The sequence below is a fragment of the Hemitrygon akajei genome, chromosome 15 (assembly GCF_048418815.1).
Source record: "Hemitrygon akajei chromosome 15, sHemAka1.3, whole genome shotgun sequence".
Classification (NCBI taxonomy): Eukaryota; Metazoa; Chordata; class Chondrichthyes; order Myliobatiformes; family Dasyatidae; genus Hemitrygon; species Hemitrygon akajei.
The window spans coordinates 18,101,202-18,360,148 of NC_133138.1; the positions used below are offsets into that span (position 1 = coordinate 18,101,202).

General features: G+C 39.2%; 2 protein-coding genes across 7 annotated transcripts; one reads left to right on the plus strand and one right to left on the minus strand.

The window, feature by feature from the left end:
* Positions 1 to 16,416: 16,416 nt before the first annotated feature.
* Positions 16,417 to 56,918, minus strand: gabra6b (gamma-aminobutyric acid type A receptor subunit alpha6b). Of its 6 annotated transcripts, none has more exons than XM_073067259.1 (12): positions 56,820 to 56,918; positions 50,577 to 50,980; positions 48,372 to 48,489; positions 48,066 to 48,196; positions 47,689 to 47,756; positions 46,963 to 47,183; positions 46,791 to 46,873; positions 36,652 to 36,795; positions 32,984 to 33,136; positions 32,746 to 32,898; positions 31,460 to 31,710; positions 16,417 to 19,655 (listed from the first exon to the last, which is right to left on the minus strand). In XM_073067259.1, the coding sequence occupies exons 3-12, from the start codon at positions 48,464 to 48,466 to the stop codon at positions 19,365 to 19,367; spliced, it is 1,590 nt and encodes a 529-aa protein (XP_072923360.1). In that variant the 5' UTR covers positions 48,467 to 48,489; positions 50,577 to 50,980; positions 56,820 to 56,918; the 3' UTR covers positions 16,417 to 19,364. The 6 variants fall into 6 exon arrangements, with proteins under 6 accessions (XP_072923360.1, XP_072923362.1, XP_072923361.1 ...); XM_073067261.1 differs by lacking the exon at positions 56,820 to 56,918 and adding an exon at positions 55,829 to 55,902; XM_073067260.1 differs by lacking the exon at positions 56,820 to 56,918 and adding an exon at positions 54,158 to 54,389.
* On the plus strand, positions 56,211 to 242,179 carry LOC140739195 (gamma-aminobutyric acid receptor subunit beta-2). Its single transcript, XM_073067265.1, has 9 exons — positions 56,211 to 57,130; positions 57,249 to 57,340; positions 58,007 to 58,074; positions 153,548 to 153,768; positions 179,236 to 179,318; positions 202,365 to 202,502; positions 210,764 to 210,916; positions 225,820 to 226,061; positions 232,710 to 242,179. The coding sequence occupies exons 1-9, from the start codon at positions 57,054 to 57,056 to the stop codon at positions 233,055 to 233,057; spliced, it is 1,422 nt and encodes a 473-aa protein (XP_072923366.1). The 5' UTR covers positions 56,211 to 57,053; the 3' UTR covers positions 233,058 to 242,179.
* The last annotated feature ends 16,768 nt before the right edge of the window (positions 242,180 to 258,947 follow it).

Below are 258,947 nucleotides of genomic sequence, written 5' to 3' on the forward strand. Positions count from 1 at the left end.
GACAGTGGAATGATTGTTGGTGCCAGACAAGGTAGCATGAGGATCTGAGCAACTGTTGCTCAGTCTGGGAATGTAGGGGACGCTTGACCAAAAAAGCAGAGCGACAGAGATGATTTAGAATAATAACAAGTCACGAGGGGCCACAAAATAAGAGAGAATGGATACTTAACATGACAAAGTAACAGGGTAACTGAAGGCTAGGAACAATAGGTTGAGGCTAGCTAGTGCATATATGTGAGCAAGGGCAGTGGATGTGAGCAGGGTTTAAATAGGCTGCACGTGATTATTTAGAAATGAGTGTCAGGTGACTCCTGTTAGCTGTGTGGAGACAGTGAGGTACCTGCTTGTGCAGGCCTGACGTGATTTCCTGGGATTTTCATGAACAGCAGTCCAGAGTTTACAAAGAATGGCGAGAAAACAAAAGTAAAAAACATCCAATGAATGGATGTGCTGCTGGTGAAAATGCTTTGTTAATGACAGAGGTCAGAGGAGAATGGCCAGACTGGTTCGAACTGACAGGAAGGTGACAGTAACTCAAATAGCTACATGTTGCCACAGTGGTGTGCAGAAGAGAATCTCTGAATGCGCAACACTTTGAACCCTGAAGTTGATGGGCTACCGAAGCAGAAGACCATGAACATACACTTATTAGGTACATGAGATTCCTAATAAAGTGGCCACAGAGTGTATATTAACCTGTATGTGTAATACTCAAATGTTGTCAACTCTAAGGTAAACAGTAAATCAGCTCCATGTAAACTAACATACTATTGTACTGTGATAGTTTTGATTGAGAGATACAGATATTGTTAAGGAATTGTTGCTTTGATGATATATATGTCACTCTTATGACACAGTAGCATAATGTTGAATGATGTATCATCCTTAACATTAACAGGTCTCCAAAATCCATCTTAAAAAACACTGGCATTCTTACATAAGTCATTTCACAACTGTATATCTGCTTGGTTTTTTTTCGGTCTAAAAGTTAGCAGTCATTAAGTGGAAAGACTTTTTGAAGACCAGACAGCAGTGGCTTTCTCTGTTTCACTTCTTTTCACCTGTGGTTGACATCTTGAATTGTGTCACCTAAATGACCTTCTATGTTCCATTTAATAATTGTATTTTCCTCAGATATTTGAATAGATACACAAAATGGACGTACAAAATTTAAGTAAAATATCAAAAAATGTTTGCCTTTTTGTGAATGAAATTATGTTGCTTGATATTGTTTATGTCTTTGGGTAAATGAACAATATTTTTGCACAACAAATTTTAACAATGAATTATAGGCAGAAATGTGTCATACATTATGAACTTGCACATTAAACATGAACAACAATTCAAAAATAGCAAGTACAACAATACAATGGTATATTTGCTATTGTTGCAGATAAAAGAGAAGCCAAGATGAAATATTCTGAGTAAAATACTGAGGTAATGGAAACACAAGACTAAAATGCATTTGACTAACAGATATATAGTTTCAATGGCTGTAAAAGGAAAGTGATTTTGACTTTTCAATTTATATTTAACTTAGGTGAAAGAAACACTTATTGGGTCATAATGCAAGTGAAATTGGTTGGATCTTAAATCTCAGGCTTTGAATTTTCTTCTTATGTAGTCAGCTCACATCTTTCATCTTCATGCACCACAGCTGATGATAGCCTCACTGTATCCATAGAAACAGCAGAGATGTCAAATAGGTAGTGCTGCAATTTCAACAACTTCTATCTGATTTGTATAATAAGTTAAAATGCATATTCCAAGATTTAGCATTTATTAAAACTTGCAGTAAATTAACATTAATTTAGTACTACTAGAAAATTTCCGCCCATGGATGGCTAAAGGCAGTTGCCTGTTCAGGTTTGAATAGTTAGTAAATGAAATTGCTTATTAGCTATTAATCAAAGCTCTGCTGACTTCAGTAGTCTAGTTGAGTGGTTTGTGACTGCACCTTTTTGAGGTGTAGCAAATGTTCCCCATTATTTTGAACATCTCATTGTCTACAGAAGAAAAATAATTTCTTTGAGTACCAGAAGGGACCATGAGAAGGCCTTGGCGAGCAGGATTAAAGAAAACCCCAATGCATTCTACAAGTATGTGAAGAGCAGGAGGATAAGACATGAGAGAATAGGACCAATCAAGTGTGACAGTGGAAAACTGTGTATGGAACCAGAGGGGACAGCAGAGGTACTTACTGGATACTTCACTTCAGAATTCACAATGGAAAAGGATCTTGGCGATTGTAGGGATGATTTACAGCAGATTGAAAAGCTTGAGCATATAGACGTTAAGAAGGCGGATGTGCTGGAGCTTTTTGAAAGCATCAAGTTGGATAAGTCTCTGGGACTGGACGAGATGTACCCCAGGCTACTGTGGGAGGTGAGGGAGGAGACTGCTGAGCCTCTGGCAATGATCTTTGTATTATCAATGGAGACAGGAGAGATTCCGGATGATTGAAGGGTTGCAGATGTTGTTCCCTTAATCAAAAAAGGGAGTAGAGATAACCCAGGAAATTATAGACCAGTGAGTTTTACTTCAGTGGTTGGTAAGTTGATGGAAAAGATCCTGAGAGGCAGGATTTATGTACATTTGGAGAGGCATAATATGATTATGAATTGTCAGCATGATTGAATTTTTTGAGGATGTGACTAAACACGTTGATGAAGGTAGAGTAGTAGATGTAGTGTATATAGATTTCAGCAAAGCATTTGATAAGATTCTCCATAGAAGGATAATTGAGAAAGTAAGGAGGCATGGGATCAAAGGGGTCCTTGCTTTGTGGATCCAGAACTAGCTTGCCCACAGAAGGCAAAGAATGGTTGTACACGGGTCATGTTCTGCATGGAGGTCGGTGACCAGTGGTGGGCTCAGTGATCTTTTCCGGGACCTCTCCTCTTAATCATTTTTATAAATGACCTGGATGAGGAAGTGGAGGGATGGGTTAGTAAATTTGTTGATGACACAAAGATTGGGCGTGTTGTGGATAGTGTGGAGGGCTGTCAGAGGTTTCAGCAGGACAATGATAGGATGCAAAACTGGGCTGAGAAGTGGCAGATGGAGTTCAACCCAGATAAGTGTGAAGTGGTTCATTTTGGTAGGTCAAATATGATGGCAGAATATAGTATTAATGGTAAGACTCTCGGCAGTGTGGAGGATCAGAGGGATTTTGGGGTCCAAGTCCATAGGACACTCAAAGCTGCTGTGCAGTTTGACTCTGTGATTAAGAAGGCATACAGTGGAGTACCCCACTTGGAGTACTGTGATCAGTCCTGGTCGCCTCACTACAGGAAGAATGTGGAAACTATAGAAATGCTGCAGAGGAGATTTACAAGGATGTTTCCTGGATTGGGGAGCATGCCTTATGAAAATAAGTCGCGTGAACTTAGCCTTTTCTCCTTGGAGCATCAAAGGATGAGATGTGACCTGATAGAGGTGTATAAGATGATGAGAGGCATTGATCATGCGGATAGTCAGAGGTTTTCTCCCAGGGCTGAAATGGCTAACATGCGCGGACACAGTTTTAAGGTGCTTGGAAGTAGGTACAGAGGAGATATCAGAAGTAAGTTTTTTTACACAGAGAATGGTGAGTGCTTGTAATGGACTGCCGGCGATGGTGGTGGAGGCGGATACAATAGGGTCTTTTCAGAGACTCCTGGATGGGTACATGGAGCTTAGAAAAATAGAGGGCTATGGGTAACCCTAGGGAATTTCTAACGTAAGTACATGTTCGGCACAGCTTTGTGGGCCAAAGGGCCTGTATTGTGTTGTAGGTTTTCTGTTTCTGTTTCTTATGGATTAATATATTACAAAATGAGCAACAGTTACTTGTGAGTCAAAAACACAAGATGCCTACTCAGTGCATTGGAATGTGCATGTGCCATCAAAGTGATCTCAGCAATGGGACGCTGGTTGCCACACAAAACTTTGGAGAGAGGGCTGAAAAACTAAATGAATTATCTACCTTTTCCCTCTTCTGCCTTTATTCAGTTCATGACTCCTGAACTTCATTTTCACTGTGAATAATGTAATATGCAGACAGTTGGAGATAAACATTTTAAGAGAACAAAAAAGCTCTTTCTATTGCTGTTAATATTCATGCAGATTTGTTCATTTCCACAATTCAGTAAAACTTTTAATGCTGTTTCATTGCTGGATAGATAAACATTGAAAGGGAACTATAAAATTTAAAAAAAGCTGTAGTTCATGGAAGGATATCTTCATTATAATTTTCTCACATGATGGCATTTTGTTTATTTAAAACATTGCATTCCAATATTAAGAAGCATTTAATATTAAATTCTAAATGTATATTCTATAACGTTAATTTAACATACCTAATGCATTTTCCTCTCCCACAATCACCATAGCAACAAATTGTATTTACAGTGTCTCTTTAATAGAACAATAATATTCCACCTTTGTAACCAGGTATTGATGCTAAGCTGAATAAGAAAGTATTAGGACAGAGCCGTAAAAGTTGGGTTAAAGTACCAATGGAGGAGAGGTTGAATGAAAGAATTCTAGAACTGAGGCCCTTGATAATTGGTCAACAGTAAGGTTGCGAATGATCAGAGCACCAGATCAGAGGAGCAGAGACATCTCAGACTTATGAGCTTAATGGATATTTTAGAAATAGAAGTGTTGAGATAATGCAGGGATTTAAAAATAATGACTAGAGTTTGAAAATCAAGGCATTGAGCAATCAAATATAAGAGGTAGCAGAGCATGGATTAGGTTATGAACAACTGTTGAGCCAAGGCTGCACAGAATGAGGTGATTATGTAGAAATGAATATGCAGCATGAAAGCAGATCATCAACATGATGATTCTGTACAAACATATGTAGGAACATACAAATTAGGTTGAGGAGTAGGCCACAAAACACCTCCGCTCTGCTCTATCATGATGTGAATGTAATCTCAACTCTGTATTCTGAATTAATTGCAGTAAATTTTCACCATGTAATATATCAAGTAAAATTTTACACCTTCCCTAAGAATATGCAGAGATTCTGCTTCCACTGTGCTACAACCATGGACACTGCTGCAGAGCTTGGGTTCACTTGCAGGCCGGCAGCTGAAAGAATTCAGCAATCTCACACATGAGAATGCGCACATCCATCCAGATAGTTTCTTTGTAATTGTATTTAACTCTTTTCCTGTTGTTCTAGCAATGACAATGCACCTTGCTTACCTTAGTCCATGTTCCAGGGGAAAAAAAATAGTGATTTAGATAGATACTGTTAAAGGAGTGGTATTAATTTAGTTAAGGTTATTACTTTTCAAGTCACAGTGAAGGCATTAGCTTTTAGTTACTGGCCATTTTGGCCTAATGTCTAGTATTTTTCTTTATTCTGAACAGTTCTTAAAAGGTAGTGAACTGTTCACTCTGTGTCCATGTCTTTCCCTCTGCACATGGTCCATCACTGAACTTCTGTCAGACTGCCCTTTCAAGATTATAGTTCCAAAGACCGTGATGCACTGAGGAACAAAAAACTACCGGTATATTTCTGTCTTAAAGGGTTTAGCCTTATTTTTAAACAGTGACCATTAGTTCTAGATTCTTATAAAAGCAAATTTCATTACATCCACTCTGTCAAGATATGTGTTGGCCCCTTTCACCTCACTCCACCAAATACAAGTCCATCCTGCCTGACCTTTCCTCTTAAGGCAATCCACATATAACAATGTTAATATATTTTTTCAGAACTGTTTCTAATGCATTAAGATCTTCCCTTAAAAAAGAACATCAACATGTCATGGAGCACCCCAGATGTGGTTTCAATGCTTTATATTACTGAACAAAAACCTTCCTACTCATGTATTCAATGTCAATTGTAGTAAATAATAACATTTGTTCGGTATCTTCTAACATGTAAATGAGTATTTTCTGAATTATGCAGGATACCCTGATCTGCTACCTCTTAGAACTCTGCCATCTCTCACCATATAAGCTCACTCATTGTTTTCTCTTAGCTAGCCAATCTTCCATCTATACCAATATGTTACCTCCTTTATCAAATTGTTGTGGATGTCTACTTATCCACCAATTTCCCCTCCATCCTCCATACATGTTACTCTTTCCAGCTCGTTATACATGATTTTCTTTCCATGTTGGTGCCTAGTGAAACCAAATGGTCCTAATAAAAGTTGATTGTAGTATTGCAAGGAAAGAGATTGAGTAACTCAGGTTTTCATAGATTCCAGCTCGGGGTCTCATTTAGTATAATTAATGGCTTGCCACTATATTGACAATCAAAACTCTAAATTTCTCTCAATTTCCATTTGGATTGTTAAGAACTGATAATGTCTCTTGCAATGGTGAATTAAATACTGTGGTGTTAGAGTTGGTTGTTATACTAGTGGAAGTAGAAATTATAGGAAAGTGAGTCAAGACGTACAAAAAAGCTAGATGAACTCAGCAGGTCGGACAGCATCCGTTGAAAAACTTTTTCAGCGGATGCTGCCTGACCTGCTGAGTTCATCCAGCTTTTTTGTACGTCTTGATTTGACCACAGCATCTGCAGTGTACTTTGTGTTTAGGAAAGTGAGTAGCAGGTTGTCTCTTGAGTTTGAGTGCCAACATCCCTGGATAATAACAATTCATCATTGGCAGTTATGCCAAACTCCAAAATTCCTACCAAGAACTCTCTATTTCTCAATTATTCTTTTCAATTAATGTACTTCTGTGGCCAAGCCTTTGATCACATGTCCTAATATTCTTAGTGTGGCTCAATGTCAAGCTTTAATTTTATTGTCCTACAAAAAACTATTGTGTTGCTTTTACTGCTCGAGCAGCTGTTATAAGTGCACCCCATTTAGAAAGACAGATCAAAGAGGGAGCTATATTTCCCCCATATCTGCAGGATCACATATGCAGACATTATTCTGACTGTTACTATAGGAAGGATGTGATTAAGCTGAAAACAGTATAAGAATTATCATAAGGTTGTTGACGGGGCTGGAGGACCTTCAAGTTTCAAGATCGTTTAATGTCATTTCCAGTGCACAAGTGCAAAGGAGATCCAATGCAGCACAAAAAATATATTAAGATAAAGAACACAGTAATAAAAATACAATAGATATAGTAAATACATAAGCTTATATAAAGAGATTGATTGCATGCCCATAAAGTGATGCTGCATATAAGGTGAGTCAACACGAATTGATAAAGTAGGTGTGGGGGGTAGTGGAAGGGCAGGTTAGCAGGTAGAGGTGTTGATTAGCCTTATTGATTGGGGATTGTAGCTGTTTTTGAGTCTGGTGGTCCTGGGATGGATGCTACATAGACTCCTCCCTGATGGGATTGGGACAAGCAGTCCATGAGCAGAGTGGATGGGATCCTTTATGATATTGCTGGACTTTTTCCAGTGTCTTTCTCTATATGTCCTTGATGGCATGTAGGCTGGTGCCATTGATGCGTCCGGCAGTTTTGAGTTGTCATAGAGCCTTGCTGTCCACCCCAGTTGAGCTTTCGTACAATGCAGTGATGCAGCATGTTCTCTATTGCTGATCTGTAGAAAGTTGTATTTATTTGCATACTCCAACTTTCTTCAGCCTCCTCAAAAAAACAGTGTAGGTGAGCTTTCTTGATTGTGTAGGATTTGTTCTGAGACTATGAGAGGTTGTGCAAGATGTGCACTCTCAGAAGTTTGAAATTGTTTGCTGTGCTGCTGATGAAATCTCACGAGGAGAACCTAGGTAGGCTAGCATTGCTTTTTCAAGGAGCATAGGTGGCTGGGAGGTGAAGTTCTGTAGATTCACAAATAATGGGAGGATTAATAAGATTGATGATGACAGTCTTTATTCCAGGTTAGGAGAATTGAAAATTGGTAAATTGGTTTATTGTTGTTATATGTACTGAGGTGAAGTGTACAATTTCTCTTGCATACCATTCATACAAATCAATTCATCACAAAGGTGCATTGAGGTAGTACAAAGTAAAATAATGGTGTGCAGAATAAAGTGCTACAGTACAGAGTAAGTGAAGTGTAGGTAGACAATAAGATGCAAGGTCACAGCAGGGTAGATTGTGAGGTCAAGTATCTTACGATACAAGGGAAACGTTCAAGAATCTTATAAAAACAATGTAAAATCCGTCCTTGAGCCTGGTGTACATACTTACAGGCTTTTGTATCTTCTGCACAATGAGAAGGAGGAAAGAGAATGTTCACAGTAGTGGGAACTTTGATTCACAGGACTGAGGGGAGAGAGTGGGACAGTGGGATTAGTGTGGGGACTGACACAGGACTGAGGGGAGAGAGTGGGACAGTGGGATTAGTGTGGGGACTGACACAGGGCTGTGGAGAGAGAGTGGGACAGTGGGATTAGTGTGGGGACTGACACAGGACTGTGGGGAGAGAGTGGGACAGTGGGATTAGTGTGGGACTGACACAGGGCTGTGGGGAGAGAGTGGGACAGTGGGATTAGCAAGAAATGCTACTGAAGTAGCAAGAAATGCAAAAAGAGCCAATAGAGTCTGGTGTTCCTGATGTGCTGGGCAGTTTGTTGGCATCATTGGCAGAGTAGTTGGTATACTCGGCCTTCCCCATCCCTTCTCCACCTCACCTCTTCTTATTTGGCCACAGAGTAGTTTTTCTCTGCTTCCTGGTTCTGATGAATGGTCTTTGATCTGAAATAGCAATCGTTACTCTTTCTACAGTGTTCTCAGCATATTTTGACTTTGTGTAATGTTCTTGTCCTCACAAAGCTAAAAGGGATTATTCTAACTTTTCCCTCTATCAAATTTTGAACATATCTGTTCATCATTATATCCAGTTACTTGAATTTTAAATCATTGGCAGAAAAAGAAGAAACCATGGTCTCCCTGTAGATGCTGGAAACCTGAAATTAAGAACAGAAAATTCTGAAAATAGCGATTAGGTCTGGTAACATCAATGGCGACAGAAACAGGATTCATATTTCAGTTCAATGACCCTTCATCATGACTGAAGGCAGAATCAAAAGTTCTTTTGAAAGGTTATCAAACTGATAAATTAGCTATATCTTTCCCTAAAGATGCCTGACCTGCACATCTATTCTTCATTTCAGATTAATTCTAGCCTTGTATCTCATAGAAGAAATTTTACATGCTTTTCATTACGTAGAATGTAAAAAGAAAATCCATAAAGATTTCTTGAGTAATGTATAATTTTAAGTTCTAGACCTTGCACCTAAAAAAAGGTTCTCTGAGTAAGAAGAGTGGTGAAACAGTTTTGAAACTAAAACATGTAATTATTGAATAGATCTTTTATAGAAGACCTTCATCAATATATAATTCTTTTAATGCTTGTATAATAATAATAGGAGTAAAATAGTGGTAGAAATAAAAAGTTCCTACAGAAAAGCATAGCTTACAAAATAATGTGAATGTATGGGATTTTAAATTAAATGACATGTAGCATATATACCAAGCCTTCAACAACTTGAAACATCACAGTATTTTCTTTCAACTTTTAAACTTACTTTTGCAGGTACAGTGAATCAAAATTTCAAGAAATTCCAGGTTAATATTTATTGAATGAAAATAATTTGTAGATTAACCATGTACAGGTGTTTCCCAGGTTATAATGACCTGATGTACCAAAATCTGACTTTACGCAATACTCTTATATATTTTAAAGAATTTTATCTTAGCACTAAGAATAATAAAATGTTTCATTTATGACTGAATACAGTGTATATATTAGTTTAATTACGTGGACAGTTAGGGTGATTATTCAATGAGATAAAACTCATATAGCAAATGTATATAGGGTGATTAACATGGATTATTATAGAAAACTGATGTTTCTGAGACACAAGTAATTCTGCAGATGCTGGAAAAGTTGAACAACACACACAAAATAAAGGAATTCAGCAGATCAGGCAACATCTCTGGAAGGTAAAGAGTAGCTGACATTTTGAGGTCAATACCCTTCATCAGGACTGGAATGGATGAGGCAGAAACCAGAATAAAATGGTAAGGCGAGAAGTGGTGTACATACTAGCAGGTACTAGATAGTCCAGAGGAAAGGGGGAAGGGAAGGTATAAGGGAATGATGTTAGCAGCTAGGTGGAAGAGGCAAAGGGTTGAAGAAGGAAGAATCTGATAGGAAAGGACAATAGTTAATGAAATATAAGAAAAGAGACAGAGATGATGGGCATGCCATGAGGGCAGGTGAAGGGAATTTTTTTTCCCTGCTAGCCACGCTCCCTGTGATTTAACAGAACATCAGTGGATGCCCTATATGCTGTTCAACTTGGCAGTGGCCAGATGCTTTGTTCTATCTAACTTTGTTCAAGAACAAGGTGCAATTAAAACTCAGGAATCAAAATGTACAGAGCTTCAAATTGATGATGAGTGGTGCTGGCGCTCTCCCAACCCTCAGTACAAATTAACTACAAATTCAATGACCTTAAAACTATTGCAAAAATGCCTTTTTATTAGATATTAAACCATGACCATAAGACATAGGAGCAGAATTAGGCCATTCAGCCCATCAAGACTGCTTCACCATTCCATCATGGTTGATCCCGGATCCCACTCAACATCTACTTTCTCACTATAACCTTTGATGCACAGACAAATCAGGAAACTAAAAATTTTCACTTTAAATATACCCATGGACTTGGTGTCCACTGCAGTCTGTGGCACAACATTCCACAGATTCACTACACTCTGGGTAAAAAAAATTCCTCCTTACCTCTTTTCTAATCATCATACTTTTCTCAACACTATTCCATCTGCTACTTTTTTGCCCACTTGTTCAATTTGTCTAAGTTCTTCTGCAATCACAGCACTGCTTATCCCTTCACCTATCTTCTTATCATCTACAAACTTTGCCACAAAACCATCAATTCCATTTTTTTAAATCATTGACAAACAATGTGAAAAGTAGTGGTCCCAATACTGACCCCTGAGGAACACCACTAGTCACAGGCAGCCAACCAGAAAAGGCTCCTTTATTCCCACTTCCTGCCTCCTGTCCATCAGCCATTCTTCTATCTATTTGTATCTTTCCAGTAATGCTGTAGTGAGTTTATCTATGGTATACAGTACTGTGCAAAAGTCTTATGCATATGCATATAGCTGGGATGCTTAAGACTTTTGCATAGTACTGTATTTATCAACGTGGGGCAGAGAGTGAGTTTGTAAATCTGGCAGAGGCAAAGGATGTTGGAAACACCAAGGGTGGAGCACCACGGGAGTGGTGTAGCAGAGGAGGAATGCCAGGGCAGGGGATGATGCATGTGCAGACACACCCAGCCCTGAGACACCAAGGAGGGTCATTTGATTCCAGATAATTGGTTTATTGATAATTACAGAATGTCTCTCTACCGCTTCCCACTCCACCCCCTCTCCCCTCCCTTTTTCCCAACCATGATTCCTCTTTCCCTGCCCCCTTCCCACTCTCAGTCCACATTAGAGATTCACATCAGAATCACTCACATATGTCATGAAATTTGTTTTATTTAGTACATCAGTACAATGTAATAGGTACAACTACTACAGTACTGTACAAATGTCTTAGGCGCCCTAGCCATATATATATGCCTAAGAATTTTGCACAGTACTGCATATACAGAAATTTAATTCTGCTCTGTGGAACCCAGACAGCAAGATGCCATTTTCATGAGACAAGTATCAAAGTGACAAATCGCTGGCAGCAACTGCACAAATCTCCTGCTTATCTCAGACATAATTGTGCATTTATCCTTGCCTGAAGTTACTGAAGATGTCCTCTAAAGAAGCAGTAAACATTAATGATGCCATTAATCTGGCACCATTTTAGCCCATTTTATTATGCATTTACAATATACATTCAAACCTTTCAATATTTTACCTTTGAGGAGCAACCATAGTTGCTTGTCATTGTACTCAAGTTATGAAGTGTTTAGTATAACTTATGTTGCCAATATTCTGTATTTATCTGAGAAATTAAACAAATGAGTTCCTCCATTATACAGTTGTAAAATCATACATCACAGAAGTGGGTCCTTTAATCCACCAACCTTTTGCATACCCTAATCCCATTTGCATGTATTAGGACTGTATCATTCAATGCCTTGCTTATTAAGGTGTCTGGCTACATGCCTTTTAGAAATTGTAATTTTGTCTGATTCCATTCACTCCTTTGACAGCGTGTTCCATATATCAAGCATTCTCGGTATAAACAAGCATGCCTTACAAATCTTCTTTCAAACACCTTCCTCACACTTTAAAGCTATGTCCTGTTCTTTTGATACCCTGTAGAGCAAATATTTTGACTATGTATCCTTATCAATGTTTTTCATAATCTTATATACTACTCAGTTACACCTCATCCTCCTTTGCTCCATGATAAGCAAGGGCAGCCTATCCAATCTCCCTCCATAAGTCTTGCTTATCTCTTATCACTTTTATTTTCCTATAATCTGCTGGAAGAATCCGATGGATCAAACACCATCAACAATTCCTCCCCCCCCCCCCTCCACCACCCACCACAGATGCTGCTTGACCCAATAAGTTCTTACTGTAGATTGTTTATTGCTCAAGAATTCAGACCTGTAGTCTCTTGTGGCTTGTTTTTTTTTCTGCTGGTTCTAAAGGTTTGAATTTCCCACTTTCATGAATGTATTTTTCTACACATTAAAGATTAAATAGAAACAGAAATATTGATTAAATATTAAAAAAACATGTTTAAGTATCCTATTATACAAAGTCCAGAATTACTTACTTCCAATGGAAAATCACTTGTGAACATTGCTTATTTGTAAGTTCATTTTCTGCAATATTTGTACAGGAGATGACAGCTGTACAGAAGGTATCGTATGGGGTAAGAAACAAACTATCAATTTTTACCAGGCACAGAATGTGTGGTAAAAACTAAGAACTATACATAACTATACATAATATATTTATTTTCAACTAATGTATATCATGTAATCAAATAGCCTTAAGATATTTAGTTTATTTATAACTTTTACATTTTCAAGGTTGAAAAATCATTAAAACTAGACATATATAAAAAAGTTTCTACTAAATATGTCAGGGGGAGTAAAACTTTGCCATACATTTCATCTGGGAGAAGAAAGAAATAATATTATATTTACACTGTAAACAAATTGTTGGGCAAGAGTTACACTCTACACTTCTGGTAAGAAAAACAGATGAAATGCATGCAAACATACCCAAGAAAATAAACCCAAGAAATTTGTAGATGCTGGAAATCCAAAGCAAAACACACAAAATGCTGGAGGAACACAGCAGGACAGCCAGCATCCATGATAATGGACAAACAGTTGATGTTTCCGCTGATACCCTTTTTCAGGTCTGGAAAGGAAGGGGAAAAATGCCAGAATAAAAAGGTAGGGGGAGGGGAAGAACAACAAACTAGAAGATAAGTGACATCAGGTGGGTAGGAAAGGTAAAGGGCAGGAAAGGAAGGAATCTAACAGGAGAGGAGAGTAGATAAGTCTTTCTCTGTGTGTGATTGATATCGGAAAATAGGATACAATAATGTTATAAGTAAACAGATGATCTTATTTGATGTAGGATGGAGAACAATTTCATACTAATTTCTTTTTTTTTCATTGTTTGTTTTATTAGGGCTGGAAAATTTATCTTATCAAGTAACCTGAGAAGAGTTACTTGCCGCAGTTGATCAAATTAAAATACTTTCCAGAAGGTAAGATGAATTAATGTATTTTTGTCCCAGTCTCCATCGACTCATAATTTTATTTCTATTTGCTTACTACCACTCCTTAAAGGTCTGGCCTAGTTCTATTCTAAAACTTTCTAACTATAAATCTGTTATCTTTTTCCTGAGGGTTTAATTTGCCTGATGAATTCAATTGAAAGCTCAAAGCTTAGGTTTTAAAGTTGGGATTTTTAAAAAAATAACTTTTTCGATTGTCATTGTCTCAAAGCTATGGATAATTTTGATTAATATTCTAGTGTTGATCTATAACATTTGCAACCTGATATATTTGTTCTATATAGTAATGCTTTACAGTATTCTCTAGCAGAATGAAAACAAAGAGACTGAAAGAAATATTTATTGTGACATATAACCACAGCAATTTCCTATGCCGTGGTGCATCACCTACCCTCTATCTTTATCACCATTCAGGAACCCAATTCTTCCACGTTAAGCAAGTGCAATTGTACTGCTTACTTAGTATGCAATTTGTTCTTATGATGTGGCTTCCACTACATCGGAGAAACCAAATGAAGACTGGGTGACTGTTTTGCTTCCATTTAGTCTATGGAGATGAGCCTGAACTTTCAGCAGTCTATCACCTTAATTCCTCACACTGCTCACTTTGCCTCTGGTGTCCTAAATTGCTTCAATGCTGCCTAACCAATGGAGGAATAACACCTTGTCTTTGGGATGATGTGGCAGGCTTTAAAGCTTAATAGTGAATGTAATCGTTTCAGGTAATTTTTCCTATGGTCTCCTTCCATAGGTTTGACATGACCGCTTTGTTTCAAATTGTTTCTTTCTCTTCTTTGTCTCCCAATTGCTATTTTGTAAAGTAATGGTTACCTTGAAAATTTTGATCCAAACCCTATCACAGACATTCCCTCTCTTCTCTCTTTTCCTTCCTGCAACTTGACACACGCTCTTGCTTTTCCAATTCCATGGAAAAGTCATTGATCTAAAACATGACCTTCTCTCCCCCACCTGGTGATATTTTGCCAGCCAAGTTCTCCCAACATTCTGTTTTTATTTTTGATTAAATATGTTGTATTTATATTGTATGCATAACTCCGAGGTTATACCTTATTTGTTATACAGCTTTTATATTATACAATATTAATCCATGAAATTCCATGGCCTAGAAGTGAGCTAAAATAGTGTCACATTCAGGATCCATGCCAGTTCCATCTATAGTCGTGAAGTAGTTTTCTGGCATGCACTACACAGATGGATACATGCAATTAAGCATCATGAATGCCAGGCCCATGGTATTTTTATATGAGCAATATCTTGCCACTGGAGGAGCTCCAAAGAGCATTGCTGCCAGTGGGAAATGTTATTTCAAATGGCATACGTAATCAAGTATTGTGGCATTGGGGAGGAATTAGAATGGCTGGGGAAATCCCAAAGGAAAAAAATATTGTAATTAATTGGAGATTATATGATTATCTTCAATGGTGAACTTATGAACAATGGCTTATGATAGGATAATCTCTTCATGTTATGATTGAGCAGACATTTTTCTTTTCAGGATAATTCTTCGTTAGGATCACACTAGTCCTTCAGCATGTTTGTGCCTTTTTTACTACAGCAACAAAATCAAATACGTGTTGGATGTTGATTTACTTTGTTGTTATGAACTGTTTCCTTCCACAAGTATATCAGGCACATTTTTCACCATGTGCTGCATACCTGAAAGGAATGATTGAACTTTACAATCAGTTTTATACTTCAATTTATTTGTGCAATTTGTAAGTGCTGAGCTATGGTATGTGTAGGCCAACATTTTGATAGGTTAGTTATCAAATAAAATACAATTTAAAACTGAAGTATATTATGAATAAAACCTTATTTATCTTCTTGATATATTATTCAGTACTCTTTCTGGCTTTGCCACCACTCCACATCAAAGCAACAATATCACAACTAAAAAACGCAAGGCCTGAGAACAAATAATATTCTTGTTCAAATTCCAAAACTCTATGCCAAAGAGCTTCAGTCATAAATGTAAAATTCCATCTTCTATACCTGGGATGACAGGGGACATCCCAGAGACCTGAGAGATGCTGCAATTCGTCTTACCTCAAGAAATGAGACAGGTCAATCTTAGTAAATACAGAGGGTCCTCCTTGATGTCAGACTCAGGGAAAATCATTGTCATGTTCCTCCTTAGCTACACCCTTCCTAAGCATAAGTTCTGCTCCCCAAATCCTGAATTCCCTCAATATAGAGGCACTGTGGATATAATACTTAATGTGGCAAATCCAAGAGAAATGCAAGGAGTAGTGCCAATCACAATACACCGCCTCTTTAGCAACATCGAAAGTATTTGACTGCACTATTTAGATGAGAACTTTCTGCAAATTCTAATAGCCATAGAAGTTTGAGACTGATCTTTCAAATAATCATTGGAAAGATTGGCATTCTCTCCCAAGCCAATACTTTCAACATTATGTAATTAGTTGCACTCCCATTAAGGTATGCCCCTTGCACATCTATAATGAATCTTCTGGAACATACACTCTATTCCAAGCTCAGTCCTGGTAAGAGATTTTCATGCAAAAACTAAAGATTCAAGAATATGCTCAAAGCCTATTCACTGACTTTTGGTATTCCCTGGGCAATGAATGTTCAAAGTAAATAAGTGAATATTGGGATGCTGTTGAGAATATCAAGTCAACGCATTGGAAGCAGAATTAAAAGGAGTACACCATCTCACAATCTGCAATCCACCAGGCATATCCTGTCTCCCTGTAGAAAGTCTGTGGTTCCTACATTGGTTTTATCAGTCTCCTCAGAACCAATGAATAAGTCATGCTTCATTCCTAGGGTTAAAGGAGGATTTTCCAAACAGTAAAAGCAAAATACTGCAGAGCAGTAATCAGATAAAAGGCTAAAAATGATGGAAGTAGTCAGCAGGTAAGGCAATATTTTGGAGGAAATATAAGGTTAACTAATATTGTAGAACTTTCATCAGAACTGGGAAAATTAGCTTTAAGACAAAGAGGTTAGGTGAAAAGGCGGGAGGGAACAAAAGTGAAAGTATGTGACATGGTGGAAGGCGCTTATGATAACAGTAAGCTTTATTTTAATTTTGGAGGAAAATATATCATACAAGTTTAGAGAATTCACCTAATAAACTAGTATGAAAGCTCTGGCGATGCTGGTGTAAACAGTATCACATAAACTAAGCAGTGGTGGTTTAAAGAATCAATTTCATAAGGAGCAAAACGGAAGTAAATTTGACCTGAAGATGCTTCTGAAGGATATTCTAAAAGAGAACTAATACTAACATTACTATAAACCAAAGCTTCCTTCCTAATTCTGTAACTTAATTGTTAATTTTGGTTTAGTGTTATCTCACCAGCAAAATCAATAATTCCACTGGATCATACAGTTATATTTTATCTGTAGGACTAACTTTCTGGGAGAGAGATCAAAAAACTGGGGGCTTTAAATTAAATGCAATAGGTTGAAAGATTTCAGAAGTATGGAGAAGAGGAGGAAGAAGAAAATACTGCCAAAAATATGATGGAGGTATAAAACTTACTGTCATAAATGATGGAAGAATCAAACCTGCATGAACCAATGAACAGCATGGCTACTGCCCAGAAGTTATTAAAAAATTGTGCTTCTGCTGTAACTGTTCAGTTATTTTCTAAATAAATCCTGATAGAGTAACTTGTGTTTAAATTGATATTCCTTTTGAGTTAAATGGTCTGAGCATATTTACTGGAATTCAAAATTTGGATTTTTGTTTTTAAAAAATATATTTTACAGAACATTTTCACCAAATTATAAGTATGAACAAATAAACCCTTGAATATAAACAAAAATACAGTACTATTATAAATTGTAGTAGTTTACTCAAACCACAGTGAACACACAAATGAAGTATTTTCCAAAATCTTTCAGTACTAAAGCTAAAAAATACCAATATTTTACAAGGTTCCAATACATATAGCCACAATATCTCCCCATATACAACAGTCAAATTAAAATTTGCTATGGTTACAGGCTGAGTCATTGACTATGCTTAAATCCTGTTCCATAACTACAGAATGGAGAAAACATACTTAGCTGTCTTTCCAGTAAAAAAAAAATGCAGTTAATTTGAGTTGTCATTGCCATTTTGGTCCATGTCTTTCTTCAGTAAGTATTTGTGATTCTTATATAGTGATATGGCATTATATATTTATATTGTGACACTGTTTGACCTGCTAGGTGTTTTTATTCCATTATTTTGACATTCAGTAAATGGAGTGTTTAGTATCTTTACTGTATTTTTTTCATTTATTCTCCCGTTTTCATTTGTCTCATTTTATTAAACACCTCTTTCAAATATATCAATTAGAATAAAAATGTAAGAACAGAGTAACATACACAAAATGCAGGAGGAACTCAGCAGGTCAGGCAGCATCTATAGAAATGAAGACCGAGAAGGAAGGGGAATGATGCCATAATAAAAAGGTGAGAGGACAGGGAAGCAAGTCTAGCTAGAATGTGATAGGTGAAGCCAGGTGGGTGGAAAAGATAAAGGGTTGGAGAAGAAGAAATCTGATAGGAGACTAGAGTGGACCATGGGAGAAAGGGCAAAAGAAGGGGCACTAGAAGTGAAGGGTTAAAAGGCCAGACTGAAGAAAAGGGGAGAGGGAAAAATTTACCGGAAGGAGAAATTAATGTTTATGCTATCAGGTTGGATGCTACCTAGACAGAATTTGAGGTAACATACACAAAATATTGGAGGAACTCAGCAGGCCAGGCAGCATCTATGGAAAAGAGAATAAGCTTGAAATGTCAACTACACTCTTTTTCATAGATGCTGCCTGGTCTGCTGAGTTCCTCCAGCATTTTGTGTGTGTTGCTTGGATTTCCAGCATCTGCAGATTTTCTTTTGCTTAGAATATGTGTTGCTCCACCACCCTGAGAGTAGCCTCATCATGGCACAAGAGGAAGCCATGGATTGACATGGCGTAATAGGAATGGGGACAGGAATTAAAATGATTGGCTACCAGGAAATTCCACTTTTGGCAGATGGAGTTGAGGTGCTCGACAAAGTGGTCCCCAATTTATATGGGGTCTCACTAATGTAGAGGAAGCCACATCAAGAGGACAGGATACGATAGATGACCCCAATGGATTCACAGGTCAAGAGTGCCTTACCTGGAAGGACTGTTCAGGGTCCTGAATGGAGGTACGGGAGGAGATGAATGGGCAGTTGTAATACTTCTGATGCTTGTAACGATATGTCCCAAGAAGGAGATTAATGGGGAGGGATGAAAGGATAAGGGAATCATGGAGAGAGTGATTCCTGCACAAAGCAGTAAGTTGGGGGGGGGGGGGAGGGAAAGATGTGTTTGATGGAAGGATCCAGTTAAAGATGGCGGACACTGGGGAGAATAATGTGTTGGATGTGGTGGCTCATGGGGTGGTAGGTGAAGACAAAAGGAGCTCTATCCTTGTTAAGGCGGCAGGTAGATGTGAGCGCAGATGTCAAGGAAATGAGGGAGATGTGGCTGAGGGCAGCATCAATGGTGGAGAGCATTTGAAATTATTTTTCAAGATGATAACATTATTTGATTATATTGTCAAAGGAAACCTTCTTGGTACTGCTGACATAATTTATTTCCTAATATCCACTATTTTTGAGTATATACTTATAGAACAGTTCAATCATATATAACAGCATAGAAAGTTATATATTACTTCCCATTTCCATAGTATCTTTTGAAAGATACACTATCCAATACACCAGATTGAATGCTCCAAATGACAATGGAAAAAGGATTCTGGCATATTGATCTATCTTGCTGGTTCCAGTATCAGGTTGTGGTTGTGGCAATGAAGTGAGACCAGAATGGGTGCATGGAATTGGTGACACATTGTCGGCACAGCTGTTCGTATCTGGTTCTACAATTGCTGATGACTCTTTCTGCGATGCCAATGACAGAGTTCTTTTCTTTAAATTGCAATTGGAATCAGAATGCTACAAAAAAAAACAAATAAGGAAAAAATGTTTTATTTTCTGACAAAAATGCATTGCCATATTTAATTTGTTTTAATAATTAATCTGAAGAATCCAAGATTAATTAAAACACTAAACAGTAATGTAAATGCTATTTAATTTAGGGATCATGTAAATTAGGACATTGATGACTAACTGATAATCTTCATGAAATGTACAGTTTGTAAAGACTGTATTGATTTACATTTTACAGATGCAATTATACAAACATATTTGATAGATAAAACAAACCCATTTAAAATATTTTATTTAAACATACTCCTGTTTGGGAGGTAAAGTAGCATAATGATCTAAAAGTGTGATCATAATACGAAGCCAAGTTCAAAGCATGCATTTCTAGAATAAAAAGCTGGTGTCATCAATTGTGACAATTAAACTAATTGATAAGCATAAAAAGTTATCATTTCACATATAAGGGAAGATAGCCAACATTGGCCAGGCTGTTCTTTGTGTAAATTTCAAACCTATGTCAATGAGGTTAATTCTTAATAGTCCTCTGAAATGCCTAAGCATTGACACCAAATGTTATGACTGATAGAAGAAGCTGGTTAAACTTCTGGATTAGACAATTAAAGATGAGCGACAAATGCTAACCTTAATACAAAAATACAACTGCAGTTGCTGTGGGTCAAAGAATACGTACACAACGCTGGAAGAACTCAGCAGGTCAGGCAGCATCCGTGAGAAAAGAGTTGCCAACGTTTCGGGCCGAGACCCTTCATCAGAAATGGGGGGGAAGTGAGGGCCGAAGCCCAGTAATAGAGATGGGGAGGGGGTAGGGTCTAGAGGTGCCAAATGGAAAACCAATCAGAGGAAAGATAAAGAGGGGAGGGGGAGGGGATAAGCATGAAAGAACTGTAGAGATAAAGAAGCTGAAAGTTGAAAGGGGCGAGAGGCAGAGAGGGTCCTGGGATAGGGGAAGGGGGAGGAGGAGGGAATTACCGGAAATTGTAGAATTCAATGTTCATACCACCAGGATGGAGGCTACCCAGACGGTAGATGAGGTGTTGCTCCTCCAACCTGAGTTTGGCCTCATCATGGCAGTAGAGGAGGCCATGTATGAACATATCTAGATGGGAATGAGAGGCAGAGTTGAAGTGGGTGGCAACCGGGAGGTCCTGTCTATTGTGACGGACGGAGTGTAGGTGCTCGACGAAGCGGTCCCCCAATCTGCGTCGGGTCTCGCCGATGTAGAGGAGGCCGCACTGGGAGCACCAGATGCAATAGACGACTCCAGCAGACTTGCAGGTGAAATGTTGCCTCACCTGGAAGGACTGTCTGGGGCCTGGAATGGTGGTAAGGGGGGAGGTGTGGGGACAGGTGTAGCATTTGCGCTTGCAGGGATAAGTGCCAGGTGGGAGTTCTGTGGGGAGGGACATGTGGACCAGGTAGTCACAGAGGGAACGATCCCTGCGAAAAGCTGAGAGGGGGTAGGGAGGGAAAGATGTGCTTGGTAGTAGGGTCCTGTTGAAGGTGGCGAAAGTTGTGGAGGATAATATGTTGGATCCGGAGGCTGGTGGGGTGGTAGGTGAGGACAAGGGGAACCCTGTCCCTGTTGTGGTGACGGGAGGATGGATTAAAGGCTGAAGTGCGGGAAGTGGAGGAGATGTGGGTGAGGGCATCGTTGATGATGCCAGAAGGGAAACCATGATCCTGAAAGAAAGAGGACATTTGAAAAGTAATGGAATGGAAAGCCTCATCCTGGGAGCAGATGCGGCAGAGATGGAGGAACTGGGAATAGGGAATGGCATTTTTGCATTGGGCAGGGTGGGAAGAGGTATAGTAAAGATAGTTATGGGAGTCAGTGGGTTTGTAGAAGATGTCAGTGGATAATCTGTCTCCAGAGATGAGACCGAGAGATCAAGAAAGGGGAGAGAAGTGTCCGAGATGGACCAAGTGAATTTAAGGGCTGGGTGAAAGTTAGAGGCAAAGTTGATGAAATTGACAAGCTCAGCATGGGTGCAGGAAGCAGCACCAATGTAGTCGTCAATGTAGCGGAGGAAAAGTTGGGGAGTGCTGCCAGTATAGATTTGGAGCATAGACTGTTTCACATAACCCACAAGGAGGCAGGCATAGCTGGGGCCCATGCGAGTGCCCATGGCTACACCCTTGATCTGGAGAAAGTGGGAAGAACCAAAGGAGAAACTATTGAGAGTTAGAACAAGCTCCATCAACCAGAGGAGTGTGGTGGTGCTGGGGAACTGGTGGGGTCTGTTATCCAAAAAGTAGCGGAGGGCTTTGAGGCTTTCTTGATGGGGGATGGAGGTGTAGAAGGATTGAACATCCATGGTAAAAATGAAGCGGTCGGGGCTGGGGAATTGGAAGTTATTGAAGAGGTGAAGGGCATGGGATGTATCCTGGATGTAGTTGGGGAGAGACTGAACTATGGGGGACCTTGTCAGAAATGCTAAAATCATGTAGAATATGTTAACAAAGCAATCTAAATATTTTTCAGAAAAACATTTACTTGAGCATTTGCCAATACTCAAGATATTTTCAATGTATGCAAGTAATATTTTCCAATGGTGAAATTATCATATGTAAACAGAGTTTAATGCTGACAAATTTTGGCTTAGAATTTTGCTAACTGTTTATTGTTTTCCAAAGTATCTCCTTAACCACTGGAATGGCAGGCAGGAAGCATTCCTCACCGTAAACAAGAAGGAACTCTAATGCATTAGTACATTCAGAGAGGTTACAATTTAGAGCCTATATTTAAAACAGGCAAATGAGGGTAAAACCTTTCTTTGACACTGTCTTGCCATAATGGTTTGCTTTAGGACAAATGACATTCAAAAAACCACAAAATAGAAATTCATCCAATAAATACAAACATTTAATGCGCAAATTATAGTACATGCAAGCAATAACTTAAATTTATGGAACTAAATTTTGCAAATGTCATGTAATCCACATCTGCTACATATTGGGTGTGTAGTTCCTATGACCTGTGGTGAATTTCTACCCACAAGTCTGCATGTGGCATCAATGGGTGATACTTAAAAGGATACATCCAGAGGTAAGATTTTAAAATATATTTTCTGGAATATGGAAATGCTCCTCACAATTCCACGTTAAAATCAAATGGGTCACTAATACTCCATTAGCTCATAACACTTATACCTATCTACTATGACTAGCTGAATAAAGTAACAACACACACAAAATGCTGGTAGAACACAGCAGGTCAGGCAGCATCTATAGGGAGAAGCACTGTCGACGTTCCGGGCCGAGACCCTTCGTCAGGCCTGCTGTGTTCTACCAGCATTTTGTGTGTGTTGTTGTTTGAATTTCCAGCAACTGCAGATTTCCTCGTGTTTGCTAGCTGAATAAAGTATTTGGTTTTTGGAGAATTTGAGTGTTTAGAAGTCTGAAAGGATTTCTATTAATATTGTTACATCAAAGCATTTCTAAATTGCCTTATAGGTTATTGCAGTGATTCCAAATATACCACTTTGAACTGATTTTGATGAATCTTGTAGAATTCTTGAGTAACAACAGATACAAATAAAGATTTCTATGTGCTTTGTAAGACAATGTCATCTGTACATAATAATTCACTTATTTGCCAAAAGGATGAAAATAGTTTTATACAATCAATATGAATTCTGAAAATGTGAAAATTTCAAGATTTGTAACAATGTGGAAATGAACATAAACATTGTCAGGTACGCGCCTTTTCTTCACTATGTATAAATATTTATTTTTGAGATATGTTAAACTTGATTCTTACAAAGCTTAACACATCTCAAAAATAGACATTTATACATTGCAACCACTGTAATTACTTTTCTGCATCACTCTTCTACAGGTGGTTCTCAGAAAATGTTCATTTGGCTGCATTCAATTCATCTATTAGAGGAACAATATTATAAATTTCTGCTTACTGCGAAGAATTCTAATCGTGCTTCATTTACACTCTCAAATCAGACAAATGCCCATAAATTACATATTTATACAGAGATAGTTGAATATAGATCTCAGAGGCACATAGTTGCAAGATGCACATTCATTTAATTGTGAAGGACCAGACATAAATACAAACAGAAGCAAAGACATCAGGAATGCATGATAGTACATATGTCACATGACTTAATTTTTACTCTATATCTATTTATCTAATAGAAATAGAGTTGAACCTAAATTTAAGAATCTGGTTGTGAACTGCTCAACAGTGGCTGCATGATACATGATAAAGGGAAATACAATTATTATTAAAATAATAAAATGAAGAAATATTTGGAGAAGTTGTAAAACTGGTAAAGGTGTACTGTAACCTCAATGCATAGTAATCCATGCTAGTTTACACATAAGTATCATGGTTCCACATATTTTTTTTATGGCTGAGGCATCCCATAACAGTTGTCTTATCAGAGCTTGTTCGCAAAGTACAATTTTATGAGAATCTGTATGTTCTCTCTGTGACCACATGGGGTTCTTCTAGTTGCTCCGGTTTCCTCCCTCATCCTAAAGATTTGTGGGTTATTAGGTTATTTGGCCACTATGAATTGTTCCTTGAAATGTGTGAGATTGATGTAAATGATGCTACACAGTCAGCATAGAACCAAAAGGCCAAAGGTTATGTTTCTGTGTTCCTCGACTCAATGATAAATGTAGATCCTGTTAGAGACCAGAGAAGAGTTTTATCGAAGAGGGCATTCTAGGAAGAAAAATAGCAATGAACTGAACGGAGACTGAAAACCCAAAAAGTTCAGCTAACAATCAGGCAACATCAATTGAGAAACTTTTTTTTTTCTTTTTCTAATAATTACATGGGATTTTATAACGGTGAGTAAACAGCCATTTCTGTTATTGCAGACATGATTTGCAAGATGGCATGCTGTGTTAAATCTCAGCAATTCTGGTCTTTCTGGTTTGTAGCAGACCTATTTAGTTCTGATGATAGTTATAACCTGTAATGTTAGTTTTTTCCCCTCTTTCCAGACACACTGCCTAATCTGCTAGGTCTTTTGATTCCACTATTTCAGACATTCAGTAAATCTCAACAGGTTTGTTTTTGTTTATATTCCACTGCTTTCATTCATCTCCTTCTATTGACACCTCTTTTAAATGTATCGATTTGATTAAGTATGTAAGTACAGGGTAATATGCACCAAGAGCTGAAGGAACTCAGCAGGTCAGGCAGCATTTATGGAGAGAAATAGTTGATAGAGACCCTTAATCAGGACGTGAAAGGGGTGAGGGGGAGGAAGCCAGATAAGAAGCTTGGTGAGGGGAAGGAGTACAAACCAGTAGGTGATAGGCGAAACTAGGTGGAAACTAGGTTCAAGGTAGGTGGGTGGGGGAGGGGCATGAAACGAGAAGATGGGAGGTGAAAATTGGAACAGTAAAGGGCAATGATAGGAAAGGACAATGAACCATGGGAGAAAGGGAAGAAAGAGGGTACTGGAGGGATGTAATGGGCAGGTGAAGAGAAGAGAAGGAGATGGGAGCCAGAATGGGAATTGAAAAAGAGAGAAGGGGGAATGGGAAGGGATCACTGGAAGGTAGAAATATTGATGTTAATATCATCAGGTTGGAGGCTACCCAGATGAAATATGGGGTGTTGCTCTTCCAATCTGAGAGTGGCCTCATTGTGACAGTAGAGGAGGCTACGGACCAACATGTCTGAATGGAAATAGGAAATTGATAATAAATGGGTGACTGCTCGATGAAACAGTCCCCTTATCTACAGTAGATTATCCCAAAAGACTCACAGGTGAAGTGTTGCCTCACCTGGAAAGATTGTTTGGGGCCTTGGTATAGTAATGAGGATGGAGGTGTAAGGACAGGTGTAGCACTTATCCCATCTGTAGGGATAAGTACTAGGAGGGAGATCGGGGGGACGGGGTGGAATGAGTGGACAATTGAGTAATGTAGAGAGTGATCCCTGCAGGAAATAGAATGTGAAAGGGAGGGAGAGAAATCATTTAGTGGTATCATCCCATTGAAAATGATTGAGATCACAGCTGATTTCCTACTTTACTGTCATTTTCTAGCACTAAACCCAAATGCCTAGATTCATAATGTTAAGAAATCTATCTATCTGAGTGATATAGCTTCAATAAAAGACTGGAATAGGTTCTTAATATTCTTGAAAATAAGATATTCAAGAAATATCTTAATACAGAAAGGAAGGGATTATCAGAATCGATTAAGGAAAATATTGCAGTGCTGGAAAGAGAAGATGTCCTGAAACAATCAAAGACAAACCTATTCATTTAAAACTAAGAAACAAGGAGAAGTGTGATTGCACTCTACAAGCTGCCAACCTGCCTGAAGGTAAAGTTGCAAGGTAATTATGGGAAGTGCCAAAGGCTCAGAGTAGCAATAATGGGGAACTTCAATTATCCAATATGGACTCTGATAACAATTACCTAAGGTGTTAATAGTGTAAAGAGCTTTCAAAGAGCTTACAAGGAAGGTGGCTTTGCCGGACTTGATTCTGGGAATCAAGCTAAGTCATGCAGAGCAAGTATCAATGGTGATATCAATTATAATATGAAGAAAACAAATTATAATATCATAAACTTAGGATGGCTATGGAAAAGAAATCCCTTGATCCATGATCAAAATGGCAGTTTAGAAATGGTCAATTTCAATGGGATGAATGGAGAATAAATCTTGGCAGGCAAATTGTACTTGAACAATGGAAGACTTCAAGATGAATATGTTTCTGCTATAGTTTAGCTAAATTCCCATTAAGGAGAAGGTTATGAAAATCAAAGCCATAACACAATGGATAGCCAAAGGTTAAAGAAGAGCAGAAAAAGTAAAATGCCTGCCTTTTAGGAAAGTTCAAAATGGAGGTAAACGAGGTAGGGTTAGGCAAAGACAGACCAGGAAGAAAGACTAGCTATATCATCAACATATTGTGATTCGGTGCAATGAGATTAATTAGGATTGGTTAATCTCCACTAGATTTTATATTAAAAAAAGAATGAGGGTTGATCTCTTTTTGACTTTAAATATTCTGGAAGGGATTAATGGGAAGTTGCTTCTTCCAGATGGATTGTCCAGAAAGCAGCTGTACAAAACATTAGTTAGCCACAAAACATTTGGCTCATTGTGTGTGGTTCTGGTCGCCACACTATAAAAAGAATATTGTGTCACTAGAAAGACTATAAAAGAGATTAATTTGGATGTTATCCAAAATGGAAGGTTTTGATTACAAGGAGAAACAGAATAACCTGGTGTTATTCTCAATCTAGAACAAGAGGCTTAGGAGTGACATTACAGATGTTTAAAAGTACACAGAGTAGATATTCACAGTTTTTTCAAGGGTAGTGACAGTCTGTTTTCAAGAAGACATATGTTTTTAAGGTGAGAGGGGAAATATTTAGAGGGGAAAGGATGGGCTAATTTTTCCACACAGAGGGTGGTGGGTATATGGAAAATGTTGCCAAAGGAAAAATTGCAAATGTATACAATTCTTGTGTATAAAGTATATTGTATTTGGACAGAAACAGGAAGAGGGATAGGGAAGGATTAAATAGATATGGGTCAATTGCAGGAAAATGGGATTCACATTGAAGGGCCTATGTATGTGCTGTGCAACTCAATGATTCTCTGTGAATCTAATTTAAAGTGCAAAGTCAGAATAAGGGTCAGTCATTTAGAATGATTGCAAGGGTGGATAGTGAATTTTTCAACTGTCTTTGTGCTGAGTTTGCTCAGTTTGTAAGTATATTCCAAGCTATTGGATACAAAGGGACTCAATAGATCAGCTGATCAGACAGAAATGCAAACTTGTTTATGTTTAATTGTAATCTTACTGAATTATGGAGCATATGATATGACCCACTTCTGCTAGTTTTTTTGAAATATTAGCATGACTGCATTAGCCCTTTGGCCAACAATGTTTTCGAAACCAAAAAAGTTTGTAATCAAATGGGTAAATGAACTGATCGCTTCTGCCTACACAATTCGCATATACTTCCATTTTCCTCACATTCATGTGCCTATCCAAACATCTCTTAAAATTCTCTAATGTTTCTGTCTCTACAGTATTCCCAGGCAGCAAATTCCAGACACCCACCATTCTCTGTATAAAAGCGAGTGCCCCTCACATTTCCTTTGAAATTACCCCCTCTCATCTTAAACGCATGCCCCCTGGTATTAGTCCTTTCAATCCTTGGAAAATGTCAAGCATCTTGTAGGTGAAGGGCAAAACACTGAAAATAAATATGTTTCTGGAATACAAGTCTACGACAGAAAACATAAAGCTACCAGATTAGTAACCATGAAACTACCAGATTGTTGCCGAAAACTTATTTGGTTCACAAAAGTCTCCTCAAAAGAAAATCTACCAATTACTGCTTAGTTTAGTCCACATGCAACTCTACTCATAAGTACAGTTAGCTCTATATTACTCCCCAAAAAATCTAAAGAAGTTGCTAATTTAGATGGAGAATTAAAGATGGAATATGAATATGTCTTGCAAACAATACTTATATTCAGAAAATGATTTAAAATGTTCACTTAAATAGCAAAGGTGATAGCAGTAAAAACAGTGAGTTACTCCTGCAGATAAATCTAGAACTTTCCATGTGAGTTGAACAGTTAATGTTTGCTACACTATTGAGGTCCAGGTTTGTTTCCATTACTCCAGAAGACATGACAGGGGACCTCAGAACCACCATTCTAATAATCTTAGTACAATAGAAGTGATTTTCCTCATTTGAAAACCTAAAGTAAAAATGTAAGGAATGTACATTTTTGTAAAAATCCATCAATCATAAGCAGCCTTTACCAAATTCCATTGTGCCCAATTGAGAGGACTTGTGAAGAGTTCTTCTAAAATTTGGTTACTCTAAATTAAATATGCCCATTCTATGTCTGTTATATAATGACCATCACAGATTCAGTCTCAATACAGACTATATATAGTCAAGCAACACTACATCATCGTTCTAACCATCATCTACCATATTCACACCTGAAAAGTATACCTTACTTCTATTAAGCTTTCTGTTAGATTGGACCATCTATAGAACAAACTGGAAATGGTTCAACCTATATCACCACCACTTCAAAACTAAGTCATCCACCTGCAGTATTTGCATTGAGCTACAAGTCATAGTCAGTTTGAAGAGAGAAATAAAACACTGATAAAACAAAGGACATTTCCCAACCTACCCTCTTGTAGAGAAGCCAGGCATCAATAATGATATTCAATTACTGTTGTGGATGTCAGATCAGTTTTCCGTGGGAGGATGAACCTATGGAAAGTTTTAGGCCTAGATGATGTCCCTGGCCATGTCTTTAGCTGCTGTGCTGATCAGCTGGCAGGGTTATTTGCAGACATTTTTAACCTTTCCCTACTTTTAGCCGTGATTCCCTCCTAGTTTAATAAGACCACAACCATCTCAGTATCCAAGATAAACAAGATAATGTGCCTTAATGGCTACCACCCAGTGTCTCTATCATCTACCATAATGAAATTCTTCAAGAGGCAGGTCATAGCATGCATCAACTCTAGCTTTCCAGACAACATCCCTGGCCCTACACACGGCTCTGGACTATTTGGATAGTAAAGACACCTGTGTCTTTAATGCCCCCCTCTGCAATTGGAACCTTGACTTTCTGACCAACAGGCAACACTCAATAAGGATAGGCAACAACATCTCTGCTGTGATTATTCTAAACACTAATGCTCAACAAGGTTACATTTTCAGCCCCTACTCTTCCCCCTATAACTGAACTGAACTGCTTGAACTTCATCTACAAGTTACACATGATAACACTATAGTGGGTTGCATCTGAAATTACAATGAATCAGAGTACAGGAAAGAGATAAAGAGATCAGTGACATGTTGTCATGTCAATGCCCTTTCCCTCAATGTCAACAAAACAAAAAAAAAACAGAGAAGGTAGAGGTGCACATGCTTCTGTCTGCATCGACAGTAATGAAGTTGAAAGGATTGAGAGCTTCAAGTTCATAGGTACGAACATTACCAATAACTTGTGCTGATCCAACCATGTTGATGTCATGGCCAAGAAACCTCACCAGTGCCCCTACTTCATCAGGAGTCTAAAAACATTAATTGACTTTTTTTAAAAATCAATGCAACATTGAATACATTTGTTCCAGATTCATAATGGCTTGCTGTGCAACTGCTCTACATGTGGCCATAAGAAACTGCAGAGAGTTGTGGGCACAGCTCAGCACAGCAGAGGAACCAGTTTCCCCACTATGGGTTCTGTCTATATTTCTCACTGCCTCAGTAAGGGGGCCAGCATAACCAAAGACCCAACCCACCCTGGACATGCTCTCTTTTCTCCTGTCCCATCGAACAGAAGATGGAAAAGCTTGAAAGCATCTATACCACTTGGCTCAAGGACATCTTCTATTCCATTGTTATCAGACTATTGACTGGATCTCTTGTACAAAAAGATGGACTCTTGTCCTGACAAATTACCTTATTACGATCTTGCACTCTTCAGTACTTTTTACACTTTATTCTGCATTGTTATTTTATTTTATTTCAGCTCAATTCACTGTGTACTAATTTGATCTGTATAATAGTTTTGAAGACAAGTTTTTCACTACACCTTGATACCTGTGAGAATAATAAACCAACATCAATACCAGCACTATTCTAGTGTGCCAGGACATGTTTTAGCCTTCAAAGGAAAAGAGACCTTAAAGATTGAGAGCCCTCCAATCCAGACAGGAGTGATTTCTCCTTATCTGAATGCACTGGAATTGTGCACTAGTTACCTTAATCAGGTCAAACTCTGAAGAAGTACCACCTACACCAACTCCACAGTATCGTTCAATACATTAGGAAGATGAGCAGAACAATGTCAATGTCCTCTCCCAAGCTATCAACCCCAGCATCAAAGTTATAATCATTTTCAGCTAGCTCTGATAGAAAGGCCATATCATTTGCATGCCTAATACCACAGTCTCAAATTGGTACTCTATTCCAAGCTCCATCATAGCAAAAAAGTAAAAGATGGACAAAGTAAAATTATGAAGGAAGCTCTCAAAGCCTTCTTGAAAATATGTAATATGCTCACTCACTCAAGGGAATTGCTACCCATAATCAAATAGAAGAAGCATTTAGAGAACATTAAGAACTTCAAAGAAGGTATAGTGAAAACAGTATAAACTGCACAGCCTCCCATACTGCCTACTTGCCATCCTATTAAGTATCTTCTATCATCTAAGTGGCAGAATCTATGCATTGCACATAGGATTTCAGAGAACACAAAAGCTACACATCTAGAGTGGAAGCCAGACTTCCATGACCCCAAGAGACTGTCTGCGAAAACCAGGCCTGGCATCAAATTACTGTTCACTCTGCACACTTCTAGTATGCATGCATGCAACGTGTGCTGTTGCTTTTACCAAAGTAGATGAAGTGCTTTGTACAACAAAAGTTGCATAGATTTGTCAAAGGAAATTTGTACCTATTATGTTTAATTAACAGGCATTATGGTGCTGAATTATGTGCCCTTTTGTATCTTAGGCAGTTTTCATTAGTTGTAGATTGTCAGTGTGGTTTATGATGTCACAGATGTCCTCCAGAATGTGGTATGCTAGAACAGAACACGATGGACTCTGGGAAAAAAAACATTGTGGGCTTCAGACATTGAGCTGAATACTGAATGCATGCTTGAAATTACTTTGCGGTATTGTCTGATATATTCCAGAAACCAACACAATGATATTTATATTATGCCAGTTAAGATTAAGAGGTGAACATGATTAATACCATGGTTTTATGTTTTCTTGTTACAGGTGTGGGCTTGCTTACCGAAACTATCTTCTCTGATTCAGACACAGCCATTGGTGATGACAATGCTGCTGTTCGAGCTGTTTTCCTTAGGGCTTTTTGAGCCTGAAGATTTGTGAAGTAGTTTACAGCTGCAAATTCGATGAGTGCGGAAAAGACAAAAGCGAAACATACAGCAATGAACCAATCCATTGCAGTAGCATAGGACACTTTGGGTAGCGAGTGGCGTGCACTGATGCTTAGCGTAGTCATGGTTAAGACTGTTGTTATACCTTAAGCAATTTAAAAACAAATCATGATTAATATTTAAAATGGATAGGGCAATTGATTTTGTAGAGTAATAATTATTTTAAAACATAGAAACATATAAAACCTACAGCACAATACAGTCCCTTCAGCCCACAATGCTGTGTCAAACATGTACTTACTTTAGAAATTACCTAGGGTTACCCATAGCCCTCTATTCTTCTAAGCATGTACCTATCCAGGAGCCTCTTAAAAGATCCTATTGATTCTGCCTCCCCCACAGTCGCTGGCAGCCCATTCCACGCACTCACCACTCTCTATGTAAAAAACTTACTCCTGACATCCCCTCTGTACCTTCTTCCAAGCAGCTTAAAACTGTGCCCTCTCATTTTAGCCATATTACTATTATTTTACTATGATTTTCTTTTCCTTTTATGATTATACTTAGCAGTATGTAATATTACTTTTAACTGAAAAAGCACAGAAACAAGTTGTTCCTAAATATCCAGAAAATAGGTTGACTTACTTTTCACTCTGGATTTTATATTCCTAGAATTTCATATAGGACTCTTATGGTCAGGAAAAGAATATTACAGCACCAATCAGAACAATTTTAGAAATGGACAGAATTAATCCCTTATTATTAGTTTTCTAGAAAGTCTTGAAAAGCAAAGGAAACTAACAGTGCATCGGGAAAATATATACATTAATCAGAAAACAGTAAAATCTGTAAAAACAATGTTTCGGGCCGAAACCCTTCCCGAAACGTCGTCACTACGCTTCTGATGAAAGGTTTCGGCCTGAAACGTCGTCACTACCTCCTCCCATAGATGCTGTCTGGCTTGCTGAGTTCTGCCAGCATTTTGTGTTTTTATTTATTTCCAGCATCTGCAGATTCACTCGTGTTGCCAGTAAAATCTATAACTTGTTTTCTATTAGAACTACATACAATTTACTAACAAAAGTAAACATCAAACCCAACAGAACACAGGCCTAATAGTTTAGATTCTAAATCACCATAAACAATGATATGCAAACAGACATAGTAAAGGTTGCCATACCAGCCACAGTACGAGCAGGGACAGATTCTTTGTTTATCCAGAACACAACTTGAGACAAAACTACAGTCATGGTGCATGGGATGTAAGTCTGAGTGAGATAATAGCCTAGTTTTCTCTGTAGCAAAAAATAGACTATCTGCATGGAATATTCACCTGAAATGGATAAATGTTGATGGTAAATAAACAAAGACTGGACAATGAATACAGTGGAAACAAGATATGGTAGATCAAGGCGTACCGAAAACTGTTCTAGCTGGGACTGACTCCTTATTAATCCAGAATGACACTTGAGAGAGAATTACTGTCATAATGCATGGAATGTAAGTCTGAATCATAAAGTATCCCATCTTCCTTTTTAAGTGAAAATACACTGTCATCACTATGTATTCACCTGTTTAAAGACAAATGTGAATATTTTTGTCATCATAACATTAAAATGTACATATTTGTTCTCTGTACATGGATTGCCATACTGCAGATTCTGCAATGCATAAAAGAAGCAAAATGAAAGTAGAAATTACAGCACAGGAATAAAGAAAAATATAATTGCAAGTGATTAAGTCCCAAATTAGTTTTGCATTTATCCTTACTATATGTAATACATAGCATGCTTTCATATTACATTATGATGATTGAATATGCACAGCTGTATCATATATATATATATATATACATGTTTTAGAACTATATTAAACAATACTGTAATAGGGTGGCAACTTTATGTCTTTCAGTATGTGTTATTTATATCAGCTGCATCTTTCCTGAGATAAGTGGCAATCAAACAGAATTATATTGTTAATACCAAAAATAAATCAGATCCATTGGACTGTTTAGCTGTAAGTTACAGGATGTTTCAGTTCTCAGTTGCACAATAATATAGACACAAAAAGGAAATTACAATTAATAATTATTTTAAACTTATACAGTGTATCATTTTAAGAACATAATTTTAACTTTGTACAGATCAAAATTTTAGGATAGCTTCATCAGTCAATGTTTAAATACCATTTAATTTGAATATTATATTTCAATTAATTGTATCTTTCAACCAACTACTGGTTATCTCCTCAGCAGAGATAGAAAATATCAGTCACATCATCTATAAGACAGTTTGAATGCTGAAAAGAATGTTGTTAAATGTAGCCTACTATAAATAAGCAATTTTCTTTTACATTAGATGACATTTTCCATGCAACTTATATTTTCCTATCAGAATCACCTCATAACATGACAGATCAAATGAGGTATATTACAAAAGCTCCTCTGCTTAATTATGCAATTTAACATCAATTTACAATGATTAGAATCTGCTGTTGATTAATGTGCGTCTTTTACTGGGGGCAGTAAATTATCACATTGAAATGTTAAATAAAAATCTATTTCATGATTGTATAGCTTAGAAAAATAAATTCTGTTACATTTCCACATATAATTTTGACATTTATATTCAACTTTAATGGAATACTAGTATTGCAAAGATGCAGCAAACATTAAAAATATTTTTAAAAACTGTAAAGTGCATCCACTACTGTAAACTACACTCTATGTCATTTATATGTTTAACAAGATTTAATTTTGATTTTGTTGTAAAATAAAACTGGTGTACATGATTACTCAGCAATTCCAAGTACTGTAGTTGCCTCCCATCTGGAAGCATACTACTTAAATCAAATTTTTATTAAATGGCAAGTGCTTATTATAAAATAGGATTACTTTGGTAGGAATATAGCTCTAGACAATAATGTATCTTGTATTTGAATCACCATGAATAACATTTGCACTACACAAGGATCTACATGTTAGGTCAGTCCAGAAATGATCCAGGATGAGACAGAAAATTAGATTTGCTCAAAATTAGATACAAAATGATGGGTTGTTTTTCAGTTTGGAGACTTATAACCAGTCGTGTGTCATAGGGATCAGTGCTGGTCCTTCATTTTTGTCAGATAATGATTTTGAAGAGAATATAGGCATTATAATAAATAATTTTGCAGGTGACACAAACATTGGTCAGTAAAGAAGGTTGTTTAAGGTTTCATTAAGATCTGGACCAACTGGAAAAGTGAGCAGACGAATGGTTGGTAAAATTTAACTCAAACAAATGCTAAGTTATGTATTTTTGGAAGTTAAAACAGTCCACGACAAACAGTGTAAGTGTAAGGCCCCTGGGGAATTGAATGGTGAGTTATTAAGGTTCAAGTGCATAGATCCCTCAATGCAATGACACAGGTAGAGAGCTGAAGCAGTTGTGTGGTATGCTTGCCCTCATTGGCAAATGAAGGCAAGCATACCACATACCTTTACTTATTATATGAGAGTTGAGTTGTCAAATTACTCTTGTGTAAATAATTAGTGAGGCCACAGTTGGGAATAATACGTGTAGTTGCGGTTGCCATGTTGTAGGAAGGATATGATTGAGTTAGAGAGGGTGCAGGAAAGATACACAGGAATATTGCTTGAACTGGAGGGCTTGAGTTATGAAGAGGAAATGGATAGGCTGAGACTGTTCTCTCTAGAACAAAGGAGGCTTAGTGGTGGTCTTATAGAGGTTTATAACATTAAGGGCAGCATAGATTGTCATGGCCTTTTTTTCCCCAAGGTAGGGGAGTCTACAACAAAAAGACAGGTTTTAACTCAGAAGGGAAAAAAATTAAGGGTATTTTGAGGAGCAGGTTTTGGCACACCGAGGGTGGTGCAGATAAGGTGTCAGATAAGATGGTAGTGGCTGGTACAATTACAACATTTACAAGACATTTGGACAGGGATCTGGATGGAAAAGATTTAGAGAGGTACACCTGTATAACTCCATAAATGCATTGATGTTAGAGGTATGATGGCTAGAACTTGGGTTAATCAGCACCAACACAGAGTTTTAACCTGGAGACAGGAGTCAAATTTCACCATGGTAGCTAGAGATTTAAAATTGAAACAATTAAATAAATGTGGAATCAATGTTACTAACAGTAATCATGAATCTGTAGGTTTACTGTAAAATCCATCCAGTTCATTAATGTTCTTCTGGGAAGGAAATTCAGTTACTTTTTGTGGTCTGGTATATAAGTGGTTGAATTTTAATGGCATCCTCAGTACAAGAGCATATAGGCCAAGACATTTGTTGAACATGCATATCCAAATGCATTCATCCTAAACTACCTGACGAGCTGACAATTTTCAGCTGGTCAAACTTTTAGAATCAAATAGGGAAATTTGTTATCAATAGAAATATAAACATGATGAGATTCCTTCGTCATTATGTTGAGGAATCTACTCACAGACCCTGGGGTAGGGCAGACTTGGGTAGGATTGGCAAGGCAATTTATTTCAGTGGATGTTTTGAAACAAACATGATGGTTTAATCATTAAAAAAATATTTTGGATGATTTGCACTTTTTAAATTGCTGTAATTTTAAGTTGCTTAATTCTTATTTTATACTTTATACACATTTTTATACATATATCAGAGACCTTGCAGATTTTCCTTTACTTTTGTAGACTGTCAAGTCTGGCCTACCCATATGGCCATGAATAGGGATTCCATAATCAGGTTCAGGATGTCCTGGGGAAGTTCAGTTTTGACTATATGCAGTAGGTATGTGAGGCACAATTTAGCATCTAAACAGAAAACTTAAGAGGTAGGACCTGATTAACTAAATCTGGGCCATTATGTCGATTTCTCTCTCAATATGTTTCTCTTTGGAACACAAACTAGGTCATATATTGTTCTGTATTAATCATGTCAATTTTGAAAACAGATATTAGAATTTCAAAATCACACATAAAGTCATTAATATTTTTGGACAAGGATACTATCAGCCAGTCTATCCAAAATATTGCTTCAACACATTTCCATCTGTTTTTGAAGTTTAAAAAGTCAAAACATTTATCAGAAAAAGTAAATGCACTTGCCTGTATTGGACTTCATAGTTTCACTGGATACTGTTTGGCCTACAAGGTCATACTGAAGCAGACTCGAAGATTCATCTGGTACTTCTACTGAGTACAAGGGACCCTTTTTCCAAGTGTAAATGATTTCACTTCTTGGATAGGCATCTGCAAGTGAATGCCATGTTTCAGCTCTTGCTGCATCTGTATACCGATTTCTATTTTAAATGTCCCAGTAAACTGTTTTTGCCAGTTAACAACATCACTGTATCTATGTTCATCATTAGTAATTCACAGGCACAGCAATATAAAGCATACCGTAGCACCAAATACCAAACAAAATAAAAATATACAGTAGAACATATACAAACACTTAAATTGATTCAAACATTCTAATAGTTCTTTTCTACCAATATGACTTACTTAAATAACTTTGTTTATTCTTCTGGCTTGAAATATATGTATTTTTCTAATTAAAATGCAAATCATTTTAAATCTGAGAAGGTACACAAACTGCAATTTGTGATACTTTCCAAATAATAAGGTCACTCTAAGCATTGTTTACAAAGATTTGACTTTGAATTAAAAATATATATAGTTGTTTTATTGATCTATTAAGAACTAGCTCAATTTGTCAAGAAGAAAAGTTTGCTTCAATTGTATTGATAATTTCTCAGGGATTCCTTGCCATGTAGTTTTCACCAGCCTCTGGTTAATATTGGCATGGAATGCATTCACATAAAATGCACATCTTGAAAAAAATGTGTAAGATACAGCACAACTACTTTCTAAAAGGATCATCCCTCAAAGTTTACAAATGTGTTTGGACAACACAAACACATGCCTGGAGTAGTGAACCTTACTGAGAGCATTTTCTCAAATTGGTGTTCGCTTGTTCATTATGTACCATGTATGACGTGAGCGATCATGGTCTCTCCATGACCATGATTGTTCTTGGCAATTCTGGGTAGCGTCTTTATAAGATAGGTGCCCCCAGCCATTATCAGTACTTTTCAGAAATTGTCTGCCTGATGTCAGTGGTTGCGTAACCAGGTCTTGTGAAATATGCACCAGCTGCTCATACAACCATCCACATGCTTCTGTGGCTTCATGTGACCCTGATCAAGCAGCTAAGCAGGTGCAATGCCTTGTCCAAAGGTGACCTGCAGGCTAGTGGGAGGAAGGAGCACCTCACACCTCTGTTAGTAGAGGCATATCCCCACCCCACCACCCCCAATTTGGTGAGAATCTTCTAAACATTTTTGTCTCGCATACCACAGTGAGCATAGATTTTAGGAGCAAAATTAGGCCATTTGGCCCATTGCATCTGCTTTGCCATTCCATCATGGATGATTTGTTATCCTTCTCAACTTTGTTCCCCTGCCTTCACCCTATAACCTTTGATGCCTTTGCTAATCAAGAACCTATCAACCTCCCTTTTATCACTGATTAGTGAATTAGCAACAAAAGTTATGGACATTTTAAGGGAAAAGAATGAGACCTCTACTTATTTACATGTATTTGTAATTTTAATATCAATAAAGGTATAACAGACTCAGACTGAAATAAATGAAGCTTTTCAGAAAGCTGGCTAATTATTAATATTAATCTTTTTAAAACAAATGAAAAACAATATTTCTGAATAGCATTATTACTGTACCCTATATATAAGAAATATGAATGAGAAATTATAAGCTTTGGAAAGCTTATAATTTTATTTTCCTTCCCTTGATCTTTCATATTTGATCAAGGGAAAGAAAATAAACACACTTTATGCTCAGTGAGGCATTTATTGCTGCACTATCAATGACAAATATCTGGCCTGTACTGTATTTGGTTGTTTTGGAGCTATACTTGTTGCACGAGTTTCATCAGTATGTCTACCCATACTATCTAAACATTGAAGTGTACACCAGGTCTGTGAGGACAAAAAAACTTATCATCCAACGTCACATGTTCTCACGTTTCCTGTGATAACATCTCAGTACAGGGGGGGGGGGGGAAGCTATGACATGCCCAAGATGGCACATGCAAAAATTTTGGTGACATGTGACATGAAGTGCCCCCCCCTTAACTATTTAAACCCCAGCCCCATTTTCTTGGATGCAGAAAATGTGAGTGACAGTACTTAATGAGTACTTTGCTTCAGTAGTTACCAAGGAAAAGGATATGGAGGACCAGGAGATCAGTGCTATATAAATGTTAGGGCATTTAGAGGTCAATGGGGAAGAAGTCTTGGGTGTCCAAAGGAGTATTATGGTGGATAAGTCCTCAGGGCCTGATAGGATTTACCCCAGGTTATTGAAGGAAGCAAGACACAAGATTGCAGTGCGCTTGACCAGTGTCTTAGTATCCTCTCTAGCCACAGGCAAGGTTCTTAGGGACAGGGTCTATGAACATTTGGAAACCCATAGCCTAATTAGGGAGAGCCAGCATGACCCTGTGTGTGGCAAGTCATACTTTATCAACTTGGATGAGATTTTTGACCAGGTGACAAGAGATATTGGTGAGGATGGGGCTGTGGATGTTGTCTACATGGATTTTAACAAAGTGTTTGACAAAGTTTCTTATGGGAGGCAAATCCAGAAGATTAAGATCCATGGGATCCACAGTGAATTGGCTGCTTGGATTCAGAACTGGTTTGCACTTAGAAGACAGAGGGTAGTGGTTGAAGGGACTTATTCAAGTGGAGGTCTGTAATTAGTGGATTTCTACAGGGATCTATGCTGGGACCTCTACTGTTTGTAATGTATATAAATTACCTGGATGAAAATATAGATGTACGGGTGAGTAAATTTATGGATGATATCAAGATTGGTGGAGTTGTGGATTGTGTAGAAAACTGGGAAAGAATACAGTACAATATAGATCAGTTGCAGATATGGGCTGAGAAATGGCAGATGGAATTTAACCCAGAAAAACGTGAGGTGTTGCACATTGGTAGGGAAAATGCAAGGAGACAGTACACTATTAAGGACATGCACCTTGCACCTAACAGTGATGCTGAGGAGAGAGATCTTGAGATTCAAGTTTATAGCTCCTTGAAAGTGGCTACACAGATTGATAAGGTGGTTAAGAAGGCTTATGAAATGCTTGCTTCTATTAGTTGAAGCATTGAGTTCAGGAGGTTATGTTATAATTTATAAAACTTGGGTTAGGCCACATCTGGAGTATTGCATACAGTTCTGGTCACCCCACTATAGGCAGGATGTTCAGGCTTTGGAAAGGATGCAGAAGAGATTCACCAGAATGCTGCCTGGTTTAGAGGGCATGTGCTATCACTAGAGGCTGGACAAATAGATTGTTTTCTCTGAAGCGTCAGAGGCTGAAGGGAGATCTGATAGAGGTTTACAAGATTATGTGGCATATATAGAGTGGATGGAAAGTATCTGTCTCCCACAGTTGAAATGTCTAATACCAGAGGGTATGCATTGAAGGTTAGAGAGGGTAGGTTCAAGGGGGATGTGAGGGTTAAGTTTTTTACTCACAGAGTCATGGATGCCTGGAATACACTGCCTGGCATGGTGGTAGAGGCAAATACATCAGAAGCTTTTAAGAGACATTTGGATTGACACATGGGTATAAGGAAGATGGAGATATATGGACATGGTTAACTGGTTCGGCACAATATTGTGGGCTGAATGGCCTGTTCTTGTTCTGTACTCTTCTACATTCTATGCTTGTGTTGTAAAAAAAAAACATCATTTGCTGTGTCATTTGGCCATAAAGATTATGGTTGGGGTCTGAAGAATTAAGGGGCGCCACTGCATGTCATATCAATAAAATTTTTGCATGTGCCATCTTGGGCATGCCATAAGTTCACCAGCCCTCATAATTGCCTTTAACCATAAATGAATATGATTAGTATTGACATATTAAGTACATAATATATGATAGTTTCAAGGATGAATGTAAACGTAGTCAAAGTAAAACTCTTAATCATGTTGTAATACATTTTTGCAAGCAATCCCAGTTACGTTTTGTTTTGTGAGTCCAAAAGTCATGTTTCCTAATAGGAATGAATATCCTATTTTTCAATGATGGAATTTTTAAAAAGTAGTTGCAATTAAAAAGTAGCACGTTTTTCCTTATTTCCATTAAATTTAATCAATAGTTTAAAAAAACTCCAATTTTATTTTCTTTACTTTGCTTTATGTTCAGATACTCAGCAGCCAACCTGGATGGGTATGTCATCACTGTCATGGACTTTATCAGTGTGTAGAAGACTGTGAGATCATTCCAGGTGTTCTCAAACCAGAAACTATGGATGAACTGAAAGATTCACACCCTACTATAGTCCAGGACTGTCCCATTCAAATTAGGTGATCCTGATCTATACAAAAATTGAGTTGCAACTGCCATAAACTTATCAGGGATGTCAAGAAGCAACACCAGTTTTGACAGGGCTTGCATGCTATAGCAAGCCACAAAACAAATTCATGGAGCATCACCAACAACAACACATCTTAACCTGATGAGATTAACACATTCTATGAACATTTTGAACAGAAGGGAATTGGAGTCTCGCCATCCAACCTGACAGCCTCCAATGCACATGAACCCACAGTCACCTTTCAGATGTCAGTCTTCCAATGAGTGACTCCATGGAAAGCATCTGGCCTGGATGGTGTCCTTAGATCTTGTGCACATCAGTTCGGGGGGTACCTGAGGAAATTTTTAACCTCTCACTACTTTGATCGAAAGTTCCCACTGCTTAAAGATGATCACTATCATCCTAGTACTTAAGAGAAATAAGATAATATGCCATAATATCTAGTGCACATTGCCTGACATTCACCATCATGAAGTGATTCAAGAGGCTGGTCATGGCACACATCAATTCCTGCCTCCCAGACAACCTTGACCCACTGCAATTTGTTATTGCCAAGAGAGGTCACAGCAGACCCCATCTTTCTGGTCCTACACTCATCTCCGGAGCATCTAGACAGTAAAGATGCATACATTAGAGTGTTATATATTGAATTCAACTCTGCCTTCAATGCTAGAATTCCAAGCAAGCTCACCTCCAAACTCCAAGACCTGGCTCTCAACACCTCCCTTTGCAACTGAATCTTTGACTTCTTGATCAACAGACCTCAATCAGAAAGAATATACAGCAACACCTCTGCCATGATTATCTTCAACACTTTGCCTCATAAACCTAAGTCCTCAGCTCTCTTCTCTACTTCCTGTACATTCACAACTGCGTGGCCAGATTCTGTTCTAACTCCATCTGTAAGTTTGCAGATGACACAACTGTAGTGGAATGAATCTCAAAAAATGATGAGTTAGAGCATAGGGAAGAGTCAAGACAGTTTAATGACATGGTTTCATGATAACAACCTTTCCCTCAATGTCAACAAAAGAGTTGATCATTGATTTCAAGAAAAGGGCAGTGCATTCACTCCAGTTTACCTCATCAGTGCTGAGGTTGAGTGCGTTGAAAGTTTCAAGTTCATAAGAATGAACATCACCAATTGCCTGTCTTGGTCCAGCCACATAGATGTCATAGCCAAGATCTGGCATTGCCCCTTTGACCTTTGGCAATTTTTATTGATGCACCTTAGAAAGTGTCCTATCCCAAAACTTCATGGCTTGGTATGGCAACTAGTCTGTCCAGGATTGCAAGGAAATGCTGAGAGTTGTGTATATAGCTCAGCAGATCATGGAAACCAGTCTTCTCTCCATGGACACTATCCATACTTCTCACTATTTTGGTAAAGCAGACAAAAATATCAAGGCCCCTGCCCACGCTGGACATTCTCTTTTCTACCCCTCTCATCAGGCAGAAGATACAAATCACATACCACCAGGCTGGCTCAAGGACATCTTATATTCCACTGTTATAAGGCTATTCAATGGTCCCCTGATAAAAATAAACAGACTTTTGACCTCAATCTACCTCAGTGTGATCTTGCACCTTATTGTCTGATGCCTTACTGTAACACTTTTTTCTGCATTGCCTTATTGTTTTCTTATGTTCTACTTCAATGCATTGTTGTAATGAAATGATCTATATGGATGGCACACTTAACAAAGTTGGTCACTGTACTTCAGCAGCTGTGATAATAATAAATTAATTTACTACTTTTCCCATTGCTACTCAACTTTGCCATATTCCATCAACTTTACTGAAAATACAATGATATGTTGACTAAACATATTATCTCTCTTTGTCTCTTCACAGATGTTAACTGACCTGTTGAATATTTCACTCTCAGTGTTCTCATTCAGTTTATTAATGCATATTGTGAACAGCCTGGGCCCTGTGGCATCCAACTAATCCCCAATTCACAGTATATCCTGAAGATATTTTTATTTATACATTGTATTCTGATTGATGACAATACACTACCTTTATATACACATCCACAGCTTCCTCTTTTTCTATTGTTTTTTTATAATCTGAAAAATTATTAAAGAATTGTCAACTATGCGTTCACTTTTATAAATTATGTTGACTCTAGACATTATATTATGTTATAAAATACTATTTTATAAACACTTTGCTACTCATTCCTTCAAAGAAGATTCTACTTGTTCATTAGCCTCTAGCCTTTTTTCCTTCTCTTCTTTTTTAGTTCTGAGAGTTATATTTGCTATATTGCAATGTGAAGAAACCATACTATGAATGATGGCATTTTGAAAACCAGTACATAGCCATTTCTTTCAAGAAAAATTAAATGTGAGTCATGAGTTCCTAAAGATTTTTTGGCCTTCTATTTCATTAATCTCTCCGATTCTGCTTTTTTTTTTCAGTTCCTCTTTTGTCTAGATCTGTGTTCCCTACGATTTCTGAGGGGATTTTTTTGTATCGTCATGCTTAATGCTCAAAATAATTTCTGTTCTCTCAGTTTGTAAGAGACCCACGTTAATTTTGACAAATTTTGTAACACTTTGTAAGCATTTATCATATTTAAGTTTCAATGTAATCAATGGATATTTACTGAATATTTAAGAATATCAAGACCACAGAGGAACAGACAAATTAAAAATCCACTAAAGGAATTGAATTACAGTAAATAAACTACTATGAATCAGCATGCATTCTGATTAAATAAAAGTTGATGATATATATATATTTTCCCAAGTAAGGCCTTGTATCACTTTATTTCAGAATTCATTATGATTTTGGGACAAATAATATTTTTAGACTTCAAAACAGAATAGAAAATTGGGCCATTGTTGTGTATTTGCATGACTTACCAATCACATTAACAGCAAAAAAAAGGCAAGCACCATAAACTCCCCTTAGAGAGTAAATCTGGGAGAGCAGCTTGAAAGGGAACATCAAGCTGAGCTGCAAGAACAGAAAGATAAGAAGCTAGCCAAAGTCTATGAATGCCACAAGAAAAAGAAAACAATCAAAGCGGGGCATCAATTTGATGTAAAGAAGGAAGATTTTGAGAGAAATGGAAATTAACAAGATACTGAAAAGAGAATGGAAATTTGGAAACACGACAATAATGAGTTAGAGGAAAAAATGTCACTAGTCCATATATTTAACCCTACTGTTACAAGGTATGACAGAGAAATAAATGAGAACAAGAATGTAAGTATTTTAAAGGATTCATAAATCATTGGAAATAAACTATGTTGAATATTTTTGTGAAGTTCTGCAGTATATAATGAGTGGTCCCTTTATTATTATTGCATTTATTACCTTATCCAGGTATAATTCTCAGCATTTATTGAGTTGGTTGATCTTGGTTAGGACAGGAGTAATGGTCTTCATACTAAAAGAGTGCATTACCATTGAAGCACTGCTGACACTTAATAGTAAATGTGCGTTACATGTAATTACACTAAAACCATAGTGTGTTTGGAACTGAGCATATAAAATTCTACAGAGTTCTTGCTTCTGCTAACCAGTGGTAGAAAATGTTCACGTTTTAACATCAAAAGTTAGAGTTTTGCTCAGATTAGACAAACATACAAATACCAGGCATAAAAGATTAAATAATATATTTCCTTTTCTTTTGAATGCATTTCTACGGCAATAATATAAGTTACATTAAAAATACAAAGTCTTCCAACATTATTGATGCTTTTAAATACACAATCAATGTGCATAGATAATATTTAGATGGCTTGAAAAGATAACTTCTGTATTGCAAAAAAGGATATATAGAGAGAGCTGTTTGGTTATTTACGTTGAACATTGCTTTTTTTTAAAAAAAACACAATTTTATACTCTGCTGCATTTTAGTTTATAGTGAAACCTGGATGAACAAATACATTTTTAGTAATTACTGTCAAATTATCTCTCCATAATAAAATTCATTATCACTGAGAATTTAGGGAAGGGTTAGAATTCACAATGAATTTACCTCAGGACTGACTCTATTAGTGCTCAAGGAAGAAAAATGGTTGAATAACAACATGGACAAAGAGCACCAACTCCTAAAACTCCATAATGTTGAATGATTCTAACTCCAGTAGAGGGAAGAAGTTTTAAAATAACACACACTCAAAGCAGATTACAATGAAATTCATCATAATTATCATCATTATGTGCTATGCTGTATGATATGGGTGATCATAGTCTTCTGTCTGTCTTAACCATGATTGCTCTTGGCAAATTTTTTCCACAGAAGTGGTTTGCCATTCCTTACTTCTGGGCAGTGTCTTTATAGGAAAGGTGACCTCAGTCATTATCAATACTCTCAGATACTGTCTGCCTTGTGTCAGTGGTCACATAACCCGGACGCGTAATGTGCACCAGCTATTCACCATCCATAACATGCTCCAATGACTTCACATGACCCTGATTGGTGGGCTAAGCAGGTGCTACATCTTGCTCAAGAGTGACCTGCAAGCTAGTGGAGGAAAGAAGTGCCTTATACCTCCCTTGCTAGAGACTTATCTCTAACCCACAACCCCATCCTGCATAACTCTGCAAACTGGTAACTTAGAGCTGCTGACTGACTTCCACCAATTTGTTTCTCCATCAATCTTAATGGAAAAGTAAATCAAGTTGGGTGCAAAAGATGCAAATTTATTATCACACAATTATACTACTACCCAAAGTGAGGTTCACCCATGCTATAGGTGTAAATATTCCACACCTTATTGTTCTTAGTTTGTTTACTTTCCTGGTTATATCAACAAAATTGAGTTCAGTGATTTTACAAAATATTGCATGAACAATTCGTTAAAAAGATTTTGTTTTGCATTGTATTTATGCTAAAGTGTGATGCTAAACTAAAAAAAAGATATTAGCCACGTTAGAAAATTATAATTATTTTTCACTTGAAACTCAAGTCTAGCCTTGATCTCAAATTTACACTGATAATTTTATGCTTCTGCAAAGTTCACATTGGTTTATATGAATCCCTCATGATTTTCTAATGAAAATGCAACCTTAGACAACATTAAGATATGCAAGATGTTAACATGGGAAGCAACTGACAGTGTACTTAAGGATGTAGTCTATGGTACTGGATGTAGCCAAATCATGTTCTGCTGAAACTTGCTTCTTAAAGTAATGCTCTTAGCAAAAAACTGTGAAAACATATATTGAAAAAATATATATTGCGTAATTCATTGAAATCTTGTTATTAGTTTGTAAAAAACAAAATTAATTTGCATTCACAGAGATACACACGGGTATCACAACACACTTTATGAATGATAAATTACTTATTACTCTAATTTAGAAATTGTGGCAGAAATTTATACATGACAAACTCTCACAAACACCAGTGTGATAATTATCAAGTAATCTGTTAATGGTGATAAATAAACATTGGACAGGGCACAAATGATAAAATCTATTTTAATTCTGAATAGCACTAAACTAAGGGATATAGTACATTCAATTGCAAGTAGATTTACATTTTGCAGAGCACCAAGCATCAACTGAAATTAAATACTTTAGCCTCTTAATTCATATTTTAACCAATAACTTCTGACTCATAAGGCAATGTCAGGGCTGATTCTCTAACACCAAGACTTTTTCATACTGATTTCGAATTTGTAATCTGCAATTTGCCATTTTTTGTGAGTAGACTTTGACACTTCCTAAAATCAGTACAATGATGGCCTTACAAGATTTTAAGTTTCTCAAAATCCTTGTATATTTATTCAAGCTCTGTTGATCTAACGCCTCGGCTCCTTAACTATATATGTAAAAACTTCACATAGCCATGAACATAACTTACAACTGCCGAACTTCAAGGGACACGCATGTCCGTCCATTGGGAAGTTCACCAATCTCATAGGACACGCAGCATTTATGGTGAGTCTATTATTAGAAGAGAAAAGGTTTATTTAAGGTTATTATTAAGTGTAAAATGGGGCAATGCAATGCCTCACCAAACTATTATGGCTAACCTCATTGTGTAAAGTACTGTGCCGTTTTGCATGATCCTGAAAAGCTTGTTGGGAGTAGTCATGTTGTGAGCAATAGATTTTTTTCCATTTCTGAAAAAAGTATCCGGAGTCCAAATCTTACTGACCATTAAATTATTCAGTCTAAGGATTTCAATGGGCCCTTCAAATTCCAACCTTTTGTCAATCCAAGTTTGACGAAAGAAGACATCCATGGTATATTCCTGTAAAAGAATAATACAGTATTTAAAATAGCGCATTGCATCACTTTAACTGCAAGAAGCCAAAATAATCACTGTGTCTGATGTACATAATCCAAAATCTCTAATACCTACCGACACAAAGCTACAACAGCTCAATGGATTATCCAGTGTCAGTATCCGCTCTAAAAAAAAACTTTCTCGTGATTTGACATGTTTAGTTATTTACTTGGCTTCCTTAAGAATGGAAAGCTTTGTTTTTTAACAATTGCAGTATTTTGTATAACGCTTATTGTTGGAAACAGAAAAGATGATCACTGATACTTTTAGCGGCAGGATAGTCAAACAGATTAAAGAGAATAATCTTCTCGAATAATATTCTCCCGAGATGCCAAAATAATAAAAGCGATAACAATGTGTCCGCCGTCAGTAAAATTGGAGGCGGGTGTTGCTGAGCAATTCTGGTTTGTGTTTTTCTTTGGTAGAGTAAATATTAGTAATATTGTATCGACCATTGTAAGTATCATACCATTTCAACGTCAGATACAGGACCAAAACTTGTCACATATATGTCGGTTTTCACTTCAGTGACAGGACCTAGAAAAGATCAAACCATATGTAAACGACTGTTGGCTGTTCATGGGAATACACCGGTTATTCAACTGTCACATGGAAAGAACCAAAAAAGCCCTCAAAGTTTGAGCAACAATGTTTTACAAATGGTAATGCATTCTAAAATTACTTTAAAATACAGAAATATTAATACGAGCACGTGACTGATGAATTTAAATATTTACGATTGGCTAGTCTTCATATTATATCAACTGAGAAGTACGTCATACGAGGCTGCGAAAAGGTTTGAATTTATTGCTAGACGAATGGTTATGTAGAAAACCTATTGCTTACCTCCAAACCCGGGACGTAGCCTGTTGTCATATCCATCAAGAAGTCTATCGAGAATACGTGTGATGTTTTCTGAATGTATTCTTACTTCATTGTCATGATCAGAAGACTTTTTTCCGAGCGTCTCTCCTATACTGTAAATACAAAATTAATATTGAGGTCAAGGACGACTTTAGCAATGTAAGTGTGTTTATTATGCACTTGCGGTAGTCAACTCAAATATGACGTATTTTTAAAATATATATATTAAATTCAACAAAATACGTAATTGCCTAACTTATCAGAGAAATGTAAATAAGACGGACTCACCAAAACAGTGCTGTGCAATAGACAAAGATCAGTAAACCCACACGGTTGGTGGACATTGCAACCACAGTTCCCATGTCAGCAGTAACCATTTGCATGTCCCATATTCTAAGCCTCTTCACTTTTGCCGTCATTGTGCCATTTCAGGAAGAATAAAAGAAACGATTAAAACCACTTTAGTACCTCAACGTTGAGCCCTTTACGTTCGAAGGAGACAATTTTCCACTCTCCTTTTATTTCTCCGCTGCTGTCTGGGCTCAACTGAATGCCTCAGTTTAAAACTAAAGAGTTTAACAGCCGGTACGGGATGGCGAGCATTGACAATAATCGAATAAGGCATCATGGGAGATTAAAAACAAGAAATCCACTGATACTTTTGGCAGGAATTAGCGAGGAGCCGTCAGGAATCCTGGCATGACACGGACAGCCAGCCGAGAGTGATTGCATTACAAATTACAACACTTCTTCTGTTACTATACCTATTTAAAAATTCTATTGATATCCTTCTCGTAATGTATCAGTGTTTTGCATTGCCAGCTTCTGAATCAAACTGAGATTTATCACAACGTTTCACTTGATTTTTCTCTCTCGCTCAGCCTTAGCGCTCCGCCGCCCCGCCCCAAGAAATGTGTGACGGGTTGAGAGATTTAGGTGACATTGTTAGTTCTTTATTTTTTATAATCTAGGTAATCAGAATTAGGAGGGGTAACATTAGCGATTGCTTATCATATAGCGGAATCCTCGCACTCAACAGTGTTCTCTAAACCTGTTGGTAAGCATTCAAAATGTTGCTGGCGCTTAATTTCCCAATTGAACTTATAAATAGGCATTTTTAATACACAATTGCTACTAAGCGCACATGTTCAATCATTCACTTGTGCTACTTCAACAGACCTCTTTGTTACCAAGGTAGGTTGCTTTATTAATGTTTTCATGTTGATAGGCTAATGAGGTTGGATGCAGGAGATGGTTTGTGTTGACCTTAAATATCACAGGTCAGTTCACTGGCTGGTTTCTCCGCTATGAATTAAATGCAGTGCTATGAATATACAATTAACCATTCAATGCGTTTGGGGAGGTACTAGTCAACAAATGGAAGAAAACTGTTGAGTGGCGTGGGAGCAGAGAGGGATCTTGGAGGGTACCGTCAGATGCTGAAAGGTAAGACAGTTCAATAAGACCATTAAAAGGTATTCAGTGTTCTTTCCTTATTCGTCTGGGCATAAAATGTAAGAGTAGAGAAGATAGTTTGGAATTATGTTCTGACATGACTTATTTCTTCACATAGTTCTGGCCACATTATCACCAAGAGATGATTGCACTAAGGGAGGTACAGGGAGATTTAGGAAGATAATTTGCAAGACTTACAAAATTGAGGTGATGGGGACAATATCAAAAAGGCTGCAATAAAAATAGAAAGTGCCAGAAATGCTCAGCAAGTCTGATAATACCTGAAGAAGGAAGAACAGAATTAATGTTTCAAATCTGACAAAAGGTCTTTTGACTTTCATCATTAGATATTTATCTTTACCAGAAGGCCTGCGGAGCACTTCCAGGATTTTCTGATTTTATTTCACATTTCCAGCATCTGTAGAGCTTTGCATAGATTCGGGTTGTACTCTTTGGAACAAAAGCAAAAGAAGGCTTTAAAGGGCCTAGAGGGGGGTAAATGGGAATAACTAACAAATATATAAATGTTTCTAGCTACCAGTCAAAATTCTGGGACATAGAATTCATCATTAAAACAAAAGGCGTATAATCACCTGAGGATGATGCTCTGGAAGTCATTGGTTCAAAGGGTGTAAAATTCTGACATCTATATAATACTTAAAAATGGGTGTACTATTGAAGAATCTTGTTCACTAGGGCTGCATAAGTAGTGCTTGAACGTGGGATTAGGTTTTTTCTGGCACCATCATGATGAGTTGAATGGCCCCTGTCGTAAATTTTCTGATTCCAAGATTAACACTAATACAATATGCGATTCCGGAATTCACCACCTTCTAATAAACTTGAAACAACACTTTAATCCTAATTTATATTGATTGTAAGTAACGTATTTAATATATTGATATGGATTAATAGTTCATGAGTAATATATATAGTTATTCCACACCTTTTCCCTTCCCTGTCTCTATTGCCATTACCAACATTACATGTGGAGCATACATATATGAAGCAAAGATATAACAATTGATAAAATCGTACATCTTTCCACAGCTGCGTAGGCGTCAATGTCAACTTGAACCTCGATCAATTTGCCATAATCTTCTGGATATTTGTGGACATTTTAAATGATCTCCCAAGTTCTACGTTAGTTTTTTTCCTCCTGGTTGCTGGTATAAATACTGCATTCTCATGGACAAACAATAATCCAGGAAGTGTTCATGATTACCGATTTTTACATATTTTATCGCAGTAGCCTTGAAGAACAGGACAACCAATCCACGATATATTCTGTTGTGCCTTCTCTGACGTGATGGTATTCAGTATGGTAGTCATGGTTACTCTAAGTTTGTCTTCCTTTGAAGTAACAATAGTTGACGTTCTTGATCTTACACTTGTTTTAAACGCATACAGATATTTCAGTGTGTTGGCCACGAACAGTATATCTGTAAAAAAAAACAAAAGCTAGAACTTTATTAAAGTTATTTATTAATCTCTTTTTATCCTATAGGTCTATGCTGTGGTTTATTAGTTGGTAAGCCAGACCATAACTTGCCAGAATATTTTAGTACTGATCCTTCATGTTTAATATTCATCAATGCTATAAATTCAACACAATACAAGACAAGTGCTGTTGAATCAAAGGTCTGAAAGTTTGCACATGGAACTTTTTTATTTTCAACCTGCCTTTAAAGATTGCTGCACAGACCAACTCTAACCTTGAAAACTACTTTTAAAAACAGTAACCATTTCAATATTTAATACTCATGCTGACTGAAAAGCCTATATAAGAAATAACACTACTATTATTCTGAATGTTAACAGACCTCCACTGTAGTTTTTCAGGTAAATTTTATGCTGAGATTGTGATGCAAAAAGAAAGCATTTGCATTTGTATGTGAATTCCGTAAAACAGGCATCTTCAGATTTTCTCTTGTTCATAAATGAAAATAAACTGGCCAATGAGCACCAGTTATAGGATAAACCCCAGACTGAAATAATCTTTAACAGACAGATTTTTTATGCAACACAGACTATATTCAATGTTTTGTACTACAAAGGTAGGTGTATTGATATTAACTGATGTGTGAATGGAATTGGGTTAGTTGAAGTGGTGCAGAGATCAACTAAAGATATGCTCACTGTATATGTTCTGTTCCACTGATAATGGAGAAGTCTTCCATAACCAACACCATCACAGTAACCAGCAATAATGCTGGAATCTACTTCATCATTCAACTATTGGTACCTCAATTCCCTTTACCTGACTTTGTTCAACAATCAACACCCCTAATAGACAAAAATAAAACTCTTGATATTGTCAACTGACCCAGTTTTATAGATCTGAGCTTAATATAATTTTTCATCAAAAATATCAAAGAAGATTGTATAAAACTGGATATCGATATACATGTGATACATGATCCATGTATCATGTATAATGATACCATGTATAATGATAGAAAAGAGTTGAGATGCTAAATGCCCTACTCTTAATCTATTTTACAATTATCTCATCCTTCTAACACGTCTTTAAATCTCATTAATATTAGCACTATACAATATATAACATCAAAAAATCTTCTGGAGTTCGACTTATTATATGATTAACAATAAACTGGTCTATCAATTTACCTCTTCATGGCCCTTGCACTTTGTCTATCTGCTTTGCACTTTCTCTGTAACTGTACCACTATATTCTGCATTTTTAATTTTTTTATTTTTGGACTGCCTCAATGTACTCATATGAAATAATCTTTCTGGCTGGAAAGCAAATTTCAGGTTGTCTATTATATACATTCTCTGTTATTAAATGGAACTATTGAACTAAACAAAACTCTGTTTTCTTGCCACATAACAATAATAAACATACACCAATGTCCAAAACTAATCTTCCTCACTTTTATTTTTAGTTTCTCCTGTATTAAATCTACATTCCATTAGCTTCTATTAAATACAGTTTTTCACTCACATTTAATGATCTCTGTAGAGGACACAATTGCTCCCACATAATACCTAGACTCTCACTAATCAAATTAAAACATTTATATTTGTCATTCTATAAAATGTGATGTAATTATAATTCCTTACAATGAATTTATTATGCTGTAATTTTGATCAGTCTCCTAATCACCATTCTTTTCAACTTGGTTCTATCTTTTAAAATAACTACTTTCTCTGTTTAGTGTGACCTGCAAAATTGGATATATGTATAGAAAAAACAGTTACCCCAACAGAGATGCTGTTGCAGTATTACACATCCTACTAAAAAAAATAGAACATTGGCTTTATACCAACTTTCTGCCAATTCTAAAAGTATACTAAAACACATAATTGTCTCTTCTTTAATGTTATTTTATAATCTCTAGTACTATGCAAAAGATGCATGAATAGAACCCATATGCCACCAGCATTTTACAAAAATCAGTTCTACTTTCCAGGTTTGCAAACATTTGAAGGCAACAATGCTTTTTGCTCACTTTCAGGTAGAAGAAAATGGGTTTTTTTCACTGAAGCTGTTGACCCCATTATTTTCTTCCAACAATATACACCACTAGCTTTTTAGTTCAGACTATACTTGTCTAGGTTCCATTTGAATTCTCCAGTGGCCCCATATAATAAAATAATTAGTTTATCTTCAAATGTCTACACATATACCTCTGGTGTACCCCCAGCATATATGCAAACAAGGTCCCTCCTACTTTTTCTTATCTACATGCTGCCGCTATGCTGTCTCAAGACATTTCACAAAGGTTAGCCTGGAGATGAAAGAATTTACAAACTTGATTAGTACATTTTTGCTTTAGATCACATAATTTAATGATAATAAATTTCCAATTACTTCCAAGTTAAAAGTTTGGCACTGTAATTTCTCATGAGTCAAATAAGGGGAAAAAGCATATGATAAAAAAATTGGAGCAGGAGCAGACCTCACCATGCCTTACTTATGCTCAGCAGTGCCTTTGATTTCCATAAGACCTATATCATCTCTTCTGCTTAAAATATTTAATGACTCAGCCACTACACCTCTTTGGCATAAAGAATTAAACTGAATTTGTTTGACTCCTTCATTAAACACATTTATATTGTGTTAAAGCATTTATTAGGTCTGCACATCTGTCATTTGTTTGTAATAATGAAGCAAAGGTTGACTGATTTAAATCTCAGTGACCCATTTTGCACAAGTCTGCAGCTTTCAAGCCTTTAGTGACCAGAATGAAATGACAAATTCACTAAATTATTAATAGAACCCATATTACAAATTGCGTTCTACTTTACAGGTTTGTAAACTTTTAAAAACAACAATGCATTTTGCTCATTTTCACATAGAAGGAAAATTTTATTAATGTTGCTGATAACATTATCCCCTTCCAACAACCTACACCATGAACTTGTTGCTTCGGATTTTGCTTGCATTATTCAACGTTTAGCTACCCAGTGGCATCATATAAACATAATAAATGGTTTCTCTTGCAAAGTCTTCACATATACCTCTGAGGTCCCCCAAACATTCATATATTAGGTCCCTCTTATTTTTCTATCTACATGCTATCTTCTCCAGTATTACCTTAAAATATAAAAGTTACTGAATATATGGTGAGCAAGAACACATTCCATCTTACCAATTTATTGATTATCCATTGTTTCCACGATTGCTTTGCTGATGTCCAGTAATAAAGACTTCCAAAAAAAAAGTTTGGTTTTTGGTCCATGGAACCAAATCAAACATTATATTTGGTAACTGCATCAGATTGTCTTTAAATAAGTTTTGAACCATTCATTTGTGACATCAGGAATTTTGCTTATTTCCACCACCATTATCTTGTCTGTTGTTAAAAAATCTATTCATCCTTTGTGATTCCTATACAATCTCCATTGGCCTCTCTGGTACCTCTGTTGACAACCTCAAGATCAAGAACTCAGTTGTCCACATTCTAACTTATAACAAGATCATTCATCTCTCACCCTTTACTAAACAAGCCACACTGAATCCCAGGTAAGCTATATATTAAAATTCTTACACTTGTTTTTAATATTCTTTATGGCTTTGCCTCTCCTTATTTCCAAAATATTCACCATCCCAATACACCCAAAGTAATTGTGCACTTCTAATTTTATTTTCTGGACCCTCACCAAAATTGAACGATTTCGGGTGTCATTGCCTTGTACTATAATTTTGTTCATAAGCCTCTCTTCTCTTTCCTCTTTAAAATGATTCTAAAAACTCCTTTAGACCAACTTTCGATCAATTGATCTAAGAGTCAATTGCGTAATTCGGTTTGAAATGCATTTGACATCACTCGGAGCTTCAGTTTTTGCCACCCAGAGCACATATCATATAAAATATATTGATATGTTGTTGGTTAGACTATGTCCTGAACCAGCATCTAAAAGTAGCAGCAGGCCGATTGTGTTACAATGTTTTGTTCATATACGCAAACCTGTAATGTTACCTTGATACTTCCACATCTTTGGCTAATTCTTCCTTACCTATCCAAAATTAAATGATTCGGATCCTAAAACCTTCCATAACTTTTCATCTCATTTATTGCAGGCTAAACTGTCGATATGAATTGTTTTGATTATTCAACAATCTATGACTGGCAAGATAACAGCCGGTAAATTGTCCTTATTGGTCGATTAGTTGTTAATATCAACTATTGATGATTTTAATTTTTTAATATGAAGCAGTCGGAAGTCTTCAACTTAAATAACGAATTACGGGATTTGTGAATGTTTAACTCATCCTAAACAAAAATGAAAATGTATCGGGTATAAACTAAAATACGACCCTCTCTGTTTGTTGGCGATACTAACACATCATCTCTGAAATAACATTACAGAAGCAATAAACAACTCTCGATGGCTGTAAACAGGTACAAAACTGCACAAACAACACGCAACTTGTCCTGCATTAAATACTCCTGTTTTGTACTTTGCCTTGTAGACAGCCATTTAAGTTAGATAAATGGGACAACTTCCATCAATGTAGACTGAATGTTTCTATTTTACAATCTGAAAATCGGAAGACAGAACTGAAGGCTAGTGCGTTCATCGCTTTAATTTGATCATTTACATCTCCTTGCGGATTATTTGTAACTGAATAGTAAAATTCAGCATCTAAGGCTCCGAGAGCTTCTCCGTGCAGGTTACTCACAGCACAAACAGCGAATCAAACCATTTGATTTACCTCTCCCGTTTGAAATGTGGGGGTAAAGTAAACAAGCTGCATTAAAAATATTGACATTTTTTGAGAACGAAATAAAAACCCAAGCACATATAAAACGACGCACGTTTCCGATTGAAATCTTTTAACACATGCATCAGCGATTTGTGTCACATTAGAGCACCGACACCAGGATATATATATATATATATATATATATATATTTAAAGTAAAACAGAGACGCTGCACTCTCGTGGATTTCTGTAAATATCAGTGGGGAAAGCAGGGTGGCGAGGCGAACATTTGATCCGTTCGCTGTGGCGAGCGGCGAGGAGCCGGGATCCCCCTTTTCCCGCCTCGAAGCCGGTCTCACGTGACCCGGCGTCCGTTAGTCGAGCGAGCTGAAGCCGGGGGGCTCGAGCCGGCGCGCGGGAGGGAGCGGCGGCCAACGGCCTGCGGCTCGCTCGCGTCCCCAAGCGCGCGCGCGCGCGCAGACTGGGAAATGTGTTAAAATACAACCCGAGCCAGCTTTTCTGTTTTGTTATCCCTTCTCCTCCACCAACAAAAAAAACATCACACACACACAAGCAGAGCGAGGATAGGGAGAGGCGATGGACGTGTGCCTGCGTGCTCACGAATATTAATATGGAGCAAGGCGGAAGCTGGCAGACTCCCATCTCTGCGATTTTCTGCTTTTTTTTTCAAAGGAAGCCGTGCGTAGTGCGTGTTTTAGCATCCTCCAGGTTTAAGCAAATTTCCTTTATATTGTTCTACCCCCACCTCCTCCCCTCCCCTCCCCACTGTGGGAATGACGATCCGCCTGTGAGGATAACGATCTGGAAGCAGCACCATGCGCCAAGATTTCTGGAAGAGACAAGCACACGGTGTCCTTCCACCCTGGCATTTTCAGATGCTCTAACAGGCAGCGTCTAAAGACAGGGTTAAAAGAAAACAAGGGGAGGGGGAAAAAAGGAGAAAACTGCGTTGCTCAATAGAACAGCCACAGACATCTTGTTTTTCTTCACTCCTCCTCCCCCTCTCTCTCTTTCTCTACCCTTCCTCCCTTCCTTCCTCCTCCCCCCCCCCATTTAGTTCTTTCCATTTTCTCTCCCTCTTACCCCTCTCCTCTGTTGCTGTTATATTTTTATTTAGCGGAGTGGAGCCGCTTTGCCCACATCCACGGGCTTTGATGTTGAGGAGCGAGTGAGAGAGTGTGCGCAGGCGCCCCCACCTTGGAATTACTGCACTGGTCAGAATAAGTTGGATCCTCTCTCTCTCTCTCTCTCCCTCTATCGCTGTCTTCGCTGGAAAAAAAAATAAGAGACCCCCGACATCATCCGCACAACTTAGGGATGCTGAGAGTCCGGAGAAGGGGCTACTTTAGGGCTTTGTCGTTCCCCTTGCTATTGGCGATGGTGTGTGCACAAAGGTAAGCCATGGTGTCCGAGGTCGGCACCTCTTCGTTTGCAGAATGGCACTTTACTCCAGGCATTTATTTTTTTCCTATAATTATGCCATTTACTGTTACATTTTGCTTTCTTATCCAGTGTCAAAGACCCCAGTAACATGTCATTGGTGAAGGAGACCGTTGATAGACTGTTGAAGGGCTATGATATCCGTTTGAGGCCAGATTTTGGAGGTAATTTGTGTTTTTTTTTGGTATTGATGTGATTCCCTGTTTGTTCCCCCCCACACACCTCACCCCTCCTCTCCCCTTGCATATTGACTGCCGTCTAACCCACCATAAGGATTTAAAAGTTAAATCATTGGGACACAAGTTGCTTGGGTTCCACGCAAGGTGTTTGGCTAGTGTCCCTTTCAGTGGGGCTACTCTCACCCTTGGTCAGGATCTGATGGCCAAACGTCAGCCTAAATAAGTTGTGCTGGTAGTTATTAAACCGGATTCCTCTGGTGGAGGGATTCAAAATAATCACGGAACAGCCGACGATTCGGTGCAAAGGTGAATCCGGACCGGTTCCCATTTGCACCTTCGATTTAATGAAGTTCAATGTCCAGTGCCACAATTTTAATTTCCTGCAACATTTCTGAAACATTCGGTGTTGTAAAGCAGAATATCAAATGCCGGTCACATACTGTAATGTTACATGGAAGCACTGCGTTTTGTGGATGTGCTTAATTGAAAGAAATGTGATTTAAACCAGTGCCTTGGGGGAAGGGGAGGACGGTGACCACGCTGCCTGGAGTCGGGTTGTAGATGCGTGTTTGTGTGTATATGTGTCATTTCTGATGTATTATCGAAGAGTTAAATAAATCAACGTTGCGGACGGTCTTGTTTTGTTTGCAGGTGATCCTGTGCTGGTTGGCATGAACATAGACATTGCCAGTATAGATATGGTTTCAGAAGTCAATATGGTGAGTACACCAGTCTCTTGCAGCAACTCTGAGACCTTTGGTCGTGGAATTAACGGGAGAAGTTTTCGTTCGATCGCGATAGTTTGGGTAGCCGCACGTTTGGACCACTCCATGGGCAACCAGCCACATTTCTTTGAAACAGTATTTGCCGGCTGCCAGCATCTGCCGTGCGTGTGTGATGAGTCTCAGGAACGGTGTTGGCAGTACCGGGCACGGGGGGCTGCCGAGGTGACCGTCCGTCCGGCTCTGGGCGACCTTTTTCCATGAATGGTGTTGGCCACGCCGGGCACCGTGAGCGGGCTGCCACCGTGAGGTGCTGAGGTGATTTTACGCGAACGGTGTAGACAGCAGCGGGCACCTTGAGCGGGGCGGCGGCGGCGGTGGCGGTGGCGGTGGCGGGATGGCGGGTGCGGGCTGCCATGGTGCTGAGGTGACCGCCGGGCTTCGGGCGACCTTTCCTCAAGGTGCCCACGTTCTGCCATCGAGCAATGGCGCCACCTGCTGGTCAGAGCGCGGGCGGCACCACTGCCCCTGCTCGCTACCTGCAGCTTTCTGAGCCTTCATCGCCGTAAATGTTTTTCTTTTAGGTGATCAATAAACGCAGTTACATAGAAGCCACTAGCTGTTATTGCAAAGGACAGTATAGAAGTATTACTTATGTTTGAATCTTGTATCTTTCGCTTTAATTCATTAGGTACTGCCAGTGTTCTGTTTTTGTTTTTGGAAGTTTGTAGATTGGTCTGTGCAGGAACGTGAGGCTGCTGGTTTGTCTGACCTGTATGGTTTCAATCAACTTAGTTGTGTTTAGGTGGTTTCCTCTGTATTGTAACAAACCTGAGGAATTTCGGCACGCGTTGTCATCTCAAGGTCACCATATGTGCAGATACAACTTCGTAAATGAGCTTACTTACTGACTTACGAGGGTGTGGAATAAGGTTGGCAAGGGTTCCCTTTTGCGTCAAATTCCCTCTGTAAATTATCTTATGTTGTTTGATCATTTTAGATGTATTACTCTTTAATAGATTAGTGGGGCTGGTAAGACAAGGGAAAAAAGCGAAGCTTGACTCATCCCGACTGACATCAGAAAACTGACCTAATTTCATTAACTTACCTGAAAACTTTAGGATCATTCTTTGATCTTGTCGGGAGCATGATAGAATTAAGTTTTTAAACAATATTTATTGTAAATTATAATTTTTGCATAAATATTCAACACGGGCAATTAAAGTATTTTATTACAGTTAATTGAAGTGTAGTTTAAAGTTTCATAATCAATTGTTAAGGATTATAAGTAGTGGTGATTTCGTTTACATTATCAACAACTGAAGATACTATTTGCAGAAAAACTTTTCAGTTTCAAATGACTTTTATGTAGGCCACTTTAATGTGACCTCTGGCACTGCCATCTAGTGTTGCAGTATTATGTATTTATACCATTAGCAGCAACTGATGAAGGGGGACAGTCAACAGGAAGAACAATTAAACTGGAGAATTTTCCAGCTTAATTTATTAAGTAGGTTGACTAAAGTTGAGGACCAGAATTTTGAATTAATTTAAGTGCTAAATATCTTGAAAACAGAATGAAATGACACTTGGATTTGACATGATTTTCCATTATATTTAATTTTATATTGGAAAAAATAGCCTGTGACTTTTTTTTTAATCTATTTTACTTAGCTAACAGTTATAAAGCTTTATTAGATGAAATATTTTTAATTCATTTTTTCATGTAACTTCATTCTACATAGAACTCCCAACAAATGTAATTAGTAATTACATAAGTCATTTTAATAGTAATTGTATGTCTTTGTACTGTACTACTGCATCAAAACAAATATCATATATAAGAGAGTGACAATAATTGTGACTGGGATTCTGATTAGCAAGAAAGAGTTAACATGCTTATTTGTTTGGAAATGAGTTATGAAACATGATCACAATTAGAAACTCAAGACATTATCAGCTTTTTCATTGATACTGCTTGGAATCTTTTAGATTTTTAGTGGTTACTTATGAGATACATAATAAATATTTTCAAATTGCCATTTTGAAAAACAATTATTTATTTATTGGGTACTTGAAATGTTTCTTACACAATCTTAAACAAAAAAGGGAATGTTTTGATTATTGACTCATTTGGGGAGGGGGAAATGTGAGCACACACATTTTATTGCTTTTTATTGAATACACTATTCTAGAATTTTCTGAGATAGTAAACTTATACTTTATTGAATATATGATTGTAGATACACTTGCTGATCAAGCCTCATGCAAAATAAATTAACCATCCACAGCAAGAGAAAAAAGGACAACTACATATGTACATATAGGTCCATTGAAAACGCTAAGAACTAAATGGAAAGGAAATCTTATTTGTGAGACTTGTCTTCATGTTGTTACCTTTTTTCACTCTGTACATACCGTGAGATTTTTGCCTTTAGTTTGACAATTTGCAGTGAGATAGCTGTACTTCTTTACTGACCTTTGTGTCATTATTCTGACATAGATAATGCATCCCAATATAATCTTGCATTAACATGCTAGATAACTAATTTATACCATAAGACATAGAAGTAGAATTAGATCATTCAGCCCATCGATTCTTCTCTGACATTCGGTTCTGGCTCTTTTATTTTCCTTCTCAATCCCATTCTCCTGCCTTCTCCCTATAACCTTTGACTCCCTTTCTAATCAAGAACCTATCAATCCAATGACTTGGCCTCCACAGCTAACTAGTAATGAATTTACAAATTCACTGCCCTGTGGTTAAAGAAATTCCTCTTTATCTCTATTCTGAAGGGACATCCTTCTATTCTGCAGCTGTGCCCTCTGGTCCTTGACTTTTCTATTATTGGAAACATACACTCCATGTGCACTGTAGTTATGCCTTTCAGTGCTCGGTAGGTTTCACTGATATCCCACTCATTCTTCTAAATTCTGGTCAGTATAGGTCAGAGCCATCAAATGTTACTGATACATTAAACCTTTCCTTCCCGGGATCATTGTCATAAACTTTCTCAGACCTTCCACAATGCCAGCACATTCTTTCTTAGATATGGGGCCCAAAACTGCTTACAATGCTCCAAATATGGTCTGATTAATACCTTTTAAAGCCTCAGCTTTATATACACATGAAAATTTGCAGATACTGGTGTGTGTTTCTCAGCTTTACATCCTTGATTTTATCTTCTAGACTTTTCAATATGTATGCTAAGACTGCATTTGCCTTCCTTACTACTGACTAATTAATTTTGAGTTAATTTTTTTGTGATTCCTTCAATAGAACTTCCAAATCCATTTCCACCTCCAATTTCTGGATTTGCTTGCTGTTTAGAAAATTGTCTACATCTTTACTTTTACCAAAATGCATGACAATACAATCAGAATCAGATTTATTACTCGCATATATCATGAAATTTGTGTTTTGCAGCAGCAGTGCAGTGCAATACAAATTTAAAAATATGAGTACAAGTTACTATGATAAGTACTACAAAAAGTGGGGTAGTGTTCATAGCCCACTCAGAAATCTGATGACTGAGGTGAAGAAGTTGTCCCTAAAGAGTTGAGTGTTTGTCTTCTCTAATGCTAGCAATGAGAAAAGGACATGTCTTGGATGATGATAGTCCTTAATTATGAATGCCAACTTCTTGAGACATCACCTATTGAAAATGGTCTGGATGGTGGGGAGGCTAATGCCCATAATGGAGCTGTCTAAGTTTACAACCCTCTGCAGCTTTGTCTGATTCTGTGCATTGGTACCTTCATACCAGATGTTAATGAGGCCTGTCAGAATGCTCTCCATGGTACACCTGTAGAAATTTGCTTTTGTGATGTACCAAATCTCCTCAAACTCTTAATAAAATATAGCTCCTGGCATCCCTTTTTTGTAATTGCATCAATATGTCAGAGATGTTAACCTCCAGGAACTTGAAGCTGCTCCCCCATTCCACTGCTGATTCCTAATTAAGGACGGGTATGTCTTCTCCCAACATCCCTTTCCTGAAGTCCACAATTAGTTCCTCACTGACAATGAGTTTAAGGTTGTTGTTGTGACTCCACTCAACCAGCCAGCCAGTGGATTCCACTATCCCTAAACTGTATTACATCTAACAACACTTCTTTGTCCATTCTCTTAATCTGTCCAAGTCTTCTGCAGACCACCTGCTTTCTCAGCACTGCTTGCCACTCTATTATCTTTCTATCATTCTCAAATTTGGCCACAAAGCCACTCAATCCATTCAGCAGTATTTCACATATACAGTATATTAATTAAGCTGATGTACTTGTATACAGGCAAAAGTGCATGTCTGCTCCAATTTATGTTTTGGTTCAAGAACATGATGCTTTTATTTCTCAGAATACTACTTGTCTTTTTTTGGGCTGTGATATACCAAGGCATGCAAAAGTTTGGGCACAACTGGTCAAAATTTCTGTTACTGTGAATAGCTAAGTGAGTAAAAGATGAACTGATCTCCAAAAGTCATAAAGTTAAAGATGAAACATCCTTTTCAACTTTTTAAGCAAGATTAGTGCATTGTTTTTGTTTTGTACAATTTTAGAGTGGAAAAAAAGGAAAGGAGCACCATGCAAAAGTTTGGGCACCCCAAGAGATTTGAGCTCTCAGGTAATTTCTACCAAGGTCTCAGGTCTTAATTAGCTTGTTAAGGCTATGGCTTGTTCACAGTCAGCATTAGGAAAGGCCAGGTGTTGCAAATTTCAAAGCTTTACTAACACCCTGACTCCTCAAACCTTGCCCCAACAATCAGCAGCCATGGGCTCCTCTAAGCAGGTGCCTAGCACTCTGCAAATTAAAATAAATGATGCCCACAAAGCAGAAGGCTATAAGAAGATAGCGGTGTTTTCAGGTAGCCGTTTACTCAGTTCGTAATGTAATTAAGAAATGGCAGTTAACAGGAACGGTGGAGGTCAAGTTGAGGTCTCGAAGATCAAGAAAACTTTCTAAGAGAACTGCTCATAGGATTGCTAGAAAGGCAAATCAAAAGCCCATTTTGACTGCAAAAGACCTTCAGGAAGATTTAGCAGACTCTGGAGTGATGGTACACTGTTCTACTGTGCAGCGACACCTGCACAAATATGACCTTCATGGAAGAGTCATCAGAAGAAAACCTTTCCTGCATCCTCACCACAAAATTCAGCATCAGAAGCTTGCAAAGGAACATCTAAACAAGCCTGATGCAGTTTGGAAACAAGTCCTGTGGAGTGATGAAGTTAAAATAGAATTTTTTGGCCGCAGTGAGCAAAGGTATGTTTGGAGAAAAAAGGGTGCAGAATTTAATGAAAAGAACACCTCTCCAACTGTTAAGTACGGGGGTGGATCGATCATGCTTTGGGCTTGTGTTGTAGCCAGTGGCACGGAGAACATTTCACTGGTAGAGGGAAGAATGAATTAAATAAAATACCAGCAAATTCTGGAAGCAAACATCACACCTTATGTAAAGAGGCTGAAGATGAAAAGAGGATGGCTTCTACAACAGGATAATGATCCTAAACACACCTCATAATCCACAATGGACTACCTCAAGAGGCGCAAGCTGAAGGTTTTGCCATGGTCTTCACAGTTCCCTGACCTAAACATCATTGAAAATCTGTGGATAGACCTCAAAAAGCAGTGCATTCAAGACGGCCCAAGAATCTCACAGAACTAAAAGCCTTTTGCAAGGAAGAATGGGTGAAAATCCTTCAAACAAGAATTGAAAGATTTTTAGCTGGCTACGGACAACGTTTACGAGCTGTGATACTTACCAAAGGGGGTGTTACTCAGTACTGACCACGCAGGATGTCCAAATTTTTGCTTCGGACCCTTTTCCTTTATTGTTACTTTGAAACTATAAAAGATGGAAATAAAGAAGTAATCTTGCCTAAAATATTAAAGAAATGTGTCATCTTTAATTTTATGCCTTTTGGAAATCAGGTCATCTTTTACTCGCTTAGCTATCCACAGTAACAGAAATTTTGACAAGGGGTGCCCAAACTTTTGCATGCCACTGTAGCAATGTTTTCATCTTTTATAAAACAATTTTTTTTTTCCATGCCAAAAGGTTTTTTTGTCCATTGCCTATCAAGTGTTAATAAGAATTACAGAAGAAATGAATTTGTGTAGATTCTTGACCACTGAAAACTCAACTTTTGATATGACACACCATTTACTTCCAGGAGTGAAAGCCTTTTTTCCCATTTTTTCATGTATTACAAAGCTTGCTTCCATGATCTTTGGAGGAAAAAGATATTACAACACAAAACCAGAAATGCAATAGCCCTTGGGAAGTAAATCTATTAGCAAATCAGAAAAGAACACCAACATAAAACAAAATTCTGGAATTAAGCAATAAGGCCTTTGAAGTTGGCCATTTAGCTGACAGCAAATAGGTGACCCATTTTACACCGTGCCAATTTTCTTTGAACAGAATGTGAAACAGACTGACAGTTTGCTGGAATCCATATCGTGCTTCCAGCAAGATTAATTTTTGTTTTTATCTAAAATGTTAATTTTCCTCTCCCCCCCCACCTTTCGAAAACATGTTTCTGATATTTTCTTTTTAACTTTGAATATCTTCTCACATAGAAAATTTAGTACAGTTTCTACATGTTTAATTTCTAAGGCATATAATTAAACCAGTATATGTCCTTGTATGATGTAACCAAGAAATAAAAATAGGGTATTCTGTTTTTATAATTTATAATTACATTAATTTAGTAACACTTTTTAACACAGCAACACTTCCATTAAAAGTATAAAAATACTCATAGAAATATTTCTTCCAAGTATTTTACAATGCATTGTATTTGTTAGTTGCAGAAATTTGATTTTTATATTTTACTGAAAGTGAACACTTTAACATGACTGAAGAAAATCAGATGAGTTCTTCTGTATTATCAATTGAAACCATTTCAGAAGTTATGGAAGTTTGGATAATGGCAACAAATGAATCCAGATCAGTAGGCCATAAGTATTTAGCTTTTCAGTTCCTTCATTTTTTCCCAATATTATGTTGTTGCTGATGTTAACTTCTTTAAAATCTTATTTCACTTTAAGGTTGTTTTTTGTTGTTTAGGTTGTTTTCTGGCAAAAAGGATGTGTGCTAAGTGGGAAGCTTTCAATAGTGAAATATTGAGAGTATACAGTTTGTATACTCTGGTTAGAATAAAAGGAAATGTTAACAGGTTTAAGGAACTAGGTTTTTGAGGGATATGTTGGCCGTCTGAAAGAAAAAGAGGAAGTGAATACCAGCAATAGGCAGCAAGGAACAGATTAAGCATTTGAGTCTAAGACATTTAAGAGAATACTTGAGAGGGAAATCAGGAGAGCTGAAAGCGGGCATGAGATTGCTCTGGCAGGTGAGGTAAAGGAGAATCCCAATGGCTTCTACTCATACATTAAGAGCAAAAGGATAGCAAGGGACAAAATTGGTCTGCTTGAAACTTACCATTGTTATCTATGCATGGAACCAAAAGAAATGAGGGAGATCTTAAATTGATCTTTTTTTCATCTATATTTACTCAAGAGATGGGAGCAGAGTACATAAACAGAGACAAAACAGTAGTGAAGTTATGGACCATATTCAGATTATGGAAGTGGAAGTACTTGCAGTTCTGAGGAAAATTAGAGTGGCTAAGTCCACAGGGCCTGCCAAGGTGTTTCCTAGGACCTTATTGGAGTCTGATGCAGGAATTGCAGGGGCTCTGGCAGAGATACTTAAAATGTTCTTAGTCATGGGTGAAGTGTTGAAGAACTGCAGGATAGCTAATGTTGTTTTGTTGTTCAATAAAGGCTCTAAGAATATGCCAGGAAATTATAGGCTGGTGAGACTGATGTCAGTAGTGGGTAAATTATTGGAAAGTATTCTAAGGGACAGGATATGAAAGTATTTGGATAGACAGGGCCTTTGATTATAAGATTAGTTAGACATGACCTGCCATGCATGTGGTTTGTGCGTGGTAGGTCATGTTTAACCTGTCTTATAGTGTTTTTTTTGAAGAAGTTACCAGGAAAGTTGATGAAGGAATGGCAATAGACATTGTCTGCATGGACCTCAGCAAAACCTTTGACAAAGTCTGCATTGAGGCTGGTGCAGAAGGTTCAGTCACTTGGCATTTGGGATGAAGTAGTAAATTGGATTCAACATTGGCTTAATGGAAGAAGCCAGAGAATGATAGTAGATATTTGCTTCTGTGACTGGAGGCCTGTGATAAGTGATATGCAGGAGGGATTGGTACTAGATCTATTATTTGTCATATATAGTGGTATGCTGTATTGCTAAAATAACATAAAAATTAAAAAAATGATTTGAATGATAATGTGGTAAACTGGAAACATGATTATTTGGATGACATCAAGACTGGGGGCATAGTGGACAGTGAAGAAACCTGTCAAAGCTTGCAGTGAATCTGGACCAGGAAAAAAATGTGCTGAAAATGACAGATGGAATTTAATTCAGACAAATGTGAGGTGTTGTATGTTGGAAGAACAGAATTGGTCTTACACAGTGAATGGTAGGGCACTGAGGAGTGTAGCAGAACAAAGGCATCTGGAAATACAAATCCATAATTCCTTTAAAGTGGCGTCACAAGTAGATAGTGTTGTAAACAGTGATTTTGGCACATTGGTCTTCATAAATCAGAGTATTGAGTACAGGAGTTGGGATGCTATGATGAAGTTGTATATGATGTTGGTGAGGCCAAATTTGGAGTATTGTCTGCAGTTCTTGTCATATACCTACAGGAAACATATCTATAAGATTGAAAGAGTGCAGAGAAAAATTTACAAGGATGTTGCTGGGACTTGAGTGCCAGTGTTATATGGAAAGGTTGATTAGGTTAAGACTTTATCCATCGAGCATAGGAGAATAAGGAGAGATTTGATAGAGGTATACAAAATTATGAAGGATATAGATATAGTAAATGGAAGCAGGTGTTTTCCACTGAGTTTGGGTGAGACTAGAAATATAGATCATTGGTTAAGGATGAAAGCTGAAATGTTTTAGGGGGAACTTCTTCACTCAGAGAGCAGTGAAGTTGTGGAGCAATCTGCCAGTGGAAGTGGTGAATGCAGGTTAATTTTTTTCATTTAAGGAAAGCTTGAATAGGTACCTGGAAGGGAGGTGCATTGAAGGCTATGGTCTAAGTGCAGGTTGATAGAGCTAGACAGAAAAAGAGGTTGGCACAGGCTAGATGTGCCAAAGAGACTGTTTTTGTACTGTAGTGCTGTATAAGACTTCAGACTGCAGGTTTCCATCATTTCTACTGCTTGTCGAGGCCACCACAAAATATATACCAACACAAGATACTGCAAATGCTGGAATCTGGAACAGCACACAATGATGACAGAACTTACTGAGTCAGGCAGCATCTGTGGAGAGAAATAGCAAGTCCTTCCACAAAAGTTTCCAGTCTGTTGCCAGCTCAGATCAGAGATGAAAGCTGATTTTGTTCACTCTCTGTGATCTTCACTCCTCTCTCCAAGGCACCAGAGACTTTTGCTGTTCCACTGTTGGGTCAATTTAACTGCTGCCCCAAATAGACTGAAAAGATAGGGTATTGAATTTGAATTGACTTTACTACTTACATCCTTCACATACATGAGGAATAAAAATCTTTGCATTACGTCTTGGTCTAAGTGTGCAATGTGCAATCATAGTAATTTATAATAATTTATAATAAATAGAACAGTCAATGTAACAGAGTTATACTCAAATCAGCGTGAGTTAATCAGTCTGATGGCCTGGTGGAAGAAGCTGTCCCAGAGCCTGTTGGTCCTGCCTTTTGTGCTGTGGTACCATTTCTGGATGGTAGCAGCTAGAATAGATTGTGGTTGGGGTGACTTGGGTCCCCAATGATCCTACGAGCCCTTTTTACACACCTGTCTTTGTAAACATCCTGAATCATGGAAGTTTACAACTACAGATGCAATGGGCTGTCTGCACCACTCTGCAGAATCCTGCGATTAAGGGAGCTACAGTTCCCATACCAGGCAGTGATGCAGCCAGTCAGGATGCTCTCAATTGTGCCCTGTAGAAATCGGGATGAGAGTTGATTTTGCTTGTTCTCTGTGGTGGCCATCTCCATGCCACAGAAATTATGAAGACTGCCCCAGCTGCTGTGCTCTGTGCTCTGTAATATGATGAACTGATAAGCAAGGCTTTGGGCATAGTCTGGGCTGCTTCAGGGTTCAGATCTGAGGACTCTGTTTTGGTTTGGAATGCTGCTGTTGTTCACTTCAATTGCTTGCATGATTTTTTAAAAACTTTCTTTTCTCTTGTGCATTGAGTGTTGGTCTTTTATTTTCGTTCCTTTTTTCTTTAATTGGGTTCTTTTGGGTTTCTTGCTTTGTGGCTACATGTGAGCAAGCAAATCTCAAGTTGTATAATTTATACATTCTTTGATAATAAATGAATCTTGAAGATATTTGCAACTTTGCTAATCTGAATGAAGAATCAATTGTGATGTTAGAATCTTAAGATGTATGAACTATAAAATGGTTACATGGCTTGCACTGTACAGTTTAAATCTTTTTCGTTATGAATAACACTGCTAATGTTCTTTATAATTAAGAAATCAGAATAGTGGCGTAAGTCTGATGGCACATTTTGAAAATTGAATTTTCTATTGGAAGTATTTTTACAATGATTTTGTAAATTTGACTGATAAAAGTATAAGATTAGCATTCTGTGTGCTCACGCTGTATTGGTATTCATTTTGAGATGACTGTACAGAGATGAGATCTAAGTTGTATGCTATTCCAGTGTGTAACAAATGTTGAATTTTAGGTACCTGGTGCTGAATATGCAGGAGGTTGTTACAATGTTGATCAGTAATTCACCTCAAACTTCCATCACACTTACATAGGTTTATTGTTTCTCTGAATATACTTAGAGGATTAGAGTTTCATTCTTCAAAGCTGGAAAATTTGATTATGAAATGTACACTTTATACATTTCCTTACCTGCCTATTTCATTTTATGAAATGAAATATAGTACAGACCTGGATCATATAAAGTGAACATCCTTAGAAGGCATTCTTACAAGAGGCAGTCTTGGTGGAATAGTTTATAAATAATTAGAGTGTTGCATAAAAAATGCAAATCTTGGAAATGTTATCATTAACACTAGAGAAATGAAAGATGTTTTATCTTACTAGGGACACATTTTATTTAAATGTGTAGAATTGGTTGCCTTTATAGTAACTTAAGCAGAGTAATTTGATGATGATATTGCTCCAGTCTTTTGAGGTGTCCTCAGTCACTCATTTCTCAAGAATCCATAGGACAAGGATTATATCTGCTCAGTTGATTATGAGCGTTGTGCTAGGTATGAAGTCTCGATCTTCAAACACTATTTCTCAAACAGGCTTATTGATGGCAATGGTAAATTTCATCTTTGATTTTTGTATCCACTCAAAAATGATTTATTCAGCATGTTAAGTGGTCTGTGTTTTCCTTTGTCTTACTGTGAACCTTATTTGAGGTGGTTGGTACGGATTAGTAGGTGTTTGATTTGTGGATATCAGAGGCTTTTTGTTGATTATTGCATTTATTAATATACCATGCCTTTGTTTCCCTCCCTCTCTCCTGCTGTTATCCTTAATTATGTACCATTCTGCTCTTGTAACTTCAGTTAGGGAAAAAAATCATAGGGAGAGTGGTTTCTCTCACCCAATCCTATGAATAATGCTTCACAAACTGATTTCTCACTAATTATGTGTATCAGCGCAGTACAGAAATGTTCAGTGTCCTTGGTCATCATTTAATTTGGATCAGAACTTTTGAAAGCATGACTCACGTTGTAGCAGGTATATGGAATGAGCTGTCTAGGAAAGTGATAGAGGTGAGTATATTTATAATGGTTAAAAGGGATGGATGGGTGCATCGATAAGAAATATTCAGAGGGATACAGGCTAAATGCAGACATATGGGACTAGCAGAAAGACATCTTGGTTGATATGGATGTATAGGTCAGAAAGTCGTGTTTCTATTCTGTATAAAATTAATGACATTTTATCAGTAATAACAGATTAAAACACAAAGTAACTAGACTTCAAACATGTTTAATGAAAATAAAATATAAAATATCTTGTATGACTCTTACGATTGAGCTTCTCAGGATAACGTTATCCTATATTAAACTGTAGAAAGTATTTTACATGTTCATTTGCAGCTGAATAATATGGAGCAGGGACATTGCAATGAAAGGATATTAGCTTCCCTCAGATGTGCACAGCCATTCTTGTCATCATTGCCTTTCACCCCTTCAACAAATTCTTTCTTTGTCATTAATTTCATTGCTATCACTAGTGGTAGTCAGAAGTTAAATATTTCAATATTGCTACCAAATTTTACTGCATGATTACTTTTAACTTGTTTGTGATAGGCTATTTTCCCTCGGTAATATCAGTGACTTTTTTCCTTGTTTGGCTTATCTACTGATGAAACACTCGTCCATGCCTTCATTACCTCTAGACTTTGGCTACTCCTGGCTGGTACTTCACACTTTATCTTTAGTAAAACTGCCATTTAAACTTGGTTGTTTTGTTCTAACCTACCTAATTTGCATCACACCTGTGTTCATAGCCTTTACTGGGATACAAATAAAGTAAAGACTTGCTTTCCAACTTCTTGATTTCTGGTTCCTCCACAGCTTAGTCAGTCACTGTCACTCCCACACCCTCTCCCTCTCCCTCTCCCTCTCTCGCTCTCCCTCTCCCTCTCTCGCTCTCCCTCTCCCTCTCTCGCTCTCCATCTCCCTCTCTCGCTCTCCATCTCCCTCTCTCGCTCTCCATCTCCCTCGCACTCCCTCTCCCGCTCTCCCTCTCCCTCTCGCTCTCCCGCTCTCCCTCTCTCTCACACACTCTCTTTCTATAATCTCCCTCAGTCCTACTAATCATCTACCTTTTTGAATCTCTGATCTTGTGTACTCCACTATTGACCATCATAGCTTCAATCATTAACATGCATCCTATTCACTTGCATTTGTCTTCGTCAGATGCTATATTTGATGATTTAATCAGTCTTACGTTGAATGTTGCTTTCATTGAGAGAGCTGCTTGAGAAGGTTAAAATCCAAGCTAACAATGGTCTATCTGAACCTGACCCAGGGCAGAGTTCTAATTTTTTCCTTTTTCTTATTTAACCCAAATACTGCTTTAATATACAATTATTGATTTATTCACTTGCAAATAAAACATAGAAGGTGTGCAGTATTGCTAACCAAAACATTTAAATGTGGATAAAATACACATTTAAATACTGGAACAGTCCAATCCAATGTGGATCACTTTATCCAAATGTTTATTTGGCCCTGAACTCAACAATTTGGGTTGCCAGATTATCCCATCTCTCAGCCACTTGATGGTGCTGCTTCTCTTGTATTGATGCTTAATGAATCACAATATGGCAGAGGGGATTAGTATTTGATTATTAGAGCTGGGGTGATGGATGGCTCCATCATTCACACCCATAATATAGAATATTGGTGACAGGAGCAATGTGCTATAACTTTGGAGAGGTGCAGGGCAGGCCATGAGCAAAGCTTAGGTTATCAAAAGAAAAATTAAAAGCTTTACTGAGATTAAGACAGGAAAAATTGAGTGAGAAATGAAACTGATAATCAAGAATTGGGAACCAGGGGATTTGAATGCCAGAGAGAAAAGACTGAACAACTCCTTGATCTCTAAAGCCTGCATATTGTTTCAGCTAGACCAGACTTCCTCAATCTTTTTGCCCTGAAGGGACCCTTGAAATAATTCTCAGTTCTCAGGGAGCCCCTGCATAAAAAATAATATACCTATAGCTCACGGTACATTAGCATGATGAGTAAGTAGTTGATGTAATAATCTTTAAAATAATTGTTAATGCTCTTTTGAGTAGATAGTGAATTTTTAGCTAACTTTTCTTGGAGGAAAAAACAGGTAGTTAAGTTTAGCTTACCTTTCTTGAAATTAATCTTTCTTTCCCTTTCATAAATTTTAAAAATGTGTAATGCAAACATAATAAATTTCTGTTAAATAACTGGCTTAAAGCCGAAATGCGATTTGATTTTTCTAAAGGTTGGCTTGGTAGATTTAATTTAAATAGGAGTTGCAAATTGATTTTAATTAAAAGCTATACTGTTGAGATTTCTACAACCATTTAAAATAATCAGCACTTTTTCATGTCATATGGCTGTGACTTGTAGTTAAGTTTGCTGAAGCCATTGCTGCATTTGTAAGTTGCTTGCCACAGATTAAGCACAATGAAATAGGGGTTAATAAAATGTACAAAAGAACGGCATGATAAATAACTAAATGAGAAAACCAAAAAAAAATGAACACTTCCCAATGCAATTCACTTATAACCAACACCATCCACCATTTGTGACAACAGCAAAGTGGCAGGCCAGCAGCTGAGTCATGGCTGGTAAAAATTCCTTCTTTACAATGAAAATTTCCCTCCAATTTTCTATTATACTGGTAGAGCTTGTTTGCTCCCATAAGTCAGTCAGCTGCGCTTAATGGGAAGTTGGGAAAGGTAATTCAGAAGGGAGAGGCTGATGTCACAGCCCAAATTGGATGAGTCCATTCAATGCACAGAAAACACAATTCACACTCCTCATCAGCCAACCGTCCTCCCTTCTGTGCAATACAGTGCTCACCATCGGCCTACCGTCCTCCCCTCTGTGCAATACAGCGCTAACCATCAGCCTACTGTCCTTCTGTCTGTGTAATACAGTGTTCACCAGTGCTCACCGTCAGCCTGCTGCCATCCCCTCTGTGCAATACAGCGCTCACCATCAGCCTACCGTCCTCCCCTCTGTGCAATACAGCGCTCACCATCAGCCTACCGTCCTCCCCTCTGTGCAATACAGTGCTCACCATCAGCCTACCGTCCTCCCCTCTGTGCAATACAGTGCTCACCACCAGCCTACCGTCCTCCCCTCTGTGCAATACAGTGCTCACCACCAGCTTACCGTCCTCCCCTCTGTGCAATACAGCGCTCACCACCAGCCTACCGTCCTCCCCTCTGTGCAATACAGCGCTCACCATCAGCCTACCGTCCTCCCCTCTGTGCAATACAGCGCTCACCATCAGCCTACCATCCTCCCCTCTGTGCAATACAGCGCTAACCATCAGCCTACTGTCCTTCTGTCTGTGTAATACAGTGTTCACCAGTGCTCACCGTCAGCCTGCTGCCATCCCCTCCGTGCACTATAGCGTTCACCAATGATCAAAGGCCTCCCTATCTCATGTCAAAAACTGAGAATAAACATGGTCCTACTGTTCTTAGTGGTAAAGAAATAGTCGATGTTTCAGATCAAGATCCTGCATTGGGACTGGTAGTGTAAAAGACAGATAGCCAGTATAAAGATGTGAGGATGTGGGGAGATATGGGAGCTGGCTTGCAATAGGAGGCTCAAGATAAGGAGTGGTTAATGGCCAGATGGAGCCAGGTAGGGCAGGGATGTAAGGAGATTGCAACAGCTGCTGGAAGATGGAAATGGGGACAATAAAATGCTGCAGATTATGGAATCCAATTAGTGGGTAGAATGTTTGAGAAATAAGCAGATGAAATCACATAAGGGAGGTTAAAAACCTCATAGATGAAACTTTTACTGAGGTTGTCACACCTAGAGTGCTGGCTTCAGATCGTACATAGGTATCTACCAGGAGATGCAAGGAGAGTATGCTGTCAGTGCAGGTTTCCCCTCTGGCTGTTCTTCTCAGCAACAAGTATATCCCTTTGCAGGCTGCTGGGGGGTGGGGGATGACTTATCAGGACACAGCAGCAGCAGCTAAGTCAATGGTACTGAGGCTCAGCAGGGCAGAATTCAGGCAGAGCGTTAGTGATTCTCCAATCACTAGATAGTTAGGGGGATGGACAGGAGACTCTATTGTCATGGAAGAGTGGCCAAGATTATCTGTTGTCTCCCAGGTGCTAAGGTCCAGGATGTCTCAGGGTGGCTGCAGAAGATTCTCAAGAGGTAAGTGAGCAGCCAGAGGTCATGGTGACATTGGCACCAATGACATAGGTAGGAATGGGGAAGAGGTCATATGCTGTGAGTAAGGCAGTTAGGAAAAAAGCTGAAGAATAGTAATCTCTGGATTACTCCCAGTGCCATGTGTTAATCGAGACAGTAATAGAATGATAGTACAGATGAATAATTGGCTAAGTTAGATATGGCCCTTGTGGCTAAAGGGATCAGGGGGTATGGAGAGAAAGCAGGTATAGGGTTCTGAGTTGGATGATCAGCCATGATCATACTGAATGGCGGTGCAGGCTCGAAGGGCCGAATGGCCTACTCCTGCACCTATTTTCTATGTTTCTATGTTTCTATGAATTAGTACAGAGGGCAGGGTTTCAGGTTCTTAGATAGTCGGAACTTCTTTCTGGAACAAGAATGATATGTACACGAGGGACATGTTGCACCTAAACTGGAGGGGAGCAGTATCCTAGCTGGGAGGTTAGCTAGTGTTATTCAGGAGGGTTTAAACTAGTTTAGGGGATGTGAACCTGAACACAAGGTGTTACGGATTCAGCAACAATAAATATATAAGTGAGGCAGGGTTTTTTATAACAAATAAAACATTTATTAAACACTGAAAAACAAACCCCCCAAAAGTAAACAAACAACAGACGTAACCGGAGATCAGCTGCTGTGCGGCAGCTTAAACAGTTCTTAAAGGAATAAAGCAAAAACAGTTCTTAAAGCGATGTTGCAGAAACTTCTTCAAAGTAGTACTGCAAAAGTTCAAAATGCTTACAGTCCATTAAAGGAGAGACTTTTTAGACGATTTAAATTCTCTTTCACGTTGTGTTGTTGCGGTTCCCAGTCGAACTATACTTTTCCCGGAGAATTTACGAAGATGAAAATGAAACGGCTTAAAGGTACTGACCTTTCCTTGACAAAACTGTACCCAACCCTTTCTGCTATTATTTGCAGGGGTTACCACAGGCACAGCCAATGAATTCCTTCCGAATGAGGATCAAACAAGGTCGAACCTGTTTCACTGTCGAAATTGACTTTCCTTGATCTTTTAGCTCCCGAACTCGGATCTTTACTCTCCACTGATTTTTAACTGGCAGTATTATAAAGAAACTGCCGGCAATGACCTTTTAAACTTTAGGCATTAGATAAAACTCCACCTTTCAAACAAACTGCGTCATAATATTGGATCACGCAGTGGCATGGAGTCAAAATGGCAAATCCAGCCACGAACTGCCCCTCCTCACAGGGAGGGGTCCTCCTTTTATACCCTGTAAAAAAAACCTGTCACATGACCTCTACTGGTGGGAAAATGACGTCACTCCACCATCACAAGACCACTACCTTAAGTCCAGTATAGCTTCAACGCCACTGTCATGTGACAAGTACAAGATACCCACGGGTACGTAACAGGGGTCAGAAAGTGGAGGGATGGATAGAAGGTAAACGCAAGGGGCCAGTAAAAACAGGAGCAAAGTAATCAATATTATGAGACAGTTTGATGTGTGTGTATTTTAATGCTAGGAATATTATGGGTAAAGTTAATCAACTTAGCGCATGGATCGGTACATGGAACTATGATATACAGAGACTTGGTTGAGAGAGGGACAGGAATAGATGCTTAATGTCACAGGGTTTCAATGTTTTAGGAAAGATAGAGAGGGTGGTAAAAGAGGTAGAGGACTTGCACAACTACTCAGACAATATCATAGCTGCACTTAGGGGACATAATGGAGAGCTTGTTCACTGAGTCCTTATGGGGAGAATTCAAAAATAGGAAGGGTGCAATCACTCTGATGGGATTGTACTACAGACACTCCCCCCCCCCCCAGCAACCAATAACCTGGGACACTGAGGAACTCATATACAGATAGATTAAGGAAAGGTGTAAATACAATAGGGTTTGATCAAGGGACGACTGCGCAAGCACATGGACGTCAGCAAGTTCGACCAGCGCAAAGAGTTTAAAAGGAGACAGCTTTATAGCTTGGGCGCCAGAGGAGCAGGAGTCAGAGTAGGAGGGCTTTGGCTCAACAGGACTTTGGTGATAATGGGTTGAGGTGAGGTAGGTTACCTGTGAAGAATAGAAACAGTAAGTATGTCTGTGAGGCCGATGTCCCAGCCTCCCAGAAGGCCACATCTGCACCAGGTGCATCGAGCTGCAGCTCCTTAGGGACCGCGTTCGCGAAATAGAGATGCAGCTTGATGACCTTTGTCTGGTCAGGAAAAGTGAGGAGGTGATAGAGAGGAGCTATAGCCAAGTAGTCACACCAGGGCCTCGAGAGATAGATAGATGGGTAATAGTCAGGAGAGGGAAGGGTAAGAGTTAGATACTAGAGACTGTGGCTGTCCCTCTTAACAATAAGTACTCCTGTTTGAGTACTGTTGGAGGGGACAGCCTACTTGGGGGAAACAACAGTGGCTGCACCTCTGGCACAGGGTCTGGCCCTGTGACTCAGAAGGGTAGGGAGAGGAAGAAGGCAGCAGTAATAGGGGACTCTAGTTAGGGGAGGAAGACATAAAATTCTGTGGATGCAGGAAAGAAACATGGATGGTAGTTTGCCTCCCAGGTGCCAGGATCTGGGATGTTTCTGATTGAGTCCACGATATCCTGAAGTGGGAAGGTGAACAGCCAGAGGTCGTGGTACATATTGGTACCAACAACATAGGTAGGAAAAGGGAGGATGTCCTGAAAACAGGGAGTTAGGAAGAAAGTTGAGAAGCAGGACCTCAAAGGTAGTAATCTCAGGATTACCGCCTGTGCCACGCAACAGTGAGTATAGGAATAGAGTGAGGTGGAGGATAAATGTGTGGCTGAGGGATTGGAGCAGGGGGCAGGAATTCATATTTCTGGATCATTGGAACCTCTTTTGGGGCAGGCGTGACCTGTACAAAAAGGACGGGTTACACTTGAATCTGAAGGGGATCAATAGCCTGGCAGGGAGATTTGTGAAGGCTATTGGGGAGGGTTTAAACTAGAATTACTGGAGGGCGGGAACCAAACTGAAGAGATGAAGGAAGGGGCAATTGGCTCACAAATAGAGTAAGCTTGCAGACAGTGCAAGAGGGAGGATAGGCAGGTAATAGAGAAGGGATGCACTCAGACCGATGTTTTGAGGTGTGTCTATTTTAATGCAAGAAGCATAATAAACAAAGCAGATGAACTTAGAGCGTGGATCAGTACTTGGAGCTATGATGTTGTGGCCATTGCAGAGACTTGGATGGCTCAAGGGCAGGAATGGTTACTTTGAGTTCCAGGCTTTAGATATTTCAGAAAGGACAGGGAGGGAGGCAAAAGAGGTGGGGGCATGGCACTCTTGATCAGTTATAGTGTCACGGCTGCAGAAAAGGAAAAAGTCATGGAGAAACGTCTACTGAGTTTCTGTGGGTAGAAGTTAGAAACAGGAAGAGGTAAATAACTCTACTGGGTGTTTTCTATAGACCACCCAATAGTAACAGGGACATCGAGGAGCAGATAGGGAGACAGAATCTGTAAAGGTGTAATAATAACAGGGTTGTTGTGGTGGGAGATTTAAATTTCCCAAATATTGATTGGCATCTCCCTAGAGCAAGGGGTTCAGATGGGGTGGAGTTTGTTAGGTGTGTTCAGGATGGTTTCCTGACACAATATATAGATAAGCCTATAAGAGGAGAGGCTGTACTTGATCTGGTATTGGGAAATGAACCTGGTCAGGTGTCAGGTCTCTCAGTGGGAGAGCATTTTGGAGATAGTGATCACAATTCTATCTCCTTTACCATAGCATTGGAGAAGGAAAGGAACAGACAAGTTAGGAAAGTGTTTAATTGGAGTAAGAGCGTTCAGGCAGGAACTTGGAAGTATAATTTGGAAACAGGTGTTCTCAGGGAAATGTACAGCAGAAATGTGGCAAATGTCCAGGGGATACTTGTATGGCGTTCTGCATAGGTACATTCCAATGAAACAGGGAAAGGAAGGTAGGGTCTGTGAACCGTGGTGTACAAAGGCTGTTGAAAATCTCATCGAGAACAAAAGAAAAGCTTCCAAAAGGATCAAAAAACTAGGTAATGATAGAGATGTAGAAGATTATAGGGCCAGCAGGAAGGAGTTTAAGAATAAAATTAGGAGAGTCAGAAGGGCCATGAGAAAGCCTTGGCCTTGAAGGTATGTCAAATTTGGTTATATGGGACAGATAATTTCATATTCATCAGGTTTAAGAAGGAAAACCAAAGTGGAACTTTTAATGATCACTAATAAAATTAGAGAGATAAATAAAGCGTATTCAGTAAGACCTAGTGAAGATCTATATAAGGAAAGGGTTGAACTCCAAACACAGCATGATCTGCTTTTGACCTTCCCCATTGAGCAGCAGAGTTTTAAATCCAAATGTAATTTTTATATACATGGTGATAAATCAGGTAAATTGCTGGCTGGTCAGTTGAAGACAAATATGGTCAGAAGATAAATTTTGAAAATACGTAGACCAGATAGAACTGAAACATTAGACCGTCATGAAATTAATAAGATATTTATAGATCTCTATTCTTATCTTTATAAAATTGAATTCTCTGATAATACTATCATTATGAATAGATTTTTGCAAAAATTAAATGTACCTAAAATTTCTATTCAAGATATTAATACACTAGATGCACCTATTAAACACAAGGAAATAGCTAGGGCTATATCCTCTATGCAACTAGGGAAAGCTCCGGGACCAGATGGATATACAGTGGAATTTTATAAGACCTTTACTGAAATGCTTACATCACATCTTTGTCAAATTTTCACTGATTCTATATCTTCTGGGAATCTTCAGAAAATTTTTTATGAAGCATCAATTTCATTGATTCCTAAAAAAGGGAAAGCTCTATCTGAATGTACCTCCTATAGACCAATTTCCTTATTGAATGTGGATTTTAAAATTCTCTCTAAGATTCTGGCTAATAGGCTTGAGAATATTTTGCCTACTGTTATTTCAAATGATCAAACTGGATTTATTAAAAATAGGTATTCACATTTTAATATTAGAAGTTTGTTAAATATTATTTATTCTCTCTCAGTTAACGAATCTGAATGTATTGTTTCTCTCGATGCAGGGAAAACTTTTGATAGGGTGGAATGGCCTTATTTTTTTCAGGTTTTGGAGAGATTTAATTTTGGTCCGGGATTTATTTCCTGGATCAAACTGATCTATTAAGCCCCGATGGCTGCGGTTATAACTAACAATCAAAAATCTCCTTATTTTAGACTATATAGAGGAACCCGTCAGGGTTGTCCTCTTAGTCTTTTATTATTTAATTTGGTTTTAGAACCACTTGCTATCACTCTTAGGGATTCCAACTCTGTTCAGGGTATTAAGAGAGGGGATAAAGTACATAAGGTTTGGTTATACGCAGATGATTTATTAGTTTACATTTCAGACCCTAGGAAATCTATTCTCTCTATGTTATCCATATTTACTGAATTTAGTACTTTCTCTGGATATAAGTTAAATTTACATAAAAGTGAATTAATTACTATTAATAATTATCCTGATCATTATGATCAAATACCTTTTATTATTGCTAAAAATTATTTTACCTATCTTAGTATTAAAATTACTAAAAATTTTAAAGGTCTATATAAATATAATTTTTTTTCCTTTAATTGAATATATACAACAAAAGCTTTCCAAATGGTCACCTATGATGATGTTGTTAATTGGTTGAATAAATGCTATAAAAATGACAATTTTACCAAAATTTTTATACTTTTCAAGCTGTTCCATCCATTGTCCTGAAAACGTTTTTTGATAGAATAGATTCTATGATCCTGTCATATATCTGGAATAATAAGAGTTCTAGAGTGAGTAAACCTTTATTGCAAAAATTAAAAAAAGATGGAGGCTTGGCTTTCCCAAATTTTAGATTTTATTACTAGGCAATTAATATTTGTTATATCACTTTTTGGATTCACTGTATAGATAACCAGGACTGTCCTTCATGGTTGGACTTAGAGGAGAACTCGGTAAGGCGGTTCTCTTTGGCTTCTTTACTGGGAGCTCCTCTTCCCTTTTTGTTTTCCAGGATTGGTAGACAAGATCTTAGTCCCATTGTTGGACATAGATTAAAAATTTGGTTTCAGTTTCGCAGATTTTTTGACTTAAATAACTTTGTTCTTTCTAGTAATATCCATCTTAACTATTTTTTATAACCATCAATTTTTGATAAGGCCTTTTTAACATGGAAAACTGAGGGAATAAAAACTTTTCTAGATTTTTTTTAGAGGATTGCTAAATGTCTTTTTCACAGCTAGTGGACAAATATGATTTATCTAATGCACAATTTTTTAGATATTTACAAGTCAGGAATTTTTTTATGCAATTTGTTACCGAATTACCCATTTGCTCATTTACCAAAATGATAGATGTTATCTTTCAGCTTAAACCATTTCAAAAAGGATTGATAGCCATTGTATATAAACGGCAATTGAATTTACGAATGACGTCTAATGATAAGGTTAAACATGCTTGGGAATTGGAACTTAAAGAGTCACTTTCAGATGATCAATGGAATAAAATTTGTCATTTAGTTAACAATTCATCTATCTGTGCCCATCACTCCTTGATTCAGTTCAAGGTAGTGCACAGGGCGCATATATCAAAAGATAAACTAGCGCATATTCCTTCTAATATAAATCCCACCTGTGACAGATGCAACACTGAGGTGGCTACCTTAACTCAATATGTTTTGGTCCCACATAAAGTTAAATAATTTTTGGAGAGATGTTTTTAGAATGTTATCAAAAGTCACAGGTTTGGACCTACAACCCAATTCATTTACGGCAATCTTTGGGATTATTCCAATGGAAGCAGGAAGCAGGATGCATTTCCTGCTTCTGCTCAATGCATGATAGCTTTCTCAACTTTATTGGCTTGGAGAGCTGTTCTATTGTATTGGAAGGATCCCAATCCACCTACTGTTTTTTTTCTGGCTCTCCTCCATTATGTTGTGTTTAAGTTTGGAGAAAATTAGGAGTCGGACATTTGATACATCTTTTAAATTTGAGCAAATTTGGCGAACTTTTAGTCAATATCTTCATATGATCTAATTCTTTTTTCTTCTTCAGTTAATTTTTTTTTCTTCTCTGCAAAATTTTAGATTTGACCAGAAGGATTTTTCCTTTTTTTTTAATTGTATCCTCAAAATGGTCTGCCCAGTCCCCCTTTTTTTTTTGTTTTAGGTTAGATTAGTGGGTTTTTCCCTCTCAATAACAGAAATTTTTGAGTTTTTTTTTCTATAAGTTGTTAAGAGGAGATGTGGTTCTTTTTTTCTTTATATTAGCTTAATACTATATATGATTTTGACAGTGTATATTCCTTTCTTTGTACTATTATTGAAATATGTATTTGAGATAACTTCTCCTCTGACTTGTATTTATCCGTGTTCTTTTAAATCAATAAAATAAGTTTGAAAATGAAATGAGTAGGCCTTGGCGAGCAGGATTAAGGAAAACCCAAGGCATTCTACAAGTATGTGAAGAGCAAGAGGATAAGATGTGACAGAATAGGACCAGTCAAGTGTGACAGTGGAAAAGTGTGTATGGAACCGGAGATAGCAGAGATACTTAATGAATTTTTTGCTTCAGTATTCACTACAGAAAAGGATCTTGGTGATTGTAGGGATGACTTACAGCAGATTGAAAAGCTTGAGCATATAAACATCAAGAAAGCAGATGCTGGAGCTTTTTGAAAGCATCAAGTTGGATAAGTCTCCAGGACCAGATGAGAGGTACCCCAGGCTACTGTGGGAGTCAAGGGAGGTGATTACTGAGCCTCTGGCAATGGTCTTTGCATCATCAATGGGATGGGAGAGGTTCTGGAGGATTGGACTGTTGCATATATTGTTCCCTTATTCAAGAAAGGGAGTAGAGATAGCCCAGGAAATTATAGACCAGTGAGTTTTACTTCAGTGGTTGGAAATTTGATGGAAAAGCTCCTGAGAGGCAGGATTTATGAACATTTGGAGAGGCACAATATGATTACGAATAGTCAGCATCAAAGGCAGGTTGTGCCTTACAAGCCCGATTGAATTTTTTGAGGATGTAACTAAACACATTGATGAAGGTAGGACAGTGGATGTAGTGTATATGGATTTCAGCAAGACATTTGATAAGGTTCCCCTTGCAAGGCTTATTGAGAAAGTAAGGAGGCATGGGGATCCAAGGGGATCTTGCTTTGTGAATCCAGAATTAGCTTGCTCACAGAAGGCAAAGAGTGATTGTAGACAGGTTTTCTTCTGCATGGAGGCCAGTGACCAGTGATGTGCCTCAGGGAACTGTTCTGGGACCCCTTCTCTTTGTGATTTTTATAAATGACACAGATGAGGAAGTGGAGGGATTGGTTAGTAAATTTGCTGATGACACAAAGGTTGGAGGTGTTGCGGATAGTGTGAAGGGCTGTCAGAGGTTACAGTGGGACATTGATAGGACGCAAAACTGGGCTGAGAAGTGGCAGATTGAGTTCAACCCAGATAAGTGTGAGGTAGTTCATTTTGGTAGGTCAAATATGATGGCAGAATATAGTATTAATGGTAAGACTCTTGAAAGTGTGGAGTATCTGAGGGATCTTGGGTCGAAGTTGATAGGATACTCAAAGCTGCTGCGCAGGTTGACTCTGTGGTTAAGAATGTATATGGTGCATTGGCCTTCATCAATTGTGGGATTGAGTTTAAGAGCCAAGAGGTAATGTTACAGCTAAGTAGGACCCTGGTCAGATCCCACTTGGAGTACTGTGCTCAGTTCTGGTCATCTCACTACAGGAAGGAGGTGGAAACCATAGAAAGGGTGCAAAGGAGTTTTACAAGGATGTTGCCTGGATTGGGGAGCATGCCTTATGAGAATAGGTTGAGTGAACTTGGCTTTTTCTCCATCGAGCGTCGGAGGATGAGAGGTGACCTGATAGAGGTGTATAAGATGATGAGAGGCATTGACTGTGTGGATAGTCAGAGGCTTTTTCCCAAGGCTGAAATGGCTAACATGAGAGGGCATGGTTTTAAGGTGCTTGGAAGCAGGTACAGAGGAGATGTTAGAGGTAAGTTTTTTTACGCAGAGAATGGTGAGTGTGTGGAATGGGCTGCTGGCAATGGTGGTGGAGGCGGATATGATAGGGTCTTTTAAGAGCCTCCTAGATAGGTACATGCAGCTTAGAAAAATAGAGGGCTATGGGTAACCCTAGGTAATTTCTAATGTAAGTACATGTTCGGCACAGCATTGTGGGCTGAAGGGCTTGTATTGTGCTGTAGGTTTTCTATGTTGTCATTGTGTCTTCAACTTCCCTAATATAAATGGGATTATCTGAGCACAAGGGGTTTAGTTGGGGGCAGAGTTTGTTAAGTGCATTCAGGAGGGTATTTTAAATCCATATGCAGATAGTTCAACAACAGGAGGGGCTGTACTGGACCAAGTGTTGGGTAATGAGTCTTGTTACCTGACCAACTTTTCAATGGGTCAGTAGTTAGGGAACAGTGACCACAATTTCTGAAGTTTTAAGATAGCTATAGATAAGTATGGACTTTGTTGGAGAGTTTTAAATTAGAACAGGGCAAGTTACAAGAGCATTGCGGAGCAACCAGGGAGAATTAATAGGGTACATCTGTTTTTGAGCAGGTCCACATCTGATCCATGGAGAGTGTTTAAAGACCAACTGTTCATAGTACAGGACAGGTATGTTCCAGTCAAAAGGAAGGACAAGGATAGCAAGGTAGGAGAACCTTGGATGTTCACATTGGTCATGAATTTAGTGGAGAAGAATAAGGAAATGTATGTAAAGCTTAGAATGCTAGAACCAAACAAGCCCTTGAAGATTGAAGAGTCAGAAAAGGCTGCAAGAATAGAATAAGGGAAGAGCGGAGGGGTAAAGAAAATATCCTTGACAGGTAATATTAAAGATAACCGCAAAGACATTCTATACATACATAAAGAGCAAGCGGATAACCAAGGACAGGGTAGGACGACTAAAAGATAAAGGGGAGAACATTTGCTTGAGTGCGGAGGAATTGGGTGAGGTCCTGAATGAGTACATTACATCAATATTTACCAAGGAGAAGGATGTGAGGTTAGGGAGATCAGTGCTGAGTGTAGTGATATGCTAGGACATTTCGAGGTAAAGGAGGAGTTAGTCTTGGGTCCCTTAAAAGAGCATTAAGGTGGATGTTCTCAGTGCCTGATTTGATATATCCTAGGTTATTGAGAGCAACAAGCAAAGAAGTTGCTGGAGTCTTGATTAATATTGTTACGTCCCCTCTAGCTACAGGTGAGGTCCCAGAGCACTGGAACATAGCTAATTTTATAGCATTTTTCAAGAAGGGAACTAGAAATACTCCTGGAAGCTATAGTTTGGTGAGTCTCACATCAGTGGTAGGGAAGTTGCTGAAGAGAATTCTTAGGGATATAATTTATGAGCATTTGGGAAATCATAGCTTAATAGGGAGATCCAGCATGGCTTTGTGCAGAACAAGTTGTCTCTAACTAACTCGATAGAGGTTTTTGACAAGGTGACAAGTGTGATGAAGGTAGAGCTGTGAATGTTGTCTACATGGATTTTCTTAAGGTGTTTGACAAGGTCCCTCATGGGAGGCTCATCCAGATTAAGATGCATGGGATACTTGATGAATTGGCCATTTGGATTTGGAACTGGGTTGCCCAAAGAAAGCAGAGGATAGTGGTCAAAAGACTTATCCTAGCTGGAGTTCTGTCAGTAATCTGTACTGGGACCTCTTCTGTTTGTAATGTATATTTATGACCTGGATGAAAATGTGGATGGGTAGATTAGTAAGTATGCAGATGATACAAAGATTGGTAGAGTTGTGGATAGCACAGAAGACTGGCAAAGAGTACAACAGGATATTGATCAATTGCTGATATGGGCAGAGAAATGGAAGATGGAGTTTCACCCTGCCAAATGTGAAGTGTTACACCTTGGCAGGTCAAATGTGATTTGCAGAGTGATCTTGGTGTCCAAATTCATAGCTTCCTGCAAGTGGTTGATAGGGTGGTTAAGAAGGCATATGAAGTGCTTGCCTTTATTAGACGGGGCATTGAGTTCAGAAGTCAGGAGGTTATATTGCAGTTTTATAAAGCTGGTTAGGCCACATCTGGAGTATTGCATACAGTTACTGTCACCCCATTATAGAGCGATGTTGGGGCTTCGGAGAGAGTGCAGAAGAGGTTTATCAGGATGCTGCATGGATGAGAGGGCATGTGTTGTAATGAGAGGTTGACAAACTTGGGTTGTTTTTGCTGGAGCAATGAAGACTGAGGGGAGATCTGACAGGAATTGAAAGATCATGAGAGGCATTGATGTAGACAGACAGTATCTTTTTTCAATGTTTGAAATGTCTAATGCCAGAGGAAATGCATTTAAAGTGAGAAGAGGTAATTTCAAAGGGGGTATGAGGGCAAAGTTTTTACACAGAAAGAGGAGGTAGAGGCAGAAACAATAGAGACTTTTAAGAGACATTTAGATAGACAAATGACTGAAGAATATGGAAAGATATGGACATTGTGTAGGCAGAAGAGATTAGTTAGCTATTTGATTACAAGTTAATAGGTTCGACACAATATTTTGGACTGAAGGGCCTCTTCCTGTGCTGTATTATTGTTCTATGTTATAAGTTGTGTCCCAACCACAAGCACCTCTCATTTGTGGTAACTCTATTTTGTTCAGAGAGAATTCATTTCTTCAGTGAAAAGACCTTTGGATTAACTTCTACATGCCATTTCTGTTGAGTTTATTCCTGGGTAGTAGTGTAGTCTAGTAAGTGGCATGTTGGCTTATTTTAATGGTTCTGCCTCTTTTTGTATGTTATCTGACATTTTGTTAAATCAAAATAATTGTCTAGTAAACAGGAAGCAACTTTTTAAATTGGATGACTCAAAGGAATCTATGGAAATACCTAAATGGATTAGTAATCTAAGTCTCAGCCTGGAAAGGGTCCTGACTGTGTGGAAAACATCATGTGTGGTCCCTGTACCCAAGAAGGGCCATCCAAAACTCTTGAATGACTACCATCCAGTGGCTCTGATCTCACACATCATGAAGAGCCTAAAGAGGCTGTTCCTGGCTCACCTCTAACCCTTGGTCAGATCAGCACATGATCCCCTGCAGTTTGCCCACCAGGAGCACATTGGAGTTGACGTTGTTGCCACCTACCTGCTGACAGGGCCTACTCCCCATTTGGATAAGTAGGGCAGAACTATGAGGATCATGTTTTTTTTAAATTTCTCTAGTGCCTTCAATATTATTCAGCCATTGCTGGGGGATAATCTCTGTTCAATGCAGGCTGGCACTTCCATTGTATCTTGGATAATGGACTACCTGTCTGGCAGACCACAGTTTATGCTGTAGACAGGTATTGGCTCCCTTCCCGTTTACCTTGTACACCTCAGACTTTAGATACAACACTGAGTCATGTCATCTTTAGAAATTCTCTGATGACTCAGCAATAGTTGGGTGTATAAAGAGAGGACAGGAGGATGAATACAGGGCCCTGTTGGAGGACTTTGTTAAATGGTGCAAGCTGAATCATCTGCAGCTCAACGTCAGTAAGTCAAAGGAGATGGTGATGGACTTTAGGAAGACAAAGCCTATGCTGCTCCCTGTTACTAGATGTGGTGAGGACCTACAAGTACCTGGTGGTGCACCTGGATGACAGACTTGAGTGGAGCAAAAACACAGAAGCTATGTACAAGAAGGGCCAGAGTTGCCTCTATTTCCTGAGGAAACTGAGGTCCTTTGGAGTAAGCTGGACTCTCCTTCACATGTTCTGCCAGTACAATCTTCTATGCGGTGGTGTGTTGGGGCATTGACATCAACACAGGTGATACCAACAGGTTCAATAAACTGATTAGAAAGGCTAGAAAGATTAGAAAGTTATAGGAGTCAAACTGGACGTGCTAGAGACTGTGGTAGAACAAAGGACCCTATGGAAATCCTGGCAATTCTGGACAATGTTTTTCATCCTCTGCATGCCGCCTTGGCTGAACCGAGGGGCACTTTAAGTAATAGATTAAAACAACCGCACTGCTCCAAAGAGTGCTACATGAAGTAATTTTTACCCTCGGCTATTAGGCTCTATAACGAGCTAACCTATTGCTGGGAAAGTGATGACCCCCTCCTGTTAGACTGTTCGAGGTATAGTATCTTTTTTTTATTATTTCTTATTTCTCCTTTTAATATTTGTATCTGTGCACTTGTTACGCTACTGTGACAGTCTAATTTCTGTTGGGATCAATAAAGTATCCATCTATTTACCTAAGTACACTAATTTAAGCACAGGCTAATATTAGGTAGGTGAAAAGTTTAGAAAGCTAGAAATCTACCCATTGCTCCAAACTGCTTAATCTCATGAAAGCCCTTCTAGCAGCTTTTCACTTGTCTTAGAGGAGACGTAAACAGAAAACTATGTAAGATCAGGCTTCCTGGTATCCACTTATTAGGGCCAAGAAAGTGATTCAGAAACTGGTTAAGCAAAGCAGTTGAATCACAAGAGAGTAACAGAGTGTGTTAAAATTTGTAGAGTACAAGGCTGATAATTTTTGACCTGACATACCAGGAAAATCATAAAAATGAGTTAAAATCTTGGTTGCTTATGTTTCAATTAACATCATTAAGATACAACATGTATAAACAAGGACACAGCTAGTTTGTGTGTATGTACTTGCCAGTTGTTATAATTATTAATTACTTGTTAAAAGTATTGTTAAAATTGTTAAAATAATTTCAACTTCAAGCAACTCATTGCTTAATGTTCTGTAAGTACACAAGGTGTTCTTAATTGCTCAGTTGTGAAGATAAAGGTAATATTCAGTCAAGCATCCTTCACAAATGGGAATGCATTTAATGGAGCCAGGTATAAGACTTGTGTGCAATTTTTAAATTCATATTCATATTACCTTACTATCATATACATATACCAGGTTGAAATGAAATTTCTTGCTCGCATGAAGTTCACAGAGTAAATGGTATACTGGGTAGTAATAAATACAGTGAGTGTTAAGAAACAACTAAGTGAGAGTCCAGTCTAAAGTGGTACAAAAAGAAGTGTTGAAGTGACAATAATGGAATAACTGAGAAAGATGGAATTAGGGTTTGAAAATGTGGCGGCACTACTGGGAAGGGGATGTGAAAGAGGTGATTAGTTTAGAAGTCTGATAGCAGTGGGAAAGAATTTGAGTAATGAAATAAAAAACACACTAGTATGGTTAATTATATTATATAAAAAAATTCTACACCCCCTACCAAGACAAAGCTGGTTTGAAAAAAACAAGAGAAAAAGAAGAGTACTTTACCATATAGTGTTTTATAACATCAATATGGGATACTGTGATTGTATGCATTTTGTGCTATCTTATTTTGGTTTATAGTGTTATGAACCCCATAACTGGGTCACTTACCAGCAAAGATAGAGAGGTCCGCTGAAGTCTGATGGTACCATTTATAAACGTTTTTATTTATAAAGGGGCACAAAAGTAAGGTTAATACAAACATTCAGATAATATACGTCATCAATACTCAATCTAAAGCACGGGTATAGTAATAATCAACAATTCGAAGTAGCTCTATCGTTTGTCTAGGGGTAAAACTATTGTCCGATGGAAATATAAAAAGTCTCGCCAGTTCATGAAGGCTTTTAGCCGTTTGAACGGTTGAACACCGTTTGGGTGTTCACGGGTTGGAGAGAGAAAATAAACTTGCCAGCCTGTTGGACTCAAATCGTGGAATCGGGAACGTGAGTTCCCCGTTGTCAGTTCGGAATCCTTTTCGGGGTTATCAGCCACTCGATTCCCTAGCTAGGGGAACCAAATCACACGTGGCTCCCGAACAGCTTCCCGTCCTTACGGGAGCGATGAGCGATGGTGTCTCCGTCTGGTGCGTCGCTGGAGTACCGCCTCCTGAAGTCTCCGTTTTATCATGGCTGGCTGATTTGTAAATGTCAATCAAGGTAGGGTGATACAATCCCCACCCCACATTGCCCGAGGGTGTCCATGTCCCTGATAGCTGGCACGTACTATAGAGTTGCAATTCACACAGGTGTCTCTAAGAACAATGGTCAAATCCGTTGCATTGTCTCTCATTTCCTGGGTCCAAGACCCGAATTAATAGCGATCTTGCGATTCTCCGGAAGGAGGGGGCTGGTCCCGCACCCTTCGGCCCCTCAGAGCTGTGGTACATTCATAACACCCCCTTTCTTCAAAGCGTTTTCACCAGCGGTGAAACGAAGTGGTACAGAGTCTTACAGGATTTTAGAATCTAACACAATACACAAGCTTTCCGTATCACTACAGAGCTATACAGTTATACATTTAATTCAGCATCTAAACAGGTAACGAGTACAGTGGCACTTCCTTTAATATTTTTTTGTTTCTCTTGTACCTGACTAAAGGCTGGAAGCATCAGATTTCAACTTAACAGGCAGGTTCCAAGGGGGTTGTCTTTGTTATTCACATGCTTTGTCAAAATTCCGTACAGCCAGTTTTCCTATTTAAAATGGCGCCCCCATTAACCATCACCTTTTTTTCAGTGAGTTTCTACGGGAGGAACTCGAGTAGTTTGGCAGGGTAAACTCCCGTCCGCCTTATTCATAGGAGTTCTCGTATCAACACCGGATCCCAGACCTAATTCATTCCTACCTAATTCTTTAGTTTTAAGCAAGTTGCTATTTTTCTCTTCAGGACCCGTCATGCTATTAGTTTCCAATTTAAGATCTGCAAGCAATCCCGCTTTTTCCAGACAGCCTGTCAAGTGCTGCCTGTTCACTCCACATCCTTGAATAACAATAGCGTGTGGGGCCCCGGCAGCTCTCGACTTACTCTGTAAGCGAGCTGCCGGGTTTAAAATTTTTTCATTCGATTTGGGAACTACAAACTTTCCGTTCCCTTCAATAATAATGTTTATCTCCCCATGGTCGAGTTCCACTTTAAGGTTCACCACCCCTTTGTGTACAAACACCTGGGAACCCTCCCTTCCCTCAATTACCAGGGTTAACCCTGTCTTCACTGAACCCAGTCCATCTGACCCAAAGGAACTGCATTCCTTTTCAACTGAATCAAATACCACAGACTTTTTCTGAGCTCCATTACTAGGTTCAGTACCACGTGCATCCACATCTTGGACACACTCAAACGGGACATCTGCCTCTTCCAGGCTTTCAATACCCGTTACCTTTTCAAATTCTAAATTCCCCTGATCCTCCCAGTTCCTCTCTGGGCAACTCCCTTCCGGAGTAAACTCAACCCCGCGGGCTGAAACAACCTCATCTGCCAACCCAGCAGACCTCTCCAAGGTAGTGGCATCCTCTTCATCTAGGACTGCCTTCATCTCATTATCGGGAACACCTTGATAACTCTCAACTTCTTCAAACAGGGCTGCCACCCCCGACAGATCATCCATATCCAACTCTGGACCTTTTAACAGCTTTTTCCGTTTCTCATCTTTATTTCCTACCTCTAGGACCTTTCTCTTCACTAAGGGAAGACCTATCTCCTCTCCCTTACCCCCTTTCACGTTACTATTCCTTGTTTTACCACCCTCTAAACCCTCGTGGCACAGGGTCGGTAAAGACGTCTTGGCCAAATCAAAACTGGCCAATTTTAAACTGCTCCCGTTCTCAGCTGCCGATCTCGACAGGCTGCGAGTGACCGCGCATGCGGTATAGCTCGGGGACGCTATGGGCGGGGCCTCAACACGCACCGGTCGGCGCGTCATAGTCATGGCTGACCAAATCCTACCCCCGGCTAAATCATTCCCAAGGAGGACGTCCACGTCAGTTCTCGGGAATTCTGATGGCACCCCTATTTCAACTGATCCATACACCAGCTCACAATCCAAAATGACGCTATGTAAGGACACCATTTCTGTCCATTTTCCTATTCCTCTCAGGGCTACCTCGCCCGTCTGAGGTCTGAATTGTAATACGTTACGGCTAATTAATGATAGCTCCGCTCCCGTGTCTCTCCAAATCCGTACGGGAATTGTTGGGTCCCCCTCCCTCACAGACACGGTTCCGTGTGACGGATAAATCTCAGACCCCTCGCACTCTCTGCTAACCCTGGACCCTCTTGCCGATTTTCTGATTACCACTGCACACCCGATAGGGACCGCTGCTTTCCCTTTTTCTGGCTCCTTTCTCGGAGCAAAGCACCTAGATGCAATATGTCCTCCCTTCCCCCAATTAAAACAGGTCAAGCCCGGAAATCTCGGGCCGCCTGGCCTTTCCCCCTCAACCTTACCACTAGCTCCCGGCGGGACCTCTGCCTCAGCCGGTGGACTTTTTCGGTCGTTCCCACGGTCTCTCGGGGTACTTTTATTCGAGGGAAACTTTGTCTTGTGGGTTAGGGCATATTCATCTGCGAACCTAGCAATTTCCGAGATGGACTTATTCGGCTTCTCATTCAAATACATCCGGATCTCCTCCGGAACACACCCTTTTAATTCCTCAATCAAAAATAACTCCCTGATACGCCCATAATCCCCGTCCACCTGTTCCGCGGTGCACCAACAGTCCAAGAGCTCACCCTTTTCATTGGCTAGCTCAGTATACGTTTGATTCCACCCTTTTCGTAAATTTTTGAACCTTTGTCAATAAGCTTCAGGTACTAGCTCGTAACTCCGGAGAATGGCCTCCTTTACTTGGGCATAATTCTCAGCTTCCCCCTCCTCGACGGACAATGCCGCATATGCTCGTTGTGCCTTCCCTTTTAACACACTTTGTAACAACGCCACCCACTGCTCTTTGGGCCACTTCTGATTTACTGCCACCTTTTCAAAAAGCAAGAAATAACTATCAACATCCGACTCTTCGAATGGAGGTACTACCCTCAACTCCGGACTAACATTAAACCTCTCCTCTCGATCTAACCCTGGATCTCTTCGCTCTTTCCTTAACTTCTCCATCTCCAAGTCATGTTCCCTCTGTTTCTCTTTCTCCTCATACTCTCTTTGCTTTTCAGCTCGGTCCTGCTCTCTCTCGGCTGCTTCTAGCTCTTTTAGCTGAATTTCATGCTGTCTTTGCCTCTCAGCTTGGTCCTGCTCTTTTTTCACCTCTAACCCCTTTAGTTGGAGCTCCTGGTCCCGTTTCACCTCTAACTCTTTTAGGTGGAACGCCTGCTCCCTTTGTTTGTCGGCCCTTTCTTTCTCTTTCTCAGCCCTTTCTTTCTCTCTCTCAGCCCGTTCTTTCTCCTTCTCAGCTGCTTCCAGCTGCTTTATTTTAAATTCATGTTCCAACCTTAATTTCTCCAACTCTAACTGATCCGTCCCACTCGCTAGTACCTTTTCAGGGATATTTTCCAACTCCTCAGCTGCAAGCACCTTCTTCCCAATGTAATACTGAGTTATGACCCTTCGCACTTCCCGCTTTTTCATTGATGACCTCACCTCTGTGAGGCTTAACCCTTTCGCCAGATTTACCAAGTCTAATTTTGTAGCCGCCTCTAGCGCCCCCAGAGTCGGGTCTTTCATAAATTCATCCACGTCCATCTTTGCTGGTTTCCCGTCTGGCTACCCGCGTACCAGATCCAAATTTTTTGACTTACAAACCCAATTCACTGACCTCCCAATTTGGTATCAAATCTCGAGACGAGGCCCCACATTGTTATGAACCCCATAACTGGGTCACTTACCAGCAAAGATAGAGAGGTCCGCTGAAGTCTGATGGTACCATTTTTAAACGTTTTTATTTATAAAGGGGCACAAAAGTAAGGTTAATACAAACATTCAGATAATATACGTCGTCAATACTCAATCTAAAGCACGGGTATAGTAATAATCAACAATTCGAAGTAGCTCTATCGTTTGTCTAGGGGTAAAACTATTGTCCGATGGAAATATAAAAAGTCTCGCCAGTTCATGAAGGCTTTTAGCCGTTTGAGGGACCGCTGGGTGTTCACGGGTTGGAGAGAGAAAATAAACTTGCCAGCCTGTTGGACTCAAATCGTGGAATCGGGAACGTGAGTTCCCCGTTGTCAGTTCGGAATCCTTTTCGGGGTTATCAGCCACTCGATTCCCTAGCTAGGGGAACCAAATCACACGTGGCTCCTGAACAGCTTCCTGTCCTTACGGGAGCGATGAGCGATGGTGTCTCCGTCTGGTGCGTCGCTGGAGTACCGCCTCCTGCAGTCTCCGTTTTATCATGGCTGGCAGATTTGTAAATGTCAATCAAGGTAGGGTGATACAATCCCCACCCCACATTGCCCGAGGGTGTCCATGTCCCTGATAGCTGGCACGTACTCTAGAGTTGCAATTCACACAGGTGCCTCTAAGAACAATGGTCAAATCCGTTGCATTGTCTCTCATTTCCTGGGTCCAAGACCCGAATTAATAGCGATCTTGCGATTCTCCGGAAGGAGGGGGCTGGTCCCGCACCCTTCGGCCCCTCAGAGCTGTGGTACATTCATAACAATAGTAAGTATCCTTGTGAGCTCTGTATTTGTGTACTGTATATGAAATTTAATAAAAATGTTGGAAAAAGAAAAGGAAAGTATTTGTTCTTGAGTTAGCTTGTCTGGGCTTTCAAGTTCCTGTATTATCTCCCAGATGGCAGGCATCAGTGATGATAGGATCATATAGTCAGGTTTCCCTTAAACGTTAAACATTTCACCTCTAACCTTTGACCTTCAGTTCTAGTCTCACCCTATGTCAGTGGGGAGAAAGAAACCTTCTTTCATTTACCCTATCTATACCCTTTATAATTTTGTATACCTGATCAAATCTCCCCTCTTTCTCCTGTGCTCCAAAAAATGAAGTCCTAACATATTCAACCTTGCCTTTAAATCAAGTCCTGAAATCCCAGCAACATACTTGTAAATTTTCTCTGCACTCTTTCAATCATATTGATATCTTTCTTGTAGGTAGTTGTCTAGAACTGCACACAACACTCTATATTTGACTTCACCACCATCTTGTACAGCTTTAATATATCATTCCAACTCATGTACTCACAACCCTGATTTATGAAGGCCTGCATGCCTGAAACTTTTTACAACCCTATCTACCTGTGACATCTCTTTCAGGGAATTATGGATCTATATTGCCAGGTTGTTTTATTTTATGGTATATTTCAGACCATTACTGTGTAGGTCTTACCTTGGTTTGTCCTTCCAAAGTGCAACATCTCACACTTGTCTGTATTGAATTCCAACTGCCATTTTCAGCCCATTTTCCCAGCTGGTCAAGATCATGGTGCAAATTTTAATAACTCTTTGTTGTGCACTATTCCCTCAAACTCGGTGTCATCCACAGATTTGCTGATTCATTTTATAACAAGATCATCTGAAGCATTAATATAGATGATCAACAACAAACCCAGCACCAATCCAATAGTTGCAGCCTCCAGTCAGAACCATGTAAACCACTTCTTGGCTTCCACTAATCTAATGATCTTTATGCTTAATTTTGTTATTTTGGTGCAAATCATATCTTTCTACAGCACTTTTGATTACTGACTCTGTGCCAGTGCTACATCGTCTGAATATACTTGATCAAGTTTTTTTCTTGTAATTGGTGTTTTCTTTTGTTACGTTTATTTTTATTTCTTATTGCATTTATAGTATAAAAATGTGATCTTGATAGAATCCACCTTTACAACTTCTTCAATTGTGACCATAGAATTCCATTTAAAAATTGAACTTCCATAAAATTGAGTTCAACTGATACTTTGCATGATTATAATGGTTAGGGCTACTGACAGGTTAGATGCTGCTTTTCATCCATGTAGGTCCAACCCCATTTCTTTGCTGTATTTAGCAGGTCTAGTTTACACAAGAGATATACTAGATATACACAAGAGATTCTGCAGATGCTACAAATCCAAAGTAACTCACATAAGATGCTAGAAGAGTATATAAAGTATATAAAGAGTAAAAGACAGGTGAGAGTAGATATAGGACTGATAGAAAATGATGCTGGAGAAATTGTAATGGGAGATAAGGAGATGGTGGAGGAACTGAACGAGTATTTTGCATCAGACTTCACTGAGGAAGACATCAGCAATATACCGGACATTCAAGGGTATCAGGGAAGAGAAATATGCGCAGTCACAATTACGACAGAGAAAGTACTCAGGAAGCTGAATAGTCTAAGGGTAGATAAATCTCCTGGATCAGATGGAATGCACCCCCGTGTTCTGAAGGAAGTAGTAGTGGAGATTGCAGAGGCATTAGCAATGATATTTCAAAAGTCGATAGATTCTGGCCTGGTTCCGGAGGACTGGAAGATTGCAAATGTCACTCCGCTATTTAAGAAGGGGGCAAGGAAGCAAAAAGGAAATTATAGACCTGTTAGCTTGACATCAGTGGTTGGGAAGTTGTTGGAGTCAATTGTCAAGGATGAGGTTACGGAGTACCTGGAGGCATATGACAAGATAGGCAAAACTCAGCATGGTTTCCTTAAAGGAAAATCCTGCCTGACAAACCTAGTGCAATTTTTTGAGGAAATTACAAGTAGGCTAGACAAGGGAGATGCAGTGGATGTTGTGTATTTGGATTTTCAGAAGGCCCTTGACAAGGTGCCACACATAAGGCTGCTAAACAAGATGAGCCCATGGAATTACGGGAAAGTTACATATGTGGATAGAGCGTTGGTTGATTGGCAGGAAGCAGAGAATGGGAATAAAGGGATCCTATTCTGGTTGGCTGTCGGTTACCAGTGGTGTTCCACAGGGGTCCGTGTTGAGTTGGCTTCTTTTTACGTTGTATATCAATGATTTGGATTATGGAATAGATGGCTTTGTGGCTAAGTTTGCTGATGATACAAAGATAGGTGGAAAGGCCGGTAGTGCTGAGGAAACAGAGAGTCTGCAGAGAGACTTGGATAGATTGGGGGAATGGGCAAAGAAGTGGCAAATGAATTACAATGTCGGAAAGTGTACGGTCATGCACTTTGGTAGAAGAAATAAACGGGCAGACTATTATTTAAATGGGGAGAGAATTCAAAGTTCTGAGATGCAACGGGACTTGGGAGTCCTCGTGCAGGATACCCTTAAGGTTAACCTCCAGGTTGAGTCAGTGGTGAAGAAGGCGAATGCAATGTTGGCATTCATAGAGTATAGGAGCAGGGATGTGATGTTGAGGCTCTATAAGGCACTGGTAAGACTTCACTTGGAATATTGTGTGCAGTTTTGGGCTCCTTATTTGTGAAAGGATGTGCTGACATTGGAGAGGGTTCAGAGAAGATTCACTAGAATAATTCCAGGAATGAGAGGGTTAACATATGAGGAGCATTTGACCACTCTTGGACTGTACTCCTTGTAGTTTAGAAGAATGAGGGGGGACCTCATAGAAACATTTTGAATGTTGAAAGGCATGGACAGAGTGGATGTGGCAAAGTTGTTTCCCAGGTGGGGGAGCCTAGTACGAGAGGACATGACTTGAGGATTGCAGGGCGCCCATTCAGAACAGAGATGCGAAAAAAAATTTTTAGCCAGAGGGTGGTGAATCTATGGAATTTGTTGCTGCGGGAGGCAGTGGAGACCAAGTCATTGGGTGTATTTAAGGCAGAGATTGATAGGTATCTGAGTAGTCAGGGCATCAAAGGTTGGCGTGAGAAGGCAGGGGAATGGGACTAAAGGGGAGATTGGATCAGCTCATGATGAAATGGCGTAGCAGACTCAATGGGCCGAATGGCCGACTTCTGCTCCTTCGTCTTATGGTTTAAGAACTCTACAGGTCAGTCAGCATTTGTGGAGTGTCATAAACAGTCAATACTACAGGCTGAGATGCTTCATCAGGACAGGAAAGGAAGGGAGGAAAAGCCAGAACAAGAAGGTGGTGGGAGTGAAAGGAGTAAATTTGGCAGATGATAGATGAAGCCAAGGAACGGGACAGTAGCTGGGTGGAAAGGGATTTGGTGGATGAAGTAAAAATCTGGGAAGTAATAGGTGGAAAAGGAAAAGGGATGAAGAGGAAGGAATCTTATAGAAGAGAGTGGATCATGGGAGAAAGAGGAGAAAGGGAAGAAAGAGGGGCACCACAGAGATTTGAGAGGCATGTGAGGAGAAGTGAAGGAGTTATGAGGTGTTGCTCTTCCAACCCGAGAGAGGCCTCTTCGGGGCAGTAGAGGAGGCCATGGACCAACATGCCAGAATAGGAAATGGGAATGGAATTAAAGTGTTTGACTACCAGGAAGTTCTGCCTGTTGTGGACAGAGAGAAGGTGCTGAACAAAATGGTCCCTCAGTCTACGTCAGGTCTCAGCAATGTAGAGGAGGCTGCACCGAATATAGTATATGACCCTGACAGAGTTGCAGATGAAGTGTTCCCTCATCTGGAAGGACTGTTTGGGCTCTAAACAGCAGTGAAGGGGTAAGTGAATGGGCAGGTGTAGCACTTGTACAACTTGCAGGGCTAGGTCAAGGAGGATGATCAGTGGGGATGGTCAAATGGGTGGCCACTGCCCAAACTAAATACCGTCCCCCCTCACCTGGCTTCACTTATCACCTACCAGCTTGTACTGCTTCCCCTGCCCCACGTTCTTATTCTGGCTCTTCCCTTTTTCTTTCCACTATTGGTGAAGGGTCTCTGCTGGGAATGTTGACTGTTTAGCCCTATCTATTTAGTCCTCTGCTGACCTGAGCTCCCCAGCATCTTCTGTGTGTTACATTTAATATGTTGATCAGTTTTTCTGCATATCAGTTTTTTTTTCAGTCTCTTTGTCTTTAATTTTGATTGGACACTGCACAAAGATCTTTTTCTTTATTTTAAATCATACTGGCTTTGCCATTCTCACCATCAGTTGATACTTTCTCATTGTTGTACACGTGCAACTTTTGGAGTATTGTTATCTACTATTCATCATGTGCCAAAGGAAACTGCTTGTGTAATATAATCTTTAAAAAATCTTTATGCATATATGTGTTTATTTATGTTTACTAGACACACAAAGCTCATCATCATTTCTGGGATCCAGTTTACTTAATATAGAACATAGAACAGCCCCTTTAGCCCACATTATCTATGCTAACCATGATGCCAATTTAAATTGCACATCTGCCTTCAAATGGCCTGTATCCCTTTAACCCCTGCCTGGTCTTGTATCTGGCTAAATGCCTCTTAAATGTTACTGTTTTATCTGTTTCTACCACCTTAACTGGCAGCATGTTCCAAGCAACTATCACTCTGTGTAGAACAAAAAAAATCTCCTCCAAACTTTCTCCATTTCACCTTAAACCTACCCTGAGGAAAAAAAGCTATCTAACCTACTTTTGCCTCTCATAATTTTATATACTTCTATTTGTTTGTCCTTCAGCTTCCAAGCTGCAGGGAAAACAATACAAGTTTATCCAACATCTCCTTGTAGCTGATGTTCTGGTGAAATTTCTCATAATCCTCTCCAAAACCTTCATATCTTTTCTGTAATGAAATGACAAGAATTAAACATTTAGAATTGCTGTAAATGTAGCCTAACCAAACTGAGTTATTAACTCAGCTGCCTGACAGATGAAGACAAGTATGTTGTATACCTTCTTTACTGCCCTATTTATTTGTGTGGCCACTTTCAGGGAACTTATGTATCAATGTATATCCCTCTGTACGTCAATTCCCCTAAGTGTTCTGTGATCTACCGTATATTTACCACTTACCTTTGACCTCCCAAGGTGCAACACCAGATTAAATTCCATCTTTCATTTCTCTGCCCATATTTCTACCTGATCTGTGTCCTGGTGTATCCTTCACTATCCAAAATGTCTCCAATTTTTGTGTAGTATGCAAAGTTACTAATTAGACCATCTACATGTATGTCCAAATCATTTACATGAATCACAATTAGAAGTTCCAGCACTGATCCCTATGGAGCAGTATTGGTCACAGAGCTCCAATCAGAATATCATCTTTTCACTATTACCATGTCCTCTGTGGCCAAGTTTATCACATTGAGATTGAATTTTTACATTCATTCATCCTTATTACCAATTCAGACCTCAACATGATAGTTATTTTATTTATGTGTGTATTCAGGTAGCCCAGTCTTATGAATGTGGTGCTGAATTAATTGATTACCAATAGAAGCCAAAGTACTTTTGATCAACTGAGGAATTTCATTATATGTGTACCTGATAAGCTTCACAAATTGGATTACAGAAGAGGAACATTATAATGTTATATTAATAGCTGAGCCAGACACTGAAACTGATTAGATGTTACAAGAAATGGAACTGTTAAGTTCAAAAGATAAATTGGAGTTTTTGATTGTTAACTGATAAAGTTCAAAAGAAAGAAGCAAACCAAAGAATTACTTGTACAATATATTTTATCACCATTTGAGTCATTCTAGCAATGACAAATATGTAGATTTTATTTTCTTTCATTTTGCTTTTATGAATGTGTCCTACAAAATGCAGAACTTACTAACTAATGCCATTTCCAAGCTGATCAGTAGCACGATCATGGTGTAAAAAATAGAAGAGTAAATACAGTTAGAAATGGGTTAAAAGACAGAGGATATTCAAAATTACTTGGGGGAGGAAACCTTAAATAAGTCTGTAGAGAGTGTAAGTTATTCTTGTTGTTTCTTAAAGAACAGCTTGCCAAATTTCAGAGCACCTTTATATTGCCTGTAAACTTAAAACCGCTTTTGATTTGTAGAACAGTATACACTCAGTGGCCACTTTATTGGGTATCTCCTGTGCCTGATAAAGAGGCCACACAGTGCATGTTTCTGGTCTTTTTCTGCTGTAGCCCATCCACCTCAAGGTTCAACATGTGCATTCAGAATGCTCTTCTGCACGCCACTATTGTAAAAACTGGTTCTTTGAGCTACTGTCTCCTTCCTACCAGCTTAAACCAGTCTGGCCACTCCTCTGTTCTCTCTCATTAACAAGGTGTTTTCATCCACAGAACTGCCACTCACTGGATGTTTTTCATTTTTTGCATTTTGATCTATAAACTCTGGAATAGTGTTTCTCAACCAGGCTTCTGGGGTTCCACAAGAAGTCGCTAGATATTCCGCAAGAGATTGTGAGTAAGAAAAAAATAAACATCATCTTTTGAACTTCATGTACTGTGCGATTCTAGCGCTCACAGTGGTGGACAATGACCAAGCTGCCCTGTTAGCAGTCTCATTAAAGGTCTCTCAGCCCAGTATGGCAGTGTGCAATAGGATCATGTTTATCTCAGTTTTTGATGCACGATAGGAGAGACTGTTGATAGTTGGCGAGTGCTGTATTGTACGGAGGGGTGTATGGTGGGTTGATAATTGATGAGTGCTGCATTGTACAGAGGGGAGAACAGTAGGCTGATGAGTGTGAAGTGTGTTTTCTGAGCATTGAATGGACTCACCCAAATTGGGCTGTGATATTAGCCTCTCCCACCTGAATTACCTCCCCTAACTTACCATTATGCACCACTGACTGACTTGTGAGAGCTAAGAAACTCTACAGGTGTTGTAGAACATTGGAGGGAAATTTTCATTCTAAAGATATTCCAATGTGGTGATATTTGAAGATAAGGTGTGAGATGAAAAAGGACGATTCAAGGCCTAGGCCTACAGACAATTCTGATAAGGTTAATGATGAAGAATTACAATATTCTGAGTCATTTCACTGCAAAAGTGTAACAAAGGACACACAAAAAGTCCATCGTTACAATGAAAGCTACTTACCAATTGGTTTGATGTGGTCTGGTGATCCAAGTAAAAGAGGCTCAGGAAGTAAGTTGTTTAGTAGCAGAACTTGTTATCCAGAAAAGGAAAAGTCACACAGTTGCTGAGAACCTAATAATACCAGCATGTAAAATTATAGTGAGTAAAATGCTAGGGCAAGATGCAAATGAGAAACTGAAAAGGTTTCACTCACAAACAGTATGATAAGTTGACTTATCAATAACATGTCACATGATGCTCATGAGGTTTTGTGTGATATATTGAGGACACATTTTCTCTATCCAGGTTGATGAGGTGACAGATTTCACCAATAAATGTTATGTTGTAGCATTTATAAATGATGGTGAAATTCAAGAAAAAATTTTTTTGTTGTTACAAAAAGTTGCCTGAAACAGGCAGTGGCCAAGATATATTTAGTTTTGTCTTCAGATGAGGAAACAAAAGGTCTGTCTTGGAGGAAATATGTTGGCCTCTGTATTGATAGTGTTCACTCAAGAATTGAAAACTTCGACAAAGAGCACACCAATCTCCTGCTACATACAGACATACAGAAATCCAGTGGCTTAGCAGAGGAAGAGTTCTCAACAGGATGCTTGAGCTGAAAGATGAATTGCACGAGTCGTTTCAAGAAAATAGTAGGCTAGATTTTTCTGAGTGCTTTGAAGATGAAGAATGGCTGCAGAAACTAGCCTACATAGCAGACATTGTTCATCATGTGAACCCATTGAACAAGTCTCTGCAAGGCCCTAGAGAATATATTTTGACTTCAAGTGACAAGATTTTTGGGTTTCAAAGGAAACTGAATCTTTGGAAAAATCATGGTGCAAAAGGAAATCTTGAAATGTTCTCACTGCTGCTTGGGCTTGCGAGTGAGGAAGGATATCAGAAAGTCTTGAGTCCAATTGAAAACCACCTGGAAGAACTGCAGAACAAAATTGAACAGTAATTTTCTTCCCTTTGAGCACAAGTATATGAGTGGGTGAGGGACCCTGTCTCTAAGACTTCTGCTCAGCCTGAGAACTTTGTGAGAAGAGGAAGAACCTGTGAGCTGCAGTCTGAGATCGTGCACTCAAGATGAGATTTATTGGCCTGTCCCTGGCCGAGTTTAGGATTTCTGTGAAAGAAGAGTATCCTGCCATTGATAGGAAAGCAATGGACATCTTGCTGCAGTTTTCAACTTCTTACATGTGTGAGCAAGCTTTGTTTGTTTAACAAGCATCAAGAGCAAGTATAGAAATTACCTCACTTCAGTTGAAGGTGAAATCGGTGTGTGCTTATCTCAAGTTCAACCTAAAATTAAGTATTTGTGTAGCAGAAAACAAGAACAGGTTTCACATGCAGGTCTTATCTTTGAGTCTGATCATGTCACTTAGTAAGAAAATGCTTTTTTCTAAGTCTTGTATAAAATTGTGTCTTAATCTATATGCATATTGCTTTGGCTTATGATTTGGCTTTACTAGACAACATTATCAATAAATTTTCATGATGTAAATAGCATTAATTAAAATCAGTTCACAGCCTTTATTTAAATTAATTCTACCTTGCTTACTTTTAGAAAAATTAAATCTCATTTTGGGTTAAGCCAGTTATTTAACAGAAATCTATTATGTTTGCATTTCGACTTTTTAAAATTTATGTAAGGGATAGAAAGAGATTAATTTAAAGAAAGGTAAGCTAAGCTTAACTACCTATTTTTTCAAGAAAAGTTGGTCAAAAATTAATTCTCTATTCAAAAGATCACTGAGAATTATTTTTGGATTATTATATCTACAACTTACTGATCATGCTAATGTATAGTGAGCTGTAGGTATAATATATTTTTACGCAGGGGTTCCCTGAGACCTAAAAATGATTTCAAGGGCTCCTCCAGAGCAAAAAGGTTGAGAAATGTCTGTTCTGAAGACTGTTGAGCATGAAAATCCCAAGAGATCAGTAGTTTCTGAGATGCTTAAACTCTGTCCTGTCTGGCACTAACAATATTTTCACGGTCAAAGTCACTTATATCACATTTCTTCCTCCTTCTGATGTTTGGACTAAACAACAAATGAACCTCATGACCAAGTCTGTATATTTTTATTAATTGAGTTGCTGCCACATGACTGGCTGATTAGATAATTGCATTAACACGCTGATGTACAGGTAGCTACTGAGTGTAGATATCACCAGAATGAACATGAACTAAAATGAGTTTTGATGTGACTCTGAATAATGCAGATGCACCCTTTAGTGAGTTATTTCAAGACCATCTTTGAAACAAGTATTATAGGAGTTGAAAATGATATATGATGTATTCTAGCTATGCATTGTGGTAAAATAAAAATAACCTTTTGATGAAAGCCCTGAGATATATACCTCCATGATCTGTTTACTTACTATCAAAATGGGTAAAATCCTATAATGGTAATATGGAAACTATGTATTTCTTCTCTTCCTCTCCCTGGTAATGTTGCTTGGAGATGTTCTGATCTCAGGCTGTCTGTGCTATGAATCTGCAAGGTATTTCATGTCTTAAAATCTACTTGGAATGCGTGACCCCTCTGCTTTTTATTGGACATTGTGATAAAGGCTGGACTTCATTCTACTTCTTTTAAGGAGGTAGTAGATTTTGTCATTTATCTTAGTGCTGTAATCAAACATGGAAAGGAGATGAAGCAGATCTCCTCTGCAATCTGCTGAGAAGTTGATTGATTGCCAATATAATTCACTGGTTTCCTTTTGATAGTTAGGTTGAATTCTCAAGATTTTTTTTACAGAAGTGGTGCTAGGCAACACAATTACGAAACAAAATCACCAGAGTAAAGATGCTGATGATTCTATTTCTATCAGTGTAACAGCCCAGAAAAAGAAAAATTCTAACAGTACATGTGAAGGATTTTTCTTCCTAGTCCTACTATTTTTATTGCGAAGGTGCAGGAAATTGGTTGGAGATGAGAAGTCCTTGAGGATATTGGATGGGATTGCTTTTCTGAAAATTAGTAAATTCATACACATAAAACTTGGATTTTGCATATTATGCATATGTTTTACAAAGCATTGTATAATCATTCAACTGAAGTTCTTATCCCATAAAATGAACTTTGAAGAAAATGACAAGATGATAGGACAATGTTTTCTTGATGAATGATCCTCAAGATATTTTATTTTATTATTGCTCGGAGGGTATTTACATTTTAAAGATGATTTGAGAGGGAAGTGTTTTTAATTAAAAGAATAGTTGATGTTTGGAATTTACTGCCAGAGATGGTGGTGAAATCAAATATAGTCATAATGCATAAGAGATATTTAGACAGGTACATGAAAAGGCAATGCATTGGCAAGTGGGATTGCTGTAGCTGGGCAAAAAAAAAGTTGCCATGAGCATGGTGGGATGAAGGGTGCCTTTCTGTTCTCAATGATTCTATGATTCCATTGACAGCCTTCTAATAATGCTGTTGCACAATTACAATTTTCATATGATTGTTGAATGTTGTAATGTATGTGGTGCATGAATTTGCTCCAGTGAAATGATTAACTCAATATTAACAGTGGATTCAGTTAAGTTATGCATCTATTTTAGCAGATAAATTTCTTAATTTGGAACATTGGTAAACAAATCATGAAGCCTGAGTTATGCCTGCCAGAATACTGCTTCATTGTGCATAAAAGAAAGGCTGGTTATCCCATAATTCAACCTGAGGTTCTGATATATAATTGATTTCCAGCAGCATAGCCACCAGTACATTTTTTTCCCTACTATCGCCATGCTAAAAGATCTTTGAATATATCCATGTGTCAGTAGTGGTTTAGATTAAGGATTCCAAAATTGTGTAATAAACATTATTATTGTATAACAAAATTGTATATAATAATAAAAATCATAGATCTAGTGGATAGCCAGAGACTTTTTCTTAATGCAGAAATAGCTAATACCAGGAGGCATCATTTTAGGGTGATTGAAGGAAAGTATAGGGGGATGAAAGAGGTAAGTTACTTGCACGGAAAGTGTTGAGTGCATGAAATGCCCTTCCACGGGTGGTGATAGAGGCAGCTACATTAGGGGACTTTAGGAAGTTCATAAATAGGCACATGGATGAAGAAAATGGAGGGCTAAGTAGAAGGGAAGGGTTCGATTGATCTTAGAGTAAGTTAAAAGGCTGGCACAACATTGTGGACCAAAGGGCCTGTGCTGTGCTGTAACATTCTATGTTCTAAATTCTGAGTGAGCTGGATCTTATTAAAATTTATCTGTTGGATGTTAATGAAATTGTATGGAATAAAAATGGAATAAGATATACACAATGAATATTTGAGTTGGACATCTACTTATATTTGTGAGTGCTTAGATTTTTCTAGTTATTTTCTAAAATATTGTTAGCACAGAACAGAATTTGCAGACTCCAAGGTTGTAATGAAACAGGAAAAGAAACAAATTAAGAATTTGAATTTTAAATCTTTTAACGTTAATTAGTTTCAACAAGGTAAAATGACTGTGTTGGGAAGTGAACACCATTTAACTTTAATCAACCTTGCTCGAGGTTTTCTGATTGAGCACAATCTCAATCAAAACATAATTTCTGAAACACTTCTCTGACACGGTTTCTAATTAGAAACTTGCTCATTTGGGTACAGGAAATAACATTTCTGTTGAATTTAAAGGATCATAACTTAAATTGTTTATTACAATCACTAGAGTCACAGCCATGACTTGATTTTCAGAAAATACTTCCGAAGTATATTTAGGAATACTGATACACAGATGCAACTGTGATGTACTGCTGGAGAAGGTCAAACTATCAATTCACATTTCAATGTGAAAAATCATGAAAAATGCTTCATGCTGTTGTAAAAGGCACCAAATAAATGCAAGTATTTCTATTACAAGAGGGTTTGGGAAATCCTGAGTATATGGAAGACATTGCAGAAGTGCCATCTATATATCTTTTTGAAATTATTTTGTTACAATCGGCAGTTCGGAAATAGTTCCCCATATAGATTAACAAGGAATGCATTATGTGCTATATGCAACAAAACTGAGCAAACAGAGTAAATACTGGTGTTGCAAGAAAAGGCACGGTTTCTTGCTGGAGGTTTACAATTTGATTTCACGGCTTCTGCTTAAAAAATTATGCTTCTTGCCAAGCAGCAGGAATTCTGGAAATGACAGCTTGTGTGGTGAAGTTCACAAGTGACTGCTTTGGAATATTATTTTCTAATCTGACAACCTACTACGTAAGTGTGGCAGACCCAGTAAGTAGGTGTTGAAATCCATTCAGGATAAGTGTTCTGCACTATAAATCCAAAAACAAGTGGTGCATGAAATTCAATGTGGAAATTTCTGGGTGCATACCGTAACAGTAGTTGTGCAAAGTGCATTAAAATTGAACAATGTGAAATGCAGAAAGATGTTGAGGAAGTAGCATGAATCTCCAGCAAAAAGATAGTTTTGAAGGAAAATGAAGGCCTGGCTGAGTGTAATCTCAAGAAACAATATTTATTCGAGTCATGTTAATGATATTACACTGAAAATGTCTAAAATTTTTACTGATGAGTTGGAAGCCTAAATATTTCAATAAAGAACTTTTTCTGGAAGCAGATGCAATGCTTTGATACTGTCTCCTGAATGTGAGTTCTTATGCTAAACTACATTTTTCTTACACTGAGTATAAGATGGAAGTAGTTCTTATGCTACATTTACTAGCTGTCAAATGGAGAAGTCATGTTCATTTCATTACCCTTGGCAGTAATCTTTCAGATTTAAAAGCAATGTTCTGAGCTGCTGTCCTGGTGAAAGTTTACAAGTGTGGACATTTCTCAACCCATAAACATAAGGTCACTGCCTGAATATGTGGTAGAAAGAATGTATAGTCCCATTGTCCTTTTAGCTATCCAAAGAACATGGCAGTCATGAATAAAAATGAACCTTCGCCACTATTGCAGCACAGCAGTCAGTTTCATCCAGGGCATTCTGCAACTCACAGATAATGTCTATTATTTTGCAGTTTACATTGTATGCCACTGAATTTTACCCTACAAGAGATCTTAGTTTGGAGGAAGGACTTAATACATTCAGCAAAAGGATGGTTAAAAACAAGAAATAGAGATATTGTACATCTGTGCAAAAGCTCTTCATGCTATTTTTATTGACAAACTAAAAGTTTGGCTGGAGGAAGTAGATAATTCTGTGGTAAATATGGTTAATTCAACATGAGAATGAATGACATTCAGTACAGCAATGGAATAAATGGATTGTGATGACAGGGCAGGTAACCTCATGGCGTCAGCTGTAGTCATTTCACTGAAAGTTACTAATTATTAGCTTGGTTTACATTCAAATACACATTTTTTTTAAAATCAAGATTAGTACTTATACAGCCAAGTACACCATTTTAGTCAGCTTCAAGACTGGATTTCTTTGAATAGGCAGATTATAGAAGTTAGAATATTATGTAATTAGTGCTACATAAAAAATGGTGCAGTGGGTCCAAAGCTCATTGCTTGGTAGATGTTATTCCCTGATCATCAAATAATGTGTAATGAAAAACAGTATTGGTCATGCTACTGAGTGCGAAGTGGAAGTAGTCTGATCTTTTTTCATTGACTTGCTCACAGTCAGATACTGGAGTGCTGATGGAGACACGTAAGACTTTAGATGCTGAAATCTAGAGCAAAAAGAAAACAAATTACTGGAGGAAGTCAAGTTAATGTATACTGCCCTAAATAATTAGTAAGTGGCAATCTGCATCATTCACATTTGCTCACTACAAAGGGAAATTTAAGAAGTCAGCTGTCTTGGAATAGAGGGCAACTGTAACCTCACATAACCAAATGTGCATGGCAAATTCTGATATATTACTGCTGCTGCTTCCAGTTCTAGCCTGTAAGTATCCTAACACATATATACTCATGTACATTATGATCATAGTAATTACTGATGAAGTGATCCCAGTCTGGCTTGAGGTTATTGTCATAGTCATAGAGCAGAAATGGTCCCTTTGGCTCATTATATCCATTAAAACCTTTTTGAATATCTGTGCTACCCCATTATTCTATTCAGTTTTCCCCGGATGCACAGGTTTCCTCCCACAGTCCAAAGATATACTGGGTAGGTTAATTTCTCATTGTAAATTGTCTCGTGATTAGGTTAGGGTTAAATCGGGGTTGTCAGGGGTTGCTGGGACAGTGGAGCTTGAAGGGCCTACTCCACGCTGTATCGTTAAAATAAAAATCAATTTCATTGAGGATAACTTTATTGTATTGTTTGTGCCACGTTCATTGTTCTTTGCTGAAATCAGCACAGGAAAGTTTTTTGCAGAAATCCTTGTTGTAAACAAGGTCCATGGTGACCCTTCTCCACTACCTGCACCTTTTCTAGGATATTGTTCTACTCTGTATGCCTTCTTGTTGTTCCTACAATACTGCATTCCCAGAAGAATGACAACTAAATCAACAGGCTGGGAGCAGCTGGTTGTTACAGATGCCAGGGAATTAAAACAAACTCCAGTTTGTATTGTCAGAGTTCAATCAATCTCAACTCATTTTCTTTTTTATCATTTTATTTACATCTCATCTGACAGATTGGCTATGATTAACAGTGTAACAACGATTATTTTAAAATAAGTTATGTTCTTTTCTCATTCAGCTCAGGGTATTCCCTTATGCATCCGCAAACAAAGGAATCACTGCATGTGTTCAAGGCCCCAAGAAAACACTTTATTAGAACTAGCACGAATGCACTGCAGAGAGAAAAACTAAAGTGTACAGTAGTAGCAGTACAGAAGTCAAAAGAATAATTATCAACTAAGCAGGCAGATCTCTGCAATGTCAGAGGGGACCTACGGATTCAACAATCTTACACACAGCCTCCTCCTCCCTCCTCCCTTTTCCCTCTCTACATACTCTTTCTAAAATGTACTTGTCCCTATCTTCTTAGCACTATCACTAGTAATAACCTGGACTAACACCAAAACTCTCTACCACTGCACAAAGAAAGTGCCCCTTTTTATGCCCTTCAAAACCCCTTACTCTGGTACTTTTCCATCCCTTATTGGTACCTGCTGCACCCCCTTTCTCTTATGACCTTCAGTCCAGACAAACTTGTTTTTCACCACTTTCCACTATTATAGCTGCAGACTTGTATTCCTTGACTTTCTCAAAACATTGCTGTGGACAGTTTCTTTTGTACTTTTTCAAGATTATCCCATTCTAAACTAACACCGTTTTGTCTTACACACTTTCATTTTATTTTAGCATATACCAAGGAGGAATCACATTTAATTTTTTCCTTACAACAACTGTTCACTAATTTGTTGGCACTTGGGTTATTCAATTGCTTATGATCTTCACCTTTTTTGCCTTCTCATTCCCATTCATTTCCTCTGTTCTTTCCATTCACTGGCGCTTTATTTCTAATTTTATGTTCAGTTGAAACGTATCTTCTCTTTTTTACTCTTGACCTACTAAGCACTTAGAGTATTCTGCTTTATTTTAGATATCCTGAATTTATGAGTTTATTAATGCTTTTGAATAATTTCTTTAAGCACCTAAAATATTATTCTTGACCCCCTGAAGACTTTACTGGGGAGGAAGCATTTGAAATTCTCAAATCAGTAGTGCTAGAATTATTCAATATCCACCAACTTTCATTTATTTGAGAATCTATTTAAATTGTGCATTTAAAAGAAGTCCTTTGCTATTGCTTGATCTTCCCAATATGTTGAGCACAAGGCATTAACAACATTGTTGTGTTCTAATTCAGCAAATTTGGCATTTATCAGTGGCACTCATTGGTATATCAACTGGTATCTTGCATGATTTCTTGAACAGTGCTTTCTCAGTCCGGTAGTAGGCTAAACTGTATGCATCTGTGTGCAACTACAAATATCGTAGATTTCAGTTAACTGAGACACATTGGGACAAGTACATTTTGGCCCAATTAAGCACCTTAACCAAAATTTCATGAAAATAGAAAAGTATATATAAAAAAAAAGACAAACTATCATTTAACTGAATGACAAATTATGCATTTTAATGAAATATGGAACAAATTGAAACACTAGTAATATTATGACAGTACTATAAAACTGTGTATTAGTTCCCTATAGTTATCAATGGAGGAATTACGCTGTCATGTTCTTTTGATTGACTAAAAAAATAAACAAAATCAGGTCAGACACCTAATTTAGATAATGTACTACCTTCATGCAATTTTCAACAATTGTTTCTTCAAAATTTTCATTTTCATTATAACATTCAAGATGATTGTCGATATTTTCAAATTATTCATAGTTCCTAACTTGTTCCCGACCGTTACTAGCATCTCCAAATCTGAATGCTTAAAACCAGCATGATTTTAATATTTCAGTAATATTTGAGTAATATTAGAGATATAGTTAAGCATTCATTATTGTTTACATAATCCATTACAGATTCTATGTTAAAAAACATGAATGGCATACGTTATGACAAACAGCATGTCATATGTGTGTGTCGTTACACCACCGGTTATATGTGGGTGCTTCACTAAAATTAAAAACAAAACTAAAGTACACATGTTATTTCTGGATTCACATTTATCTTTCAATTAGTTTTATGTTTTGGAGTTACAAAACATAACAGTGGCTATGAGGAAGCTTTAAGCGAACTAAAGATGACTACTTACCAGTTGAACCACAGCGTGATATTTGAGTTAAAAAGAAATTGCACAACGTTTGTTTCTTCACAAGACCTAGAGGAAGATGGTCAAGTTGAAAAAAAGATAGAAAATTAACAAATTCACAGATTCATAAACAGTGAGTATCAGCTGATGAAATTCATAAATAAAAATAATGCAGAATTGGAAGGCAACATTGGAAAGTTAGATGCGTTCTGTTGCACAAAAGATAACAGGCTGAGCGAATTGAGCAGTATTTTAAAGCAAATGGAGTAACCGATGAGAAACAAATGCCAGTTTTGCTGAATGTAATAGGTGGAAGTGCACACAGTTTCTTTAGAAGTTTAACTGTTCCAACTAAACCAGGCGAAATAAGCTTTGCTTATATCATGAAAGTAATCTCGGAACATTTAGAACTGAAACCATTGTTGATTGCAGAACGCTTCAGGTTTCATAAGCAGAATCAAAGGGAAAGGAAGTCCATTTCAGCATACGTGGTTGAATAGAAGAAATTGAGCATTTTTAGTTCAGTGATTGGTTTAATGATGCACTAAAAGATGGTTAGTTTGTGGAATCTTAGAAGAAAGCATTCAAATATGGCTCCTAACTGAAACAGAGAACTCCTATTTAAAAGATAAGCTTAAATTGCTGTATCGGTAGAAACAGCAGACCAGAAGCACAATTGATTTGCAGTCAGGAATGAAAGTGAGTGTGAACAAAATTACAATGTCTAAACAGAAAACTTTGAAAATACCAACTGGCAAAGATATTCAAAGACATTTTCACTGTGGTCAAGTTCCCAACTCCTTCAAATGAGCAGCAATTATACTAGAGCCCAAGAAGAAGAGTGTGAACTGCATTAACAGCTTCTCCAGTAGCACTCACAAATATGGTGATGAAAGGCTTTTTGAGAGAATGGTCATGGCTAGACTCAACTACTGCCTCAGTAATGAACTGGACCCATTGTAATTTGCCTGTTACCACAATAGCTCTACGATGAATATGCTCTCAATAGCTCTCCACGCTGCCTTGGATTACCTGCCTTAAATACAAATACCTATGTCAGAATGCTATTCATTGACTGTAGCTCAGTGTTTAACACCATCATTCCTATAGTCCTAATTGAAAAGCTACAGAACCTGAGCCTCTGTACCTCCCTCTGCAACTGGATCCTCGACTTCCTAACTGGAAGACTACAGTCTGTGCTTATTGGTAATAAGACCATAAGACACAGGAGCAGAATTAGACCATTTGGCCTGTTCAGTCTGTTCTGTCATTCAATCATGACTGTGTGGCGACCCACTTTCTGCACAGGCGAACCAGCTCACAAATAGCCAGCGTGCGGGGAGAGACATTGGTAATGCACCTCTGATGTCATTTCCGCCCGGAGAGGGCGGGCGCTAGGGATTGAAATACCAGCACCGCAAAGTTTGAATAAACTAGTCTCGAAACGACTTACCGACTGCGTGTCGTTATTTCAGCGCTGTGTGTAGCACATCGCTACATTGGTGACCCCGACGGTCCAAACGGAATTTGGACCAAAGATGACCGACTCTTCATCTGTTCACGCAGTTTCGCTACAACTGCCAACTTTCTGGACGCTGCGACCACACGTGTGGTTTAGCCAAGCAGAAGCCCAGTTCCAGATTTGGCAGATATCCTCTGATTCCACGCGTTTCTACCATGTGGTGAGTGCCCTTGACCAGGAGACGGCCGCCCAGGTTGCGGATTTCATACAGTCACCCCCGGAAGAACGCAAATATGAAGCATTCAAGGCACTGCTCATTGGGACCTTTGGCCTCTCACGGCATGAGTGGGGTGCCTGCTTGCTTCACCTGGACGGTTTGGGAGACAGAATGCCGTCAACATTGATGAACGAGATGCTGTCCCTGGCTGACGGACACAAGCCCTGCCTCATTTTCGAGCAAGCGTTCCTGGAGCAACTGCCCGAGGACATACATTTGCTGCTGGCTGACGCAGATTTCAGCGATCCCCGGAAGGTGGCGGCCCGGGCAGACGTGCTGTGGAAAGCCAAGAGGGAGAGCGTGGCGTCCGTCGGTCAGATTACCAGGCCACGCGCCCAACAGCGGACCAGACCGGGCCCGGCAGGGAGGCGCACACAACACAGAGACAGGAGTGAGGAGGCCAGTGAACAGTGGTGTTTCTACCACCAGCGGTGGGGCACAAAAGCCCACCGTTGTCGCCTGCCCTGCCAGGGCCAGAGCCAGCTGCTGCTAATGACTATGGCGGCTGGCCACCAGGACAGCCTCTTGTACGTCTGGGACAAACAGTCGGGACGCCGCTTCTTGGTCGACACAGGAGCGGAGATCAGCATCTTGCCCCCGACGGGGTACGACACTCGCAACAGGAAGCCAGGACCCACCCTGAGGGCTGCAAACGGCAGCACGATACGGACCTACGGCACCTGCACAGTACAGCTGCAGTGGGACTTCACACTGGCCGCGGTGGCCCAACCACTCCTGGGGGCGGACTTCTTGCGAGCTCACAGCCTGCTGATCGACTTGCAAGGGAAAAGACTGGTACATGCCGAGACTTTGCAGACGTTCTCCCTGGGTGAAGCCAAGTTGCCGGCGCCACACCTGGACTCCATCACGCTGTCGGACAACGAATTCACCAGACTCCTGGCGGGTTTCCCATCGATTCTGACACCGCAGTTCACGGCAGCCATGCCCAAACACGGGGTACAGCACCACATTCTGACTCAGGGACCACCCCTCCACGCCCGCACACGAAGGCTCCCCCCGGAAAAGCTCCACCTGGCGAAGAAGGAGTAAAAGCGGATGGAGGAATTGGGGATCATACGGCGGTCCGACAGCCCATGGGCCTCCCCCCTGCACATGGTACCCAAAGCAACAGGAGGCTGGAGACCATGCGGCGACTACCGCAGGCTGAACGAGGCTACGACACCGGATCGCTACCCTGTGCCGCACATTCAGGATTTTGCAGCAAACCTGCATGGCGCACGGATCTTCTCCAAGGTGGACCTCGTCCCAGGATACCATCAAATCCCGATGCATCCGGACGACGTCCCCAAAACGGCTCTCATCACCACTTTCGGCCTTTTCGAGTTCCTCCGCATGCCGTTCGGCCTAAAGAATGCCACACAGACGTTTCAGCGGTTAATGGACGCGGTGGAATGCGACCTGGACTTTGCTTTCATTTATTTGGACGACATCCTCATAGCCAGCAGCAGTCGTCAGGAGCATCTGTCCCACCTCCGTCAACTCTACGCCCGACTGAGTGAATACGGCCTGACAATCAACCCGGCCAAATGCCAGTTCGGGCTCGACACCATCGACTTCCTGGGCCACAGGATTACTAAAGACGGGGCAACCCCTCTGCCCGCTAAGGGAGACGCAGTCCGCCATTTCCCCCGACCCAACACAATCAAAGGCCTTCAGGAATTTGTGGGTATGGTAAATTTCTACCACCGTTTCCTCCCTTCAGCTGCCCGAATCATGTGCCCCCTGTTCGCCCTGATATCAGGTAAGGGCAAGGACATTACCTGGGACAAGGAGTCCGCTGCCGCTTTCATTAAAACGAAAGAAGCCTTGGCAAACGCCGCGATGCTAGTGCACCCCAGAATGGACGTCCCTACCGCCCTGACAGTGGACACATCTAACACGGCAGTCAGTGGGGTGCTGGAACAACTCATCGAGGGTTGCTGGCAACCCCTGGCGTTTTTCAGCAAACACCTGCGACCACCCGAGCTCAAATACAGTGCTTTCGACTGGGAACTGTTGGCGCTATACCTGGCAATCCGGCGCTTCAGGTACTTCTTAGAAGGCAGGCCGTTCGCCGCGTTCACGGACCACAAACCATTGACCTTCACCTTCACAAAGGTGTCCGATCCCTGGTCGGCTCGCCAGCAGCGACATCTGTCCTACATCTTGGAGTACACGACGGACATCCAGCACATCTCGGGAAAGGACAATGTCGTGGCAGATGCACCCTCCAGACCAGCTGTCCAGGCCCTGTCCCTGGGGGTGGACTATGCAGCACTGGCGGAGGCGCAGCAGGCAGACGACGAGATGCCCAGCTACAGGACCGCAGTCTCGGGTTTGCAGCTGCAGGACTTTCTCATAGGCCCAGGTGATAGGACCCTCCTGTGCGACGTGGCTACCGGCCAACCTCGCCCCATCGTCCCGGCAGCCTGGAGGTGGCGGGTTTTCAACTCCATACACGGTTTGGCGCACCCATCTATCAGGACAACTGTCCAGCTGGTCTCCAGCAAGTTCGCGTGGCACGGACTTCGCAAGCAGGTCAGTGAATGGGCCAGAACGTGCACGCAGTGCCAAACAGCCAAGGTGCAGTGGCACACTAAAGCCCTGCCACAGCAGTTTGAACCCACTCACCGGAGGTTCGACCACATTCACGTGGATATCGTGGGCCCCCTACCAGTGTCCCGAGGAGCGCGGGTACCTCCTAACGGTGGTAGACTGGTTCACGAGGTGGCCAGAGGCGGTCCCGCTCACCGACACATCTGCCGATTCCTGCGCCCGAGCACTGATCGCAACCTGAGTAGCATGCTTCGGGGGTACCGGCCCACATTACCTCTGACAGAGGCACCCAGTTCACCTCCAGCCTGTGGTCAGCTGTAGCCAGCCTTTTGGGAACGCAGCTGCACCACACAACTGCCTACCACCCATAGTCGCTTAACGCTTCCACCGTCACTTGAAGTCGGCTCTCATGGCCCACCTGAGAGGACCTAACTGGGTGGACGAGCTTCCCTGGGTCCCGCTTGGAATTCGTACAGCGCCCAAAGAGGGATCTGCATGCCTCGTCGGCCGAGTTGGTGTACGGCGCACCCCTGGCCGTCCCTGGAGAGTTCATACCAGCCCCAAGGGGGCAAGAGGAAGAACCCGCAGCAGTCCTGGATAGACTATGCGAAAGGCTCGGCAACCTGGCCCCCGTACCAACTTCACAGTACGGACTGACCCCAACCCATGTACCCAAAGAACTGTAAAACTGTAAGTTTGTGTTTGTACGAAGGGGCGGACACCGGGCGCCGCTACAGCAGCAGTACGAGGGGCCGTTCAGGGTGATCAACAACAACGGGTCCACGTACGTTCTGGACATTGGGGGGAAAGAGGAGGTTTTCACGGTGGACCGACTCAAACCAGCCCATGTGGACTTGGCGCAGCCGGTCGCGGTTCAGGCACCGTGGCGCAGAGGCAGACCTCCCAAACAGAGTCCGACCCAGACTGAGGACATTGGGGGGTGTATCGCCAGTTGTGGGGGGGGGGGGGGGGTTATGTGGCGACCCACTTTCTGCGCAGGCGAACCGGCTCACAAATAGCCAGCGCGCGGGGAGAGACTTTGGTAATGCACCTCTGACGTCATTTCCGCCTGGAGAGGGCGGGCGCTAGGGATTGAAATACCAGCACCGCGAAGTTTGAATAAACTAGTCTTGAAACGACTTACCGACTGCGTGTCGTTATTTCAGCGCTGTGTGTAAAACATCGCTACAACTGATCCTTTTTTCCTCTCCTCAGCCCCACTCTTCGGCTTCTCCCTGTAACATATGATGCTGTTTCCAATCAAGAAACTTTCAATCTCTGCCTTAAATACACCCAATGACCTGGCCTTCACAGCTGCCTGTGGTGATCAATTCCACAAATTCACCACCTTCTAGTTAATGAAATTTCTCTGCATCTCTGTTTTAAATGGATGCCCCTCTATCCTGAGGCTGTGCCCCCTTGTCCTAGACTCCCTCAGCATGGGAAACATCCTTTCCAGATTTACTTTGTCTAGGCCTTTCAACATTCAAAAGGTTTCAATGAGATTCCCCTGCTCATCTTTCTAAATTCCAGCGAGTGCAGCCCCAGAGCAATCAAATGTTCCTCGTATGATAACCTTGTCATTTCTGGAATCATCCTTGTGAACCTCCTCTGAAACCTCTCCAATGCCAGTATTGTACATCTTTTCATAGGAGAGGAACCCAAGACTGTTCATAATACTCAAGGTGAGACCTCACCGGTGCCTTGTAAAGCCTCAGCGTTACATCCTTGCTCTTGTATTCTAGACCTCTTGAAATGAATGCTAACATTGCAGTTGCCTTCTTCACCACCGACCCTACCTGCAAGTTAATGTTTAGGATGTTCAGGACGTCTCCACCTCACTGATGATCAACACTGGCGCACCTCACAGACGTGTGCTTAGCTCACTACTCTACTCTCTCTATATTCATGCCTGTGTGGCCTGGCATCACTCAAATGCCATCTATAAATTTGATATTACAACCATTGTTGGCAGAATCTGAGATGGTGGCGAGAGGGCATACAAGAGCGAGATTTGCCAACTAGTTGAGTGGCATCTCAGCAACAACCTTGCGCTCAATGTTAGTTCGACCAAAGAGCTAATTATGGACGTCAAAAAGGGCAAGACGAGGGAACACAAATCAATCCTCATAGAGGGATCAGAAGTAGAGAGAGTGAGCTGTGTTTCAATATCTCTAAGGGTCTGATCTGGTCCCAGCATATAGATGCAGCTATAAAGAAGGCAAGACAGCAGCTATATTTCATTAGGAATTTGAGTAGATTTGATTTAAACCATAAGACAGAGGAGAGATTAGGCTATTCAGCCCTCCTTACCTCTATTGTAAAAGGTCGCCCCTAAATTTTGAGGCTGTGCCTTCTAGTTCAGTATACCCCCACCATAGGAAACATCCTCTCCACATCCACCCTATCTCGTCCTTTCAAATTTGGTAGGTTTCAATGAGATCCCCATGCAGTCGTTTAGATACCAGTGAGTACAGGCCCACAGCTTCCAAATACTCCTCACTCATTAACCCCTTCATTCCTGGAATCATTCTTGTGATTGTCTCCAATGACAACGCATCCTTTCTGAGATATGGGACACAAAACTGATGACAATACTCCAAGTGCGGCCTGACTAGTGTCTTGTAAAGCCTCTGCATTATCTCCTTGTCTTTATATTCTATTCCCCTTGAAATAAATGCCGACCTTGCATTTGCCTTATTTACCACAGACTCAACCTGTAAATTTACCTTCTGGGAGCCTTGCATGAAGACTCCTAAGTCCCTCTGCATCTCTGATGTTTGAACTTCCCCCCCCCCCCCATTTAGGTAATAAACCACACTACTGTTCCTTTTACCAAAATGCAATATTGTACTTTTCCCAAAACTGTATTCCATCTGCCACTTTTTTGCCCATGCATCCAATTTGTCTATCCTGCTGTAATCGCATTATCTACTCCTCTAACCTTGCCACAAAGCTATCAACTCCATTATCCAAATCATTGGCAAACTATGTGAAAAGTAGTGGTCCCCAATACTGTGGTCCCTGAAGGAACACCACTAGTCACTAGCAGCCAACCAGAAAAATCCCCCTTTATTCCCACTCGCTGCCTCCTGGCTGTTAGCCATTCCTCTATTAATGTCAGTATCTTTCCTGTAATGCCATAGGATTTTATCTTGTTAAGCAGCCTCATGTGTAGCACCTTATCAGATGCTTTCTGGAAAACCATGTAAATGACATCCACTGCCTCTCCTTTGTCCATCCTGCTTATTACCTTCTTGAAGAACTTTAACAGATTTGTCAGGTAAGATTTCCTTCTACAGAAACTATGCTGACTTTGACTTATTTTATCATTAGTCTCTGTAATTCCCTTTGTTCCATTGCGATACTGATACATGTGACTTATGATTCTCCCTCTCAAATTGCAATATGAATTCAATCATATTATGATCACTACCTCCTAAGGTCTCCTTTACATTAAGTTGCCTAAAGAGGTCTGGGTTATTACACACCACCCAATCTAAGATGGCCTTTCACCAGGTAGGCTGAAGCACAAGCTGCTCTAAAAATCTATCTCATAGGCATTCACAAATTCCCTCTCTTGTGATCCGACACTATCCTGATTTTCCCAATCCCCCCGTATATTGAAGTCCCCATTATAATTGTATCATTACCATTATTACATGCCTTTCCCAGCTCCCTTTGCAATCTCAACCCCACATCTTGGCTACTATTTGGAGGCCTGTATGTGCTTCACATAATTTTTTTTACCCTTGCAGTTTCCTAACTCCACCCACAAAGATTCAACATTCTCTGACCCTATGTCTCCTCTTTCTAAAGATGTAATTCCATCTCTTACCAACAGAGCCACTTCATTCTCAATGCCTTCTTGCCTTTTCTTTAGATACAAAGTATATCATTTTATATTAAACTCCTAACTATGGCCTTCTTTCAGTCATGACTCAGTGATGCCCACAACATCATGCTGACCAACCTAGAATTGCCCCACGAGTTCACCTAAAACACTCAAACCACTATATATGTACCATAGAGAACATTCTGATTGGTTGCATCACTGTCTGGTATGGGGAGGCTACTGCACAGGATCAAAGCAAACTGCAAAGAGTGGTAAAATTTGTCAGCTCCATCGGGGTACTACCCTCCATAGTATCCGGACATTTTCAAGGAGCAGTGCCTCAGAAAATTGGTGTCCATCATTAAGAACTCACACCACCTAGAAGATGCACCCTTCTTATTGTTACCATCAGGAAGGAGGTACAGAGGCCTAAAGGCACACACTCAGCGATTCAAGAACACCTTCCCCTCTGCCATCCTGTCTATTAAACGGACATTGAACCCATGAACACTACTTCACTACTTAACTTACATTTCTTTTTTTTGCACTGCTTATTTTAATTTAACTAATTAATATAAATATATACTTAATGTAATTTTGTTTGTTTTCTATATTTGTCATGTATTGCATTGTACAGCTGCCCCAAAGTTAACAAATTTATTAACATATACCAGTGATATTAAACATTAATCTGATTCTGATTCTGAAACTGGCCTGGCTGAACAAATTGTGTTACTGTTGTGGCAGGGCTCACATACTGTACACCAGACCAATGCAGATTTAAAGGTGAAACTTGCTGAAATTGCAACAATGTAAGACATGTAGAAAGAGCATGTCAGGCAGACAAAAGTACACTGCCCAGGGAAGAGATAAAGATAAGAAGTCAAGTTGGACTTTTACAAAGAGAGCACTAATTTGTTGATGAAAAATCTGATGAAGATGAGAGTGACATACAACTGTGTTGCCTTCAGATTTACAATGTAACCACTGATGAAACAAGCAATATGGCTAATACCAGAAGTGAACGGCAAATTAATTAAAATGGAATTGGACACTGGTTTGGCTGCGTCAGTCATGAAACAAAATCTGTTTGAACCACATTTCAAAGATACTGAACTGAAGCCTGCAGATATTCAACTAAGAACATGTACTGGAGAAAAGATCACTCCTGTGGGAATGACATTCTTAACAGTGAAAAACAACGAGCAACAAGACACATTGGGCTTGTATGTCGTATAAACAGGAAGGGCTGGCATTGTGGAGATGTGAGTGCCTCAGACAATTACAACTTGATTTGAGATCCAGCCACCATTTGTATGCCACATCCCCTGAAATAGAGTCAACTGAATGTGAATAAAGAAAGGTACTGGATGATGCCATAGCAGTGATCAAGGATGACATTGGAAAATTCAAACATATCAAGGGTAAAATTGTATTTAATATAAATACCACATCCAAGTTTAACAAGCCCTTTATGTTCATTGTACCCTCTGAGAGAAAGTAGCCAATGAGCTAGGACACATGGAGACTGTAGGAATTCTTTCCAAAGTTGAGTGGCACCCACGGGCAATACAAATGGTCCCAGTAGCCAAGAAGGATGGGTCTTTCAGGATCTGTGGTGATCTTAGATCACCATCAACCTAGTACTGAACATAGATCAATATTCTCTGTCCAGGAGAGAGGGTATCTTTGCAAATCGTTCTGGTGGAAAATATTTCAGCGAAGTGGACTTAGCAGAGGCATACCTACAGATGGAGATAGAACTATAGAACTTTACAACACAGAGACAGGCCTTCTGGCCCTTCTTGGCCGTGCCGAACCATTTTTCTGCCTAGTCCCACTGACCTGCACCTGGCCCATATCCCTCTATACACCTCTCATCCATGTACTTGTCCAAGTTTTTCTTAAATGTTAAAAGTGAGCCTACATTCACCACTTCATCTGGCAGCTCATTCCACACTCCCACCACTCTCTGTATGAAGAAGCCCTCCCTAATGTTCCCTTTAAACTTTTCCCCCTTCACCCTTAACCCATGTCCTTTGGTCTTTTTCTCCCCTAGCCTCAGTGAAAAAAGCCTGCTTGCACTCACTCTATCTATACCCAACATAATTTTATATACCTCTATCAAGTCTCCTAACCTATTCAACCTTTCTCGGTAACTCAGTTTCTCAAGACCCAGCAACATCCTTGTAAACCTTCTCTGCACTCTTTCAACCTTATTAATATCCTTCCTGTAATTCGGTGACCAAAACTGCACACAATACTCCAAATTCGGCCTCACCAATGCCTTATACAACCTCACCATAACATTCCGACTCTTATACTCAATACTTTGATTTATAAAGGCCAATATACCAAAAGCTCTCTTTACTACCCTATCTACCTGTGACGCCACTTTTAGGGAATTTTGTATCTGTATTCCTAGATCCCTCTGTTCTATTGCACTCCTCAGTGCCCTACCATTTATCTTGTATGTTCTACCTTGGTTTTTCCTTCCAAAGTGCAATACCTAACACTTGTCTGTATTAAACTCCATCTGCCATTTTTCAGCCCATTTTTCCAGCTGGTCCAGATCCCTCTGCAAGCTTTGAAAGCCTTCCTCAGTGTCCACTACACCTCCAGTCTTTGTATCATCAGCAAATTTGCTGATCCAATTTACCACATTATCATCCAGATCATTGATATAGATGACAAATAACAATGGACCCAGCACTGATCCCTGTGGCACACCACTAGACACAGGCCTCCACTCAGAGAAGCAATTCTACCATTCTCTGACTTCTCCCATTGAGTCAATGTCTAATCCAATTTACTACCTCACCGTGTATACCTAGTGACTGAATCTTTCTAACTAACCTCCCATGTGGGATCTTGTCAAAGGCCTTACTGAAGTCCATGTAGACAACATCCACTGCCTTCTCTTCATCCACTTTCCTGGTAACCTCCTCAAAAAACTCTAATAGATTTGTTAAACATGATCTACCACGCACAGAGCCCTGTTGACTCTCCCTAGTAAGTCCCTGTCTATCCAAATACTTGTAGATCCTATCTCTTAGTACTCCTTCCAATAATTTACCTACTACTGACATCAAATTTACTGGTCTATAATTTCCCAAATTACTTTTAAAGTCTTTTTTAAACAACGGAACTACATGAGCTATCCTGCAAGCCTCCAGCACCTCAACCGTAAATACCGACATTTAAAATATATCTGCCAGGGCCCCTGTAATTTCAAAACTAGTCTCCTTCAAGGTCTGAGGGAACACCCTGTCAGGTCCTGGGGATTTATCTACCCTGCCTCAAGATAGCAAGCACCTCCTCCTCTTCAATCTGTATAGGTTCCATGATGTCACTACTTGTTTGCCTTGTTTGAGTTCCAATATTCCTAGAGAACCAAGGTTCCTTATTCTTATTCACTTTGCCTTTAATCCTGACAGGAACATACAAACTCTGCACTCTCAAAATTTCTCCTTTGAAGGCCTCCCACTTACCAACGACATCCTTGTCAGAGAACAACCTGGCCCAATCCACACTTTTTAGATCCTTTCTCATTTCTTCAAGTTTGGCCTTTTTCCAGTTTAGAACCTCAACCCGAGGACCAGATTTATTTTTATCCATTATCAAGTTGAAACTAATGGTGTTGTGATCACTGGAACCAAAATGTTCCCCTACACACACTTCCGTCACCTGGCCTAACTCATTTCCTAATGAGAAATCTAATATTGCATCCTCTCCAGTCGGTACCTCTATATATTAATTTAGAAAACTTTCCTGGACACATTTTATAAACTCTAATCTGTCTAGACCTTTACCAGTATGGGAGTCCCAATCAATATGTGGAAAATTAAAATCCCCTACTATCACAACTTTATGTTTCCTGCTGTTGTCTGCTATCTCTCTGCAGATTTGCTCCTTCAATTCTTGCTGGCTATTGGGTGGTCTATAATACAACCCCATTAATGTGGTCATACCTTTCCTGTTTCTCAGCTCCACTCATATGGCCTCAGTAGACAAGCCCTCTAATCTGTCCTGTCTGAGCACTGCTGTAACATTTTCCCTGACTAGCAATGCCACCCCACCACCCTTCATCCCTCTGCCTCTATCACGTCTGAAACATTGGAACCTTGGAACATTGAGCTGCCCGTCCTGTCCCTCCTGTAGCCAAGTTTCACTAATGGCTACAATGTCATAATTCTATGTGTCAATCCACACCCTCAGCTCGTTGGCTTTCCCTACAATACTCCTCACATTGAAAGAGACACACCTCAGAAGATTATTAACACTACACACAACCCTTTATTTGTGACTTTGCATGAAACGTTAACATCATTTATTTTCACCCCCGCTCCACTATTTACTCTGGCACTGTGGTTCCCATCCCCCTGCAAATCTAGTTTTAAACCCCCCCCCCACCCCCCAATAGCACTAACAAACCTCTCTGCAAGGATATTGGTCCCCCTGTAGTTCAGGTGTAAACTGTCTCTCTTGTACAGGTCCCACCTGCCCCAGAAGAGGTCCCAATGATCCTGAAATCTGAAACCCTGCCCCCTACATCAGTTCCTCAGCCACTTGTTCATCTTCCAGAGCATCCTATTCTTACCCTCACTGGCACGTGGTACAGGTAGCAATCCTGAGATTACCACCCTCGAGGTCCTGCTTTTTAACTTCCTACCAAGCTCTCTATACTCACTCTTCAGGACCTCCTCACTCTTTCTTCCTACGTCATTGGTACCGATGTGTACCATGACATCTGGCTGCTCACCCTCCCACTTCAGAATGCTGTGCACGCGATCAGAGACCTCCCTGACCCTGGCACCCGGGAGGCAACAAACCATCTGGGAGTCTCTGTCGCGAACACAGAACCTCCTGTTTGTACCTCTAACTATCGAGTCCCCTATCACTACCGCTGTCCTCTTCATTTCCCGCCACCCCCTTCTGCACTGCAGAACCAGGTTCAGTGCCAGAGATCCGGCTTCCGCAGCTTGTCCCAGGTAAGTCATCCCCCCCCCCCCCCAACAGTATCCAAATCGGTATACTTGTTGTTGAGGGGAATGGCCACAGGGGAGCCCTGCTCTACCTGCCCTTTTCCCTTCCCTTGTCTGACGGTAACCCAATTACCTGTGTGCTGCTCCTTTGGAGCAACTGCCTCCCTGTAGTTACTATCTATAAACTCCTCATTCTCCCCAATGATCCGGAGGTCATCCAGCTCCTGCTTCAGTTCCCTAACACAGTTTTTAGGAGCTGCAGCTGGATGCACTTCTTGCAGGTATCATTGTCAGGGAGACCTCCGGTCTCCCTGACTTCTCACATCCTGCAAGAGGAGCATTCCAATATCCTGCCTGGTATTCTCTCTACTGTAAACGGATAAAAACAAAAACTTACCGGAACCTACCCTCACTCCTGCCTGTTCACACCGAAGCCTGTTGAGCCAAAGCCATCCCACTCTGACTCAGTTCACTTCAATGATGGCCGCTGTATATGGTGGTCTTTTGGCACGCTACATCACGCGCCTGCGCAGTCTAGCCTCTTTTTCCCGCTTAGTATAAAAAAATGGCTCCTTTACTTCTTCACTCTCCGCCTCGTGCTTCAATTTAAAAGGAAAATGGAAGATGGAAATGATGGAAGATTTAAAGGGAAGATGGAAGAACAGTTCAAAGTATTTCTTGCCATCAACAATCACAAAGGGCTTGGTTGTCATAATAGGCTTATTCTCAGGATAGTGTCTGCATGTGCACTCTGGCAGAAAGCTACAGACCTGGTGTTGCATAGCTGCCTAGGCACTTAGGCTATGTCCACACTAGACTGGATAATTTTGAAAATGCTGGTTTCACGTGAAAACGATAGGCAACACCAAGTGTTTTTGAAAATACCTTTGTCCACATTAAAACGGGTATTTCTGCAAATCTTCTCTGACTGGGCATGCGCAGGACACATCTACAGAAAACAAGCAATATGTTTGGTGTTGAATCTCGCTGTGAAAAACTTGGAGCGCGTTTGTCCAGTTACAGACTAAAAAAACTTAAAAGGAAATTGCCAAATGAAGGACAGCTATTGGCTCTCACACAGGAGGACTTAAAACTAAAAAAAAATACTGGAGCATATGGAGGCAACTGACAGGGAGTTCACAGACAGTATTGGAAACTTTTGCTACAGCCATAGTCTCTTCACCGATGAAAGGGACAACAGCTACAACTAAATGCAATAAGGCTTGTTACTGGACAAAAGTGAAATTTGCTGTTACCTCATTTGTTTGCCTTTACTTTTGCCATATCTTTCTGTATTATTTTGCTGTATTTAACATGTGCAATAAAACAAGTTACTGGGCAAAAGTGATTTTATTTTTACCTGAGTAAAAGTGAAACTTACAATTTTCCTTTTTTGGTCTTAACATTTTCACGTCTATGGCAAACATAAGCTACTACTTAAAAATGACATTTTGGAAGTAGAGACAATTGCATCTATTGAATGTTTGCATAAGCAATATATTAATAAAGCACCTTGTTAAATGTATAATACATGTCTGCATCAGTGTCATCTTGTATTCCCATACAATGTTACATTAGACTGTATCACATCTATTGTCAGAGAAGTACTTGCATAAATAGGTAAACAACTTTCATACAAGCAAGGACAGAAACAGGGCAAAGTGAGTGTACTTATTTATTCAGTAAGTTATGGGCCAATGTATTTGGTGAGTACATTTCTAACTCTTCTGGCTTCAGTCTCGTTGCCGTGTGTTCTGAAATTGTTAGGTTGCGTGGGGGTTTGAAGTTCTCTGTCATACTGCAAAGCTGCATTAACATTCTGCTCAGGGACAGTCTTCTGAAGCCATCTGGCATTGTTGTTGTGGTGTTGGAGGTTGTGTTCAAGAAAACTACGAAATGCTGCGCTGCAGCCACCATCTGTTCCAGCATGTCATGACAGCATTTTTAAAAAGCTTCGGTTACCCCATACACATTACACTGGCCAATCAGCATTTTCAGATTTAAACACTCTAGAGAGCGTTTCAGAAAAGCTCCGTTTTCTGGGGAGGAAAACGCCCTTTCAGTATGGACGGAGAATCAAAAAGAAGAGAAAAAGCTTTGGTTACAGATTTATCCGGTCTAATGTGGACGTAGCCTTAGTGTTGCTTGGATGACAAGGAGCATCACCAAAATCTCAACACAATGCTAAAAAGATTCAAAGAGGCTCAGAGTATGACCCAACAAGTGTGAATTCTTTAAACCAAACAGTGCTGGATGTCCAAGCGTAAAGGATGTGTCACAGTTCTGGTCCTTTTTAGGGCTTGTCAAGTACTGTAATAGGTTGCTGTCAAAACTGGCTACTATGCTCCACTCATAGACCTAATTTCTACAAACAGGGAAGAAAGCATTGTGAAGTCGCCTTCCAAAGGACAAAGGAATGGTGATGTCAGACACAGTCCTCACAAATGATGAACCATGTCATCTCATGAAGCTTGCTTGTGATGCATTACCTCATGATATAGGTACAGTCATGTCACACATTATGAGTGATAGAAGTGAATGCCCCATAGCCTTTATATCATGTTCCCTTACCACTGCACCGAAAAACTATGCACAAATTGGCAGAGAACCTTTGAGTCTGGTTTGGAGTGTAAAACGTTTCCACCAGTATTGGTATGGGAGAGTGTTTACCCTCATTATGGATAATAAACCACCAGTGTTCATTTTCAACATACAGAAGACACCATGATTATGGAGATGGGCTCTTGTTTCTTGGAGGACACTATTGTAAGATCGAATTCAGGAGGATGACTAATCATGGAAATGTTGATGGATTGTCCCGTTTATCCTACACTATCTCAGGTCTATATGGCTACACAAAATGGTTTGAATGTGCAGTAGGAATTCCAGTTACCCCATTTTTACCAGCACTGGGATGAACTTGCCCTTATATGGGAACTGAGAGTTGTTGTACCATCCAAGCTGAGAGCTAAAGTTGGAGGAGCTACATGTGGTCATGCAGGTGTGGACAAAATGAAAGTGTTGATTTGAAGCTTTGGTGTCCAAGGATAGATCAGTGGATTGAGCAGCTTGCAATGCAGGATGTCAACACATACAGAAGATGTCAAGAGCAGTGCCTTTCCATTGCTGCGAATGGCCTGCAATGCCCTAGAAAGTGGATTCATGTGGATTTTATCATGGGTGCGAATTTCTTGGTAGTAGTGGATATAGCTACAAATTGGCCAGAAGTGTTTCCAATAACCTCCACTACAGCCTCGCACACTGTTGATGTGTTGAGAAGTCTCTTCTCAAAGATTGGTGTTGCAGAATACTTAGTCAGTGACAATGGACCACAATTTGTTGCGGAACAGTTTCAGTCATTTCTGAGAATGAATGGGATATATTGCATTACATCTCCACTTCAGATGGCTTGGCGGAGATGTTTGTTCAGAGTCTAAAGGTTGCACTGCAAGCAATGTCAAAGAAAACAGTACACTGACATTGAATGAGAAGCTTGCAAATCTTCTCCTTGCATATCGCAACGTACCACACTCCACAACCAGCAACTCACCAGTTATGCTGTTCCTGGATACCCCCTTGCATTCACCTCAAACCCAATCTGAGAAGGAGTATGCAGGACAAACAGCTGAGAAAAATGGAGGGCACCTCAAAAAAGGCGTTTGGATATTTTACTCCAGGACAAGCAGTTTTGCCGAGGGACTACTGAGATGATCAGAAATGGGTTCTTGGAAAGTTCAAGGACAGAACTGGACCACTCTGCTACATTGTAGATTGTATCTGATGTAATCTGAAGATGATGTAAATCAGTTGAGGAGAGCAGACTCAATTGTTAGAGAAGGCCATAAGACATAGGAGCAGAATTAGGCCATTTTGCCCAACAGGTCTGCTCCAGGGCTGATCCTTTTTTCTCCCCTCCTCAGCCCCACTCCCCAGCCTTCTCCTCATAAACTTTGATGCCATGTTGAATCAAGAAACTATCAAGTTATGCCTTAAATATACCCAATGACCCAGCCTCCACAGCTGCCTGGAGTAAGGAATTTCACAAATTCATCACAATCAGGCTAGAGAAATTTCTCCACATCTCTGTTTTAAATGGACGCCCCTCTATCCTGAGACTATGTCCTCTTTTCGTATACTCTCCTGCCCTGGGAAACATCCTTTCCACATCTACTCTGTCTAGGCCTTTCAGTATTTGAAAGGTTTCAATGAGATCTCCTGTCTTCCTTCCAAATTCAGCGAGTACTGGCCCAGAACTGTCAAACTTCCTTCGTATGATAACCCTTTCATTCCCAGAATCATCCTTGTGAAGCTCTTCTGAACCCTCTCCAATGCCAGCAGATCTTTTCTCAAATGAGGAGCCGAAAATTGTTCATAATACTCAAGGTGAGGCTTCACCAGTGTCTTATAAAGCCTCAGCATCCCATCCCTGCTCTTGCATTGTAGACCTCTTGCAATTAATTATAACATTGCATTTGCCTTTCTCACCACTGACTCTACCTGCAAGTTAACCCTTAGAATGTTCTGCACAAGTTCTCCCAAATCCCTTTGCATCTCAGATTTTAGGATTTTCTCCCCGTTTAGAAAATAGTCTGCCATGATCATGCATTTTCCAACATTGTATTTCATTTGCCACTCTCTTGCCCATTCCCCCAATCTATCTATGTCCTTTGGCAGCCTACCTGTTTCCTCAACGTTACCTATCCCTCCACCAACCTTCATATCATCTGCAAACTTGGCAACAAGGACATCTATTCCATCATCTAAATCATTGATACACAGCATAAAAAGAAGCAGTCCCAACCGAGCCCTGCGGAACACCACTAGTCATTGTCAGCAACAAGAAAAGTATTCTTTATTCCCAGTTGCTGCCTCCAACCAATCAGCTGATGTTCTAACTGCACCAGTAACTTTCCTGTAATACCACGGGCTCTAAACTTGGTAAGCAGCCTCAGGTGTGGCACCTTGTCAAAGGCCTTCTGAAGGTCCAAGAATACAGTATCCACTGCACGCCCTTTATCTATCCTACATGCTGTCCACCTTGATATTGTTTGCTAGCTTGTTTTCGTATTTCATCTTTTCCCTTCTAATGATTTTTTTTTGTTCTGTTCTGCAGGATTTAAAAATTTTCCCATTCCTCTGTCTTTCCACTAACTTTTGCTTTATTGTATGCCTTTTCTTTTGCTTTTACATTAGCTTTGATTTCCCTTGTCAGCTATGGTTGTACTATTTTGCCATTTGAATATTTCTTTGTTTTTGGAATTCATCTATCATGCAGCTTCCTCATGTTTCCCAGAAATGCATGTCATTGCTGCTCTGCTGTCATCTCTACCAGCATCTCCTCTCTCATACCACTGTAATTTCCTTTACTCCACTGAAATAGTGCTACGTCAGACCTTACTTTCTCCCTATTAAATTTCAAGTTTAACTCAATCACAATGTGATCACTGCCTCCTAAGGGTTCTTTTACCTTAAGCTCCCTAATCATCTCCAGTCCATTACATAACACCCAATCCAGTACAGGTGAATCCCTAACAATGACAATGCCATCTCATAGGCATTCAGCAAACTCACTCTCTTGAGATCCATTTCCAACCTGATTTTCCCAATCGATCTGCATGCTGAAATTTCCCATGATTATCATAACATTGCCCTTTTGACATGCCTTTTCTATTTTCCGTTGTCATCTGTGGTCCATATCCCAGCTACTGTTGGGAGGCCTGTTTATAACTGTCATCAAGGTCCTTTTACCCTTGCAGTTTCTTAACTCAACCTACAGGGATTCAACATCTTCTGATCCTATGTCACATGCTTCTACTGATTTGATGCCATTATTTACCAACAGACTCACACCACCCTGTCTGTCTTCCTATCTCTCTGATACAACATATCAAATTAGTTTATTCCCTCCCCAACAGCTTTAACAAACCTGCTCAGCAGAAGTAAGGCGTCCTGAAGTATCAGGACCATTTCCTGCATTCCCAAAGTCAACTCCTACAACCATCACGCAGGATGTCTCAGAACCTGAGATTGTTTCACAGTCACGTCTTACCTGCCAAGCAGAGTGACTCCCCCTCACCTCACCCCAGTAAGAAAGACAAGAGTTATCTTAGAAGAGTAAGAAATCTTCCACTGCAATTAAATCTTTAGAACTGAATAGAACAATTCAAAATTTACTATGCTGTGCATGTCTGTATAGTACTTGTATTATAATAGTATACTATGTACTGTATGTCAATGTAATGCATTCTGTATTGAGTTGGAGTTTATAGCTAAGCAGGGAAGAATGCTGTGCATTTAAGATTTTAGTGATATTGTCAATATATTGTTTGATTAAGCATTTTTGGTTGTTTACATAATTCATTACAGGTTATATGTAAAAGTATGTGAGTGGCATATGCCATACACCACCAGTTCATATGTGTACACATGTTATTCCTGGCTCCATATTTTTCTTTCAATTAATTTTTTGTATTGGAATTACAAAGCATAATGGTAAGGACAGGTTTAATTCTTTATGCAAACTTCCAACTGTAAGGAAAAGTAAAAACATGAGAGTGTATTTTCTTAGCATATTCACAAAAGCACTGCAGAAGGATTCATTATTCCTATTTCACTACAGCAAGATTGACATGATTTGCCATAATTCTCAGCATCAAATTTAAATTTTTGCAAGGTTGAAAAGCTACAGCTACTAATGTTTCTACAAAGGTTTTGCTAATTGTACATGCAGTGGATTTCTGTTAATTGGGCCATCAGTTAGTCAGGGCAGCTGCTTATTTGGGACAACTCTTAAAGAACAAAAGCTAATCGAGAAAATTTCTGGAATTTTCTTTATTTATTTGAGACACTATGCTGCTTAATTGGGACAGGAGACAATTGATGAACTGGGTCTAACTAGCAACACACACAAAATGCTGGAGGAACTCAATAGGTCAGGCAGCATCTACGGAAAAGAGTATACAGTAGTTGACACTTAAGGCCTTCATCAGGACAGGAGAGAAAAGATGGTGACAGTCAGTGCAGTTGTATGGCTGTTAGATGCCACACCATGCTTGAAGAGTCAGTTTTTAAATAGTGTCAGTTGCCAATGTTTCTGTTCAAAAAGCAATGAGTTTTGTGACCTATGTTGGCATGGAATAAGCAGTAAGACAGTTCAGAACTGGTTTGCTCACTGCAGTTTCAAGCAATCAGGTTTGGAGATGCCAGAAAAGGCCAAGAGTGAAAATAGAACAATTTCACTACTAAAACAAGTTAGGAACCACAAAGAAATTGAAGATATCGACAATCATCTTGAATATTACAAAGAAAAGGAAGATCTGGAGGATGCAGTTATCGATAGTATTGTATGAAGGCAGTCCAACATCTGCACTAGGTGTCCATGCTGATGTTGTTCAATACGTACGCTGGATAAATTTCTCCTATTCAATTGCTATTAGGCACTAATACACAGTGTAGTACTATGTATTACTTGCTAGCGTTCTAGTTTGTTCTGTATTTCATTTAAATATATGATTTGTTACTGTTTGCCTTTTTATTCCTTTTTAACTATTCCATGAAACTTCAGCTAATTGGAGCAGTTGCTTGAGTGGCCAAAGTGTACTGGTCGTGATGTCCCAATTAACTGTAATCCACTGTAATTATAAATTAATACTGTATATAGATCCTTGGTACCTACTATTATGCATTTCAAAAATGGAGGTGTTATTTATCTCTTTTCACCTACAAAACTCTGGTAGAATTAAATACCAGGAAATTCCATGCTAGCTTTCCTTATGCCCCATCAAGTTAGAAATATTAATCTTTTCACATACAGTATTTGCAATAGTCCTTACTTCCTCAGAAGCTTTACCAATAAGCGATATTTGTTAAGGTTCTAGCCATATGGAATCCTTATTAATATTCTATCATTTTTACTCTACTACCACAGAAAATGCTGGGTTGAATTTTCATCTGAAGCAGGCATCACTTTTATAGGATTTCTTTATCCATGTGCATTTGGAGGTCTTTAAGGTTTGAAGGCTTGTAAATGAAGTTTTTGATTAACCATCTGTACTCACGATTTCAGATCATTTGGACAGTTTTGCCATTTGCCATTGGTTAGTATGCTCTGTAATTTGAAAGGTTTTTATGAATATTAATTTACATTGTTTCTTTATGGGACATAAACAGACATAACCAATTTTAAATGGCAAAGGTAGTTGTAAATGAATATAGATATGCTATTAACATAATAAAATTTGCAATGAAATGTTATAACTATCAAACTACAGTACTTGAGCCACTTCTATTTTTACAGTATAACATCAAAATATTCTTTTGAAGAGGTCTACGCTTTGCTTTTAAGGCAGCAAAAAAGGAACGTACAGAGACTATTCTAATCCTTAGTGGGTGATAGAAAGAAGCAGAGAGAAATAGAACTGATCCTTGTTCATATGGAATTATATTCCCTTGTTGGCCATTGGTTTCTCTGAAGGAGATTTAAATTTTTCTGATAATTTATGTTGTTTTTTCTTTCTTATTTATTCATTTGCAGGATGTGGATGTCACTGGCGAGGCCAGCATTTATTGCACATCGCTAATTGCCCTTGAGAAGGTGGTGGTGAGCTGCCGCCTTGAACAGCTGCAGTCCTTCTGATGAAGGTACTCCCACTCTGTTGTTGGATGGGGAGTTCCAAGATTTAAAGTTAGAGGCAATGAAATAATAGTGATATATTTCTAAACTAGGATGGTGTTTAAACTGGAGGAACCACGCATGTCATGGATCTAAGTGGCTGCTGCCTTTGATGTTACAAGTGGTGGATACCATGTTTTTAGAAGACTGGAGAGTGTAGGCAAGTAGGTCTCGTACATTATGTGCATGGTAAACACTACAATTACAGTATTACAGTAATGGAAGTACTAAGGATGATTCGGACATGGTGGACCACAGGGCCTGTTTCTTTGCTGTAGAACTTTATGACTCCAGGTATTTAGGATTGAATGTCAGTCAAGCTAGTTGTTTTGGATTGGATTGTGTTGAATATTGCTGAAGATGCGCATGCAGGTAAGTTAAGAGTACACCATTGTAATTTTGGCATTTCTTCTAGATGGCGGGAAGTTGGGAGATGAACCTCTCTCAGCAGGATACCCAGACTCTGATCTGTTTTATTTTTCATGCCATATTTTAAAATTATGATAATTTGTGACTACCAAGTTGTAAGTCCTGGTATTACTATTGATTGTTAAGGGTAGCTGGTTTGATACTCTTTCATTGGAGATGATTATTGCTTGGCACTTTTGAGATGTGAATGTTAGTTTCCATTTATCAATTCTTGCCGAAGTGTTGGCTAGGTCTTACTACTAATTAACATTCACTACTACTTGTTCTGAAAAGTTGTGAAAGGAATTGAAAACAGTAAACAGCAAACTTTCCTGTTTTGACCTGGTAATGGAAGGAGGGTAATTCATTAAGCTGAAGATGTTTGGTTCTGTGACACTCGCTTGAGGAACTTCTGTAGTAATGTCTGTTATTTGGGAAAATTGATGTCAACAACTGACTTACTTTATGTTAGGTTTGACCAAACAGTTGGGAATTTGCTTCATGATTCTTAGTGACCTTCATTTTTTCCCCAACTACCTTAATGCTGTACAATATCAGATGCTGCCTTAATGTTCTCACTTCCTTTTTTGACATGAAATTGCAACCTTGTCTGGAGTGACTGAATCCCCTAATACAATTAAAACTGATATGAATGAGCACATCACTGATGAGTAACTTCTGCCTGGTAGCACTAAAACAAAATCCATCAATTTGGTAATATTAGAGGAAAGAATCATGGGACATTAATCAGCTGGATTACATTTTTCCTGTTTCGAATAAACTGAATATACCTGGGTAACTTTCCACATTTTCCAATAGATACAGTGTTCTATCTGTACTGCAGTAACTTGGCAGGAGGAATCACTTTCTGGACTGCTTGTCATCAGTACTACAGCAGGAATATTGTTTCATCTTAGAAGTAAAGTTGTTTGCTCTGTTTGTGTTTGTTCCTCGATATCCCATAGAATTAGCTGAATTAGCTGTGGCCGAGTAAATATAATGGTGAAATCTTACAATCATTCACTCAATAACTTCTGGCTGAAATAAATAGATTAAACCCAAATTTATCTGATCAATGTTTTCGATGTAATCAAGAAATTGGTACTTTTTTACATTCTACTTGGTTTTGTTTTAAAATTCAGCCTTTCTGGATAAATTTAAGAGTTTTATTGGAACAAATCATTGGAATACAACTTCCACATAATCTAACATTATTTTTACTCGGTGATATTGAAGGGATAAAACTGAAACTTAAATTGAACAAATACCAGAAAAAATTATAAAAATTGCATTGGCAGTAGCCAAAAAGGCTATTGCAGTTACGTGGAAATCAGATTCATACTCAACTATGGACTGTTGGAATAATGAAATTTTTAGCTGCATTCCACTTGAAAAAATTACTTATAATTTAAGAAATGAATATGATATATTTCTGAAAATTTGGCATCCTTATTTACAAAAGATAGGATTAAATATATAAGCTCTTTGAAGATAAAGTTATTAGCCATTTGGGGAAATAAATAAATATATATATTAAAGTTATTTTCAACTCCATGGAGCATGTGGAGATCTTCCGATATCCAGGCAATCTTTCTTTCTTTCTTCTTTCTTTTTCTTTTTTTTTCAGATGGGGATATTAAGAAGGGAAAGGTTAAGGGGAGCAGGGAGGGCTGATATTATACTCTACTATTCTACTATTCTATTATACTATTCACTCTATGTAATTATCTTAAAAAATCGAATAAAAAATATATAAAAAAATAACTTCGGGCTGAAGATTAATGCAGATGTTTCAGACCATGTTCTTGGCTATGCCACCATGTTCTCGGATCTGTATTTTCCATTCTTTTATTGTCTACCACCGATTCATGACTGGTGTGATCTGTTCTTTTGGTTGTGAATTGGCTAATCTTTATCGATAGAATATTCTTTTTGCCATTTAACCTTTCGATTTTGAAATTTAATTTTAGGATCCTGATATTCCAGATATACACTTACACAATTATTAATAGTGTCAAGCAGTTTTATATGATAAAGGTAGTCAAACTGGAAGTGCAGTTCAGTGAAATGCATTTAATTGGGATTTTCATGACTGATACAAGATGATGACTTTAGTACTAGATTGAAATGTCTTCTAATGCCGCATAAATTTCACAAATTCACCTCTATAATAGGAAACTTTATACATCAAAATACATTGCATGTATTTTCATATTTTGCAACCTTTGTTGTAACTTGACTTAAATTTGACTTCTTGTGTGAATCTAATACAATACCCAGTTAATTCAAAAACCAATAGTGTGGCCACAATGTATTGCTGGATTAATTTTGTCCATCAGCAATGTTTCCATTCCCTCAGTTTTAGTTATTCTTAACTTTAAGTGGCCTTTAATTGTTGAGTATGAACAATTGGAATTGCATCTTATCATGAATCACCACGTACTTTTAAAATCTTAAGTGCCATTATGTTGAAAATAGCTTAATTATAGGTCCCCATGCCACTGGTACCTTGCCAATTGTCATAGATTCAATATTATTCACAAGGATAAATACTTCATGGTAATTTTGTTTGTTGATTCCAGTAACATCATCATAAATGTGATTTAAAAGCAAAATTCAACAATTTTTTGCTATCCAAATGTAATCATGCAAACTTAATTGTTTATTTTTTAAAATAACATCAAACTCTTTAATTTGATTTGATTTATTTTATTTTAGGTCTTTATTTTAGCACTGCTTGTGGCCATCATTACCATTTGGGATGGAGAAGGATCTGGCAGACGAAATAGGGTAATAAGAGGGAGCAATAGAGAGAGAGGATCCCTGAAGAAATAAGAAGCAAAATAGAAAACAAGAATGTGAGAAATGGACAATATCTATATACTGCTACAAATATGTTTCAGTACTATTGGGACACTATGCCATTTAATTGGGGCAGGAGACTTGCTGAACAGATTCTAACTAGCATCAGTCATGCACAGTTGTATGGCAGTTAGATACTACATAGTGCTTAAAATGAACAGTTTTTAAGCGAACAGTTGCCTGTGTTTCTGTTCAAAAAACAATCATTTTTATTGCTGATAGTTGGTGAGAAATAAGCAGTAAGACAATTCAGAACTGTTTTGCTCACTACAGTTTCAAGCATTCAGGCTTCTAGATACCAGAAACGGCTGGGAGTGAAAATAAAATGATTTCACTGCTTTGACGAAGTTCAAAGTAAAATTTATTAGAGTGCATACATGTCACCACATGCAACCCTGCAATTCTTTTTCTGCAAGCATACATTGCAAATCTATAAAACAGTAACTGTAAACTGTGAACATCAGGAACTGTAAACAAACTACAAATGCGATATAAATAAACAGCAATAAGTAATGAGCATGAAATAACAATATAACAGAGTCCTTAAATGAGTGTAGCTATCCCCTTTTTTCAAGAGCCTGATATCTGAGTGATAGTAACTGTTCTTGAACCTGGTGGTGTGAGTCCTGAGGCACCTGTATTTTCTACCGGATGGCAGCAGTGAGAAAAGAGCATTGCCTGGGTGGTGAGGACCTTTGATGATGGATGCTCTACTTTTCTACGACAAAGTTTCATGTAGACGTGCTCAGTGGTTGAAAGGGTTTTATCTGTGATGTGCTGGGCTGAATCTACTATCTTTTATAGGATCTTCCACTCGAAGGCATTGGTTTTCCCATACCAGGCAAGTTAGGAATGGCAAAGAAGGTATCTTGAAGATATCTATGGACATTCATCTTGAATGCTACAATGAAAATGAAGATTTGGAGGATGCAATCATTGATAGCATTGTATGAAGGCAGTCCATTATCTGCACTAGGTATCTGCACTGATTTTGTTCATTGCATACACTGGATGAATTCCTCCGTCATTACCTATTAGGAACTAATACAGTTTTCTAGTACTGTAGTGCTATTGGTAGTGTTCTAATTTGTTCTGTATTCTACTTAAATTCATAATGTGCTTGTTTTAACTATTTGAATGAAATATCAGCTAATTAGGGCAGCCATGTAATTGTGTATGTACAGTAAATCCAAGAAACACAATAAAATCAATGAAAGACCTCACCATCAGGAGAGACAGACAACCAATGTGCAAAAGATAACAAATTGTACAAATACAAATGAGAAAAAATAATAATGATAAATAAGCAATGAGTACCAAGAGCATCAGATTAAGAGTCCTTGAAAGTGAGTCCATAGGTTGTGGGAACAGTTCTGTGTTGGGGCGAGTGAAGTTGAATGAAGTTATCCCCTCTGGTTCAAAAGTCTGATGATTGAAAAGTAATAACTGTTCCTGAATCTGGTAATGGGGGTCTTGAGGCTCCTGTACCTACTTCCAGATGGCAGCAGTGAGAAGGACAGATGGCCTGGATGGGGTTCTTTGATGATGGATGCTACTTTCCTACGACAGTGCTCCATGTAGATGTCTGCAATAGTGGGGAAGGCTTTACCTGTGACGGACTGGGCTATATCCATTACTTTTTGTAGTTTTTTTTGTCAAGGGGATTGGTCTTTTCATATCAGACAAAAAAAATCATTTTAGTGATGATTAGAAAACACTAACATAGAATGAGAGTATACAGAAGGAATAGTACATTTGAGAGAGAGGTCATTGGTCTTTCCATACCAGGCCATGATGCAACCAGTCAATATACTCTCCATCATATATCTATAGAAGTTAATAAAAGTTAATAAAGATGTCATGTTGAATCTTCGCAAACTCCCAAGGAAGTAGAGACACTGTGTGCTCTCTACTTAATGGCATTTCCATGCTGTATCCAGGACAGATCCTCTGAAATGATAACACCAATAGATTTAAAGCTGCTGATCCTCTCCACCTTTGATCCCCGATGATAGCTGCCTCAAGGACCTCTGGTTCCCTCTTCCTGAAGACAGCAATTACCTCCTTGGTCTTGTTGGCATTGAGTGAGAAGTTGTGGCACCACTCAGCCAGATTTTCGATCTCCTTCCTATATGCTGATTCATCAGCTTCTTTGATTTAGCCAATGATAGTGGTGTTGTCAGCAAACTTAAATATGGCACTAGTGCTCTGCTTAGCTTTTCAGTCATAAGTATAAAACGAGTAGAGAAGGTGGTTAAGCACATAGCCTTGTGGTGCAAATGTGGTGATGAAGATTGTGGAGGAGATATTGTTGCCAATCCAAAATGTCTGTGGTCTGCAAGTGAAGAAATCGAGGAAGCAATTGCCTAAGGAGGTGTTGAGGTCAAAGTCTTGAAGCTTATTAATTAGTTTTCACGGAATGATGAAATTGAATGTTGAGCTGTAGTCAATGAAGAGCACCCTGATGTATACACCTTTGCTGTCCAGACATTTCAGGGTTGAATGAAGAGCCAATGAGATGGCATCGACTGTTGATTGGTTGCACCATGAAGCAAATTGGAGTGGATCCAAGTTGTTTCTCAGGCAGGAGGTGATATATTTCATCACCGATCTCTCAAAGCATTTCATCACAGTGGATGTAAGTGCCACTGGATGATGGTCATTGTGGCAGGTTACCACATTCTTCTTAGGTACTGGTATCGTTTAAGTCTGCTTGAAGCAGTTGGGTACCTCAGACTGCAGAAGCGAGATGTTGAAGATATTGGTGAACACTCCAACCAGTTGATCAGCACAGGTCTTTAGTACTCGACCAGATACCCCGTCTGGGCCAGATGCTTTTCATGAGTTCATTCTCCTGAAGGATGATCTCACATTAGCCTTAGAGACTGAAGTCACAGGTTCATCGGGGCTGTGGGAATTCATGAAGGTTGTCTATATGTTTTCATGGTCATAGCTTGTATGGATGTTATTGAGCACATCTGCATGTGAATCTTTATTGTCACTATTGATACTTGGTTTCACTTTGTAAGAGGTAATAACATTCAAGCCCTGCCCCAGCTCTTGATAATTGTTCAGTAATTTGTTTAGTCTGGAATTGCCAATTTGTACATGAGATGCCTTTCTGGAAATCGTACCTGGACCTCTTGTAGTTTACTTAGTCACCAGACATGAATGCTGCTGATTTGGCCCTCAGTAGATTGTGGTTCATCCAGGGCTTCTGGTTGGGGAAGTCTCAGAATGATTTTGTGAAGACGCTTTTGTCTATGGCTGTTTGTGTGAATTCCGTAACAACTATATATATATATATGTTGTTATGAACCCCATAACTGGGTCACTTACCAGCAAAGATAGAGAGGTCCGCTGAAGTCTGATGGTACTATTTTTAAATGTTTTTATTTATAAAGGGGCACAAAAGTAAGGTTAATACAAACGTTCAGATAGTATACGTCGTCAATACTCAATTTAAAGCACGGGTATAGTAATAATCAACAATACGAAGTAGCTCTATCGTTTGACTAGGGGTAAAACTATTGTCTGATGGAAATATCAAAGTCTCTGAAGTTCATGCAGGCTTTTAGCCTTTCGGAGACCGCTGGGGCTCATGTGTTGGAGAGAGAAAATAAACTTGCCAGCCTGTTGGACTCAAATCGTTGAATCGGGAATGTGAGTTCCCCGTAGTCAGTTCGGAATCCTTTTCGGGGTTATCAGCCACTCGATTCCCTAGCTAGGGGAACCGAATCACACGTGGCTCCCGAACAGCTTCCCGTCCTTACGGGAGCGATGAGCGATGGTGTCTCCGTCTGATGCGTCGCTGCTTACTGCCTCCTGCTGTCCCCTTTTATCGTGACTGGCAGATTTGTAGATGTCACTCAAGGTAGGGTGATACAATCCCCACCCCACATTGCCCGAGGGTGTCCATGTCCCTGATAGCTGGCACGTACTATAGAGTTGCAATTCACACAGGTGTCTCTAAGAACAATGGTCAAATCCGTTGCATTGTCTCTCATTTCCTGGGTCCAAGACCCGAATTAATAGCGATCTTGCGATTCTCCGGAAGGAGGGGGCTGGTCCCGCACCCTTCGGCCCCTCAGAGCTGTGGTACATTCATAACTATATATATATATATATATATATGTGTGTGTGTGTGTGTGTGTGTGTGTGTGTGTGTGTGTGTGTGTGTGTGTGTGTGTGTGTGTGTGTGTGTGTGTGTGTGTGTGTGTGTGTGTGTGTGTGTGTGTATATATCTTTTATATATTTATGTATTGACTGTTTCAGCCTTTGATACTCATGTAGACCTCTGTCCTTGTTCAGAATAAATGTTGTTCCTCCTGTCACGTACCCCATGACCGGGTAAAGAACCAACAGAAATGGAAAACACTCTGGAGTCTGGTATTGCTATAAACTAATAGTGTTTATTAGTAACTAAGCAATACAGTAAAATAAATGCAAATATATTGAACAGGTTAGCAATGATATATATAGAAATAGGAATAAAACTAGGTTCTTTCAAACCTAGGGGTAAATGGGTACAGTCTTACGATAATACAGAGAGTTCAGTTCAGTTCAGTTCATAGTATTTAGTTGAGTAACGTTGAAGAGAGAGAGATGAGAGATGACCTGTTGCCATCGATCTTCCCGTTGTCTTCCGAAATCCTGTTGTAGTCACCGACTATGACCATGTAACATACAACCATTCTTCAGTGTGGAATTATCACCCAGGCAAGGGTGGACACACAAATAATTCCCCACTGGTTGCACCTTTTCACACTGTGAGCCACTGATCGATTTCCCCGAATCAATCCTCCAAGACCCACCATCACATGTGGGTGCACAAAGCTTGTTCAGTATCTAATACTGTGTGTGTCTCGTGGTGTGTCCCCATGTGTCTGTCTGTGTAACAGTGGATCTGATTTTTATCTCCACATGTTGGACACCAGCTGTCCATCAACCTGCTCCACCCACCGCTTTCTGCAGACTCTCTATAAGCAGGCAAGAGACCTTGGAGAAAGGTAAACAATCAGCAGAGGAATCATAACATCATTCTTTCGAGGAGTTTCTGTCTCTCTGTCTCTCATTGCGCTGGATGCCTCCCTCTCTCTCTCTTAATGGCAGCACAGTTCATAGGGTCTCTTCTGGACCCCTTTCCAAATTAGAGTGACCCCTAACACTCCTCTTATTACTGCTCACTATCATTCATGCTGTGCTGTGGCTGGATTTCAGGGATATGATCTGATCTATTGATTTTTGGGATCTCTTAGCTTTGTCTACACAAACTATTCTGCAGATGCTGGGGTCAAAGCAACACGCACAACATGCTGGAGGAACTCAGCAGGTCAGACAGCATCCGTGGAAACAAACAGTCAACGTTTCGGCGTCCTAATGAAGGTTCTCAGCCCAAAACGTTGACTCTTCGTTTCCACGGATGCTACCTGACCTGCTGAGTTTCTCCAGCATGTTGTGCATCTTAGCTTTGTCTGTTGCATGTTTTTGTTTATTGGCAGGTATCTAAGTCTATGAAGGATTTCAGTTCAATTTTTATTTTATTTTGGTATCCTTGAAGATGATCCTGCAGATGCTTTTAGTTGTTTATTGAGCCTAGGTTGACCTAGATCGTTAGTACTAAGAGTAAGGGATATGCTTAAGCATAAAGGTGTGTTGGAGTGCAATTAATTGTGCTGCTGTTGATAACTACCGGTGCCTTATATATGTGTAGTTTTGAAATGCAAGGTCTGGTCTGTATCTGTCCCATTTGGAACCATGGTAATGAAACAAAACACAGTGAAGGTCTGGATTTTTTTCTGCACAAATACTGAGCAAATACTATCATGGAATGATTAATTTGTATCAGGTAGATTAGTGATGACCACACATTATTTGTTGATTTCTACCAGTTGCCACTGAACCCAGTCTGAAATTGGACTCAAGCCACTCATTGAGTTACCGTGCTACTCTTGTCGATGAATACATTCTATTTCTTTGCTATCCTCAGTGCTTCTTCTAAATGTCATTCAACATTTATTGTTAAGCTGAAGGAGGATGTTGCTCAGCAAAGTGCTTGATATTCCCTACCTGTACCAAATGCAATGAAAATTCTTGGGGTGTAGTATCATTGATAGGAATGTCCAGAGCCTCTCTTTCCTTACTGTATGCTATATTGTCACTTCTTGAGTGGGGTTATTTTGCTGGTGGGATATTTTCCACAGTTATTGAATAACAATGACTTATTTGCAAATCTATTAAAGCAAATATATTTGCAATTAATCTCCATAAAACACAGCCAGAGATTATTTCTAGACCTTTTCATTCTTCACTTTTTTAAAATTTATGTTTTAGCTGTAGAATTCACTTGTTTGGGAGGTGAGGTCAGAGTAGCTGCAGTGTAGTAATGGCAGTGAAGTTTGTAGATTATCCGTGCTGCAACTCCTGTGTACTGGTGGTGGAAGGAAAGAGTGTTCAGTTTAGTTTGTGCACTACCAACTAAGTAGACTACTTTAAACACAAGAGATTCTGCAGATGCTGGAAATCCAGTGCAACACATACAACTCAGGACCTGTTGAGTTACTCTAGCATTATGTGTATTGCAAGCAAACTACTTTTCCTGGATGGTGTGAATTTGGTGAGAGAAGTTGAAGCTTCACTCAGTGAGGCAAGTGGAGGGTTGTCAATTATACTTTTGGCTTGTACTTTGTTGATGATGGAAAGACTTTCGAATGTCATTTGCTACATAATATTCTGCTTCTAATCTCCTTTTGTCGCCATTGTATTTAAGTGATGGGTCCAGTGAGTTTCTGGTCAATAGTAAACTCAGGATGCTGACAGTAGGGTCTGGAGGCCAGTGAATGGTAAACATTGATATAATCTGTTTGGCACTTTTATGATATATTACCATTTATGAACTCTTGCTGACAATTTGTCTAGGTCTAGCTGCGTGCAAGTGTGGATTGTTTCCTTTGCCGAGGAGTTGTAAATAGAAATAAACGTGTAATCATCATTTAACATTTTCACTTCTGAGTTTATGATAGGAAGCTTAGAAATGAAGGATCTAAAGATTATTGCACCTAGTTCACTATCCTGAGAATATACTGCGGCTGAGCTATATTGCATTTGAACAAGTCCAGTGATCCTGTCTTGTACGAAATATGATTTCAATTATTAGAAGTTTTTCATTTGATGCCTATTGACCAGTTTTACCAGGGATTTATGTAAGATGCTGATTTTTTTTTTTTGTCAAGGGCTGATATTCTGACCCTGCCTCTGGAATTCATCTCTTTCACTTAGACAAAGAATGTGACGAGTGGTCCTGACATAACTCAAACTGGCATTGAAGCACAGGTTATTGCTGAATAATTCAATGTGATAGCATTGTTGGTGACATCTTCCATCACATTGCAAATGATTCTGAGTATGCTGATTTGTCATTAATTAGACAGATTGGATTAATCCAACTTTTTATGAACATGTCATCTCTGAGCAAATTTCTATGTTGTTATGTGGAAGCCAACCTAGAACAATACTGATCACAAATCTTCAAAGCTATAGATCAGATGTTATCTTGTGTCAGTGTCTTTGTAGGATTCAGTGTGCCTAGCAATTTCTTGATGTTTTTGAAGAGAATTAAATTGGCTGAAGTCTGACACCTTAAATGTTGGAGAACATCAGGCAGAAGCTAAAATGGATTATCTATATAGTACATCTGACTGAACATGATTGTGAACAAGAGTACAGACTAATGTTTTGCATGCTGTGAAACATGTAAGAAAGAAGAAATAAATATTCTTATCTAATGCATTTACTTGCTGTAAATAATGGAATTGGAGAATGAAACACTCTTGAAAGTGTTCACGGTAGAGTAAAAATCTACTATAGTAATCTCTAATATTCCTAGCAGTTTGAAAAACTGGTGAATGCGTACTGTTTCTGCTGCAGTTCTATTTCCCAGTGTACACACTATTTAATCTATCATTTTTTTCTACAGAGTAGACAGATCAACCAATCACATTTTTTAAAATTTTTCAAGCACCTGGATTATTTGGGATCAATCAATTACATTTAGCAGATGAATTTGCACAGCAAGTATTATGTTTCAAAGTTTTTGATTAGCTTATTGGTTTTGACTTTCAATTTAAACATTCTTTAACAAATATGTGTTTATAAGGTAAATCAATTTTCAATTCAACTTTAATTTAAGAGACCACTTCCTTTGTCTCTCTTCTCCCTTTGTCTATACTTCAGTATATATTTTTTGTTAGCTACTGAAAATTATAGATTTTTGGAATATCAGTCCTTGCGGTATATAGCACTTTCTTACCTTCGACCTCCCTTTTACACTGCCAACCTCCCTTTCCTCTTCAAAGTCCTTAAGCATGTCGAAAACCAAAAAAAGAACCATGGTTGTTGGAAATCTGAAATGAAATGAAAAATGCTGGGAGCAATCAGTAAATTAAGCAGCATGTAAGGAAAGAGAAATAGAGTCAGTATTTCAGGTTGAAGCCCCTAATCAGATGTGAAATGTTAACTCTCTTTCTCTTTTCACAGGTTCTTTTATGTTTTTATCTGTTTCTAATCCTTAATGTTATAGCTCTCAAGTTGTAGCTTCCTCAGAGCATGCTCTTTATGTGTAGTCATATAAATTTCCCTTCCTGCCCTAACTTGCTACGTCTAGTGTTAGTCGAGATCTGTTTGTTATCCCCTTTTATGTGCATGCTGTTCCTCAGAAATTTGTTGTTGACACCTAACTTTACCTCACCACAAGCTCATTATACGTTAACAACATAAAAGACTGTCATTCAGCTTCTTGAGCCAGTCCCCAGTTGTTTCATTCCTCACCTCTTTGACTATCATGGGTATTTGTCTTGATTTTTCTCTGATAATATTCCTGTGAAGCACCTTAGGATGTTCAATGCCATAATCAAAGAGCAGTCTAAATGGAAGTATTTAGTGGACACACACAAAATGCTGGTGGAACGCAGCAGGCCAGGCAACACCTATAGGAAGAAGTACTGTCAGCGTTTCGGGCCGAGACTCTTCGTCAGGACTAAATGAAAGAAAAGATAGTAAGAGATTTGAAAGTAGGAGGGGAAGGGGGAAATCCAAAATGATAGGAGAAGACAGGAGGGGGTGGGGTGAAGCTAAGAGTTGGAAGGATGATTGGCAAAAGGGATACAGAGCTGGAGAAGGGAAAGGATCATGGGACAGGAAGCCTAGGGAGAAAGAAAGGTGGAGAGGAGCACCAGAGGGAGATGGAGAACAGACAAAGAGTGATGGGCAGAGAGAGAGAAAAAAGGAGGGGGGAGAAATAAATAAATCAGGGATGGGGTAAGAAGGGGAGGAGGGGCATTAATGGAGGTTAGAGAAATCAATGTTCATGCCATCAGGTTGGAGGCTACGCAGACGAAATATAAGGTGTTGTTCCTCCAACCTGAGTGTGGCTTCATCTTGACGGTAGAGGAGGCCATAGATAGACATATCAGAATGGGAATGGGACGTGGACTTAAAATATGTGGCAACTGGGTGATCCTGCTTTCTCTGGCGAACAGAGCGTAGGTGTTCAGCGAAACGGTCTCCCAGTCTGCGTCGGGTCTCACCAATTTATAAAAGGCTGCACCGGGAGCAACGGATGCAGTATACCACACCAGCCAACTCACAGGTGAAGTGTCGCCTCACCTGGAAGGACTGTCTGGGGCCCTGAATGGTGGTGAGGGAGGAAGTGTAAGGGCAGGTGTAGCTCTTGTTCTGCTTACAAGGATAAGTGCCAGGAGGGAGATCGGTGGGAAAGGTTGGGACAAGGGAGTTGTGTAGGAAGCGATCCCTGCGGGGAGCAGAAAAGGGTGGGGGGGGGGAAGGGGGTTGCTTGAATTTCCGACATCCGCAGATTTCCTCGAGGTTGAGTATTTAGTGGGTTTGTTCTTGTTGATGTGCTGGTGTATTTGAAAGTGTTTGAATTATTCATAACTGTATCTATTGTCAACATTTTCTGTTAGTCCAGTCTAGGATCTATGTGAAAGTTTCAGTGCAGATAAAGGAATGAAAATTGGGATCCAGTGTGAGGTGATGTCGAGGTTTATGACTCACTCGAAATAAGGGCCAATGAAATTTTCCTGTGTTTTGGCCAGTATTCATCTATCCAGTTTAGTTAGTGTCTCATCAATGTGCTGCTAGGAAGGTCTACAGTGTAAAAGCGTCTGTATTTGTTAACCAGATCTATTTGTATGCAAAGTGTATTTGAGGAGCCTTTCAATTAGGATGCAGATAGATTAAAGAAAGAGCCAGGCAAACATTTATGTTCATAGAATCATGGAAAAAGCAGTAAACTTAAGATTGTGGTCTGTACGGAGTATTGGAATATTGTAAAAGGAGGCTTAAAATAATGAATTGGAAGGTGGGGTTCATTGTTTTGTGGCAGATAGTTCATGTATGGGAACTGATTGGGGGGGAATTTGGACTAGTAGTTCATTGATCATTGATCATTGATCAGTAGGATGAGCAGCTAGGAGCAGAGGTGTATGAAGAAGGTGATGATGACTAGAGCTGATCTGTTATCGGAGAGCAGGGTATGCCTGGAGTTGGAGGATGTAGGGAAAGTCTTCAATGAATACCTTACTTCAGAGTTCGGCAATGAGAGGGACCTTGATATTTGTGAGAACAGCATAATACAAGCTGATATGCCAGAACATTTTAATGTTAAGAAACAGGATGTGCGAGAACTTTTGAAAAATATTCAGATAAATAAGTTCATGGTGCCAGATGGGATATATCCCTGGTTACTATGGGAAATGAGAAAAGAGATTGCTGTGCCTTTGACAATGACCTTTATATCCTCACTGGTCACAGGAGTAGTATCAGATGATTGTAGCATGGCAGATGTTATTCCTTTGTTCACGAAAGGGTGAAGAGATAACTCTAGGAATTATAGATCAGTGAGTCATACTTAAGTGGTGGACAAATTATTGGAGAAGATTCTTAGAGACAGGATTTATGAGCATTTGGAGCATTAGAGATAGTCACCTTTGTGAGAGGCCTGATTGTATTGTTTGAGGATGTGACAAAACACATCGGTGAAGGTAGAGCACTGGATATGGTGTATATGGATTTTAGTAAGGCATTTGAGAAGGTTCCCCGTGGTAGGGTCATTCAGAAAGTTAGGACACATGGGATCCAGGGAAGCTTGGCTGTGTAGATTCAGAATTGGCTTGTCCATTGAAGGCCAAGAGTGTTTGTAGATGAGCATATTTTGCCTGGAGGTCAGTGACTAGAGGTGTTCCGCAGGGTTCTATTGAGACCCCTGCTCTTTGTCATTTTTATAAATGACTTGGATGAGGAGGTGGAAAGAATGGGTTAACAAGTTTGCAGATGACTTGAAATTTGGTGGTATTGTAGATTGTGTAGAAGATTGTCAAGGGTTACAATGAGATGATGTATAGGATGCAGAACTGGGCTAAAAAGCGACAGATGGATTTCAACCCCTTTGGAAGGTTGACATGCTCTCCGATCCAGGCAGCATCCTGGTAAATCTTATCTTTTTTTCTCTAAACCTTCCATACCTTTTCCATCATGAGGTGACCAGACTGAACACAATATTTGGAGTGTAGTCTAATGAGAATTTTATTGAGTTAGCAACATTACCTTGCGACTCGTGAACACAATCCCCCGAATAACGAAGGACAACATGCCATTAGCTTTCTAAATAACCCTATAAACTTGCACAGTGACTTTGAGTGATCCATTAATGTGGACCCCAAGACCCCTCTCTGTTCCTCCACACTCCCAAGAATCCTGCTATTAAATCTACATTCTGTCCTCAAGTTCAGCCTTCCAATCATTTCACACTTTACTGGGTTGAACTCCATCTGCACTTCTCAGCCCTATTCTGTATATTGTCAATGTCAAGCTGCAACCTACAACAACCATTCAGATTATACACAACTCCACCAACCTACAAACTTGTCATCTACAAACTTGCTAATCTACCCTTCCACTTCCTCATCCAAGTCATTTATAAAAATCACAAAGAGCAGGGGTCCCAGAACAGAATCCTGCAGAACACCACTGGTCACTGACCTCCAGGCAGAATACACTCCTTTTACTACTGTCTTCTGCTTTCTATGGACAAGTCAATTCTGAATCCACACTGCTAGGTTTCCTTGGATCCCGTGACCCCAGACTTTCTAAATGACTACCATGGGGAGCCTTCTCAAATGCCTTACTAAAACCTGTATACACCACAGTGCTCTACCTTCATCAATGTGATTTATCACATCCTCACAGAACACAAACAGGCTATGTGGCATGATCTGCCACTGACAAAGCTTTATTAACCATTTCTAATCAGACCATTCTTCTCCAAATGTTCATAAATCCTGTTTCTAAGAATTGTCTCAATAATTTACCCACTAGTGAAATAAGACTTACTAGTTTCTGATTCCCAGGGTAATCCTTGCTCCCTTTCTTGAAAAAAGGAATAACATTTACCACCCTCCAGTCGCTTGGTACTATTCCTAATGTCAATGAGAATGCAAAGATTATTTGCCAACAGTGTAGCAATCCCTTTCTTTACTTCCCATAGTAACCTGGGGTATATTCCATTTGTAAATCTGCAGGGCCCGATAACATACCTGGTTGGACGCTAATGGACTGTGCAGCCCAGCTAACAGGTTCTAACCAACATGTTTATCATCTCTCTGGAATAGATCCAGTTCATACTGAATCATGTGTAGAAGCCCTTGGGGTTTTCCCTATCCTACTCACCAAGACCTTCTCATGGCTTCTTCTAGCTCTCCTAATTCTATTCTTCATTCCTTCCTGGCTACTTTGTAACTCTCTAGAGCCCTGTTTGATCCTTGCTTCTTAAACCTTAAGTATGCTTCTTTCTTTCTCTTGATTAGATGTTCCCCATATCTCTTGTCAATCATAGTTCCTTCACCTGACCATCCTTTCCCAGCCACAGTGGGACAAACCTACCCAGAACACACCGCAAGTGCTCCCTAAACAATCTCCAAATTTCTGTTGTGCATTTCCCTGAGTCTATTAATCCCAATCTACGTTCCCCAGTTCCTGGCTATTAGCATCATAATTCCCCCTTCCCAGTTAAATACTTTCCCATATTGTCTTCTCCTATCCTTCTCTAAGGCTTTGATAAAGGTCAGGGATTTGTGGTCACCATTTCCAAAATGCTTTCCCACTGAGAGATCTGACAGTTGCGCTAGTTCATTCCCTAGCATCAGATCCAGAATGGTCTCTCCTCTAGTCTGTCTACATATTGAGCCAGGAATCCCTCTGGACTTACTTCACAAATTCTGCCCTATCTAGACCTGCAGCTGTGATACCCTGATCAGTAATGACACTCCCCCACTTCTTTTTTTCTCCCTCCCTGTCCATTTTGAAACATGCAATATGTGCCTTAACATTGTCATTCCATGGATTGATGCACACTTCGGCCTATCCCACTGGCTGCTTACAGTAGGTTGATTAGGTAGGTTTTATGATGCAGCAATTCACTTCCACTTCTTTGAATCTAGTTTTTGATGTCCTCTGGTCAAAACAAACACAGAGTAGTTGACTGCTTTGTGAAAATCTGCATTCAACAACCCAACTTACATTTGCCTGACAATTTACTTCTCCATTACATTCCCACTTTGACACATCTGTCTATGATAGATAGATAGATAGATACTTTATTCATCCCCATGGGGAAATTCAACTTTTTTCCAATGTCCCATACACTTGTTGTAGCAAAACTAATTACATACAATACTTAACTCAGTAAAAAAAAATATGATATGCATCTAAATCACTATCTCAAAAAGCATTAATAACAGCTTTTAAAAAGTTCTTAAGTCCTGGCGGTAGACTTAAGCATTGGACTTTTGCACTTTTGCATTGTTATAATGAGGCTAACGTAAACCTGAAGAATTACACCTTTTGTCTGAGCATATTCCATTGCTTATTTTCTCTCTTAACAGTTCTGTTAACTTATTAACCATTTAGCTTTGTCAACAGTTTATCAATAATGCCGATGTTGGTTAATCAAGAATTATTATCCAGCAGCATCTATGAAGGGAGAAGTTATTTTAACATTTCTGATCAATGACCGTTCTTCAGAATTGGAAATCATTTGATAATTTCTTGGCCTCATAATGTGTACCACAAAATGCTTATCAAAACTTTGATCAATATATGTATTTTATTTCCACAATGCATTCTTACAAATATTTGATCTGGGTGTTTCATGCATAGGACATGCATACACAAGAAGACATGTAAGTGCATAAAATACTTAAATAACGTCAAATTCAAAAAATACAGCTGAACAAATAAGGCTCCTGGTATTATTGAAGTGAGTAAAAAGTAAAAATAGTGGATACAGCCCAGTCCATCATGGGTACAGCCCTCCCATCATTGAGCACATCTTCAAGGAACCCCTACCACTCAGATCATGCTCACCTCTCATTGCTGCCATCAAGAAGAAAATGCAGAAGCCTCAGGACTAACATCACCAGGTTCAGGAACAATTATTACCCATCAACTATTAGGCTGTTGAACCTGAGGGGATAACTTCACTTAATTTCACTTGCCCATCACGAACTGTTCCCATAACCCTGTAAACTCACTTTCAAGGACTCATCATCTCATATTCTTTATTTCTCGCTTACTTGCTTATTTGTTTGTTTTGTTTGTTAATGTATTCATTTATTTTTTCTTTTTGTATTTGCACAGTTTGTTGTCTTTTGCATTCTGGTTGTCCACTTGATTGTGTGGTTTTTCATTAATTCATTTGTGGTTATTGAATTTATTGAGTATGCCTGCAAGAAAATGAATCTCAGGGTTGCATATGAGGACATAAAGTGCTTACAAAAAGAATTCAGCCCCCCCCCCCGGAAGTTTTCATGTTTTGTTGTTTTACAGCATTGAATTACAATGTGATCTAAATTAATTGCAAATATAAAGCACAAAATAATTGCTTAAGTATTCCCACACACCACCCCTCCCCTTTAATATAACATACCAAGTCATCACTGTTGCAGCCAATTGGTTCTAGAAGTCACATAATTAGTTAAATGGAGATCTGTTTTTGGAGACCTGTATTCAGTCAAGGTATTTCAACTGATTGTGGTAAAAATACACCTGAATCTGGAAAGTCCAACTGCTGCTGTGTCAGTATCCTGGCAAAACTGCACAATGAAGACAAAAGAATACTTCAAGCAACTCAGCGAAAACATTATTGAAAAGCACAAGTCAGGAGATGGATACAAAAAAAATTCCAAGTCCTTGAATATTCTTTGGAGTACAGTTAAGTCAATCATCAAGAAATGGAGAGAATATGGAATAGCCATAAGTCTGACTAGAGTCAGCCATCCTCAAATACTGAGCAACTGTGCAAGAAGGGGACTAGTGAGGGAGGCCACCAAGAGACCTATGACAACTCCAGAGGAGTTACAAGCTTTTGTAGCTGAGATGGGAGAGACTGTGCATAGAACTGTTGCCTGGGTGCTTCACTAATTGCAGCTTTATGGGAGAGCAGCGAAGAAAAAGCCAAGCCCAGGCATAAGCCAAACACCCCACATCATCAAAAATACACCGTTCTTACCATGAAGCAGTGAAGTGGAATAGCTTAAAAACAACAAAGTTAATTAATGTCCTGGAGTGGCCAAATCAGAGTCCAGACCTCAGTCCAATTGAGAATTTGTGGCTGGACTAGAAAATGGCTGTTCACTCATGATCGCTCATGCAATCTACCAGAGCTTGAGCAGTTTGTAACGAAGAATGGGAAAAATTGCAGTGTCCAGACGTGCAGAGCTGATAGAGAACTATCCACACAAACTGAAGGCTGCACCTGCTGCCAAAGATGCATTTTCTAAATACTTATTTGAAGGGGGTGAATACTTATGCGATCAATTATTTTGCGCTTTTTATTTGTAATTAATTTAGATCACTTTGTAGAGATCTGTTTTCACTTTGACATGAAAGAGTCTTTTCTATTGATCAGTGTCAAAAAAAGCCAAATTAGATCCATGTGATTCAATGTTGTAAAACAATAAAACACAAAAACTTCCAAGGGCAGTGAATACTTTTATAGACACTATATATTGGTTATCAAATCCAATTAGTGGATCTCTGGCTGTTGATCGCTCAGCATCTTGTCTGCAACCATTTAGAATGACTCCACAGTACATTTGTGGAAATTTGCTATAGAACCTTTAGTGACGTACAAAATCTCATCAAACTCCTAATGAAGTATAGTTGCTTTGTAATTGCATCAATATATTGGGTCTTCATAGATCTTCAGAGATGTTGACACCCAGGAATTTGAAATTGCTGATCCCTTGATGAGAACTAGTGTGTGTTTCCTCGACTTCCCCTTACTGAAGTCCACAATCAATTCCTTGGTCTTACTGACATTGAATGCAAGGTTGTTGTTGCAACACCACTCATTTAACAGATCTATTTCACTCCTGTACCCCTCCTCGTCACCATCTGAGATTCTGTTTAACAACAGTTGTTATCAGCAAATTGATAGATGTTTGAGCTGTGCCTAGCCAGCCATGAGTGTAGATAGAGTAAACCTGCGGGCTAAGCAGGCATTTTTGATGTGCGCCAGAGTTGATTGTAAGCAAGAAGGAGATGTTATTTCTGATCCACACAGACTGATCTCCCGATGAGGGAGTCAAGGATCCAGTTGCAGAGGCCCTTGTTTTGGAGCTTGTCGATTAGTACTGAGGAGATGATACTGTTGAATGCTGTGCTGTAATCAATAACAGCATCCTAAGATAGGTATTGCTGTTATCCTGATATTCCAATGTTGAGTGGAGAGCCAGTGAGATTGCATCGGCTTGACTTATTGTGGATAAGTCAAGCAACTTGCAGTAAGTCCAGGTCCTTGCTCAGGTAGGAATTAATTCTAGCCATGACCAACATCGCAATGCAGTTCATCGCAGTAGGTGTGAGTGCATTTGGGTGATGGTCATTGAAGTAGCTCATCTTGTTTTTCTTGGGCACTCGTATGATTGTCACCCTTTTGAAGCAGGTGGAAATCTCTGACTGTAGCAGTAAGAGATTGAAGATGTCCGTGAACATACCTACCAGATGGTAGGCATAGTTTTTCATTGCCCCACCAGGTACACTATCAGGGCCTGACGCCGTGTGAGGGTTAGCCCTCTTGAAAGATGTTCTGATGATAACCTCTGAGACAGAGATCGCAAGGTCACCAGATGCTGCAGGGATTCGCACAGATGTAATTTTATTCTCCCTTTCAAAGTTGCATAAAAGGCATTAAGCTCATCAGCTCATCTGGGAGTGAAGCATCACAGCTCTTTATGATGTTAGACTTTTTCTTGTAGCCAGTCATGGCTTGCAAACCTGCTGGAGCAGATGTGCATCCAATTCCATTTCTAATTTCAATAGAAATTGCTTTCTCTTAAAATAGCCTTTTGTAGGTCATATCTGTACTTACTGTAGAGTTCTGGATCACTGTCTACAAGTAAATAATATAATTATTACATTCTGTTTGAATGTATTACATTTATGTATTTGTGGTTCCATCTTCATCAAGAACTTAAGATACAACATTGAGATTTCAACTACAAATGTTTATTTTATGACACTGATCACTCATCTTACACAAGTTAAAAGATGGGTTGAAGGAAAATCCAGAGTGTCAAAACACAACTCAATGTTATATTTTGATAAAATGACAGCAAATGAAATAATTAAATACAGTATTTATTTCATAGAAGACATGTAACCATCAGATAAAAGGAATGATAAGCAACACACGCAAAATGCTGGTGGAATGCAGCAGGCCAGGCAGCATTTTTAGGAAGAAGTAAGAGATCTCTTACTGTCTTTTCTTTCAGTTCGTTCTGACGAAGGGTCTCGGCCTGAAACGTCAACTGTACTTCTTCCTATAGATGCTGCCTGGGCTGCTGTGTTCCACCAGCATTTTGTGTGTGTTGCTTGAATTTCCAGAACCTGCAGATTTTCTCGTGTTAAAGAAATGATGATGTGTCATTGTTTATTTAAATATTTTTACTTAAATCTCTTTTGACATATGGCAATATTAATCAAAATTATTAAGAATGAGCAGCAATACTTTCTGATTGATTAAATAGCACAAGTAATAATTTGATATTTTGGAATAAATATTGGAGTCCAATAAAAGGGGTTTTGTACTTCTAACCAAACATAATTTCCATTTTTCATTTTTTTAGGATTATACTTTGACGATGTACTTCCAACAGGCTTGGCGGGACAAACGGCTTTCCTATTCAGAAATACCCTTGAATCTCACATTGGACAACAGAGTGGCTGATCAACTCTGGGTTCCTGACACATATTTTCTTAATGATAAAAAGTCTTTTGTGCATGGTGTCACTGTAAAGAACCGAATGATACGTTTGCACCCAGATGGCACAGTTTTATATGGTCTCAGGTTAGTACCAGTTTTTCTGTTTTATGGAACTAAACAGCATTGGGATAATATTCCTTTCTTCAAATTCAGTTACAGTATTAGATAGCTTGATGAATAAATATTTTTAAGGTGGTGAATATTGTATTTCTTGATAATGTAGCACTTATTGCCCTGGATTTCAGATTGTAAGCCAATCAACATAGCTATGGTTTTCACTTTAATACACTTCCAACATATGCTAAGTCACCAGAAGGGACAATATGACATGACACTTCTGTTGTGGTGCATTGTATTCTCCAATAAAAGTTCATATATATTTTTCTGGAATATTACCAATGTATACAGTACAATCCAGCTCTGTTAATTCAAATTCTTTTAAGGTTGCTTTATTCAAAGCACTAATTTTGTCCAGTACCTGAGGCTGGAATTCATATTAGTGTGATAATATGTAAGTCTCCTCTGCTGCATATGCCCCCAGGGAGGTAATCAGTTTCATTCAAAGTCTCAATGAAGGATGAGACATAGATCAGAACTGTCCATATTTTGGAACTAGTTGGTGTTAAATTGTCTGTCTTGGCTATATCAGGATGATTAAAATGACAATGGAATACAGTGCTGTTTTTAAGATGTGAAGTTAATCTATTTTAAAACATTGTGAAGGGACCATGACAATTAAAGGAATTTGTGTGAAATATTCTTCCTCCTTCCTTGAATGGGTACGTAAATACTAATTATGTATCATCTCAAGAAGATATAATATATACCAAACTTGCTGTAGCTGAGTTACGACTGTCATTGACACACAATGGCTGTTTTGGAACGTATTCAACTCTTTGTTATGATTGTCATGGAGACTCGTAGAGCACTACAGCATGGATATTTCACACATTTTCCAAAATTCCAGAAAAGTAATTTAAAAATACTTATTGGTTAAAGAAAAGAATTCTATTTTTGTTGGGTCATGCTAACAATCCAATGATGGGATATTAATGGTATTTGACAACTAAATTGAAATTTTCTTAGTCTCTTTGGAAGCTATTATGCCTGACTGAAACTTAGCTTCTCTAACCTTGACCATATTTGAAACTACCCAGACAGGCCATCTGTAAACCAGAATGAAGTCAAGGGTATACTGCAGAGTAACACAATTTTGAGATCCTATGCTGCTCTACTAGCAACATCATGTAGATGGTGCATTGTATTTTTCTTTGGACTGCATCTATATGAAGTTTTGATAATCTAATGTACAGGTCCTGTCCATCTTTCAAATGCTGAACATGTGCATGCCTCATATAAGAAAACAAGACAATAAGACATAGGAGCAGAATTAGGCCATTTGCCCCATTAAATTTGCTCTATTTCATCATGGCTGATCTATTTCCCTTTGAATCCCATTCTTCTGCCTTCCCCCTGTAACCTTTGACAATGTGACTAATCAAAAACCTATCAACGTTCCCCTTAAGTACACCCAATGACCTGGCTTTCACACCCACCTGTGGCAACAAATTCCACAGATTCACCACTCTCTGGTTAAAGAAGTTCCTCCTCATCTCTGTTTTAAATAGATGTCCTTCTATTCTGAGGCTGTACCCTCTAGTCCAAGACTCCCCCACCATAGAAAACATCCTGTCCACCACCACTCTATCTAGGCCTTTTAAAATTCAATGGGTTTCAATGGGATCTCCCTTCATTCTTCTAAATTCCAGCGAGCAAAAGCCCAGAGCCACTAATCGCTCCTCATACAATAAGCCTTTCATTCCCGGAATCATTCTCGTGAACCTCCTCTGAACCCTCTCCAATGTCAGCACATCCTTTCTTAAATAAGGGGTTTAAAACTGCTGACAATATTTCAGTGCTTTATAAAGCTTCAGCATTAATATCTTTGCTTTTATACTCTAACTCTCTAGAAATGAATGTGAACATTGCAATTGCCGTCCTTACCGCCGGCTCAACCTGCAAATTAACCTTTAGAGGATATTGCATGAGGGCTCTCGAGTCCTTTTCATGTCAGGTTTTGGAATTTTCTCCTTGTTTAGAAAATAGTCTATGCTTTTATTCCTTCTACCAAAGTTCATGACCATACACTTCCGGACACTTCCATTTGCGACTTCTTTGTCTGTTCTCCTAATTCGTCCAAGTCATTCTGCAGCCTTCCTGCTTCCTCAACACAATCTGCCCCTCCACCTATCTTCATATCAACCACAAACTTAGCCACACAGCTATCATCCAAATCATTGACATGCATTGTAAAAAGAAGTGGTCCCAACACCATCCCCTGTGCACACCACTAGTTACTGGCAGTCAATCAGAAAAGGCTTACTTTATTCCCACTCTGCCTCCTGCCAATCAACCATTGCTCTATCCATGCTAGTATCTTTTCTGTAATCTTTTCTCATATTTTGTTAAGTAGCCTCAAGTGTGGCACGTTGACAAAGCCCTTCTAAATATATGTAAAAGTACACATTCTCCACCGATTCTCCTTTGTCTATCCTGCTTATTATTTCAAGGAATTTCAAGATTTTCAGGCAAGATTATCCCTGCTGCAGTGAAGCATCCCTGCAGCATGATGCAGCCACCACCATGCTTTATGGTAGGAATGGTGTGTTTTTAATGATGTGCTGTTTTTGACTTGTACCAAACATAGCATTTAGTCTGATGGCTAAAAAGCTCAATTTTTGTTTCATCAGACCATAGAAACTTTTTCCAGCTGACTCCAGAGTCTCCCACATGCCTTCTGGCAAACTCTAGCTGAAATTTCATGTGAGTTTTTTTTTCCAAACAGTGGCTTTCTTTCTGTCACTCTCCCATAAAGCTGTAACTGATGAAGCACCCGGGAAATAGTTGTATGCAGAGTCTCTCCCATCTCAGCCACTGAAGCTTGTTCTAGATCTCTTGGTGGCCTCCCTCACTAGTCCCCTTCTTACATGGTCACTCAGTTTTTGAAGATGACCTGCTCTAGTCAGTTTTACAGCTGTGCCATATTCTTTCCATTTCTTGATGATTGACTTAACTGTACTCCAAGGGATATACAGAGACTTCAAAATGTTCTTGTGTCTATCTCCAGACTTGTGCTTTTCAATAACCTTTTCATGGAGTTGCTTAGAGTTCTCTTTTGTCTTCATGGTGTAGTTTTTGCCATGCGTGATTGTTTGATGTCATTTCCAGTACACAAGTGTAAAGGAGAACAAAATAATTGTTAATCTGGATCCAATGCAACACAAAAAAACACAATAAGATAAAGAATATAATAGCTAAAAAACACAAGAAGTATAAATAATAAGATAACTTGTATTAATTAGCCTTACTGGTTGGGGAAGGTGATGCACTATCAATAACTCACGCTGAGACTTAGGAAGTGAGATATCGGCTTTTATTGACTGGAAGAACAACACTACATCCTGGGAAAATGAGGGAGAGCAGCAGACCACAGTCGCCTTTATACAGGGGTCTGTGGGTGGAGCCACAGGAGCAGTCAGCAGGGTCTGTGGGAGGAGCCACAGGAGCAGTCAGACAGGTATATCTAGTTCACCACAGAAGGTGACTGTTTTTGAGTCTGACGGTCTTGGTGTCAATGCTACGTAGTCTCCTCCCTGATGGGATTGGGACAACAAACCATGAGCAGGGTGAGTGGGATTCCTCATGATGTTACTGCACAGTGTGATTGGTGTCCAGTGGGCTTGCTTTTCCATTCACTGCCAATATATTTTTTTGTGAATCTGTGATCTAATGTTTCAGTTGTTACGCACGGTGTTGTATGACGTGGGCGATCATGGTCTCTCCATGACAGGCTGATTCTCTGACTGGAGGCCTGTGACTAGTGGGGTGCCTCAAGATTCAGTGTTTTGAGCTCTGCTATTTGTTAGTTATGTAAATGATCTGGGTATGAATGTACATGGCATGATTTGCAAATTTGATGATAATAAATTAGGGGTCTTGTTGATAGTAAAACAGGTTGCAGTGAATTGTAAATAAACCTTGATCAGTTAGGGAGATGGGCTGAGCAATGGCAAATTACAACAAACGTAGGAAGGTAATGCATTTTGTATAATCAAAGCATGGTGGGGTCTGCACAGTGAATGGCAGGGCACTGATCAATGTTGTGAGGTAGAGTGACCTTGGAGTATAAGTGCACAATTTGCCAAAAGCAGCTGCTCAGGTTGACAGCAAGGTGTAAAAGGCATTTAGCATAATCACTTTTATCAGTCAGGACAATAAGTTTAGGTGTGCAGACATTAAATTGCAATTGTATAAGTCACTGCTGAGGCTGCACTGTGAGTTTTGTTTGTAGTTTTAGTCACAGTGTTATAGCAAAGACATTATTAAGCTGGAGAGAGTACAGAAGAGATCTGTGAGGATGCAGCCTGGACTAGAAGGCCTGAGTAATAGGAGAGGTTGGCCACACTAGATTTATTCCCTGGAATGTTGGAGAATAAAGTGTATATCTCCTTAGAAGTTTATAAATTAATGAAGATTATGGATGAGTTGGACGGTTGTAGTTACAGGATAAGAACAGAGAGGTTTAAAGGATTTGTGAGAGTAACTTCCTTACACAGAAAAGTATTGAGTACCTGGAATGAGCTGCCAAATGAAGTAGTTGTAACATTTAAGAGACATTTAGATAGGTACAGAACAAGGATGGGAAGGTTATTGTTCAATATGTTACTATACTGGAACTTAGAACAGAATCTCCTGGATATTAGAATGATCAATGGCAAATATGTTTGTTGCTTTAGAAGTTTTGGCTCAGAGTCATTACAACTGAATGCTAAACCTGCAACACTGGCTGGTTTGCATCAAAGGTGGTCAAATTTCCGAAGTTAGGGTTTTCTAGTTTTGTCATAGTGGAAACAGGCTCTTCAGACCATCTCATCCATGACAACCAAGATGGCCATCTGAAGTTAGTCCCATTTGCCTACATTTTGCCCATTTCCCTCTAAGCCTTTTTTTCCCATGTACCTTTCCAAATTTCTTTTAAAGTTTGTAATTGTACTTGCTCTACCACTTTCTTTGGCAGCCAGTTTCATTTACCCACCACTCTTTTTGAGAACTAACCTAATGGATACCATTTAAATCTTTGCCACTCCCCTTAAACCTACTGCATGCCTGTCAGTTTAGACTCCCCTAACTTGTGAAAAAGATTGTGTCGTTTGACCACATTTCTGCCCCTCATGATTTCATAAAACCTTTACATGGTCACCTCTCTGCTTCTTTCACTGCAGGAATAACAGTTCAATTGCTCCTTCTAACTCAAGCCGTCCAGTCCATGCAACATTCTTGTGAATCTTTTCTGCACAATTTAATATAATTTAATCATATGTTTCCTACAACATGGTGAATGGAGTTCACAATTCTGCAAGTCTGGTTTCACAAAGGTTTTTTATAATGTAACATGATGTCCTAACTCTTGCCATAGTCAGTGAAGGCAAACATGCTGTACACCTTCACCACCCTTATTACCTGTGTTGCTACTTTTGGGGAACTACATAGTTGCACCCTCTAGGTCTCTTTGTTAAGCAACTCTGCCATTCATTGTGTATTAACTTCCTAAAATCTACTTCACAGTTCCCTGAGTTGTAACATCATCAACCAATTTACAGTACATAAAAGTCCACAATACTAACAATTTTAGTGCCATCCAGAAATTTAATTATCATGGCACCTACATTTCTATCCAAGTAATTAATATGCAATAGATTCCGGTTAATTGGGCTATTGGTTAATCAGGACAGCTGCTTATTTGAGACAACTCATAGAACAAAATCAAATCAAAAAAATAGCCAAGACTTCCTTTGTTTATTTGGGATGCTATGCTGCTTAATTGGGGCAGGAGTCTATTGCCGAACAGCTTTTAACCAGCATCAGACGCATGCACTTGTGTAGCTGTTAGACACTACACCATGCTTAGAGCAAACACTTTTTAAATAGCATCACTTGCATGTGCTTGCATTCAAAAAGCAGTGATTTTGTCACTGAAAGTTGGAAAGAAGTAAGCAGTCAGATAATTCAGAACTTTTTGCTCACTGTGGTTTCAAGCATTTAGGTTTGGAGATGCGAGAAATGGCAGGGAGTGAAAATGAAATGACTTCACTAATTCAACAAGTTAGGAACTACAAAGAATTTGAGGGTATCGATAATCATCTTCAGTGTTTCAATTAAAATAAAGAATTGGAAGATGGAATCATTGATAGCATTTTACGAAGGCAGTCCATTATCTGCACTAGGCCTCTGTGGTGATTTTGTTTATTTACATTCAATCAAAATAATACAATAGATGAATTCCTCCATCAATTACTATTAGGAACTAATACATAAAACCATAAGACATTTGGCCCATCGAGTCTGCACCCCCATTCAATCATGGCTGATCCTTTTTTCCCCTCCTCAGCCCCACTCCTTGGCTTTCTCTCCTTAACCTTTGATGCCATGTCCAATCAAGAACCTATCAAGTTCTGCTTTAAGTACACCCAGTGACCTGGTCTCCACAGCTGCCTGTGGAAATAAATTCCACAAATTCACCACCCTCTGGCTAAAGAAATTTCCCTACATCCCTGTTTTAAATCCTGAGGCAGTGTCGTCTTCTCCTAGACTCCCCCACCACAGGAAACATCCTTCCCACATCTACTCTGTCTAGGCCTTTCAACATTCAAAAGGTTTCAGTGAGAACCCTCTCATCCTTCTAAATTCCAGTGCATACAGACCCAGAGCTATCAAACGTTCCTCATATGATAACCCTTTCATTCCTGGAATCATCCTTGTGAACCTCCTCTGAACCCACTCCAATGCCAGCACATCTTTTCTTTGATGAGCAACCCAAACTGTTCACAATACTCAAGGTGAGGCCTCGCCAGTGCTTTATAAAGGCTCATCATCACATCCCTGCTGTTGTATTCTAGACCTCTTGAAATGAATGCTAACATTGCATTTGCCTTCCTCAGCACCCAGTCTGCTTACAAGTTAACCTTTAATTTGTTCTCCACAGGGTCTCCCAGGTCCCTTTGCATCTCAGATTTTTGGATTTTCTCCCCATGTAGAAAATAATCTGCACATTTACTTCTACTACCAAAGTGCATGGCCATGCATTTTCCAACATTGTATTTCATCTGCCACTCTCTTGCCCATTATCCTAATCTGTCTAAGTCCTTCTGCAGCCAGCCTGATTCCTCAACACTACCTGCCCCTCCACCAATCTTTGTATCATCTGCAAACTTGGCAACAAAGACTTCTATTCCATCATCTAAATCATTGATGTACAGCATAAATAGAAGCAGTCTCAATACCGAGCCCTGTGGAACAGCACTGGTCACTGGCAACCAACCGGAAAAGTATCGTTTTATTTCCAGTAGCTGCCTATCATCCAATGCTATAATCATGCAAGTAGCTGTCCTGTACTACAATGGGCTCTTAACTTAGTAAGCATCCTCATGTGTGGTACCTTGTAAAAGGCCTTCTGAAAATCCAAATATACAACATCCACTGCATTCTCTTTATCTATCCTATGTGTAACTTCCTCAAAGAATTCCACAGGTTCACCAGACAAGATTTTCCTTAAAGGAAACCATGCTGATTTTGTCCTATCTTGTCCTGTGTCACCAAGTATTCCATAACTACTTACTCCAACATCTTCCCTACCACTGAGGTCAGGCTAACTGTTCTATAATTTCCTTTCTGCTGTCTTCCTCCTTTCTTAAAGAGTGGAGAGACATTTGCATTTTTCAGTCCCCTGGCACCATGCCAGAGTCCAGTGATTTTTAAAAGATCATTACTAATCAAAATCAGAATCAGGTTTATTATCACCAGCATGTGATGTGAAATTTGCTAACTTAGCAGCAGCAGTTCAATGCAATACATAATACAGAAGATAAAAAATAATAAATATAACAATAATAAATAAATAAGTAAATCAATTACAGTTATAGGTATATTGAATAGATTAAAAAACATGCAAAAAACAGAAATACTGTATATTTTTTAAAAAGTGAGGCAGTGTCCAAGGGTTCAATATCCATTTAGGAATCGGATGGCAGAGGGGAAGAAACTGTTCCTGAATCACTGAGTGTGTGCCTTCAGGCTTCTGGACTTCCAACCTGATGGTAGCAGTGAGAAAAGGGCATGCCCTGGATTCTGGAGGTCCTTAATAATGGGTGCTGCCTTTCTGAGACATTGCTTCCTAAAGATGTCCTGGGTACTTTGCAGGCTAGTACTCAAGATAGAGCTGACTAGGTTTACAACCCTCTGCAGCTTCTTTCCATCTTGTGCAGTAGCCGCCACCCCCCCCCCCCCCCCCCCCCAATACCAGACAGTGATGCAGCCTGTCAGAATGCTCTCCACGGTACATGTATAGAAGTTTTTGAGTGTATTTGTTGACAAGCCAAATCTCTTCAAACACCTAACGAAGTACAACAGCTGTCTTGCCTTCTTTATAACTACATCGATATGCTGGGACCAGGTTAGATCCTCAAAGATCTTGACACCCAAGAACTAGAAACTGCCTCCACAATCTCTGCCACTGCCTCTTTCAGAACCCTAGTGTGTAGTTCATCTGGTCTGGGTGACTTATGTACCCTTTGGTCTTTCAACTTTTTGAGCACCTTCTCCCTTGTAATAGTAACTGCACTCACTTCTCTTCCCTCACACCCTTCAACATCTGGTACACTGCTAGTGTCTTCCACAGTGAAGATTGATGTAAAATACTCATTTGGTTCATCTGTCATTTCATAGGCCTCCGTTATTGTTTCTCCAGCCTCATTTTCTAGCGGTCACTCTCATATCTTTTATTTTTACATACTTGAAAAAGCTTTTACTATCCATTTTGATATTGTTTGACTGCTGGCTTTCAATTTTCCTTTTTCCCTCATGATTCTTTAGTGGCTCTATGTAGGGTTTTAAAAGCTTCCCAATCGTCTGTCTTCCCACTATTTTTTGCTTTGTTGTACTTTTTGCTCTTTTGCTTTTACATTAAATTTGACTTCTCTTGTCAACCACAGTTGTACTATTTTGCCTTTTGAGTATTTCTTTGTTTTTTGGAATACATCTATCCTGCATCTTCCTTATTTTTCTGAGAAACTCATGCCAATACAGTTTTCTAGTACTATAGTAGTATTGATAGTGCAGCAATTTGTTTTTTTTAAGTCTTTTTCCAATAAACTTAATTGTTTATTTCTGTTAATTGGGGCAGCTGCTTAGTTGGGCCAATATGTACTGGTCTCAATGTGTCCCAATTAACCAAAATCCACTGTATATTGAAAAGCGACAGAGGATAGAACCAATCCCTGTATTCATCATTCTCTGCCTTTTACCAACAAACCAATTTTGTGTCGAAAAACCCATTCTGGACCATCCAACCATGTAGAATGTGGCCAATTGAATGTGATTTCTGGTGAAGCACCTAGAGACCATGATGGTCTGAGTGTAGGACCTTCAGTTTTTGCCGATGTCCAATTATTTGAGGTTTTTTCTGTTTGATTGATGAGTCTGGGGGCTGCAAGTTCATAGGCTTTCAGGTATTTGACCCATCATGTCCATGCTGACCAAGTACTTTACTTTTATTGTCACCAAACAATTGATACTAGAGCGTACAATCATCACAGTAATATTTGATTCTGTGCTTTGCACTCCCTGAAGTACAAATCGAAGTAAATATAATAAAAATTTTAATTATAAATCATAATTAGAAAATAGAAAAGGGAAAGTAAGGTAGTGCAAGTCAGGTCCGGATATTTGGAAGGTACGGCCCAGATCCAGGTCAGGTTCCGTTCAGCAGTCTTATCACAGTTGGAAAGAAGCTGTTCCCAAATCTGGCCGTACGAATCCTCAAGCTCCTGAACCTTCTCCCGGAGAGCAGAGTGACAAAAAGTGTGTTGGCTGGGTGGGTCGTGTCCTTAATTATCCTGGCAGCACTGCTCCGATAGCGTGCGGTGTAAAGTGAATCCAAGGATGGAAGATTGGTTTGTGTTTACCTGACTTTGTTAATCCCATTCATTAGCATTTGCTTTATAGCTGCTTTATAGCTGCAATTCAAGTGCACTAAAATGTGAGAGTATCTGCCTTTGGAACACACTTATGCTATGCATTTCAGATTCTGAACACTTTGAGTAAACATAGTTCTGCTCTGTCAGAGTAGTTCTATCTCAGATCCACATAAAATCTCTTAACTTTGCCTTAAAATTATGCCTTCTCATTTTAGATATCTTTGTTCTGGGAAAAGGCTCCTGCTAACCACCCTGGTAATTATACCCTCATAATTTATACCTTGATCAGTTTTCCCACTCAGCCTCCTTTGCTGCAAGGAATACAAACCCAGTCTATTAAGAGTAAAATCCATCATCTCAGACAACATGCTTGTGAATCTCCTCTATACCATCTCCAAAGCAATAACAGCCTTCCTATAGTGTGGTGATGAATATTGTGTTTAATATCCCAGCTATAGCCTAACCAATGTTATATAAAAGTTAAGGTATTTAAGAGTGAGGTTTGTAAAATATAAACTCTCCCTCAAATTTTATGTCCTAACTAAAGAAGTCTGGTATCCTATATTCCCTCTTCAGCACCTCATCTATCTATGCTGCCAATTTGGAAATCCTGTGACTTTACCCCTCAGTCTTTAAGTTCCCCAGAATTCCCTTTTGTCTTACTATTCATTGTGTATGGCCTAGCCTTACTAATCTGGTCCAAGTACATCACTGTGCACTTATCAGGATTAATCTTCAGTTGCTTTGCCTTTCATAACAATTGATCATTATCATCCAAAAGCCTATGACCATCTCCCTATCAACAACATTAACAACTTTTATATCATATGCAAATTTACTGATCACTCCTTCTAAATTCATGTCCAAATTAATGCTGCTAACAAGTAGTAAATGTTCTGTCATGGATCCCTGTGGTACACCACTAGTATTAGGCTTCCAATCACAAAAGTAGCCCTCCACCATTACACTCTGACTCCAATTACCAAACTAATTTTAGAGTAGATTTGCCAACTTGCTTTGGATTTCATCATCTCTGACCGTTTAGACCAGTCTACTATGTGGGACTTTGCAACAGGCTTCAGTAAAGTCCATGTAAATGACATGAACTATACTGCCCACATCAATACATTTTATTACCTCTTACAAAATAATTATCCAGGGCAGACAGGATCTCCTCTGAAGTAAACAAAACATACCGAGCATTCTTGTTTAATGTGAGACTTTCCAAGTGCAGATTAATCTTGTTTCTCAACTGTTTATTTTTCCTCAATAACTTCCTCATCACTGACATTTGTGCAGATGAACTTGCTGAGTATGGCTCCATTGCAAAAGAACCGTTTCTGGTGGGTGGAAAATGTGAAGACAGTGGGAGTAGGGGTAGCATAATGAAGGAGATCGATGCTGCTTTCTGAGGCAAAGAGTAATTGCCTGGAAGACTATATTCTTTGACTGATGCTAGGGTTTCAGATATCTGCTCTCAGGCTGGAGAAGAACTTATCCATGTCTCATACCGCATAGGTGATGGGGAGAATCTGGAAGAACTTGAAGAGAATGTAGGGAGAATTAAAAAAAAGGAATTTATGCAAATATGAGCAATGTTATAAGGGGATCTGTTGGTTTTGGTGTCACCATGAACCTGCTTTCCTAGCCCTTCTCAGCATTAGAAACACTTTTCAAACCTATTTCCTGTACCAGCTAGAAGGACAAAGGCAGCAAAAGCATCAAAAACACCACCTGGAAGTAGCTGTCCAAGCCATTCACCATCCTGACGTGGAAATATATATTGGGTCAAAATCCTGCAAACCCACCCCTAGTGGTAGTGTAGATATACACACAGCTCAAGGACCACAGCAATTTAACAAGCCTTCTCACTACAATCTTGTCAAAAGTAAATAGGGCAATTAAATGCTGGCTCAGCCTGTAAAGCCTACGCCCCCCAGGAATAAAAGAATTGTTCTCACAGTTACTTCATCAAGTTGGATATACACACCACATTGAATTTATGCCAATTCTCAGTAAGTGGCAGAGAGAATGCATTCTTTGGAGTGGTGGATGGAGTTCTAATCATGCTGGCTGCTTAATCCTGGACAGTGCTGAGTTTCTTGGGTGTTGTAGCACTGTACCTGTTTAAGCAAGTTGAGAAAATTTCATAAAAATTTCTAGTCTGTGCCATGTAGATAGATATATATTATATAAAACAAAGAAACAAATAAATAAATAGAAGATTTTGAGATGTCAGGAAATGAACCGTTCATTGAAGGATGTCCATCATATATCCACTGCATTTTTGTAGTTGGCTGAACTTGTTGCATTTGTGATGAGGTGTTTTGTAAAATGTTGACACCAATTCTAACCTCAAAGTAAACTGATTATCTAAGTGCATACTGTATGTCACCATATGCTACCTTGAGATTCATTTTCTTGCATCTGGCAGAGTTGTTCAGTACCGGTAAATCCATTGAATGTTAAGCATAGATAATTAGCATCTCCTATTGGAGGTGATTATTTGGTGGATTTGTAGCATGAATGTTGGTTGTCAATATCAGCAAAAGCTTGATTGTCTTCTAGATGTTCTGCATGGAGGCATAGGCTATTTCATTTCCTGAGTAATTGTAATTGCAATTCTCAATGCTTATGATTTTTGATTAATCTGCTGAAGATGGCTTGAGTTAGAACTTTGTGCTGAGGAATCTCTGTGGTGATGTCCTGTGACTGAGGCGACTGGCCTTCAAAAATGCATTCGTAACAATTATAATTTTTTTGTACAATGTATGACCCCAGCTGTTCTGAGTGTATTCTTCTTGATGTCCTTTGACTTCAGTTTCACCATGGCTCTGAGATTCCTCATTCACTGAATGGTGTTAAAGTAATTCCAATGCCTCATTTCTGGAACTCAGCTTCTTGGTCTATGCTTTAAATATGGTATCACTAAGATTGAGAGCTAACTGAGCTTTTTGAAATGAAAACTACACAATGGTGAACAGCTTATTGCCAAAGAAGTATAGTTTAATAGCATGTTAACAATACTTTCCATTAATTTGATATTGAGATGGAAATTAAACAGATTGTATTTATCCTTTGTGGGCAGGTCATTTCTGCATAATCGGTCTCATTGCTGAGAAAATGCATTTTATGGAGTTATTCATCATGGAAACAGAGCTTTCAGACCCCTTGTCCATGCCAACTGTGCCATGCCCAGTGAGCTAATCCCATCTGCCTGCATTTGGCCCATAGCCCTCTAAACCTCTCTTATTCATGCACTTATCTAGATGGCTTTTAAATGTGCCATTATGCCTGCCTCAACCACTATTTCTGTCAATTCATTCCAGATGCAAAACACACTTTTGCATGAAGAGTTTTCCCCTGATATCCCTTTTAAATCTCTCACCTCTGATCTGAGACCATGATGCTCTCTTGTATTTAGTACTCCTCCCTGACAAAAAGACTGCATTTCACCCTGTCTCTGCCCTTTATGATGTTATATACCTTTCAGGTTACCGCTTAATTGACATTCTGAGGAATAAAGTCCTGGTCTATGCAACTTCTTGTAGCTCAGGCCTCCAAGTCAGACAACACCCTGGAAAATATTTTCTGCATTCTTTGTAATTTAATTATATCTTTCATCTTACAAGATGACCAAAACTGTATATAATACTCCAAATCTTACATAGCCTCACCAACGTCTCATATAACTGGAACATAATTTCCCAACTCCTATACTTCATGCCCTTACTGATGACGACTAACGTGCCAAACACCTTCTTCATTATGCTGTTTACCTGGGACAACACACTGTAGTGAACTACAGTATGTACTTGCAATCCTAGATTCCTCTGTTCCATGACACTCCCAGGTTCCTTCCATTCACTGTGCAAGTTTTACCCAGGCTTGATCTCCCAAAATGTAGTACCTCTTATTTATCTGGATTGAAAACCATTTGCCAATTCTCAACCTGCATACCTAGCTGATTAAACTGTTCATGCAACTTTTTATAACCTACACAATTTACAGCACTACTTATTTTAGTATCATCTGCAAACTAGCTAACTGTGCCTGGTATGTCCTCATCCAAATCGTTTGCATACATAAAAAACAACGATGGCACACCAATTTACACAGGCCTTCAGTCTGAGATGCATCCTTCCTATCACTGAGCCAAATATGAATCCTTCCAGCTGTCTTTCCCGGATCCTATGTGATTTAACTCTTCTAGACTAACATTCTGTATGGGGTTGTGTCAAAGGCCTTGCTAAAGTCCATATAAATAACATTCACTCTTCTACCCTCTTGGTTTCCTCCTTGAAGGTCTCCAAGAGATTTGTCAGACACAACTTCACCTGCACAAAGCAGTGCTGACTGTCCCAATGAGACTCTGTCTCTAAATATTGATAGATACTGTTCCTTCAGTATTCTATTCCATCAATTTTCCCACCACTGATGTCAGACTCATTGGCCTACAGTTTCCTGGCTTGGTTTTACTACCGTTTTTTAAACAAAGATACCACCTTAGCCATTCTTCAGTCTTCTGGAACCTCACCTGTGGTTAGAGATAAAGCAAAATTCTCTAGTAAGGCCTCCACAATTTATTCTCTAGCTTCCCACAAGATCTGAGAATGCACTAGGTTAGCCCAGGGGATTTTTTTTCAACTTAATGAACCTTAACACCTCTGAAACCTCCTTCCTGCTATGTGGGTTCAAGACAACACCACTTATTTCTCCCATTTCCTTAGCTGCCATCATTTAAAAAATTTTATTGAGGAATACATTGCAGACTAGGCTCTCCCATCCCTTTGAGCTGCACAACCCAGCAAGACCCAATAACCCAGATTTAACCCTAACCTAATCGCAGGACAATTTACAATGACCAATTAACCTATCCAGTACATCTTGGACTGTGGGTGGAAACCAGAAGACTGAGAGAAAACCCACGCATTCCATGGGGAGGACATACAGAGACTCATTAGAGAATGCCGGGATGCTGGTGGTCATGTTCTACAAAGGGCTTAACAACAATGTTAAAGATGAATTGGCAGTGTGCGATCCTGTACCGGACATCAATGGACTAATCGATTTAGCCATTTTTCTGAAGAGTGGCGAGAGCGGCATCGGCAGTACCCCAGTATATATCCTAACTACCCTCACCCTTCTCCAACCTTACCATTTTCTCCTATAGATCCTTCGCCGACCTACACTTTGGATGCCGTGGAACTCATGCAGTTGGGCAGGACATGCCTCTCAGTTGCTGAATGTGACAGAAGCTGTAAAGAGAGATGTTATTTGTTCTGCGGGGGACTGGGGCATTATCTGGCCATGTGCCCCAAGAGGGTGGAAAACGCCAAGGAGCTGCCCAGTGAGGGGAGATCTGTGACATTCCCTGGGGCTTCTCCAATAAATACTTCCTCAGGGTTATATATACCCTCTTGTTTGATATGAAATCAAAAGGGGTTTCCCATTCGGGCATTTGTTGACTCAGGTTCAGCAGGTAACATTTTAGATTTAGGGGTGACATGACCGGGATCTGGGTTCTAAAGTGAGGCAGTACCCAGTGCTTGGACAGATAGACTGGGGAGTCTGAGTGTCAGGACCGGAGCAAGGGTTGGGCTGATTTTGCTCACTCTCCCACGATGTTCATCCCTCTCTTTGTGGCACCAAGGTTGTGAACTGCTTCAGTGGCTGTCATCTCTGAGTTTCACAGCATTTTTGGCCCACTAATATGATGAACTGAGATCGAGACTTGGGCCTAATCCTGCTACTTCCGGAAATGCATCTAAAGACTCAATCTGGTTCGGAATTCTTCATATTGTTTGCATGATATGTGTGTTTTTATTACTCTTTCTCAGCACAGTAGTTGTGGTCTTTTGTTTTAATTGGGTTCTTTGAGTTTCTTGCTTTGTGGGTAAGCAAACAAATCTCAAGGTGTATAATTTATACATTCTTTGATGGTAAATGTAAATTGAATCTTTGAAACACAAACAAATGGGTTGTACAGTACCTATAAAAAGTATTCAACCCCCTTGGAAGTTTTCACGTTTTATTGTTTCACAACATTGAATTACAGTGGATTTAATTTGGCTTTTTTTGACACAGATCAACAGAAAAAGACTCTTTCGTGTCAAGTGAAACCAGGTCTCCCAAAGCGATCTAAATTAATTACAAATATGAAACACAGGATAATTGACTGCATAAGTATTCACCCCCTTTAATATGACACACCAAATCATCCATCATGCAGCCAATTGGTTTTAGAAGTCATATAATTAGTTAAATTGAGATCACCATGTGTAGTCAAGGTATTTCAATTAATTGCAGTAAAAATACACCTGTATCTGGAAGGTACAACTGCTTGTGAGTCAGTATCCTGGCAAAATCTACAACATGAAGACAAAAGAACACTCCAAGCAACTCAGCGAAAATATTATTGAAAAGCATAAGTCAGGAAATGGATACAAGAAAATTTCCAAGTCACTGAATATCCCTTGAAGTACAGTAAAGTCAATTATCAAGACATGGAAAAAATATGGCACAGCTCCAAATCTGCCTACAGCAGTCCTCAAAAACTGAGTGACTGTGCAAGAAGGGGACTAGTGAGGGAGGCCACCAAGAGAACTCTGGAGGAGTTTCAAGCTTCAGTGGTTAAGATGGGAGAGACTGTGCATACAACTGTTGCCTGGGTGCTTCCCCAGTCATAGCTTTATGGGAGAATGACAAAGAGAAAGCCCACTGAAGGCATGTGGAGACTGTGAAGTTAGTTGGAAGAAGGTTCAATGGTCTGATGAAACCAAATTGAGCTTTTTGGCCATCAGAGTAAATGCAATGTTTGGCGTTTAAACACACAAGAAACATACAATCCTTATCGTGAAGCACAGTAGTGGCTGCATCATGTTGTGGGGATGCTTCATTGCGGCAGGCCCTGGAAGGTTTGGGAAGGTAGAAGGTAAAATGAAGACACCAAAATATAGGGAAATGTTGGAGGAAAATCTGATGCAGTCTGCAAGAGAACTGAGACTTGGGAGAAGATTTGTTTTCCTCCAAGACAGTGACCCCAAGCATAAAGCCAAAGCTACATAAGAATGGCCTAAAACCAACAAAGTTAATGTCCTGGAGTGGCCAAGTCAGAGTCCAGACCTTAATCCAATTGAGTATTTGTGGCTGGACTTGAAAAGGGCTGTTCACTCATGATCCCCACGCGATCCAACGAGCTTCAGCAGTTTTGTAAAGAAGAATGGGGAAAAATTGCAGTGTCCAGATGTGCAGAGCTGATAGAGACCTATCCACACAGACTCAAGGCTGTAATTGTAAAGGTTCATCTGCTAAATACTTATTTGTAGAGGGTGAATACCTACGCAATCAATTATTTTGTGTTTCATGTTAGCAATTAATTTAGATTACTTTGTAGAGATCCATTTTCACTTTGACACAAAGGAGTCTTTTTCTGTTGATCAGTGTCAAAAACAAGCAAATTAAGTCTGCTGGGATTCAATGTTGTAAAACAATAAAATATGAAAATTTTCAAGGTTATGGGTGAATAGTTTTTATAGACATTGTATGAAAACTGATATGGTCTGCTTACTATAAGCTCTAAGTTTTTTTAAATGAATAATTTCAGATTTCTGAATAGGAGGAAAGGAATAATCACATACAGTAGTTCCTGTACATGTTAAAGATACTACACTCATGAATGTTAACTTAACCTCAAGAATATATTTGTATACCAGGTTTTCGTTATCGATTAAGGATTTGCTTAGCAAAAAAATTTACATATCACTAAGGGTGCTAGTAATGAGATTAATGACATAAAGCAGTCTATCCTTAAATGAACATAACAAGCTGAACCATAGAAGTATTGTGGACCCCAGTGCCAGAAGTGCATCAATTATTGTTATTTCAATATTTGTCAACACGAGGCATTGCATGCAATCTATCTTACAATAAAAGGAATTTGTCAGACACCACAGTAGTTGCTCGGTGACCTGTGAGTACACATGTTTGTAGATAGTAAGTATGCAGATAACATAGACAGGGTATGCATATGTAGTCCATTAACTTGTAAGATTTTGATATTTTGCAAGGATCACAGATTTCCCAAAGGATTGAAAGGAAACAAGTTACTTATAGTTAAACAGAATGGATGCCTGACTTTTGACAAGTAAAATTGTTTACCAGATATAGTAGATTTTGCAGAACATCCTGATCGATGTAGCTAGCAACAATTGTTTCTTTACATCACCTGTGAGTTTTTAGCTTTTAGCTATCTGCTTATATAACTAATTTTAAGGGCCAGTAAGCAAGTCAATCATTGTTTTAATTCCATCTAGCCACTTCAGTTATTCAATTACAGGAAAATAAGCACAAAAGACAGACTCATCCTGACTTGAGACAGTTGTCATGGAAATCATTTGTGATCAGAAAAAAAACATATGCACAGGTGATTGGGTCATGTACTGTTGTGTTTTTACTTTCTAACACTGAATTTTAAATGCAATTTTTTAACACTGTATAATGATCATTCTTCATGAATCACAGAATTTTTTTTTAAATGCCCTGCATATGTTAAAGACATTGGTACATATAATGAGCACAGATGATGTTATCTATTTGAAATTAGGGGCATCCATAGCTGAAATTAGGTCAAATTATAGACCATTTTCAATGATACAAAGAGGCAAATTTTGAGAATTGAGCCTTAATGAATGGAGTGCTATAATTTCAGAATAATGCAGGTTAGAGTGAAAGAGAAGATTCAGATTCATTTATCACATGTACATTGAAACATACAGTGAAAAGTGTTGTTTGCGTTATCAACCAACAGCCCAAGGATGTACTGGGTGCAGAGCACAAGTATCATCACACATTCCAGTGCCAACATAGCATGCCCAAAGTATTCAATGCAACAACGCAACACACCATACAACACAGAAAAACACAAGCAGCAGCAAAATAGCAACAAAGCAAGCTCCCTTCCCACCCTTCCGCCCTTTCACACACACTGGCCTCCAACATCAAGCAGGCTGCCTTTGCGCCTCCAGCCCTTGGCTCCGGATTCTCAAATTCACATACATCAGGCCTCCAATCTCCAGTTTCTGACACAGATTCCTAGACATGCTGACATCATGTCTTCAATAGTCTTTGGCCCTTATCTATCTCTGTACTCACAGACTTCAAGCTTCGACCTTTCAGGCTTTTTACCTCTGGACTCTCTGAGCTCTGGACTTCAACCTTTGGCTTTGTGCTTTGGACTTTGCTGACCCCTATATTGATCCCAGCAATTGCTGGTCATCGGTTTGACCTTTGAGTCTCAACCCCAAGACTCGTAAATCATAGGTTTAACCTTCAGGCCTTGACCAACCCAGCCTCTGGGATCACTGAGCTTCAACAATGAAGTACCTTGGGCCTCAACTTCTGGACTCGCATGGACTTCCAATCTTGTTCCCTGGGGGCTTGCTGGCCCTTGTGACTCCTGCCCTTTACGGACCTCCAACTCAAGGATCACTGGTCTCTTCAGCACCTGCAGTTTAAATGCATTTGGCTAAGGTGTATGTAAATTTCTAACTTCAACTGTACCCAGCTTTCCAAAAGCTGATATATCTGGTGATTAGGATTTTCATTTGTTAAAAGATTTTCAACCTACTGCAAGAGGAGATTTAACTCCAAACTGTTCTGCCTAAAGATATTAAATTTACTCTCACCTTGAACTTTCTAGCATTCAAATTAAAGTTGTCAGAGACTGCTCTACACAATATGTCTGGTTTGCTGCTCACCATAGTAAAAGTGTAATACCATCCAATTCAGGAAAAAGAACTTTAATAAGATGATAAGAAAGAACTGTGGTAGGAATTCTACTATTCATTAAGATTAAAACTGGTTTCCAATTCCATTTTCCTTCTCAATCTCCTTAACAACTACTTCCCTGGACTCTGTGAAGTAAATTACTCTAAAGGCAATGATCGATGGCAGAAGAATATTTTCCACATCTTGGTCTTAGGGAACTAATCCTTAATGCAGTAATCATACCCCTGTTCTTGACTTCCCGAGCAAGAGAACTATTACAGGTTCAGACACACAAGTGTACAGATTAGGTGGTGCATTGAACTCTGTTTGAGAACATGGACTTCTACATAAATCACAATTGATTACACTATGAATGTCCAAGGGGCCTATTATAGTGAGAGAGAAATACTTTCATTCAATGAAAACATCTGGGGGGTACTGTTGGGCATCTTGTGTTGATCGCTATGTCTTGAGTATTTCTCCACTCAAATTCAGCACTTGACCTTGGATACTGAAGGTTATCTCCCTCCTTGGCCTCTGACTCCTGCCTGTACTTCAGCTAGTGCAGCAGAATGCTTTTATAATAATTGCAAATTACTAGAAATTTTTTGGAGCATTTCATTTGTTTCATGAAAACACATATCCACCCTGTCCAAGGGTCAATCTGTAATGCATTACTGAGAAGGTTACATTTTCAGCTTTAACTGGAGGTCCTGCTGACATCTGGTTTTCACCTGGGAGCAGAATGGAGATAGAAGATACAGTCCCTCTGATATGGTGTTAGGGTACATCTTGCTGCCTGGAGTTTCATTTGAAAATGCACTCTATAGACACCATGCCTACGTTGGGAGGTAATAATTGGGCAAATGATAGAGTGTAACAGTATCATGATGTTACAAAGCAGTAATTTATTACAATATGCGACTGGTCTAATCAATATGTTTTAGAAAAATGTTTCATTACAGAGTTAGTAACAAGAACAAATAATTTATGCAATTCAAGAAAATGCTGTTCCCTATCACATTTTGCTATTCCTTTCAACAGCAAATGACTGAGTCCTCAAATTTCCCTTGATACCACTTAGCCACAAATAAAGTTTGAGACATAGTTGGCTCAAAGAATCCAGGAAGCAAAACAAGAAGGAAGGAAAAAAACAATTGATGTTCTTACATCTCTTCTACTATCCTATAGGCCTGGTGACACAATTGTAGGCATATCTTCTTAGTGTCTTCCCACCCAGCCCTAATTCTCTCTATCAATAACAAAATCTACTTACATGATTGATCAACATTCTGACACCTGCTAACTCCCTTCATGTCACATGGCAAATGACCATAGTAGGCAAGCTTTAATTAAGCTGTTTTAACACATTACTAAAATTCAGTGGTGTAGTGATGATTAATGTTGCACATATCACAATGTTAATAAATTAAATGAAATGTATAATATACTATCTTAAACTAAATACAAAGTTCTTGCTGTCTTTGGACATCAACATTGTTGACAATTAAATACAGTGCATGATTAAAAAAATGAATTGCTTAACAATTAACTTTTTGATTAATCATGATTGATTCAAATACTGAAAGGCTTATTATGTACATTAAACATGTGCGGCGCAGTGCAGGCTCTTCAGCCCATGATGTTGTGATGAACCTTTAACCTACTCTAAGATCAATCCAACCTTTCTCTCCCACATACCCCTCCATTTTATTTCATCTATGTGCCTATCTAAGAGTTTCTTAAATGTCCCTAATGTATCTGCCTCTACCACTGCCCTGGCAGCACATTCCATGTACCTACCACTTTGTGTAAAAAGACTACCTCTGAAATCGCCTTGATATTTTTCTCCATACACCTTCAGTTATGCCTCCCTTATTAACCTTTTCCGCCCTGGGAAAAGACTTTGGCTGTCCATTCTGTCTATACCTCATATCATCTTGCATACTTCTATCAAGTTGCCTTTCATCTTCCTTCACTCCAAAGAGGAAAGCCCTAGCTCGCTCAACCTATCCTTCATAAGACATGCTCTCTGATCTAGGCAGAATCATAGTAAATCTCCTCTGCACTCTCTTTAAAGATTCCACATCTTTCCTATATTGAGGTGAAAAGAACTTAATACTATACTCCAAATGTAGTTTAACCAGTTTTATAAAGCTGCAATGTTACCTCACAGCTCTTGGTTAAGAAGGCATATTGTGTGTTAGCCTTCATTAGTCTGTGGATTCAGTTCAAGAGCCATGAGATAATGTTGCAGCACTATAAATCCTGGTTAGACTACACTTGGAATATTGTGCTCAATTCTTGTTATAGGAAGGATGCAGAAGCTTTAGGGATGGTGCAGAAGAGATTTACCAAGATGGTACCTGCATTAGAGAGCATGTCTTACGAGGATAGGTTTTGCAAGCTAGAGCTAGTCTCCTTGGAGCAGTGGATGATGAGAAGTGACTTGACAGAGGTCTACAAGATAATAAGATGCATAGGTTGAGTAGAGACTTTTTCCTAGGCCTGAAATGACTAATATGAGGGGGACATAATTTCAGGATGATTGGAGAAAAGTACAGATAAGGGAGATCTCACAACATTGTGGGTCGAAGGGCCTGTACTGTGTTGTACTATTCTATGTTCAAGCTGAATGCACAAAACTTTACACTTTGTTTATATCACTATTCGATGCTGCTCTGATACCTGTCTTGATTAACAACATTACTCAGCTTCCTTATTGCCTATTCTTTTGGCACTGAATAACATAAGATATTGAAGCTAGCATCTGCAGAATTTCTTGAGTTATTGAATCCCTAGTCCTCATCACTCTGCAACCACATCTTAGTAATTCCTATTAGATCATACTCATTAAAATATTTGGGCTGTCAACTTGTCTGTCTTGTAGCAAATGTACATCCATTCAGATAGTCTTCAGCTTTGACTTTTTTACAAATTGTACTTTCAATTAATTTTCTGCAGCACACTTTAGTTAATTTTTTCACTTTCTTGTCACACAATGATTATCATTCAACCCCTCACTATTCTGTACCATTGCTCTCTCATTTCTTCTTAACTTGTCAGACTTCCAGTTATTAGAACCCTTGACCCTTCCCCCAATATGTTAAAGCCCTGTTTACAACCTGTTTAAGTAAATCCCTAGGTCACTGACCCCTCAATGCTTCAAATGAATGTCAATCCCAATGGACCACCACCACCTCCCCCAGTATTTGTGCCAGTGCCCATGAACAGTAACTCATTTTTCCAAAACCAAGCTTTGAGCCATTCCTTTTTATTTACATTTTAATTGTATTGATCCTCTGTCAATTTACATGCATTTAGTTAATATAGGCTATAGTCATAGCAGCTATTGTTGGTGTGGTCAGAGTTACAGTGGCGATTTTAAGGGTTTAGCTCTTCGAGACTCAAGCAAGTAAGTGGCTTTAGTCAGAAAAGGCAAAAAAGCTGAAGATAGAATTTTTTTCTGCACAGTTTGCTCTTTTTCCTTCTTCATATTTGCCCATTAGAACAGTAGGGATGCCAGGCAGGTTAGTGGAATGCTCCTCCTGTGAGATGTGTAAAAGCAGGGAAGCCTTCAACATCCCTGACAACTTCACCTGCAAGAAGTGCGTCTAGTTGCAGTTTCTACCACTCCAAGTTAAGGTGTCGGAGATGGAATTAGATGAACTCCCAGTCATTCGGAAGCCTCGGGGTGATAGGTAGGACATGTTGGGAGGTAGTTAGACCCAAGCTGCAGGATACAGCAAACTGGGTGACAGTCAAAAAGGATAGAGAGGTTAAACAGCCAATGCAAAATACACCTAAAGCCATTCCCTCCAACGACAGGTATAACACTTTGGATACTGTTGGGGGAGTGGCTTAGCAGAGGAAAGCCACAGCGGTCAGGTCTTTAGAACTGATTCTGTGGCTCAGAAGGGAAAGGGGGGGGGGTGCAAGAGGCGAGCTATGGTGATAGGGGTTTCAATATGAGAACAAAAAGGTTTTGTGGACGAGAATGAGATTCCCAAATAGGTTGTTGCCTGCTGGGTGCCAGGGTCTGGGACATTTTGGATCGAGTCTTCAGCATTCTTAAGTGGGAGGAGGAACAGCCAGAGGTCATGGTCCATGTAGGTACCAATGACATAGGTAGAAAGGGTGACAAGGTTCTCTAAAGTGAATTCAGGGAGTTAGGTGGTATGTTAAAGGGTAGGAGCTCCTGCTGCAGGAAACACAGATTTTTATAGTAGATGATTTTAGCTTTCCTCATATTGACTGGGACTGCTACCCCTGCCACATATTAATGAGGCCAGAAATAGGAAGATTATAAACACGTGGCTTAGGTGGTGTGGCGTCAGATTTTTGGATCAGAGGGATCTGGGGGTACATGTCCACAGATCCCTGAAAGTTGTCTCACAGGTAGATAGGGTAGTTAAGAAAGCTTATGGAATGTTAGCTTTCATAAGTCAAGGGACAGAGTTTAAGAGTCGCGAGGTAATGATGCAGTTCTATAAAACTCTAGTTGGGCCACACTTGGAGTACTGTGTCCAGTTCTGGTCGCCTCACTATAGGAAGGATGTGGAAGCATTGGAAAGGGTACAGAGGAGACTTACCAGGATGCTGCCTGGTTTAGGGAGTATACATTATGATCAGAGATTAAGGGAGCTAGGGCTTTACTCTTTGGAGAGAAGGACGATGAGAGGAGACATAATAGAGGTATATAAGATATTAAGAGGAATAGATAGAGTGAACAGTCAGCACCTCCTCCCCAGGGCAGCACTGCTCAATACAGGAGGCTTTGCCTTTAAGGTAAAGGGTGGGAAGTTCAAGAGGGATATTAGAGGAAAGTTTTTTACTCAGAGAGTCATTGGTGCATGGAATGCACTGCCTGAGTCAGTGGTGGAGGCAGATGCACTAGTGAAATTTAAGAGACTACTAGACAGGTATATGGAGGAATTTAAGGTGGGGGGTTATATGGAAGGCAGGGTGTAAGGGTCAGCACAACATTGTGGGCCAAAGGGCCTGTACTGTGCTGTAGTATTCTATGTTCTATGTTCTTCTAGGGAAGGTGAGACCTGTACAGAAGGGACGGTTTGCACCTGAACTGGAAGGGAAGCTTTGCTAGTGCTGCATTGGTGGTGGGGTTTAAACTAGGGTTGCAGGGGAATGGGAAAGAGAGTGCCAGAACAGTTAGTGGAGAGACAGACGTTGTTAAGCCTTCAGGCAAAGTCAGAAATCAAAAGGTTGAGCATGGTGTGACTAATGTCCTGAGCTGCGTATATTTCAATGCAGAAGATATCATAGGAAAGGCAGATGAGCTCAGGGCATGAATCAACACCTGGAATAATGATAATGATAATAATGGAATAAAGTTAAACCTTCCATTATTCTACTGAAGTGCCAGCCTAAATTGTGTGTTTATGTCTCTGGATTTATAAATAAAAGCTAACATCTTTTAATTCAGAAGTGAGTAGCCTATAAATGAACTTGTGTTAAATCATTGTGCAGATTTAACTAAATGTACCTCATGGTCTTTACTAGTGGATATTGAAACTGAAAATGTATTATATTCCTTTCATGATAATGCCTCATTAATTCGATGATAATCCACAAGGATCTTCAAATCTTTTTTTGTCCCTGTAACCTAATACAACGGTCTAAAGCAGAGAAAAGTTTAAGGATTTATAGCACACTAAAAAAGGTCTTGAAATTGCCAAAATAAGTATTTATGATCCAATTCTTTATTGAATTATAATCTTCATTTTCTCTGCAGAATTACCACAACAGCTGCTTGCATGATGGATTTACGAAGGTACCCTCTTGATGAACAGAACTGTACTCTTGAAATAGAGAGCTGTAAGTATTCTACTCATTAATAACATTTAAATTATTATCTTGGCAATTCTGTTAGCAAATCATTTCAGTATGAAATAGTTATTTGTTTAGTTTAAAATAAAAAAGTTCAAAGGAAAGTTTATTATCAGAGTACGTCACCACACACAACCCTGAGATTCTTTTTCTGCAGAAATACTTAACAGATCTATAGAACAGCAACTGTAAACAGGATCAATGAACAAAAAATTGTGCAAATGCAACTATAAATAAATAGCAATAAGTAATGAGTACATGAAAAAACTACAAACTGTAGATTAAAAAGTCCTTAAAGTGAGCTTATTGGTTGTGGGAACATCAGAATTAGAATGAGTGTACTTACTCTGTTTTGTTCAAGAGCCTGATGGCCGAGAAGTAGTAACTGTTCTTCATCCTGGTGGTGTAAATCCTGATGCACCTGTACTTTCCACCTGGTGGCAGCAGCAAGAAAAGAGCAGGAGCTGGTTGGTGAGGATTTTGATGATGGATGCTGCTTTTCCACATAGATGTGCTCAATGGTTGGGAGGGTTTAACCCATGATGTACTGGGACAAATCCACTACCTTCTATAGGATTTTCTGCTCAAAGGCATTGATGTTCCCATACCAGGCCATAATGCAGTCTGTCACCACACTTTCCAACACACATGTATAGAAGTTTGCCAAGGTTTTTCATGATATGTCAATTCTCCGCAGACTCTTGAGGATGTACAGGCACTGTTGTACTTTTTTCGCAATTATATTTACATGATTGGTCTAGGACAGGTACTCTGAGATAGTGGCAATCAGGAATTTAAAGTTACTAACCCTCTGCACCTCTGATCCTCCGATAGTTACCGGCTCATGGACCTCTGGTTTCCCTCTCCTGAAGTCTACAATCAGTCAGGGGTCGTTATTACACCACTCAGCCAAATTTACAATCTCCCTCTTGTGTGGAGATTCATCACACTTTTGATACAGCCCACAACAGTGATGTCATCAGCAAACCTGTATGGTTTTGGAGCTGTACTTAAGTCACACAGTCATAGGTGTAAAGCGAGTAGAGCAGGGGGCTAAGTATGCATCCCTGTGGTGCTCCTGCACTGATGAAGATTTTGGAGGAGATGTTTTATTGGTTTATCAAACTCACTGTTTGATAAACCAAATAGATCCAAGCAATCGATTATAAAAATGTAGGATCCTTATCTTCTCTTTTATCTTTATTTAGAATGAACTATAAGGTATAGTTGCTTACTATGGAGGTATTGACAATGGCAATAGACATGATATAGATGAAAAACATGGCAGATTTTTCCCTATTTTCTTACTTCCTATTTTTCCCAGCAATAGGCATGAAAATCAGTACCATAAAATGTATTATCATTTTTTTAATTTCAGGTTACTTCCACATATTTTCAATTTAACTTAGCAATATTTTACCTCATCTTCGGAAATAAAATCAGATGGTTGTAGAGTGGCAGTAGGGAATCATTTGGGAAACAGTTTCCAGAATTCTTTAACTATCAGGCTAGTTATGGAAAGAGATAATGTTAGTCTTCAGTTTGATATCCTGAATTGGGAAAAGACTGACTCAGAGGCACAAGAGAGGTCCTGTAAAATAGATCAGGAGCAGATGCTTGTGGGTAAAGCAATATCTTGCAAGTGGGCGTTCTTTGAGAATTAACAAGATTATGGGAACAGCATATATGGCTTTGCATGAAAGAAAAAGATGAAAAGGTTAGGAAATCTTGGATGACAAAGGTTATTGAATGTTTGAACAATATAAACAATAAAGTATTAGTCAGATATAGACATCTACAATCAAGCAAGTCCCTTGAGAAATACGTGGCTGTCGGAGAGTATTTAGGAAGGAAATGAGGAGGGCAGAAAGAAATTGTGAAGTATCCTTTCTAGGTTAGATCAAGTAGAATCCTGAGGGTAATCTATATGTAGAGCCAGGGGATATGGGGAAGGTCCTTAGTGAATACCACTTGGTTGTATTTGGTCAAGGAGAAAGACAGAGTATAGGGAATTCAGGAAGGTTTATATTGATTGTCTGGAGCATTGCAGGTATTGAGAAGACAAAATATTTAAAAGTAGATAAACACTGCCCAGTTTAAGGATGGATGAGATCTATCCTAGAATGCAATGGGAAGCAAGAGAGGAGATTGCTGGTGCCCTGATAGATGCATTTGCACATCTGTTAGATACAAATGAGGTACTAGAAGACCATTGTTACCTGATGTTCTTCCTTTATTTTAGAAGGGCAGTGGTCCTAAGGCAGTAGTGGCAGGAAATGTTTTGAAGAAATAAGACTGAGAGACAAGATCTATGGTCCTTTAGAAAGCAGGGACAGATTTGATCATCAAATTGGCCTTGTGATGGGGAAACCCGATTTATTTATTTAGATTTTGGTAGTGGTGGTGAAGGTAGGTAACTTTAATAAGGCATTTAACAAGGTGCTACATGGTAGGCTGATTAGGAGAAGATTAAGGCAAATGGGATCCATAGCAAGCGGCTTTCTTGGATCCAAAATTGGCTTGGTGATAGGAAGCAGGGAATAGTGGTATAGAACTATGTTTCTCTGATTGAAAGTATGTAACCAGTGGTGTGCCACAGGGGCTGGTGCTGGAACATTTGTATTTTAGATGTATTTTAACAACATGGATTTAAATATAAAAGCTGTGTTCAGTATCACAATCAGGTTTAATATCACCTGCATATGTCATGTAATTAGTTAACTCCGGGGCAGCAGTACACTGCAATAGTCAAGTCAAGTCAACTTTTATTGTCATTTGGACCATAACTGCTGGTACAGTACATAGTAAAAATGAGACAACGTTTTTCAGGACCATGGTGTTACATGACACAGTACAAAAAACTAGACTGAACTATGTAATAATAAAAACAACACAGAGAAAGCTACACTAGACTACAGACCTACACTGGACTGCATAAAGTGCACAAAAACAGTGCAGGCATTACAATAAATAATAAACAGGACAGTAGGGCAAGGTGTCAGTCCAGGCTTCGGGTATTGAGGAGTCTGATAGCTTGGGGGAAGAAACTGTTACATAGTCTGGTCATGAGAGCCCGAATGCTTTGAAGCCTTTTCCCAGACGGCAGGAGGGAGAAGAGATTGTATGAGGGGTGCATGGGGCCCTTCATAATGCTGTTTCCTTTGCGGATGCAGTGTGTAGTGTAAATGTCCGTGATGGCGGGAAGAGAGACCCCGATGATCTTCTCAGCTGACCTCACTATCCGCTGCAGGGTCTTGCGATCCGAGATGGTGCAATTTCTGAACCAGGCAGTGATGCAGTTGCTCAAGATGCTCTCAATACAACCCCTCTAGAATGTGATGAGGATGGGAGGTGGGAGATGGACTTTCCTCAGCCTTCACAAAAAGTAGAGACGCTGTTGGGCTTTCTTTGCTAAGGAGCTGGTGTTGACGGACCAGGTGAGATTCTCCGTCAGGTGAACACCAAGAAATTTGGTGCTGTTTACGATCTCTACCGAGGAGCCGTCAATGTTCAGCAGGGAGTGGTCGCTCCATGCCCTCCTGAAGTCAACAACCATCTCTTTTGTTTTGTTCACATTAAGAGACAGGTTGTTGACTCTGCACCAGTCCATTAGCCGCTGCACCTCCTCTCTGTAAGCTGACTCGTCGTTCTTGCTAATGAGACCCACCACAGTTGTGTCATCAGCGAACTTGATGATATGGTTCGAGCTGTGTGTTGCAGCACAGTCATGGGTCAGCAGAGTGAACAGCAGTGGACTGAGCACACAACCCTGGGGAGCTCCCGTGCTCAGTGTGATTGTGTTGGAGATGCTGCTTCCGATCCGGGCTGACTGAGGTCTCCCAGTCAGGAAGTCTAGGATCCAGTTGCAGAGGGAGGTGATCAGGCCCAGTAGGCTCAGCTTTCCAATCAGTTTCTGAGGGATGATTGTGTTGAATGCTGAATTGAAGTCTATGAACAGCATCCGAACGTATGTGTCTTTTTTATCCTGGTGGGTTAGGGCCAGGTGGAGGGTGGTCAAAATGGCATCATCTGTTGAGCAGCTGGGACGGTACGCAAACTGCAGGGGGTCCAGTGAGGGGGGCAGCAGGGTCTTGATATGCCTCATGACGAGCCTCTCGAAACACTTCATGATGATGGATGTAAGTGCAATGGGACAGTAGTCATTTAGGCAGGACACTGAAGACTTCTTCGGCACGGGGACGATGGTGGCGTCCTTGAAACACATTGGAATGGTGGCGCTGCTCAGGGAGATGTTGAAGATGTCAGTGAGAACATCTGCTAGCTGGTCTGCACATCCTCAGAGCACTCTACCAGCGATGTTGTCTGGCCCAGCAGCGTTCTGTGGGTTGACCCTGCACAGGGTTCTCACATTGGCCACTGAGAGACACAGCACCTGGTCATTTGTAGGAGGGGTGGACTTCCTTGCCGCCATGTAATTTTCCGCCTCAAACTGGGTGTAGAAGTTATTCAGCGCATTTGGGAGAGAAGCATCACCTGCACTGTCAGGTGATATTGTCTTGTAATTGTAATATATGATAAATATAGAAAAAAACTGAATTGCAGTAAGTGTATATATATGTATATTAAATGGTAATAAAAAAAATTACTGAGGTAGTGTTCATGGGTTCAAAGTCCAGTTAGAAATTGGATGGCAGAGGGGAAGAAGCTGTTCCTGAATCCCTGAGTGTGTGCCTTCAGGCTTCTGTATCTCCCTCCTGTCAGTAACAATGAGAAGAGGGCATGTTCTGGGTAGTAAGGGTCCTTAATGATGGATGCTGCCTTTCTGAGACACCACTCCTTGAAGATGTTTTGGATACTATGAAGGCTAGTATACATGATGGAGCTGCAAAGAAAAAGCATTTCAGGATGTATATTGTATATATTTCTCTGACACTAAATGTACCTTTGAACTAATTTTACCACTCTTTGCGGTTTACTACAATCCTATGCAGTAAACCCCACCCACCAGATGGTGATGCAGCCAGACAAAATGCTCTCCACAGTATATCTGTAGAGGTTTATGAGTGTTTTACATGATAAACTAAATCTCCTCAAACTCCTAATGAAATCTAGCCACTGTCTTGCTGCCTTTATAGCTGCATTGATATGTTGGGATCAGGATGGATCCTCAGAGATCTTGACATCCAGGAACTTGAAATTCTTTACTCTGTCCACTTCCGATCCCTGTATAATGATTGGTTGGTTTCCCCTCGTCTTACCCTTTCTGAAGTCCACAATCAGCTCTTTGGTCTTACTGACATTTAGTGCAAGGTTGTTGCTGCAATACCTCTCAACTAGCTGGTATATCTCGCTCCTATATGCCCTCCCAGCAGCATCTGAGATTCTGCCAACAATGGTTATATCAACAGCAAATTTATAGATGGCTTTTAAGCTATGCCTAGCCACACAGTCATGGGTATGGAGACAACAAACAAGACAAACAAGAGAAAATCTGCAGATGCTGGAAATCCAGCAAGACACACAACATGCTGGAGGAACTCAGCAGGCCAGGCAGCATCTATGGGCCAATATGTCTACTGTACTTTTTTCCATAGATGCTGTCTGGCCTGCTACATTCCTCCAGCATTTTCTGTGTGTTTATCGGTATAGAGAGAATAGAGTAGTGGACTAAGCACACATCCCTGAGGTGCGCCACTGTTGATCATCAGCGAGGTACAGATGTTATTACCTAAATGCACATATTGTGGTTCTGGTTAGGAAGTCATGGATCCAGTTGCAAAGGGCAGTACAGAAGCCCAGGTTCTGTAGTTTTTCAATCAGGACTGTAGGAATGATGGTGTTAAATGCTGAGCTATAGTTATTGAACAGCATCCTGACATAAGTATTTGTATTGTACAGGTGAGTTTGTGGATAAAATGACAATTGATGATTGTCAAGGGCTAGCAGGATATGAATTGTTTGGGAAGTAGGGCAGACTATAGCCAAATAGGGCTTAATTCTGTCAAATACAAGGTGATTAATTTTGAGTCAGACATTCAATAAAGAATATAGTTTGAGAAATGTTAATGAACTAACAAACCTAGAGGTCCAATCCACAGTCATTGAAAGTGTCAATACAAGTGGACAGGTTGATTAAAAAAGCATATGATATAATTGTCTTCAATATTGAATATAAATTTGAAATGCAATGTTGTAACTTCACAAAATAATGCTTGTGGTTTGTGGTTGAGTATTGTGGCAGTCCTGACTGCTATACTATAGGAAGAATGTGATTGTACTAGAGAGTGTTCATCCTTGGTCCTCAATTCAGTGCAGTCTGGATGTTAGCTAAGGTGGTGGAATGTTAATGCTGCATGATGTGAGCAGTCAGGGAACATTATGGACTCCCTGAAGACTACATTTGCAGGAAGTGCACCCAGCTGCAGCTTCTGACAGATTGGGTCAGGGAACTGGAGCTGGATCTGGATGTATTCAATCAGTGTTATCCAGGAGGTTGAGGGCTTCATAGATGAGACTTTAACTGTGGTAGTCACACGCAAAATACAGGTTTCATATAGATGGGTGATCACCAGGAGAGGTTTGGCAAATAGGCAGTCAGTCCCTGTCACCATTTCCCTCAGCAACAAGTATACACCTTTGGATATTGTTGGGAGTATAAGTGAGATTAAACAGAATGTTGCTTTGATTAGAAGACCAGCTATGAGGAGGATTTTATAGAATAGGCTTGCTTTTTCTGTTGCAAAGGATGCTGATGGGTGACCTGGTAAAAGTATATAGGATTATAAGAGGCATATAGGTAGTCAAAATCTTTTTCCCATAGTAGTGATATCAAAAAATGAGAGGCAGGAGATTTCTGTGATGTTACAAATATCCTTTTTATACAAAGAATGGTTGAAATTTTGAATGTGCTGCCAGAATAGATGGTGGATAAGATAGTATTGCAGTTATGTAGGGAAAGTATAGAAGAATATGTTCTGATACAGGTAAATGAGATTAGTGTTGGTATTGATAGGGATAAATATTAGCACTTAGCGAAGTTACCGGGGTAAACTTGTGGACTTCCATCATGACGACAAGATTCGTATGTACACTGTATACAACACTATAAGGAAACTCAACATGAATATTTAAAAACATTAATCAATAGTCAATTAAATGCCTTTAATATTGGAAATAATTCAATATTAAATTTGGGTGATTGGTGGTTGGGTTGAGTTAGCTGATTGACAAGTATGTAAAAGCCAAGCATTCGGGGGACACACCACAATTAACAGCACACTGATAATGCCTCCTCGTAGGTGTCAAAGTATTACTGGGCTAAAGGACCCATTTCTGTACTGTAGCTCCTATGACTATTATGTCTATATTTACAGGTAATTAGGTATTGTCTATTTCCAGAATGGTAACCAAAATAAATAGAATATATTTTAACATAATAATATAGAACATAGAACTTTACAGCACACTACAGGTCCTTTGACCCTCAATGTTGCACCGGCCATGTAACCTACTCTAGAGACTGCCTAAGGTTTCCCTAGGGCACAGCCCTCTATTTTTCTAAGCTCCATGTATCTATCTAAGAGGCTCTTGTATCCACTTCCACCACCGCTCCAGCAGTGCATCCCATGCACCACCACTCTCTGTGTGAAAAGCTTACCCCTGACATTCCCTTGGTTCCTATTTCCAAGCACCTTAAAACTATGCCCCCAAGTGCTAGCCATTTCAGCCCTGGGAAAAAGCCTCTGGCAATACACATGATCAATGCCCCTTATTATCTTATACACTTCGATCAGGTCACCTCTCATCCTCCATCACTTCAAGGAGAAAAGGCCAAGTACACTCAGCCTATTCTCATAAGGTATTCCCTTCAATCCAGGCAAAATCCTTTTAAGTCTCCTCTGCACTTTCCGTATAGTATCCACATCCTTCCTGTAGTGAGGTGACCAGAACTGAACAGTACTCCAAGTAGGTCTGACCAAGGTCTAATATTTATAACATTACCTCACGGCTCTTGAACTCAATCCCACAGTTGAAGAATGCCAACACACCATCTGTCTTCTTAACAACAGTGTCAACCTGCGCAGCAGCTTTGAGTGTCCTATCGACATGGACCCCAAGATCTATCAGATCCTCCACGCTGCCAAGAGTCTTACCATTTATGTATATTCTGTCTTCCAACTGGACCTACCAAAATGAACCACTTCATACTTATCTGGGTTGAAGTCCATCTGCCACTTCTCAGCCCAGTTCTGCATCCCATCGATGTCCCACTGTATCCACTGACAACCCTCCAGAATACCCACAACATCCCCAACCTTTGTGTCATCAGCAAACATATTAACCCACCCTTCTACTTCTTCATCCAGATCATTTATAAAAATCACCAAAAGGAGGGGTCCCAGAACAGATCCCAGTGGAACACCATTAGTCATTGCCCTCCAAGCAGGATACGAACCATCTACAACCCACAACTGTGAATGTAGCAGTGTGTTAGACTTCATTGTGAAATGTTAGGGATTGTCCAACACAGAACAATTATTTAAGAAGCTATGAATGGTGTCAATGGAAATTCATTCATTTGTTCACTCTCCAGCTCAAGTTGCATAAAAATGTGACAAAGATGCTGGATATTGCAGACTGAAATGTTCACCTGTAAATTAATTATCCCCATGATTCTACCTTGTAAAAATGTGTCCATTTTAATGACAGAATAGACATTTTTTCACAAGCTGCTTTCTTCATTTTCCCTTTGCACATGATAGAAATATTATAAGGATAGTTCAGCATCCTGGCACCTGCCAACTCTGTAGGATGTGCTGTCCTGGAGTGGTCACAAGGGGATCAGAATTAGCAATCAACATAAAAGCTTTTTAATAGTGTCTCCTCTATGAATTGAAAAATTCAAAGTTTTCTGCTCTTGTGAATTATGAATATTTCCAATAAATGTTCAAAATATTTCTGTCTCTGATTTAAGCATTGTGATGTGCTTTAAAATCTCATCAGTAACTTTCATTAGAGCTTTATTTTTGTTCAGGCCATGTATGAGACTTTGGAATGTATCCTCATATTTTCTCTATTGATTTTTTACATATGAGGGCAAAGTATTTTTGTTGATCATTGCTTCAAAAAGGTTTATAACTTTTAAAGATGGAAAATTAGTTAACTAAAATTGTCAACTAATTTTAACATAATTTTGCTTAGTATGGGATAAAGGATAGGATCTTTTACTGGATTATTAAAATAGATTCAGTTTCAATTATCTATCACATTTAAATCAAAGCATATAGTGAAATGCGTCACTTGCATGAACAACGTGCACATTCAGGCGTCAACATACCATGCCCACAATGTTCAGCAGAACAACACAAGGAACAGTTGTAACAACAGCAGAACCAGCCCGTTTCCTCCTTCCCACACCCACCTCCCAACTCCCATGTAGGCAGGCCTCCAACACCAGGGCAGGCCTTCTCTCTGCCTCCAGCGGACATACGGACTCACAGGCATTGGGCCTCAGAATTCCCCAGTATGCTCACAGACATCGGGACTCAGCTTCCGGATTCATTGGCTTTGAACCTCAACCTAACAGCTTTAATCAACTCTCACTGATCACAGGATCACGAACTCCAGGCCTCATACTTTGGACTTGCATGGACCTTCAGCCTCAGGACTCACATTCCAGGGGGAAGGTCATCAGTCCTTGTGCCTCCTGTTGTATGGAGATTTGATCCTGGTAGCTGCCAACCCTGCAGGATGCGCTGTCCTGGAGAAGTCACAAGGCGATCAGAATCAGGTTTAATATCACTGTTAACTTTGTGGCAGCAGTATAATGCAATACATGATAAGTACAGAAAAAATGAATTATAGTAAATATATATTTGTATATTAAATAGTTAAGTTAAAATAAATAGTACAAAAACAGAAATGAAACAAGTAGTAAGATAATGTTCATGGATTCAATGCCTACTTAGAAATCAGATGGCAGAGGGGAAGAAGCTATACCCTGAATTGCTGAGTGTATGCCTTCAGGCTTCTGTACCTCCTTCCTGATGGTAACAATGAGAAGAGGGCATGTCCTGGATGGTGGGGGTCCTTATTTATGGATGCAACCATCCTGAAGCACTACACCTTGAAGATATCTTGGATACTATGGAGGCTTGTACCCCTGATGGAGCTGACTAATTTTACAACTTTCTGCAGCCTACTTTGATATTTGATATCCCCCACACCAGACGGTGATACAGCCAGTCACTGGTCTTTTTGCACAATGTTTACCAACAATTATCTGTCCGGGGGGACCACTGGCCTTTGAATATGGAACACCCCAACCTGGACTCTGGCCTAACCTCTAACTCCCCTCATCCCTGTTCCTAAATCCTAACCTGACCCCTAACTCCCGCGCTGTCCCCAAAACCAACCCTACAAACATAAAATCAACTGTATCTGAGCTATGATCTCGTGGACATTGCAGCTTGACATTGTCTGAACCATCTCATTAATAATAAACATAGTACTTGATTAAAAATGATTCATTTATCTTTAATGTTAGATCCAAGATCTGTGATTTAGTCAGGTAGCCATTAGATCAGCATGAATGAATTAGGTCTTAAAGCCTGCTTTCATCCTGTATAACCCCTTACTCTATTTGGGAAACCTACTGACTGTGACAGAATGTAAATGGAAGGAAGCCATGCTAGAACTAAAATAACAGCAAAAACACTGCTGATTATGTATTTCAAATGGACTCCCAAAGTGACTTGAGAGTCCTTGTGCAGTATTCCTCAAAGATTAACTTGCAGGTTGAGTCAGTGGCAAGGAAGTTAAATGAATTAGCATTCATTTCAAGAGGACTAGAATATAACAGCAAGGATTGTAATTCTGAGGCTTCATAAGGCATTGGGCAGACTGCACATGGAGTATTGTGAGAAATTTTGGGACCCTTGTCTACGAAAAGTACTGGTATTAGAGCGGATCCAGAGAAGGTTTATGTGAATGATTCCAGGAATGAAAGGGTTAACATATGATGAGTGTTTGGTGGCTCTAGGTCTTTTCTCACATGAGTTGTCAAGAATGAGTGGTGATTTAATTGAAACCTATTGAATATTAGGCCTAGACAGAATGGATGTGGAGAAACTGTTTCCAATAGTAGGGGAGTTTATGACCAGAGGGCACAGCCTCAGTCTACAAGCGCATCCCTTTAGAACAAAGTTGAGAAGGAATTTCCATAGCCAAAGGGTGGTGAAGCTGTAGAATTTAATGCCACTGGCAGCTGTGGAGGCTAAGTCATTGGGGATGCTTAAAGCGGATGTTAATAGGTTCAAGATTAGTCAAGGTGTCAAAAGTTATGGCGGAAGGCAGGAGAATGGGATTGCGAGGGATAATAAATCAGCTATGATGTAATGGCAGAGCAGACTTGATAGGCCATATGGTATAATTCTGATCTTTTGTCTTATGGTCTTAATTCATATATTTCCTCATGACACTGGAAGTCACTCAACCAAAAAAGACTGTGATCATTCACCTCATCTATGTGCCTCATGATTTTATACGCCTCTGTAAAGTCACTCCTCAGCCCCGGGGAGAAAAGCCACAGCCAATCTAGTCTCTCCTTATAATTCAAATGCTTCATGTAGGATAATATCACTGTGAATCTTATGTGCTCTTTCCAGCTTAATGCCTTACTTCCTATAGCTGGCAGAACTATACACAATGGTCCATATGTGGTCTCTCAGACTAACATGCTGTCCCAACTTTTGTGCTCTGTGCCTGATCAATGAAATGTTGCAAGTATCTCACTCCCCTTTGCAGAAAGAAGTTCACCTATTTTTTTTACAGATGAGAGCAGGCGTGATCAAGTTACTTGAGCAATGTTGTACAAGCGGAGCTCAACAAGCAAGTGGCAAACCAAATCACATGGAGGTTGGAGCATTCAGTGCTTTATGTGAACTTTTTGGTTGCTAGTTGTGGTAAATATGCTAGTATTTTCCAGACCAAGTGATTATGGCACTTCCCAATAGGAATAATGCAACCTTCCATCATTTCACCATTGGATTGAAACTGCAGATATCCCTCATGTCATGTGCAGTGCATAAAATGTTGGAAAAGCATAGTATAGAGCTAACATTTTAAGGTAAATGCATTCTGTATCTCAGTCATCAAAGGTTACGAATGCATATCACAATATGCATGGGCAATCAACAAGTTATGACAAGAACCTCTTTGTAAGTAACTATTAGTAATTCCCTGAGATGTGGAAGGTATTTAATCTCTGTTTGATCCAGTTTTCAAAATCATAAAGAAAAGTATGTAAGGTAAAAGTCTGATAGAATCCTTTATGTTCATGGTTGCTATATTGTTGATCTAGGCACATGAGGTAGCTAAGTATGCAACACACACAAAATGCTGGTCAGACAGCTTCTATGGAAAAGAATAAACAACGTCAATGTTTCAGGCTAAGACTCTTCATTAGGACTGAAAAGAAAGGGAGAAGATGCCAGAATAAGAAGGTAGGGAAAGGGAAAGGGGGACAAGCTAGAAGGTGATAGGTAAACCAGGTGGGGTGGGGGAGAGGCGATGAAGTAAGAAACTGGTAAGTGATAAGTGGAAAAGACAAAGGGCTATAGAAGGAGGAATCTGCTAGAGGAGAGTGGATCATAACTATCAACATCCGTTTCCTCGAACGGGGGGACCAACCTCAACGCCCGACTAATATCAAACCCCTCCTCTCTCTCTTCCCCTTGAGTTCTTCGCTCTTGCTTTCGCCTGTCCAGCTCCAATTCATGGCTCCTTTGTTTCTCTTTCTCTTCTGCTTCTAGCTGCTTTAGTTTGAACACATGCTCTCTTTCCACAGCCCTTTCCTTTGCGGCTCTCTCGGCTTCTTTTTCCCTCTCAGCTCTCTCGGCTTCTTTTTCAGCTGCTTCTACGTCTAGCTGCTTTACTTTAAGCTCATAGTCCAGCCTTGCTTTCTCCAACTCTACCTGATCTGTCCCACTCGCTAATCTCTTTTCGGGGATATTTTCCAAATCCTCAGCTGCAAACACCTTTTTCCCAACGTAATGCTGGTGTATGACCCTTCGCACTTCCTGCTTTTTCATTGCTGGCTTCACCGCTGTGAGGTCTAACGCCTGCGCCAAATTTACCAAGTCTGATTTTGTAGCCTTCCCTAGCACCTCTACCGTCGGGTCTCTCATAAATTCACCCACATCCATCTTTGCTGGTTTCCCGTCTGGCTATCTGCGTAACCAGATTTAAGTTTGGACTGACCCTCACTGACCCTCCCGTTTGGTTTCAAATCCCGGACGAGCCCCCACTTGTTACGTAAACCCCGTAACCAGGTAACTTACCAGCAAAGATAGATGGGTCAGCTGAGTCGGATGCTACTATTTTCAAACGTTTTATTCAAAAAGGGGCACAAACGTATGGTTAATACAAAACATTCAGATCATATACATCGTCAAAACTCAATCTAAACACCGGTGTAATAATCATTCAAAACACAAGCTCGATCATCGTCTAGGGGTAATGTAGATTTTATATCGTTCGCTGGATATCTAAAAGTCTTTTAGATCACAGCAGTTTCACTTAGTTGCCGGCGGAAGTGTCGCGTTGGTGCACTTTTATTAGAAAGACAGAGAACATGAAGCATTTACCCGACAGGTTTTCCAACCTGTAGGAGGTAGTCGGAAGTCTCGTTGGGGGAATGGACTCTCATCTGTGGCTTCCCCTGTAGCTAGGCCGTCTTCCGTGGTGAAGTCGCCAATCCCAGGCAAGGGAAGGACGCACACGAACCCCACCACCGGCTGTAGCTATTAAAACGCTGTTGCAGGATTTCTAGCGTTTCTCCTTCGTGTGTTTCCTTGGTGCATCTGAGGGTCCTCCCCTCAGACCCGTCTTTATACTTCTTCACGGGATCGCAGGTGTCAATCAAGTTGCAGGTAATGCGATCTCTCTCTCAACCAGCCCACTTTGCCCGAGGGCTTTTCAGGTGGTCTCCATGAGACAATAGTCAAAGTCATCTTTATTCTGCTTCTTGGGAGAACGTGGTCTTTCGCACGTCTCTCTCTCTTGGGTCAGTTGACCCCCCCTTAACTAGAGTTCTTGCGATTTTCACAAAGGAGGGGGCCAACGGCATAACACCTCCCCCCATAATGGGTTTTTAACCAGCGGTTAAAAACAGGTTGACACAGGAATTTTTTTTTTGAATCTACATACTACACAAGCTTTTCTCTTCACAAAGTACTACTGTTATACATTCAAGTCAGTATCTAAACAGGTAACAAGTACAGTGCCCCTTTTCTTTAATACCTTAACCTCATGTGCCATACTAACGCCTGGTAGCATCAAACTTCAGCTCAATAACCACCTTATTTATTTGCTTTCTTCAGCAACATAACTAAGGAGGTGTGATCTTAGCTTACATACATCTACAAAGGTTCATGCAAAAGACAAATTTTTATGTTACTTTCAAACTTAACAGTCAAGCTTCCATGGGTGTTGTCTTTATTATTCACATACTTTGTCAAAATCCCTTAAAACCGGCTTCTGCTATTTTAAAAATCGCGTCCCCATTAACCCTCGCCTCTTTTCCGGTTAATTCCCTCGTGGCGATCTTGGGCACCCTGGCGAAATAGGCTTTCTCCCGCTCCTTTCATAGGAGTTATTTTATCAGCGTGTTCCAAACTTAAACCACCCAATTCCTTAATTTTAGGCAATTTGTCGTTTTTCTCTTCAGGACCCGTCATGCTATTAGTTTCCAATTTAAGATCCGCAAGCGATCTTCAGACAGCATTTCAAATTCTGCCTTTTCACACCACACTCTGGAATAACAATAGCGTGTGGGGCCCCTTTACCTTCCAACACAACCTGTAATTGATTCACAGGTTTTGTGGTACCAAGCCATTGTCTCTGTAGCCTGGTTGTTGCTTTTGATATCAGTCCAGCCTTTAAATTTTCTTCATTCAATTTGGGAACTACACATTCCCCTTTCCCTTGAGTTCCGTGACTAGGTTCAGCACCATGTGCATCCCCATCTTGGACACACTCAAACGGGACATTGGCCTCTTCCAGGCTTTCAACACCCGTACCTTTTCCAAATTCTAACGTCCCCCCCTCCTTCCAGTTACTCTCCAGGCAGCCCCCTGTTGGGGAAGGCGCAACCCTGCGAGCTGAAACAACCTCCTCGGCCATGTCAGCTGACTTCTCCACAGCAAGGATACCCTTCTCCTCTAAGACTGCCCTCATTTCACTCTCGGGACCATCGAGAACATCTTTAGAACTCTCAACTTCTCCAAACAATTCTGCCAAACCAGACAGATCAACCACGTCCAACTCTGGACGTTTTAACAGCTTTATCCGTTTCTCATCTTTATTTCCTACCTCTAGGACCTTTCTCTTCACTAAGGGGGGAGCTATCTCCTCGCCCTTACCCCCTTTTACTTTACTACCTTCTGTTTTACCACCCTCTGAACCCTCGTGGTGTAGGGTCGGTAAAAACGTCTGGGCCAATTTCAAACTGCGCGCTGTCCCAGCCGCCGCTCTCGACAGGCTGCGAGTGACCGCGCATGCGCGATAGCTCGGGGACTCCATGGGCGGGGCCTCAACTATCAGGGCGGTTCCGATCTTCCCACCCGCGAGGTCATTACCCAACAGGAGGTCCACGCACTCCCCCGGTAATTCCGGCAGGACTCCTAGCTCCACAGGTCCCGACACCAACTCGCAATCAAGAAAGACCCTATGCAAAGGCACGACCGCGGTCTGGTTCCCGATTCCTCTCAGGGCAACCTCCCCCGTCCGAGGGCCGAAATTTAACACATTACGGCTAATTAACGATAGTTCCGCCCCCGTGTCTCTCCAAATTCGTACGGGGATGGGGGGGGGTCCCCTTCCCTCAAAGACACGGTTCCTTCGGAACTAAATGTCTCCCTCCCCTCCGGTACTCCATCTACCTGGGGCCCTCTTGTCAATTTCCTGATTACCACTGCACGCCCGATAGGGGTCGCTGCTCTCTCCCTCTCTGGCTCCTTTCTCGGAGCAAAGCAGTTTGATGCGATATGACCCACCTTCCCACAATTAAAACAGGTTAAACCAGGAGATCTCCAGGTCTCCTGTCGGTTATCCTCACTTTTTCTGCTAGCTCCCGGCGGGATCTCCGCCTCAGCCGGCGGACTTTCCCTACCATTCCAACGGTCTCTCGGGTAACTTTTTGGCGAGGAAAACTTTGTCTTGTGGGTTAGGGCATATTCATCTGCGACCCTAGCCATCTCTGAGATGGACTGATTCGTCCTCTCATTTAAATACATTCGGATCTCTTCCGGAACGCAACCTTTAAATTCCTCAATCAAAATTAACTCCCTGAGACGCTCATAGTTCTCGGCCACCTTTTCAGCTGTGCTCCAACGGTCCAAGAGCACACCCTTCTCATGGGCTAGCTCGGTATATGTTTGATTCCACCCTCTTCTTAAATTTCGGAACCTTTGTCTATACGCCTCAGGTACCAACTCGTAACCTCGGAGAATGGCCTCCTTTACTTGAGCATAATTTCCGTCCCTTTCTGGGGGCAGCGCGGCATATACCCGCTGTGCCTTCCCTCGTAACACACTTTGTAACAACGCCACCCACTGCTCTCTGGGCCACTTTTGATTCCTTGCCACCTTCTCAAAAATCAAGAAATAACTATCAACATCCGTTTCCTCGAACGGGGGGACCAACCTCAACGCCCGACTAATATCAAACCCCTCCTCTCTCTCTTCCCCTTGAGTTCTTCGCTCTTGCTTTCGCCTGTCCAGCTCCAATTCATGGCTCCTTTGTTTCTCTTTCTCTTCTGCTTCTAGCTGCTTTAGTTTGAACACATGCTCTCTTTCCACAGCCCTTTCCTTTGCGGCTCTCTCGGCTTCTTTTTCCCTCTCAGCTCTCTCGGCTTCTTTTTCAGCTGCTTCTACGTCTAGCTGCTTTACTTTAAGCTCATAGTCCAGCCTTGCTTTCTCCAACTCTACCTGATCTGTCCCACTCGCTAATCTCTTTTCGGGGATATTTTCCAAATCCTCAGCTGCAAACACCTTTTTCCCAACGTAATGCTGGTGTATGACCCTTCGCACTTCCTGCTTTTTCATTGCTGGCTTCACCGCTGTGAGGTCTAACGCCTGCGCCAAATTTACCAAGTCTGATTTTGTAGCCTTCCCTAGCACCTCTACCGTCGGGTCTCTCATAAATTCACCCACATCCATCTTTGCTGGTTTCCCGTCTGGCTATCTGCGTAACCAGATTTAAGTTTGGACTGACCCTCACTGACCCTCCCGTTTGGTTTCAAATCCCGGACGAGCCCCCACTTGTTACGTAAACCCCGTAACCAGGTAACTTACCAGCAAAGATAGATGGGTCAGCTGAGTCGGATGCTACTATTTTCAAACGTTTTATTCAAAAAGGGGCACAAACGTATGGTTAATACAAAACATTCAGATCATATACATCGTCAAAACTCAATCTAAACACCGGTGTAATAATCATTCAAAACACAAGCTCGATCATCGTCTAGGGGTAATGTAGATTTTATATCGTTCGCTGGATATCTAAAAGTCTTTTAGATCACAGCAGTTTCACTTAGTTGCCGGCGGAAGTGTCGCGTTGGTGCACTTTTATTAGAAAGACAGAGAACATGAAGCATTTACCCGACAGGTTTTCCAACCTGTAGGAGGTAGTCGGAAGTCTCGTTGGGGGAATGGACTCTCATCTGTGGCTTCCCCTGTAGCTAGGCCGTCTTCCGTGGTGAAGTCGCCAATCCCAGGCAAGGGAAGGACGCACACGAACCCCACCACCGGCTGTAGCTATTAAAACGCTGTCGCAGGATTTCTAGCGTTTCTCCTTCGTGTGTTTCCTTGGTGCATCTGAGGGTCCTCCCCTCAGACCCGTCTTTATACTTCTTCACGGGATCGCAGGTGTCAATCAAGTTGCAGGTAATGCGATCTCTCTCTCAACCAGCCCACTTTGCCCGAGGGCTTTTCAGGTGGTCTCCATGAGACAATAGTCAAAGTCATCTTTATTCTGCTTCTTGGGAGAACGTGGTCTTTCGCACGTCTCTCTCTCTTGGGTCAGTTGACCCCCCCTTAACTAGAGTTCTTGCGATTTTCACAAAGGAGGGGGCCAACGGCATAACATTATTGACACAGTTTTGAAGTGGGATATAGGTACCATGTGCCAAAACAGCTGTTTTTGATCATTCTGAGCATGCAGAACAGAATATATTTCAGAAAACTATTTAGCCTGATAATTTGTGAGGTGTGTTAGAGATGAATATAGAGTGTTCGGAAGAAGCAGATTCTGAATCAAAATATTACTTAGCATCAAATGATCTTTGACTCTGAAATCATCTGATGTTGAACAGGATCCTAATCAACTTCTAGTAGCATTCTAAATTGATCTGAAAAAATGTGCTTCAAAGAAATATATGTGATGATACCTAGGTAGATGGATGTTTAGATACATCATTCTTTTATGCTAGAATCATTATTGGACTTATTTTATTCTTATACTCATTTTTGAGCATATCTTATTCTCATACTGATCAGTTGGCTTTATTCCCTTGTGAAACTTCTCAAAATATATAGCACCTTTTAAAGGCAGCAAATTTTCAATACAAATTGGTAGATGCTGATCCTGCTAATCATGTGAATGGCCTTTTATAGCTCAATAAATGTTATACAGGTGCTCATTTGCAGATTTTGACTTGTAACAAGCACATAGTTTAGGGTTTGTCAATTGGTATCATGGAGTCCTCGAGTAATATGGCATGGAAATAAGCCTTTCTGCCCATCTTGCCCATACCAACCAGATACTCATCCAAACTAGTCCTATTTGACCCATATCCCTCCAAGCCTTTCTTTTTAAGGTAACAAATGGTTGAACATCTAGTCCTGAAATTATGTAAACTCTTTATGGTGGCATCTTGCATCAAGAAATCTTTTCAAAAGGGCCCTTACAAACAAATTGCCAACAACAATGAGTACAAATATTCCTCAGCAGTTCATAGGTTCTGTCAGTACCACCAGTTGAGCTCTGTCTTTTTGTGTGTTTTCCCCCTACCTGTCAGTCTGTTTTTTTTTATTGCCATGTGCTCCTGTCCCCACTCCTGCTCTACTCCAGCCCCTGTATTACTGAGTACTCCGTCTCTCATCTGTTTCTCATTATTACCTGTATTGCTGCCACCTGTGTCCCATTGTGCTCCATCGATCATCTGCCTCTCTGTTTATTGCTCAGTGTATTTCAGTCCTGTGTTTTCACCTGTTTGTTGCCAGATTGTGCCAGTGAGTTTTCCTGAGCCTTTCTAATATTCGTATCTGTACTCTGTCTATCTGAACATTGACTCTGCCTGTTTCCTGCTTCTGGTTTTTGGATTTCTCTGGATGTTTTGATCTCTGCCTGAACTTTGACGCTGACTTTGTTTACACCTTGGGATTTGTAACTCAATTAATATCACTGTGTACACAGTACTGAGTCTGGGATTGGATCCCTACTCCAGTGCCTTGACAGATTCAGAGAATCCTGAAGACAGAAATGGGCATTATTGATCCATGTTGTTCATGCTGACAGTGATGCTGATCAACGTTAATTCCCTTTGTCTGCATTACATAACATCATATGATATAGGAACAGAATGAGGCTATTTGACCTATTGAATCTGCTCCACTATTCGATCATGCCTGATTTTATTTTCTCAACCCCATTCTCCTGCCTTCTCCCATAATCCTTAACCACCCCACCTTTCCAGTCAAGAAAAGAGATGTCCATGGGTCAGTCTGATCAGAGGTGGAGAGGGTTAGCAACTTTAAATTCCCAGGTGTTATTTTTTTCAGAGGACCTGTCCTATGCCCAGCATGTAAGTGCAATTATGAAGAAAGCACAGCAGTGCCTCCACTTTCTTGGGAGTTTGCAGAGATTTGGCATAACATCTAAAAATCTGACACATTTCTATAGATGTGTAGTGCAAAGTATGTTGACTGGCTACATCACAACCTGGTGTGGAAACACCAAGACCCTTGAACAGAAAGTTCTACAAAGGTAGTGGATACAGCTCAGTACATCACAGGTAAAGCCTTCCCAACCATTGAGCACATATACATGAAATGCTGTCACAAGAAAGCAGCATCCATCATCAGGGGCCCCCACCATCCAGGACATTCTCTCTTCTCGCTGCTGCCATCAAGAAAAAGAAGTACAAGAGCCTCTGGACTCACACCACCAGGTTCAAGAGCAGCTACTACCTTAAACCACCAGGCTCTTGAACCAAAGGGGACTTCACTTGCTCTGTCATTGAAATGTTCCCACAACCAATGGACTCATTTTCAAGGACTCTTCATCTCATGTTCTTGATATTTATTGCTATTTATTGATATTTATATTTGCACAGATTGTTGTCTTCTGCACTCTGTTTGAGCACTCTAGTTCATTGATTCTGTTATAGTTATTATTCTATAGATTTGTTGAGAATGCCCACAAGAAAATTAATCTCAGAGTTGTATATGACGACATATATGTGCTTTGAACTTTGATGAACATGTACATCCTTAAGTTCACCGAATGGCAACAGATTCCACAGAAATTCCTCCTCCTCTCAGTTCTAAATGGATGCCACAGCACTCAGATTAGTGGCACTGTGATTAGTTCTGAAGCTCAGCAGGGAAGGGTAAAGTCCGGCAGAGCAATAATGATAGAAACCTCAATAGTTGGAGTGACAGGCAGGGGTTTATGTCTGTGAAATGACGCCACGATGGTCTGTTGCATCTTGAGCGCTTGGGTTGCAAATGCCTTAATAGCTACAGAACATTTTCAAAGGGGGAGGGGAGCAACCAGAGATCATTGTGTACATTGGTGCCAGTATCCTTGCAACCTCTTCTAGGGCAGGGGTGACCTGTACATGAGGGCTATGTTGTACCTTAACTGGGGGAACCAATATCCTGGCCAAGAAGCATGCCAGTGCTATTGAGAGGGATTGAGGGGAAATTAAATGTCATGACCAGCAAGAACAGGCAGGAGCAAGGTAATTAACACAATGGGATGGACAGATTGAGATGTGTATATTTTAATGCCAGAAGTAATAGGGGCAAGGGTGATGAACTTAGTACATGGAATTATGATTTTGTGGCCATAACAGAGGTTTGGTTGAAGGAGACACAGAAATGGATGCTTAATGTTCTAGGGAATCCTAGGAATACTGCAGTGAGTGGTAGGATATTAATTTAAAGGATATCAGCTCACATTTGGTTCCCAGATGATACAGGTTGAGACCTATTCAGACATATTCCCCTTCAGTTATACCAAAAGAAGCCTCGTTCACAGGGAAGGTTTGTTTATAATATAAATAGCCCGTGGTATATGTCGACAATTGTTCAAGCATCCAGATGTTCATGTGCAGTGTATGTCCAAGCATACGTACATCATACTCTATTCACATGGACAGATCTGGAAATAATATCTTGATCTTCAGGACAAATAAATTAAGTAAAATGATAACAATTTTCTGACATTTGCACAGACAAACGTTATACCACAGAAGCTTAATTTCCGGGAAATTTAATGATGATTCTGCTTTTATTTCTGTTACGGAAAATGGATTAAACAAAGTAAAATTAAACAGTTACGTTCATAGTGAATTGAAGTATCTTAATTTTTTATTAAAACAACAGTCTAATGTAAGTTGTGACCATCTGGTGGTTTCCAGATTGTCATGTGGCTTCATCTGTGCTACAAAGAGAGATTCCAAACACTGCGACTGTTAAACATAGTGAACGAGAGAGGTTTAATATCTCCCTGGTGCCAGTAATAATGTGGTACTATCACATTCATTTTCTGATATTTACTAAGAACAAATCATCTTATTATAACCCTACTTCAATCATATCAACTATCAATTATTTATTTTTCTGAGTCTATATTAAATAAGAATTAATTGATCAATAGTAAAATTGAGTCTTCAGTGCTTATGTGATAAACATCATTTATTTTTTGTAAATGTGTTACTTAATGAATACAGTTCTACACTTCCTAGTACAAAAATGTGTATAAACTCTATCACTTTTTTTGTAATTTATTTTTTTTATTGAAGTTCATCATCAAACAAACATTTCCATAAGATGTATTTCAGACATTGTACATATATATCATATAATCATATATGTCACAAATCTCCACTTAGTATGTAAATCTGCTAATCTGCATTAAAGCTTTTTTAAAATCAGGAATCTTACGTCAGAATGCTCAGGGTAGAGATTTTTTTTTGCGACTTGCAAACTAAAATGTTTTTTTAAAATAAAACCATGAACAGTTTGTAATGGATCATAGCACATTATTAATGGATTCCATTGTACAAATTGTACAAACTCTGTTACTTATAATACAATAGAAAATAATTTTTTAAGTGAATTGGAGCTGAAACATCTATAATTTTGTGATTCAGTGATGCAATCTGCTCCATTCCGTATTGAGAAGGGGCCAGAAGTTTAATCCCTCAATCCCACTGAGGATTTTCAAGACATCCAACAGAAAATATGAGCTTTTCTTTATTTAGGGACACTGTTATGCTGTTTATCAATGTAACTGAGGTAATATTTGACTTTATATTAAAGTAACATGCCTTATTGTCCATTAAAGCTATTTTTGATAATTAGTTTAATTTGATGGTCAACCAGACTGAAAATTAGCTATTGTTAGGACAAAAAGGTTGTGCTGAAGAGCAGCAGTTGAAGACCTGCTGATGAAAAGATCAAGGATTTTTGCAGGGTGACCTGAAACAAAGAATAGAACAGGGATTGTGGGATCTGGGGAAAGAGAAGGGGGGGGGTGCAGATGTGGAAGATATATGAATCAAAGGGATAACAGCAAGTTTATTTGTTGGATTTAAGGAAAGCATGCATCCTCATATTGTGCTAATTAAACAATGTTTCTTGCTGCTGAGAGTGCAGAACAAAATATGCAAAGATACATGAGCGGTAATGCTGTTTGAACTTTGATTATGTTTCAGAGTTCCACTTTGCTAAATGTCAAGAATGATTTTATTCCCCAACAATTTGCTTTCCAATTTTGTTTCAGATGGGTACACCACAGACGATATTGAATTCTACTGGCGTGGAGGTGACAGAGCTGTGACTGGAGTGGAAAAGATTGAGTTACCACAGTTTTCCATTGTTGATTATCACCTCATTTCCAAGAATGTTGTTTTCTCTACAGGTATTGAAGAATGAATATATAGTGTGGGTGAGACCAGTATAATGCTAATGGAAAATGCTATGTCATAAACCACTTTGACTGGGGAAAAGATTTGTGATATCATTTGAAGTTTGATACCGAGTTCGGAGCTGGGACTTGGACTGAAAGGCATGAGAATTTGAAAGAGGTAGTTCTGGGACTTTCTGGTGAGTTTAACTGAAAGGATTCTAAAGAGGCACATTTTCAAATTGTTGGCTAATAGTGATTGGCTAACAAGCTAATTAACAGCAGCTGATAAAAAGAAATTAGAATTAAATGGAGTCACTATTTTGGAATAGACATTGTGAAAGTGGGTCAGTGAAGGTCAGGGAGCTGAAGCTTTGCTTGAGGAAGCTGTGGCATGAAAAGCTGGAGTAAGTTGCCTAGGTGTGATAAGTGAGAGCAGTTCTTTGAAAAGGGTATCAGTAAGAAGGCACAGGTAAGGTTTTATCCTCAGTCTTCAATTTGCTGTAGGCAGAATGATAGGGCAGTGGTATCCTTGTCCTGCTGGATGTGGGCAGTGGGGGATCTTTATAGTCTTCCTGGATGATGATATCTGTGGGAAGTGCAAGGTCACAGAGGTGGAACAAAGGATGAGGTTCCACTGAGTGAGTATAGGTAGTTGGATAAGAAATTAAAATGCAGAAGCTTCAGAGGAATGATTTCTATATTAATCCCAAAGCCATGTGCTAGAGAGTCCGGGGATAAAAATGATAGTCTTGATGAATATGTGGTTGAAGAGCTGGTACAGAGGACCTGGGATTCAGGTTCCTGCATCATTGGGATCCAGGAATCTCAGGTCCTGACGAACAAAAGGAACATGTTGCACTTAGAGTCAAAGAAAAATACAGAAGAGAAACAGGCACTTTGGCCCATCTGGTCTATGTGGAACTATTTAAACTATCTACCCCCATCGACCTGCACCCAGTCCATAGCCCTCCGTACCCCTAATGTCCGTGTAAAAATCCGAACTTCTCAGAAACATTGAAATTGAGTTTGTGTGCAGCCCTTGCAGTGGTAGCTCATTCCACGCTCTCAACATCTTCTGAGTAAAAAAAGTTTCCCCTCATGTTTCCCTTAAAGTTTTCACCTTGCACCCTTAACCCATGACCTTTAGTTGTAGTACCCACCCAACCACAGTGGAAAATGCATGCTTGCTTGCTTATACCCTATTTATACTCCTCATAATTTTATGTACCTCTATCAAATCTCCCCCCATTCTTCTATGTTCCAAGGAAGAAAGTCCTATCCTTTTCAATCTTTCCTTATAACTCATGTCCTCCAGTCCCAACAACATTGTTTTATATTTTTTTCTGTACTCTTTCAACCTTATTTGCAACTTTCCTGAAGGTAGGAGACCAAAAATGCACACAATATTCCAAATTCGGCCTCACCATCATCATAAACAACTTCAAAATAACTTCCCATCTCCTGTACTCAGTACTTTGGTTTGTGAAGGCCAATGTGCCTAAAGCTTTCTTTATGATCCTATCTACCTGTGATGTCACTTTCAAAGAATTATGGACCTATATTCCCAGATCCTTTTGTTCTACCGCAGTCCACAGTGCCTTACCGTTCACTCTGTAAGACTTACCCTGACTGGTCCTACTGTAGTGCAACATCTCGCACTTGTTTGCATAAAATTAATTTGCCATTTTTCCTACATGTCCCAACTCTGTTGCAAGCTCTGATAGTCATCCTTGCTGTCCAGTACACCCCCCAATCTTAGTGTCATTGCAAACTTACTGATCCATTTAACTACGTTATTATCCAGATCATTGATATAGAAAACAAAAAAAAATAAACCTACCGCTGACCCCTACAGAACTCCACTAATCACAGGCCTCCAGTCAGAGAGGTGACCATTTACTACCACTGTCTGTCTTCCCCCAGAAAGCCAATGTCTTATCCAATGTACTACCTCACCTTGAATGCCAAGCAATTGAACCACTTTAACCAACCACCCCTGCAGGACCTTGTCAAAAGCCTTGCTAACATCCATGTAGACAACATCCAATGCCTTGTCTTCATCAACTTTCTTGAAAAACTCTATAAAATTAGTTGGAGACAACCTACTATGCACAAAGCCATACTGACTATCCAAATAAGACCATAAAACTTGTGAGTAGAATTAGGTCATTTAGCTCATCGAGTCCGTCAGCCATTCAATCATGGCTGATCCTTTTCTCCCCTCCTCAGCCCCACTCCCCAAGCTTCTCCCCAAAGTCTTTGATGCCATGTCCAATCAAGAACCTATCAAGCTCTGCCTTAAATACACCCAACAACCTGGCCTCCACACTTGCCTATAGCAGCAATTTCCACCCTGAAGTTGAAGAAATTTCTTTACATCTCTGTTTTAAGTGGATGCCCTACGATCCTGAGGCTATGCATTTTGTGTGTGTTGCTTGAATTTCCAGCATCTGCAGATTTCCTCATGTTTGCGTTCTGAAATAAAAGTTGCTTTTTGCTCCAATTAAGTGAAGATCCTAGAAAGGATTCAAAGGTTCATTTCATTGTCAAAATACGCATGAGCAATACAGCTCAGATATTTGTCTTCTCCAGATAGCCATGAAATACAGAAAGACTATACATCAATTCCCCCCCACATGAAAAAGAAAAAGAAACAAAATTCACAGACCTCAAAATGCCCCCCTCCCCTACAGAAAACAGCAATAATGGCAACACATCCCCAACCCCTCCCCTGCAGAGAAAAAAAACAGCCACAATAACAATCCCTGACCCCCTCACTCACAAAGAAAGAACAGCGTCAGTGGAATCAAAATCCCCCTCTCCACCACCCCCACACTCCTACACAAAGAGTGAACAGATCACCCACCCACCAACTGGCTACAAGAAAGAAAACACTGAAAAACTGAAGTACACCAATATAAAGTACAGTCCAAACACCTGGGATGTGCCAAGCAAAGGCAAGTTCTGCTTTTGGTAGACTGCGCTCCACTGTATGGGAACGCCGAGGAATCAGTCCAGCAATAAAACTGAAGGTCTGCAGAGCCGTGGTACTCACTACCTGCCTTGTATGCCTGTGAAATGTGGACTGTGTATCGAAGGCATACAAGACAGCTCAACCATCTCCACATGACTTGTCATCACAGAATATTAGGCATCAGATGGCAAACTGAAGTTCTCTCTAGAGCAAGTCTACCATCAGTCCACACACTGCTGATGTGAGCAAAGAGCCGGTGGGCAGGTTATGTCATCCACATGCCGGACGAGCGCATACCTAAGCAGCTTCTTTCTGGGGAACTCTCTGCTGGAAGACGCTCACAGGGAGGGCAGAAGAAACATTACTAAGACACACTAAAGACCTCCCTGAAGTCATTTGACATAGATACGACCGCCTGGAAAATGCTGGCACAAAATCGCCCTACTTAGTGTGGCCTTATCCATAAGGGCTGTCAAGCTTACAAAGCAAGGTGCATTGCTGAAGCACAACATAAGCACGAGGTGTGCAAGTCCAGAGCCACGAGCACAGCAACTGTAATGCCTACACATATCTGCCCAACATGTGCCAGGACATTTTGTGCCCAAATTGGCCTGACCAGTCATCTTTGGACACACCACATTCAGTCTGAAAGTGACTAACGGTGTTGAGGTCTTCATCGATGACGACGATGGACGAACAACAAACCAGATGATCAGCTTATACTTACTCAATTTTAAGATGAGAAATGTGCTGCTGAACCAGTGTCAGCTTAGTGGTCCAGGTTGAGTGCGCTCCTGTCTTATTTCATAATTTTTTTTTGATACCTTATCTAAATTTTCAGAATTGTGTATATGCTACAAGAATTGATTCCCTTTACACATCTGCTTGTAATATTATTTATTTATTTTTATTTATCTGTGATATTACTTTATGTTGTGTGTGTGAGTTACAGGTACTGTGTTGTGCAATTTGGACTACGAGCCATGTTGTTTCATTTGGCATTATACTTGTGTGACAATAAATTGAACTTGATATCCTCAGATATTTGTCTATCATATTGTTCCTTTCATTAAAAAACTGTTGACTCTAGTCAATTCTATAATTTTCTAAATCTCCTTTCACCTTTCATTATAGATTCCAGCTTTTTCCTAGTGACAGATGTTGAGTCAGCTGACCTACATTCTCTTGCTCAGTCTTTCTTTTTGAATTGTATATTCCATTTTCGGTTTTCCAATCCATTATGATATTTCCAGAATGTAGGGATTGGGTGTCACTGACTGCTGTCAGTTCAGAACTGTCACTTCTTAGAAATTCTCCTCCTTGATAAACTGGCAATCAGCTTCCAATTGAATACTGTATCTAGGGGCAAGCAGCAATAACAATTGTATTTTCCTTGTAGGCTAGGTGAATATGTGATGTATTCAATCAGGCATACAAATGAGTAATTTTATTTTGATGCGCTTCTGATTCAATGTTACAAAACAATTTCAAGCAATAATCTACCATTTTCCCCAAATTATGCCAAATAAAATGCAACTCCAAGAAGTCGTTCAGCAGTTCTCCACCAAGGGGATAATTAGTTCATATCTGCTTGCACACTGACTCAGTTCTCTTATACTGATGAGATACTTGAGATGTGCTGAGTCTTTGGGTGGCACAATGATATAACTAGAAGAGCTGCTGCTACTCCTTGCCAAAGACTTGGGTTTACTCCTGACCTTAGGTGAAGTCTGTGTTTAATTAGAAAATTCTCCTTCCAATAGCATTTGTTTCCTCCAGGTGTTCTTGATTTCTCTAAAATGTCAAAGACATGTGGGTTGATATGTTAATTAGCCCCTGTACATTGCCCTTAGAGTGTAGGTTAATAGTAGAATCTGGGGAGAGTTAATGAGACTGTGGGGAGAATAAGTAATGCGATTCATACCCTAAAAATAATTAACGCCCTAGTTTCATTTACATTGCTTTCTGGAGAAGATATATGCATTGAACATAATTTGAAGATTGAGGAACAGAAATGATTGCACTTCTCAAGTGATTTCCCTGCATGAGCTGTTGGATTGTAACCTGGAAATCAAACTCTCTTAAATTAACTAAAGAGTTCACAATTGTGATGATTGCTTGTTTATTTCAAATGAAAGTTTTCCATCAGTGTAATAGCTATGCTTATGGTGTTTTATTAAAATCATGTTAGTTGAAATTAGTATTACATTGTTGAAAATTTTATATCTTATTTAAAGAGATTAATGTTTGACTATTTTGACATATTAGTTCATCTGCTGTTGAAACACTTATCCTTGCCTTCTGCTTAGCTCTTTCAGTGATTTCCTTTACCATGTTCACCATATACAAACTTAATTTCATGTGAAATTGTTTCTGTTACCATAATTCTAACCAAATTCCATTTTCTCTTATATTTTCAATTAGGCAACACCTAAATTTTAGAATTCTCTTTCATATTCTAATAGTTTTACCCCTCCCTCACGCTCTAATTTCAATCAATTTACCACCCCAGGCTCTTTTTGCTTTGTATTTTTAGTATCAGAACCATTTTAAATTGTCTCTTCAGCTCATTATGTGAAATACACTGGACTTTCTTTTCTTGAAAACAACTAAATTTTTTTGCTTTAGTCAAATATCCTAACATCTCTTTGCTTGGCTTGATGAGAAATTGACTTGATAATGCTTCTGAAAAGCACTTACCTTGTTGAATCTACAAAATAAATGCAATTCCTTTAATACTATCTGAAAAGTGTGAATGTTAACAGCCATGGGCCCCTAAAAAGGATTCAAATAAAGTGTGTTACTAATTGTTTAAAACTAAAAGCAGTAAGACTTCTAATGACTTGAGCAGTTGTGTATATAGGTCATCAAAATATCATGGAGAAGAACAGAATGTAATCAGCAAGGCTGAGGGAATTACAGAGTACAAGTGGGTAGCAGCTATATTTAAGTCCTGGTTACAGCACACTTAAAGTACAGTAAGCAGTTCCTGGTATCACCGCTGAGGAAAACCTTAGAAGTAGAGTAGCACAGATTTATCAGAACAGTACTTAGATTCCAGAAGTTAAATTACATGCAGAAAATACAGAAACTAAGGTCATTTTTAACTGGAATCCAGAGAGTTAATGTGTGATTTTATTTTTTATTTAATTATTATTAAAGGTGACTGATAATATCGACTTAAAGAAACTTTATATTGGTTGGGGAATCTGAACTGGTTGTCCCATTCCTATCAGAGAAGAGACTACTCAACATCCATGCTAGGACCGCTAGACTCAAGAAGTTTCTTCTCCCTTGCCGTCAACCTGATTAACACCTCCACCCATTAATCCACTTCACCACCCCGTTACCACTATATACACATCACCTAGTGTTACTTTATGTACATACAATCTGACTGTATATGACGTTTACTTATACATTGTGTTTTATAGGGTTGCTTTTATAGGTATAGTTATTGTGTTCTTTATGCTTACTGTGTATTTTTCATGTTGCATTGGGTCTGCAGTAAATCATTTTGTTCTCCTTTACACTTGTGAACTGAAGAATGACAATAAATAATGTTGAGTCTTGAATTCTGAACTTGAAACTTGAATCCAGGGCAATGTGGCATAGTTTAAAAATAAGAATCAGGCATTTTCATGAGTGAAATTGAAATTCTGAATGCATATTGATAGCAATTTCACATACTGAATTTCTGGTGGCATAATTGATTTTCAGTCTCAAACTGATAGATTTTTTTATTAACCAAAAAATGTAACGAATATGAGGAAAAGGTAGATTCGTAAAATCTGTTTACATATCAACTATGATATCTGAAAGGCAACATATATTTGAATGACTAAACAATTTAATGGTTTCTTTTTTTTTTGTAATTCAAATTTTTATTATTATTTATTCTTATTTTACAAAGCAGCACAGCATATCATAGAGCAGATACAATACAGCATATTTACACAGCCATCCCATGACAGGAAAACATTTAAAAAAACTTCTAATTTAAGTTTAAATTAACATACAACCAAAATTGATCCCACGCATCTTGCATTTTTCCCTCACTGTTAATTCTTCCCAACAAGTGTTCATATGATGAAATCTTAACCATTTCCTCAGTCCATTCCCTCACAGTGGGACATCTGGGTTTTTTCCAGTTTTGCAATATAATTCTTGCAGCTATGATGAGACCCACCTTTAAAATAGTAAATTTGTCATTGTTTACATTAGGTATCATTGTCCTATCATCCAGGAGACAAAGCCGTGGGCACAAGGGCAGTGTAGGACCCGACCAATTCCCCAACAAATCAAGAATTTTACACCAAAATGGACGAACCATGGAACACTCCCAAATCATGTGAAAATATGTGCCCACCTCATTTTTACATTTCCAGCATAAATGATTATCAACAATCCCCATTTTGTAGAGTGTAGTTGGTGTCCAATAATATCTGTGTACTATCTTATACTGAATAAATTTCCCTCTCACTTCCCTAATATGTCTACCCACATTTGATAAAATATTTGACCACTCATTATCTTCAATATCACTTCCAAGATCCTTCTGCCGTACTGCTTTGAGATTGTTACACGGTTCACCCACAGAGTGCTTGAACATTTTATAAAATACTGATACTTTATGAACTTCCTGTGGTAGTGTAAAGTATTCAGTTAAAGGGTTACTTTGTGGGCCACCATTCTTGAATATGCTATTAACGCAATGTCTTATTTGTAAATACTTCCAGAAATTCCCTTTATCTACAAAGTTATATTTCCTCTGCAAATCCACATACGACATAAAAGTCCCATTCTCATAGAGATCACCTACTGTATTTACACCTTTAATCTTCCATTCTTTCCAGTACACCATTCTTTTCCCAATGCGTCTCACAGGGTTATTCCAGAGCGAGGAGTATAACTGATTTAAATGTGACATTTTACAAGCTTTATAAATTGTACTCCACACACTCCTTGAGTGAAATAGTATAGGATTTAGATTAGTCTTGTTTTCCACATGTTGTGAGAGAATATTAAGTGGAGAATGTGGTGCAGCCAAGCTACGTTCTATAACTACCCAATCTAAATCAACATCAGCCCTGTCCCAATGTTTAGCTAACTTGGTCATTTCAAAGGATAATTTATATGCAATGGTTTATTTCTTTACCTTTTATCCAAGTAACCATTATTTTTAGGAACAGGTAATGAATAATGGATTTTAATGTTTTCTTTTGTTTGCTTGTTGGGAAATAAAAATTTTCTATACTTTGTTCACAAATGGAGCTGAAAGTATTTATGTATTTTTCAGGTGCTTACCCCAGGCTTTCCCTCAGCTTCAAGCTTAAAAGAAACATTGGTTACTTCATTCTGCAAACATATATGCCCTCCATCTTGATCACCATCCTCTCTTGGGTGTCTTTTTGGATTAATTACGATGCATCAGCTGCAAGAGTTGCTCTAGGTATGACTGTTTAAATGCTTGTGGCTTAGCACACATACTGATAATTACTCCTTTCTTCCTGCTATATTCCAGCTGATGTATTCATTCAATTAATTATTTTGATAAATGACAATTAAGATCCCTCATCATACAAATTATTATCTAGTACCAGTTGTAACTTTTCACTGCCTAAAGCCAAAGGCCTTGCAATTCTGCTTGATCTCTGCCTAGCCCAGATTGCTAGAACTAAGTTTTGTTATTTAACTGAGACAGATAGGAAAAGCTACTTGGAGTTTTTAGCACCAGATTTAAAATGACTGGGGCCTGGTGGGACTTCCTGCAGAGACTGAGCTTATTTGGGTAATTAGTCACTTGGTAAGGGCTAATAAAAAAAAAAGTTAGGTTCATGCAGAGCGTCCATTGTGGGAGCAACCATTTTTGATGTGGGACAAAAAGAGGGAACTGAGGCTTTGGCTCAAGAGGCTTCAGTGAGGAGCGGCAGAGGCTAGATTGAGGTTTCTGTCAAATTTACATTTCTTTCTTCACTAGCTAGAGTAATGAGAATGGATCCCAGGTCAGTGGCGTGCTTCTCAGACAAGTTGTGGGACATCTGGGAGACTTACAGTCTCTCTGATAACTACATCTGCATGAAGTGCATCAAACTGCAACTCTTTGCAAATTTTGTAAGAGACTTGGAGCTTCGGCTCATATGTGAAAATGAGAGGGTGATATATAGGAGCTACAGGGAGGTGGTCACCCCTAAGTTACAGGAGGCAGGTAGTAGCTGTCAGGAGGGAGTAAAAAAAATAGAAAGATAGTGCAGAGTAACCCTGTGGCTGTTCCTCTCCATAACAGGCTTCAGATAAAATTAAGGGCACAACCTACCTGGGGAAAGCCCCAGCGATCAAGTCATTGTGGCAGTGAGTCTGACTCTGTGGCTCAGAAAAAAAGGGGAGAAAAGAGGATTGCAGTGGTGACAGTGGATTCAATAGTAAGGGGAAACTAGAAACATGGAAAACCTACAGCACAATACAGACCCTTCAGCCCACAAAGTTGTGCCGAACATGTCCCTACCTTAGAAATTACTAGGCTTACCCATAGACCTCTATTGTTCTAAGCTCCATGTACCTATCCAAAAGTCTCTTAAAAGACCCTATTGTATCTGCCTCCACCACCGTTGCCGGAACTGACCCCTGACATCTCCTCTGTACCAACTCCCCAGAACCTTAAACCTGTGTCCTCTTGTGGCAACCATTTCAGCCCTGGGAAAAAGCCTCTGACTATCCACATGATCAATGCCTCTCGTCATCTCATACACATATAGTGAACATATAGGAGATTTTGTGGATGTGAAAGAGACTCATGGATGGAATGTTGCCTCCCAAGTCCGGGGTTAGAATTGTCTCAAATCCAGTCCACAGCTTTCTTAAGGGGGAGGGGTATATATTACTACCAGCAACATACAGTAGATAGGAAAAGGGCTGAGGTCCTCAAAAGAGAATATAGAGAGTCAGGTAGGAAGGTGAAAAGCAGGACATCAAGGGTAATAATCTCTGGATTCCAATTTGTGTCACGTGCCAGTAAGAGTAGACTATAAGACAGAGAGGCAGACTTGGGTCATTTGGCCCATCAAGTCTGTTTTGCTATTCCATCATGGCTGATTTATATATCTTTCTTAACTCCATTCTCCTGTCTTCTTCCCATAACCATGAATGTCCTGACTAATCAAGAACCGATCAACCTCCTCTTTAAATATACCCAATGACTTGGCCTCCTCAGTTGTCTGGGTTAATGAATCACACAGATCCCCCCCCCCCACTCTCTGGCTAATGAAATTCCTCCTCATTTCTCTTTTAAATAAAGGTCCCTCTAGTCAAAGGTTGTGCCCTCTGATTGTAGACTTCCCATTATAGGAAACATTCTCTCCTTATCCACTCCGTTTAGGCCTTTCAGTCATCAGGCCTCTGTAGTCATCAGGGAGACCATCAGCTTCCATGAATTCCCACATCCTACAAGAGGAGCATTCCACTGCCATATCTGCCACCCTTCCTGCACAGCATGATGGGCAACCAAGACCAGCAATAACGAAAGGAAAAACCGACCCTTTGTATCTGTTTCTTTGGCTTCAGCCTCTTCTCATGGAAGCCTCTTGTATCAAAGCCACTAAGTTCCCACTCTGACTCTAGCCTCCACTCCAATGATGGCTGCTCCATTGGACCCTATCTCTCTTCTATGGTTTAAAAAAATAAGAAAAAATCCCCACGCAAAGAGAAAGAACTCACCGCCTTTGATGGTGTTCCGCCTGCCTTTCACTGCACTTTTCACTTTTGGCTCTCCTATTTGATTACTTGGGTTGTTTCCAGCTTTCTTTATATTCATAGATAGATAGGTACTTTATTGTTCCCAAAGGAAATTACAGTGTCATAGTAGCATTACCAGTGCACAGATATATAAATATTAGAAGACAAGTAAGAAAGACTAAAAAAAAGTTACCTTTAAAATAAGATCTGCAAGATTTACAAGTTTGTACTGATAAGATGATAGTGCAAGAATTACTGTAATATTATACAGTAATGGGTGTACATTCACACTGTCCAGATAAGAAGTTATGGTGGTATTGCATACTAGGTTAACAGACCTAAACAGAGCTTAAACAGAGTACTGGTAAAAAAAAGGTTAATAACAACCTAACACAATTTAGAGCCTCATGGTTGAGAATAAGAATGACCTCATATAGTGCTCTTTGGAGCAGTACAGTTGTCTTAGTCTTTCACTAAAAATGCTCCTCTGTTCAGCTAAGGTGTCATGTGGAGGGTGAGAAACATTGTCCAGAATTGCCAGGATTTTCCGGAGGGCCCTTTGTTCTACCACAGTATGTCTGGTTTGACTCCTCTAACAGACCCAGCCTTTCTAATTAGTTTATTGAGCCTTTTGACATTACCCATGTTGTTGCAATTGCCCCAACACACCACTGCATAGAAGATTGTACTGGCAACAACAGACTGGTAGAACATGAGAAGGCGAGGCCAAAGGACCTCAGTCTCCTCAGGAAGTAGGGGCGACTCTGGCCCTTCTTGTACACAGCCTCTGCATTGGTGTTCCACTTAAGTCTGTTGTCCAGATGCATCCCCAGGTACTGGTAGGTTTTCATCATCAATAGTAACAGGGAGCAGTACAGGCTTAGTCTTCTTAAAGTTCATCACCATCTCCTTTGTCTTACTGATGTTGAACTGCAGATGATTCAGCTTGTACTATTCAAAAAAAGTCCTTTACCAGGGCCCTGTATTTGTCTCCCATCATCCCTTTATACACCCAACTATTGCTGAATCATTAGAGAATTTCTGCAGAAATTCCGAAGTATACAGGGTAAACAGGAAGGGAGCCAATACACACAGCACTGAAGCCACACAAACTGTGGTCTGCAAGACAAGTAGTCTATTATCCAGGATGCAATGGACATGCCAACCTGCATTGAATGAAGCTTTCCCCCCAGTATTTAGGCCTCTATGGTATCGAAGGCTCTTGAGAAATCACAAAACACAATCATTACTGTGCTGCCCTGCTAAGCCATAAGACAGAGGAGAAGAATTAGGCAATCTGCCCCATTGAGTCTGCTCCACTATTCAATCATGATTGATCCTTTTTTTTCTCCTTCTCAACCCCAGTTCCCGGCCTTCTCCCTGTAACCATTGATACCATGTCCAATCATTAACCTGTCAATCTCTGCCTAAATACACCCAGTGACCTGGCCTCTACAGCTGCCCGTGACAACAAATTACAAAAATTCACCACTCTTTAGCTAAAGAAATTCCTGTGCATCTCTGTTTTGAAAGGGCACCCCTCTATCCTGAGGCTGTGCCCTCTTGTCCTAGACTCTCCCACCAGAAATTTCTCCGCATCTCTGTTTTGAAAGAGCGCCCCTCTATCCTGAGACTGTGCCCTCTTGCCCTAGACTCTCCCACCATGCAAAACGTCCTTTCCACATCTACTCTGTCTAGGCCTTTCAACATTTGAAAGGTTTCAATGAGATCCCCCCTCATCCTTCTGAATTCCAGTGAATATAGACCCAGAACCATCAAACATTCCTCTTATGATAAACCTTTCATTACTGGAATTATCCTTGTGAACTTCCTCTGGATCCTGTCCAATGCCAGCACATCTTTTCCAAGATGAGGTGCCCAAAACTGTTAGCAACAGTCAAGGTGGGGCCTCACCAGTGCCTTATAAAGCCTCACTATCACATTCTTGCTGTTGTGTTCTAGATCTCTTGAAATGAATGCTAACATGGCATTTGCCTTCCTCGCCACCAACTCAACCAGCAAGCCAAATGGGAGTAGGCTCTGTTTAGCAGGTAGAAGACAGCATCGTCAACTCCAGTGGGCTCCTGGTAGACAAACTGCAGGGGATCGAAGGCTGATCTGACCAGGGATTGGACATGAGCCAGAACCAGTCTCTCTAGGGTCTTCGTGATGTAATGAGGTTAGGGCTACTGGACGGTAATCATTCAAGACTTTCGGTCGGTCCTTCTTGTGTAATGGGACCACATCAAAGGCCCTCTCTGATTTCAGCTTCCTAAACCATGCATAGATTTCCTTTTTATTTTTGACTAACTTTACAATCTCTTTCATTAACGTTTATGTCCTTCCTCTTTAATGGACATGCCCATGCTAGGTTGTCCTGGACTTTAAATGACTCCCACATGTTAGATAGGAATTTGTCCAGCAACAGCTTCAGCTTCCGATTTACACATACCAAGCTCCTAATGTAATTTGCCCTTCCACGGTTTAATGTTATTTTCCTAGGTCCATCCTGAGATGGCCATACTCCCATGTATCAACTGCCTTTGTTCATCTCAGCATTTGGAAGGTTTTGTTGTATTAATCTAGGGATGTATCTATACTTTGTAGTTACAAATCCAGCACAGTGTACTGGGAGAGAATATTTGAGATATAGAGAAAAGTATGTTCACCAGGAACTTTGTACTGGATGGTGCTGAGCTTCACTAGCATTGCTAAAACTGCAGGTTCCCAGGAAAGTGGAAAGTAATTTGTCACGTGATGTGTGTAAATGCTTGTTCAGGCTTAGGATGCAGGAGGCAAATCTGCACCGCAAGGTGATTGATCTATGACATAGTTGTAACTGCAATGTTTGTACAGCTGACCCAGTCGAGTCTCTGAAAATTATTATGACCAATATATGTCTGCAGAGGATTAATGCTGGTTATGCATTTGACTTTTGTGTAGCATGAATGTTGTTTGCCATTTATTTTCTATGACCGCATGTTGACTAGGTTTTGCTGCAGGCAAACATGGATGACTAGTCTTGCCTAGATAATTAGATTGTCTATGCTTCTTGATTACTAGTCCTATATCTTAATTGATTTGACAACTATCCTTATACACTGCAGGTTAACTCTGTTTAGAGTATTTAGACAAAAAATTGGTGCCCTGTTTAGTATTTCAAGTTGCTCTTGTCACAACATTAGGTAGAGTGCTAGAAATGTATTCATGTACAACAGGACTCTTGAATACTGTACTTAGCAGACTGCAATGTCAATCAATGTGCAAAGCTGTTTTGGTGCCACTGATGTTTAACTGGCCCTTAGAAAAAGAAGCTATTTTGGCTTAGCTAGCTGAAGACACAGCTTAAAATGTTGCAGCATGTATTTGCCAGATAACACTAAGAAAGTCAATCCCTCTTCTGAATAAAGATATTATAAATTACAAGTGGATTTACTAATTCATTTGAATAGAATGTTGATTGAAATAAGTTACAGATTGCTGCTTAAAGGTGTTCTTACAGTTTATTAAGTTTACAGAAAGTGGTGTGATTGAAGAAATTATTTTGTGTATACAAATTGTAACAAAACCTGTTTTCTTCCAGATGTGTCTGTTGCTAGTAGATATATAGTATGCTAGGGAAAAAGAGTAGGTGCAAGACAGTGATTAAGAGTGAGAGAGAAAGAATGTGGTGATGAGTATCAGAATATATTCACATCCACCATTACCCTTTCTGAAATATGTAGGCAGCTGTGACTAATAAGATTGAGCAGGACAAGGTTCTTCACAACTGTGAAATATACAGATGGTTATTTATTTACGGTTCTCTCTTCTTCAAGATCTGTAAGAGATATCTGCAATATTTTCCTGTTTACAATGCATATTAAGGAGCTTACAGGAGAGCAGAGGTCATCTTGTGCTAAGATTATAAGCTTGCCAGTTGTACATGGCACATTGACTCCTTGAATCACATTCCTATTAGGCCATAAGCCATAGGAGCAGAATTGGCCATTTGACCCATTGAGTCTCATTCACCATTTCATCCTGGCTGATCCATTTTTCATCTCAGCCCCAATCTTCTGCCCTCTCCCCGTATTCCTTCATGCTCTGACCAATCAAGAATCTATCAAACTCTGCCTTAAATATACATACAAACATGGCCTCCACAGCTTCCTGTGGCAATGAATTCCACAGATTCCTGTGGCAATGAATTCCACAGATTCACGACTCTCTAGCTAAAGAAATTCCTCCTCATCTCAATTCTAAAAGGAGTGAATTTCTAAAATTCTAGTGAATACAGGTCCAGAGCCATCAAGTGTTTTTCATAAGACAAGATGTTCAAACCTGCAGTAATCTTCGTGAATCTCCTTTGAACCCTGTCCAGTTTCAGCACATCCTTTGAAAGATAATGGGCCCAAAACTGCTCACAATTCTCCAAGTGAGGTCTCATCAGGGCTTTATCCTTGCTATTATATTCTAGTCTGCTTGAAATAAATGCTAACATCGCATTTACCTTCCTCACCACAGACTCAGTCTGCAAATTGACATTTAGAGAATCCTGCGCAGGCACTCCTAAGTCCCTTTGTGCCTCAGTTGTATTGTATTTTCTTTCCATTTAGGAAATAGTCAAGCCTTTAATTTCTTCTACCTATGTGCATGACCATCCACTTTCCAACACTGTATTCCATCTGCCACTTCTTTGCCTATTCTCCTAATCTGCGTAGGTCCTTCTAGAAATTCCCCCTCTTATACATATACCTACATATTGAATTCTCCCATGACAATTAGAACATTGCCCTTTTGGCATGCATTTTTAATCTCCCATTTTACTTTGTACATGTTACATATCACCAAGATAAACCACAAACAAAACAGATTCTGATCACTGAATATACTGGTTGTCCCTCGATTATGAACATCTGACTCATGGACACACATACATATGAACAAATTCCTATAAACCTAAAGGTCTGGCGTATGTACATATTTTAGTTCATCATAATGGCAGAACTAGTTTTCTTCAAATTTTGGGTGAAGGAAAATACTCATTGGCAACACATCTTGAGTCTCCTGCATAAATGCTAGTCATTTACTAGGGTAAAGGATGAACTGAAGGAAATTTATATTAGGCAAGAAACAGTGTTGGATAGACTGTTGAGTCTGAAGGCTGATAAGTCCCCGGGACCTGATGGTCTGCATCCCAGGGTACTTAAAGAGGTGGCTCTAGAAATCGTGGACACATTGGTAATCATTTTGTAATGTTCTATAGATTCAGGAACAGTTCCTGCTGATTGGAGGGTGGCTAATGTTGTCCCACTTTTCAAGAAAGGAGGGAGAGAGAAAACAGGGAATTATAGACCGGTTAGCCTGACGTCAGTGGTGGGAAAGATGCTGGAGTCAATTATAAAAGAGGAAATTACGACACATTTGGATAGCAGTAGAAGGATCAGTCTGAGTCAGCATGGATTTATGAAGGGAAAATCATGCTTGACTAATCTTCTGGAGTTTTTTGAGGATGTAATATGAAAATGGACAAGGGAGAGCCAATGGATGTAGTGTACCTGGACTTCCAGAAAGCTTTTGATAAAGTCCAACATAGGAGATTAGTGGGCAAAATTAGGGCACATGGTATTGGGGGCAGAGTACTGACATGGATTGAAAATTGGCTGGCTGACAGGAAACAAAGAGTAGCGATTAATGGGTCCATTTTGGAATGGCAGGCTGTGACCAGTGGGGTACCGCAAAGTTCGGTGCTGGGACCGCAGCTGTTTACAATATACATTAATGATTTAGATGAAGGGATTAAAAGTAACATTAGCAAATTTGCCGATGACACAAAGCTGGGTGGCAGTGTGAAATGTCAGGAAGATGTTATGAGAATGCAGGGTGACTTGGACAGGTTGGGTGAGTGGGCAAATGTATGGCAGATGCAGTTTAATGTGGATAAATGTGAGGTTATCCACTTTGGTGGCAAGAACAGGAAGGCAGATTACTATCTAAATGGAGTCAAGTTAGGAAAAGGGGAAGTACAACGAGATCTAGGTGTTCTTGTACATCAGTCAATGAAAGCAAGCATGCAGGTACAGCAGGCAGTGAAGAAAGCTAATGGCATGCTGGCTTTTATAACAAGAGGAATTGAGTATAGGAGTAACGAGGTCCTTCTGCAGCTGTACAGGGCCCTGGTGAGACCCCACCTGGAGTGTTGTGTGCAGTTTTGATCTCCAAATTTGAGGAAGGACATTCTTGCTATTGAGGGAGTGCAGCGTAGGTTCACAAGGTTAATTCCCGGAATGGCGGGACTGTCATATGTTGAAAGATTGGAGCGACTGGGCTTGTATACACTGGAATTTAGAAGGATGAGAGGGGATCTGATTGAAACATATAAGATTATTAAGGGATTGGACACGCTGGAGGCAGGAAGCATGTTCCCGCTGATGGGTGAGTCCAGAACTAGAAGCCACAGTTTAAGAATAAGGGGTAGACCATTTAGAACAGAGATATGGAAAAACTTTTTCACCCAGAGAGTGGTGGATATGTGGAATGCTCTGCCCCAGAAGGCAGTGGAGGCCAAGTCTCTGGATGCATTCAAGAGAGAGTTAGATAGATCTCATAGATAGCGGGGTCAAGGGATATGGGAGAGGGCAGGAATGGGGTAGTGATTGTGTATGATCAGCCATGATCACAGTGAATGGCGGTGCTGGCTAGAAGGGCCAAATGGCCTACTCCTGCACCTATTGTCTATTGTCATCTTTCGAGCTCTGTATTGGATAACAGTGTTTGTGATTTGTTACAAACACTGTGCTGTACAGTCTACTTCTCACAATATTTTACCATTGTCATACCTCCCAAATGCAGAATTGGCACTAATTTAAAAAAAACTGTAGGTGATTAGGTATAAAAATCAAAATCAATACCAAATACCTGCTGGCTGGATGATTATTCAACAAAAAGCATAGAGCATGTTCAAAGAATTGATGAAAAAGCAGGAAAGTGAAGAATTTGATACAAGTAGAGGATGGTTTGCAAGAGTAATTGCTGAACATGCCAGAGCAAATGCATTTCCTGATACTTTAGCTCAGATAATTAGGGGAAGAATTACTGTGCTGAACAAGTGTATATTATAGATGAGACTGAATTATATTGGAAAGCATGCTTGAATGTACATACTTCAAGAAAAGACTTTTGCTGGTTTATGACATTGCGAGAGATTGCTTGGTGGAAATATTCCACGGGATTACAAATTTAAGCCTTTACTTGTTTATCCACCCAAGAAACCTTAGGTTCTAAAAGGAATTTAGAAGTCACCTGGAAGTCCAACAAAGTTGGAGCTGGAACTGGATAAGCTCTGGATCATTCAGGAGGTTGAAGAGGTGATAGTTAGGACATATAGAGAGACAGTTACACCCAAGATGGAGTACTCAGGAAACTGGATGACAGTCAGGAAGGGGAAAAAGGTTAAGAAGCAGGTGCAGGGTACTCCTGTGGCCATCAGAGGCAATGCATAGTGAGGAGAGGCTGGTGATAGGGCAAAAACTGTAGGCAACAGAATAAATTGCGATGTAAAAGGTGGACAAAATCAAAAAGGGTGAAAACAGGATTGAAGGTGTTATATCTGAATGCACGCAGTATACAGAATCAGGTAGATGAACTTGTAGCACATTTGCAGATGATGTAGATAGATAGATAGATAGATAGATAGATAGATAGATAGATAGATAGATAGATAGATAGATACTTTATTCATCCCCATGGGGAAATTCAACTTTTTTTCCAATGTCCCATACACTTGTTGTAGCAAAACTAATTACATACAATACTTAACTCAGTAAAAAAATATGATATGCATCTAAATCACTATCTCAAAAAGCATTAATAATAGCTTTTAAAAAGTTCTTAAGTCCTGGCGGTTGAATTGTAAAGCCTAATGGCATTGGGGAGTATTGACCTCTTCATCCTGTCTGAGGAGCATTGCATCGATAGTAACCTGTCGCTGAAACTGCTTCTCTGTCTCTGGATGGTGCTATGTAGAGGATGTTCAGAGTTTTCCATAATTGACCATAGCCTACTCAGCGCCCTTCGCTCAGCTACCGATGTTAAACTCTCCAGTACTTTGCCCACGACAGAGCCCGCCTTCCTTACCAGCTTATTAAGACATGTAGATATCATGGCTTAAAGAAGATCATAGCCGGGAACTTAATGTCCAAGGATATACATCGGACAGTCTGAAGGGCGAGCTAAGAAATTGCAAGGATAAAGAGGCTTTGATGGGAGTTGTGTACAGACCCTCAAAAAGTGGTAAGGATGTGATCTACAAATTACAATGGGAGGTAGAAAATGCATGCCAAAGGGCAATGTTACAACAGTCATGGGGGATTTCAATATGAAGATGGATTGGGAAAATCAGGTTGGTGCTATATTACAGGAGGGGGATTTTTTAGACTGCTGACAAGATGACTTTTTGGAGCAGCTTGTGGTTGAGCCCACTAGGGGATCAGCTATTCTGGATTGGGTGTTGTGCAGCAAACTGGAATTGATTAGAGAGGTGAAGGTAACTCAGAGCAAAGTGATCATAATATGAACAAATGCATTCCTAATTTTGAGAAGAAAAAGCTAAAGTCAGATGTATCAGTATTACAGAGAGTAAAGGGAATTACAGATGCACGAGACAGGAGTTGGCCAGAATTGATTGGAATATAAAACTGGCAGGGATGACAGCAGAGCAGGAAAGCCTGAAATTTCTGGAAGCGATTCAGAAGGCACAGGATATATACATCCCAAGAGAAATAAAAGCCATCAAAAAAGCCAAAGAGTGGGCATATAATAGAGCAAAAATTAGTGGGAAGTAAGAGGATTGAGAAGCTTTTAAATACCAACAGAAGGCAACTAAAAAAAGTCATTAAGAAGGTAAAGATTGGAAACGAAAGTAAGCTCGCCAATAATATTAAAGAGGATACCATAACTGTCTTCAGATACGTAAAGTGTAAAAGAGAGGCAAGAGTGGATACTGGAGTGCTGGAAAACGATGCTGGAGAGGTAGTAATTGGGAACAAAGAAATAGCAGATGAACTGAATAAGTATATGGCATCAGTCTTCACTATGGAAGACACTAGCAGTATGATGGAAGTTCCAGGGGTCATGAAGTCTGTGAGATTACCAATATTAGAGAGAAGGTTCTTGGAAAACTGGGAGATCTGAAGGTAAATAAGTCACTTGGACAAGATGATGTACAGCCCAGGATTCTGAAAGCGATGACTGAAGAGATCGTGGAGGCATTAGTAATGATCTTTCAAGAATCACTGGATTCTGGAATGGTTCCAAAAGACTGGTAAATTGCAAAAGTCACTCCATTCTTCAAGAAGGGAGAGAGGCAGAAGAAAGGAAACTATAGGCCAGTTAGTCTGGCCTCAGTGGTTGGGAAGATGTTGTAGTCGATTATTAAAGGAGAGCTCTTGGGGTACTTGGAGGCACATGATAAAATAGGCCATAGTCAGCATGGTTTCCTCAAAGGAAAATCTTGCCTGACAAATCTGTTGCAATTCTTTGAAGAAATAACAAGCAGGATAGACAAAGAAGAAGCAGTTGATGTTGTGTATTTGGATTTTCAGAAGGCCTTTGACAAGGTGCCACACATGAGGCTGCTTCACAAACTACAAGCCAATGGTGTTACAGCATGGATAAAGCACTGACTGATTTGCAGGATGCAAAGAGTGGGAATAAAGAGAGCCTTTTCAGGTTGGCTGCTGGTGACTAGTGGTGTTCCACAGGGGTATGTTTTGAGTCCAATTCTTTTTACGTCATATGCCAATGATTTGGTTGACGGAATTGATGGCTTTCTGGCTAAGTTTGTGGATGATAATAAAGATAGCAGGAGGGAAAGGCAATTTTGAGGAAGCAGAGAGGCTACAAAAGGACTGGGATAGATTAGGAGAATGATCAAAGATCACAGAAATGTGAAATTGATGAAATTCAGTGTCAAGAAGTGAATGGTCATGCACTTTGGTAGAAGACATTAAAGGGTTGACTATTTTATAAATGGAGAGAAAATACAAAACAAACTAATATACAAAGGGACTTTGGAGTCCTTGTGAAGGATTCCCTAAATGTTAATTTGCAGGTTGAGTCTGTGGTGAGGAAGTCAAATGTGGAATTAGCATTAACATCCAGAGGACTAGAATATAAAAGCAAGGATGTAATGTTGAGACCCTGTAAAGCTGTAAAGCACTGGTGAGACCTCACTTGGAGTATTGTAATCAGTTTTGGGCCCCTTATCTTAGAAAGGTTGTGCTGAAACTGAAGAGGCTTCAAAGGAGGTTCAGGATTGAATGGTTTATCATTTGATTGCTCTGGGCCTGTATCAACTAGAATTCAGATGAAATGAGGGGTGACCTAATTGGAACCTATCAAATGGTGAAAGAACTTGATAGAGTGGATATGGAGAGGACATTTCCTATGATGGGAGAGTCCAAGACCAGAGGATATTGAGTCTTTTAGAGATACAGAGGAATTTCTTTAGCCAGAAAGTAGTGAATCTGTGGAAGTCTTTGCCATTGTCATCTTTATTTTAAGCAGAGGTTGTTAGATTCTTGATTGCATAGGGCATGAAGGGATACAGGGAGAAGGCAGGAGATTGAGACTGAGGGGAAAATTGGATCAGCCATGATGATATGGAGGAGCATACTCGATGGGCTAAAATGGCCTAATTCTACTCCTTTATCTTATGGACTTATGGTTTATGAACCATTTTATTCCTCGATTGGAAAGATACTGTGCTTCCAAGTATTTACCATTCAATATTTTATTAATTCTTGATAATACTCCTGGGCATTCTGCACTTCATTCAATTGTCAAGGTTGTGTATTTGCTGCTGAGCATAACAACCATTATCCAGCCAATGGATCAAGGTGTTATTTTTACAAATAATATAATGTTTATAAAATCTGTTATTACAAATTCTTTGACCGTAGTTACGTGGATTGATTCCCTTGAGAGATCAAACATGAAAACTGGACTGGTTGGAGGATTATTCCAGTATTCAGGAGAGTTGGTCTCATGATTTTGCTGCAGCGTGCTAAATGCTACACATTTGCAAATTGAGTTGTAAACTGGGAAGAGTTGGATACCAATATATAGAATTGCTATATCAATTTGCTATCAATAAACATAATCCCAATTCTCTGTTATAGCACAGTTCCTGTCTTCCCTTTATTGCTAATTATCATAGCATCTGTTTGTCCCAAGCAGCAGAATAAAAAACATATTTCAAACTAAGGTTGCTGATCAAACTACTCTGAAGCTTGCACAAAAATGTCAACTAATCACACTTCCATATTTCTGTGCCTCCTGGTGTTTTTTTCTGTGCCTTTGACTAACATTAGATTCCAAATCTGCATAATGATTTAAGAGCAAACCTTACTACCAAGGACCAATATAACATTTTATTCATTGTTAGGACAATTATTTCAAATGTAATTTTGAAAAAAAAGACAAGAAGTTAATTGTTTGCCAGCAGATATTTGGCTTTCCTAAAATGAAGCAGAATCTTCTCAAGGACTGAGAACAGAAGGAAATTTTTAATAAGATTTGCACCTCATAATGGAGCCAATCTACCAGCACGTCATGAAATTCCTTCAAGATAATTAAGCTAATCTGCTCTAATGATTTTAGAGACTCAACAGGCATAAATTCTCTGGAGGTCTTTCAGACCAAAAAGGATGAATTTTTAGGGGAGGCCCATAAACAGCTCTGGTGTTCTCCTTTGATTCTAAGGGGTAGGGGTAGTTATTCCAAACATTTGTCCCCATCCAAGGTCAGCTTGTATTGCTTTCAAAATTACTACTGTACCTGTTTCATGCCAACCTCAGATCAATTTACTCAGTGCAAGAAAAAAAAGATTATGCAGATTATTTTTTTAAGTATATTGTTCATTAATTTTAAGAAAATGAGCAAGTTAGATTTTGGATCATATGATTTAGTTGTTGAGGGACTTTTTATTAACAGGTGGTAGTATTTTGCAGAGAAGAACAGGATGCAGAGAATAATCAATAGGGAAATTGGGCCATTCTTGTGCAGTGTTTAAAGTTTATGGTTTAATCTTCTTTACCAGGTAATAATTTCAGGCTCTTAAAATACAGAATACAACAGTAGTCTAATTGAAATTATTTGCTGACAATTTTCAATATTCTTTCTGGAAAAAAATTGTACTTGGTGCTTTTTTGCACTGTTTCAACAATTATGCATATGATGTATATATTTTAAAAACCCAGTTCTATTTCCATTGAAATATGTACAGTGTAATTTACCAGTCAATTACAATAATATCCATGTGAAATTTACAAAAGATACACAACATAGTGAGTTCTTTGGTTTATTAACAGCAATGGAAAATTATATTGTCTAAATTTATAGTAAAGTTCATCATGGAGTTAATGCCAGTGGAAATTATTTCTTGTTACTGAATTATTTGCACATTACTGAACTATTTTCAGTCTCTTCAAACATATTGTTTATAATATCTTAAATCTACTTTATAAGACTACTTCAATGATCTAATTAGTTCAGTATTATATACAGTACTATCTGATAGGAAAATGAAAGTTATAAATGTTGATAATCACGCATTCAGAATTATTACATAATACTTTCCAGGTATTACCACGGTACTTACTATGACTACAATCAATACCCATCTCCGGGAGACTCTTCCAAAGATCCCCTATGTTAAAGCTATTGATATGTACCTGATGTGCTGCTTTGTGTTTGTGTTTTTGGCCCTTCTGGAGTATGCACTGGTAAACTACATCTTTTTTGGAAGAGGACCACAGCGGCAGAAAAAGATTGCAGAGAAAGCAGCAAAAGCGAACAATGAGAAGATAAGAGCAGAAGCAAAGGTAGTATCTTGAAAGAGGATGTCAGACTAAAAGATGTCCCAGAGCTCTATAATTAGTGTTTTTGGATGTGAATGCTTAAAAATCAGTGGCTCTTAACACAAGCATGACTGTGAAGGTCACAATCACCCTTCAGTGGGTTATATGCTGTACTAAAGAATGGGGGTGGATTCATTCTGTGGGCACTGCTTGCTTCATTGGTTGACCCCATCTTGAACATCATATCCTATGCTATTTGCAATGCATTGCATGAATATGCACTACCAAAAGCAGCTGGCATTAAATGGAAAGTCAGAGCTTCAAGAAACTTTTCTGGGGAAACTTGTAAGGGAGATAGAATGGAGTTCACACTAGACCAGAGAGCCTGGGTGCTATAGTGCATGGGACAGGGGACTAAGAGAGGGTGGTAATCAGGGAGTGCCTCAGCCCAGTAAAGAGTAAATGGCTAGAGTGTGAATAATGATTGTGAGGGATTGGGAGACCAGGTATTGAAGTAGGAAAGAGAGATGGGGAGAATATTTATGGATAGAGATTAAGAGACAAGGGAATTGATTGATAGACTGGGTTATGGCTAGGGCTGACTGTGAAATGAAAGGGTTAGGGATGGGGATGCTGCAGAAGAGTGTATGATCAGCTTGTTGCTGTATACAGGTGTATTGATACTAAAAAATTTTTGTTCTATGATTTGTTTTTTTTATTTTCACAGTCTAGCATTATCCACTCTTGCCTTCCATGCCTACAACATTTATGGTTTTTCATTTAGATGGGGCTCTGATGTATTATAATTAATCTGCAATGGAATTATCACTATTAATGAAAATTTTGAAAGTTGCTTTTGGGTCATTGTAAAAAAAACTTTAAGAACCTCTGTTTTAAATGATATATCATTAGGAAGTAGAGCATTTTTTGTTGTAAAGAAAAAGAGGGAATTGTATAATGGTATTCATTCCTTTCCATCTACCATCAGTCTCTCAGCTACAAATGCATATATATACTAGCAGTTTGCCTGCGACCTGTTGAAAGCAAAGATCACATATTTCAATAGTTCAATAGTCTGTTAATCATCTGCCTTTGCCAGTTTGTTTATTGTGATGCTGAATCTTTTGTCACCCATAGGGCAGAAATGATAGGATTTATCTTTTTTTTACTTTCCTATCCCTAATGAAAATCAAAAACTGAAGATGCTAGAAAGCTGCAAAAAATACTGGAAACACTCAGCAGGTCAAATAGCATCTATGGAAAGAGACTAACTTACAATATTTTAGATTCTTCATTAGAATTGGGAAGCAGAAAAAAATTGCTTTTAAGTTGAAACGGGGGGTGGGGGGTAAAAATGGATCGATAGTGGATATCTGTGATCAGCTGTGGCCTGAATTGCTCATGGTGATCATCTATTACAGAAGTCATCTGGTTGATAGATTAATGAGGGAAACAAAGAAACATGTGAAATACTTAACAGATCAGACAGAGTAGTTGAGAGAGCAAAATGGAGTTAGATGTTAGAGATAGATTACTTGTAACAGGACTAACCACAAGAGACTCTGCAAATGCGAAGAATCCAGAGTAACACATTCAAAATGCTGGAGGAATTCAGCAGGTCAGGCAGCATCAATGGAAAGGAATAAAAAATTGACATTTCAGGATAAGAACTTTTGTCAGGAAGGGGGATGAAGCCAGAATAAAAAGGTGAGTGGAGGAGAAGGAGTACAAGCTAGAAAGTGATTGATGAAATCAGGTGAAGGGAAAGGTAGGTGGGTGGGGAAGGGGGGTTGAAGTGAGCCTTCACCTATCACCTTCAAGCTTGTAGTTCTTCCCCTCCCGTCACCTTATTCTGGTTTCTTCCTCTTTCCTTTTCAGTCCCGATGAAGGGTCTCAGCCCTAAATGTCAACTCTTTATTCCTTTCTATTGATTCTCCTTGTCCAGTTGACTTCCTCCAGCACTCTGTGTGGGTGTGTTACTTTGGAACCAAACTGGAGGATTCAGAAACAGTAGTAGCAAGTTACCTGAAATTGTTAATTTTTTTTTATCAAATCCAGACTACTACCATGTTGTAACTCCAAAACATTGAACTAATTAAAAGAGAAACAAGGGAGCTTAGGACATATGTGTAAATTTCATTTTTGCTTTAAGTGAGACACACATATGACGTGGTGGCATGATGATGTAAGCCATTCATGTACGTACTTTTGCAAATAACCTGTAAACGAATGCTTAATCAAAGAATATAGTTGACAATATTACTCAAATATTACTAAAATATTAAATACACAACATTCCTGCCTACTTAGTAATAAACCAAATCAATATAGATTGCGACTCAACTCAAATATGTAACAGACTGCTCTCGCTCTCTCTCTCTCTCTCTCTCTCTCTCTCTCTCTCTCTCTCACTCACTTTCTCTCTATATATATATACACACATGTGTGTGTGTATGACATACACGCTGCTTAGCTGTGAAACAATCTCAAGTTCTGAAGTCTCCTCTGTGGTGATTGGAGGAGTTGACTCTGAGACTGCAAGATGTGGTTCTGACTGCGCTGAGCACCTTCTGAATTTATTGGCATCCGATACAGTGCATGGTCAGCTAGTTGATCTGCTGATCTATCCCATGCCACCAGACAAGGCTTTGAGCCAATGCTTTCATCTTGACTACACCTACAAAAACAACATGTAGCTCCTCCAACACTAACTCTCAGCTTGGATGGTACAACAACTCTCAATTCCCACAAAGCGTGAACTCTGTCAAGGCCACATTCATTCCAGTGCTGGTAAAAATGGGAGATCTGGGGTTTCTGTTGCACATTCCTGCCATTTAGGGTGCCTGTGTAAACCTAAGACTGTATGAAGGCTGTTATATATCTAATATTTCAATAATATTTGAGTAATCTTGTATATATATTAGCTGATAAAGCATTCTTGGTCATTTAAGTAATTAATTACGGGTTATGTGTAAAAATACATTAACTGTATACGTCATTATGCTACCACATGATATGTACACACCTCACTTGAAGTAAATTCAAGGATTCACCTGAATTCTTCAGACTACCATGTTTTCTTTGAATTAATTTAATGTTTTGAAGTTACAAAACATAACATTAGCAACAAGATATTTTTAAATGAACCTGAGACGGCTACTAACCTGTTAAAGTTGAGTGAAATGTTTAAACTAATAAAAATGTAGAGGAATATTGAGTAATGTATCCTGTCCAGCACATACAGCAAGACGGTCATGCTTTGAGCAAAAAGCAGCCAGTACTTGTTCTTTGGAAGGAAAGACACAAGTTTTTCTTAAATTTGTAAACAGAAGAATTCAGGAAATAAGAGAATATTCCAGTGAACTAAGTGGAACTTCCCAAGATCAAGATACACAAACTAGAAGAAGCAAAAAGAAGGAAGAGGTAGAGAGGAGGAATGTGAGAAAGAAAAAGAAAGGGATTGAAATAGATCCAGAGAGAGAAAAGAAGAACGATATCCAGGCTAATGGTTGATGTACAGTATACATATTCCATTTATCTCTTGTGCAATCAAATGTGTCTATCTTTCTGATTTAGACAATCATTTCTCCTTTTTATTTATGATTATTATTATCTGGTACTCACTATTGGAGCCCATAAATTCATCCATTTTTTTTCCTTTTTTTTTAAACTTGAACATCTTTCTCCTCTTGCAAAGGAAAAAGAAATGTGCTGCAATTTTTTTTAACTCAATCACCTCACTGTTCTTTAGCAGGTTGGTAGTCATCTTGATTTTGTTTAAAACTTCTGTGTCACCACTGTTATGTTTGTAACTCCCATAAAACTAATTAAAAGAAAAGCAAGGGAGTCAGGTGCATATAAACTTTGTTTTTACTTTAAGTGTGACATGATGGTGTGATGACGTATACCATTCACATACTTTTACATATAACCCGCAATGCATTATGTAAAGAACAAAGAATGCTTAATCAAACAATATATTTACAATATTATTGAAATATGAAATACACAACATAACATACCCAGTCACAAAGGTGCTGTTGTTCAAGTTTGCATTGAGCCTCATTATAACTGTGCAGCAGGCTTCTGACAAATGAATCAGAGTGAGTGTGGGGCACAGAATTAAACTGACCAGACCACTGGATGCTCCAGGTAATACATGTAAGATGAAGGCAGGTTCTCTGTGCAGTGGTTACCCAGCCTGATTTTAGTTTCTTCAATGTAGAAGAGGCCATATCATGAGCATTGGATGCCAGAGAATTGATGTTTTGTGAACCTATCTGCCAAATACTTCATTAACAGCTTATTACTATGGGAACCCTGTCTTCAACCTATCAAAAATATTTCCTTTGTCCTATTTATTTCTCTCCTATTCTTCTCACTTATGAAAAAGAAATTTCAACCTGAAACATTAACTTTGTTTCTCTTTCCATAGGTGCTGCCTGAACTGCTGAGTATATTTACTGTCTTTTGCTTTCTCTTGCTTATGTTCACCCTATCATCATAATAGCAGATACAATGGAAATGCATGTTTATGTGCCATTAACATTTTCATCAACATCAACTGTTCTAGTTAGGCATTCATCTGTTTAGTGAAATATGCTGAATAAGAGGTACTATTGGTATTGTTACTTGCTCATCATTAGAAATGCAGATAAGCCCAGAGTAAGGTAAACTGTGTTGGTGCCATTACTACCATCAGTGAGGTGGTATAGGAGCCTAAAGACTCAGTCTCAGCAGTTTAGGAACAACTTCTCCTCTGCTATTAGATTTCTGAAAGGTCCATGAACCCATAAACATTACCCCACTTATGCACTTTTATTTATTTATTTTTCTTGTAACTTGTAGTAATTTTTTTTTCATTTGCACTGTACTGATGCCACAAAGCCACAAATTTCATGAAGTATTGTCAGTGATAATAGACTTAATTCTGATTCTAAAGTTAGAAATGATGGGTAAATTGTAAAGCATGTATCTGACCTTTATCGTTATTATGCATACATGCTGCTGAGTCTAAGCAGTTAAGTCAGTGATGCACAGATTGATTTGGCTCTGATTGGTGTGTTGCCTATACTCAAACTTACCTGCCTGTACTCCTCTAGTAACTTAGTGACCAAAGTTGGATCCTATGAACTCTAAGCACAGTATTTCTGCTATGAGTGGTAATGCCCTCACATAATTGTAAACCCTCCTCCCAGACAACACGCACAAAATGCTGGAGGAACTTCACCTTCTCCCAGCTTGTTAAGCCATGGCCCCAGAATTACCAGTTGTCAAAATCCTTTGAATATCTGTGAATTTCTGTTATTCACAAATTGAACATTATTCAAAATATTAAAAATTATTTTTTTTAAATAGTCATATTTTACACAAGTATATAAAAATAGAACTTTAAAATGAAAGAATAGATTTAGAAAATTTGGGTGAAGCTGCAACCCTACAACTCCAGTGACCTGGATTGTATCCTGATTTCTAGTGAAGTCTGTGTGCACATTCTCCCCATAATTGCATGGGTTTCCTCTAGCTACTCCAGCTTCCTCCTGCATCCCAGAAGTATGTAGATTGGCAGATTAATTAGCCACTATGCATTGAATCTGGAGGGAGTTAGAGGGAATGTGGAAATAATAAAATGGTATTATTGTAACTGGATGCTTGATGATCAGCACATATGGCAATAGGACCTTCTCTGTTATATGAACTTATGATTTTACAACTAAATATCTTCAAGTTAATTATTAAAGAATTTAAATTGTCAGATCATCAGCAAATACTTAAAATCTATCAAGTTAGAAGAAAATTATATCATGATCTAAATAAATTGTAGGCCTTCTGCAGCTTGCATCTCCTACATTTTTTTACAGCTAGACTACTATTCCAACACCTAGCTGGCTTCCCACTTTCTAATCTCTATATGCGTGAAGTAAACTATGTCCTTGCTTTTGTTTTGTAAATTACACTAAGTCATTTTTCCACTTATTATCTGTGCTTTCTAACTAACACTGACTTCTGGTTAAACAAAAACTAATTTAAAAAAATTCTGTCACATCTTTTCTTGTTTTTTTCCATCCTTTTTCCTTGTAATCTTTGAAGCTGTAGAAATCCTCTAAGATACTTGTATTCCTGCAATTATGGCACTCCCAAAAGTTATGCTGTTTTTTTGATAGCTTTCTCTTCTAAGGCTCTTAGCTCCTTCCCCAAATTTCCCAATCTTTTGAACACTTCTTCCTTTAAAGTACTCAAAGTCTGTCTTTAACCAAACTTTTGATCATCTGTCCCCATACTTTCTTAAGTGGTTAGTATGAATTTTGTACTTAATATCACCCTATGAAGTGTCTTTAGGTATCTTTTTTTTTAAACTCCACAAATGAAAGTTGTTTTGTATTTCAATGAAATATTGTTTTATATCAGTAACAAGCATGATTTTTTTTTATGTCATTCTAGTAAAGTTAGAAAATTACAGCTCTGTGTATGGTAACTATCTGGGGAAAAAGCTCAAGTTCTTAGACTACCTATAGGATAGTACTTTTTAATATTAAATGGGAATCAGAATCTAGTTAAAGCTGTAAAGATATGTCTTCAGCCAATTCAAATAAACTATTGAAGTTTTAAGAAAATGAGCTTAATAAGAAAATGTTTCTTGATGTTACAAATTGCTATTTTCTTCTCCTGTAGATGGATCCACATGAAAATATTCTCCTCAGCACACTGGAGATTAAGAATGAAATGAGTGCTGCTGAGATTTCAATGGGTATCGGTGATCCCAGAAGTACCATGATGCCATACGATAGTTCTGGTATTCAGTACAGGAAGGCAGGACTGTCCAGGCACAATTTTGGCAGGGGCGCCTTGGAAAGACATGTAGCCCAAAAGAAGAGCAGGCTACGGAGACGTGCTTCCCAATTGAAAATTAATATCCCGGATTTGACTGATGTGAATGCCATTGACAAGTGGTCACGGATGATTTTTCCCCTCGTTTTTGGATTTTTCAATGTAGTCTACTGGCTGTATTATGTGAATTAAGCTGAAGAATGTACACAGACAGTACCTTTACATATTTTATTTGTTTTGCAACAAGTTGGAACCATCGTTTTGAATATGAGGTTGTTCAGAACAAATTTTGCATGCACTTTAACTCCTAAATGGCTGGCTCTATTGAACTCTTCATTGATTAAGTTATGTTAATTGAAACATTTTGCCGTGTCTGTGATTCTGTTTATCGCATTGAAATTATTAAGTAATATTTTCCTTTTTATAATGTATCTGCCTCAGATCTGTCCACATGGCTATCACATCAAAATGTGTTTATTTAAAAGGTTCAATTGATGATTGAGCTGTAATTTTTTCATTTAAGAGTAAAAATTACTCTTGATTCTCAGTTATGATTCAGCAGTAACTTGAAATATATTTTATATCATTATGAGCATGTTCAACACACAGTGCTAGTTTGTCAAAACAGCCTTCATACTTATGGCTGAGAGGCAACGATGCATGCAGGGTGATTAAGAGCTGCTATTCATGTAAACTGAAAAAGAAATAACTGTTCAAACTGAAGATATCAGGATACAAAGTTTAAAGTAGACCTTCAAAATTACGTAGAACAGGAGTTGCAATGCCACATTTGCCTCTTACAGATCTTGTAAAATTATATCAAATCCAAATCCTAAAGAGATACCATATTTGTATACAGAGCATTTCAAATGAAAATGTTGATTGTATCAAAGAATTTTTGCATTGCCTTTGAAAATTATATCATTACCACATTCAAATTAGCATGGAAATATTTTACATTATTAAGAAGGTGAAAACCTAATAAATGCCTCATGTATACTAAAGACCAAATTTAATAGTAAATTCCCAAGTTTCAAAATGTGGATGACCAGTAACCTTTAAAATTAGCAGACATTTTACAGCTGATTGATTATCAGTTAGCCCACCATAAAGAAATCCCCATGTACTGTATAAATAATTAGTAAGTGTTCCAATCTTTACTCAGTATGGCAAGGAAAGTCCACTATTCATTCACTAATTTTTAGCCTGGAAATTAGAGAAGGAATTGTTTCATACATCTATTTGTGTGATGATTTGAAAACATTTTGATCTGTTGGTACCCATCATGACCATAAATAAAAACCACATTTTGGCTTTTAACTCTATAATAGAAAATTTACCAATGGGAGCCAATAATGGTTCAACACTATTCTCCACTGATACCAGAAGCAATGAACTCTTAGAATCATATCAACTTTGTGTTTTAATAATTTTTGATATGCCAAAATATAATGTTTTTTTAAAAATTTATTAGAACATTTTGTTTCTTTCACTAAATTGCAGGCAATGTTTCTGGTCGAACAATTCTCTTTTCCTTCTACATGGTCCCATGAAAAACGGGAAACATAGTTGAAATTATGGCCATACAGAAAATATATTTATGACAAATGTCAATGTGCAATGATTTTAAGTGCTTAGAGTTAAATACATTCTACTTGAGTTAATATAATTCTATTTTCATGGATCATTTGTAAGGAGAACTTTTAGTTCTGTTTCATGTAAATATGAGAAAAGTTGGTTTCCTGTAAGCTTTTATAAAAAAAAGATTTTGTATTGTGTCAAAAAGTTAATTGCATCATCTGTTAATCAGCAACAAAATTGTCATTGGTCCATTGTTATATGGGGGCATATCAGCACTGTAACTTAGACAGGTAAAAGATATTCAAGGAGACATTAACAAGTGCAAAACTTATTTTTATAGTTAAAATTATTTTGTACACTCAAAAGGATTTATGTAATGCAGTTATGTCTAAACTAAGATCTGGTGTAGATAAGTAGACAATGAAAATATGTGCTGCGGTGGGCACCTGAATATTGTATGAAGACATTCACTTTATTTTTTCATTACCTAATTTAGAATCAAACTAGTGAAAAGGTAACTATTTCTGAATTTCAGGAGCATCCAAGTGGTGTAGCTTTGCACAAACTGTGTCTTTCAGTAATTGAGTATGGTTTCAGTGCAGTGAAAAAGTTAATTTTAATTGATATGTGTTTTAATAATTTTCTACAGGCAGTGAAATTAGGCTGGGGAGATTCTATCAAATTTCTTATTTGAGTAAATCCATAAAGTGAACCAAATTTTTTTAAAGTAGGATGAAGCGATAAATCTGACCATATAAAGTTTTCATTAGTTTTAGCATCCATTTTCCACACGAAGCCAGCAATTTGGATGTTACGTGTTTAAAAAGAGCTTGGAAACACATTAATACAATTACACCAATTGTAGTGTGTTTCAGAGCACTTGTAAATATATATATATATATGTGTGTGTGTGCATGTGTACTATATATGTGCGTGTGTGTATATATATGTATATATAAATATATATGTATATATATATGTATGTGTGTGTGTATATAGATATATATATCTATATACACATACATATATAACATTTGTGAGCTGGTAGTATATTTTTAGTTATTTTGCAGATTCGCCCATTAATTTGACTTCAATACTTAGTAAATATTTACATAAGCAATGCTTGGTATCTTTCTTAGGAATTATCAGCATTATAAAGGGAATGGATATGAGTAACTAACTTAACAATCATCAAGCATACAAAGAGAATTATAAGGAAAAAATAACACGAAACATTTTGGTACTTAGAGAGATCCAGGGATTTAGTATGCGTTACAGTATTTTCTTAAACTGTGTACTTTGGGGTTGTGACTACAAATCAAATTTGATTTTTGCCCCAGATGTTTGGCAACAGTAAAAGTAACCAGCAGCTGAAGTTGTTCATCTAATATTGACCTGCAAAAATGCTTCAAGCAAGCACCAATGTGAAAAACTGTGTTACATATTTACATGGTACATGCACCGTACATTATATGGAACACCACTTCAGTCATTACAAATTTGAATTTGTAAAGAACTCAAAACACTATTTTCATACAAATGCTGCATAAGTTAATCAATCCAGCAGGGCACAATAATAATAATGCCAAAATGTTCCATTTTTAATTTTCATTTTAACCAATGCTAAAATAAAATGGGAACTGAAATATAGTTTGGCAATAGCATCAACAGTTGTTAGCAGTATCTTGCATTTCCAGAATTTGCTTTGATTGTAGAGGTAAATGAATTTGATCTCTGATATTTACTTGCATGATATTAGGAAATTGATGGGTTTTTTGTGTCTGGAATGGCCAAATACAGTACATCAACAGCTTGTACGTAGTTCATTTGGAATATTGTTAGAAAGGTTGAATGTACTAAATAATTGACTAAGCTATCAGTGAGACAGAAAATGCTGGAAATCTATAGCAAGTCACCCAGCATCTATGGAAAGAGAAATAAAGCTAATATTTTAGGTCAAAAACCCTTCAGTCAGTCAAATGAGTCTTCAAATGGAAACATTAACTCTAATTCAACATCCATGAAAGCTGCCTGACTTTGCAGAGCACTTACTGTGTTCTGTTTCTTATTTAAGACTCCCAGCATCTGCAATTTTGATTTTCATGATGAGGGGAACAAATCTATTAAACTAAAATAGCTTGAAGTGAAAGGTAGAAATTTCCTTTATCTACAATTTGAGAGACATTTGATTACTTTTCTGTATTGTCTACTAAAATTAGCAGAAATTCAGACATTTCAGCATTGTCCACCAGACAGCACACCTGGTATTAGCTATTATAGAAATTGTCAATAATAATCATTAAGCAATACATCATCATCAAAATATATGTCAAAGAATGCAATATCACATTTGCTAAAGTTTTGACTACTTGCTGGTTTAGTCTTTGGATGGTTATGGAACATTTTTACAGAAAATTTTGTAATATGTAGTTTTCAGGTAGGAAAAGGAAATTGATGTCATAGGCTTCAACCTTATTTAAGGTATCTAAATTCTCTATAAAAATGGAACTGAAAACTCACTTCACTTGCATCATTTTACAGGCATCTAGTGAAAATTCCAATCCATCATCACCCTTAAACAAGTCAATGATCATCATGACCTTGGATATCTTTTCATAGTAGAAACTGAATTGGATGAATAGATCTAGCATTAAGAAAATGGTAAGTAGCAGCAAATGTTTCATAATAACAAGCAGATAAATATTGAAATTTAAAATGAATTGGATATTTGCCACAACATTTTAAAATGTAGTAATTGTTTATTTTTCATTTTTATTGTCAAATATGAGATTGAGAATTGATTTGGTCACTTCATGTAGCACACAGGATACTATTTTTGTTAATACACTTAGAATGTGGCTAAATATGGTGATCCCAGAGTTTATTCTTCCTCATCCCAATTGTACTTCACAGAGTCGGACAAAAAAATCCTTTTTATACACTTGAAAATTTTGATAGAAATTTCAATTATTCAGCACTTTTCATGTTTTCCCCCAAGAAATATTTCCCAATTTCCTTTAGGTTCAGGAAATTAAGACCATTTTATTTATTTTCTATCTCCTAATATTGTAAGTAATATATCTGAATCAGAGTTCTTCCCAAGTTTCAAAGATGATTTCACATTTAGCCCATGCAGTCATTGTATATCACCCAATGTCTACTGGCAGGTCGGTTGTTCATTACATTCGTTGTTGCACTGTGCTCAAAAGGCAGCTTATCTTGATTACATACTAGAAAAATAAAAGATCAAATAACAAATATCTAATTTGAAAAGTAGTGTTCTGTGGAAAAGATTAGTGCTGATTTTGAATCTTTTTCTGGATCATGAACAAAAAGTCCAAAACTACTTCTCCATGCAAAATTTCCCTTGAGAAAGGTACTGCCTTGAGCTGTTGTATTCCTTCCGGAAACACATTCAGGATTTACACTCAGTGATGCTGAAGGAACTGTAATATATTTCTAAGACAGGATGGTGTGCAACACAGTAAGGAGTAAGTGCTGGTGTTCTCATACATCTGAAGACCTTGCCTTCCATCTGCCAGAAGATGGAGCTTTGAGAAGTACTGTTACAGTGAGGTGATTAAATGTCATTTGTAGATTATATATACTGCAACTGTTGTGCTCTGGTAGATGATGGAATGAATATTTCGCTGACTGTATGGGGACCAATTAAGTATGCTGCTTTGCGTAAGATAGTGTTGAATGTTTTATGTGTTATAGGAACTGCTGTAGATAAATGGAACAGTTTGTTTTGTAGGTGATGGGAAATCTTCAGGGAGCACATACATTTGAGCTTTTGGTCAATGGCAGCTCCCAGGAAGTTCATGGTGTAGTATCATTGTAATATTAAATTACATTGTTGGCTTTCTCTTGTTGGAAATGCGTGTTGCCTAACACTTGTGTGTGGCTGCTACTTGTCAGCTATTACTCCATAGCAAATGAAGTCTAGGTTTATCTGAATACAGTTGAGGACTACTATTTCTGAAGAGTGGAATGTAACATTGCAAAACTTAGTGAAAATCCTCATTAATTTTATGATAGAAGGAAGGTTATTTATTAAGAACTTGAGATTGTTAGTCTTGGGGCTGTTCCATTCTTGCAGTAATGTCCTGGGGCTGGGCTGATTAGCTATTATTACCATTTTATTCCAAACACAGCTACATTGTTCAATATAAGCCTTGCATCTATTGAAGTGCTTATGTCTTGATGCTCATATCTCACCAAGGCTCCTTGGTCACACACTTGGTTAAATCCTGACTTGATATCATGGGTAATTGCTCTCATATCACCTATGGAATTCTACTCTTTGGTTCGAATTTAGAAGAAGGCTGTTTTGAAGTCTGCAATCAGATGTTACTGATGATACCCAAAACAGCATGGCTGAGTAAGGAATGTTTGATAGCACTGTCAGTGACATTTTTACTCATTCTCTGGCAGATTGGGAGTAGATAGACAGAAGTGGTAATTAGCTGCATTGGTTTTGGTCCTGTCTTTGTGAATATTTCTGGGTAATTTCCCCATTGAGTAGATGGTAGTCTTGTAACTGTACTGGAACAGCTTGGCCAACAGTTCATTCTGGACCACAGGTCTTCAGTACTGTAGATCAGATGCTGTCTGATCATGTGGACTTTGCTGAATCCAGTACTCACAGCAACTTAAAGTCAATCACGTTGGCTGAAAACTAGCTTCTGAGATGGTGGGATCTCAGGAGGAAGTTGAGATAAATCATCCACTTAGCATTTCTGGCTGAATATATTTGTAAATATTCCAGTCATATCTTTAGCACTCTCATGGTGTTGTTTGCCATTACTGATAGACGAATGTTTATTCAGCTATCTTTGGGGTGGGGGGGGGGTTGTTTGTGTAATTATCTGTCACTTTTTATGACTAGATACCACAAGATTGGAAAGCAGGTAAATCTGTCTATTGCATATCAGTTCTATTTTGCTCATGAGTTATCTGCTCATGAGCTCTCTGTTCATCTTTATCAGATTGGGATCACATTTCAGGGTAAACCTGCTGCTTCTTCCCTCATATTTTTACAATTATTGCATCAGTACTGATCCCCTGATATGTTAACAATAGTAAAGTTGAAGCTTTGTCTGGAAGTGAAGATTGTGACTATGTGTAGATTTGTTGTTCTTTGATAGTTCATTCACAGCAGCATATCAATGCCAGGTTTTGATCAATGCCAGGTTTTGACCAATGCCATCTGTTCAGTTGACTGTTTTGCACAATTGAAGTGTGTGGTATGAAATAATGAAAGGATGATCTCAATATGAAGCAGAAATTGTGCAAAGTTAATTTCTATCTATTTCAAAAGTAGATCAATCAGGATAAGCTAGTTCATTTTATCTCTCATATCAGTTCACTCACTACCTCCTGCAGACTCAGTCAACTGATCTGTGGTGGTGCTCTTGATAATGGGCGTGGAATTCCCATTCCCAGATCCTGTAGCCTTGTCTTTTTCAGTACTTCTTTCAATTATTGTTCAGTAAAGAGACATATCAATCACAAGCATTGGTTCAGAAGCTGAGTTCATACAGTAGGTATTAATTAGTTTTCTTATTCAGATGGCATGAAATTAGCAAGAATATCCTTTTACACCTGCATATTGCTATGCTGCTCTCCTAGGTGGATGAATTTAACAGGACACGCACACACAGATTGAGATAGAATAATCTGGTACATTGTCTCTCTGACCACATCTAGCTATTGCTTGCCAGCTCTCCCAACTTAGACACCAGTTTCTTGCTGTTTATTTTGTGAGGGAAAGAGCAACATTGCCAAATTCAGTACCCAGAAACATCTGGTTTATACTTTTTCTGTTGTATCATACCAGAAGGAGATTAAATGTTATCCATGATGATGAGCTTAAAAATACAAGTTGGCATACTACCTCCCCAAAGTACATTTGGCAATTTTTTTTTTTAAATGGTGAAGTCTGTAAAAATTGGATTTTTTCCTTTTAATTCCATATTCATAACTAAATTTAAATTCTGCAACTGCCATTATGGGATTTCAGTTTTGGGGTCTAAACTATTAGTTCAAAACACTGGATCAAACAATTTAACTACTACACCTGTGCCACATTTTGAATGAGAGAATTAAATTTCTCCTCTTTCCCAACCAACAGAAGGAGGTCAAATTAAAGGGAAAAACCTCATTTCTCAAAACTGGTTTATTTAGTATTTTTTTTCTTTTTTAGTAACATTACTAAAGACAAGATATTACATATATACAAATATTACTTAAAGAATGAATTATATAAAGACATGATTTCAAAGCAGCTGCTTTCCTAGCATCAGTATTATGCGTGTACATTTCTATTTTCCTTTCAGTTTCATTTTCCCATTTTCTCAATATTAAACATATTACAAGTTACTGGTATATTTATATTTATCTGCTGGATCAATCATGTAGCTTTCTGCACAAAATCTCAGGAAACTGCACCAATTTTGGTTTTGTATCATGGTCTTCAATGCATAGAAACATCCCAAAACTGCACAAATCATATGGAAAAAAGTTAGGTCAGGAATGAATAAAAGGGTGCTATTATATGAGAGGTTCTTTAATTGAAAATTGCTTGACACATCTCAGGCCCAAAGTGTTCTAATATGTTCATTGTAATAACATTTCTGAAAAATAACTGTTTTGGAACTCCGTCAGTGCCAATAGCAAAGAATGCTCATTTTGGGGGTTTACTATTTGTAGTTGGCATTAAATCTCACTAAATTAATTTTGAAGCCTTTGCCTTCTCTGTTGAAAGCGAAATTTTAAGTACATGCTTAGGAGACTTCAAATTGATTTGCAAAATAGATCAACTATAGTTACTCAGTGGTAATCAGTGGGCATAATCCATGAACATTTATCCAAACATATGACAGTATATATAAATCTCATAATTAACATACCATAGTATTTCTTCTTTAGATGTCAGTAATATCTCCTGCCATTAGATTACAGCAAAAGGTAACTTACAAATATTCTTAAATACCTTTGATTGCTACATTTTATGGCTTTGGACTTAAATTTCCCTTTAATACAGCCTTCACATTGGAAACCATTCATGTTTTAAGCTGTTTCACCATCTGTATATAGTGTTCAATCACTGATCATCACTTGAAGATGAACTCTTGTAAATATAAGTAGATTTCTTAACATTTTTAACTTCTGATTTGTATTTTAATGTAATGCAAATGCTAAAGCAGCTTCATGGTAAAGTATTTAAACAATTATGTAAATATTAATGGCAGTATACAATTGACATTTGATGGAAGGACTAACTGTTTGTGTTTTGTTTTATTCAGTTAGAATAATTAGTAAGATAGCTATTACTAAGCTTTTTGATTTTTTGGGCTGGGATTGGGGAGATTATTTTTTCTTGCAGTAGTTTTCAGCCTTATAATAAGACTTTTTAAAAAAAGTAGCCTTTTCTGTCTTTGCAATATGCACATTTTGCAATGCTAGAAAATGCAAAGGATAAGTGGACACCATCATATCAATATTTCATGTCCACTGTTTTGAAGATTATTAATGTTTAAATAGGAGAAACTAATTGAGGGATGTTGATATATTAATTACAAATGAGTTGGGCCATAAGGAATATTTTCGTGACTAAAATTTTCTGCAGCAAATTTCTGCATGTAAATATAAACTACTGTTGGCTAGTGTGTAATTCTTGAAACCAGAATTAATGCAATATAAATAAAGAAAATTTTAAAGAACAAAAATATGGATTCTATACTTTTTCTGGAAGATTCCTTTGATCAATATGATTTTTTCTAAAGAGCAAACTGAACATTTTAGTTAGAAACACAGCAGAGGTTGAACTTGTATATATTGGAGAAAAAATATGTTCAAATAAGTAGACATAGTTATGGATAAAGATATGGATGATTCAATGGTCAAGTAGGTGAGAATGGTGAATACAAGAATTTACTCTGAAAAGAAATCTCAACAGCTTGTTGTAAAAATAAAAGACAGATGACAGACACCATACAAAATATGATAAGAGCATTATATCTTAAGTGTGACAATATTACACAGGTTGAAACTATTGAAAAATAAGATCTGTTTTGGAAATTTGTTCTTGCCATAATGCTCTTTTGCATCAGGGAGAATTTACAATTTATGGAAGAAACATTTTGATAATGACATGAATCACATGCAATTTTATATCAGAATTTTTCACACTTATGAACTTAAATAAAAAATAAATTACAAAAAGAAAATATGTGAGTAATAAATCACCAGCAGAAACTGCTAATATAACTCTTTAAAAAGTGTGGATGGTTGAAGATGGTCAGAATCCTATTAGAATAAAGATGCTGATTAAATATTATAAAAATTGTATATTTCCTTGTTGCCTACATTATCAAGAAAATCGAGTTTTTGCATTTATAATTTTATCTGCCAGGTGCCAGAAGATTTCTAAGTGTAATTTGTGGGCTTGTAATTGAAGCAAAAAATAGTACATTTCTTTGGTATTTTCTGTATAATTTTAGTATTACTTCATTGGAAATGCATGGCTATATGGGGGGGGGAGGGAGAGAAATAAACAGACAAGTGTAAGATTTTGAATTTTGGAGAGGGATGTGAAGAGACAAGATGCAACAGATATTTTAAAGAGTACTGAATCAGGGACTGGGAAATCCATATGTATAAATCTTTAGAAGTGCCAGAATGTATATAGGGGGTAATTAGTGTAGAGACGATAGCATATGGAATATGGAACTTTATAAATATAGATACTGAGTACAGAAGCTAAGAAGATATACTGGACCTTTGTAAAGCTGTAATCAGGCACAACTAGAGTATTGCATTCCTTTCTGTCCACCACACTTTTGAAAGCTTGTGAAAGATTCTTTCGAGTTTAGACAATGCAGCAGACATTTACTAGAATTCTTCCAGAGATGCAGGATTTTGCCTCCAAGTCTGTAATTGAGAATATGTTTTCAACTTGAGTTAAATGAAGTTGAGTGGAGATTTGTTAGAATTGTGCAAGATCATAGATATAGTTAAGGTTAAAAAATAGTCAAATGTTTAGTTGATGCAGGGCAAATGTAAGGAAAAATATTAAGCACAGTATGTGATAATACTTTGGAATTTGATGTCTATATTAATGTAATTAGCAAATTGAGAGTAACAGAATAATGCTAAGATTTAAGTTTTTAATAGGATGAATGTAAAGAAAAATATTAAAGACAGTATCTGATAATGATTTGGAATTTGATGCCTTTATTAATTAAATTAGCAAATTAAGAATAATGCTAAGATTTCAGAATTTAATTTGTCAGTAATTAAATTTCTAACTCAGGGGTAGGCAACCTTAAGTACAAATGATTTTCTAGCATGCATTATTCATTAATTTGAGGCAAAACATAACTAGATGTAATTAAATGGATAATTCCCATATTTCAAGTTTTTATGGCATTTATCTGGCCCACTGTCCACTCATTAATATGTGATCCGGCCCACAGAGGCAAAAAGGTTGCCAACCCCTAGTCTAACTCATTGAAAGTAAAGTTCGATGGTGGTGTTAATTCTAATTGATGAATCCTGAAACAATTGTATTGCTCAATAGAGTATAATTTATAGAAAGGGCTTATAAACTTTATTCTAAGGCTAGTTATTGTTATTAAAAAATGTTAAGTGTTTTAATTTCTTCTGCAAAGATCTGTGTTTACTAGTTCGGAAGATCGAGGTAATAACAGAATTTGCTCATTAATGATTTAATTATCTTTACAAGGGGCCTAATGCGATTTGCAACTGAGTTTGTTTAATCAGATAATTCAGATAACCTCCAGGCTGAGTTGGTTGTGAAGAAGGTGAGTTTTATGCTGGCATTCATTTCTAGAGGTATAAAATATAAGAGCAGGGATGTGATGTTGAGGCTCTATGAGGCACTCATGAGACCACACTTGGAGTATTGTGTGCAGTTTTTGGCTCCTTATTTTAGAAAGGATTTACTGACATTGGGGAAGGTTTGGAGAAGATTCACAAGAATGATTCCAGTAATGAAAGGGTTACTGTATGAGGAATGTCTGGTAGCTCTTGGGTTATATTCCCTGGAGATCATGAGAATGAGTGGGGGATCTCATAGAAACATTCTGAATGTTAAAAGGCCTGAACTGATTAGATATGGCAAAGTTATTTCCCATGGTAAGGGATTCTAGGACAAGAGGGCATGACTTCAGGATTGAAGGATGTCCATTTAGAACTGAGATGCGGAGAAATTACTTCAGTCAGAGGGTGGTAAATCTGTGGAAATTGTTGCCATGAGCAGCTGTGGAGGCCAAATCATTGGCTGCATTTAAGGCAGAAGTAGATAGGTTTTAGATTAGCCAAGGCATCAAAGGGTATGGGGTGAAGGCAGGGGAATGGGGATGACCGGAAGAATTGGATCAGCCCATGATTGATTGATGGAGCAGACTTGATGGGCCGAATGGCCTACTTCCGCTCCTATATATTATGGTCTTATGTTAGTAATATTTCCTGCGAATCAGCTATAGTGGCCAAACTGACAAGTAGAAAATGTAAGAGTAAGTATACACCATGTTAAATCATGAACATATAATGCATACAGGGTGCAGGATGCTAACTGATTGAAGTTATTGATCTATATGTAGAACAGAGTTATGTATTCCAGCATCGGAAGAGATTAATCACATCCTATAGATGGAAGTTCAGTCTAGCACCTTACAGATAAAGTCTTTATTGTAACCACTAAAATGTACATTGCCTGTATCTTATCCTACCATGTTTTCATGGGGAGGAGCCTAATTCTCCTCCTATGTCTTATGTCACTTAACACAGACTACTGTTAATTTGCTGTTAAAACATATGTGTATTGCCTTTCTGAGCATGTAGCCCCAGATACTGCCCTGAAGAGAAAATATTAGGTAAGGTAAGAAAATGGAATATATTCAAAGGATTTTTAAATTTTCTGTTGCAAATATCTTACCTGGAATCTCAGCCCAAGTTTCCAGTGAAATTAGAAAATTATTTTCATTGTGATAAGATCTAGGAAAAGTGTCAAAAGGCTTGCTGCCTCTTAAAACATCAAAGTATGTGGCCGAGCGTAACTTTGCGTGCAGCTGCTAAATACATATTAATTAAAAATACAATATTTTCAGCATCATTGTAGATTCTTTTACTTCTGACTGTATTCAAGTCCCATCAGAGTAATTTTCTTTTAAGTTTTTTTTCAAATGCATTCCACTTATCAATTATCATAATTCCTCTCTCAAAGGAATTTTATGTTCCTAATGCATTTGGAACAATGGAACAAATTGTAAAGGGGAAGACAGAAATCTTTCAGAAGCGTATTTATCTTAGTGAATTTATCTCAGACCCTCAACTTACATAATTCCAGGTGTCTTAACTAAAGAAAATACAGGTTGAGTACCCCTTATCTGAAATTCCAACATCTGAAAACACTCAAAATCTAAAAATTTTTTGAGTGCTGATATGACATCACTAGTGGAAAATTCCACAAGGTGCTGGGAAGGTTCCCAAGCGATATGCAGGTCCTTGCACACCAGAGACAGCTCTGAGAAGTTAATGAAAAATAGCAAAACACTACATAAAGCAAAAAATGAAGATTTTGATTGTGTATTGAAAGTCGATTCATCACTATCGAGTGAACACATGGGCTTAATGGTATGCTGATTATGAAACACGTGAAGATCTGTTACAACAAACTAAAAATTGAAGGTAATTTTTTCATGCAGAAAATTATTAAAATTATCTAACCTCAGGTTTTTTCTTGCTCTTGAGCCCAGGCTCCATCTCAATTTTGCCTCGCCTCCACTTGCCTTGTCTTAATTCTGCCATATTGCATTGCCTTCAAGTTCACTCCAGCAATGGCCAAACATTGGCTTATTACCCAGACTCTGCTGATCCAGTTCAGCCCGTACACGCTTTGCCACAACCATCCTATGCTTTCGAGACTTCAGTCCACACCGAAAAGATGCATGCTGTACAAGCGGTTCAAAAGCTCAACTACAACAGGGTACTTACTGGCTATTGTTTGCACTGATTATTAACCAGAAAAAGTGTGATTGATAAAGTGTTTAGTTGCTTTCTTTATTTTATTAGCAACTAGCAAGTAGTCGCTGAGCTTCACCAGCACCAACTTATATCGGATCGACTGAATGACTCCAGAATTTTGTTTTTATGACTGCTTCTCAGTATCTGCAGTTTTTACTTAGAGACTTTCCTTGTGTTGGGGTTGTCTGAATGAACTTCTAGTTGATAAATTTCTGAGATGTAAACGATGAACGAGAAAGATGATGACATAGTGAATGTTGGGGGAACACCATGATTTATAAAACGGGATGACAGACGTACAATTGTGGGATTCATTTAACTTGCAGCAAAGCTTCTTCTGACCATAACATCCATGTAGATCTTGTCCAATCTCTGTGAGTCGGAGTCAGTTCATGAACTTCCCATTTCACTCAAGGCATCTCCCATAGAGTAAATAATAAACCACAAGATGGTAAACAATCACCGCAAATAATAGAGGCGAGCAAAGGCGAGGCTGACTTGAGGACTGAGATGTGCATGTACAAGTGAGGTCAAAGCATGTTTGAGAAGTGGTCAGAGTGAGGTCAAGGCATGTTTGAGATGGAGTTGGAGTTGGACCAAACGGAGTGGAGAAAAGTCGGAGCAGAGGAGTTTTGTAGCCTATCCATCTAAACCGAGAGCAAGGTTTGATCAATCTAAGTGTTGGGCCGACTTGGAAAGGTCAAGTACAGCCAAAGCATTACAGCAGGGTTCAGGCCCAGAGTGTATTAATGGGACAGGGCCCAAGTCTTATAGTGAGGAATGACCCAATGTTTGGATGATTTAAACACCGTGCTGGATGAATTGAAAGGCAAGGTATCAGGCAGGTTCTCCTCAGTGCTTCACAACATTTTCTGCACTCTCCACTATACTGAGGCTGTGAGCCTGTTCCAGTTGCTGCGGGCTTCATTTCTGTGGACTCATTTTCATCCTGAATGCATTTTGTTTGCTTTTATTGTTTGCATAATTTGCTTATTTTTCTCTCTCTTTGCACATTGGGTGTTTGTTGGATTTTTTTTAAAGGACTCTTTTGGTTCTTTTTATTGTGGCTGCCTGTAAGAAAATGAATCTCAAGGTTGTATGATGTATACATACTTAGATAATAAATGTATTTTGAACTTGGGTGTCTTAGATTATCAATATAGATAGTCTTGTCTGCCTTGAAGTTCTCTATTGTTTAATAACGTGCTCAAAATCCTCTTGCTGCTGGGTTCTGTGAGGAACTTTTCATGGATTTCAGCCTTGTATGCACAGATTTAACTTGTGGGGTAGCAGGCAGCATCTGATGGAGTTGGAGGTAGAATCAAACAATTTGTTGCTCTGATCTCATGGTGAGATTGAAGTTGTGGCTGCAGCAAGTAGTAGGTTTCAATGAAAATTCTATGAAACAATAGGTGAGAAGTATCCCCAACAATGAAGTCTTTTGTTAATATTAAAGGAACGTGTGTTGAGCCTGCATCCTGTTTTTGGCTTTCACACAGGGGTTCAGTTGCTCTTTGTTATGGCTCAGACGAGGGTAGCACACAAAGAAAGTCTTGTGTACAGCAGTGGTGAGTTTCTCAAAAACAATGGCTTCTTCAGGCCTGTTACCACATGCACTGAGAAGAACTTTGAGTAGAAACTCAAAGATATTCTACTGATCCAATAAATTTACAGGATATTTTTTAGTAGTTGCTTTACAATAGATACTCATGGATTGTATAATTTCATCAGCAACTTCTGCAAGGATAACCTCCAACTGCCTGACAAATGGGACTTTGCCTTTCTTTAGCAGAAAACCATTTCCTTCATTCTTTCTGGAATTGGGTGCTTTATGGTTTTTTTTAAAGTGGCCTTTAACTTGCCACTGTTATTTGCCTATTTCCCATCATCTCTTTTTAGTTTGTATGATACTGTTATGTACCCCATAACTGGGTCACTTTCCAGCAAAGATAGAGAGGTCCATTGAAGTCTGATGGTACTATTTTTAACAGTATTTATTGATAGAAATACACAAAAATAATATCAATGCAAACACACAGATAATATACGTCGTCAATACTAAATCTAAAAGCGCGGGTATAATAATAAGAAATAAGCTGTATCGTTGTCTAGGGGATAATGAATTGTCCGATGGAGATATATAGTTCGTTCAGTTCATACAGGCTGCAGCCGTTGGGGACCCTGTGTGGCAATTGTTGGAGAGAGAGAGACGGGTTAAAACTTGCCCATTCTGTTTATGATGTCAATCCTTCAAGAGTCGTTGAGAGTTGAGTTCCCCGTTGTTAGCTAAAAACCGTTTTTCCGTGGCAAAGGTCACCGATTCCGGGCAAATGGAAGCGGACGCACGTGGCCTTCCACCGGCTTTCGCTATTACGGGATCGCTAGCGTTTCTTCTGGTGCGTCTGAGGGGCTGTTCCCACAGACCCTCTTTTTATCCTGACTTACAGGGTCTCAGGTGTCAGTCAGGTTGGGATGATGCAATCCCTCCACCAACCTCCTCCTTGGTTCATTGCCTGGGGCTTTGATTGCATCGCACAGGATGCAATACACAAGTCCATCTCCAAGAGACAATAGCCGGTATCAATGGGTCCGCCTTTCGGAGGCCAGGACACATTCTAACCCTTTTGTGGATTCTGCATGTCTTTCTCTCATTTCCTGTGTCCCCTGAACTGACTTAATAGTGATCTTGCGATTCTCACAAAGGAGGAGGCTACCCCACACCCTTCGGCCCCTCAGAGCTGTGGCACATTCGTAACAATACTTAAATTTATGGTCTTGTCCTTCTGCTGTGACTCCACTTATCTCAAGATCAGTTCTCCAGAACTTGAACTATATTCCAACCTCCAGTTATCTCTGCTGCAGCCAGCTATGCTTTGTAATCTAAAAACTCTACTGATCTAAGTCCTAACCTGTTTCTTTTAAGTGGCCTTCAACTTGCCACTGCTATTTACCTATTTTCCCATCATCTGTTTCTAGTTTGTATGATACTTAAATTGACAATATTGCAAACCTTCCCAGTTTTCTTCTAATTCTCAGAAGTTCCTTCTTCAGGTAGGATAATTAATCTAGGTCTTTTCATCATTACCTTCTAGTAATGATATTTTCAACAAATTGCTGGAAATAAAGTGCTGCATATAGTTAGCCAATTTTCACTAGTTGAGGTGACTATCATGAAGCTTTGTGGTACCATACCTCACATGCTCAAGACAGACTCCACCAAAAGTGAATACATGCAGCTACATTGGAAATAAATGAGAAGAGCAAAGGATTAGATATATTTAAAAGAGCAAAGTAAATTTAATTTAAATGCACATTAGGACTTGATGAAAATTCATGATTTAATAAACAGCTTGGAAACCTGAACCTGATGATTTTCACATTCATTTACTGTCCTTACCCCCTGAAAGTAGAAGTCATTGGTTTGGATGACATTATAAGATAATAAAACATAGAATTGTGCCATTCAGTCCACTGTGTCCATGCCAAACTCTATATTAATCCTATTTGTCCATATTAGGTCTGTATACTCTACAACTTGTCTATTTAATTGTCTGACTAAATTAAGGGTTCCCAACTTGTGATCCACAGATCTCTTGCTTAATAGTATTGGTCCATGGCATAAAAAAGGTTTACATGCTTCTTGAATGTGGCAAGTTATCCAATTCTACCATCTCCACTTCCACATGTCAGATATGAACCACTTTGTGTGTAAAAAAAAAAAAAGAGTATCCCTCGAATCTTCTTCCACTCAATTTAAAGCTATGCCCTTGCTTTTGATACCCTTCTTGTTTTGGAAAATGGTTCGGTAACAGCAGGAGGTGTTGGGGTACATTAGCAGATCAAATCTGCACTATTAGAAGTTTCGCTGAACTCATCTGGTGGATGACAATTTCCACCAGAAACATGGAGAAAATTACTTCTTCTAATACCATTGGTATTTGGGCTGGACATTTAACACTGACCATCTGAATTACTTAACTCTCCCTCTAACTACCCCCTGCCCCACATTTATTTGATTCATATATATTGCAGACTAAAAACAATAAAATACATTAATGTGATCTTGCTATTCAAATGGTTGCCATATCATACCTAAACTATACGAGTTACAGGGAAAATGATCAACAGAAGGATTAAAATAGAAGCAAGTTCCTCATTAAAATAATGAGAGGTTCTTGGAAATCTAAAAATTGTAATATGCACCTCATCACTGTTATTAATGCACTAAAGTAAAAATTTCCTTTCTCAAGAAAGATGTCTCCTGCATGTAACTGAAGTATATGGTTAATCAGCTGGAAAGGGTTCCACAGCTGTTTAAGTAACATTTAATTTAAATGCATTTAATCAAAAATAACCATCTATTGAATTGGACCAAAATCAATAGCATAAGTTAATGCACTTCTACAAGAGCAACAGAGTGCATACTGAGTGGAAACAGCCTCTGGGGATTAGGTTGTCCAATGTAAACAGCAATGTTCAAGTAATTATTGTGGGTAAGTGCCTAAAGCACTGAAATACCATTATTACCTACAAAGCCTGCCATGTAGATACCTGCGAGAATCTTAAATATCAAATTAATTACTTAATGCTTATTATTTTTAAGTACTAATTTATAGGGAGGCTAAAATCACATTAAATATTCTAATGAGCTGTAAGATGAGAGGCAATGATTTTAATTCTTTTTTTCTAGTTCTACCTCCTCTTGGCATGAGTGTGAAATTTGTTGTCTTTGTGGCAACAGTCCATTGAAATACATAATAATAGAGAAAAATACATGAATTACAGTAAGTATATTACCTGTATATTAAAGTTAAGTTAAATAAATAGTGCAAAACAGAAATAAAAAAGACAGTGAAGTAGTGTTCATGAGTTCAGTGTCCTTTCAGAAATTGGATGCAGTGGGGAAGAAGCTGTTCCAGGATCACTGAGTGTGTGCCTTCAGGCTTCTGTACTCCTTCCAGATGGTAGCAATGAGAGCAAAGCATGACCTGCGTGATGGAGGTCCTTCATGATATGCTGGCCTTTTTGAGGCAACGCTCCTTGAAGATGTCCTAGGTACTATAGAGCCTATGATGAAGCTGACTATGTTTACAACTCTCTGCAGCTTTTTTTTATTTCTGTGCAGTAACAACTCACCCACCTCCACCATACCAGACAGTGATTCAGCCTGTTAGAACGCTCTCTATGGTACATCTGTAGAAATTTGTGAGTACAACTACATGTACATTTACTAGTTTGAGAACAGCTGAACCCCTGAATACATACCAAGCCTGCTACCTTACCAGCTGTTAAGATCTGTAATGCAACAACTGTTAGGTTCCCTTTAGTTGTTTCTCCCCCTCAAATGGAAAAGGCTTTCCTTGATAGATCAGATGCAAAATAGATCCACTGGAACTGTAAACTACCATTTGTAACATCTTCCAATTAGTAAGCCTCCTTAATATTGTACAATATTGCAAGAAAATTTGCTGAACAGTGTACTAGTGGAAACTCCATTAATTGGCCTAATTATTTGTCTTTCAAAGGGGACCACTGAAGGCAACTTAATTATACAAGAACACACAGAAAACAGCAGAAGTAAGCTATCAGGCGCTCTGTTCTGTCATTCAGTGTGATCATGGCTAATGTTTGTTGGCCTCAGCTCCTCTTCTGTGCTAATTGCACTCTAAACATCTACCCTTTCAAGTCCTCGTGCTATATTATGTTTGAATAAAATCACCCCTTCTATACTCAAGGAATGCAGTCTAATATCACACACAGAATACTGGAAGAACTCAGGTAGTATCGATGAAGAGGCTCAAACGCATCTCTCCCATTTCCCGCTCTCAAACGCATCTCTCCCATTTCCCGCACATCTGCCCTCACCCCATCCACCCGCCACCCCACTCGGGATAGGGTTCCCCTTGTCCTTACCTACCACCCCACCAGCCTCCAGGTCCAACATATAATTCTCCGTAACTTCCGCCACCTCCAACGGGATCCCACTACCAAACACATTTCCCCCCCCCCCCCCTTCTGCTTTTCACAGGGATCGCTCCCTACGCAACTCCCTTGTCCACTCGTCCCCTCCATCCCTTCCCACAGATCTCCCTCCTGGCACTTATCCTTGTAATCGGAACAAGTGCTACACCTGCCCTTACACTTCCTCCCTCACCACCATTCGGGGTCCCAGACAGTCCTTCCAGGTGAGGCAACACTTCACCTGTGAGTTGGCTGGTGTGGTATACTGCGTCCGGTGCTCCCGGTGTGGCCTTTTATATATTGGTGAGACCCGACGCAGACTGGGAGACTGTTTCGTAGAACACCTACGCTCGGTCCGCCAGAAAAAGCAGGATCTCCCAGTGGCCACACATTTTAATTCCACATCCCATTACCATTCTGATATGTCTGTCCATGGCCTCCTCTATTGTCAAAATGAATCCAAACTCAGGTTGGAGGAACAACACCTTATATACCGGCTGAGTAGCCTCCAACCTGATGGCATGAACATTGACTTCTCTAACTTCCGTTAATGCCCCTCCTCCCCTTCTTACCCCATCCCTGACATATTCAGTTGTTTGCCTGTTCTCCATCTCCCTCTGGTGCTCCCCTCCCCCCTTTCTTTCTCCTGAGGCCTCCCGTCCCATGATCCTTTCCCTTCTCCAGCTCTGTATCACTTTTGCCAATCACCTTTCCAGCTCTTAGCTTCATCCCACCCCCTCCGGTGTACTCCTATCATTTTGCATTTCCCCCTCCCCCCTCTACTTTCAAATCTCTTACTATCTTTCTTTTCAGTTAGTCCTGACGAAGGGTCTCAGCCCGAAACATCGAAAGTGCTTCTCCTTGTAGATGCTGCCTAGCCTGCTGTGTTCTACTGGCATTTTGTGTGTGTTGTTGTCCAAATATCAACTGTTTCTTTCCCTTTATTGATGCTGTCTCACCTGCTGATTTCATCTAGTATTTTGTATATGTTGCTCAAGATTCTGAATATCTGCAAAAATTCTTGTGAACCAAATTACCTATCCTCTCATTAGGACAATCCTTTCATCCCAGCAATTGGCCTAATAAATCTCCTTTGACTGTCCCCAGTGTAACTGTGTATTTCTTTTCCTCCCACAGCCCTAGGTAGGCAGACCAAAACTGTTACAGTATTCCACACATTGGTCTCAACAATTTTAATCATACTTTCCTACTCTTGAATTTCTGCCTTATTTATTCCACTCTTGTTTTCTTGTTACAACCAAGTTTCAAACATACTTTCTTCAACAAAAAGCTTGTAAAGTTTAATTTGAATCCACACTTTCTGTTGGATCTATATATTGGGCCAATGTCTATTTTTTAATGTACTCCTCTGATGTTTTCTCTTCATCAGGCTGGATTTTGCTAGGTTTAACTCCATGAAAGAAATGTCAAGTATGTTGTTTTCACAGTCAGAAAATGCCTTTCTTTTGCTGCGGGTATTGTCCTATCTTTAATTTAGTTCTATTACCAAACTTAATATAAATCTCGCTGTTTTTAGTTCAGGCAGATATTTCAAATGCCTCATCCATGTTGCAATCATTCATTTGTCACCATCTTCCACCCAATAAAGGTGAATAGTGTTGTCTATATTAATTAATCATTAAAACTTGTGAGATAAATACTGTGTTTTTAAAAGACTTTAGTGCCTTTTTTAAACTATTTTAAAATACTACAAATACTGAGATACCTTGGTCTTTTTGCACAGAGAATTCAAAACACTCTGGGTGAAGAAGTCTCTACTTATCTCATTCCTTACCAGTCCAAAATTGCTTATTTTGGATATTGTTATTCCCAGTCAGGGTAAACACCATTCTTGAAACCTCTAAAAATGCAGTACATTTAAATGAGATCCCCAGTCATTCTCTTAAAATCAAGAGGGTACTTGCCCAGTCTGCTTAATCTCCCCTGTCATCCAGAAACAAGCTGATGAATGTTATTTGGATTCTCTATCCTAATATATCTTCCCCGGATAATGAAATCAGGCATAATATTCTAGGTATGGAATTTCCAGGGTGCTATACAATTCCACTGAGATGTCCTGGTTTTTGTAGTAAATGCCAACATGCTCTTTGCCTTTCTAATTACTTACATGTTAATTTGCAGTGATTTTTAAACCTCTACTTCCCCCTATAGAAAGAATGCTGGAGATTCCATTTGAGATAGGTGTCTTACACACAAAAGTGACATTTCAATTTTCTTGTACTTATGAGAGGCTTTCCAAAAGAAATTTAGCCCTGAATGAATCATACTTGTAGCCATTTCTTGTTGAACCAAGACAATTAAGAGATTCATCTAGATAGTTCCTATTTTGAGGCTTTCTGCACTAGGTAAACTCTTGGTTTCCAATGCAACATTCCTTCTAGGGCTCATTCACTGGCAACACCTGCCATTGAATATTTTCAGAAAAGCTAGGCTTTAATACCACAGCACCAATCTGTGAAACCTGGGAAATAAATATCTTCATCCTAGACCAAATATCACCTGGCCATTCAACTAAAACACCCTTCCAACACGCTCCATATTTTGCTAACCCTTTAATCATTGTCACAGTCAACCTAATATTTCCCCACCTTTGATGCTGCTCTCCTCCCTTTTTTATAATCTTCATCCTTACTAAGCTATTAGACCCTCTGGCACACATACTACTCTGCACAAAATACTTTCTACAACTTTCTGTTCTTCTCATTCCCTTGCCGGAATAGACCAACCTCTCAGATCACAATTTCCAAAGCCATTTTTCCAACCTTGCAAAACAAGTATGGCATAGAAACTGCACTGTGGTGGACAGGAAGGCTTTACAGCCGGTAGATAAAACTGTTCAATGCAACATTTGTACCAGATTATCCACATCAAAAACATATATACAGAAGGTGCTGGAAAAAGGCTAGTAATATCATGAAGGACCACCCACTTGCTTATGGACTGTTTGTGCTATTCCGTTCAGGAAAGAGGCTACACAGCATCTACACCAGGATCACCAGACTCAAAAACAGTTACTTCCTCCAAGTCATCAAGCTGATGAACACCACCACACCACCCTCCACCACCACTCACCACTACATACACATACTTTAGTGTCACTTTATGTATATACAATCAGTATATATATATATTTTAAAAAACAGTTACTTGTACATTGTATTATAGGATTGCTTTTATGTTTATGTTTATTGTGTTTTATTCTTTATTCTTTTATTATTTTTTTAAGTTGCATCGGATTCAGAGTAACAATCATTTCATTCTTCTTTACACTTGTGAAGAATGATAATAATCAATCTTGAATCTTGAAGTGCCAGGATAGTCCCTTCCCTATTACATGCACAACAGATGCAGAGCACCAAAAACCTGAATCTGTTCTCGTTCTATTACATTCATACCATTCCAATGCACAATAAGTCTTGAAATTTTTAATCAAAATTGTTTTAAAGGTGGTTCCAAAGATCTGTTTCAGATCTTACTTCTAGTGACAAAAGTGTTGCACCAGCCTTTCAATTTGCATCTTGTTGTCTACAGAAATTTCATTAGCCTGTAAGTATAGTTCATTCCTCATCCAACAGTGCTTTCAGTGTGTGCCCACCAACATTCACTACCCTATCTTTCAACCGTAATAGGATCTATAGCATTGTGACAAAAGGAATAACAAAATTAAACAAACAATTAGATTAAAGCATTCTTACTTAAACACGTATTAGTACATGATGGATAGACTCAGCGGAACTTTATCCAAGATTGACATATGCATTAGGTACAGGGTCTAGCCATTCAATCTCTCAGCAGGCCGAATGATTAACGCACATTTCCAATTCCTTGTGCTGTTCTCAAAACATGTTGAATATTGCCTTCAAGTCACTGCATGCCTAAAACTATGCACTTTTTCTACTAATTGCCTGCTTTGGTTGTTTATTGTATAACATAGGAATAAATCTGCTGCAGAATCAATTTCCTAAATTTTGTTTAGGCAGTTAAGGTACTAATTTTATGATCCATTAACATGAGAGAGATAACATACTGTACGTAGGCCAGACTCTAGACTGCAGATAAATACAGATAAAAACCTTGTCAGAAATAATAGGAAACAATCTTAAAGGTGTCTCTAGTGGACATAAGTACAGCAGAATTGACATATTTTTCTAGATTTTGCACAATGACAGAATCCCTCCCAATTCCACCTTCAAGTAATATCTACTTAAGCTATCTTCTATCTTTGTTTAAAAACTCCACAGATTAAACATTGCCTGATACATTTGCTGACAGTTTATTTGTATAAATTAGGTCATCTATAACAGCTGTGCACAAATTCTATCAAATAAAGGCATATTAACCATTACACACACCCAAACAGAGCACTGCAGTTCCATCAATTTTTCTTCAAATGCTTTTTGTTTTGATTTGTAGCAATTTCCCAAATTGCAACGTAGTTTTAGGAACCCCCACCATCCAGGCCATGCTCACTTCTCACTGCTGCCATCAGAAAGGTGGTACAGGAGCCTCAGGACTCACACCACCTGATTCAAGAACAGTTATTATCTCTCAACCATCAAGCTCCTGAACCAAAGATGATAACTTAACTTCACTAGCCACATCACTGAAATGTTCTCACAACTTATGGACTCACTATCATGGACTCTTCATCTGATGTTCTCAATACTTATTGTTTCTTTATAATTTTTATTTCTTCTTTTTGTATTTACACAATTTATTGTCTTTTACACACTGGTTAAACACCCAGTTGGTGTGCTCTTTCAATGATTCTCATATGATTATTATTCTATTATGGATTTATTGAATATACCTGCAAGAAAACTAATCTCAGGGTCGTATATGGTGATGTATATGTATTTTGATAACAAATTTACTTTGAACTTTGAACATGGATTGACACCAGATTGTAATGACAATTTCCAGAATTAACTTGACAGACACATATTCCTGCATGTATTGTTCAATCCTGTTTTATTGGCATACACCAGAATATCTTTATGAGAAAAGTATGATTGGAAAACCACAGATACGTCTTTTAACAAATGCATGGCATCTGAGGGCTGATTTCCTGTTGAATACCAAGGAAAGAAAAAGATATTGGCTGTAATTATGCTGGTGAAGTAGATAAAACAAACAAGTTTTCCATTCCTCGTAAGACACATGATAATAAGAAATGAATTGATTACTATCTTCTAAAGATAATATTAATAGAAGACTGGCTGACTGGCAGGAGGCAAAGAGTTAGAATAAAGGGGGCCTATTCTGGTTGGCTGCTGGTGACCAGTGGTATACCATAGGGGTCACTTCTTTTCACGTTATATGTGAATGATTTGGATGATGGAATTGATAGCTCTGTGAGCCAATTTTGCAAATGATACAAAGATAAATAGAGGGGCAGGTAGCGTTAAGGAAGTCTCCAAAAGGACGTGGACAGATTGGGAGAATGGGCAACAAAGTGGCAGATGTAATATAGTGTCAGAAAGTGTGTAAACATGCAGTTTGACAGAAGGAATAAAGGCATAAACTATTTTCAAAATGGAGAGAAAATTCAAAAATCGGGTGCAAAAGGTCTTGGGAGTGCTTGTGCAGGATTCCCTGAAGGTTAACTTCCAGGTTGTGTTGGTGGTAAGGAAGGCAAAGCAATGTTAGCCTTCATTTCAAAAGGACTGCAATATAAGAGCAAAGATGTGATGCTGAGGCTTTATAAGGTCAGACTGCACTTGGAGTATTGTGAGCAATTTTAGGCCCCTTATCTAAGAAAAGATGTGTTGGCATTGGAGAAAATCTAGAGGTTCATGAGAATGATTTTGGGAATAAAAGGGTTAAGATATGAGGAGTGTTTGATGGCTCTGGGTCTGTACTTGCTGGGGTTTAGAATAATCAGGGGCAGGGGGGATCTCATTGAAACCTATTGAATATTTAAAAGATCTAGACAGAGTGAATATAGATACAATGTTTCTATAGTGGGTGATTGTAGGACCAGAGGGCACAGCCTTAAAATAAATGGACATCCATTTAGAACAGAGATGAGAAGGAGTTTCTTTAGCCCAAGGATGATGAATCTGTAGAATTCACTGTGGATGCCAAGTCATTAAGTACATTTAAAGCAGTGCCTGATGGTCTTTTGATTAGTCAGGGTGTCAAAGGTTACATGAGAAAACAGAAAAAATAGGATTGAGAGGGATAATAAATAAGCTATTGTTATGAAACCAGTAACTGGTTTCACTTACCAGCAAAGATAGATATGTCAGTTGAAGTCCAATGGTACTATTTTCAAAAGTTTTATTAATAAAGGGGCACAAAAATTAAGGTTAATACAAACATTCAGATAACATGCGTCAATACTCAATCTAAAACGCAGGTACATTAATAATCACTCAGAAATAAGCTCTTTCGTTGTCTAGGGTATAATACTGAGTCCAATTGGAAATATAAAGAGTCACTCTGAAGTCTGCAGGCTTTTCC

Coding starts and splice junctions, on each gene's coding strand:
- LOC140739195 (XM_073067265.1), top strand. CDS start 57,054: ATGCTGAGAGTCCGGAGAAGGGGCTACTTTAGGGCTTTGTCGTTCCCC. Junction 179,319..202,364: donor TACTCTTGAAATAGAGAGCT/GTAAGTATTCTA, acceptor ATTTTGTTTCAG/ATGGGTACACCACAGACGAT. Junction 226,062..232,709: donor AGATAAGAGCAGAAGCAAAG/GTAGTATCTTGA, acceptor CTTCTCCTGTAG/ATGGATCCACATGAAAATAT.
- gabra6b (XM_073067258.1), bottom strand. CDS start 48,502: ATGACGGCAAAAGTGAAGAGGCTTAGAATATGGGACATGCAAATGGTT. Junction 46,874..46,962: donor ACAGTACTTTACACAATGAG/GTTAGCCATAAT, acceptor TTCTAATAATAG/ACTCACCATAAATGCTGCGT. Junction 36,796..46,790: donor TCCCTTGAAGTTCGGCAGTT/GTAAGTTATGTT, acceptor ATTCACTTGCAG/ATGCCTATCCAAGAAGTGAA.